Source organism: Coturnix japonica, chromosome 5, assembly GCF_001577835.2.
Source record: "Coturnix japonica isolate 7356 chromosome 5, Coturnix japonica 2.1, whole genome shotgun sequence".
Taxonomy (NCBI): Eukaryota; Metazoa; Chordata; class Aves; order Galliformes; family Phasianidae; genus Coturnix; species Coturnix japonica.
Window position 1 is genome coordinate 50,918,638 of NC_029520.1, and position 283,997 is coordinate 51,202,634.

At 45.6% G+C, this 283,997-nt stretch overlaps 10 protein-coding genes, 4 long non-coding RNA genes and 2 other non-coding genes across 40 annotated transcripts in view; 5 read left to right on the forward strand and 11 right to left on the reverse strand.

Annotated features, from left to right (window-relative positions):
- Positions 1-266: 266 nt before the first annotated feature.
- LOC107315464 lies at positions 267-49,160 on the reverse strand. The gene is made up of 3 exons (XR_004307534.1): positions 48,211-49,160; positions 29,800-30,014; positions 267-2,023 (listed from the first exon to the last, which is right to left on the reverse strand). It is a non-coding gene; the product is annotated as an uncharacterized LOC107315464 (long non-coding RNA).
- Positions 49,161-56,594: 7,434 nt separating this feature from the next.
- KTN1 (kinectin 1) lies at positions 56,595-105,960 on the reverse strand. 7 transcript variants are annotated; one of them, XM_015865834.1, is made up of 43 exons: positions 105,494-105,960; positions 103,505-103,642; positions 101,474-101,641; positions 99,177-99,307; positions 97,574-97,690; positions 95,133-95,273; positions 93,033-93,139; positions 91,515-91,647; positions 90,413-90,500; positions 89,947-90,113; positions 89,484-89,552; positions 88,629-88,666; positions 87,960-88,050; positions 87,586-87,654; positions 86,807-86,844; positions 86,611-86,701; positions 84,763-84,849; positions 83,912-83,946; positions 83,685-83,775; positions 82,833-82,901; positions 81,958-81,995; positions 81,211-81,301; positions 80,975-81,043; positions 79,408-79,445; positions 78,650-78,740; positions 78,460-78,537; positions 77,810-77,847; positions 76,622-76,712; positions 76,453-76,521; positions 75,990-76,027; positions 74,960-75,050; positions 73,000-73,086; positions 71,026-71,115; positions 70,054-70,134; positions 69,241-69,330; positions 69,061-69,153; positions 67,670-67,741; positions 67,069-67,152; positions 66,783-66,866; positions 64,252-64,335; positions 62,773-62,865; positions 58,008-58,131; positions 56,595-57,128 (listed from the first exon to the last, which is right to left on the reverse strand). In XM_015865834.1, exons 1-43 carry the CDS (start codon positions 105,909-105,911, stop codon positions 57,124-57,126), a joined length of 4,005 nt encoding a protein of 1,334 aa, XP_015721320.1. In that variant the 5' UTR covers positions 105,912-105,960; the 3' UTR covers positions 56,595-57,123. The 7 variants fall into 7 exon arrangements, with proteins under 7 accessions (XP_015721320.1, XP_015721315.1, XP_015721316.1 ...); XM_015865829.1 differs by having other exon boundaries at positions 105,395-105,960; XM_015865830.1 differs by lacking the exon at positions 80,975-81,043 and having other exon boundaries at positions 105,395-105,960.
- Positions 105,961-109,167: 3,207 nt separating this feature from the next.
- Positions 109,168-122,286, reverse strand: LOC116653508. Its single transcript, XR_004307512.1, has 2 exons — positions 121,861-122,286; positions 109,168-111,791 (listed from the first exon to the last, which is right to left on the reverse strand). It is a non-coding gene; the product is annotated as an uncharacterized LOC116653508 (long non-coding RNA).
- Positions 122,287-124,542: 2,256 nt separating this feature from the next.
- Positions 124,543-129,012, reverse strand: LOC107315450. Its single transcript, XR_004307513.1, has 3 exons — positions 128,402-129,012; positions 128,187-128,304; positions 124,543-125,629 (listed from the first exon to the last, which is right to left on the reverse strand). It is a non-coding gene; the product is annotated as an uncharacterized LOC107315450 (long non-coding RNA).
- TBPL2 (TATA-box binding protein like 2) lies at positions 126,596-134,244 on the forward strand. 2 transcript variants are annotated; one of them, XM_015865852.2, is made up of 8 exons: positions 126,596-126,858; positions 129,617-130,023; positions 130,217-130,304; positions 130,849-130,940; positions 131,755-131,922; positions 132,703-132,797; positions 133,722-133,814; positions 134,121-134,244. In XM_015865852.2, exons 1-7 carry the CDS (start codon positions 126,808-126,810, stop codon positions 133,799-133,801), a joined length of 981 nt encoding a protein of 326 aa, XP_015721338.1. In that variant the 5' UTR covers positions 126,596-126,807; the 3' UTR covers positions 133,802-133,814; positions 134,121-134,244. The 2 variants fall into 2 exon arrangements, with proteins under 2 accessions (XP_015721338.1, XP_015721339.1); XM_015865853.2 differs by lacking the exon at positions 131,755-131,922.
- TRNAG-UCC lies at positions 126,890-126,961 on the reverse strand. The gene has a single exon. It is a non-coding gene; the product is annotated as a tRNA-Gly (tRNA).
- Positions 134,245-134,796: 552 nt separating the features above from the next.
- ATG14 (autophagy related 14) lies at positions 134,797-150,276 on the forward strand. Of its 2 annotated transcripts, XM_015865851.2 has the most exons (10): positions 134,797-135,896; positions 139,004-139,066; positions 139,187-139,229; positions 139,629-139,710; positions 142,625-142,862; positions 143,243-143,472; positions 143,922-144,039; positions 145,097-145,187; positions 145,298-145,383; positions 147,810-150,276. In XM_015865851.2, exons 1-10 carry the CDS (start codon positions 135,571-135,573, stop codon positions 148,114-148,116), a joined length of 1,584 nt encoding a protein of 527 aa, XP_015721337.1. In that variant the 5' UTR covers positions 134,797-135,570; the 3' UTR covers positions 148,117-150,276. The 2 variants fall into 2 exon arrangements, with proteins under 2 accessions (XP_015721337.1, XP_032300973.1); XM_032445082.1 differs by lacking the exons at positions 134,797-135,896; positions 139,004-139,066; positions 139,187-139,229; positions 139,629-139,710 and adding an exon at positions 139,753-142,298.
- Positions 150,277-150,388: 112 nt separating this feature from the next.
- FBXO34 (F-box protein 34) lies at positions 150,389-175,346 on the reverse strand. Of its 11 annotated transcripts, none has more exons than XM_015865848.2 (7): positions 174,840-175,293; positions 173,788-173,866; positions 164,144-164,237; positions 161,893-162,092; positions 156,524-156,588; positions 156,139-156,282; positions 151,288-153,955 (listed from the first exon to the last, which is right to left on the reverse strand). In XM_015865848.2, the coding sequence occupies exon 7, from the start codon at positions 153,943-153,945 to the stop codon at positions 151,795-151,797; it is 2,151 nt and encodes a 716-aa protein (XP_015721334.1). In that variant the 5' UTR covers positions 153,946-153,955; positions 156,139-156,282; positions 156,524-156,588; positions 161,893-162,092; positions 164,144-164,237; positions 173,788-173,866; positions 174,840-175,293; the 3' UTR covers positions 151,288-151,794. The 11 variants fall into 11 exon arrangements, 10 of the variants coding, with proteins under 10 accessions (XP_015721328.1, XP_015721334.1, XP_015721332.1 ...); XM_015865846.2 differs by having other exon boundaries at positions 159,946-162,092; XM_015865842.2 differs by lacking the exons at positions 156,139-156,282; positions 156,524-156,588 and adding an exon at positions 150,389-150,957 and having other exon boundaries at positions 151,763-153,955; positions 174,840-175,294.
- Positions 175,347-189,839: 14,493 nt separating this feature from the next.
- On the reverse strand, positions 189,840-190,383 carry LOC107315456. Its single transcript, XR_001555915.2, has 2 exons — positions 190,261-190,383; positions 189,840-190,054 (listed from the first exon to the last, which is right to left on the reverse strand). It is a non-coding gene; the product is annotated as an uncharacterized LOC107315456 (long non-coding RNA).
- An 89-nt stretch (positions 190,384-190,472) lies between these two features.
- Positions 190,473-208,826, forward strand: DLGAP5 (DLG associated protein 5). 2 transcript variants are annotated; one of them, XM_015865858.2, is made up of 19 exons: positions 190,473-190,580; positions 192,439-192,689; positions 193,159-193,367; positions 193,691-193,783; positions 194,788-194,872; positions 196,953-197,051; positions 197,331-197,401; positions 198,782-199,047; positions 199,406-199,518; positions 199,602-199,731; positions 200,113-200,198; positions 200,451-200,611; positions 201,159-201,248; positions 202,748-202,967; positions 203,964-204,192; positions 204,551-204,608; positions 206,153-206,264; positions 206,872-206,921; positions 207,781-208,826. In XM_015865858.2, the coding sequence occupies exons 2-19, from the start codon at positions 192,449-192,451 to the stop codon at positions 207,901-207,903; spliced, it is 2,436 nt and encodes an 811-aa protein (XP_015721344.1). In that variant the 5' UTR covers positions 190,473-190,580; positions 192,439-192,448; the 3' UTR covers positions 207,904-208,826. The 2 variants fall into 2 exon arrangements, with proteins under 2 accessions (XP_015721344.1, XP_015721345.1); XM_015865859.1 differs by lacking the exon at positions 190,473-190,580 and adding an exon at positions 191,340-191,364.
- A 1,441-nt stretch (positions 208,827-210,267) lies between these two features.
- On the reverse strand, positions 210,268-213,102 carry LGALS3 (galectin 3). Of its 2 annotated transcripts, none has more exons than XM_015865866.2 (6): positions 212,980-213,102; positions 211,935-211,956; positions 211,333-211,548; positions 211,020-211,108; positions 210,693-210,861; positions 210,268-210,533 (listed from the first exon to the last, which is right to left on the reverse strand). In XM_015865866.2, the coding sequence occupies exons 2-6, from the start codon at positions 211,950-211,952 to the stop codon at positions 210,378-210,380; spliced, it is 648 nt and encodes a 215-aa protein (XP_015721352.1). In that variant the 5' UTR covers positions 211,953-211,956; positions 212,980-213,102; the 3' UTR covers positions 210,268-210,377. The 2 variants fall into 2 exon arrangements, with proteins under 2 accessions (XP_015721352.1, XP_015721351.1); XM_015865865.2 differs by having other exon boundaries at positions 211,333-211,596; positions 212,980-213,101.
- A 2,144-nt stretch (positions 213,103-215,246) lies between these two features.
- MAPK1IP1L (mitogen-activated protein kinase 1 interacting protein 1 like) lies at positions 215,247-225,271 on the reverse strand. The gene is made up of 4 exons (XM_015865864.2): positions 225,143-225,271; positions 219,799-219,826; positions 218,566-219,279; positions 215,247-217,997 (listed from the first exon to the last, which is right to left on the reverse strand). The coding sequence occupies exons 2-4, from the start codon at positions 219,820-219,822 to the stop codon at positions 217,986-217,988; spliced, it is 750 nt and encodes a 249-aa protein (XP_015721350.1). The 5' UTR covers positions 219,823-219,826; positions 225,143-225,271; the 3' UTR covers positions 215,247-217,985.
- An 11,315-nt stretch (positions 225,272-236,586) lies between these two features.
- SOCS4 (suppressor of cytokine signaling 4) lies at positions 236,587-244,964 on the reverse strand. Of its 3 annotated transcripts, none has more exons than XM_015865862.2 (3): positions 244,842-244,957; positions 238,560-238,832; positions 236,587-238,451 (listed from the first exon to the last, which is right to left on the reverse strand). In XM_015865862.2, exon 3 carries the CDS (start codon positions 238,350-238,352, stop codon positions 237,048-237,050), a length of 1,305 nt encoding a protein of 434 aa, XP_015721348.1. In that variant the 5' UTR covers positions 238,353-238,451; positions 238,560-238,832; positions 244,842-244,957; the 3' UTR covers positions 236,587-237,047. The 3 variants fall into 3 exon arrangements, with proteins under 3 accessions (XP_015721348.1, XP_015721347.1, XP_015721346.1); XM_015865861.2 differs by lacking the exon at positions 238,560-238,832 and adding an exon at positions 238,895-238,977; XM_015865860.2 differs by lacking the exon at positions 238,560-238,832 and having other exon boundaries at positions 244,842-244,964.
- Positions 244,965-244,975: 11 nt separating this feature from the next.
- Positions 244,976-273,747, forward strand: WDHD1 (WD repeat and HMG-box DNA binding protein 1). 3 transcript variants are annotated; one of them, XM_015865855.1, is made up of 26 exons: positions 244,976-245,055; positions 245,367-245,454; positions 246,978-247,089; positions 249,682-249,833; positions 250,964-251,075; positions 251,405-251,455; positions 253,606-253,701; positions 255,408-255,500; positions 256,002-256,108; positions 258,474-258,609; positions 259,108-259,303; positions 259,508-259,701; positions 260,297-260,481; positions 261,310-261,551; positions 262,023-262,160; positions 262,438-262,594; positions 263,894-264,008; positions 264,884-265,015; positions 265,366-265,583; positions 267,081-267,211; positions 268,818-268,871; positions 269,701-269,744; positions 269,884-270,036; positions 270,523-270,656; positions 271,883-272,018; positions 272,749-273,747. In XM_015865855.1, the coding sequence occupies exons 2-26, from the start codon at positions 245,378-245,380 to the stop codon at positions 272,947-272,949; spliced, it is 3,366 nt and encodes a 1,121-aa protein (XP_015721341.1). In that variant the 5' UTR covers positions 244,976-245,055; positions 245,367-245,377; the 3' UTR covers positions 272,950-273,747. The 3 variants fall into 3 exon arrangements, with proteins under 3 accessions (XP_015721341.1, XP_015721342.1, XP_015721343.1); XM_015865856.2 differs by having other exon boundaries at positions 245,016-245,055; positions 245,371-245,454; positions 272,749-272,949; XM_015865857.2 differs by lacking the exon at positions 244,976-245,055 and adding an exon at positions 245,176-245,286 and having other exon boundaries at positions 272,749-272,949.
- On the reverse strand, positions 257,291-257,362 carry TRNAG-UCC. The gene has a single exon. It is a non-coding gene; the product is annotated as a tRNA-Gly (tRNA).
- Positions 273,748-277,186: 3,439 nt separating the features above from the next.
- Positions 277,187-283,997, forward strand: part of GCH1 (GTP cyclohydrolase 1) — a 16,313-nt gene continuing 9,502 nt past the window's right edge. The window contains exon 1 of the mRNA XM_015865821.2: positions 277,187-277,579. Within this exon, the coding sequence (XP_015721307.1) occupies positions 277,279-277,579 (301 nt within the window). The 5' untranslated portion in view covers positions 277,187-277,278. The remainder of the gene's footprint in view (positions 277,580-283,997) is intronic.

The window sequence follows — 283,997 nt, forward strand, 5'->3', positions numbered from 1 at the left end:
CCAAGAGCTCCCTCCTGCCAAAAACTGGGAGAATAATCCTGTCATAACCTATTAATATGGAGCTGTGCTGGCACTTGGCAGCAAACCACCAAACCCACAAAGTTGTGTTTAATTTGCTGTTAGAGGACAGGCTGAGTCTTCTTCGCTCAATTATCCTGAGCTGATCTTTCAGCAACCGCCCTGGAGAAAAGCCACAGTGCAGTTCCATATCCATATCCATATCCATATCCATATTCCACCATCCCACAGCCATTAATCCGATATCCCACTATCCATATCCATATCCATATCCATATCCATATCCATATCCACATCCACATCCATATCCATATCCATATCCATATCCCTCCACTCCCATATCTCCATCCTGGGTTCACCCAAATGCCTCAGGACCTCGGTTCCCAGCTTGCAGTATCCCAATGTGCATAGCAGTGTGGCAAGGGAAAACAGGAATAACCCTAAGAAAACAGGCTGTTTGAGTTGGAAAGGACCCTTAAAGGCCATCTGGTTCAACCTCCCTGCAATGAGCAGGGACACCCTCAGCTCCATCAGTGCTCAGAGCCCCATCCAGCCTGACCTTGGGTGTCTGCAGGGATGGGGCATCCACCACCTCTCTGGGCAACCTGTGCCAGTGCCTCACCATTCTTACTGCAGAAGACTTTATCCTTATATCCAGACTAAATCTCCCCTCTTTTCATTTGAAACCATTCCCCCTTGGCCGATCCCAGCAGACTCTGCTAGAGAATCTTTCCCCTTCTTTCTTACATCCTCCCTTTAGGTACTAAAAGGCCGGCGCTGGGCTTTGCTTATTGCTTTCCTGCTTTCCCCTCATCCAGGATGTCATTTTTCTCTTTTCTATTTTTACCCAAATCCTTGACATCTTCAAGGCAGCAGCCTGGAGGAAATGGATTATCCCAGCAGTGGCATTGCACCTCTCTGGCCCCAAGAAAACTTCTCCTTCCCAGGACTCACCACATTCCTGACCTGGCTGCAGCCCTGCAAAATAGGAAACACGGTGCCCATTAGCTTTGTTCAGTAAAACTTCGTGATTAGTCACCATATCCTTCCCGTACATGGGAAACAGCAAGAAAGGAACATCTCCTGCTGGATTTGCACGTTTCAGAGCTCACAGCCTGGGAGACCCCATATCCTTCCATCTCATCCTGGGGGGGATCTCTGTTTGCTCAACGCCAGGAAGCTGCTTCCCTGCATCCAACACGTGGTGACATTGAAGCAGGACACGAAGATGCACCGAGGCATTTTGCAAACTGCAATGGGACTGTTGTTGGTGTTTGTCTCGTCCCACACTTGCTATGCAGAACATAATTCTGATGCTTCCATCATTTTATTCTGCAGCTACAGAGCCCGGTGCTGGCTTTTTCATGTGATTTTTGTTTTGCCAATCTTGATGAAAAATCAGCTGTTGGGTCCCCTTTGTCTGAAACACTCAGAGATGTGCAGAGCAACCATTGCCTGAGGAGCATTTAAAGGCAGCACTGGGAGAAACCCCAGAGCAGCTCCACAGAGAGCTCCCACGTTCCTGAGATTCCTCTTCCAACGCTCCACAGACTGGCTAGCAGTTTTATTTGCAAGAAAACTGGGAAAGCTTCCAAATCTGAGCCTGTAAAGCTAAGAAGAAGGGAAAAAAGGAAGAAAAAAAACAGTAAAATCACATTTTTTCCCCCCACCGTGGAGCAAGAGGGGCTCACAAGCAGCAAATCCTCTGCAGATGTGCCCTGGTGCTGCAAGCACTCCCCACTGATGTGCTGCTTCCCAGCAAGGGTGCGTGGTCCAGGAATCCAATCTGTAAGAATAGCACTGGTTTATGTCTCTTCATCAGCAGGAAAGTCCAAGGTGGGAACACGCAGCACATACTGGAAGCCCTGATGGTGCATGGCCTGCTGGCTGAGCTCTCCCATCCATTGTTCTCACTTCTGGCTGTATCCATCCCTGTACAGCTGCTATATTTCTTGGGGTGAATGTGCATCAAGGTGTCAGACCCTTGCAGTCACCTTCATTTCCCCTGAAAACAGAGAAAAAAGAAAATGGGAGGCCAATTGCATTCTGGCTTGTATCAGAAATAATACAGCTGCCCAGGGCCATGGTGGGGTCACTGTCCCTGGGGGTGTTCCAGAACTGCAGAGATGTGGCACTGAGGGATGTGGGCAATAGGCATGATGGTGATGGGTTGGTGGTTGGACTCAGGGATCTTTTCCAATCTGAATGATTCTGTGATTCTAATGTGGACTCAGGTCTTTGTAACACACATGGGTTTTGTTCCTTCATGTCTTACAGAATCAGAGATGTTTAGATTGGAAAAGACCATTAGGATTATCAAGTCCAGCTACCAACCTACCACAAGTTCACCTCTAAAACATACCCCTAAGTGCCACATTCACAGGGCTCCTAAATGTCTCCAGGGATAGAGACCACCATAGAACCATTAATACTGGCAGTGACCACTAAGATCCTCTATGTGGGCAGCCTGTCTCATTGCTTAACCACCCTTTCCATGAATAATTTTTTCCTAATACCCAAATTTATTACCCCATCAGATCTCAGGAAGGCCACTGATGCCAAGAGGGCACAGCTGCCCTCCTCCCAAAGTGCCTCGCTTGGCCAATTTGTGACATTAACAGGAGAGAAATAAAAACCTGGCCTCATGGACATGATGTGAATTTAGCCTAATTTGAGACATCCCAAACACTCCTTTGGTTTCCTGGTGTGATCCTTGCAGTAATCACCTTTCAGATACGATCTGCTCCAGCTTGCTGCAGCCTCTCCTGAAGGATGGAAATTGCTCGAGCAAAGCAAGGTGGATGGATTGCAAACTCTGCAGCCCAAACTCTGCTGGGTTACTTGGCCTCACCACGTAAAAGCACAAACATTGATGCTGGCTCTGATCAGCCAGCACACTGCGTGCCTCCACCGCCAGAGCAAAACCTGTGCCACTGTGCTCACACATTGCAGACAAACCCTGCTGAAGATGTTATCGGGAAAGGGAATTATTTGCTACTGGAGAATGTACTTGTGCCTCGCAGCTATTTGGCTGCACAAGTATGTGGAGCATTGCCGATAGCTCACTGAGGGAAGTCTGGAAAATGGATTCTGCAATGAGATAATTCTGCTTGTAGACTCTTATTTTATGTATTTCGGTTTCCTTCCTCCCTCTCTACCACTCCCCCTCCCACCTTTTTCCATTTACATCTAAATGGGATCTTTGTTTTCTCTGAGTCAATATTTAGTCACTTGTTCCCCATTCAAGCCTCCAGAGCTCAGTTTCCAAGAGCTGAGCCCTTCCCTGGGGACAGCAAGGACCAAGCTGGAAGATGAGAGGAAGATGCCAGAGCTGCGCCCTGCAGCTCCTTTGGGTGCTCACAGTCCACTCTTGTCATGAGTTTTGCACGTGGATTTGTAACCAGTTGAGCCAAACCCCCTTATTCCAAGCACCCAGAAATAAAAGCCACCTCCCATACGTTGCTATCAATGCTATTTGATATTACGGAGATCCAAGATTGCACCCACCTTCAATGTTGATTGCAGCAGCAGATGGAAGTTCCCGTAACTTTAGGTATAAAGACACTCCCTTAAGGCCCTTCACAAACAAGGATGCATTTCCAGCTAATCACTACAGATCCTCCCTCTGCAGATCCGTGCATTAGCTCCAGGAATGAGGAAACCTGTCCATTAATGAATTGATTTCCACTGAGGCATCAGCCACTCGTTGCCCACTGCTGTCACAACAGCTGATGGGGCTTGGCTGATGCTCAAGACTCCAGCACTTCTGGTCATTGCTTTTTCTTGCTTTTTGCAGTAAAGCCACAATATATAGGCAATGTTTGCTTCTGGGCTTGTCTATACGCAAAGGAATTATTGGCTTATTGGTAGGCTGAGCTACACCCGCTGGAGCACAAAGCACTACTTGTCGTTATTTTGATGAAAGCCTCTCTTAAGGCACATACTCTAACTAGATTTAATTTATGTTTGTAAATAAGCAGATACAGCAAGAAAAAAAAGGATCGTTTTTAGTCTTATGCCAAGCAGCCACACAGAGTTGTGCTGAGACAAACACAGGTTGGATTATTATCTGTGAACACAGGAGGTTTTCCAGCTGTAGACCCAATCATAATTCTTCAGTTCCACCACATGGAGAAGCCCATAACATCAAATGGACTTCATCCAACCTCATGCACACAACCACACGGACTCTGGGAGGTTGCAGGCACCATCTCAGAGCACCCCAAGAGATGTCTAGGGCATGGATGACCCCATGTTATCAGCCCACCCTACCAGTAGGATGGAGGTAATTTTCGCTGTGACTAGAAAAGAGCAGGAAGGGTTGGGACAGCTGCAGTTGGGATTGTGGCCAAGGAGCTGGGAAGGATCCATGAGATGTCTATGTAGGGACATCCAGTGGGTGACTGTTGGAGTCTTTGCTATGAAAAGAGGAAAGAGCATCAGCAACTTTCAGAGTGAAAGATGGGGAAAAACAGATCTTACGCCTTCTTCCCCTAGGGAGGTTTGTAGCAGATGAGAGGGGGATACACCCACCTCCTTCAGCTGAGCTCTCCCAAGGACACACATGACTACTCACACATCTTTATAGGCACACATATCTAATTTTGACCGAAAGTAACTTGAATCATATGACCTACAAACACTAGGCTGGCACTTGGACCCAAGCTCCTTCTGCCTCCTAAGCCACTGACTGCAGCAGGACAGTTTTGCATCTGGTTTCAGTGTAATTCTTCTGCCTGCTGCCTTAAAAACGCACAGAGATTGAATTATATAACAATACTGTTTAGGCACTAGCAAAATGCACAATTTGATTAAATTCAGCAATGCACCAACTCAGAGATCTGAAAAGACAGCCATGTGCATCCTAACAAAGTTAAAGCCCAAAGCTTTTCATTTCATCCTAATGGATAGCAAAGGTCATTCTCCATTTGATAAATGACAACAGCATTGCTGCATTTGTCTTCTGGCTGGCAGTGCTGGATTCCTCTGAAGTTCGTGTTAATGAGATTCCTCCTACCACAGAAACAAGATCCTCTGGTGAGGCACTGGATTTATTGCCAAAAAGACACCTATTCTGCATGCACACAACAGGATAAATGCAACTTCCCATCTTGCTGGAGAGGTGCCCACAGCAAAAGCATCCTGATGGAATGACGTTGTCCGTGACATAAGTCCCAAGTGTGGGAACTAACTCTGTGATGAGACACATTCCTTTTCCCTGTGACTCAGCTGAGCAATATTTTTTCACAATGAAAACATATCAGCAAAGAATTAAAGCGTACATCCAATATTTGCCCCATGGGGATAGTGCTTAAAATAGAGCTATCAGCCGGAATCCAAGAGGGGTGATATTTTTCTTGCTAAACCACCTGGCAACACCCGGAATCCATGAGGTTCTCAAGGTGGACAGTAAATTAGTAGAGCTGCATCCATGAGCTTAATGCTACTTCTGTATCAGTGAGAGATGAATGAATGACAGCTGTAGGAGATATGAGACATCTCTTCCAAGGGTGAGATAAGAGCCACAGGGGAAGAGAGACCAGAGCACAGTAGAGGGAGTGAGCTTCTGCCTAACAAGAGAAAGATATAGGAGAAAGACAAGGAAAAAGACAAAGGAAGAATTCCTTCATGGAGGGGGTGGCCAAGCACCAGAACTGGCTGCCAAGGGAAGTGGTGGACCCCCCATTCCTGGAGGTATTTAAGAGACATGTGGACCTGGCACTAAGGCATATTGTTTAGTGACGGGTCAGGTTGATGGCTGGATTTGGTCATCTTGAAAGTCTTTTCCAATTCAAATGATTCCATGATGGTATGATTCACAGAGCTATTCTGTAGGTAGGGGAAGAACAGAGCCAGAGGAGAGCCCATTGCACAGGCACCCAAAAGGCTGCTTATATTTTGATGTCTCAGCAGCACCAGCCCTACTCTGCCCAACCAGGACAAACAGTGGGCAGTAGAATATGCTGAGGAGCCACCAAAGTATGGCACCTCTGGGTACAATCCCTTGTGGATCAGGACCTACAGCATGAGGGGCACAGCAAATTCAGTCAAGAACAGGAATGGTTTAAAACAGTGCATCTATCACCTCACCCTGCTCTCTCTGCATCTGTGTTTCCAGCCTCTCCATCACCACTACCATCTTTCTGAGCTCTTTGCACAGACAGGACAACAGCAGAGACCTCACACTGCCATCACGCAAAACCCCATGACTTCAAAGCCCAAAGCAATCCACAAGACAGCCAACACCAGGCTGAACATTGCCCCAGGGAACCAAACCATTCCTCAGCTCCATATCAAAGGGCACAGAGCTGACACATGATGGATTCCCAACCCATCCCATGCCAGGCACACACAATGGTACCTTTCATTCCAGCCTCCAAAAGTCACCTCTGTAGGCAGACACATGGCTCTTCTGCCCATGTGACTTTGCAGCCAGCCAGACAGGAGCACTAAAACCCAAATCATGTTTACTCTTTTAAGGCTGAGTCACAGGGATCTTGCTTGGACGTGGGCTCCTTACCCATCACATCCAGATGGATGCACTTCTTGAGAATCTTCTTCACCCTCCCAGTTTCACCTACAAGGAAGCTTCATCTCCATCCTGGGCTCTGCTAAGGAAGCACACAGCTGAGCTTGGATACAGAGCTGTAACAGTGCCTGCAACTCGTTAAAGGTTATCACGGCTGAATTACTCATCCCAGGGGGCAGGCGGGGGGGAAAGCAGCTGACTCACATTGTGAGACCGGAGCCCTGATTTTCCCCCTGGCACAGGGTTGCTATGTGAGCACAGGCTGTGCTTTTCCTCCAAAACTGTTGTGTTTTGTTTCAGGACTAGTCTCACCCAGTGAAGTTCTGCTCCTGGGTAAAGGGTTGATGGAACTACCAGGACAACAGCAAATTAAAACAAAGCTAAGAGTCCAGCTTTCCCCTTCTGACATGCTCTGCGTGGCTTTGATCTGCAAGCAGAGCTGCTAAAGACAGCACGATATCTGCACTGTGGGTAAGGAAGCTTGGACCTAGCCCTGAATTCTAAAGGTTTGGTTTGAGTTTGCAAGTTTTTGCAAGTTTTTGCACATCCCTTGCTCTTCACAGCAGAGATGCTCTTGCAAAGCCAGCAAGGATGGGAAAAGAGAGGACCTGCCCAAATGCCAAACCCCCTGAAGCCTAAATTGCTTGGAGAGGACTCCCCTGGTTCCTCCCCATGAGGGTACGCAGCACTTCCAGCAGCCCCTTTTGCTTTATGTATCCTGAGGGTGCCTGCTGCAAACCTCTTCCAAATATCCCCCTACGCACCACACATTCCATCCTGACCTCTGCTCACATCTTGCTCTGTGCTAAGGGAAACACCAGCTGACTCACATGTACTTCAGCTTAAAAAGCCATTAAGGCTCTTAACACAACCATAAACCCATCAGACCCTTCCATGTACTGGGGGTTGGGCTCAGCACCCAAATCTTAGGATCCAAATGGTGTTTGGGCAGCGCAAGAGAGCAGGCTCATAGGAACTGGATCTCCCCAGCAAAGCACTCCTGTTTTCTTCCAACTGCCTGCCTTACTTTTGTGACGTGTTGCTCATTAAAAATACCCCTTGCTGACAAGAGGGGAGTTATTTGGGGCACCCTTGTTTATCTTGGTTCGGTGAGAGTGCCATCAGCTGCTGCACTCCTCCTGAAGATCAACCTCTGCATCACCACTCTTTCGAAGAAGAAACTGTTCCTGATGTCCTTGCCATTGGCACACAAGGAGGGGGACTGTGCCCTGAAAGCACCAAGTCCCCCTGATTCCTGCAAACAACCAAAAACACTGAGCACTTCAAGAAGGATGGTGCCAAAAATACTCCATCTGGAACCCTACCAAGTGACCCCCACTGTGCAGTGATTCCTCCTTGCTTTTATTTACTACAGGACATTTTAAGACCCAAAAACATTCCTGGGGAAACTGTAACACCCTGTTTGCAGCCACGGCCAGCCCTCATCAATGAATCAGGCCTTTCTTCTCACCCTTTGCAGCATTGCTTCTTTTTTTTTCCCTCTTTTTTAACAGGTTAAAGTAATCACATAGTAAAAGTCTGGAATCCGACCACAGGGAGCACAGAAATATTTGAGCAAGCTGTTTCAAATCAGGGCTCTGACTTGCTTAAGCAATTGCCTCCGTGGTGGAGGCTGTGGCTGCTGCTTGCAGGTTGGACCCCCAGTCCTCCAAATTATTGAATCCTTTTTTTCTCCTTATCTTGCACCAACCTGAGGTATTGCACCCAATCATCACTACTGTGTGTCCATGGAAGGAGCTGTACCACCCTGAGATGACACTAAATCCTTCCCAACAGCCTCCATTGCCTCCCATTGTGCCCCTGCCTCCATGCAGCCGGAGGGGCCAAGCTAAGCCCTGTGCCCATCGAGGACCTGAGCTCTCTGCTTTCCAAGGTAAATAATGACTTTAATTAGGAACTATGCATAATTAACTATGCCGAGCTGATGACTCAGCTGGCTGTTAGAAGACCCCACAGCCCACTGTTTTTTGCTCTTTATTTACTTACTTTTCTCAGCTCAACCCCCTGCTCCATTGGTGTTGGTATAGCAGGGTGACACTGAGTCCTTGGGTCCCCGAGCCATGACGGAAAGACGAGGGCAAAGCACATCAACAGAGGACGGCCAGCTCCTGGAAATGAGATTATTGCTGTCCTCATTTGAATTTTAAAAAGCAAACAGGCTCTGTTGGTTCAGACATTACATTTAGGCTGGGGGTTGTAAATAATGCAAGCGTTGCTCTTTTTATCAGCTTGCTCGGCAAATCAATTGGAGGACTCAAAAAAGGATTGTCATCATAAACGAACGAATTCATTAACGCCCCTTGTTTGCCTTCGTGTTTTAATCGAATGCAAAGCAAATATAACAGGCAGTGCACACCGAGACAGGAGGGACACATAATTCCTATGGGTTTGAATCCTGGGGGAGGAAAAGGGAGCAGGACCTTGTTGCTTGGGGAGCTGCATCTCCTCTCCCGTGTCTATTACAAGGGAAAAGAATTCATCTCCTCATGTATTCAAGGCCAGGCTGGAGGCGGCACAGGGCAGCCTGGGCTGGTGGTTGGCGACCCTGCATATAACAGGGGTGTTGAAGCTGGATGATCATTGTGGTCCTTTTCAACCCAGGCCATTCTATGACTTTATGATTCTACGATACCTTATTCAATGCCCCAGTTCTTGCAGGGAGGGTCAGCATCTTGCTGCTCCCTTTATCTGTCTGGAGGGAGAGGTGTCATTGAAAGCACACACACAAAGCACTGAATGCAAGAACTGCATTTCTTTAAGCATTTGTGTGCCCTCCAACAGTCTTTTCTTTCTATGAATCACTCCAGCCTCACCAGGACGGCTGTGCTGGTGCTGACATGAACTCAGTAATCTGCTATTTGGCAGCCAGATGGGAGGTTCCTTCATAGCGCTTTGGATGTGCAGAAGAGGAAAGATGCAGAGCATCACCTCCCTTTCTGTCATAGAATCATAGAATTACAAAGGTTGGAAAAGACCTTCAAGATCATCCAGTCCAACCATCTACCTACTGCCAATATTCCTCCACTAAGCCACATCCCTCAGTACATCTGCACATTTTTTTAACACCTCCAGTCACAGTGACTCAGCCACCTCCCCAGGCAGCCCATTCCAGTCCTCTACCACTATTTCAGATAAGACATTTTTCCAAACATCCACGGTTTTGAGTGGTTTCATGAGCAATAATCCATGGGGCATCCAGCTGGGACACACCAAAAGCTCTGCTTCCCCCCCTCACAGAGACCCTCATGCCCCCAGGTCCAACATGAGCTGTGCTTATTGCAAGAGTGCTTCTCACTGAGAGTTCTGACATAAGCCCAAAACAGCAGCCATAGAATCATGGAATCATAGAATGGTTTGGGTTGGAAGGGACCTTAGAGCCCATCCAGTTCCAGCTCCCTGACAAGGTCTGGCTGGGACACCCAGGGCCCCATCCATGGCACTGGCAACTCCAGGGAGGGGGCACCCATCATCTTCAAGGTCTTTTCCAACCTGGGTAATTCTATGATTCTATGATTATACAATTTCACAGTAAGTTATCCAGGTGTCTGCAGCCATGGCTGGATGGAGGGCATTGATAGACTTAAAATATTAAAAGTGGTGTTTTCACCCCACTTTCTCAGCATCAGAAGTGGCCCTTGGGCTCCTTCACTATGTCCCCCTGGTACAGCTGTTCCGTGGGACTAATCCAGCCCCAAATAATGCCTGCCTCAAACCAAGCCAAAACTGAGCTCATTTGCACGTATTTATCACAAGGGGAAAAAAAAAAAAAACTAGCCGCTCAGTGATCCAGAACATTCATCTCTAAATATTTACAAAGCATTATTTATCCGAACGAAAGAGACATTTTTCCACTCAACAAACCAGGCATATGGTGGCAGCGGGCAATAGGAGATGAATTGTGCAGCGTAATTCTAAACACTTTTAATGCCAGCAATAATTATTTTTAATCAGACAGCAAGTTCCCTGGGTGATAACCGAGCATCTCGCATTCGATGCAAGCAATTGCATCGGCCACACATTGTTTGATGCTATTTGTTCCAATGTGCTTGTTGTGCCTTTTGATATTACAGTGCAACTTTGCCCCCCACCCCTCCATTTCCCTTGGGAAACAAAAGAAATTGAAAAGGAACAAAATAAACCAAGCCCTCCGTCATTTATTTCAAGCATGCCTTTTAATTACAGCTCTGTGTTAAGATAGTGTACAAAATATTCCGGGCTGGATGCCTGTTTTGCAGACTCCCCGGCTGCTGCTTGGAGCTGCTGGGCAGAACAGAGTGAATCATTCCCAAATCTCCCACTTCAGCCCATACTGGGGGAAAAAAGAGGACAACATGTACCGACTGCAAGTGTTTAACAAAGGAAGGCATGGGAAGGGGGATTTTGCCAGGCTTGGGGGTTTGCTGGATGCAACCTGCTGCTCTTTCCTGGGATTTGCAGTGCAGGTTGTGCTGCAGTCCAAGAGCTTAATGAAATGTTGACTGGGATGTAACCAGCATGAAGACCTCACTGCCTAAACCTGCACTGACACTCTGCATGAGATGGCCATGGAACCTAAGCTAAAGCTCAAAACTGCAAAGAGATGAGAAGCAGCAGTGTGGGGAGCTCACAGGGCAGTTCTGGGGCCCAAGAGGAAAGAGGTTTGGAGTCCAAAAGGAAAAAAGTTTGGGGGTCCAATAAGGATTGGGGCCCAAAAGGAAAATGTTTGGGATGTAAATATCCTCCCAGGGCTCTGCATTGTGTGGCGCATTAGGGTTAGGGTTAGGGTTAGCCTGCACCAGGGCTTGTGTCAGCTCCAGGTGTTGGGGATGGTATTAGAGGTACTGGGGGTGGGCTGGGGTTGGGCTTGGAGAGACCTTTCCCAACCTGAATGATTCTATGACCTCAAACAGCGCTCAGCCTCTAGAACCACATGGTGGATTTTACAGCACCAAACGCTGCAATTATGTCCAAATGTACCAGCACTGGGCACGGGGATTGAACAGTGGTTCCTCATGGCTACTATCAAAGCAGTGGTACACAGAGCACAGCACTACCAGCAGTTCATTATCCCTCCCCTACCCTAATAGGACAAGCGGCTGAAGTGAAAGGCTCATTCTGGGGAAGGCTCTTAGGATCTGTTCATCAGATTTGCCCTTTTCTAATGAGAGCCATCTCATTTACATGCTCATTTAGCGCTGCATGCAGCCACGCGTCTCGCAGCACCTTCCAGGTACATTATTCCTGTATCTGAAATCCAACCCGTTTACAAAAAAATGCTTCCCTTAAACCGTAATTAGGTCACAGTGACCCCACATAATCTTTATCAAAACCCTTTGTGACTGAACAGCACAACCTCAGAAATGCTTTATCCCAGCACCCCCATCACGAGGGTTGGGCGTGTTCCAATCCAATGCATTAACAGATCTGCAAGCTTTGTCTGATTAGCAAAACTGAAAAGCCTGGGGGGGAAAAGAACGGAAAATCATTTCTTGTTCTGTTCCTGCTGCAGAACAAGCTCTCTTTTCACCTGGGAAAGCCTTCCCTTGCATGACCCTTTCCAAAATCCTACATTTAGGCCTTTGGGATAGAGTCAGAGAATCATAGAAACATTCAGATTGGAGAAGACCTCAAAGATCCCCAACCACAGCTCACCCCCCACAGTGCCCACTGCCCACATCCCTCAGTGCCACATCTCCATGGTTCTGTAACACCTCCAAGGACAGTGATTCCCCCATTCCATGCACAGATGTGCCACTGCATCACCACCCTTTCAAAGAATAAGTTTCCCCTAATACCCAACCAGAGCCTCCCCTGGGTAGGTCCTGGGGATAGGTCTTACACTAAGACCTATCCCAAAACACAGCAAGAGGGCTCTGTGAACCATCAGTCTGGAGTCCCTCAGCCTACAGGAGATATCCAGTCTGACTAGGAGGGAAAAAGTCATTACTTCTCATTTCTGAGCTACCCTATGGCCCAGCCCCAGGACCAGGAGCTCAGCTCCTCCTGGCTCTGTCCCTGCCCCGGAGCTGTAGGTTTTTCTGCTGGCATCGCCCTTCACTTTCACTCTATTTGCTCCCCACCCTGATGTTTACATTCCTGCTGTATTTATAGACAGGCATCACGTCCTCTCCCAACCTCCTTGGCCAAACACAGACAGTGTTTTTTGCTTTCTCTCCTAAAATAGCCCCTTTTCCCCCAGCTGCCCCAGCAGCACAGTGCTGCACCTGCTGAGATGTCAGCCCCTCTCTGGGGATCACAGAGCAGACCTCAGGAACACACTCCCAAAGGGGTTCCTGAGCAGGGAGCACCTCCAGCACTACCATTTCCCTATGGGACACTCAGGTCAGGGCTCTAATTCCCCTCTAGCTCATTAAGTCACCCAGCAACCCACACTTTACATCTCCAATTACTCCCTCCTTCCCCTTTAATCCCAGCCTTGTGAGCTCAAGAGGAAAAAAAAAACAAAAAAGACATCCTAATGATTAGCTCTTTTCCCCCCCCACCTTTTCAGGCCTTTGCCATTCTCCAGGCAGACGATGCCCCCTCCACCTCCTCTGTCCACAAAGGGCTGCCCTGAGTGTTGGCTGTAAACACCGCGGGGAGGAACGCTCTCTCCGTTCCGGGTTATTATCTCAGCAGAATGCCATACATAATCCAGCAATCTCCAGCTGAGCAGGGGGGGAGGCTGCAGTATCACCATATCAGCCTGTATGGAGCTCACAGATTGCTCATCTCGTGTTTCTGCCCTCAAAACCAACAGGAAAACACCCTCTTGGGCTGCTGAGAGTATCCTGGTAGAAAAAAATCCAAGCGGAGCAAGAGCTGATGGTGCAGGATTTGTCACAAGCACGAGTGGAGGCTCAGAAAGCACTGGGAGGGGGGTTGTAACCAGGGAGAAAATCCTCACAGCCCTTAGAGGATGCCACGTGCTGCTCTGCTCTACATGACCGCAACGCTTTGTGAGCGGGACTCTATGGGACATGGCTCACACGCGCAGCAGCAGAAGCAGAGTTCAATGGGGCATGGTGCCTCTTGGTGTCTGGGGAGGCAGAAAACCTCAGCGTTCCTCCTGGAGCTCCAAAATATTGCATGCCTTTAAAATACATCCTGTTAAAACCCCAACACCATGCCCGGGACACCCTGGGCAGCATGGGGATATCCCAGCTAACCCAGTGCGAGTTGTTTATGGGGTTAAAGAGAGAAGCAATTTGATACGCCTGTGGTAATCAATTCCTCTGCTCGATTAGCCTTGCAGATTTAAGGAAAACATGGAACTTGCCTCTGGAGCAAAAATCATCAGCGTCACTGGTGTGGATGCTCGTGGAGGGCCATCCTGCAGGTCCCAGCTCTGTTTCCTCTATAGCAGACTGAGGGGTCTGCAGGACAAGGGGCACCACGGTGTCCCCAGCAGCTGAAGGCTCAGAGCAACCTCAGACATCAGTCACTGGTTCAATGCTTCTTGCTGGTTGCAAAAATGATACATCACTGCCACAAAAATAGTCGTTCATGAGGGTCAGCTGCCCTTGCTCCATCCTCTGCAGCCACAAAGCTCCCATCCCTATTGCACAGCCCCGTGTTGAGCTCTTAATGCAGAGCAGCAAACCCCCCTGGACTAAGCTTATTTGACTGTGATTGCTGTGCTCCTTCCACTTGGAGAAGTGGTGGGAACTCCAGATCCCCTCCTAGGAAATTTGCTTTTCCCATGTTCATCAGTGTTACCACAGCCTCAGATTAAATCAGAGTTATATCACACGCCCACAAAGGGAGGAGGTGGCTGAAGATGCTAAAGGTTTGAGGTAGAGAATGAGAACTGTGGGGCTGAGTCCTGAAGAACCCCAAGTGTTCTGCTCCATAGCCAAAGCCAATTTGCAAATCTCTTTTTTTTTTTCCCTCTTAGGAGAGTCTTAGAGGGAAACAATGGTCTGTATGCGCACATACACCAACCATTACCATCTGGGAACAGCACCTTACTACAGGAGATTTATCACACAGAGAAGTAAGCGCAGTTGTCAACCTCTGTAATACAGATGAGAGCTGCGGTGCAGATCTAAGCACAGAACGCTGCCCCAGATCCCCTCGTAAGCTGAATACTGTCAGATTTCTCATGTGCATATCTTGCTGTTCTCTTTTCCAAGCCGTAATGAAAAAGAAACCGCAAGGCTGAAGGAAAAGGAGCAGTGCTGCTCCATCTGGAAAGAAAACAGATCTTTCTTAGCAAGGAAAATCATGCTGTGAGTTCAGAGACGGTCACAATCAGGGAGCTGCTCATACCAGAGCTCAGCCCACATGGGGCTGTGTAAGATCTTCTCCACTACTGGAATTATACAGAATTTGGGGTACAGAAGAGCATTTCCCGGGGCTCCAGATTCACACCTGTACTTCAATTTAATAATTCATTCTCTCTCTTCAAATTAGGAGGGACTTAGGATCATAAAATACCCCAAGAGACCCCATAAGGATCATTGAGTCCAACTCCTGGCTTTTCTGGACTCCCTGATGATTTTGTTGCACTGTGCTGTCCTGGTGTCTCCAAACATTGCATGGCTCAATGGGAGATGACACATCTCTACACAGAGCCCCTGCACATGACCAGAGGCCCAGCTATTTAATGTATTTATGTTAAAGATCTTTTCACTGGTCCATTAGTCACAAGCACATACACCAGACACGTTTCTTGTGGCTGTTGGGCAGCACAGACAGCCAACTATCTGCCCTTGGCTAGAAGCAGCAGCTCTTTCTGCCTAAATTTATGCCAGCTTGGCAAATAATCCCATGATTATTTCATTTGTTGAGCGGTTGTGGCTGAAAACACAAATAATTTTGCAAAATAGAGACTTTGGAGCATGACACAGATCTGCTAGGTGGGCCAGCAGGATTGGCTGCTGTCGGGTTGCGTCTTGGAGTCCCTCTGTGCCAACCTTGGAGACAACTTAAGAGGCCCCAGGAGTAATCCCAGCACAAGGAACATGGTCACCAACCCCTCAGTAGAGCTGGGATGTCATCTCATACCCATTAAAAATGCTTCCTGAATGTTAAACCCAGGGATTCCCATAATAGAACCACAGAATGGCTTGGGTTGAAAGGGATCCTAAAGATCATCCAGTTCCAACCCCCTGCTGTGGATAGGATTGCCAATCACTAGGATTAGGTACCAGATCAGTCTGCCCAGGGCCCATCCAACCCAGCCTCGAACACCTCCAAAGCTGAACCATACAGCCTGCTATGAAAATACACTGGGAAACTTCCCAAGGATGAAGAATTCTCTTTGGCATGAATCCTCCGAAGATCATGTCAAGATCAAAGTCACTTCCCAAGAGGGCTCAGCAGCAGTGGAGATGAACCCAGCCCTCAATTATATGGGGTGGCTGCAAATCTAAAGCATGGGAGAGACCATCCCAGGTAGAAATCAGTCTGCTGGGTGCATCTAGAGAGCAGCAGAGTGCTGCTGGTGCATGCAGTCAGCTTGCCAGCCGAGCTCATCAGTAGCAGCAAGGTGATGGAGATTTGCAGTAATTGAATGGGATAAAATACTGTGTGCTGATATTAAATATTTTTCATATTCAGGGATAAATTAGACCTTAATTAAATGGTGTCATTTAAGGCACTGCCCAATAGATATGATAATTGCTTTCTTCTTTAAGAGGCAGCGTGGTCGTGGTTATAACTACTCATTCGTAAAGTGCTAGCGACTCTAATCCAACCCAGCAGACATACAGATGTCTATACATCAGACTCTGGCAAGGCCAAACTGCTCACAACAACACCCACTGCTCATGCATCCTCTCATCCCCTCCTGCTTCTACCCAGGACTGAGCCAAATTCTCACATGCAGAGATGTGGCTCTTGGCTCCTTCTTTGTACCAAAAGCAGAACATGCTGGGGATACCCTCCTCAAGGGATTTGCCCTGGAGGATGAAGAGTGGAAAAGGGGATGCCTCACCCTTAGCTGTGTGAAAGCACCAGTTACACCAAGGGCAAGTAGCGCTTTGAGTTTGTGCTTTAAGCACTGCACAGGGTGCACCCGAAATGCTCACAGCCATCTCCCTCTTTGGAAAACCCATAGATAGAAGAGCATTGCTCAGAATTTTAAGGATTGCCCAAAATACCCCTACCCTCCTGATTCTGGATGCCACATCTCCCTCCCTCTGCATCCTGGCTCTGCTCCCTGCTGGGTTAATTCCCCTCACTCCAAGCTGCCCTCCCTTTCATCCCTGATTTAATGAGCTAAGTCGTGGTTAATGATGCTCCTCTTTTAAAGCAACAAAAGAAAGCGGGTTAATATTCAGGGCTGCTCTCTCAGGCTCCCTGCAAACTCTGTCTGGAGCAGATCTGCCACACGATGCAGCAGGTGAAGTGATGTATGGCACAGCCGTGACACCCGCACCACAACCTTTCTGATGGTGCAGCCAGCACCGCAGCACACCAAAACTCCCACATCAGTTATTTCTGCAGTGTTTTGGTTTTTGTTTTAATTTCAAGCTGAAAGAAAACAAATATATATATATATCTGTGAACAGAGTAGCTAGACACTTGTGAATACACAGATGCAAACACACACACACCACAGCAGGTAGTGGGGTGTTTTTGAAGCTAGCAAACCTCCAACATGAGGTTCAGGACAGCAGGACCAAAGCTTGCACGAGGTGCACCCAAAACAAGCTCCTGTTAGGCAAGGAGCTGTGGAGTGCACTGTACTGGCAGTGGAGGAAGGATGGAGCAGCCCTCATCGTTAGCTTCAACAAAGCACACATTTTTCTGGCTCTCTGATGCACTTGCATATTTTAACTCCTATCTTCTGTTCAGCAGCTAAAAAGAGACTTTCATTCCCGTTCTGGCTGCCGTGTTACTGTTCCCATTCATGGGCTGTCACACAGGCACTGATCCTGCAGCCCCATAATGGGGGAAGTCGGGGTGCAGGGATGCCCTGAGCCCCTCTGCAGGCAGGTGGGGTTCTACAGGCTCCAGGTTTTGCAGTCCTGTCACCACAATGCTGGCAGCGAGGAGGGAATGTCAATCAGCACCACGGCTAAATTAGCTTTCTGCCCACAGCTCGTCCCAGGAATTCTCTCAAACAGAGATATATTTGTATTCGGCAAAAGAAAGACTGTAGGAAACTATAAATGCAACCCATCACCCACAATTAGAAAGAAGATAGAAAGTTTCTCATGATCCTGCTCTATTTTCATGTCCTTTCGCATAACATACTTACATATATGTATGTATATTCCTATATTCAAGGACTGTTTTAAAGCTAGAGTATATATCTACATATTCAGTGTGTATGCATACATATTTATCCATCTTTATCTACACAGAAATAGAGATACATAAGTGCAGAGATAGAAACATAGACGTAGATGTAGATTACAAGGTACAGAATGATAGATGAAATCATAGAATCATTAAGGTTGGAAAAGACCACTAGGATAATCTATTCTAACCACCAACCCAACATAGAATGGATAGATACACAGAAGCAATCCAAAGAAACAGAGACCCTGCTAGCTCTGCCCAAGCCCCAGTGTGCTGACACCCAGAAATAATTTAATCCTAGTAGTTCACCTGTTTTTGAACTCGTTTTTGTCTTTTTTTTTTTTTTTTTCCCCTTAAAAACCCATCTCTGGGAGTCTGATGAGCCTTTCACTATCATAGAATGGTCTGGGTTGAAAAGGACCACAACGATCATGTAGTCCCAACCCCCTGCTGTGTGCAGGGTCACCAACCAGCAGCCCAGGCTGCCCAGAGCCACATCCAGCCTGGCCTTGAATGTCTGCAGGGATGGGGCATCCACAGCCTCCTTGGGCAACCTGTTCCAGTGAATCACAGCTTTCTTCAACAAGACAACCAGAAAAAGCCATCCAAACAGAAATCACACATCTCATCTGCCCTCTGCCAAAGCACAGGACCTTCAGAGCCCCAAATATTGCTCAGGGCACCAAGTAGAGCAAAACCAAAAAGAACTCTCAATCAGTGATAGATCCCAGGAACAGGTCCCTGCAAAATTCAAAGGGCCAACACATGGCCCCAGGGCCCTTCTTGCTCTTGTCTCTCCCACCTTTTCTGTAGAAGGCACTTTTACCAGCACTAAACTTACCAAAAACCCCATTAAAAAAAACCACACCCTTATCTGTTTGGAAAGTGTGGGAGGTGAAAGTTTTCTTTAAGTAGATTTAAAACCATTAGAGGTGCATTGCTCATTCAGTTCCTTTACTCGTGACAACAGAACAAAATGATCTGATCTAAGCAAAACTTCTGGTTTCATAGCAACTATATATATATATATATATATATATATTATTTTGGTGGGGAAATACAATGCAAACCAGTGCTTATGTGCATAAATTGTAGCTGCTTTATTTCCTATACTCACATCCGTTGAAATAATATTGAAATATAATTTAACTAAATTGCTTCCTGGAAAATAATAATAATAGTAATAATAATAATAATAAAGCTACTCATGTTTAAGAGTCCAAAAATATATTTTTTAAAAAAAACCAAACATCTATGATTAAGTTGTTAAAAATAATAACAGTCTTTAGCTCTTATGTAACACTTTGCATGAGAGCTCAGATAACTTTTGAAGACAATCAGGTGCATTCATCCTCCTCCAGCTTTGAGAAGCAAGAGCTTTTTCCCTTTGGAAACAAAAAATAAGGTTTCACTGCTTTTCCCATAAGGAAAACGCTCCTGGAATTTAATTTAAGCTCCCTCACTGCACCTTAAGCCCTTTATTTCTTTTCCTGTCCCTGATGAACAATGACAGAGAAATATTATCAGGCAATATAAAATATTAAACGCCTGTTGTAAATATTGAATTATATACAAATAGAGCCTGGCAAAGATAATACTCAATACATTGTTTACATTGCTACTGATTAATATTGGAGATTAAAATTAATACTCACATAATATAAACATCAACATGCTTTTAGTGTGCAATTAAGCCGAACGATTTCATCAGCACAAAATGTTCTCATCCTTGCAAAACAAGGCAAACTAAAACCCAAGTCGGCCTGAAAATATCAACAAAGTCAAATTCTCAGCTGCAAGAGATCTGGATCGTGAAAGACTCATTTTCCACTTTGGAAAATCATTTTCCTAACCTGGAAGGAGGTTGTTCAGAGCATGACCAATGCTGCAGCATCCTCTGGTCTTCACCACCACAATATCCATGTTCTCTGATACAACAGGGCCACAAGAGACAGCAAGATGTTCTTTCCCTTTAGATGGGATGAGTTAACACAGTGGTTGGGTGTGAAACACATTGAGCTGCCCTTTGGCATTGCTCACCCCTGTTGAGATCTCAGCTGGAGTATCATGGGAGGATCCATAGCGGACAGAACCCCATAGGTTGAAGGAAAGATGATGAAAACAGAACCCAATGAGGAAGAACTGAAGGAAACTGGCAAAAAAGAGAGAAAGGAGTCTTCCCAACATTCCTCAAGGGCAGAATGTCCCCTTGGAGAAAGGAGCACATGGTTCTCCTTGTCTATGATGGGTAGGATGTGACATGGTAGATCAGAGTGTAGCACGCTTGGGTGACACTTGAGGAAACCTCCCTCATGACAAGGTTAATTAAGGACAGGCATGAATTAGCTTGGGAAGCAAAGGAGTGAAGCACTGGAAACATTTAAGAGCAAGTTAGGCAAAATTGTAGGAACAATGTAGAAGAACATCAATCATTTCTAGCCAACAGTAAACATGATGACACATTTAATGACACCGATTTTCCCCATTTACCCTTATATCCTTGGCTTTTCCCATCCCCAGGAGTCAGTCCTGATGGATTTTAGCACCTGGGAGCTAAGAGATGCATTGGCTCCCCAGAAAGCTCCCAGAGGCCAACCTGCATGAGTGCAGACCAAGGCCAGGAGATCCCATAACCCGAGGACAGTATTGCTTTACCTTGAGGACCCACACCCGATGCCTCTGCAGTGAATGAGTGAGGTTTAAAGCTGAGAAGAAGAAATGTGGGCATGTAATCAGGTGGCAGCACGCATCCTGGTAGATGACTGCGGTGATAAAGCACACCATATGTCCCAGCTCCAATGTAAATCATCTTCAGATGACATCGTTATGGAGCATCTGAGAACATACGCCGGTCCCTTATGCTTTCTCCCTCCCTCCTACTCACTGCCAGGCTCTAAATAGCTAAACACGGCTAACCTCTGACATTGCATCCCCAAAGCTCAGAGACTGCTCATCCCACATCTCTTGGTCACCCTCAAGAGCCAGACAAAGGCAATGCAGAAGGTACATGATGCACAGGAGACATCTCATGCTCAGTATGTTGCTTTGGATACTCTCTGCCAGACTGCAAGGGGTCTGGTGCCCAGGCACACAAAATCTGCATTAGCAACCCAGATGATCGACTGAAGAATGCATTACAATAACTCTGGGCTGGGAGGGCTGCAAGGCGTCTGGAAGGCAGGCGACTAGCAACGATTTGAATAAATTCACAGTGATAATTTGGAAGGAGCTAGACCAAACTTGGAGAAGTAAAGAGATGCATTTGAGATGGAGAACTGCACCAGCCAAACTGGAGAACAGCTTTTGGGGAGGTGGGTAATCCCAAATAGAGCCCGAGGATGTGGCAGCCCAGGATGGATGCTAACGAGCAACCAGATGCAGTCAGCTATGTGGGGAGGATTAAAGACTCTTTCACCATCCACTATTAAGGAAAAAAAAATAACAAAGCAAAGGTTTTATCTACATTACCCAGAGACAGCGATAACTGGATACGTCCTGCTGCAGGTTTTGCCATAAGCAACTTCACACCAGTGATCAGACACCAAAAAGCGGCTCCTGGGACTGGTCACAGCACTGTGGCTGCTTGCCCTCGGGTACCTCTGACCTCCTGCATCTTTCCAGTGATGAGATTATTTTATTTTTATCCATTTCATAGAATTTCTGCTGTAAACACATATTTTTGCTGCACCTTTCCTGGAACAGCAGCATGACCTCATTCTTCATTCAATCACTGCTCTCCATGAATTTTTGCAATGTTCTTTTCCAAGCTGTTCCTCTGGTGCTGGCATTTCCCTTGGGTGGGTCCCTCTGTCCCCAGATGAAGGCTGGGCATGGCACAGGGGAGCAGTTGTCCCCTGAGCAGGCACCGTACCTATTGTTCTCTGCATCCGCTGCTGCCACCAGGGGAGGAAATCAGCTTTATCCGAAGCAAAGAAAGACATCAATTACAAAAGTTATCAGGGAAAATAGGGTAGCAATGCATGGAAACATACAGCTGTGGAAACAGACATATTTTTAAGAAAATAGATATATGGGAATGTTCTCCATGTGCCATCTCCTCCAATTTTGGCACTTCATCCAACTGATCCCCTTCCACCCTTCTTACAGAGTTCCTCCCTTCTGATTCCAGCACATCACTGATGCCTCCTGGACTTACCATTACCCTGTAAGGTGCAGGTGATTTGGGTGAGGGTGGGCACCTTGCCATCCTCTGGGAGCTGATCTCAGATGGGGAAGGTGCGTAGTGGCAACCACTGCAAGTCCACCCCATGGGGCTGCTTCTTTACCACCATGCTCTGGAGCCCACCCAAGCACCATCCACACAGGGAGCCCTTGATAATGGGAAAACCACCTGTTCCTCCTTTGCAAGGAGAAAAAGTGTTTTTCTTCTGATAGCCCCAGCAAAGCAAATAAACCGACCACCCAATAAGTCCCTTGTAACCAAATTACTCCTTTGGAATAGAATGTAGGAGGAGAAAAGAAAGGAGGATGCCACACATTGCAGTTTGGTACAGAGCAGAGCAGCTCCCTTGGTTATCCACATCCATCTCTCTCCAGTTCAACCTCATGAATGTACACTGCTTGCTTCCAGCTGGCAAAACAAATACGGCCAATGCCAGGCTGAGGCTCCCTGAGGCCTTGTGGAGGCTCATGTCAGGGAAAAGCACTGACAAAGAGACATATTTTGGTTACTGTGCTTGTGTTTGAAGTTTCTATAGCTACCAAAAGTGACGGAAATGCTCCCATGCACCACTTTTGAGTGCAGAGGGGGGAAATTGCATCAGACAGGGGGTTTTAATTTGCCATATTTAAGCAGTCCTCACCCTCTTCGTGCCCCTTTCCAGGTGGGACATTTGGCAGCATTAGTGATGCTTCATAGGGATCAGGTTGCAGGGGCAGATGCCACATAGATTCCCTGCAGAGCCATGGGCAATAGTGGCCAAGGAGCCCAAAATCAGCTAGGGAGCAAACAGGCTTGCGATCCTGGGTACCAACACCTTATGCTGCTGGGCATCCTTGTTTGGATCCTTCAAAAGCCCCATCAGTTTTCTTCCCTTTTCCTTTTTACATCAATTCTTCACGTACACACACAGCATGCAATGGATAACTGTCAAGTCAGTTGTATTTTTGCTTTCAGATGCCAGGTAATCCAGCCCTGGTAGCAGGAGGAAAAGGACCAGAGGATGGATAAAAGAGATAAAGCCTTCCAAAAGCCGAAAGCACCCCTCTGAGCCCTGAGACCACCTTTGCATTCTGCTCCCTGCATCCGCAGCCCTCTGTAAAATGGTCAAATCTGCTTTCCTTCTCAAAACAACGAGCCAGTCTTTTCCTCACATTAAGAAATAATGCACGCTCTGTTATACACAGCACTGAAATTGCTCCAGGGGGACAGAGGGGTACTCAGGCCTGAAATGATGGATTGGGTGTGAGGACAATTTCCTCAATGGGGTTCAGGTATTTGAGTCCTAGCAGTAATAGGACCCATTTTGTCTCAGGATTGAGGTGTTTCTGGAGGTGTTATCTAGATCCAAGGCATTTCTTCTCCTTTTGCCAACAGCTGGGAGATAGCAATCCAGAATGATGTGCTCACATCCTTCTTTCTTTCACATCCTTGAAACAATGCAGTTGTTTTTCCACCATGCACACACACGCATGCACTGACGGTGTTATCCCTCAGTACTTATGAATTAAGAAAACGAGAGGCTCAGGAAATCAAAGGTTGGGTTCACACAAACATCCAGAAGTTCAAGTATGTTCCCAAAGCTGCTCTGAACTTTGCATGACCTCCCTTGGACCAGAAACTTTCCCCTGGAGATTACCAGCACATCATGAATCTTGCAACGCCTGCAGCATCACCAGCAGAAAATGCTTTTCCTGCAGCATCCAAGTGACCTCGGCTCCAGCTGCTCACCGAGACCAGGAGGGCTGGGCCTGGGTGGTGGTCAAATGGCAGAACACTGCATCCAGATGGGGAGTCCTCAGTACAGGAGAGACATGGAGCTGTTTAGAGCATCCAGAGAAGGGCCACAAAAATGGTCCCAGGGATGGAAAAGCTCCCTATAAGGACAGGCCTTTAGGCCTTTCTCCACCCATCTTCATGTGCCAGGACATTGAAAGGAAGGAGAAATTGTCAGAGCCACCTGCCCTGAGCACCAATTTGCCAACATGGTTGGCCATCACCAGGACACTGGAGGAAGGCTTGGAGGTGACAAATGCACACCATACAGTAACACTGCTATTCTGCAGTTCCTGCCCTGATTTATGCCCAGCCTGTGTAATGCTGTGCACACATCCAGCAATGGCACATCTTTATCTTTGTTACAGAATCAGTCTCTTCCTGCAGGAGAGAGAAGAGTCAGTCCTGCAGATATCCACAGAGTAACAAATCACCCAGAAGCAGTAATGAACACACACATCCTGGTGGACATTTTCTACCTGTTCATTGAGATCCCCTATGATTACATGATATTTCATGATGTTAAGATCACTCTCACCAACCAAACAAAGCTACCTCAGGGCCAGTGTTTTAGTCATAAGTTGATTAACAACATGCAAATATTTCTGCTGTTGCCCCTAACGAGCAGTTCACTACTTTTGCTGTTGCCCGAAATACCAGAAGATTAACGATCTCTCCCCTGGGTCCACAAAATCTCCTTTTACCACTGAAACTAATTATGCTGTTAACCACTGATGCTGCTGGAGGAGAGCTAATGAGTTGCAAGACGGTGGGTGTTTTTATCACCCATGCACAAAGAGCTACAGCAGCACAATGTGCAGCACCAACAGCAAACTTCTGCAGTGGCAATGAACTGCTTTACCAAAGAGAAAACCAAAAGGGAGGGAAAGCCACTGCAATGAAGCACCTTCCCCTGCCCCCACCACCTGCAGTGCCATGGAAATGGGATTGATGGGATGCCCTGTTGCTTTAACACCCCCAGGGTGCTGCCAGCCTTAGTTGTTGTTAAATCCTACTGAGATCAACTGGGAAATGGTGTATGAGAGGCACTTTTGAAGACCTGGAACTGAAGAGCATCACCAAGGCACTCAGCATGAGCATTTCCAGTGACGGACATCTAAAACTCTGCAGTTCTCTTTGTGTTCACTGTAGCTGCAGGATGTTAATAGCTATTCTCAGTTATGCCAGAATTCATGTTCATTAAACCTTGTGGAAACATCTCCACCCTCAGAGACATCCAAGGTCAGGCTGGATGGGGCTCTGAGCACCTGATGGAGCTGTGGGTCTCCATTTTCAATGCAGGCCATTGGACCAGATGGCCTTTACAGATTCATTCCAACTCAAATGAGCTCAGCCCAAGCAGGGAGCAGGACAGACCCCAGAATGAGCCCTAGTAGACACACAGACACAGAGCTTTTCAGTTCCCTGTTCATCCTCTACCATGATCAATTTGCATTCCCATCCACAATTCACCAAGCATCTCGCTTGTCTCTCAGCAGGTGATTTCCCTGCACATCATCAGTTTTCAGCCTATGAATTCACAGCGTTCATTAGGCTCACACCAAAAGCAGCAGCTCCACCATCACAAAGCAGCCTCCACAGCTGCCACCCTTCCTTTCTGGCTCACATAACTCCCCAAATCCTCTGCAACCAACTTTCTACACCTTTCTCAGCTCCACTACTTGGAAAATTTCTACATTGTGTTCTTTGATGGATCATTCAAAGGCTTCGATAACTACATTTCAGGTCTTGTAACCTTTCCCATGTACTGCCTACCACTCTTGTTTTCATCTGGGACTTTCTGTTGCTCAAAAATTCCTTCATAAAAGCATTAGTTCCTGGCACCTGGGTTGAACTCGTGGCTGGAAATCGTATCTTTCTATGCATTTATAAGCTTTTTCTGCATCTGGCACAGGCAGACAGCAGTTTTGTGCATCCTGGGGAGAAATCGCTTCTTCAAGAACATCATTTCTATTGTTATGATGGATTCTGAGGGAAGAGAACAAAGCATACGGTGCAGGCAGGTAGGAAAAAGGAGGTCAGCACACATCAGAGACTCATCCAGCTCTGGCAAACTTCTGCATGTGGAGCAAGGAGCATTTGCAAAGAAGATGCTGCTGATGGAAAGCTGTTTTCCCCTAATTTTCCCTTCTTCATTGCCTTTCTCTTGTCCTCAGCAGAACTGCAAGCTGCTTCTCCTTTTGAAAGCACACTGGTCCCATCCCAAGTCAACTAGGGAACAGGAGGTGAGAGCCCAGAGAAGAGCCCAGCTGCACCTTCAGGTGCTTCTAAGATGGGCTCAGGAATCAGCACCACCTCCACCACTGCAGATACATACTTGGTGTTTCACGCTGTCATTGGTTTGCCATCTACCACTGCAAATGTCTCCTGGGGCTCCTCAGCATCCAAGTGATCCAGGCAAAGAACACAGATCTCACATTGGAGGTTTTAGCCTGGGCCAGAGCCTCACTCCCCAAGGTGATGTGAAAAAGGAAGAGCACGAGTTAAACATTCAAACACTTCATCCCCAACAACAAATCCCTTCCAGGATGAGGAGCCAAAAACTCATCTCAAACCAGCAGCTGTAAAGGTTGCAAGGGAAGTGACAGATGCTCAAAGTGGGACCTGCATCTTGCAAGGCCTTTTTAGGCATAGTGGGCTCCACACAAACCTTGTGTTCAAGGAATGCAAGCTGGACACACAAAAAAAGGACTGTTTCTGGAACAATCCTGGAGCAGTGGTACACACTGAGTCTGTATTGTGTTTATTCTGTTTTACAGTGGCAGCAAATTTACAGCAATGAAGATGCTTGACCACATAGTGAGAGTTTTTAGAGCACATGACGGTGAGCAAACCCTGCAGGCAGCTGGAGCTGAGCAAGCCCTGGCTGAAAAAAGATGAAGAAAAAAAGAATCAAAGCAAAACTGATTAATTTTGCCTGGAGAGGTTTGTTTTTGCTTGTGTCTCATCTGAAAAGAAAGAAAAAACAACATATTTCAGGGGTGAGGAGGGGAGAAATACTGAAAAGCAATCTTCTCCTCTTTCTGGCTAGAGCCAAGACAGCTCAGCCCAGGAGCAATGCTAGTGGGCATCCTCAGACCTGCAGGTGAGACATCCCATCCTACCCAGCTCAAGCTTTTAAGCCAGAACTCCCACAAGGCAGCATCACTTACTAAAGAGAAGCAGAACAGGGACCCGTGGGACCACACTGACACCCACACATCTCAGCCCCTGTGCCCACCTCCATCCAGACCACTTCCCCACCACAACGCAGCCTCTCCTCCCCACCTGCAAGGAGAGACTGGTGACACCTCCATGCTGTCTGACACCAGGACTACACAGCTGTTCCATAGATGTTCTTAGAGCAATTGGTTTGTCTATGCACTAGAGAATCAAGACGGGAGAAAGGCAATTACAGAGGAGCTTGGTAACACGTTATGAATTGCTGTTGCTGCTGTTAATGTTATTGCCCTCCTCTTCCCTTTGAACCTAATTATATGAGAGCCAAACTCTCCTGAAATGTCAGCAGCCATCACACACTTGAAAGTTCAGCCCTGCAGTGCCCTGGAAATCTTGTTGATTGCTGTAAACATTATACAAATGCAGGAAACCACAGCAAGCCTGCCCTCAGGCAACTCCCAGCTTTAAACAGCAGCAAACGAGGCAGCAAGGGCATCCTTCTATGTAACACAGCCTAGTCAATGTCATAGAATCATAGTTCTGTGACATCATCAGGGTTGGAGAAGACCATTAAGATCATCTAGTCCAACCACCAAACATCACAGGAACATGCATTGGCTTGGATTAGAAGGGACCTCAAGGATCATGAAGCTCCAGCCCCCCACCACAGGCAGGGCCACCAACCTCCACATTGATACCAGCCCAGGCTGCCCAGGGCCCCATCCAACCTGGCCTTGAACACCTCCAGGGATGGACGGGGCATCCACAGCCTCTCTGGGCAGCTGTTCCAGCACCTCATCAAACTCTTGGTAAAGAACTTCCCCCTGACATCAAGCCTAAATCTTCCCTCCTTAAACTTCAAACCATTTCCCCTTTCCTGCTGTCATCTGCACTCATTATCCAAATGGTCTTTCCATTATCCTTGTTCCAGGGTCTCTCTGTTCAGTCCCCTTTTCCTGTATCCTCAAAGCTAGCTACCATGTTCTTCATTTGGGATAGAGGAAGGTACCTCCTTGTGCTCCCATCCATATCCAGAGCTTGCCACCTACCATACTAGAGATAAACAACATTGTCTGTAATAACTCTAGAGAGAGTTATTACCTCTCTCCAAAGGACCCAGGCAGGCTTGAGCAGTGGGCCCAGGAGAACCTTGTGAAATTCAGTTCAAGGTCTTGCTCATGAGTCATAGTAGTCTCCCCCCACCCCCATTGGACTAAAAGAGGTGAGATTTAAACTGCAAAAAATGGAAAAGTTCTTTACAATAAGGTTGGTGAGGCAGTGGGTGCCTCATCCCTGCAGACATCCAAGGTCAGGCTGGATGGGCTCTGAGCTCCTGATAGAACTGTGAATGACCCTGTTCATTGCAGAGGAGTGGGACCAGATGGCCTTTAAGGGTCCCTTCCATCTCTAACAATTCTGTGATTCCACCAGATTTCTTCTGTTTTTCCACCAAAACCAACTAGAGGATACTTCAGGGTTTTGCTGGAGGCAGCTCACACAGCAGAAATGGCAAATCTAGTTTTCGTATTTAATTGTGTGGAGATACATAGAGAACCAGCGCCAACCCAGGAGAGCTCTACCTTCACGTACCCAAACTTCAGGAGGATCAGAAGTGCTGGGCTTCCTCCAAACCACCCCATGGCCAAGATGGGGCAAGTGGAGCCACATCTGCTGCTTGCCAGCCCAAAGACCTGCTCATAGTTAATTCTTCCTCTGAATTTTCCCTCTCTGTAGGCTGCATAGCACAGATAATTGTTGACTTCACCCCTCTGCAGGGCGTGGGAGGTTTGAGTTTTACAGCCTCAGAAGACAGAGCTCTGCTTGCAGCAGCTCTTGCTGCCTCCTGAGGAGTTATATTTGCTCTTCCTTTCCTCACTGTTTTCCTTAAGCTAAAATAAAACATCCCAGACTGGAGGGGAAAAAAAAGAAAAAGAAATAGGGGAGCATGTTTTGCTCCCAATGTCTGGACAAACATATCACATCCCAAGTCTTAAATAGAGCTAATGGGATGAGTCAGTGCAAGCTCGCTGGGATGCTGCAGCTGCAGAAGCGAACAAGAGAACGAGGCAACGGAGCCTCCATGGGGACAGCTGCTGCCTTCAGACTTCTATTTTTTTCCCCACCAAAACACAGCAATCGCGTGCGAAGAAGCCACCCGCTGCACGCTCCTCCTGGGAAGGTGTGCTCTGCATCAGATCAGCAGCAATGGTTTGGCCTTCTGGCCATGAGGAGTTTATGGGGTTTTTATCAATGCTTGACTGGGTTTTTTTGTTACCTCAGACCACCTCTCCCCTGATCTAACAAAATGCTCAATTGATATCAAGTGCTGGAGCTACATCCTCTGTTAGCTGCGTTTAGGGCTGGCTGGTTACCCTGTTGTTTTTTGCATCATTTTAAGAAATGAAGATGCTGAGAGTGTGGGTCCTTCCTCAGGATGGGCACCTCAGCATTCTCAATGGAGAAAAGAGGATGATTTCCTTGGGCTGCATCCATGGCAGAAGTCAGGGTAGCTTGTTTCTACAGCAGGTTCTTCACCCTGCTTTCTTCTGCTCCTCCCCACATCAGTTTGGATAGATTAAGAGCTGGCCAAAAATACAACCCCATTCAACACCAAAAGGTGTATTTTCTATTACCAAAATAAGAAAGTGATAAGCCTTGCAAAAATTACCACTCCCCAGAAGGAAATTGGCTGCTTCTAATTTACCGCTCATCTACCACTGGGATTTAAATCACCTGCTCATGGCTGAGTGTGAGGGATGCCCTAATGGCACTGACTCAGCTCCATCCAGGGGGAAAAGCCTGGAAAGGACAAGCATAGCTTCCATCTATCCCAGGATGAAGCTATTTAAGGTCAAGGACTTACCCAAGGAGAGTCCACGGTGATCCCCAAAGTGTTCTGGCAGTCTGCTGGCTGGGTAATATGTGTCCACTGTGATAGTAAGAAATAGGAGCCTTCAGCCCGTGGTCCACTCCTACTCCTTGTATTTGGTGCAGCCTCCCAGTGTTGTCTTGAAATGAAGTGATCTTTTATCAGACATTTCCTTCGTGCAGCTGTCACTGCACACTTTGAAGGCCAGGCTGTAAACACGGAGCAACACATCCCTGATCACTAATGCATTTCCAAACAGCGTTCTCACTTCCCTGCTTTGCTTTTCACAGCTCAGATGACAAAATGCTGATGTGAGCAAATCTAAAATTAATCATCTGAGTGTCTCACAGGCTGCCAGGTAACAAGGGCAGCTGAGAATTGTTGTCTCTGCAGGATGCACAGACCCTCAAGGACTGCTCGTGTTCTTGTTCCTCTTGTCCTTGCTGTGGGTTTGGATTGGAGCAAACCTCACATCCTCATTCAACTCTCTGAAAGGGTAGATAGCAGCAGGATAAGGGGAAATGGATTGAAGTTGAAGGAGAGAAGATTTAGGCTTGATGTCAGGGGGAAGTTCTTTACCAAGAGTGTGATGAGGTGCTGGAACAGCTGCCCAGAGAGGCTGTGGATGCCCCGTCCATCCCTGGAGGTGTTCAAGGCCAGGTTGGATGGGGCCCTGGGCAGCCTGGGCTGGTATCAATGTGGAGGTTGGTGGCCCTGCCTGTGGTTGCGGGGGGGAGGGGAGTGGATCTTGATCTTTGAGATCCCTTCCAACCTAAGCCATTCTATGATATGATGATATGATCCTTATGTGTGGGCATAAGTGGTAGAAAGTGAGCAGTTCTCTGCCGCACATGGATGGGGAGAAGCTGGCAATTTTAACACAATTCTTCCTCTGAAACAGGTTTTGCTCCACCATGCCCCATCCCTATTCCTCCTATTCAAGCAGCCACAATGCTCCAGAGGGATTAAATGGTTTTGTGTGGGCATGAACACTGGGGCAGATACAGTTCAAATCTGCTGGAGTTCACTTTACATTGACTCAAACCAGAACCCAGGCCAGTCACACTCTAGGAATCCTTACTGGATTGCTAAGTCCTTTGGGCTATGGGGAATGTTTGAGATGATAGGAAAGGTTTTGCAAGCAGGAATTAATTTGCAAGAACTGAGAGCTGGAGCTGTAAGCCAGGGCCCTGGCCCAGCATGGCAGGATTCTTTCATTGCTACAGTTCAATAATTATTTGAACTACGGCTGTTCTTTCCCAGAGACTGCTCTGAAAACCCATGGAGAGTTTGATCTACAGCTTGGCAGAGGGTGTGCTGCTGCCTACCTGCAGAATAACTGCATCTGCCTGCCAACAACATGGTCTGAATTCATTGGAGTTTGGGCTGGAATTCACAATATCCTGGCTGCCGAACACACATTCACCTTAGTGGGCTCTTTGCTAAAAGAAGGAAGAGGTGCTTTTCCACAGCTGCTGTGTTTTGTTACTCTGAGAGCACCTTTACTGGAGGTTCTTCTCCCATTTCATCCAGCCCCTTTGCTCTGGCAACGTCTTTAATCCAGTCAAATGAGTGCCCCATCCCTGCAGACACCCAAGGTCAGGTTGGATGGGTTCTGAGCACCTGATGGAGCTGTGGGTGTCCCTTCTCATTGCAGGGGAATTAGACCAGATGGCCTTTAAGGGTCCCTCCCAACCCAAACAATTATACAATTATGTGACTGTATGATAATACAGTTCCATGATACAAATTAGATCCCCCTAAAATGGAGCTGCTGGTGGGGTTATAAGCAAATGGGGAATGTGACTCGTAACAGCCAGTGAACATTTGCCAAAGCCCACCCATCCCCAGCCTCCCAGTCCTGTGTAGCCCCTTGTAACCCTGAGTACGTACAGTGAGAGTCTGAACAAGGGGCTTCTGCAAAGTGGATGACTGCAAACTTGTGATCACACAGTGGGATGTTTCTTCCACTTTTGCCTTTCATGGGATACTGTGCCAGGACAACTCCCCTCCAGCCATGCTGCTCATCCACCTGCTGAGAGCACTTCTTCCAGCTACAAGATATATCCACATCCAGCATCCTTTTCTATCACACCTATTCCCAACATCTCCCCTTTTCCTATCTCCGTCCCCTTTTATAGGATCTTAAAACCATTCAGGTTGGAAAAGACCTATGAGGAGAAATTGTTCCTAATACCCAACCTGAAATGGATATTAGAAATGGCTGTTGCATCCTTCCTAAGCAAAAGCTGCCACAGATGGCATCTACCCATGGCATCCATTGCAGAGGCAGTGTCCCCTTGCCTTTGGCAACCCCATTTTTCTGGTGCTGAGCTGAGGTTGACTTTCAATCAGTGCATCAAGTGTCTTCATTAGAGGCTTCCCTTTGGTCAGGAAAAGTACTGCAGATTGGATTTGTTTTGTCTGAAAACATAAATCCAAGAGCAGGGAGATCAGCTTGAAGCCTTCCAGTTTGGAGGCCCATATCTCATAAATTCCTAAAACCCTCTTTTCTTCAGCCCAGCTCTATCCAACACATTTGTTACTAGGCTAAGATCCAGCAAAGAGTTTTATTTTGAGTGCCAACAGCAAATTTTTATAACCACAGAGTAAACCTTGAAATATGATATGTTTAGATAAGCGATGGGAATGCTAAGAGACTCTCAGCAAATTGAATCAAGAGGTGTGAACAGTTCTGCTTAAAGGACATTCAAAAATAATAGCACCAGGGCTGTGCTGCAAGTTCCAGGAGGAAATATGATAGAGGCAACAGTCAGCAGACCATAATAATGCTGGTTGAATTATAGCTCTGCAAAGATGAGCTATAAAGGAGCAAGAGGAGATGCATAATGATCAGTGCTGAGGCAAGGGCAAGCTCCTGGGAAGTTCATACCCCAGAGAAATGCCCCAAGCCTTCCTAAGTAGGGCTGCTTCCGCAGTATGAAAGAAGTCTCCTTCCCCTGCACATCCATGTCAAAGCAGCCCTATGTATCTCAGTGTATTTTCTTCCTTTCTTGGCAATCTGAGTGCCCCAGGGAGCTGTTGCAGCCCATGTCCTTAATCCCAACCTGTCCTCAATCCCAGCCTGTCCTCTTCTCTCTTCTCTGGGGATTCAGAGTCACCACCTTTATCTTTGAAGCACCCCACGGTCAGGCTCTGGGCCAGATGAGCAAACCAATAACAAACTCCATTGGTGGCCATTGCTTTGTGCATGGGGCAGAGCTCAGCTGTGCATTAGCAGGGCATTCTCAGGGGGGTCGTTGGCGATGGGGATGAACTCCTCCAGGAGCCATCACAGACCTCCCTATTGCGTGCAAAGGGCACTTTGCTCACCTCGGGAAGGCAAAATAACACATTCTCAAATTAACAGGGACTAAACAACACAAGTGGCTGCTCAGGCTGCCCCAGAGGAGAGGATAATGTGGCAAACCCTGAGCAGATGCCAGCCACCTGGCTCCAGGCACGGCCCACAGCAAGCAGCTCAGTGCTGTAAAATAAAAACTGGGCTTCGAGAAAGCCCAGTGCTTCCCCATTACACTGATGTGACCAAAGGGAATGTGATTTGGTGTCACTTAACCTCAAATTTGGGTGTACCTCTCATCACAGATAATATTTCAAGGGAAGCCCCACATTCCAGTGTCAGCGTGATGATGGAGAGGGCTCCGCTCTTTCTTTTACAACCAATTCCAGCCCCCAATGCCTGAACTGAGGCTGAAACAGCATTTCTTAATTCTTTTAGTAAATCCTTATCCCACATTCAGACATAAAAGTGAAGTGAAAGCCACCCAAAATCACCCCATGCTTGGCTCCAAGATGCACTGGGGATCCTCTCCTGGTACTGAGACCCTACATCTGTGTCCCAAGCCTTGTGTTGACTTCCACAGTGAATTTTGCAAAGGAACGAACCCAAGCCTGGGTCTCCTCTCTATTTTTATCCTGTTCCATCACTCCCGGCAAGAACCAGACAAACAGCCCCAAGAATTGCCTCAGAAAGTCTAGAGGACTAAAATAAATGCCCAGACTGTGGTTAGAGGGGCTGAACTTGGCCGAGCCATCTTGGGCTGAAAAACAAGCAGGCTGTTTTCTTTTAAAATAACTCCAGTGCTCAGAGATGCATAAATGCCATCCCATGGCTCAGAGCTGAGGAGGAAGGAGCAGTGTTGGACAACCCCAGCCTCAACACATGTGTGAAGCTCCTGTAATCTACATTGAACTTCTTTTTCTACCTTTCCATGTCTTCCCTGCCCTCCTCCTCTCCTTAGGTCTGTATCTGGATGTGCCAAAAATAAGCTCAGAATTCCTTCTTTCCCTGAACTCCAGCTGCCCACAGAGAGGGCTGGGGAGCAGATGTGGGACACGGTGGCTTTGTAGTAATGCAGCCCAGAAGAGTTGGCTTTTCCTTGTGCTTTACTGAAGACTTTCTTGCTGACCTTATCTCTGCAGCTGATGAAATTTTGGAGGTAGAAATAAATCAAATGGATATGAAAAAAAAAAAAAAGACAAGACAGCAAACTGTGTGGTTTTTGCAGACCAGTGGAGGCAGAGCGTCACCCCACTGATGCCCTCCAAGCCAAAACTGAATTAAAAGACTCATGGCAGAGCTGGGCTCAAGGTAAGAGACACGCAGACCTATGCAGGGTAGATCCTTTGCTGAACCTAGGACCAGTGAGCGTGGAAATCACCTTGAGCAGCAGCAGGTATAGCTGTACCACTCATGTCCCTGCCTACCTCTGAGCATGCTCTTGCTTAGTAATCTGGATCTCTGGGAGACCCTCATAAGGGATTCAGGATGTTGGCTGTGAGTCCAGGCTGCACGTCTCGCTGGCTTTGCTGGCAAAGCAAACCCCTCCTGCTCTTTGTCTGCTATAAATGAAGCCACAGCTGTCTAAACTCTTCCGTATTCTTGGCGGCTCTTAAGAAATTCATACAATCCTTAGTAGTCAAAATAATGAGATTGTCTCCTAATGTGAGATTTCCTTTGCGGGATAAAGTACACCTAAGGGCTGCTGATGTAATTCTCTCATACTAAGCTGATTAAGTGCCGAGGAGTTAGAGCCTTTTATAATTTTATTACATTAGATTCCAAAGATGAAATGAATAGAAATGACCAGACACCGAAGGAGGCAGAAATCTGTGTCCGCAGATTGTAGAGACTATCAATTACATTCAGCCAATATAGCGAGGTGTCTGCTAGAACCAATCTAATAATAGAGTGTCCGTCTGTTTGACAACATGGATAAACTCAGGCTGTTGGTATTGTACAGCTCTAAAAGGAGAATTACAAGCAGGAGCACAGAGAACAAGTAAAGGTCGTCAGATCCCAAGGATTCATGCCGTCCATCCAAGGGACATCAGCAGCCATAAGTACTACTCAGCGACTGACTGCAGGCTCTTATTACCCTTATTAATTATCTGTGGCGAAAGATGAAGGTTTGTCCTGGGTTGGACAGGGGACATACCATAATAAATCCACCATCCCTGCACAAAAGGTCTGAGCTGGATCCAGTTGGACTGTAGTTGTATATAAAGGTAGTTATTTGGCTGAGACTGGGGAGGAAGCCCAGATAACTCCCCAAATCAACATGAAAACAGCAATATCCTTCTAGACTCTGATGCAGACGTGGATTTGACCTTGTGTGCTTTGACTCGTTTCAGACATCCCAATCATTTCAATGGTTACACAAGTCACCTGAGGATGGAGATTATGACTAAGGCTTCTGCTTCTCGAGCTCCTTCCCATCTTCCTTCCAAAGGCTCAGCTTTGGCCACGTTGGCCGCAGGATCTGGTCTGTAGTCACTCGACAGGGTGATTTATGCAACTTCCCAACAAAGCAGACAGTGTGAGTCATGCGACCCAACGTACAATGTGAAATTCAAGGGATATTCATGCACCGATGCTTTACATTTTTCTCTGGGCACCGCTGTCAGCAAAATGCTCCACTATTCAGATGAGGGTCCTAGGAAAGGTCAAATTGAAATTTGCTTGCATATCTCAACAAATATTTGTGAACAATTTTCCCCATTATTCCCCAAGCTTTACACGGGGCCCATTCAGCAAGGCAGTCCTTCTCAGAATACGTGGAGGCATTGCAGAGACTTAAAAACAGGCTGACATCAATTAAGGAGCTGACTATTCAAACACATTTTCTGCAAACAGAAGTTTATTTGCTATATATAGATAAATGCTACCAGTGGGCTAATTTGGAAGCATTCTTGATTACCCATTGTAATGAGGCCTATTACATAATTAAAAGAGTTTTCTCCTAACTGCATTTTCCTGCTAATTAACATTTTATGCCATCTACAATGGACACTTTGGGCTGCATCAAAGACATTATTATGCAATTTTAGCCTAAGAGCAGTCTATGAATTATTAATTAATATTAAATCTGTTGATTAAAGGGTAATTTGTAAGCAAGCCAGTCATAACTATGAACAAGCTTGGCCCATAAGTATTCCCCTGAAATAAGCTCCAAAATAACATGTACTAAAGGAAAGGTTAAACAGAAAACAAACGAAATCCAAAGGATTTGAGAGTGTGAAACATAGGAGAATGGGGCAATTTGTTTATGAGAACCTGTGATGTTTTTCCAGACATTCTATTTGCTGGTGTTTCAATTAAATAGAGTCTTCTAGGATGCTTTGTCATGTCCCAGCAGGATGCACAACGCAGTCCTTGTTCTTTTTGCACTGACCACAGCCTGGAAGTCTGGGTCAGAAAGCACCCATAAGAGGAGCATGACCGGAGGCAGTGAATGCTGGCTGAGATCAGAGAGCATCTAAAGACATGCCTGTGCTCATGCATCACCTTAAAGCTTGAAACGTGGGCCAAACTGCCTTCCTGATGGTCACTAATACAGATGTATTTATCTACATGAAGTTTCAGGTGACTACTGAATCACAGAATCATTAAGGTTTGGAAAGACCTCAGTGATTTCCAAGGCCAACCCCAGCCCACCCTACCATGCCCACTGCCCACATCCCTCAGTGCCACATCTCCATGGTTCTGGAGCACCTCCATGGGCAGTGACTCTACAACTCCCTGGGCAGCTGTGCCTATAACTCACTTTCTGGTCTGACCAAGCCACCAAAATGAGATACGGGGCAACTTCTTGTCTTGCTGGGGTCAGGAGCAGACTTTCTTCAACATGAGCCAATATGTCATCTGAACTGCCCACCAGGGGTGACAGTCACTGCACACCAAGCCCCATAAATGTGTTTTCACACCAGCTGCTCCCCTGCACATCAGCTGTGAGGAAATGGGAGGGCTGGAGGAAAACTTGCATTTGGCCTTATATTATAAGTGAGGAAACAGGCACATGGGGCTGGTAGGACAGGGTTATGGTCCCCCTCAAGAGGCCGAAACATGACAATGGAGCAAGTCACCCAGAAAAGTCACTCTGAGGGCAGTAATGAAGGCCAGAACCCTGCAACCAGGGCTCATCCATCACCTGCTGTCCCAGAGCTCAAAGACAAATGCACAGCCCTAACCTCAGCATCTGCTCAGTGCTGCTGCAGCCCCTTTGTGCTCTGCTCTCAGGCTTGCATCAGCTGCGTCCTATCCTGAGGTTGGGAACACTATAATTGCAATAGTAGCAATAATAATAATAATGACAATAATCAAAATAATAATAATCAACATAATAGTCATCACCAACATCATCATCTAACAGCCTGCTGATGCGTGTGCTGTAGCACGGGGAGAGGCAGCCGGGCTGCTTTTTCTGCAACCTGTCAGCCTTGCTTGCCAACATGAACAGGCTGTGGGAGTACTGGGGGTTACCAGGATGTAATCAAGCCCTTGTGCTTTAATTATAATGGGGGAAGCAAGGAGGGAGCACATGGGGGGGTGTTGCAGCCCCGACTGTGCAGCAGATTGTGATGTGTTTCACACGCAATGTGAGCAGAGTGGTGAGCAACTCGGGTGAGAAAAGTAGCAAAATAGGTCAAAAAATAGAAAAACAGGTCGAGCAGATGCTCCAGGTCTTGGACCTGCATGGATATCTGGGATGGAAAGGGCGTTTTTGGAGATAAAGTCAAATCCAGCATATTCCTACTCTCCCCAAAAAAAGGTGAAAATGTCCCAGATTTCTGGTTCAGACAAATCCTCAGCCCCTAAAGCTACTGTCCCATCCACCCTCACTGCAAGAGCTGCTCATATGGATTCATCCAACCCCTGTAAGCCTGTGTCTGCACGCAGCCAGGCCGGAGGCACGTCATTAACTCCTCACAGGAAAACTAACGAAGCCCAGCATCAATTAGTTGCAGTCCTCCTCCCAAGAAAAGTACACAGGAAAAAATAACTGTTGGAAGCCCTTGGATACAGAGATATTTAATGAGAGCAGCTAACTAGGGAGACGTGTAGCTAGAAACAGCTCTGTTTACATCAGCCTTTCTCATTATGTTTCCCTCATTTTGACTTTTCCCATTATTCTGGGAGACCTGATGCAGAGCTCCTTTTGGTCATGCCACTTTCTTTCATTTCTGCCCTTCAGAGCAAGCATAGAATTACAGAAACATTCAGGTTGGAAAAGACCTCCAAGATCCCCCATCCCACCCCACCATGCCCACTGCCCACATCCCCCATGCCACATCTCCGTGGCTCTGTAACACCTTCATAGATGGCGATGTCCACACTAACTGGATGCACCCAAAGGCTCAAACCAACCCATTTGTTTTTAATGCCATGCAAAACACACAGGGCAAACTCCTCTCCCACCCCAGCATCTAACGCTGTGCTGTATTTCCTCCTCCTGCCAGACAACGCTGTGCACTTTCTGACCCGGGCTGTTGGCAGAAAGCCACACCACCCTCTGCCTTGTAGCATTTATTATTATTTTTATTTTAAATGAACATATTGCATGTGAGAGCCTATAAATATCCAGGCGATTTACCGCAGATTTACCGCTCTCCCTTTTTCTGATCTCAGCACCAGAGCTTCAAGTTCAGCCCCCAGCCAAATTAATACACCGGGGTAGCTTTGCATGTCAATTAGAGCGAGAGGGTTATTCTCTGGCCTGACCTCTGATAGCAAGTGCTAATGCACTACAGAAAAACACAGTGATTTATCATCCAAACTCCAGCAAGGAGCACTTTTTCCTATGAGAAGGGTTGGTAATAACTTACATGATGCTATCCGTCATTTCTTGGCCTTCCTCACAGGGGCATTTGCAGAGTAAAGTCCAAGTGCTGCAGGACCAGCAGTAATCAGCCTCAGATGATGACTGAACTCAGCCTGTTATTATTCATTTTATGGTCGTAGTTTCATGCTCCGGTCATGGAGCAAGACCCAGCCATGGAGAATCAAAGAATCATAGAATGGCTTAGATAGGAAGGGACATTAAGATTGTCAATTTCCAACTCAACTGCTGGAGAGAGAATTGGTCAAGGAAAAAAATGTGAACTGGCGAGCAGATATGGCTGGAAGCATTCAAAACACAGCTTCTAAGCAATCTCACTGCCGTGGGTGCACATGAGAAATCAAAAGGCAAGTACAGCATGGCACAGAGAAGAGATGCTGCCATCAGCAAGTGATGTGGTTTGAGTGCCATGGTTTAGAAGACATGGTGGTTATGGGTTGATGATGTTAGTGGTCTTTTCCAACCTTAATGATTCTATGATACTATGATCAGACTCCCCTGAGCTAGAAAACCTCTCCCATTTGGGGCTTGGTCATGCCTTTACATGCCGACATCCACCTTGCTGGAGAGCATGGCTGGGCTTATGGAAGGGCAGGACAAGCAGGATGGGCTCACGTCCTGTATTTCCCAATCCCTGCTGTACAGCACATCCCCATAGTGAAGCACTCAGCAGAGATGTTCCTCCTGAAGCAGCGGTAGAAGACTCACAAGCAGGAAGGGCTCCATGTCCATGCATTGCTTTGTTTTCAGGAGCACAGCACCATCCCAGGTGCCCTCCAGAGTGGCTCAGAGCCTCATTTGCCTTTTTTACCCCAATTGCATATTCATCTGCTTACCCTGTGAATCCCCAGAGCCTCGTTTGTCCAATTAGTGTTCACTGAGTCTCTCAATACTGGCCAATAATAGGCTCTTCCATGTGCTATTGCATTACCCGAAGGAGAATTACTTGGTGGCTGAGAGCTGAGCATCTCAGTGCCACGAGGGATGGAGAGGCAGCTCCTGCCCTTTCACTGCCCTGACACCAGCCCTTGCGGGGACACAGGGTTATTTAAGGAGATCCCTGCATGTTTAGAGGGAAAAAATAGATGCAAAATAAAAGCTGTATCCAGATAGAGGAACAAGGAGAGCGTATCACTAAAGAAATCACCCATGGTGGGATGTAGCAGAATCACAAAGCTCAGGTTTTCTTCCCTTTAGGCTGACATTCAGGCTTGGCTTATATATATTCCTTGACAGAGGTTTGTGAGCAATTTGACCTGTGCTAATTCTTCACTCCAGCTGGGAGTGTGAGGCACGCCAGAAATCAATCTGCTCGCTCAATTCCTTGTCCAGCTCTCTGCAGTTCCTCAGGAAGAAGCAAACATGTCCTTCCCTGATTTATCATACAACTGCAGTAGGTGCATTTTATAGTTTAGGGCATATCCTTTCACGACTCTCATTATTTTAGGCTGGTTTTAAAGCAAAAAAAATAAGCACCATAAAAGTGTCCTTCTCTAGTGGAGTCAATTAGTCCTTCAGTTTAAGCCTCCCTCGTGAGTTGGAAAGAAGGAACTTTAGTTTGTCAGAGTATGACACCAAGATGAGAATGTAAGTGCCTACAAAAGGTGTCTAAAAACCTAAAACAGGGAGTTTTGTTTAAAGTAGAGATTGATCCAACCATAAACTCCAACATCTCTCCATCCACATGGGTCCTCTACATGCATGCACATCCTTGGGAGTACAGTACACTCTGCTGCCTAACCTCAACTTGGGTGAATCTGGGCTTCCTCTTGTGGAGGTTCTCATTAAAAGAGGTTTTTATTTAATCATCATGGGGGATAGCAATATCTGGATACGATCCCCATCACTTTTTTCCCTCCCCCAGGCAGGGGATCAGCCCTGAGTGCCGATCCTGAGGATCACTGCTGTGTAACAAGTGATGCAGCCAAGGAGAGCGAGGACTGGGAACAAACCCATCCTCTGGCTTTTAAAACCTTATTTCCAATTGGTACAGACAGGGAAGAAACAGCTCTAAACTTAACAAGACATCTCAAATTAACAAACATGAGCCGAGACAGACTGAGGGATTAAACAAAATAAGACAAAGGCTGCCAGTGCTTGTTAACCTGCTCAGGGCAGGGTAAATGTTTGCACACCAGGTCTATTCTACTCTTCCAGCAAACACCCCTCTGTCAGTTCACGAACCAGGAGATTTCATTGCCCAGATGTGCTCAGAGTTCTGCCTTCACCATGAGTTGGAAGGGACCATTAAAGGCCATCTGGTCCCACTCCCCCACAGCAAACTGAGACACCCGCAGACCCATCAGGTGCTCAGAGCCCATCCAGCCTCACCTTGGTTGTTTCCAGGGATGGGGCATCCACCAAATGGGCTCAATCTCACTCCTCCAGAGGCAAAAGGAGGAGCAACCAGCATCCATGTGTCTAAAAGCTTATAAAAGAACTGGCTGTTTTAATTCAGGATCATGCTGTGTTAGCTGGGAGGAACAGCAGGACAACAGCAACCCCCCACCCCCAGGCAGCAGGAGATACCCCACTGCTGCTTTAGGAGGCAGAAAGGAGCTGTTCTGCTCTATTTCTGCTGTGTCATAGCAGGGAAAAGAGACCATAAAAAATTCCTGTACAACCTAATGGGGCATGCATGCAACCACTCCCAAATACTCTTCCTTCAGCAAAAAGCAAGACATCTGCCTTTGAACTGCAAACTCAGCATCAAACAGCAATTATTCCTCATGAGCCCAAATAGGCTCTGAGTGAGTCACGACTCCGTTGTGGAGCCCTTTTTGCTCTATCTTACAAATATTTGCTCTTGAGAAAAAAATATGTTCCGTTTGTCACACCAGCAAACTGCATCCTTTGTGAAAGGAGTCCCATTGTGCACGGGGAAACATCTGCTAAATGCAGAGACACAAAAGATCTCGACAAGGAAAAGCACACATATGGAGCCGGGTCCAGGCAACACAAGTTGTGTCCCGACCCACAGATCCCAAGAGCCTCCAGTCTCCCTCCAGGCTGCTCCCAGCTAAAGCTGTTAATTAAGTGGGTTAAATGCTGTCATCATTAGTGTCAGCCTCAGTTCTGGCAGTGGAGGAGGAGATGCTGAGTCTGCCTGTGTTGGATCTAATTGTTGGTTGGTGTCATGAGCCCATAATAAATTGTAGACACAGATACTGAGATGTCTTGCACTGTTTGTAGGCTGTGTGCACCAAAATGCTTGGGAAGGTACCAGCTCCATGATCCTGATGCTTTCAGGGTGCCAGCATGTACCCCACTAATGAAAGCTACTTGAAGGACCAAGTAAACAATGCTGTCCTTGGGATGGGAGCAACAGGAGTCCAACAGGAAAAGCTTTTCAGGCAGCCAAGCATAGAATTCAACATAATGCCACAGAGGCTTACAGCCAATAATTGCTTTGTTCGCCAAGCAATTTCAGTGTGGACCAAAGCGAGTAGGTTCCCATTCCTAAAAGCTCCTTATTAATCAGCTCTCCATTAGGGCAGCTCTCTCCATCAGACAGCTCAAGCAGACAGCAGCGGTGCTGGTTGGGATGGACGGCTCACCGGTGGGAAGCGGGATTGCGTTTGCAGGATATTCCCTGTGGGACCCATTTGTATTTACATCCCAGTGCAGACAGGAAGAAGGCCAGTTCCTGGAGCAAAGGATTTTCCATTCCAAGATAGACAGAGCCTGGGGCTGCGTTTTTCCTGTTATGTGACCAAAGCTATAGGTGGGTTTCTTTGTTGTTTTTTTCCATCTCTCTCTGATGATTCAGGCTCATCAGAGAGCAACACACCAATTCAATGGGGTTCTTCACCCTAACTTTGACATATGCAATGGGCATCCATTTGCTTGTGCACGTGCTTCAGACCAGGAGGAGATCCACACTGCTCATAAAGGGCTCACTGGATGGAAGGGGCTGCACCAAAGAGCCTCAGGAGCTATTTGGAAATGGTACCAAATAGGAAACAGTCAGCTAAAATCCCAGCTCATATACACAAGCACAGAATTCCAGCTTGTATGCACAACCACACACCCATATCCCTCTTTTTTTTCCATATCATTTTTCTGTGCCATTACTCGGGGCTTCATTCATGGTGCATAAGAAGCAACAAGTAGCTCTTTGAAAACCCATTCACTCTGCACCTTCATCCATATTTCAGACTGCTGCCCCAAATGAAAGCTTGGTATGAGCATGGAGGACTGCCAGTATGGTCCACTCACCCCGTCATCAGCTCTGAAGGTGACCAAAACAGATGGAACCGCTCCTGATCACCATGGGGTTGCAGGACATAAGCCAGGAGAGTCCAGGTCCACCATCAGGTTCATGGTGGTGATGGGTTGCTGGTTGGATTAGATGACCATATTGATCTTTTCCAACCTTACTGATTCTATGATTCTATGAATTTCCCCAGGATCTGAGTGCTGCCTCTGTCAAGTCCCTTTCCAAGCCTCACCCCAGCAGGATCCAGGTTATGGGAACTGGAACAGCCCCATAGAGCATTGCCTCACCATAAGCGCATGGACACCTCATACACAGGGCTATGAACACCAAGATATTCTGTGTCCCAAAAGACACTGCTGCCGGGACAGCCAGCTCCATGGGACAGACAGACACCATGGGTGTGGACACACAAATCACCGACTTGCTGCCACTAATTACCCTTGATATTGATGCTGTTAAGAGATCATAACCCTGTAATTAGAAGCAAGAGGAGGAGATGGATGGGTGGCAAGGGAAAGACTAGAAAGCACAAGATGCATTGGATCAGCTGGGCAGGCTGGAAGAACATTTGCAGCAAGAGACCTCTATGAACATCTTTAACCTGGATCCTCTAATTGGGAGCTTGGAAGAAGCCTTTTCCATCTGTTCTCAAGGAGGGAGGCCCGGCATATCTAAGCTGGCCAGAGCCACATGAGAGGGATGATGGCCAACCCTGACATCAGATCCTCTGCAAGAATTAAGGACAGTGAGGCACTGGGCCAGGTTGTCTAGAGAGGTGGTGGGTGCCCCATCCCTGCAGACACCCGAGGTCAGGCTGGATGGAGCTCTGAGCACTGATGAAGCTGTGGGTGTCCCTGCTCATTGCAGAGGAATGGGTCCAGAGGGTCTTTAAGTGACCCTTCCAGCTCAGAAGATTCTGTGATTTCCACCATCCTTCACTGCCAGCAGCTCCTGGACAAAGGACAGGCATCATGGCACATCCCTGCCCACTCCATCTCCTGTGCTTGCTCAGCCCAGTAGCCCCAGGGGAGGATGGATTTCCATCACCGCTTTCAACTCTTGCTGCTGATTATTGGTTAATGTCGTATCAGCCATCAAAGTTCCCATGAAACCAGTGAATAGGACACAAATTGCAAATTAGTCTTTAATTAGAAGCTGGCACCTGCTTTCTGACCAAGAAATACAATGAAGATGTCTATATGTTGCTATGGCAGTCCAGCAACATAGATTTCTCTTTCAGGACCCTTTGAAGACAAATTTACTCAGCACTATAAACTTGTATGCCAAAGTGATTAACACTTTAATGCTAATATCAAGCCGGACCAGTTACACACATTTTATTCATTAGAAGGCATCATTTTTCAACTGTGTCTTATCAGTATGTAAATGAGATTTTGACTCGGTCGTTGTCTGCTCCCAAAAGCACTGCCAAAATGAATTCAATTAATGCGATTTACATCCCAATGTGACACGCGAGGCTCTGCAGGCCTTGATAAGGCAGCCCAGATGGGAGCCGGGCCCTCAGCCCTGCCACACCATCATTTCCATCTCAGCAGCTTCACTCCATGGACTTGAGGGTGTAAGGGAGGAAGAAAGAGGCTCAGCTTGGCCAGCTTGAGCCCAAAACTGATGTCCACCTTCATGTTCCTATCAGAATCATAGAACTGAATGAGTTGGAAGGCAACTCTGGAGATCATCCTGCCTATCAGCATCGTAATCATGAACAGCTGATGCCTCCTAATATATCAATAATCACAAATAACTGGTTATGAAGCCTCCAGTTCTGAAAATTCATGGGCAGAGGGTCCAAAGATGAGCCATGAAGGTGATCAAAAGGAAGGAAAATCCATCCAGTGAAGACAGGCTGAAGGAGTGAGGTCGTTTCACTCCGGAGGCTCCTCGTCCCAGTGTCCCAGTGCTTACAGGGCAGCTACAAAGGGGATGGGGGCTCTCTCTTCATGAGCTGCTCTATGAAAAAAACACAGAGCAATGGGTACAAGGTGGCTACAAGCTGCCCTAGGAGGAGTTCCATCTTGATATAAGACAATTTTTTCTGACGTAAGACTTTATTTTATTCAACCATTACAACAGTCTCCCCAAGGACATGGTAGGATCGCCATCACTGGAGGCTTTCAAGATGCGATTGGACAGGATGAAGGATAAGCTCATCCAAAGCTCCCTTTTCTCCAAGAAAGTTGGACCTGACACAGTTCTGAGGTCATTCCCAGCCTGGGCTGTTCCATGGTTCTATGATTTCCAACTACATCCCACCCCTCAACCACCACCCTGCTGCCAAAGATGCTAAAACCAGCACAGGATCACACCGGGGTAACTGAGGACAAGCTCAACCTTTCTCCCCAGCTCCTGAAGAGGTGGAATGCAGCTGGACAAGCAGTTGTCACAGCAAGGTCCTGGCTTTCCTTGCTTGCCTATGGCACAGCAGACAGTTGGCTCCAGCAGGGATGATGGCAAACAATGCTGCTCCACCAGCATCCACCCCAAGACCGCTAAGCAGGGTTCAGTGACTCTCCTAATGCAAAATGCAGCAATTTGCCCAAAAGAGCTACTGATGTGTTCAAGAACACACACCCCTGGGAGAAAGGCAGAGCCATTTCATGAAGTGGCTGAACTTAATCTACAAATTAAATCGTATTCTGTGCCTCTGCCCTTGCTGGGAAACTGCCCAGACGCCATGTGGCAGCAGCCCCTCCACTCAGCAGGGGCATGGGGCTGACCTGCACCACACTATGAATTTCCTTGTGAGGGAACAAGCCCTTGCTAATATCTCTGAAGCAGGCAGTATTTATAGCTTTGTTTGTTCAATGCTGCTCGTGGCCAGGTAAATCACTGGCATCTCCCACGACCTTCGGAATAAATACAAGGGAAAGGTCTGTGTGCCAGCAGAGCCTGATTTACACCGGGCAGTGGCAATGTGTGAGGAGCATCTCACACACCAGCAGTGCCTGCAGAGGCACCATGTGCTGCTTTCCCAAGTGTTGACCCACATCTGGGGGCAAACCAAGGGCACAGAGTGGCCCCAAAGCATTCCCCTACCCCATCCACACCTTGCCCACCCCATCTGTAGATGCTTGTGTCTGCCCCTCTCCGCTTTGTGTTCTGAGGAATGGAAAAGCTTTTCCATGTCCAGCTGCCAGCGAGCTGTTTGTTATCATACCCGTGAGCTGCCTTCACATTTTTCCACAAAGAGAAACTTTCCACGATAATTATTGGTCATAACAGTTTGATTGTGGGGAGAAGCAAAGAGGAAAACGTGTTTCTGCAGAACAGAAGTGCAGGAGGGGCTGGAGAAGCCCCTGGGACCCCAAACCCAACATCAATTCGTGCTAAAAAGTCTCCTGGGTAGGGTCCAGAGAACAGGCAATAGGCAAACTCACATTATTGCTGCGCCTTAATGAAGCTGCAGAATTACCTGCTTATTCATGTGAATTCTCTGTGACCAGCTTAAGTGCATTATCCAGTGTGGGGATGTGGAAATAAACAAACTGGGTGCCTGGGGGAGATTAGCAGAGGGAGCTCAGGACCCTGTATCAGTGCGAGCAGCTGAGGTGCTTCCAAATATCCCGATTAACTGCAGGATTGACCCGGTATTAAGACAATACAATAGGCCCTTATTGTCTGAGCACAGACAATAATAGTCTTGTGCTTGGCTGGGGACAGCCCTGGGGTGGAGGAAAGCCAGTGTTGGGAGGGAGGGACCAGCTGATGGCCAGGAGATGCCAAAGGATGCCTATGTACCACCTTCTCCTTGTAAGCTACCCAGTGGCACCAGCAAAGTGCATGAACACACAGACTTCAACTTCATTTATGCTGTCTCTAAGCCCCCACTTGCCACAGCACACAAGACCACAAACAGGCTCCAAGTGTTTGTTTCAGAGAAATTTGGGTACTCAGAGCCTATGACCCACAAGCAAGTAACCTCCTGAGCATGGTTTGGGAAGAAACCTGCAGGGATCTGGGCAGCCCCGTGGCAGTGAGACCAAAGACCCAACTGGACAGACCTAATCCAAGATACAACACTGGCCATCAAGGCCATGCCAGCCTTGGAGCAAACAGGCACACAGCTCTCCTTGTCCTGTGATAAGTGTGCAAGATGGATATGTGCACCATCCAGGATCCACCTATCACTGAAGCAATGAGCTGAACAGAGGGATCTGCATGAGGGCACCCTGGGGTTTCCTCCTCTGGTTGTTGGTGACCCCAAGCCCAAAGAGATGAGCAAGAGGGAAGGGATTTCCAGAGACAAGAGCCATTCAACTGAGCAGAGGGGGCTGTGAATGACATTAAGAGCCCCATAAATCTCATTAAACTTGACATCTTCTATCAAAAAGAAAAAGAAAACAACTACATATATATATATGGAGATGTAGGTATGCTCAGCTTGAAGCCAGAGTTTGAAGGGCAGGGAGAAATAGGGCAAAGGATGCTCAGCACAGCACAAGGGGCAATGCCATCATACAGTGTTTGCTCCCCATTCAGACCCATCCTACCACCAACATTTTAGGGCAGATGGTGTTGGTCTGAAAGCAGAACTGGGGCACTCCCATAGAACATGGTGTGGATGGGCTCATACAAATCAGACAAGCAACCTCAGCCCCTGTGTACAAAGCAATTCTAGTCGTTCAGCTTCAGGGAAGAGGGGCACCATTGGAAACGTGATTTTTCCATGTGTTATTTTCCTATGTGACAAAGCTGTTGCAGGAACACAAATATGAACTTCCTTTTCTCTTATCAGCTGGGGGCAAAGAAGCCAGCAGGCCTCTCACCCCAGCTAACCCCTGCCCACAGCAAGAGCAATGCTGTGCGCTGTTCCCCATGCAGATAAATACATTAAAAGTCTCAGGTGCCAGGAAGCCAAGAGCAGCTTTGTGGCTCTCATAACCCAGAGCAGGATCAGGGCTGGGTTGTTCCAAGTCTTGGTGCCATGGTGGATGGAGTCTTTGAAGCATCAGCTCACACAGACCGGGGGGGACGATAGGGGAGGAGGGGACAAACAAACAATGAATTTCAGAATAACTGAAAACCTACCTTACTTTAGGTGAGCCCCATGTCTGTCCCAGAGCTGACTTCAGCACTCACACATCAGCAAAACAAGGAGACGATGACAGCAGTTCGTTTTTGCAGTTCCTTCTCCAAATAGTCAGAACTTGCGTTAATTACAGGCAGCACCAAACTGGAGAGGGAAGTGCTTTTTCAACAAGGCCAGCCCTGCTGGCTAAGGAAACCCACTGCTGCAGAGCAATCTGCTATTTCAGGCTCATGGTGGTTTTATCGTAAGCAACATCTGAAGGCAGATCCAACAGCAAACCCAATGGCAAATCCAATGGTAAATCCAATGGTAGATCCAATGGCATATCCAACAGCAAATTGAGGCAGAGAGCTGAGGGCTGGGTCACCTCCAAGCCTGTTCCCATGGGCAGCTGCTGGCCCAGTCCCTTGACAGTGCTGGTTCCCTTGCCCACTGTGATGTCATCCAGCACATCACCACCAGCCTGTCCCCAGCATGGGGCTTATGAAGTGCTCTCCCATCCAAAACACCTGCTGCAGTGAAGCTGTTCAGGCTTTTTTTTTTTTCCTTTTCTTTTTAGATTTCTCTGATTTCCTTCTCTGCTTTCCATTCAAAAATAAAAGAAACAGCAGCTTCTCTTCAGGAGCAGCAAACAAAAGAGCTGTAAAATCAGGCAGCTTCATCTGAAAAGCAGCTGTCTGTGCCATTCGGGATGTCGCAGTGCCCCTGCTTCCCTTTTGAAGCCTGTTTGTAAAACTCCATTATTCTTCACTCAAACACACAAAACAACTTCAGTCGGGCCTCTGCTGGAGGAATAATATCTTTGCCTTCATACCAGCACATTGCCATTAATGTTTTATTGCTCTTAAAGCACTTCACATCCTCCCTTTCCCCTTTGCCCAACTCAGAGATATGGGATACGCTTACACCAAGCTGCCCTGCAGCCCTTCATGCTCCTCATCTGGGAGTCAACAGCAATTGGGGATGCTCAGCCCAGCTGAGGGGAAGGATTGAGGGGATTAAAGTCTGGAAGCTCCTAGAACAACAGCCTCCAGACTTTCAGCTCTGTCCAGCTGAGTCATTTGGTGAACCTTAATATGGGGAATGTGATACTCAAGGATGAGTGTGTCCTGGGATGGGTGAGTGCCATCTTCCCTTCTCTTCTTGTTATAAAGAAATTAGCAGCTTTGATCAGCACCCAGCAACAGTACTGATATAACAGCACCAGCCAGCCCCATCCTCCCTCTTCCCACCACTCCAGAGGATGCAGGGCAACTCCACCTTGTATGTATTCCCCATCTATGTTCTGAGCCTTTCCAAAGGTAAGGAAATCTTTTAATCTTCTACACTCTTCTATCATACCTCCGCATCTCCTACTGCAGCCCATGATCAGCACTGTTGTAGTTATGCAACCTGTGAACAGTGGCACATGAGGACAACAGTGGTGTCACCAACCTGCTGTGGTCAGGAGGCTTTGGTGAGAGGGATGGCATTGTCCTGTCCAAGCACAAGATGATGGTGCTTCTTGAAGCCTGTTTCTATCTGGAGGAGAGCTTCATTTCATAGAATTCTGGAATCACAGAATCATCAGCGTTGGAAAAGACCTCCAAGATCATCCAGTCCAACCATCCATCTACCAGGAACCATAGAATTGTTAAGGTTGGAAAAGACCTCCAAGATCATCCAGTCCAACCATCCATCTACCGGGAACCATAGAATTGTTAAGGTTGGAAAAGACCTCCAAGATCCCCCAGGCCCCACAATGCCCACATGCCTCAGTGCCACATCTCACTACAAGACTACAATTCTGTAGCTGTACCAATGCACCACCACTCTTTTGGAGCAGTTTTCCTCCTCCCCAACCTCTCATTGCACAGTCTCACCATTGGGCACCTTCCATTTTAATACCCCACTAAATGGCGTTTCTTTCAGGAAGGACATGTGGCAGGCAGAGAAATTGCAAATGAGGTTACGGCCCTTTGCTCCCACACAATGCAAATCATTTTAATGCAGGGTGAGGGGGCACCAGCTGCCGCCCTGCTGTCAGCCTGAGGCAATAGGGCCAGAGCAGCACGGCTCTGATGCTCCAGACAAGCGCTGTGCCCATGTCCTATCATGATCCCCCCTTAGTGCTGGCCCCATAGGATACATAGAGTGCCTATGCCCTCACCTGGGCCACACATTGGGATATAAGAAAGTCATCAGCAAGAAAACCCACAACCACCGAGACATTTATACGTCAACGGTATCGCTAGCAGCATCATGTCCTGTATCCCTGGACCACGCCGGTCACGTGCAGGGCAGAAAAATGCAAAGCACAGTTAATTATCTGTTGCAGAGCCCTGGTAATGATTAAGTTTGGGAGCCACTAACAATCAAGCCTATTGAAAGGACTACAAGGGTTTCAAAGTGTTTCCTCCGAACCATGTGACGGCAAATTGTTCTGAGTAGACGGCTCTTAATTCAAATGCTGGTTGTCATGGGGATGGGATAACACCCCTCCTATTCAAGGATGCCACACAAGAAGCCTACTATTCACTACAATAGGCTTTTAGTTCAGGCTACACTTCATACATAGCCAAAAATATATATATCCAGAGAGTGATATTGGCACCGACCTTCCTTAACGCAGCAGAGCCAAAGGGCCAGTGAGTCCCAGAGCTGGAGGAAGAGAGATGAGGGCACGGGCAGCTGGATGGGCAGAGAGCTCATGGTAAGAGAGAGGAGGGCTGGGGGCCACAAGTCCATCCCATCCCATCCCTGGCCCCATAAGACACCAGGAGATGCACCATACATGAGGTCCCATGGTCCCATACAATGGGGCCATCGCTGAGAGCAGCACCGCTGCCTTCACACCTGGGGAAACTCCTGCTGAACTTATTAACTATGTAACTGGGGCTCCACAAGGAAGCACCTGAGGAAAACGTGGAAAACAACAGCCAGGAGCATTCCTTACTTTATCCTGAGCATGAAGACATCTGGCTCCATCAGAGCCACCTATCAGCCCTCATCCCCTCCGCTGTGCTCAATGTCCCACACCAACACAGCTCTGCCACTGATCACCTGCACCAACACAAAAGAAGAGACTTCATGTAGCTCAACTGCTTCTGGAGAGCACCAATGTGACTCTGCCCTTCCCAGGGCTCTGCCCTGCACTGGCAGCTATAGGAGATGCAGGAACAGCAAGACAAGCTGTATTGTTTCCCCTGACAAGAAAAGAAAACCACCTTCCTGCGTGGGAGCAGCACTGAAGGGTGAGAAGCGACCTGCTAGACAGATGACTCATTCCATCGCCTCCTCCTCCAGAGCCTGGCACTCTCCAAAGAAGAGCACTGGAGGCAAACCCTCCCCTCCTGGCTCCTGCTTTGTCTGTAGGAGAATATGGAGCTGCAGCCCCAAGACTATTTAGTCCCCAAATCTCAGACCCCAGGGCAGCACCCACAGAGGATGCCTGCTGCTCCACAACCATGGGGTGAAAGCATTGTGCAGCAGCATCACTTGTGTAGTTTGAATCATGGAATAATAGAATCACAGAATGACCTGGGTTGCACAGGCCCACAGTGCTCATCCAGCTCCAACCCCCTGCTGTGTGCAGGGTCACCAACCAGCAGCCCAGGCTGCCCAGAGCCACATCCAGCCTGGCCTTGAATGCCTGCAGGGATGGGGCATCCACAGCCTCCTTGGGCAACCTGTTCCAGTGCGTCACCACCCTCTGGGGGAAAAACTTCCTCCTAAGATCTAACATAGACCTCCCCTGTCCCAGTTTCAAACCATTCTCCTTGTCCTAAACGTTTGCATCTACTGGATCTTCTACATGGGAAGAGAGTTAGCAATGTTTTCTTCTGTCACATTACAAAGGATATTAAAAGATTCCCTTCCTCATCCTCACTGTTCAGCAGCAACAAGAAAAGCTCAGGGGTTTTACATTAAAATAGTTTGGGGTTGTGGGGGTTTTTGGCAGAAGGAAAATGATGAGAAATGGGAGAAAATAAATGAATGGGAAACACTGCATATCATTGGGAAGCAGAGGTTCAAAGCCTCTGTGGCTGTTGATGTATGAAAGCTCAGTGCTTTAATCAGATCCATCGCAGCTCCATACGATGCCCGTTGCCCTACTCACAGGGTACACAGTGTGTTCATTACGCAGCTGGAGAGCGACTGGTGATGGAGGTCATGTGGGGGAAGCAGCAATTCCTTAGAAAAATAGGAACAAATTCATCATATGAGCATGACAGGAGATGGGCTGGCTGGGGGCTGCTGCCATCGTGGCTCCTGGTGGCCACAGTCAGGGTGAGTGACTCCAGCAGTGCCCAGCTCCCTATCTTCAGCTTTTATCCCCAACTGGTTTGGGAACACGGAGACATGGAGGATGAGCCCCCATTTCTGGTTACAGAAAGGTTCATCATCTCCTGGGTTAGAGCTCTCCATTATTCTTAATGGACGCAGCACTCCAAACTTGAAGGCTGACAGTAATTATCACAGTGTGTCCTTATTGATCCAGACCTCCCTCCCCTTCAGGAGGCACAGATCTAACGCCATAGCAGTGAACACGAAGAGCAGCTCTACAAGGAAGGCGTTGGCGAACCTGCGGTCCTGTAATGAGCAGATTAGCACAGGATGCATATGTGTCCCTTTTAAAAGAGAGTATTTATTGCAAACACATCAATAGATCACTGCTGTGGCACACATGTAGCTTATTAGCAAGAGGCCCCCTCCTGAGCTGGCTTTTGTCAGCAGCAAACAAAGCCATAGAGATGAACAGAGATCGGGAATCCAAGAGGAAGGGAAGCCCTGTGAACCTCATCAGGTTTCATGTTTGCTCCAAGAGGAGAGAGGTGTCGTTATCTCCCCAGTTAAGATGGGAAGGATGATGTTGATGCTCACACGTTGCTGGGGATGGGACCCAGCTCCATCACATTGCTCAGTGCCCTTACTGCTATAATGGGGACACATATAGGAGGAGGCCCCATTTGAACATTGAGACTGGATGATCTACACGGCCCCTTCCAACCCAAACCCTTCTATCATTCAGCCTTGCTGAACAGCCAGCAAAACCTTAGTTTTCCCCAAACTCCTTTATCTGGACACATAAAGCTCCTGTGCAGAGCATCCCATTGAGGCTGCAGGGAAGCATCGCACATCATTTCAACTGCCCTGCACCTTCAGCCAATCTACAATTGCACCCATTGAATTAATAATGATGAGCCAGGACTGACACTGCTGATACGGACCTGCTCACCCTGCTCATGAAATATTCATTGACTTCAAAGAACAATATCCCCATGCCTGACGTGACTCAGGTTGTTCTCAGCATGGTTGGATTAGGACAAGCCAATTTGTTTAAGACAGAAGCCAGGCTGCCAAGGATGTCATAAGCACAGAACCAAAGAATCATTCCGGTTGGAGAAGACCACCGAGATCACCAAGTCCAACCAATTGCCAATGGCAGCAAAGCAGCTGGTTCTTAGTGCAGGCCTAGAAATCATAGAATGGCTTGGAAGGGACCTTAAAGATCATCCGCTTCCAGCATATGGACTTGGCTGCTCCCTCACTAAGCTTTAAGCAGAGCTTTATCCATACGTACCCTACAAGAACACAATGAGGGCTGAGCCCCTGGACCTCCCCAGATGAACCCCATCCATCTCATGGCTTTGGTCCCACAGAGACATAAATGGACCCGTGGTTGTGTTTGGAGGAGAGGTTGTCAACACAAATAATCACTGATGAGCCTGGAAAGCAAAAGCCTCATGAGAGCCCTTGGCGTATCCAAGCTGGATGTTACCTCCAGGTCACTATAAGTTAGTGGGATGCCATTTATCATCCAAAACCATTTCACAGAACCACAGAATAATTCAAGGTGGGAAAGATTATGAAGAACTCTGGGTCCAGCCCCAACCCACCCCCCAAATGCCCACCAACCACGTTCCCATTGTTGCCTTGTCCCATCCCACACCCCACTGAGCAATGAAGGGGTCTGCAGCCAACGCTGCTCATGGGACTGGGGCTGAAGATTCAATGGGAAAAGCTGGAACAGGGCCTGTACAAAAGCCTGCATTTCCCACCAGTTCAATTAGCTCTTTAACAACACAAAGGCAGAATCTGTCTCCCCGAGAGCCCCCAAAAATGTATTTTTAGGTGCAACGGCTCCAAAAATAGCAGCAGGAAGCTGAGCAAAGCCTCCAAGGAGCCACGTGTGGGTCGTGCTGCGGATGCAGGAGCCAACAGCTCATCCGTCAGCATGGGGGGGTGGGGGGATGGAGGCACACAGGGACCTGGGAGCATCCCGAACACGGCCAGGCAAAACAATGGAAATAAAGGACGTGTAAGAGAAGCCTTTTGTATGGAATCAGACAGCACAGGGCTGCAGGACATCTGCCATCCCAGGAATGGACATGGATGGCTCAAGAAAGGGAAATGTGGCTGACGGGCTTGGAGTGTTGGGCAGAACCGGCCCCAGTCTGCTACAGATCACCAGTGTGGATGGGAGATGCTCTGAGTTCTTTCCTAGGCTGACCATCGGATGGGAAAGAGGAGAACAAAAAAACAAAGAACGATGAGTTTTTTCATCCTCTTCCAACCAAAACACAGGAATTCCATTCTTTCGAAGGGCTGGGGTGGCTCAACCCTTCTGGCAGAGCCATTTTCCATTCACTGTTGCTCTCAGCTGGCTTCTCCTTTAAAAACAAAGCACAGTGCAATAAAAAAACACCGAGTGAGGGAGACATGGGACCGGGGTGGCCCAGAGCACCAACAGCCCTGGGGAGAAAACACAGCAGCATCAATCCCCAAACTGCTTGAACGGCAAAAATCATCTGAGGGTGAATGAAAGCTGCATGAAATGTCTTTATTTTTAATCACAGTAACAAATAGCTGAGTGAGTCATGGGCCAAGAAAAGCCAGCAGCAGCTCCAGGAAGATGAGCAGGGGAAGGGGGAGGGTCACATTCAGGGACTATGAGGATGCACAGCTCCTGGAGCTGCAGTGGGGACACACTGAGAGCCTTTCCCTGCCTTTCTCCTTCCTGCTTTGCAGAGGTCAATTAAGAAACCCTCGCTGAAGTTGGGAAGCTCACAGCACCGTGATGCACACGGCTTCTCCGGGAGCAAATTGCAATTAAAAACCCATCGCTGGCATCCGAGCATCCCCAGGGCTGGCCCTTCTCCAGCTCAGCATCCATCAGCCATTGTCTCCCTCTAGCGCGGGCTGAGGGCTCGGGGCTGCAGCTGGGAGACTTGGCAGCGATGGCCGAGCTCCCCCCAATTGATTTTTAAGCCCTTGTGTTTTATTGTAGCAGATGCCCAGGGCACGGCTTTCCCACTGACCAAACCACCTCCCAGATTGGAGAGACAGCTGCCAGTAACTGCAGTGCTCAAGTACTGGGGAGGACACCGAGATGAAAGCATCCATCCCCAGGGCTATTCCCAGTGCTCTGCAGAGGGGATTGGGGTTTGCTCAGCCAGGCTATTGCAGCTGCCTTTAACACCTTGGAACAGCTCCTGAAGCAAAGCAGAAAACCTGAGCTGAAATTTATCACAATAAATAAATTGCACGTCCTTTCCAGGGAGGATTTTTTGCCAAGAGGAAAGGGAATGACGCTGCAGTTCTCACCCCTTTGAAACCGAGCTCTGCAGCTTAACCCAGCAGAGAAATTCAAGTTGGCCTGGAGAATGTGCTCCCTCATTGCCCTCACTCTTTTGGATGCTGCATCTGGGCAGCCTATTCTGCTGGGTGGCATCCAGCCCACGGCAGGAGTTGGGATTGGATGAGCTTTAAGGTCCCTTCCAACCCAAACCATCATGTGGTTCTGTGATTCAGCTGCTGCCTACCCATACCAACAGGCCTCCAGCTGCCTGCTGAAGGAGCAGCACCTGACCAGAACCAGGGCTTGTGTTTCCCTCAGATCCAGGCATGAGGAATGACCCTGGCACTAGAATGGTTCGGTGCTTCAAAGAACCTACAAACAGCCTAAGTCGTACTCAGTGACATGACACATCTAAGCAATGCTGGTTTACTTAACTGCAGTGAAAGGTAACCTTCGCACAGAAGCACAGGTTTAACTTTCCTCACCCTATTCTGAGCTATTTCACAGCTCTGTCAGGACTCGTTAGAGACTCCCTGGTTTCCTGAGTGGTGCAACAGTGAAGCTTCTTGGTCTCCCATCTGGTCATCTAAGTCCGAAAAAGAACAAAACATTAGGACGAAAACCCACAAAGGTAACTGTGAAAAGCTCAAAGGGAACAGTTTAAACCATAATAACTCTACAGTTATTTCACTTTGCCCCCGTTCTGTTTTACTGCCTTTCTTCCCATATCCAACCCATGCAGAGTCCCGTGTGGAAGGAAACAGAGGCAGCAGCCTCACCTGAGCCCACCGAACCCAACACTGAGGACAGCAACACCACAGATAATAGCATCCCTTTATTCGCTGACACCATTACAAAAACTGATTACATTAGCAACAAAAAAAATAATAAAGAACAAAAAAAAACCATAATAAAGGAGTGTTTACTTGAGGTTGAAGTCAGAGGCAGCTAATCCCAAAACTGTACTGAAGTAAAACAGTGTACAACATCAGTATTAAAACGTTATATCCCATTGGTGACTTTGCCACATCGGAGTTTTCTGAACAAGTTTTTACTGAGCGAAAGAAGACGAAAGATTTACGTGTTTACTGTCTCTCCAGGAATGTAAAGGTCTAATTATCCAAACAGCTTTTCTTGTTATTATAAAACTAAACTCTGGAGGTGTCTACAGAGTCGGGTTGGTTGGTTTTGTTTCCTTTAAATCAGTAGTCTAACAAGGATTAGAAAAGACAAAACTCTGTTCAGTGTCTCTGACGAAGTAGAAAGGGTGAAAACATAAATAAGGCTTTAATTTGGCAAAATATAATACAATGCCTTCTGCTATCCTCAGATCAGTGATTCCCCCGTGACTTCATTCTGCAAAGAGAAAGACACAACAGTGTGTGAGCCCGGCAGTTCCCAACACGCTGACTTCACCCACTGTGAGTGCCCCATTGCTGGCCTGGGATGAGCTCTGCCAACCCTTGGCTGACATTGGGCCACTTCAGAACCTAAGCAGCACGATGCAGTCAATCACTAAAGCCCAGGTCTCAAAGCTGGCTGAGTATTAAAATAAAAGCCCTGTTGGTATGTCTGTAGCTGGACCAAGAGATCATAGCAGGCTGATGCTTTAGGTATTCAGATCCCTGTGACAACAGCACACCACTGCTGCTAACTCAGGGAAGCCCAGAGTACATCCCCAAGCCCAAAGCAATCAGAGCTTACAAGTACAGACACTTCAAGTGCAGACACTTGGCTCTCATAACAGGGAAGAAGGAAATAAGGCACAGTGAGAACAAAACGCTGCAAGGGATAAAGAACTGTGTGCCCAAACTGAGAGGGTCATGGATATGAGCTCAGTAACAGTTGAGTGAAATCTCACCCCAGAGAGGGAGAAACCTGGTGCCTACCAACAACTTTTAATGCAGTGCAGAATGTAGAATATCTCAAGTTGGAAGAGATCCATAAGGATCAAGCTCAACTCATGGCCTCACACAGGGCTACCCAAAACTCAGATCATGTGTCTGAGAGCAAAGATAGAGAGACCATAGAATGGCCTGGGTTGCTAAGGCCCACAATGCTAATCCAGCTGCAACCCCCTGCTGTGTGCAGGGGCAGCCCAGGCTGCCCAGAGCCACATCCAGCCTGGCCTTGAATGCATCCAGATGGGAAGCTTCAGGTTTTAACAGCTGCCTCATCAGACCCAAACCAAGTCCCACCACCACCACGGGGCAGCACCCAGCCCTGCACACGCACCTACTAGCTGGTAATGTTCTCGTCCCTTTGACAGCATTTGGCTTACTGACACGAGCAGCTTCTTGAGATGACCTACATCCTGGTTAAGATTCACCGCCACATTTAGTCTTTTATCAGTCAATTCCTGGAAGAAGAAAGAAAGAGAAAAAAAAGAAAATCATTAAAAACTCATTTACAATCTAATTACCAAGAAAGTCTAGAATTAGCTCCCCTGTATAAAATTACAGCTCCTCGCACAGATGGGAACAATTTCTGTAAGTCAGAGGGTTACAGCCATATTTAAAGAGAACATTGTTCAAAGTCAAGAAGCCATTTCCCAGTCCAAGGAATCACCTGCACACAGCATCGCTGCCCCCTGGCTCCACAGGGCTCATATTTGCTCCCTGCTTCCAGGAGCTGCGCTGCTAACTGCAGCTAAGCCAGACCCAGACAGCCCCACCAAGCTGCTGCCATCACCCTGCAAGCATCACTATGAACCACACAGTGCGTGTGCCATGCTTTAGGGTGGTTTCTGAGCCTGATGCTGGAGGAACGAGGCTGCAGGACCATCAAGGGCTTGTCTGATGGGGTGGGAGAGGGATGGTGGCTTGGGGCTGTTGGTCATTTCAGTGCACCACGAGCTGAGGTCAGCAGAAGAGAACAGCTGAATGGCGTCCTCGGGTTGTGGCTTTTTGTCCCGTGTCTTTTTTCTAGGAACTCAAAGCCTAAAAGCCACTGAAGCTTTTCATTTTCTGGTCTGTTGCCCCCCATGGGATCATGTCCTCAGCACTATTTAGTAACTGAGCTCCAGCCAGCAGCCCAGAGAAATCTTTTGGGGACATCTGGCCAGACATCCAACCCTTCCTCCCCTGCACCAGCACTGCTGGGCACACTGTGACACAGCTGCCCTGCAATGGAAACACCCAGTTTGCTTTTTTTCCCCCCTTTTCTTTTTTATAAGGAGTTCAACAGCTCAATATTAATAGGGAACTATTGCAGCTCCAAAGTGGACTCTTCCCCTCCTGCCTGCCCTTCTCCCCAAGTCGGTTGTGCTGCGCTAACAGTGATATAATCCCTGTTTGATTACCTTTATTGATTGCCTCCTTCAGAGAAGCACAAAGAGCTCCGCATCCAAACTGCTCCTTATGCAGCTCCAGACATGCAGACAGACCTGCAGCAGAGCTTCCCCTTGCAATTCATCAGCTAAAAATAAGCAAACCTGCCTCGGTGCCAGCGCTACAACGGCACCCAATTCCCAACATGAACACAGGAGCATCCGCGAGCGCTCAGCATCAGCCAACTGTGCTCCAGCTGAAAGCAGCTCTGCTAACAGAACGAGACCGATGCATAATGCTGCTGCAAATCTCTCCCTGGGGTTTAAGGGAAATTAGAGCAAGTTCAGAGAGGGCCACTTTCCCAGCTCCCATTTGGCTCGCAACGTGGCTAGACTTGCTGTAAGGCAGAGAGGGCAGTAAATCAAACTCAACCACCTGCACCATTACAGAAACTACTCTGGGCTCAGGCAAGAGAACAAAGCGATATATTGCAGAGCTCTTTGCTTGCGCGCAACTGCTAAACATTTTTCTACACTAAAAACCATTGGCAATCAGTTGTACAGTAGCTTTAACCCATTTTACCCTTACTGAAGTAGAAATGCAGCTCTGTCAAGGCTGAGAATTCACACAGCAATCTCTTAAGGATTGATTGAAGTGGAGAGGCAAGTGCAATTAGCATAACAGCTAATGAATTAACAGCGGCACTGACCAGCAGCACTGGGAATACACACATGTCAGTGTAGGAACCACCACAAGCAGAAGCAATGCAGGAGCCTTTCGTTTCCCCCCAGCTCACTTCATTGCTCCTCTCACCTACATTTGCCTTCTCCTCCCTTCCATTCTGTGCCTTTGCTAATCATAGAATCACAGAATTTTGGGGTCAGAAGAGAAGCTAAAGCACCCTCCCCCCCTAACCCCTACCACCATGGGCCACTGTCCCTCATCAAATCAAGCTGCCCAGGGCCCCATCCAGCCCAGCCTTGCTTACCAATGAATTACAGATATACCCTCACAGATTTTATGTAGTCAAATCCTGACCAGCTTCCAATGGGCTTGGGCTGAACACAGGCACACACAGCACCATGGGGATGGTGCTGCACCTTAGCCCCACCCTTAGTGCACCTTAGCCTCTTCCACCCTTAATGATTCTATGCCCTCCTGGTTATGTCCACAATCAGATGCCCCTTCTGACAGGCACTGAGCTGAGCTGACAGATTCATGCCTGCTGTGCTCCACGTGTACGGCATTCTCCCTTTTCAAGGATGAAGTGTTTCACACAGATTCAGGGAAGAAAGCCCATTAGATTGCATATAATCCTCAAAATAAGTTTACTGCCTAAGAGAGCTGCTGAATATAAACGACTTCCTTAAAGCACACTGAAAGGCAGCCTTTAGTCATCATCTAGTCCCATAAGTGACAAGGAAGCGAGCTAATTAGAAAACCCAAATGGTCTATTTTTAAATAGAAAGAAAAGGAGTCGAACGAAAACACACAGAATGTGTCTGAGGGTTTGTGCAAGCAGCACTACTCAATTTTGTGGGTTGGTTCCAGTACCCAGAAGGAACAAATATGCTCATTTGTGAGCGTGTGTTTTCAGGTCCTTCCTAACAAAAAATAAAAAAAGAAGTCCCTGTTGCTAGGTGGAAATGGCTGCAAGACTTTCTTTTTTAATCTAACAGCTATTTTAAGCTGGGGTTTGAGGCTTCTGGGGAGACAGCTTTGGTTTTTTGTTCTGCGAAAAAGAAAAGGCAGCAGCAAAAAAAAGGCACAAGGAAGGAGATAATGTTCTAATTTCAGCCTCTGCCAATGGCTACCTGTTTACAGCGCTGTTCACACAATTAACTTTTCTTTTTTATATACTAACGAAGGCTTAATTACAGGTTTATTAGAACTGTTTTTCCACGCTCTTAAGAATAAAGCAACAGATATTCTACAGGAAAACTGGAGAGGGCCCCACAACGCTCCCACATATCCACAGTAGAGCAATACATAAAGCAGAGGGGTTCTGCAGGGCTGAAGTGATGAGAGCCCAAACAAACAGAGCTTGGCCATAGCAGGGAACATCTAAAGACCAGCATTACCAGCCATGAAACACCATGGCTGACAGCATCAGCACTCTGAGCTATGCTAAGAGGGGGGAAATAGGCAGGACAAGGGATGGCCCTGGTGGTCAGCTTGTATAGTTAGCCCTGCACCAAGCCCTGCACTTGCCTCTTCAGCAAAATGGGCAACCCCTGGCATTAAGCCCAAAGGAAGGTCAGAACGGGCATAGCAGAAAGCAAGCAGTTTGTCACTGAATTGAAGGCTGCTCTTCTCCATCCTGCTGCAGACAGGGGTATGGAATACCCAATTGTCACCATCCACCCTTCTGCTGTCAGCACAGGAGAAGGCTCAGCAAACCTAACACCCCTTCCAGGAAAGCAGCTCATAAGGCTGGGACATCAGTGGTTTCCCAAGCCCAGCTGCAGCTCTAGCCCTGAGGTGGGAAGCCCACAACATGTGGATTGATCAGCATCCATGAACGACCACTCAGAAAAAGCCATCTATTTCCTGCTAATGACTGCAAAAGCTTTAATATGGTACTCCCTAGAGGACTCCTAGCTTCCTGTCTCGGCTGAGAGACAGTGGCTAAAAGGAGTCGATATCAATTATTTGTCCTACCAGCGAGTGCTCCTCTCCTCCTCAAATGACAGCATTTCCTACCACTATATGGGTAATGAGCTTCACCCAACACCATTTAGCTGTGTAAAACATGCTGGAGAGACATCTGCTTTACCCATCCCAGCTGCCTATTGGGAAAGCTCTTCTGAAGCCATTTTGAGGCTGGTGGGAAAGCTTTTGTTTCCAGAGATGGGGAAGCCTTGTTATGACAACAGGCACCTGTACTAGTGGTGAGGGCCAGCTCTCTGTGAGTACCAGCTGCAGAAACAGTTCAGCAATCTTCCATGCAAACAGTAACTCACAGGCCCAGGCAATTACCCATCAACATAAAGAAAAGCCACTTTAGAGTCTTTCAATTCCAGATCTTGCAACTGCAATCCAATTACCAGAGGACCTAAAAACATCTTTAGTCTGGAGAGTTCCATACTCACAGCACAAAGTAGCACTTGAGTTGGTTGCTTACTGACAAAGACTATCACAATGTTGCTGCAGGACCACACCGAGGTCAGTATGAATTCCCAAGAGCCTGGGCCAGCTGGAGTTGCATCTAGACACTTACCTGTGGCTAATGGCAGGTTCCTGCCCACAGCTGCAGAGAACCAAAAGGCTCAAGGTTCTGGCAAGAGATTTTCCCTGGACAATCAAGGCTGCCCTCTTCCTTTGGTATTATTTATGTCAATCCAACAGCCAATATTTTAAGCTTATTCAGTAATCAGCAGATTTACTTATAGTGTCTCTTCCTGAAGTACAAGTTTGGGGAACTTCTTTCTTTCCACTTTTGCTCAAACCAACAGCCCTTGGAAGCCCAGACCTCACGTCCAGAATCTTTCCCCTTCATCCTTGCAAATTTGAGCCACAGGAACGAGGTCACAACCCAGATGACAGTGGAACACACAATGCTTAGAAAGGAAGATATCAGTAGCCCTTGAATACAGCTCTGTGACAAGCTGCAAGTCAGGAAGTTTCATCAAGCCTTAATTTTCCCATCAAAATCATGCCTAAAGCTGCACCTATCTTCCCAAGCACGAGATTTGTGCTGCTCTGAACATGGTCTCGAGAGAAACACTCACCGACTCTGTGCGACCGTCGCTGTTTTCAATGACATTGGCATCCCCAACAACTTTGCCAATTTCTCTCTCAAGAGATGCCAAGGACTCCTGGGCCTGCAGGAGGGAAAAAACAAAACAAAATAGAGGAGGCAACAATTAGCAAAGGCTGAGAACTGAAATACCCCCCTTCCTCCCCCCCAATCTCTCCAGGAGCAGCATTAGAGACACAGGAAATCACTGTTGAGCAGGAAATGTGTTTTATGCCAGATTTGCTCAGGGGACCAACACATTTGCCAAGATTGACATGTCTCCTTACAATCAGTGCGTCGTGTGTCAGCTTGCCTGCATTTTAAAGCAATTCTATGGGGGAAACTCAAATAGTCTTACATCAAGTTACTATGTATAAAAAAAAATTGCATATATTTTAGTTCATTTCATGCAAGAATAGCTGCACAGGCAGGTCTCCAGAAGCCTGACTGCTGATCTGTATTTATACTGAGTACACCACAAACCACAGGCATCAGCAGAGCTCCCTTCAAAGCAAAACACTCTAAACACTTTATCATAGCAGATCTCCTTAGTCTTCCCATCTCCTGGCAGTGTTTAGTGACTCTGTCAACCCCATTGGCCCAACACTGACAGGTCTTAAGTTACCTCAAGAGGCAGGACAGCTGTAGAAGATGCTTGTAAGCACTGCTGTTAACCCCACAGTACTAGCAACCTTCATTTAAAGCTTGTGCATTCCTTCCCAGTTTCATCTTGTACTTGTGGCCGAGAAGACAGTATCACAGAAGGAGCAAAGTGTTGTAGAGCCTAGAGCTTGACCTCAGCTACTGCACAGGCTATTCCTGTCTCCCTCCATTTATCAGTTCTCCCATGAGAGGTTCCTTCCTGGGGTGACAGACAGCACCGAGACCTCACATGCTTAAAGATTTTCCACTCCAATCCATCTTGCAAGAGCAAACAAGGCAGAAAAGCAGAGGTAACCCACCTGCTTGTCTCATTGAGCTTGTGTTGAACTCACTTGAAAGATTTGCAGTCTCCTGGGCTACAGCCAATTTGTAACCACGTGCAAATGGGCAGATGGCTTGTGAGCCAACGTGTAACCACCACCATTTGAGCCTGGATTTAAGAGCTTCAGGCTGTGATGTGGGTGTAGGGCTGTGAGATGGGGTTTTATTAGGCTGCATTTCTTAAAATAAAGGATTATTTGTCAGCCTCAAATCACCTGTTGGCATAAAACTATCATGGACCAGAGACACTTTCAAGTCAGGTAATGAAACAAAGCTGCTCATTGCATTTTTACCATTTCAAAAGACCCACAGGTATCTTGCACAAGCTCTTATACCCACAGCCTCAGCCACCTGGGAAAGCAGTGAGTGCAGTAACACCCCCGCAAGCAGGCAGCTGGAAACACCACATCTTCCAGCACTGTAAAACTACAGATTGAAAGGGCTTCAGTAATACCTACATCTGTAACTGTTAGGGGTCTCTGCTTACCTTGGGCAAGTCACCAGCTACCTTCTGCCTCTCATTTTGATCAACTTTGAGTTTTGACAGTGTTTCGCTTAACTTCGTTTTCAGCTGCAAAACAGTAACAAAGAAAATCAGTTTCCCCTGCATACGAACAGATGCGATTTGTCTTTCCCCAAGCTTGCCCTAGTGCACACTGACTGCAACAGGAGTAAGATTACTAACGATTATTGAACACGCTGGATTAGTGAACATGGACGGTGAGGTTTACAAGGACAGTCAAGGAAGAGAGAGTCCATCTGTAAAGATAAGTGTCAAGAATGGAAACTACAGAAGAAAAGACGCGGTTGGAATCAGATTAACTGCAAGTAGACTCAACTATGCTGCCAATAAGACCATTAGCAACACTGGATGTTCATAAGCCTCTCTAGCATTCCTATCACAAGCCAGTCTCAGCTTCAACTCAATTCACAGCAACCATCCCAAAATGCAGACTGTCATCTTCCTAATTCAGGCTAAACAGTCACTTCACTGCTGAATAAATTAAAAAGGCCTCTGCTTGTCATCTTAATAAAGCACCACTTGTTACAACTCTGTTGACTTAATCAGTCTGCTAATGTCAGATCAGGGAATGAATCACTGGCAGGGGTATATTAAGTTGTCGATTGTGTTTAGATTCAGTCCAAAAAGTGGAACTATTTCCGTCAAGAGGGATGAATACTTTGCTCTGCCTGCCCTTAAAACACAGCCTTCCAGAGGAAGGAAATAAACTCCTTTTTTCTTTAAAAAGGATATTTCGATGGCTCTTCAAGGCAGCACACAGAACCAGCCACAGCACTTAAGGCTGGAGCCTTGAGTAGGAAAACTAATAAGAAGCTTGAGTGGCAATTTGGTAGGATTTGTGGCTCTGAAGCACACTGTGCTAACGTCCACTATTCCTGCCGTCAATCTTCTTGGGAGCCAGAAGGGGATTAAAGCACTGAACAATGGGCTACGCAGAGAGTCAGATTCTCCTTCCTTCCAAATCTCTGCAACACATTTGTCTCATGCACAGAGGGCTTCCCCCCCCTACTTTGGACCACATGTACCAGCGGATGCTGGTTTCCCCATTTTGGGGAAGCACTCTGCAATAGTTCCTGCTTCTCTCCATGCTCAACCCACGAATAAGGGGAAACATTACAAAATCCCATCATTTTCTATTCCTCAGCCTCCTGCCCACTGCCAAAAACAAATTAAAGAGGGGGAAAAAAAGTCCTCCTATGCACTGGATGCCACTCCTGAGCCATTTGCACACAGGTACTTGTTTACTACCTCCTCCAACCAGCACAGCATCATCACGCTGCCGAGTCAAGCTGCCCTAGCAGGGAGCTCAGCTTTTTAAGCTTCTGTTGTTACAGAACATAATAGATTGTTGCCTCTTATATTCAAGAGGTTGGCGTTTACTGATTAACTTTAAGATATGCATTCAATTCCCATTTCCCTTGCTTTCAAAACAGGAGGCGTTGGTTGCTGAGGCAGGATGCTAATGAGTGTTGTACTCGACTTGCCGAGCATGCGATTAAACTCAAGCAGTTTGTGATTTTATTTGTACTTTTTTTTTTTCAATCGACTATTTTAGCCCCATCCATGGAGGTGTCCAAGGCCATGGATGGAGCCCTGAGCTGCTGGGAGACACCCAGCCCATGGCAGGGGGTGGGGCTCAATGATCTTTAGGGTCTCTTCCAATCTCAGCCATTCTACAATATGCTTCTATGATAGGTTATGAACTACCCCAAAAACCCAAAGACAGGGTGGCAGAAACAACCTTTCTCTTGATCCTGGCTCAAAAGCACAAAGAAAGCGCCGTTCAAACACAAGCACAGGAAGGAAAAATAGACACTGAAACAGATGAAAAGGACTCAGATTGGAAAACCATGCATATTTGGGTCTATAGGTCTGGCCTCGCGGAATCCAACTGCTTCTTGAGAAAACCTGCAACAGGAGCATTATTGGCTGGATAGTGCTTCTAGCCAAGCATGCTGCACGTGGTGTAAGCCACAAGCCAGAAGAGTTATTCAGCCATATCAGAACGCCAGCTGCAGAATGGCTGGATACTCAGAGTTAATTCAACATTGCTCTGGATCCATCTGTGTATGTACAGAGAAGGATGGAAAAGCCTCTGCCCAGTCAGAGCATGGATATCACAGGTGCATCCTCAAAAGCTTTGGAAATAAAACAACCAGAGAATAACCCTCAAATTGAAGTGATGAGAGCACATCTGTTGCTCCAAGGATGTTATATATCCAAGCTGCATATATCTGCACTATAAAGCACTGATTCTCAAGAAGGCTCGGGTATCAAAGTCTTAAAGACTTTGGAAAGTCTTAAGAACCAGACATGCTGTTGTTAGGAGCAGAGAAAGAGACAAATTGTAGAAGTCAGACTACACAAATGACCGCAATGGACAAAAATATCAAGCTGAAGAGGTTAGCAGAACAGACAGGACTTGGAATAAAGTCTCCGCTTCATAAGTAATGCTGGGAGCCTACATTGTGCCCAGCGGAGAACAAGCTTCTTACCAAATTTAACTCTTCATTCTGTCTTACTGCTTCAGAATATGAATCATCAAGTTTTTTCTGCAACTCAGTCAACAGATCTTTGAGCTGAAATGAAGTTTAGAGTTTTAGGATTTGTCTCTTTTAGGACACCCACTTTTCATCTGCTCATTATTAATTAGTGTGTCGCTGTACCCTAAAGCCACAAGCATACAAACTCCTCAGCCGCAGGGGCTAAGCATAAGATTAGTCTGCCAGCCAAGTGCTAATCAAACAAAGGAAAAAGGACAGCTTGGTCAATCGTGTTTACCTCTCTGACTTCTGAAACATAAGTAGATCGCTCTATTTCTGCCTTTTCTAGTTCACTTTCCAAATGTTCTCTCTCTTTTTTAAGCTAGAAACAGAAAAACAGAGTTAAAACAAATGTTTTCAATGTTTTCCTTGCAGCATCATTTTCTTAATTTATTATTAGCTACAAATTTCTATCAAGTGTTCCATGACATTTAGAGAGCATTTCAAACCCAGCGACTGCCTGGCACAGATTTAAACCACTAGACTTCAAAAAGATAAAGAAAAATAAAAAGATCATAAAACAAGAAAAGGAATCAAACCCAAGATTACTTTGGTACATCTGCTTGTTGGCAAACTGCTCGCTCTCCCAAGGAAGGAAAGGGCCCCACTTTCCATAGACTCAATCCAACAGATGAGTATGGAAGTAACAACAGAACCGTCTCTAGAACTCTGCACCTCTGCTTCTTAAAAGCATTAGCCAAAAGGTTTGGCTTTAACTAAAACACAAGATGCAGGTTGCTTGCAGGAGAGAAATCCCACGATATTCAGATTTACAGCACAGGATTAAATTATGTTTGGAGTAACAAAAAGCTTCAAAGAGAAAAAACACCTGCACGTACAGTTTCAACTTCTTTGATCTCTTCTTTTAACCTCTCTACCTCGTGCTCCAAAGAGGCGACCGACGAGCGCATCTGCAGAGATAAACACATCGTTTAGCTGTGCTGCTCTAAGACAAACTCTCCATATACACACAACCCTGCTTCTACCATTTAGAAATACAAGGGATGATGAAAATCAGTAGCTGAATCAAAGCAGATGCTCACTCCAGTAACTGAGCCTCCATTATAACACTTCTGCTTTCTCCCAGCGTGAGAAGTTGCGATGCATATTTACAGCCCTGATACCCAAAAGATTTGGAGTGTAAGGACTAAGCCAGTTGTCCATTAGTCGTAGTAAGGGAAATACCTTTTCAGTCACCTAACAGGGAGAGCAGTCTCCACTCACACAGAATCACAGAATGACCCGTGTTGGAAGGGACCTCAAGGATCATGTAGTTCCAACCCCCCTGCCTGGCAGGGCCACCAAACATACACCTTTACTAGATCAGGTTGCCCAGGGCCCCGTCCAACCTGGTCTTGAACACCTCCAAGGACGGGGCATCCACAACCTCCCTGGGCAGCCTGTTCCAGGGCCTAACCACTCTCCTAGTGAAGAACTTCCCCCTGACATCCAACCTAAATCTTCCCTCTTTTAACTTAAAACCATTTCCCCATGTCCTGCTATTGTCAGCCCTTCGCAAGCTATATACAGCTAAACCCAGCACATTTAGCTGTACTAAGGCCTGTATAAGCACAGCAGATGGTGGCACTTCTACAGCTCAAGATCTGTCAGCCTTTTGTAATCCCCCCAAACAAGAGGTTTATAAATTATCTATATGAATGCTTCAGGCTCACACTTCATTTGCTAAACAGAAATACTTTTAAGAAATAATTTCTTGCAAAGGAAAAAAAAACACAACACAGTTTGACCTACTTTGACTCTAGATAAGGAAAGAAACATAAAAGGCTTTCTTCTTGCTACTTGTGCAAGCAACAGAGCTTTCTCAAAATGGCAAGCTTTGCAGGCAATCTCAAGTGTAATTAGTTGACCAGACTGGATTAAGTGCTTCAAAGAAGCAAAACATCTTGCTTATCATTATACAATACTCAAACCTTTGCACCAAGAATCTGCATCTGTTTGCAAATGGACTTGGAAAACAACAGGCATCTAACAGAAACACAGTTTGAGCTGTCAGGATAAGAAAATGCACATTCCTGAGCACTCTAATGGGACACATACACTTCCATCCTATCATTTTATTTGCAGACTTCACCTTTTTCATCCCTGGTCACACATAGAACAAACCATGCAGCTAGGGCTGTTCTACACAGTCTCTGCAGCTCTCAAACACCCTTTGCTGCTTCAAGCAGAAGCTGCCTGCCTATAATAAAAAGCAGATCTTCAGACATACCTGTTTGAGTTCCTTCTGTGATTCTTCAACTTTTATCTTCCACTTGCTTTCTTCCTCTTCCACGCTCCTCTGTAGCCTCTGTAAAATCCCCTCCTAGAAAGAGCGTGATTTGAAAGCTTTCAGCAAAAGAAAGGCAGTTTTATAGCATCACAGGACATAAGGAGCAGGCATCCCGCTTACCGTCTCCGCCAGAACCGATTTGTATTTCTCACACTCCAGTTGCAACAGTATGTGCAACTCCTCAGCCTCCTTCAGCTTCTGCTCCATAACCTGCCAAAGGAGGAAAGACAACCAGAAGTCACATTTCAGCTGATAGCTTTGAGTTCTACAACTACCTTACTTCAAATAGCATTCGATATTGGCCAGTCTGACTTTCTACCCCATGCAAGGATGACAGTAGAATCATAGACTGAATCACAGAATGGCCTGGGTTGCAAAGGCCCACAATGCTCATCCAGCTCCAACCCCCTGCTGTGTGCAGGGTCACCAACCAGCAGCCCAGGCTGCCCAGAGCCACATCCAGCCTGGCCTTGAATGCCTGCAGGGATGGGGCATCCACAGCCTCCTTGGGCAACCTGTTCCAGTGCGTCACCACCCTCTGGGGGAAAAACTTCCTCCTAAGAGCCAACCTAAACCTCCCCTATCTAAGCTCAAAACCATTCCCTCTTGTCCTATCACCGTCCACCCTCATAAACAGCTATTTACAATATCAAGCACAACATTCACCAACACAATCTCAACCCTTTCAGAAGGTACTGCAGTAACCCTACTTGCCCAAAACCAAACCAGCTCCTTGAAAAAGCAACTAGGAATTTCAACTAGTGCTTTCAAAACTCTACAAGGTCCTTTCAAAGATGCTCCTGTATTTCCAATATGCACAATGCCAATATCTATTTTAAAAATGTCCTTATCATCTGCTTGAACTTCACAGATCTGCAAGATTTGTACCAGTAAATACACCATGCCATGCACAAGGAAAGTGTCTGTGCTTACCTTGATATCTTCAGATCCTGAAGTCCCTCTCAAATACTCTTTAGCCATCTTTTCAAATCCACATATCCATTCGCTATGGCTCTGTTGGGAAATACATTCAAGTTAGAGCAACAGGTAACCTCAGTAAAGTTATCTAGAGGACATCTGTCCTCCAACCGAAGGATTATGGTACAGCATTTCAGTTCCCCAGTTCCCACAGGCTGACCAACAGCCTGACATTGGTTATTTAACCTGCACAGAGAGGTTGGAGGGGAGATTCAGACTGGATATAAGGAAAAAATTGTTTTGATGTTGCTGTTTTTGCAGGCACCGAAGCTCAGGCTGGATGGGCTCTGAGCACCTGATGCAGCTGTAGGCACCATGTTCGCTGTAGGGGAGTGGGACCAGATAGCCTTTAAGGGTCCCTTCCAACTCAAACCATTCTGACTCTGTCATAAGCAGCCCAGAGTCAACAGACAGAACTTCAGGAGCATAGGGTTATGACAGACACAGCCCACGGGGACTTGTAAGTACTGAAATACAGTGGGGTCACAAAGATCTCCCTGCAGCTGTCAGGGCTCTATGATAAATATTTCAAGACCTAAGGAATTTTTTGTTGTTGCTGCAGCCATTTGCCATGTAATTCTGGGGATCTCAGTAGGAAGGATCCCTTATGATCTTACAGAAAGTCACTTTAAAGACTCAAGTCTTGTGATGAATGACCACCATCAGGACACTGAGAACACTCAAATTGGGGTAGCACAGGCAGGTGAAAGAGATGTCAGGGAGGTTAAAAGGAAAAAGAAAGGATAAAAAAGATTAATGTTGCTCTTGAGATAGTCAAGCTTTGCTTCTCTGCTGCTACCAAGCACAGATCTCACAAGAAGAAAGCAATTGCTTCCCACTGGAGAACTCCTGGGAGTGAAGACAGCAGGGACACATTGCAAACCACCAAGGCAGTGGGAGCAGAGCACTGAGCCCCACTTCTCTTACCACGTTGGCAGGAAGTGTAACGTTGGGGAACAGCTTCTGGAGCAGCTCTCGTGTCTCCACCTCGGCAGCTTCCACGTGCTGCTGCTTCTCCTAAACCAAGAAAAGAGCTCATGTGAAATAGGGCAACATACTCCACTGGGGTGGTGATAGACTCTCCTACACACAAAGTAACTTGTTTAACCCAGAAAGGTGGCTTTCAGTGAGGAAGGCTCTGTAGTCTCTACAATTGCCAGTAAATTGTTTCAAAATTTGGCCTTCATGTTTCTTCATGCTTTTAAGGTTTTATTTTCTTAAAGGTCTCCTCCAGCCCAGCCAGCTGGCACCAAATTTACACTACCATTCACAACACAACACAAACTACACTGTGCTGAGTGACCGGTTCCATAGATCACACCAACACTTCCACTCAGGTTGAGTGATCTCAAAACCAAGAGGTTTGGCCAGGCAAGGTTTACAAACCCCATATGTTTTTTCAAACAATTTCAGGAGGGGGGGAAAAAGAAAATCACTGTAAATTAACATCATCTCATAACAGAGCGCTAAAGTCAAAAGTCAACTTTGTGTTAATGCACATTTGAACCAGGCCAAGAAAGCAAGACTGTTCCCTGTTGATTGCAGGGAGGTTGGACCAGATAATCTTTAAAGGTCCCTTCAACTCAGAAGATAGAATTATTGAGGTATTACTTTCAAGCACATAACAAAAGGACCCTACGCCCTCCTTCCCCAATTTGGGTGAAATGGGAAATAATTATTAGAGCTGTGTGAAAACCTTCAGCTTTTTTTGCAAACTAAACTAAACATGCACAGAGCCAAGGGGGAATCACAGATCCATCGCTCCTTCACAATTTATCTACCACAAGAAATGCCCAGCCATGGGATGTTTGCTCACAGTGCCTGTGGCAGATGGGTTTATTTAACCAGACACTGCTCCTCATCGGGCTCCCACTGAAGGTTAAATGCAGAAGCCCATCCCTGCACAAAGGCAGCTTCTAGTAAATGTCTCTGGTTAGCATTTGATTTTTCTTTGCCTTTGACATCACTGTTACTGCTCTGAGTTCCTCTGCTGCAAGAGACCAGTGGCATTAGTAGGTTGGGATCCAGAGACAGAAACAGACAGCAGACACGACAGGTTGTGAAGTTGTTCTGGGTGCATTAGTTCTCAGCAATTTAGAAAACACCCAGAAGTATCACATGGCTGCTTAATAGAGGCTTCAGACTGCACGAGAAAGCAAGCAGGCATTAGCACACAGCAAAAGCAGGTACACAAGTTCTTTGAGCAAAGGAGGGAGTAGTGACATCTCTGGGATGCAGATGGGCAGCCCTCAACCAGAGCTCAGATGCTTCTGGCCACCTGACTTGTAGCTTTTTCAGGTTATTTGAATGCATTCTTTTGTTGTTGTTTCTCTTTTATTATTTAGTTCTGCATGGTGACAATTAGCAGCAAGACAGGCTCATAACAAATGCAAGCTCCTTCTGGGGGCAATTCAGACCCTGTGTTAGGTTAAGGATGGGCTCTGACAGGCTCTGTCAAGCTACAAACAGTTTCAAGGTTTCCCTGAGAAGTGCCCAAGTTTATAAAGAATCATCTGGTTCTAATTCTACGTGGGGCCAATCAATGTATTGAAGCACAGAGGAAGCCCCGTCGATGAAAGCAGGCTGCTGCCCAGCCTGGTTTTGTTCTGGAGCTCCTCACCGAGCCATTCACAACAGCTCTAACAATTATACAAACAACTCACAGGTCAGCATGCCCACAAATTAAGGAGAAAAATAAATAGAAGAAACCTGAAGATGAGAGGAAGAAGAAGCAGAGGTGAGAGCGTATGAATGATCACTCAGAACAGGCTATACTTGAATTGCAGTAAAAGTTAAATGCCTCCATTCCACTTGAAAAAACAAAAACGAAACGAAACAAAAACACCAGCTGCAGATCTGCTTCTGGCTTAACGCATTGTTTCTAGCAGTTAACATTACAACCTTGGCAGTCTTGTTCACTTTGTCCTGCAGCAATTTTTCAGTTGATGCCAATGCCTCCATGGCTTTCCAGTTTTTCTCCCGAAGGTCCTAATCATTTTTAGAAAGAATCATTTCAGTTCAGCCAATATTGAAACCGTTTCCACTTTTACTTCAGAGATATATTCTGCATTACATTCCACCGTTTGCATTTAAATGCTTGGTTACTGCATGAATTTGTTGGGTAAGATGACATACGCTAGCAAAAACATGTGTCATTTTCCAAGAGATTGAAGGAAAATGGGGAAAAAAATGCCAATTTCTGCCCAAGTGCCCCATATCCAGAAACTGATCATCCCCAGCCCTACAGGACTGCAGAGGACAGCACTGCAATGCTGGCAACCCCACACTTTGACTGCACTTGTAAGAAGAAAGAGGGAAGCTTCCAAAAGTAGTGAGGAACACAGACACCAAAACCACAGATTACACAACAGAGTGTTAGGCATGTCGCAGTGCAGAACCCAGCATGGACCCAAATACACATGGAGGTGTACACACTGACATTCCCAATCGTGCAATCAGATTTAACAGCGTCGATCTCAATGCCTCGGCACAAACCTACTAAGCCAGGCCTGACAAGACTCAGGGCCTCAGCTCACAACATGAGCCCAAAGGAAATCTGAGGTGCTCACCAGTGCCCTTCTGAAAAGCTTTAAGCTTTCAGCAGAGGTGAGCAGGGCTCAAAGTGCTGCATCTTTCTTGGCGAGGTCATCAAACGTGTACTCCACAAGGCACAGCGAGGCTGAGAGCTCATACAGAAAGGACATTAGGCCTTGTGGGGAGGAGATCACAGTGCTTGGGACTTGGATTTTTTTTAATGTATTTTTTCCCCCCCAGTCCTCAGAGCAATCTGCTTCAGCACAGGAATGATTTAGGAAAGGCATCCAGATCCTTGTACAAGCCTACATTGGCTTTACTTCCCCACTTCCTCAGCCTGTCTGCCTGTCCTAAGAGCTCTTTCACAGCTCAGGGAACAAAACTGGCTAAAACTGAAGCATGGCAAGCTGGGAATTACACTCATGGTCCACTCTTATCAGTAACCAAGTTTCTGCCTGCACCACAAAGGGTACTTGCAACTCCCCTGGAGTCAATAGAAAGCACACACACATTCTACCTCTTTATCTCATCTGTTTTCTGAGAAGACCCAACCTGCTTTATTTCAGCTTTTAAGCAATCCTACTTGCTCAAATGAAATACATTCTTAGTGTTTTCCTCATGTGTGATTCTTATCATGTCTCACTTTTAAGCAATGAGGCATATTGTATAGCATTCAGCAGGTTTTATAGGCTATTAAGTGAGCTAGAAATCCTGTATTTTAACAACTTTCCTCCATATAATTTAAAGACACCGTTCTCTTGCTCTTCACAAGTCATTGTATTAAGGCAGGTACTTCAGAGAACGACAGTGGAAGACACAATCTTTACTTCCACATGCAAACAACCCTCCATGGTGCTGCCAAGGGCTGATGCAAAGGGAGGCTTTGCTGCCCTCACCAACCCCAAAGGATCAGGATTAGCAGCTCCCAGGAGTGGGAAGAGGCAGATATGAGAGTCTGAAGGTAACATCTCCTCCTATGTACCCACAGGACACTTGGTCAGAGCACAGCCCTTTCATCCTCCCATCCCCAGCCCCTTGGGAAAGGCTGTGCTTCTGAACAGGGCTAACAAGGTTGAACCCAAGGCTGAGAACTTGCTGCAGGATGCCTCCTCCCTCTCATCAATTCAGCAAGTAATCATAAAGCTGGCTAAATGTGAGGGATCCTTACTCACTCTAAAGAAAATTAGAGCATCCAGAGGACACAACATGGGAAACAACAGTCAGAAATACTCTCTGAGCAGAATGCCCCAGGAATTGAGGAATGCCATGCATGCAGGTTTCAGGGAAGGCTGCCATTCAAATGTAGAGGGTGGAAAAGCTTCCTTACGTTATTCTTTTTCCTCTGTTGCTCAAAAGCATTCCTCTGGCAGGTGAGCTCATTTTGGAGACTGGCAATTTCCTTCTCTTTCCCTGCAACCCTGAATTAGCAAAAAAGAATCATACACAAGTCAGGAGACGTTTATTGAACTTCACTGAAGCAGTGCTGCCCTATTACATATGCTCACTTTCTTCTCTTCTAGCAGTGCACCCTCTTTGAAAGACCGCTCTTGCTGCTTCGCAATCCCACTCGCTTCCAACAGCTCTATGAACTGTGGGCTGCCAGAGCACAGCCCATTGTAAACCTGCTGTTTGCTTACAACAAGTATCTGCACACATTTATCAAGGCCACAGAAAGGCAACACATTTGTTGAGGATAACTCAGCCAGCCCACGCTAGCACAACACCACAAAACAGGCACTGTCTGCTGGATTAGAGCATTCCTATCTGAGCACCTAGTCCACAATTTATATCATTTAAAAGAAAACATTTCAGCCAGCAAAGAATGTATGACAGTGGCAATTTGTGTTGCACGGCATAAGCTGGCACGCCATTAGCTTTCACATAGTTCTTTAGTCATCTCAATGTTACAGCATTCTTCCACCCCCAAGACCTTGCCTGGAAAGCAATTTCTACCCAACAATTTCACAATATGAACAAGAACCCTATATACGGCTGAAGGTTTAAGAAAAAAAAAGCTTGTTATTTCACTCAAAACAACACCATTTAACTTTTCAGACATACAGCCAAGTTGGCACACACCTAGCATTAAATCAGTCATGGCTTGCTTACTTGTGGCCAAATCATACACTGCAAGCGCTGCTGCAGAAGACCCAAACTAAGAATTATTAGCATCAGCTGAATCTCTGCACTTAGATTTCATGAGATACTAAGTTGTGTGTTATCGATTCTTGTTTTGAACTGGCCTATTCTCACAAGCAGCTACTGTACATTTGGCATTTATTTCATCTTCTAAAGCCTCCAAGCAGCAAGTGAAATTAAGCACTTATCTATTGCACTCAACCTCTGGCAGTACTCACACTTGAAGGAGCTCCTCACTTTGGGCAGCCAGAGACGCCTACAAACAGATCAGAAACTCATTAGGAGCAGATCAGCAGCGAGGAGTGATGCAGCAAACATGATGTGCCTCATTAATCAGGCTCTGCTGCAACACTCATCAACAGCACTCCTGGCCTTCAAAGGATTCCTGCCCAGCCTACTCAAGCCAGAAGCACCCTAGCAGTGCTACAGCAGGTAAAGATAGGGGTGGAAAGCTAGACAAGAACACAGGAGACATAAGAAAGAGCACAAGGCTGCAAATCCACACAATAAAGGGAAACAGAAACAGATATGCAACAGCTAGAGAAGCTGGCTTAGAGCAGTTTAACCCTGAAGTTGTCTCTGGATTTGCATGGTTAATGAAACTTGGCTTTCCATATATCCACAAAGGCTACAGCAACCCCCTTTAGCTTTGCACAGTAACAATGCAATTGAGAGCTGTACCTGCTTGCAGTTCTCCTGCTTTAATTCTTGAATTTGAACTTTGAAAGATTCATTTTCGCTTTGCATAGCCTGTTGAAAGGAAAAAGACAACATTTATATGCACATATATACAGTTACGCAATACCTGCTCTACCCCTTACAACAAAAGACACTTCCACTGAAGCTTTACCTGCAGCTGTTTAACTTGGCTTGCAATTTCTCTCTCCTTTTCTTCCAATACAGCTTTCAACTTACTGATTTGTTCTTCTTCCCCTTTCAACCTGCAGAGGAATTTTAGAAAACAAGAGAAAAGGGTTAAATACAAATTGATACTAGAAAGGGACAAATACAAGCTGGAACGGAGTTCTCACAGAAGCAGAAAAAACTAATCTTCATATGCTATATAATAAGCAGCCACATGGAGAGCCATTAGAGTATGGCTCTAAACCAAGAAAACTAACAGAAATATGTGCCAGCTGTACTGCAAACACTTGCTAAGAAGCAGCCTGAAGCCAGCTAACCACTTGTGTGTCAATCAGCAAATGAGTTTGGTCACAATTGATCTCAACAGCATTCAGAGTAGAAGTGGGAGAGGAGCAATTACCTGGGCCAGTCCTCCAAGCCAGCAGGCTCAGAATGATGTACCAAGCATGGGCTCCTAAAGCTGAGCCTAGGCAACACATACAGGCTGTACAGGAGCCCTCCTTGGAGGGCAGCACTTTGCAACAGCTGCAGGGAAGGGAAGTGGTGGAATCGCCATCCCAGGAGGTGTTCAAGAACCATGGAGATGTGGCACTGAGGGATGTGGGCAGTGGGCATGGTGGGGGTGGGCTGGGGGATCTTAGTGGTCTTTTCCAACCTTAGTGGTTCTAAGACAGTCACTGGCACAAGCACATGCAGCCTGTCTAAGTCAGAGCAGGCAGACAAAGCAGAGTGAAAACAGAGGGAACTGTATCAGCATCTCTTCATAAAACAGGAGCTGGAAAACTGGTTATTGCATCTCAGTCTGAAAACTGCAAACTACTCGTTGCTTTTACTGACTGAACTGCAGGTACTTAAACGCACACTATCTTAAACATGCTAAACAGAAGGAGAAATTATCACTAGACATGAGCAGCAGCTTCACTACTTAATGCAGCCCTGGGCGATCATTCACTTTCACAAAGCATCTGAAGGCTGCAGCTCAGACACACGAAGCAGGGCCGCCAGTCGCTGCTATTACACGAGCAGCAGACGTGCTGGCTGGTGTGCATCCATCAGCACTAACAGCTTATTTTAGCAAAGCCCATAAAGTTCTTGAAACCAAGCTGTACATTCCAATTGAAGCTAAACACTGAATGCACATTATAGCAGAGAAGCAGCTATGAAGCATACTCACCGGCTTTCCAGGTCCAGGACTTGGGATGTAGGAGGTACCTGAAAAACAAGAATTCCCAATCTCACTTTGATAGCACAAGCCATGCCAGAAGTCTTTAAGTTAACAGCAACTCTTCACATCGGCTGCAAGATGTTTCCCAGTGACACACTGGGAAGTTTGCACCGTGACAAAACATGTTGCTCCAAGGATATCTAAACACGTATGAATTTCAGAAGCACAGCTTTCTCTATGTATCTCGAATCACAGCAAAGCCTCAGCGCTTCAAGGGAAGCTGTTACATTCTGTAACAGCAGGAGCTCCTCTGCTACCCCTACCTTACAGAGATGCTGCTTCAGCGTGGCAAGGAGGTACCCAGCGCACAGCTGTGACTATGCTGATGAGCTAAGTTTCCAGACTGCTCATTAAGGACAGTATCATCCATGTTAAAGGAAAGCTCACCGAGCTCATTAGCTGCATTAATGTCTGCTTTGGATAAATACAGATGAAGTAGGCTTACTGCATAGAATACCCCCACCAGTTTAGTCAAACAGAGTTTAAAACGGCTCTGTAGGTTGAAGCCAACACAAACATTTTAAGAGGAGTAGAGGCTAAACGTCTTCCAGTTCCACCCAACACCCCCCCTATAATCACAGCCACTCTGCAAGCCATACCTGGTGGAGCTGTTGCAGGTTCTGCTGTTCTAACTCCTGAACTTTACTGGTTAATTGTGCAACCGTATCTTGCTGACCCTTTGCACAAACAGAAAAAAGGGAACTTAGAAGTATAAACTGAATCTTTCCACATCCAGAAACACAGCAACAGGATTTATTTATTTCCCTTCAGAATACTAAGAAAGCTTACCTTCAGCCGTTCTCCTTTCTGAACAATCTCTTTCTCCTTCTCTTCCAGTAAGGCCTCCATGGTTTTCACCTGATTTTCCTTCCCCTTCAACCTGTACCATCACACACACATACAGGCAGAATAAGCCCTCGCTCTTTATTCATCTCAAAAGAAAAGAAATACTGTGCTCTGCAGCATGTAACAAACAGAAGCAGCCTATGTGATCAAAGGCATAACCATAATTCACCTGCTGAAAAATCAATGCGAGAATGTTTCCACATCAGACTTGGTTAGCAGGAGAAGCCCTTGATCATGGTACTGATCATTAAGTGAAAGCAGACAAATTCTGCATCAACACAGATCGCAGGGATTTCAAATAAGTGCTCTCCTTGCCTAAAAGTAATTCCTCTTCTTCTCCCACTGGGGGAGGGAGACCCAATGGGGACATGAGGGACGGATGACCACAGTGATTCAGTTCTTATTCACCAACCCACCTACTACAGCATAGACTTTATTAAAGCAAGTTTACCACAGCACCTAGCCTACATGCTTCCAACCTGACTTGGATTTCATCCCACGTAAGTTAACTTAGGCCCACAAAGCCAAGCAGTGCTTCCCCTTGTTTGCACAGGGTTGCACATCTAAGTCTGGTGTTGCTCTCTTGGTTCCCTTGATGAGAACCAGAGTTATTCTTGGGCAAGAATACTTTAAATTGAAGACCAGAGCAGGGAAATGAGGAGTGCCCAGGGCAGATGAAACATGTTAACAGGTGTACTTACAGAGTCTGAAGTTCTTTGACTTGGGATGTAATTGACACCTGAAGAGAACAATCAGTACTTCAGTCCAATATTCATTGAGAAGACAGATAAAAGCTATGAAGTGCTTTAGAAAGAACTTTAAGCATCATTAAAAATAGGCAGGATTTGTTGCAGTGATCTAAGCACGCATTCTTTGTGAGAAAATAAATGACAAGAAGCAAAACATCTCCATAATTTAATTTCACCACTTTCAAAACAGGATTTCCACAGCAGAAAGGAAAAGAGTGCAAACGGGAACACATGCAGGCCAACCAGAGCAGCCTTCCACTGAAGGCAACAGAGGAAAAAGCAGCCACTGATGACAACCACCCCACTGGGAACTGCAGCTCAGGTCAGAGATCACCTCTGGTCTTTTATGTCTTTGCACAATAAGACTAGACATATACTGAATAACTAAGATGGAGTGGGACTATTTGCTTTGAATTTTGTATAGAAGACTGACAAAGCACAGACTTGCTACCTGTGTAGATACCAGCTGTCCAAACAGCTCTATGAGTTTAGTCCTCCCCAACCCATTTCAGACATTCCCAAGAACCTCTGTTTCTATTTGCAGGAGACCAAGAGGTGCATATGTACAACCTCTGGAGGAGGTGGGGAACCTGCTTTAGTGGGGCCTCGAACTGGATGATCTCCAGAGGTCCACTCCAACCCCTGCGATTCTGCAGGGCCTGTGACACCAAAATACATTTTGTCCTGGACTCTCTGTCACTTCCATGGATGGAACAACACAAAGAATTCCTCCAGTTCCTGGGAAACTGCACTAGAGGAAAGTTCCAAACGTGTCCTATGAAGTTTTGCCTAAAAAGGACAAAACTTTAACACTAAGGAAAGAAGAACGTAGGTGACATGCTGGAATGTCATTAAAAAGACTGAAAAGTTACAGATTAAAAAAGCCAGGCACCCCATACAAACAAGCAAGGAAACTTCCTGCCAGCACGATGGATTGAGCTGCCTGCAGAATGGGCTCCCATAAGGAAACATGGGTTCCTAGATGCTAGACAGCAAGCATGCCAAAACAGCCAGTACTCCTCCATTTCTGCATTCCTGATAGCTAGAGTAAAAACTCCCTCTGCCAAGAGGAGTTTTCTTTGGAAACAGAATGGCCTCAGCTTTATCCAGAAACCAAATAAAATGTGGGTCAGTAGTATTGTTCTAGTAACAAAGAACAGAAGGGGAGATGTCAGAAAGTCACAATGCCAGCAGACATCCTGGGGTTCTGCTGCACTGCAGGGATGGCACATCCCAGTACACAGTGTGCCCAGCCAGACCTAATGCTACAGTGTTTAAAGCAATGACAACTCTTGCCAAAAAGCTTTGGCATCCAGAGAAAAGTGGTTTCCGCAGGGCATTAGCAATTACACTAACATATTTACAGCTGTATATATCAGAGAAAAGCATAGCTCTACCATCACAAAGTTTCCTTGTCTAATGACATACACCAGTGAAAGAAAACAGTCAAACAGAAATGAGTGAGCAGTGCATCCAAGGCAAGTCTGTGGTTCACACTTCTGGCACTAAGGTGTTTTACCTGTTTCTCCATCTCAAGCTGGGAATTTCCTACTTCTTCTTTCAGAGCCTCTATTTGCTGTGTCAAAGCCTTTTCAATGACAAAACAAGACAGGATTGGACAATGGAAACAAAAACACCACAAAAATGGAAGCTACAAATTCATCTCTACAGAACGCCATGCAGTAACGAATAAATGGTGTCAATGGCGTAGACACAGGAAGGAGCCAAGGTGTTGGAAGGTAACAAGATGGGTACCTGAACAGTCTTCTCCTTGCTTGCTACTTTAAGGCTTTCTGCTTGTAGGAGTTCTTCTACTGATTTTATTTTGCCATCCTTCTCATGGATCCTTAGCGAGAGCAGAAGAATAGCATTAGTTAGCATTAGGCTAAACAAACAGGCTACACGAGCAAATACAGCCCACATCCCACCAGTAGCTTCTGGAAACCACAGTGGGACCTTCCACTCTTAGAGGTGCCATCTTTCACTGCAGTCCCAAAACCAGAACCAACCAGCAAAAGGAGTGTCTGAGAATAGTGCAGAACGTACCAGCTTTACATAATATGTAGCTCATCATGCTAAACAGACAGCTTAATTTGCATTTTTAAGCAAAAAACTACACTGATATCTCAGGAATGACACACACTTCAGCCTTCACTCAACGTTTCAACAAAGCATTCATTAACTTCAAATGCACACACACAGCTTGAACAAGCTCAGTCCTTTCAGAGTACCCACTGCAGAAGAACAATTATCTGACAATTCAGTGCAAACCCTCACCTAGTCAAAGTTAGACTTATGAAGTTAATTGCTTAGCAGAGAAACAACTGGATTTTCAAAGCTATTGATCTGACTTGACATGCTTCCAAAGCAACGATGCTTCCCGCTGCACATGCACACTTCACCCAGTTAAAAGCAAATTGTTTGAGGGAAGCAAAACAAGCAGCCGTGGAATAAAGACAGACAGAAGTAACAATAAGAAATAGAACTGGTGCAGGCACTTACACTTTCTGGAGTTCTTCCACCAGTGATTGGAAGGAAACCTGTTGAAAACAGATCTTCGACTTAGAAAAACAAGAGAGCAAAACGATCTGTAAGTGGTAATGGGTGAGGAGTAAAGAGCTTGGGCCCTTTGGTGCTGGGTAAAAGAAAACACAGCAGTCTAGAGATGTTATCTATCTGGCTGCTCCTGCCAAAATTAGCTGGTCTGCAACAAATTACAGCAATGCAAGACAAACCCCACACTCCAGCTTTACTAGGAGAAGCTGAGCTTCACTGTACACCTCCCCATAGTAATTCAAAGAATAAATATGCAGAGGTTTTTTCCCCCCCCCCTCAAATGAGATGGCTCTCCTGAGCCATCCATGCAGAACTCAATACCAATAAGGAAAGGTACTTTGTGATAGGCATTGAGTGCACGTCAAAAACAATAATACAGTAACGAGCGTCATACTGTGATAGTGTCACTGAGCAGAGATACAAAGAGAAGGGGGCCAAGTCACATCTGCACAAGTGTGGGTTAACATTAGAAATCTCAAACATACAGACACAGGCTGATGCAGCAGAAGCTCCCTACCAGCCATGCTTATTGTACAAGGCTGCTGGAGAAACACTGCCCGCCATTTCAGTACGTGGCAAGATAAAACCAACCCAGAACCACTGCTGAATTGGAACTTTGAAATCCAACGTATTTCTGACACTTATGCAAAGGAAGCATTTGACAGAAATATCAGCTTCCAGACCAGCGTTAGAAGAAAACAGGATGCTTTGCCAACAGGCTTCAAAGACATCCTCACCTTTTTCCCCTGACTTTTGCAACCACAGCAAGATCCTTTTAGATTTAAGTTTAGGTGTAATAAGTTTTAGATGAGAAGTACTACCTGCTCTGATAGCTGAATTTGCAGACTTTGAAGTTCTTTTCTCAAGGATGAATTTTCTGTTCGCAGTACCTTTGAAAGCAGAGAAACAGATAATGAAAGACTCATTTATTGGGGGAAAAAGGTGTTAAGCTTGACAGAAAAATAATTTATTTTAGAACAAGTGAAGACTATTTGAAAGCCTGAAAGAGACCCCCCTCTGCAGCAGTTAGAGCCAAATTATCCAGTGGAAAAATTATTCAGTTATTCTTCAGTCTACAGGAACTATTCGAACTTAAGCCCAGGGAAACATTAAGATAATGTGCTCGCTCACATCTGTGGCTGTTTGGTACCCTGACAGTTTGCTAGCATGCAAGTTCTCCCCATGGGCCTCAGTAATTTACCTGGAACTTAGGGACATAAAGTGAGCATTGATTCAGATACGTCTAGACAAGACACGACAGAACATTCCAGCAAAACTCAGCTGGAAGCAGATTCTGGTACTGCCCTTCAGGTTACAAGTAAAACAGGTGCAATAGTCCCATGCTGCCATGTTACTACAAAAATCCCTTTTCTAAAGACAGATTTGTTTCAGATTACACCAAACATACAGCTCTGGATATGTATTACCCTTACTCCAAAGGACACCAAGATGCTGGTAAAGTCTACTCTAGACTAAGCAGAGAGAAGCACAGTGAATACCATTAATGCCTATGTTTACTCTGTGTTACTAAAAAGGTTTTAATCCTGTCTCCAGAAGCATCTCCTACTCAAAGGGAACAATCTTAGACTGCACTTTAAGCGTTCCAGCATGCGCTTTGCACAAGACCACTTAATCTCTATTTCCCCACAAGAAGATAATACAGGAGACTTTACCTTCAGTTCCTCCTCTTTATTAGCCATCTGTATGAGTCCTGCCTCAAGCAGCTCTTCAACCGTCTTGATTTTATCATCCCTCTCTCGCATGCTGAGAAATCAAAAGTGAGCATTAGGAAAGCAGCGTTAACCTCTGGCAGCAGGTTAGCTATCAGCAGCAGCCCTGCTGTCAACAGAACTGGATATCTACATGATCCACTGACGCAAAGGAAAAAGTGGTTTCTTACCCTCTTTCCATCTCCTCCAACAAATCCTTGTTTGCCTATTAAAAAAAAAAAAAAGCAATAGGGTGATCAGCAGTGGGATCAATAACAATTTGAGCTATTACCAAGAGCTCCCACTAAACCACGTCCCTCAGTACAACATCTAATTGTTCCTTGAACACCGCCAGGGTCGGTGACTCCACCTGGACAGTCCATTCCAGTGCCCGACCACTCTTTCTGAGAAGTAATATTTCCTAATGTCCAGCCTGAATCTGCAAGTCTTTCTCCAGCATTTCAGAAAGTTTTCTGATTCCACAGGAGCATGAAGTTGGGTATTCAAAGCTGTCTCAGGCAAAGGAGACCAGGCAGAATAGCTCTGAACCCACAGCGTCCTGCACGAGCACCCACCAGACTAATGCCATCACAAAGGAACATGGAAGAGGGAGAAGAAAAAGAATAGTAATAGGAAAAGACCACCATAATGTGAGCCTGTTCTTTGATTACTATTGGTCTGAGAACTCACTCTCAGACAGAAGGAAAACAAGCAGCATAAAGATCTTATTGGTCTGGGGAGAGACCAGAGTAAGAGGTCTTCTTCCTTGGAGGGTTGATTGCTCATGGGATTTTTCTATTCCAGAAATTATCTTTAAAACTGGGAGAGGCTGCAGGAAAGTTCTTGTTTGCATGAAGTTAACATTCCCCAGGGGAGGGGAAAAAAAAAATACACATTTTGTATGGATACTCTTGGCCAGAGCTAGAAGCTGCCTGACTTGGACTTTCTACGCCTAAAAAGCAACAGGTTTTGCTCACCCCATTGCCTGCTTAAAAGAAAATACCTAAGAACTTAAAAAGAATTAGAGGACATTTGATACAACCTCAGGTGTTGGCTGGACTGGCTCAGATAGGAGAGTCTGCAGCTTCTGCACTTCAGCTTGCAAAGTTTTGTTTTGATCCTTGAGAACCTGAAAGGAAATTCCAACTTAGCAGCTCAGAACTGCACACCCAAACTACAGCATTTTCACAGTGGCAACAAGGTAATTAAATAACATAGAAGTTGTCACAGTCAGCTCTTTGGAAGCTACAAGACTACAAAGAGTCCTCTAGCCATCTTCCTTGCTTTCCCCTACTAATGCTTCTGTCCTCATGTTCCCGTGAGAAATTCAGCTGTTACCATCTTCATTCCCTGGCAGGGGATCAGACAGTGCCTAGTATACAGGTGAGATAAACCACATTCTCCTCCTCAAGGAGCATCAGCATCATCTCAAGATTTGACAGCAGGAAGGGACAGCAAATGTGAGGACTGAAGAATGGCTGTTTTGAGCCTGGTTTTTCCCTCTGCCACGTGAGTGGGAAGAAAGAAGCACTTGCTCAGGCAGAAGCATTCAGGGCAGGTTTATGTTATGGATCAAAGAAGAAATTCATAGTGCACAAAACATTCATGCTGAGAGCACACCATGGATTTCCACACTACACAAGAATGACCATTTGCACTCAAGTCCCTGTTTACTTCCTAAGAACTGCTGAATTGCCTCCAGGTGATTTTTGGACACGAAGCACCGAGTTGATTTCAGCCCATAACCAACCCATAACACACCCAAAGTCTTTCCCCATTGCAAATTCACATTATTCCTTATCACATTCACTTTCACCACTACACCTGCAACCTTAAAACACTGCACTACCTTGAAACCCCTCTGTAATTCTTGAGAGTCATCAGATATATTATATTATATATTAATATCAAACTAGGTTTGATATAATAAATACTATTAATATATATATTATATACTATATTAGCTGTCTCTTCTTCCCACCCCCCTTCCAGATCATTCACACATCCATCACCCAGCACACACACCTCACTGAAGGTTCAGCTGATAACTTACTGTGAAGAACAACCACCTAAAGTCTTTCTTTATTAGCTATTCTCTAACCAGTTATTAACTGAGGGAACCACTATCTCTTGTTCTTTGACACCCTTGAGAAACTTCAGGAGTTCTGCCACCAAAACCTTTTCAAAAATGTAATTTTAATACATGAACCACATTCATTACTTAATAACAGCCCCAAAGAGCTCTAGGAGATCCACAGGGCATTGCCTCTCTTATAGAACCTACGCTGCCCTGGGCATTACCCACCTGCTCTGCTGATCACCAGCAAGCCTACCAACATGGTATTGCAAGGCTCAGACTGAGTTACTGTTGATCTTTATGAACATCACTTAAAAACAAGCATCAAGTCTGCACTGCAAACCCCAGATCTCAGAACTAAAACCTCTGGAAATTCAGCTGCTTCCTTATGAGAAACAATCTGGAAGCAGGGAGGAGGAAGATAAGCATTTTTGCATCTACTTTGGCAGAAAAAAACAGAAAAGAACCAAAGCAAAGGCTCCCACCAAGGCCTTGGAAGTTGCATTTGAAGGTAGAATGCAACAGAACTGCAAGAGTCTTTACTGAACAGCCTCCTCCTCCAGATTTCAAAGTCCTCACTCTTTGCAGCTGTAGACACTGCATTTGACTTGAGCTACCCCACATCTCTCACTATCTGTTGTTACGATTCTGATTTTACTTGCCTTGTAAAAGAAAAAAAGCTGTAACAGTTTAATACCTGAAAGTCAGCTCAGTTTCACAAATCAACATTCAATTGTCTGAACTACTCCACAGCCTCAGAAGCCTGGAAAACCTGCTGTCATTAAGCACAAGGATAGTTGTTCTGCATCTTACCTTAAATTCTTCTTTTGTATTCGCAGTCTGAGCAAGTTCTTCTCGAAGCTGCTCCTCGAGAGATCTTATTTTGTCATCTTTGATGTGAATGCTGAGGCACAATAGAAGAGTTACATGCATCTTCCAAAATCAATTCAAAAGAACATAAAAGACTGATAAAAAAAATGTTTATCGAATGCCAGAGCTATTTATTTACCTTTTCTGCATCCTTTCCAGCTCATGTGCTGCAGCAGCCTAGATAGAAAGAGGATTAACACAGACTTAAGATACATCACATGATTCAATCAACCTTTCATTCCACAATATTAAAAAGCTAGAAGTCATATGGCCTTTGAACACTCGACTCATCAGCAATAAAGAAAGGGGTAAGCTTGTCATTATGCACTTGTAAAACACCGATACATACCAGGCAAGTATGCAATTAAAAGAAGAAAGAAGATCTCGAAAGGATTCATTTAACAACCAGGATTTTCAGTAATTAATCAGAGTATTTCCACCCCTGTAACGCACGGGCCACATAGTAATAGCAGAGGGGAAAGCATTTGTTTGGTTTTAAAAATACATCTGTTGTGAGGCAGGCTTTTTCTGTGTATTCTTAGCTTTTACTTTTTTAGATGGATGCTTATGAGCCTCATACACAATTGCCAGGGCTGCATATTCAACAGCAGTTGTGTTTATTCCTGTGCAACGGCCTTAGCACATCAGCAAGTCTAGATAAACCTAACTAGCAAATGCTTCAGTCAGTTGGCTAAGTAAGAAACAGTTTCAGCTGGTGAAGAAGGGAGGTTAAAAACAGATCTCAGACCAAAAACAAAACCTCCAGGGAATCACATATTAACCTGACACTGTAACCACATAGTTGTGTACAGCTCGTTTAAACCAACAGATTTAAACCAACAGATGCCCCTGAGCTTATGACAAAATAGACAATGGGAAGATAATAAAATGAAGCCTGAAATGAATCAGTTATTTTACCTGTTCATTTGTCAGAGCCTGTAACTTCTGTATTTCTGATTTCAGGGACAGGTTCATATTCTGTAAAACCTAAAAGAAGAAGAAATACGTATGCATTTTGCACGCAGATGGTCTTTCAGCTAAATCCACTTTTCAGTGTAAAATATCCCTAGTCACTTTTTGTCATAGTCTAGAGGTGATTGCCAGAGAAACCCCTAACATTTGTCATCAGTGGCTTTCATCATGCACCAATCCCGGCTAGATCAGCTGCCTTGTAGTCAAAGGACCTGGTTCCAGATCTAAAGACAGCAATCACCTCACAGGCTTCATTTCATATGCATACCCAATGAGCCCAGCCCTCTACCAGCTGGCATTTACACAAGCTTTTATTATACCTTGAGCTCTTCTTCCTTGCTTGCTAAATTGGCGTGTTCATTGCCTAATGAGTCCTCCATCTGCTTTAGCTGTTTGTCCTTTTCTGCAATGCTGTATAAATGAGAGTGATGAAATATCAGTACTGGAAGGCCTAGAATGAAAGTTGCCCATAAAAAAGGAGGCTAAACACAAGATACATACTGGCCCTTCAGTCAAGGTCCTACCCTCATTTCTGCTGACAGCACACTTTGAGACCAAAAGCTTTTCCCTCCGTTTCAAATGCCGTCTGCTTTCCAAACATTTATGGGATGCTGTCTATCTCCAAAACAAAAGTACCCTATCTCCTAAAGGGAGAAATCTCCTGGTCCAGCAATACAGCCCGAATATTAACATTCTCATGGTCACACACATCTCTGCTTGCTGAAACGATCCCCATAAACAAGGCAAACACTGCTTTCCATGCAGCATAGATCCCCATACAACAGGCTGCAAATCTGAGACCAGACACAGAAAGAAAACTCTCAGGAAGTGTTTTCCCAGCTCCAAAGAGAATCTCACATTTAGAAAGCACAGACAACAACATTTCCTTCACCCTTCCCTCCTATTCACACTGTGCATGCACTGAGGAAAGGTGGTGTGCATTAGCAGCCAGTGACATCTCCCAAACACCAGGGGAAATGAATGCTCACACTTTGTGCAGTTCTTCTGCCAGGACTGAAGCTGAGGTCTGCAGAAGAAGGGAAAAAAAACATAGCTGAGAATAAAGCAAGGCAAAGAACCAACTTCTGCAGCAAACCAGGAATAGCACTTGTAAGATTTGTCTCATTATTTCAAACTGGCACACGCAGATTTCAAGTATTTCCTAGCTATAGAACATGAGATGGATCTCAGCACATACTAATATCCCTTCCCTTTCTGCTCAAGGCAACACAAGCAGAAGATGAGCCATTTTGCTCTTTGTCAGATTCCAAACAAGCAGTGAGGATCACCAGCACTTGTCTGCTACTCTTAGCTGCACTATGGGACATTCCACTGTCAAACCACTTCATCAGCCCTGTTGTCCACAGAAGTACGCATCCATTGCAACCCAAAGGGGGGGGGTTTGTCAGGGGTCCTGTCCCTACTGGACTGAAGAGAGCTTTATACAGCAGCCACCTAAGTCACTATTCCTCAATCTGATGAACTAAGGGAAAGACATTAACAAGTCCTTCATAGGAAGACAGCAAAAAGACCAAAGAACCACATGAAAATACCCACACATGCACAGCTATAGAAAAAAATAAAATTAAATGGTATTCCTCTCCTGGTTATAAATGAAAGGCAGTACAGGAGGAGATAAGTGGACATTCTCCCCTCCAAAGAAAGGAGAGCAGAAGCTTAAGTTTTAAATCAGGTTGAGGATACTACAAAAGAGGATGCTAACAAGTCTTCGCTTTCATTATTGCACATCTCACATCCAGCTTAAAAGAAAAGCAACCTGCCTTTTATAAGAGATTCACAATTGAAGACTACAAAGGAAAGGGAAGAGTGAGAACATGTTGTACCTGGGCTGCCATTTGTGAATGAAGCTTCTGAAGCTGAGCATTCAAAGCATCATTCTGTTCTACCAGCTCCTAGTAAGAGAGAAGAAAAGCAGGCTCAGATCTGTAGATGGTCAACTTCTTCTGCTAGTATTAGCTCCTACCTGTGTTTGTATCACTAAGAACAGTTTAGCATTTAACTTTTCATGTATTTTGGAGGTGCCATCTTTCTCCCACCAGAACAGGCTGCTGTGAGGGGGAGTGTAACATCCCACTCTGTCTGAAAGGAAATATTCCCTACTCCACCACTCACCTGCTGGTTTCCCTAAAGCCAGCAAGGATTACATCTTTGCTTTTAACAGCCCCAGTCTTCCTCTCAACACTGAATGAAAGCTCTCAGTGGGAAAGTTTAGTTGAAGCAGCATTTCAAGGTAATTACTGTTTCCACAGTCACAATGGGGGAAAAAATAAGGTATGTGAGCACTACCTGCACCCGCAATTGCATAGAGTCCTCCTTAGAAGCTCTCTTTTGCTCGTTCTCAATCAGCTGCAACATCCTCTGCTCCAGCTGCTGTTTCGACACCACCATATCAGTAAGTTTACTGTGCAAGCTCTGGATTTCGTTGTCTTTGGCGACAAGCTTATTCTGCACATCTGTAGCAGAAATGTCAGGATTTAAATTCAGAAGTACACACTTGAACTCTAGGGGGAAGTAACTTGCAATGCAAACAGGGAAGCTGATGAGAAGCCTTGATCCAGCAAGCCAAGGTTCTGCTAATCAGCATTTAAAGTCATATCACAGCACATTATTTCCCCAGGGTGCACAAGCACTACTGACACCGACTTCAGCTCTATCTCACACTTAAGCCAATTACTCAATACTTTATTTGTTTTTAAATACATCAAGATCACTGCTGTTAGCATTATGTGGGATTTTCCTGTTTGATACGTGCCTTGTTGTGCTGCTTCGTGCTCTGCTGTTCTTTTCCTGAGATAAACCTGGATTTCTTCCCATCGTCTCTCTGCTTCCTGCTGCTGGACCTTCACATTGAAGACAGAATTGACAAAAATAAGTCTAATCTTTAACTTAGCTTTGAAACTAAAACTTCAGTGCTATTCCCAAAACATATGGTAAGGAAGAAAAGTTGTTCCTTGTTTTCATTAGGGCACATCAGAGAGACAGAGTGCCCTGTAATCCTCCTCCCAGAACAGTTTATCCCATTAATTTGAAAGGCAAATTGTGAACAGAATTTAATCACTGGCTCTTAACAGGATGATTTCCGTAGCATGGAACTGCAGCATTTTTGCTTTGCGAGTTCAGAATTAACAGCATGCTGGTCTAGCCACATAAAACACAAAAGCACACCTGTAAATTAAATCGCATCTCAGCCCTAGATATCAGTTCTCTACCTGTAAGGACTGAAGGCAGAACATCTGAATTGACAAACCCAACAGAAAATGAAAAAGATACATCAAAATATTGGTACAGTTCTAAAAATTAAACGTGCATTGAAACAAAAGCATGTAGCTTCCAAACAAAGAATAGTGGTACTGGGTACTATGGTTAGGCTGCGGTTGGACTTGATGATCTTCAAGGTCTTTTCCAACCTGGGTAATTCTATGATTCTATGATAATAATAAAAAAAAAACAACCAGTGATTAAAAGAACTATTAAAAACCCTGTCTAGATAAACTGTTCCAAAGTATCATGGAAACCAGGCCAAACCATGACACAAATCTTGCCTGAATTGTAGAAAACAAAGTTCAACACCACCAGTTAAGGCTTTTAAAGGATATTCGCCTGGGAGAACAAGTTCAACCTAATATTTTGTAATCACTGAAAATAGAGGTACTGAATAAAAGCATTCAACAAGCCCATAGGCTGGCTCAGAGATTATCCACAAACTGATATTTGTGTATCTAAACAAAACAGAGACAAGCGGCCAGGGAAACAGCAGAAGCGATTCTCACACTCCTTCCATCCTGCTCAACTCGAGACTTGGCTCATATAAAGCCTCAAGTGCAACTCAGTGAGGCAGAGAAAAGCAAAGTCACCTTTAGCTGAGCCACTGCCTGCTCTGCATTCTTCTTCTGAAGCTCCTCTTGCTGCAGTTTGCTGTTCTTCTCTCCCAGTTCATTCACCAGCCTGGCGCAGTCCTGACGCAGTTTGTTCAGTTCAGCTGCCTGCCTAGAAATAAACATTTTTTTACAGCTTCTCGTTCAGTTCCTTCCCCCCTCCAAGAAGCACAAGCAATACCAACAGCTAGTCAAACATCAAGGGTTATATTAGCAGCCAGAGGGCTGTGATGAGTTTCACTCACACTGCTTTCACCCCAGGAAAGGGATGAGGTCTGGAACACTGGTTTTCAGCACAGCAGCTATAACCCAAAGCCAGAAACAAAAGGGAAGTCAATAAGCTCCTTCAAAATGTTCGAAAGCTGATGGGTATAATTTGGACAGCTTTACACAAAAAGGTCCAGCACAAGGAAAAGTCTCACAAATTCACATTCTGTTCCTCCTCCCACGAAGGATCTTTGATCTGTAACTCACTGAAGGCTTAAATGTGGGCATCTCTCTGGACTACACATTGCCTCGTGGACCTGACTCATACTCAACTTGTGAAGGTATATGATGCACTCTCCCACTTAGGGAGTAAAGATGCCTTTGTATCACCCAAGTCAGGAATTCTGAAAGGCTCCTCTTTGTGTATAAGCAAACAAAGGACCAGCTCTTATTATATGGCACTGCAGAAAGTGGACAAGGAGCAGAAGGTGCATCCATTGCATTATGCTCAGCAGTTCAGCAGATGCTGGCAGAAAGGTCCATAAAGAAGTAGTGCCTTGGTATGAATAGCCCAGCCAGAAAATGAAGATACAGCATCATTTCCAAGCCATGATAGAGTTTTGACATTTCAGTCTCCAACAGTAACAAATCAGCTCTCTGAGAGTATGTGAAGTGTGGCTGAGAGTATGTGAAGTTGGCTATCTGAAGGCAGAAGGCCACTAGCAGCAATTCACCCATCTGCCTACATCCCTTATCAGGCACTCAGGTTGTCCCTGAGCTGACAGAGGACTGTATGTATGGTGGTAAAGTGAAGTCATAGCTCACAAAAAGATGACACCTCGAGGTGCTTTTTGATTCTCCAAACTCTGGTGGATAAATCCAGCTGTCACCCAGTGGTATCATCACTGCAAAACATTGACATTTTCTTCTTGCAAGACCAATTTATAAGCTCAGAGCTGCCATCCTCCCAGGAGACTTGCAAGAGCCCTTCTCCTAAAGCCAGGTGAACAAATGCACCCTAACAAATACACTGGCTTTGGCTGAATTCTTCCTGTCAGACCTCAGACCTCTAGCAGCCCAGGCTTCCAAGTGATGAAAGACACCAATCAGTTTTGACAGCACTGGCTCAGAGCAAATACAAACAGGTACCTCCGTGCTCCAAAATCACTATTGCCTAGTTTAAACACAAATGCAGAGACAGCCAAGGAGATGGAAATGAAAGGAGCAGAAGCCAGAGCTCTTCAGGGAAAGCTTAAAAACATGCAGAGCTCCAAGTAGCTGCTAACATACTTGCTCTCCATTTGATTGGTAGAAGTGCTGACAGCATCTCTCAGGATACCATTCTCCTGCTTCAGGTGGCTTATTTCTGCCTCCATCTGCTCACAGCGTTGCTGGAACTGAGGGGGGAGGTAAGAAGAAAGATTACATTAAAGGACAAATCAGAAGCCACCAACATGTCACAGCTGATGCAACTACGCAATAGTTAAAAGTAACAAAATTCAGTGTTTTTCCTGGGGAAAGGGGAACCTTTACCTCCTTCCTCAACACATTGCACTCCTCAATTAAATTGATGCAGCTCAGCTCTACTTGCTTGAATAAAACATCAGTTTCTTTTTATACCACTGTATCAAGGCCACATTTTAAATAGTACACAAATATTACTCAGGATATCAATAACTCAACTGTGCAACCGTAGGTAGTTATCAATAACTGAGTATTAATCTCTATTTTCCAGGGAGAAATAAACATAGTGAATTAATATCAAAGGTTTACAAAGCCTATAAATAAAGCAAAAAAGCTGGAAACAACCAAAGATGCACAGATTGTAGCGTGTAAACTGCAAAAGGGTTGTTCAGATCCAACATCCTGAAGTTAAGACTACGAAGTAGATCCTTTTTTAGGCACAAATATGCTTCAACTACATTTCAATGTGCTTTCTGGAAGAGAGATGCCCCAAAACCCAAAGCTGCTTCAGAATAGTTCAAACACAACCAAAAGACAGGATTCAAAAGTGGGGGGCCAGGGAAGGGGAAGCAGACTTTGCATATGAAGACACCAGCACAGCTGGTCCTACAGCCTGACAGTTCTCAAGCACATACAGCACGTAACACGTTCTTCCTCTTCCAGCACCAGTTGCAGATGCAGCTGACACCATTTCCCAGACCTAGTTTCATCACGAGTGACTCATCGGTGAGGATCTTGTAAGCACAAGTCCAAAAAAACACATCTGAATAACAACAACAGCAACAGAGTGACCCATTGTGGAGCAGCCACAACCAGCTCAGCACCAACACATCCAAGGAGCTGTTTTCCCTGGGCTTTTTTTACAGTATTTGTTTAGTGATCGTTTTTTGTGTTGTTTGTTTAGTATTGTTTTTACTTTAAACACCACACAGATAAAGAGGATCTGGAATCTTTGATGGCTACGGTTCAGCTGCTCTGCAACACTGTGAAACAGCAGCAGGGGGAGCAGGACCAGAGCAACTCCTTCCTCCAGCTGACTGCTGCAGACACAGGCAGAAGTCACCCTTCGGTGCCCAGCCCTCCTTTAGGCAGGGCCATTCTGCTTAAAAATATCTGGTGAAAACCCCTTCTGAGGTCACTACATCGTAACAAATTCAGGAGAAAAGCCTAAAAACAAAAATCTAAGTGCTGCCCTTCAAATACTCTCAGCAAAGCTCTTCCCTAATCAATGATACTTCTTGTGTATTAACTTGACTAGTCTCCACACTGAGATTTAAGAGCAAGATTTATCAGCTTCTAAACAATCTTCAGCGTTAGTGTCTATCTGAAGTTGAGTATTTCAATTAGATTTCATGCTTAAATGGTTAGCATCTCAGCAGAACACCATAGAGCAGAAGTAACTAAGACAAACCAGGCTGCCTAGTTACCTTCTGCAGACTGTGAAACAGTCACCACCATTGATAAGACCCTGTCTTACCTTCAGGGTTGGAATCAGCCATGAATTCCATCTACCCTCATGCAGATGGGACACACTCACAGCTATCAGCACACTGCACTCAAGGTTCCAGGTAACAACTGCTTCCACAGAAGCTGACTTGAAACAACAAACACTCTTTGCTAAAATAAAGGTTTCTTAGCATTGAGCTGCTTGTATACGAACTTCAACCCAAACATTAAAGGATGAGAAGTGATGGCCTCAAGTTGTGCCAGGGAAGGTTTAGGTTGGATATTAGGAAATATCTCTTTACAGAATGAATAGTAATGCAGTGGCACAGCTGCTCAGGGACTGGTAGGATCACTATCCCTTGATGTGTCCAAGAGCCATGGAGATGTGGCACTGAGGGACATGGCCAATGGGCATGGTAAGGTGGGCTTGGGAACCTCTGAGATCTCTTCCAACCTTAATGACTCTATGAAATCTTTTACCTTTATCTTCATCTGCTGAGATTCCTGGTAGCTAACATGTATTTTACTCTGAAAAGTGCCGTGCTCCTTCTCCAGCGCGTTGATGCGTTCCCTCATTTTCGCTGTAAGCAAACCGTTCCTCTCTTTTTCTGCAACCAGCTCCTTGGGTGGGAGACAAAAGGAGAAAGAAAAAAATCACTTACTGCTCTTTTCTAGAGCCCAACAGACACAATGTTTCATGATTACATGGAACATATCAAGCATACATTAAACTACAGTAAGCACCAGCTTAAAGAAATTACAGTGCTAAACCCAGCCAAGCTTACAGCACCCTTATGAGGATTTTAAATCAGCATAATTTCACATCTATTAGAAAAGAGGTTTGCCACTTTAAACAGCCACCTCCTGTTGTCTTATTTCTATTGAGTTCGGCCAGATTATACAGAGTCCAAATGATTAAAGCCACAGATACTCTACAGAGCGTACCTTGGATTTTCCTCCCAGCTACAGCAAAATGAAAGGAACTGGATAAAGAATTGCAGCAAAGCTACAAAGCATTTTAGAGCACATAACTACTTTGTAGCAGGTTGCAAAGCCAACACTGAAAATGGTTTTGCCAGAGGAGATGGGCTATTAGCACCCAGCAATAAGGCCCAAGTCCCACCAGCATGCCACATTATGGCTTTCAAATGAAAACACACATTTCAATTTGGATTATTTATTAGCCAGTAACTCTACCTGGACACCTGAGAAGTGCACAGAGCTGCTAATCTGCAATGTAAGTGCATTTGCTGCAGTAAGCAAAACCAATGAGTGCTGAGCTCCAGTAGCTCTGATCACAGGAGGAGACTCCAGATGCCTCCAGCTATACCACACACTGTGGCTCTGCACAGTGCCAGAGGCTTCTCCATAGATCCAAAGTGCCCACCATTAGCAGTCAGCCTCTCCAACAGCACAGAGAGCCCTGCCACAACATTTCAGTGCTCCAAATAACCAGCCTGAATACCTTCCACCTCTTCAGAGTAATGATAAGCTTTGTCCACAATACAGTTTCAATACAAGCTGTTCTCTCTTTTTAGAGCCAACTAGCTTCAGGAAGCTGTCTTCCCAAGCATATGTTCCCAGAGTAACCAAAGTCACACCAGAAGTTTTGAGTCACTCCTGAAAACACAGTGGAGATAGTATGACACAAAGCCTTCTCAAACACGAGTGTCATTGGTCTTCCATCTGCTAGGATGCAACAAGAGGGAAGCACCATGACATTTTCTGGCTTCCTTCTATCCCTCCACCAACTTCTGCCTTTCAACTGCAACCCTCACCAGCCCATCCACCCCACCAAGGCAGTGCCAGAGATGCTGGCAAGACCAGCTCTCACACACCCAACACCACAGAGATCAGGCACTCCTTGCTCTCATTCATCCTCTCCAGATATCACCTGCACTGACAGCCCCAGGGACATCTCTGCAGCTCACCTTCCAAGTCCCTCCATAGCTTTTGACAGTGTCTTCAAAGGAACACATCAATTAGAAGCTAAGAGCTCCTTGAGCTTTTTCCATTGCTTACCCTGATGATTCAGCACTGCAGCAGGTCCACTTTCACCTGCTTCCTCTCTGCTTTCAGGATTGCCCATTCATTTTTCCTCTTCCTTTTCCTCCCCCTAACAAAACTGGGAAAACTAACAACCACCCCACTCTTCTCCACAGACCCTACCTTGCCTTCCAACCACCACTTTGTAGATGGTTTGTCCCCCTTCACTACATCAGTTTCCCTCCACGCTCAGGCTCTATCTGACACTCCTCTTTCTCAGCTCCTGTCCCACAGTATTCCTGATTCTAACACCATTCTACTTCCAAATTACTCAAAAACATAAGAATCTTACCCCTGCCAAGTCTCTGATTTATTGCAACACTGGCGTAATTCATTTTTCTACAATAACTGATCTCCTTTGAAACACTCAATAGAAAAAAAAAATCGAGTTTCATGAACTTGTCTTGATGGTGGCGCAACTGTGAGTCTAAGACTATCAGTGCTGCAACTCAAGGGGCCAAGCAGCGTTCAAACTTGCTGCAGCTTTCCCAAAGAAAGCTGATTATTACCATGCCTAGAAGCACACAAGCATCCGAACGCTGGAATATGAACTCAATTAAAGCTGCAATGGCAAAGAGGTGTTTTATATTCGTATTCACGTAATGCTCTGAATAGCCTTTTGAAAAGAAAAATGGCCTCAGTTTAAAGATGCCAGTAAGTGAATTACCTGGAAAAACTATTGGAAAACAGCTCTGCACAAACACAGTAATAGCATCATAAAAACTAACACGGAGCTCTGAACACCTTCCCAATATAAGAGATTCCACCTTTTAATTTAGACTAACCTCAACAGGCCAGAATTTGTTGCTGCTCATTCTCCAAGCCCCTGCAGTTATCCAAAAGCCATCTGTACATACAAACAACTTTGCATTTACCTGGGTTAGCTGCTTGCACTGCTCCTTTGCAACAGCTGCCTCCTCCTTCATCGCAGCGAGCATCTTCTCCTTGTCTTGCAGCTGATGTAAAACTGCAGCTGATTCTGCCTTGCTGGCCTGCAGCAAAAGCACACACAAGTGGTCAGTACATGCCAGAAGTACACCAGCAGAGTGAGGCTGAAAGGAAGCAACACCCCCCTTATGCCCCCACAGAGTTTGTGTGCACAGTGTACAAGGCACCATGAGAACCCAGCCCTGCTGCTAATGGATCCTGCAGTACAGGTTTTATCGGACCAGGAAATGCATTTTCAAATGCACTGAAACCAATTAAGAGAATAAATGGGCTCTTAAGGTAGCTCCCACACTGGAAGATGGCTGCTCTGGTGGCACTGGGAAAAAACAAAGAGCGGTCATTAAAGAAATAAAGGAAAAGAGCACAGCCATGCTGAATCATTCGATAAATGAGCAAGGAAGAGATTGCCAACATCACCTGGTCCCACCCATGCTCAAAGCAGGCACAATCCAACCTGCATTACAACTACCACCTGATCTCCTGAAAGCTCACTGCAAAGGGAAGAGGGAACGTTGGTCTGTCTTCTCCTTCCACTCAGGAGAGCCTCCAGCTACAACAGTAACATCTCTACAGGTGAGAATGATGAGATTTAGAGATGCTGCAGGACACAGAAGTAGGGGGAATAATCCTTTCTGTCCTGCCACTTGTACACCAGTCTGAAAATATAACTGCCACGAAGGGCAAACCTCCTACACATTTATACTCGGACTGTATTGAACAAGGTCTGCTAGTGGAAGAAGCAGAGGGGAGTTGCAGTCCCCACAAACCCATTCTCAAATTGGTTGGAAAATCTCCCTCGATGGCATTGCAAGATATTGGTGGGCACCACCCTATTGTATTAATAAAGAACTGTAGAAATTAGAGAGTAAAGAATCACCAAGCATTGGAACAGGTTGTCCAAATAAGTTATTCAGCCTCAATCCTTCACGCTTTAAAGCCTGACTGAATAAAGCCCTGAGCAGACAAGGCTGACCCAGCAGCTGCCCCTGCTTTGAGCAAAAGACTGGACTGCAGACCTCCCTTCCAGGCTGAGGCATCCTAAGGTCCTATGAAACATATCCAAAGCAGCCAGAGCACTTCAATAAAGCTTCTAAGAAGGAGTCCTGCAAAGCGCAGGATGGTAAAGCACACAGCCACACAAATTGTGGTGTTGGGTTTTGGTTTTTTTCCTTTATTTTATTACAGTTTTTCCCTATATATTTGAGAGAGATGTCACCAGATAGCCTCCCCCCTCGCCAACACACTGCGTCAGTTGCAGCAGCCTTACATTACATACCTTCTACTGATGGTTATGGCTGCCCTCTATGAGCAGTTAGGAGCCATCAGCCTGTCTAGCCAGCCCTGGCAGATGGCAGATATCAGACAACTGCCTTCTGCATGTAAAAGCATGCACAGACCAGCTGGAAAAAGGAGAAATCTTCCAAAGCCATAACGCAGAAATAGTGGCAAAACATCCATTAGCTCATTTGACAGCGTTTCCTCCACTTTCTACCCATTTAAAAGCCTTCTCCCATACCCACAGACATTCACCTTTTGTAAGACGTCACGAATTGCACCAGACTTTTCCTTCAGCACCTCCACTACACAACGGGCCTCATCTTCAGTGAAGATCATGTTCTTCATGGCCATCACAAAGTCTTTAAATTTTACTTCAGCATTCTCTGCAACACAGAAGGGAGGATATATTTACTTTGGATTCGGTACAGAATTATTTATTTTGCCTTGAAACAGCATGCGATGGGATATCATTATGCATTATATTTAATTTCAGTCTGAAATGCCAAGAAGCAAAAGGTCACGAGCATTCAGCTAAAACAACATAACTCAGATTTAAATCTGATAACAATCTGCCAGCTGAGTTTGGGGGGGGGGGAGGAAAAAAATCCCATGTCTTTATTTGTACAGTTGGTAACATATTTCTAGTGTTGCAAGCAAGAAGACAAAGCACAACACAGATTTTGGGGAGGAAAAAATAGCACCAATGTGAAAACTTGAAGAGTTCTTCCCAGCATATTATGACAGTAATTCAAACTGAGCTCCCAATTTAGAGGACAGCCTCGCTCCAAAAGCAACATACAGATGACAGAGCAAAGAATTTACATGGCAGATTTCTGATTACAATACATGGATTCAGAAAGATATTCCATCTAAGTTTGGAAATGAACTGCTGCAGGAATTCAGCAGCAGGCAGATAAATAGTGAGACCCATCTTAATCATTGATTCTGTAAGTGTTTCAAAAGACACAAACAAAGCAAGTGTGCTCCAAATCTACCAGGCCCTTGCTGAAACAATAGCATTTTTCATCAGAAAAACAGGCTGCACACACGTAAGTCATTAGGTGGCCCCCTAACTTAAGGAAATGGAAGCACAAGTCTGAGGCACCCAATATCTCTATCAAAGAGAAGTATGCCAAGAGACTGGAAGGGAATAAAGCACAAGGCAAACCTAAACTTGGCCTTTGCCACAGACATCAAATCATGTCATCACTGCACTGACACCATCAGTGATGCTTTTACCAGGAATATACCGACATGCTGAGACCAGAATCTGGTTTGCTGAGAGTCTATAGAAACTAGGCTTGGACCAGCCCGAGCCCTGAGCTCCTTCAACACAGGAAGAACCTTGCCCTTGCAAGAAGCTTACAGTTAGAATACAAGAAGATTTCTATATTGGGAGGGCAAATCCCAGCTGACAAAGAAGAATTAGAAGCTCACATAGAAGGGTTACAGTTTGCAAAGGAAATGAGAAGGGACTGGTGCACAGGGGAGGCTCTGATGCCCCACAGCAATAATTGGCAGCCATTGAGTTGGAAGAACAAAAGGAGCCTCAGGCAAGTGGGAATCCAACTCAGGTACCAGAGAGTTGCCAAGAAGGCTTCAAGTGTGCATTTTTGAATACAAGTCTAAAACCAGAAACAGCAGTGAGTCACCAGGCAGGCAATACAGAGTCTGTCCTCTGAACAAGCTTGAACAGGGAACCACTGCCCAGCTATTTGGGTCACAACCGCTGGCCCACAGATTTAAGGGTCGCAGTAAGCCTGCCATTCTTTGAGCGCATCCATGACCCACATGAAGTCTCAGTAGGACATGATGGGACTCCTGAGCATAGGTCTTCCACAGCAGAGTATGAAGGAAGCCCCCCCCTGCTCCTCTGCCAATTCCAAACGCATAAGAAGGAAAATTCAGCACCTTGGTGGAAAACAAGAGCCTCACACACACAGTTTGCTTCAGGTAACTCTATGCTGCACTCTGTTATCTACTGGCTGGTTGGCCCAAAGTAGATTTAGAATAGCATGGAAGCATAGAGCCTGCACTCCCAGCTCAGGCAGAACCCAAGAGACCATGCAGAAATCTCTTGCTTTGGATTCTAACACTGTTAAAGATGCCTAAACTACGCTGTACAACTAGGAACAGGACACAAAACGCTGGTGATACTGAGCCCCTAGCAGAAATTATCAAGCATGAAAAACAAATTGTTTAATAACAGCTCAGGAGGTGGGGGGAAGCACTGAGAAATTCTAGCACGCTCTCTCATGTGCATCTGTGTGGTCTGTGATCATCCATTCGCTCACTGTGCGGACACAAAAGCCTACAGTCAGCATTAAAAGGATTCAGATGGAGCAAAGCCCTTTCAGCAGTGCCAAAAACAGTAGAGAAGTGAACACAGACAAGAACAAACAGCGTCCTGCAGCCACAAATGTTCTCCCTGGATCCTTTCTGATTTGCTGGGAAGAACGGATTTCTCTCCCCACACAAATCACGCTCGCTCCCTGTTCACACTTCCAGGCAGTCAATGCCCAAAGCAAACCACATTATCAGCTTCTTACCTTTATCAGTTTCATTCTTCATTTTCTTGCCACCGCTCTTCTGGATCCCCTCATTCATGTTTTGTTTTGCTACTTCCACCACTTCTCTCTTTTCCAAAGCACCAGCATCAGAGTTATCCATCAAAGGAATGTAAGTCGTGGGCTGAATAAGAGGTTCATCCACCAAAACTGCAAGCAGAAGCCCACAGAACAGGTTAAAGCTTTTTAATAATAATTAACTTCAACATACAGAAAAGGAGCATAACGCCTCAGTGAGCTGGATTACCACATCTCTAACCTCAGTAGTTAGTTAGTTATGTGCTATTATCCATCACAGCTTAACTCATTAAAGCTCTTTAGGTAAGTTCATTAAATAAAGGCCTTTAATTTATAGTTACTAAATAACTCCAATTAAACTCACATTTTCAAAAGTGTTTTTAGCATTGTAAGAAATAGCAGAGAAGAACGTCGACATTTTGACTTTCACTTCAGTTTCTCACTAGAGCTGCATATAGCATCCATGAGACTGGTTTGCCTGGGGCAGCACCCTGAAACATGAGCACAGTGATGTCTTTTGCTCCTATTCTATTAAATGCTGGTACCTTACTGCCAACATCTGCACCCACATTACATCACCAGCAACCTCAACCATTTAGGAAGAATGTGTGTTAGGGGCAGCAATCGGGCTTATTTCCCATGCAGAGTCAGCTGTAACTAATGAGGATATCTCATCTGTCAGAGAAGGCTCCAGGCACCATTAGTATTCAGACACCCGGAGGTACTGACTGACCTCAGTCCCCATGCACACAGCACTGTATGAATGCAGTGAGAAAGCCTCTGCCCAAAGAGCTGCTCAGTCTGCTCTGCTGAGACAAAAAGCAGAGGAGGGGAGAGGAAGAGCAACAGACGTGGAATGATGGATGCAGACAGTGACAGAGCTGGACTGGGGGTTTGCCCAGGGCGCACTCCCTGCTGCACACAAGATATTCTGCTTGGTGAGGATCTCCTCAGCCCAACTGAAGGGCTGATGGAGATCAGAGGCCATACAGTGAGCTGGAGAGAGGAGGAAACAGATAAGATACAAGTTCTCAGGCATCGGCACATCACCGATGTGCTTTCCCTGCTGCTAGAGAGATGGTTATAAATGCTTTCACATTCCATCTGCCTTATTTTCCTCCTTAAAAAACAGCCAAACCTTCTATGTAACCTGTATCTCCCCTCTTAAGCAGCGAGCAAACACTTGCAACAAGCACAGGAGTGAGAAGAGGCCCCCTCCAGCAGAAATATCCACCTCCCAATCCTGTTTGTTAGCATCCTCAGCTTTTCAAGGTTTCTCTTCATTATCTTCCCCTCCTTGTTTCAACCCCGTCCTTTTAAAAAGCCCACCTAATAGCTGCAAGACACTCAGTGGTGTCAGTCTGACCAGAGTCCACCTCTAAAGGACATGGCTTAGTGGGTATGGCAGAGATGAGTTGATGGTTGGAATGATGATCTTAGTGGTCTTGTCAGACCTTAAGGATTCTATGACCCAGGCCCTGACACCCTGACCAAATGCACAGGAACCACACTGAGTGACACTGTTCACACCAGGGGCTGTCCACCAGCTTCTTCAGAGCTGTCCCAGTGAAGAACAGTTTTGAGAAGCTAACAAGGTGGCCTCAGAGAACTTCATGGTCACGCTCTTCCCAAATGCCACAGACACAACAGCACTCATTGTAAAAGGCTGAAATACAGAGGCAGACTGAGCCAAGAGGAGACGAGAAACAGCATCTTGGCAGGGAGCGAGAGATGACGAACAGTAAAGGCCTTGACAGCAATGATGAGCAGTTTATGTTGGAGCAACAGCTAGCTAACAAAAGGACTGTAAGAGAGGAACATGGTCGAAGCAACTGACTAAAATAACTGCTGTCTTGTTTGGAGCACATGACTGCAGCCATGCAGACGTGCCTTGCTCAGAGCAACTTAGAGCCTGCTCAGCTTACTCTCTGCATCAGTGTGTTACTCCTCAAATCGAGTGTGTCTGAACCGATAAGAAACCCTCGGTATTCTCACCATTATCAACTTTCTGCTTCTTTGCAGAGACTTTCTTCTTTCCTGATACATTTTCTTGTTTTATCTCCTGGTGGAGCAGCACAGGCTCTTGCTTTTTGGCAGGCGATGCAACAGAATCAGTCTTAGTATCTTGATCATCTGTAACAGACAAGTGAGACGACATGCTCTTCCTTACACTCTTTACAATTACTTTTAAATCAGTGGATCTAAATAGCTCCCAGAATAAAAGAAACTCGTGTATTTTAAGTGAGAACACAAAGTTACACACGGATACCCGTTAACACACACCCAAGCACATACACTACCCATACCAGATGAGAGCCCAAAGCAAAAGAAAGGTTTTAGCAGAGTCAAGGGCCACAGCACTGAGTAGTTTGATAGACAGGAATGTTATCTGCAGGCAGAACACAGGTAATGAAAAGTAGTAATTTAACAAATGCAGGTTATACTGCAGCCGAGCATACAGCACGTTACCCCTGTTAGTTCCTTATTTGCAGGAAGTATCCCCCACCCACCCCATTCCATGAACACACTTGTGCATGTCACACACACACACACACCAACAGCTACCAGGACTGTGAGAAGCAGAAAATAAGTGTTTCGTGTTAGGGAACTGTTCTTTGTAAGAGCTATTTCAAGAGAGAGGGATTGTTTTTGGTTGGATCTGAGGGTTTTTTTGTTTCATTTATCATCTTTTTTGGACAGCAGGTACTGCATGATACACTTGGACGAGCTGACACAGCACAGGCCTATGGTGGTAGATCACATCATCATGGGGAACATTGTGGCTGCCCTCAGAGCAGTGGTTGCAGACCACATTTTAACCACGCCACAAAGGTTTTTGGAAAGCACCCACTAACAAGATTGGATCCTTCTTTATGTTTGGTTTTGCTAATCGTGGGTGGGTCTTGTTCAGAAAAAAAGAGAAAAAATAAATCACCACATCAAGCAGCAATGTCACTTTTTTCTTCACTCCCTGTAGCAAGTCTGTCATGTTACTAGTTACACTATCTGCAAATACTTTGTTTCTCACTTATTTCTGGATGTTTTCCTAACTTTCCCTGTATGGATGTCTACATGGAGACATGTTGACTTCCACTCAGCAATCGATCAAAATGGTCACAAAGAGTTTAGACTATACCTCTCAGCCTAAGTCAGGTGCACCCACTGTTCAATAGCTAATCTAGGGGAGGTGAGTTTAATATCCATTCAATTTAGTTATAAGGGTGTAAGAAGTAGGAAGCAGCCTGCATCCTAGGCTGGATGTGGCTCTGGGCAGCCTGGTTTGCTGGTTGGTGACCCTGCCCATGGCAGGGGGGTTGAAACAGGATGATCATAGTGGTCCTTTTCAACCCAGGCCATCCCATGATTCTATCATTTTAAGTGCTTCTTTCCACAAATTAACCACCAAGTATCTTTTTGTACATCAAGCCTGCTCTTAAACAGTGATTTATTTTGCATACTCTGCTATGGGGTTGCCCTAGAGGTCCTTACTTATCAGAGCAAACGCTCTTAGGACTCCACTTTTTTTCCATAGCTTGACACGAGAATGCACAGAGCACTTAATGACTTTTGAATTAATCAGAATTTCAGCAGCTTGAGAGCAAAGTAGTCAAGCCATAGAGGAAAAGAGAGAGACTCTGTTTCCCTCAACAGCCTGTACTGGAAGAAAGCAAGGATGGAAGAAGGAAACCTGGAGCATTGCTGCCAGATGAAAAACAGGGGGGGAAAAAAGCAATAGCTCATAAAAAGGTAAAAGTTAGAAGTGAGCTTTGCCCCACAGAGATCAGGCAGAACAGTTCTGAGAGAGACACTCTGTGGCCTTGCAAGAAGCAGAGCACAGTTGTGGCGTTCTGTGCAAGAAGCGTATGCAACGTAAGGTACACATGCCATTTTTCTGCTTCTTCTGCCCGGGTTTCTTCTTAGATGCTGCTGATTCGGATGGTGGAGTGGGCTGTTTTGTAACAGGGACTGGTTCTACTTTCTTGCCTGAAGACTTGGATCCTTCCGACTCCTTAGTTACATGATCATCTTGAGCTGCCTTCTGCTTCTTCTCCTTCTTCTTCCGTTCTCTAATGCCAGCAGATGCCTCAGTCGCACTCAGGGGAACAGCAGTAACGTGCTCTTCATCTGTACTCAGGGCATCAGAGAGCTTGAAGTCCCGAGGTGTGCTTTCAGAGTCAGATTCGTGGATGTTCCCATTCTGAGCTTCTTTCTTCTTGTTCTTCTTCTTCTCTGTTTTCTTTTTATCGCTCTTGGTAGGTGGAAGCTTTAGGTCCCTTTTCTGCTTCGCAAGGACTTCATCATATAATGTTTCTTTCATGAAGAGCCAGAAGAAGAGAAAGATGACTGTAATAACCACAGAAGGAATGAGGATGATGAAGTAGGTAGACTCGTAAAACTCCATTGTGCTTTTTCTTAGCTATATTTAAAAAAAAAAAAAAAAAAAAGGAAATCTGAAAGGCAAAATGAAACAAGAATTAGTTTTGGCAATGCATTCCTCAGGACTATTTCCCCCCTCCAATTAGAACAACAAAAGACACTTTGATATTGTTTCAGAAAAATCTTAAACGTAGCTTTTAATGACATTGTTAAGCTATATCGATGCTGGATAACTTCTGTAATCATTTACTACTTCCTTTAAAGCTGTTGGCCTGTACAGGAAGGCACTGTGGATTGCAAGGCTGATGATCTCAAAGAAGAGCAGTTCTCTTTCCCCACATTTACTCATCTTCCTCACCTCCCTTCCCAAATGCATTTTATTAACTTAAAGTTTTTGATATCAGAAACACAGGACACCACAGTTTCAGAGGCTGTGAAACAAGGACTCACAGATGCAGAACAACACTGACTTTTAAAATACATTTTTCTTCACCTAAATCAAGCATCCTGAATTAAAACTGGCACAGGAGGAAGGAATCTAACCCAAGCTATGTGTCCTACAACCTTTGTCACCCAACCGCAGCATCTCCTAAGACCATCAATATGTGCAGAGGTGCCCAACAAAAGCTCCTTCAAGGGCTAAAAAGATGAGGAAGGGTCTAGAGGGGAAGAAGTATGAGAAGTGCCTGGCATCCCCTGGGTTTGTTGTCCCATAGCAGTGATTGAAGGGGGGCAGATGGGCCACACTGAGCCCTGCTCTCTGGTGACAGCAATAGTTTTTGGACTGAGTGGCTGTGATAATATATTTGTACAGTGCATTGAACAGCACAGAAAGCAAGGAGCGAGAACTCTAATTTGGCTATTAAGTTATCAAAATAAACAGCTAACGTTTCAATGCTCTGATTGTTCACCAGTTGTCTTAAGGCTAAGTCTCCTCTCAGTCTGTATACTCAGCTTCCTGAGCAAGCACAGCTTGATGAAAAGGTTTGCATCTGGAATTGCATCCAGGACAGGGTTTCAAAAGGGGCTGCAAAAGTGGGAGAAAAAGACCAGATGCATGAAACTAATTCAAAACAATTAGCTGCATCTGTTTGATAGAACCACCTTCCTGCACCGAGTGATACGATGTTAGTTATCACTTGAAGGAATTTTGCTTCCACCAAAGTCAATATTGAATGTGTATGGGAGAAACGAATCCCTAAAGTAAATATGTGATTAAGCAGATTTTTCACGAGTGTAATTAAATTGATCATTACCATACGTTACTGCCACAATTACAGCACCTAACCATGAAGAGCCCAGAACACACCAGCTCTGCTGAACACACTGTTAAGGAAACGAAGGCAAGTATGATGGTCCCTATATGCTTTACCCAGACCCCAAAAATGCTTTGGAAACTGTAATTAGAACATGTTTGTTCCCAGAAAGGTGATGTTTTATTTGCCAAAGAGGTGTGTATGCAGCTGGGAAAGCCCCAGATCTTCCTGATTAGCTAAACACCGTCACATTAAAATCTCCTCTGTATTTTTTGAGTCCAAAGTGAGCACCAGGTAACAGTGTGACCTCCTGGAACAAACACACAAATTCCCCCTCCCAGCCCAGAATAAGCAAGGGAACTGCCACACTATTCCTGGAGGTGCCTAGGGCCAAGGGGATGGGGCCCTGGGCAGCCTGATCCAGCTGGAGGTATCCATCTCATGATAGGGATTGGGACTAGGTGGGCTTTATGGTCCTTTCCAACCCAACCAGCATCACCTCCTGGAGCACACCAAGGCTGACTCACAGGCAGGCTGCCAAAGCCACATCCTTTACCACCTGCTCCTTGCCAAGAGGTCTTTGCAAGGTGACACCCTCACTACTGGGTACATGGGCATGGGTTTGCCTTGCAAAGCTGCCAGCTGTCTTCCAACAATCCCCAATCACTAAAGCAACTTCTCCATTCCCATTTATACTTCCATATTTCTCAACAAGCCACCAAGGAAGAAACAGAAGCAATCAGTAGGGGGGAAAAAAATCCTATAATGCAATAAGAGAAAACAGGACAGAAGCTCTTCCTGTTAAACCTGAAAAAAGTGAATGCTGCACAACCTGAAAACCTCCACACATGAGCTCCAAAATTGTCAAGCCACGGCTTGCACACACCCTCAATGGAGCTGAGACGTAGCACAGAAACCTCAAGTTGCTTTAAATCTTAAGGTTATGCAGTTAAACACTCATCTCATAAAACCATACATGGAAAAGTATAGGGCACAAATAATGGAGCAGGTCAGCCCGTGCCCACACAGCACGTTCCAGGCACTGCATCTGTCCCAGTCTGCACACAGACCCGGTTAATGTTCCCATCCAGCATTTAACAAAAGAATTGCACTTCTGCTTCCTTGAACAAAGGCCAGGCTGCAGAAACTACTTCTGAGCTCCAGCACAGTGTTATAGCTTGCACCTGACTTCCTCTGCTAGTTAACACTGGTCTGGATTTCATAACACACCCTCTGCTTTCTGCATTGAACTCTAAGGTTTCACTCGGCACCGACACTGCATTTCACGGGGATATTCATTCAGTTTAGGTCCAGGGGATTAACTTACTTGGGAAGGCAGAAATAAATTATAGCTCCATCTGGCTAATGAGTCACCTGTAGCTTAGACCCAGCACGTTACAGGCACTGCTCCTACCAACGCCATGTCATCTCCAGACATTTGTGCTTCTAAAAAGGTAACATTAAACATAGGGGAGAAACGCAGGATCGTATCACAGAATCATAGAATGGCCTGGGTTGAAAAGGACAACAATGGCCACCTCGCTTCAACCCCCTGCTACATGCAGGGTCACCAACCAGCAGCCCAGGCTGCCCAGAGCCACATCCAGCCTGGCCTTGAATGCCTGCAGGGATGGGGCATCCACAGCCTCCTTGGGCAACCTGTTCCAGTGCGTCACCACCCTCTGGGGGAAAAACCTCCTAAGATCCAACCTAAACCTCCTCTGTCCCAGTTTGAATACTAAGCTATTTAAGACAGACACACGTCTTAGCTAAGGCAGCAGCTCCTTTAATTGGGGTTTCTCCCCAGGCATCCCAAAAAGGAGAATCATCCCAAAAACAGCTTCACTCCCAAACTCATCCTCCCACCAGCTCATGCAGCAACACAGGCACAGGAAGAAGGAACTTAAGCCTGATTTGATATGGGGAACAAAATGCAACAGGTTCAGCTCATCCATACAGCACAGGCAAACAGCTCAGGTAATGCCTGAGCATCATCTAACCCAGGGCTCAAGACCACAGAGGAAGAGCTGCCTGAAACCCCAGGGATGATTCATTTCACATCAGCATTGCTGCTGAGTTGCAGAGTTGGAACATAAGGGTTTCTTTTGGCAAGGTGGGTGTTTGCTTTTTATTTATTTACAGCAATCATGTAACATCACAGGAAAACCAACTTGTTCTGTGCACCAAATACATGACATTGAAGCCAGCAGAGCTCCTGAAACGTGACACTACAGGCAGCAGTGAAAGCCAGGCCATCACAGCAGGCAGGGATTTCAGCCCATCAAACTTGCCCCAAGCTCGTTAACACCCGACTAATTTCAGCAGGTAACGAGCCCTTGCAGTGCCATGTCCTCCACCTTCCCATTCCAGGGTTATATGCTCCCAAAACCACTCTGCTCTGCAAAGGAGCAGACTGAGGAACGGAGCATAGGAATAGAGTGAGGAATAGACCATACCCGAACATCATTTTAAAGGCAGAAAAATAAGGTGCTACATACATATATATCTCACCTGCCACCTGTGTGAAAGGCACAGCTCCCTGTAAGCTCACACCACCTTCTTCCAGGTTGCCTTTTAAGCTGCACAGTTGAAAGGCATGCAAAATAAAAGCAGCCATAACCCAGAAAACTCATAGATCTAAACTGACCTGCAGCTTTGATCCAGATGGCAAAGTCCAATCCACTTTCTTCATATTAAACCCTGCATCCAGAGCTACACTTGACAGCCTGTTGGCAGAAGTCCTCTCAAAACCCAGAGCTGGTGCAAAGCACAACAAACAGCCGTGCAAATTCGGAGGGTTTCATTTAAATTACAGCCCTGACAGCTTGACTCCTACAGCCAGAGGAAAGCTTTAGCCACCAGTATTTACACACCGAGCCATTCGAGTATTAAAGTAACTCCTACCTGGAAAGGAGATCTATTCAAGTGCAGCTCAACAGTGCTCAAAACCCCCTCCCAACTGTTAACAGCGAGAGGCAGAAGACTTGTCAATAAATCTTTCCCTTCTTCGCTTGATTACACTGATACAATTAAGCCATTTGCAGAGCACGATCTCAGCGATTCAAATACCCTCTAGGTAAATATTTTCCATTCCAAACGTGCCGCTGTTTGTACCATCTGTTGGGCTCTGCCTGCTCTCAGCTGCTTGATGTTAGTTAACAGAAACACGCCATTTATTAAATTCCAGAAAAGAGTCATTTTGCTTCAACTGAAGCCTTTTTATTTGCTTCCCACCCTTTTTAAATATAGCTTTAAAATCAACACCTTGGGGGAAAAAAATGCTGCAGCAGCCCTGCAGCTGATGAGATACATCCCAAGCTTGGAACTAACTTCAGCTAAAGCAGAGAGAGCAACCTCACATCGACACAGAGATAGCAATCCTCCTGTCCCAGCATCCCCAGACCCACCTAGACCCCTCTGGTGAAGCCTTCTAGTACAGCGTTATCACTCAGGGCTGAAAAATCATAAGAAAGAAAGGTTTTCTTGCAACTTTCACAAAGGGATGTTATTTGGGATAATGGTAGGGGTGGCACCAGGATGGGGAGAACACATTCTCAGCCCCACCAGGCTGCATGCCTTCCCTTGAAATTCCATCTCCTAACATACAACATTAATGTCAGTTTGAGGCTCTGCTGGCATCCCAAGCTGGGCAGCAATACAGCCAAGGTCACTACCACAGAAGCTCCAAGGAGTCAAAATATCCCCAGCTGTATCTCTCACTTGCTGTCTTCCAGTCTTGGGCACTTCCAGAGATAGGCACCAACAGCTTTCTGGGCAGCCTGTTTTAGCACAATAAACCCAACCTCGAGTTAAGCCTTAGCTTTGGCTCTACAAGCAACACAAACCTGGGTTTACATTCTCTCTCATGCCATATTACCTTCTCTTTCTCAGCCATATCAGAGTAGGATTACCTACTAAAAATAAGAGACAGAGCTACCAGATTAATGGCCAAAGCCAAGTTTACTTTATCAGCCTGAAGAGCAGCTCCTGAGCATCGTAAGGTCTCTAGCAAGATGAACCAGGCACAGATTTAAGGCACCTTAGGTCAGCACCTGAAAGCTGTGTGCCCTGCACCTGGATGGGAAGAGGCAGGCCCTGTCTGTTCTGCTATTTTCATCAGCTGTTGGAGAAGTTAACAGAGGTTTGTACAAGCCAAGCTGATGCAACAGTCCAGAACAGCTCAGGTTTACTACACACAAAAGCCATTTAGACAAATTTTAAGCTACTATGCACCTCAACAAAGGCCTTCTGACATCTGCCCAGTCTGTTGTATAAACACCCATCGTCTCACTCAGCCCTGCTGCTCACAGCCCTGCAGCTGCAGGTTGGTACCCGGCTGTGCTCTCATTGCACCCTCCTCATCCCCTCCTCCATCTGCTGACACAATGCAAACATCATCGTGCCCAGCTCGCTTCTGCCAAAACCATGCAGCTCTCAGCTGGGAGGCTATCAGGCAATCTAACACCCATGCACTTTAATCCTCTTCTGACACAGCACTAAACTGTACTGGCAAGAGTGTATTTCTTCTTCTGAGCCACCCACACCTACCTGGCTGGGCTCTGGGAGCTCTGCTTGGATCAAACAGGCTCTGCAGCACTTGGAGCCGTGATGCTGCTCACTCTGGTCACAAAGAAGGCTCAAATTCCAAGCTAAAAACAAGAAACAACACAAACCCTAACATCCCTTCTTGAGCAATCTGTGGCTGCTACGTTCTCTGAGCATCTTCAAGCCCTCTGCTGGACCCTCTGTAACAGCTCCACATCCCTCCCATGCAGGGGCCCAGTGCAACTCAAGCAGATCCTCAAGAACCCAAGGAGCTCCTGAGATATACATACCTGGGATTGCCCCAACCCAAGCACAGCAAGAACAGTCTTAGTTTATTGCTTGATTCCCATAATTACAACCTAACTCAACCCTCAGCAGTCAGACATGTCAGCACGCACACCGGCATTTCTCTGGACACACAAGTGCTGTTCCCAACCTCCCACTCACCCCACAGGTCCCACAAGCAGTGATGCTGATGGAGCCACAGAGAGGCTCTGACCCTGCAGGGCTGCTGAACACTGCGGTCCCTCCAGCAGAACCAATTAACCTTCAACCCCCCCTTTCCCCTCCCCCCAACACACACACACACCCAACCAAGCAGCCTCACAGCCAGGCTGTGCACACCCCAGCAATGTCAAGCTACTGCCCTGCAAAACTCCACCCACAATCAAGGTCTTGCATGGAATTGGGGAGCAGAGGTAATGGGGTAAAGGGCAGACAGAGCCTCAGCATAAATGAGAAAACATGCAAGTTTTCCTATAATATGTCACCAATGCTTTCCTGCAAGGGTATGTTACACCCATAGTAAGAGCTTTAACTTCATTCCTATTAGAATTAATTTTCTTTATAGGGGAAAGAAATCAGGCAAAGATATTTTTAGTACCAACACCATAAAAGCAACTTCACTAAGACATAAATGCATATTTAGTGGATGAGAGCAAAGTCATCTTCTGCCAAGGCAGGTATGAGCCCAGGAGAATCATTTGAACATTCCATTTCTGAAGTGAAGCATGTGCCTGCAGCCCCCTACCCTGCTGCAAGAGGAACAAAGGAAAAGGAAATGACTAATCAAAGCAACAGCGCGTTAATATATTTTGGTATGTGGAAAGGGAAAATTGTAGTGCTTATTTTTAACATTCCCAACAGGGGAATGCGCTTCCATACGTGTGCCAGCCACCACGTAGCCTCAGCAGCTCAAAGGAGGGGGGAAAAAAGGACTGAGTCTAGGCAAGGAGTTACGTGTTTTCTTCCATCTCCCTCCCAGCAGCCTGAGGCTCTGTGTGTATATATGCCCAGCGCATATAATTTCCATCCTCCCTGCACTCTTTGCTCCCACTGGAGGCTCTCAGGGGCAAACATGGGAATAGATCTCAGCACAACAGGGCAGGAACCCAAAGGACCCTTGTGATAACCCAAAATGAGAGCTTTCTGTGCCCTCCCTAAAAGGGACCAGAGCCAGTCAGTGCACTAACAGCCTGCCCTGGTCATTTGTGCACTGGGATGGCACAGCACAAACACTGCTGGTCCGCTGCCTGTCTGTCCCATTCTAATTGTTCCTCCACTTTGTAATTAAGGACTACGATTCCCCATCTTGCCAAGCCCCAAAAGGCTCATTGTACTAAAACCATTTTAAATGATGCCTCTGCTGAACTGTAACAGTTCAGATCCCCACAGTTCTGACACCATCAAACTCAAAAGCAGCAGAGAAACTAACACTGACCGTTCTTACAACAGGCTTTGCCATCACCACCCTACAGGCTGCTGGAAGCCCAAAGCTTATGCAGGTCTTTATCCTGGTGCTGCAAAATGACAACCTCGGTCATTCCACCAGCAAGATTTTCCCATTCTTTCTGTTCAGTCTGTTATACAAAGAGACTGGACGGCTGACAGAAAAGAAAGTGCTTCGTTAACCTTTCTGCAACTCAACCATCCATTTGTTGAACGGGGGAGGACAAAAGGAGAAGCCACAGCAGGGGGGGGTTCCTATAGGGAAATGCGACTGCCCTACCTTGGAAACAGGCAACAGGTTCAAGGAGAGCTGTTCATTCATATAGGGAAATCGTAACCTTTAAGTGAGCGCAAATCATATCTGAGATGCTTTCATGTGGGTTCTTCTCACTACCTGAAGTTTCGAGATAAGGCACGGGTTAACGACTCAGCAGCTGAGTGATTTCAGTTGTATCTAAATAGAAACTAAGTGTGATTGCTGCATCAAAGTTACTGGCATCATAAATAGAGGCATCATCAACACACAGTGCACAGCTTCCAAACTAGGACCTAAGAGCCCCCCAGCCTCACGTTGCTGCACACAGCTGGGGAAGCACCCCATCAGCACAGCTATTTTTGCCTTCGCTACTACATCCCACAGCCACGGTGGAGGAAGAAACAACACAGCAGTAGGATTCAAACAACCTGAGCTGGCACCGCTTGCTCTCCTCACTTCCCCTTGCTCTGGACTATCCCAGTGCCATACCCAGCCCACCAGCTTCCTCCAGCCTTACCTCGCAGGGTGGAGCTGAAGCCAGAGGACAATGCTGGCATGGGAACAAATGCAGCCGTGGCCTGTTCCTACCCATTTTTAACTGCAAGTTGGAAATATGCTTTCAGTAATCAAGGCAATGAGCTGCTCGGTGTGGCAGCAGCATTGCCTGCAGCCTTCATGTCCCAAGCAACCAGCCATGTTACTGCAGGCACCTCACTGCTACAGCTGCACCAAGACACCACTCTTTTACCTTGCAAACCACTTGTGCACAGTAACACATGCAGGAAGCAGCACAGTATTCCAGCAGATGGTCTTAAAGTAGAGCAGTAAGCTGCCCTCCAGCACCAGGGGAAAGGCCCCTCCACAGCTTCTTCATGCCCTTTAATTAAGCCAAAGCAATCAGCTGAGCTGATCAGCATGCTCAGATGTGAACTACAGCTTTCAGATACATGTAGGCTTAAGAACATGCGAGGCTGCTTTAAATAATGAAAGGAAAAAAAGCCACTCCAGAAACATTCAGCAAAAGAAACGCGGAGTGATTTAGGTCATTTCCTTCATGCTTCTCTGGGTTCTCGCTCTCCTGGCTTTCCTGCCCCACAGTCTGCTCCTCCTTTGGCATGCAAGGATTTCATCAATGTTTCACAGCAATCACACAGATGCGAAGTTAATTGCCTCCAACTCTGGTTACACCTCTACCGCTCCTGCAGCCTGTAATGGACAGGGGGGATTAAGAAATCAATTAAAGAAATAGGCACACCAGTCACACAGCCTTTGGAAGAATGGGGGGCGGGGGGAGGGAAAGAGGAGGAAAGCAGGGGGGGTGAGGCATGGAAACACCTCATCCAGGATTTCCATTGGCTTTCACAACTTTTGAAGCAGAACCCACCAGCTGGCACTCAGTACATGGCTCAGCCTGCAGCACACAGGCTGTAATCATGCCTCAGCAACCCTCCCACCGATCCATATATTTAAGTGCATCAAGGAGGAGATGAGAGCCAACCTATCACCCCATAAACACCCTGTGAGCTCCCAGCCTTGCAGGGAAAGCCTCCCACCGTTGTGCATTTTGTACCAGGCTCCAACCCATTAAAAGCTACTTTAAACAAAAATAAACGTGTTTGTACATACACACACACGCACACTAAGCTGTAAAGAGGTTTACTAAATTTAGCACGCAACCCAATCCTAGCAGCACCATAGCAAGGGCTGTGGATATGGAAGTGACCTTAAAGGAAGGTAACAAGTGAGGACTGAAGGTAGTGCCTAGCAAGCAGAAATCATAATGTGCCCCACAAATCCTCCCTGAAGCCTGGCAGTTTCCAAGGCTTTGAGATGTGGCCTTTGTCCCTCTTTGGGGCAATGCATGTCATTGGCAAGGATGCTTTCCCAGCAAACATAAGGCCAAGAACTCCTCTCCGGTCAGTTTGAATATGGAGAAGTGAAGCTCTGGTGGATCTTTGCCACTGCTGTGAATATAAAATGAGGCAGCATTGGTAAATGTGAAAAAGCAGCAGTTTTTAATCACTTCATCTCAGCGTAAGTTGCACACACTCCCAACAGGTATTTACACAAGCAAAGGTCAGTAGGCGTGAGCTGGGATACAGCATTCATTCACATGCTCCACTTTGCTACCAGCTTCCCAACAACAGCCCCACTGAGAAGCACAGACACCTCCTGGTCAGTGAGGAAGATGTGCTGAGCCCTCCTCCCTGGGTTAAAGGAGGCAGAGAAGCTCCCTCCCAGCCCCAGGAGGAAGAGCCTTTCTGCAACGGCACCGCTCAACTCAGAACTGAAAATGCCCTTTGAGAGGCTGTGCATGATCTGCTGTAGTCCTTGTTCCTGCTGCTCTCAGATGAGCCTGAGAAGGGCAGAAGTGATACTGCAACATAGTCCACTTGTTCATAGAGCTTCCTTCCAAAAATGGGATTCCACTGCATATAAAATCACAGGCACTGGCCTTACTTTCCCTTCTGCTACACAGGAAGGCAGGAACCTCCAACCTCCCTGTGTGCCAGGGTGCTCAGACAGAGCTGCAGTGGGCAGGTTTGGGTTCCCAGCAGGAAGAAATCCACCGGACCCAAAGCGAGGAGCAGGGCTGAGTCACAGCCCTGAAATACTTCTGCCACTGGGCACTTGCCTTGAGAGCTCGGGAACTGCTCGCTTCCTCCCACAAACAGGGCTGCGCCAGTTCTGGACTCACTCAATGAAGATTTTCAACTCAGATTTTCAACTCAGAACTCCCTAGAGGACAGGCTGAGGGGGGAGAAAAAAATAGTCATAGGCAGTGGTCAGATTAAACCAGGAACAACACAGTTATCAGCTGCCTGACATTATAGGCTCCCTTATCAGTCAGTCATGATTTGGTCCAATCCTGGCACTCTCCCCAAAGAGCTGAACCTTGTGCAATAGCTTAGTCATCATCTGCCTCGACAGCTACGCGCTTGCAAATGGATTACAAGTCCTTCCCAGTGCCCCTGCTGGCAGCAGTCTCCTTGCAATACCCCTCATGGTGCATGGCATGGCCTCCACAACCAGACAGCTCAAGGCAGGGATGCTTTCACCTCCCAGGCTCAGCAGCTTCCTTTACACAAGGTGCAGGCACAACTAAGACACCTCTGCACGCAATGGCAGGAGCAGGATGTACTAGAATTTGCCTCTGCCCTAGAACATCCCACCTGCCATTTTAAGTCCACGTAAGAGAACGTAACCAGGAGCAATGCAGAATGAAGCCAATGTTTCTGCTTTAAGAAATGGTGGGGATCGGAATCTGGATGGAATAGAATGAGGAGCCCAAAATAACCAGGCTGGGTTGATATTGCTGTAGCTGTGACACAGCTCAGTGGTAGGTTACAGATGCTGGACTGAGGGACTTCCCTTCTGCAGGGCAGGAGCTGGAGCACATTTGGAAGCATTGTGAATCACGGGCATAAATATACCATCCTTAAAAGCCTTCAACACCTACGTAATCCCAAAGCTTCATTCTCCCTGGGTCATTCACAAACGCTGCATGAGCCAGATGCCAGTCAACCCGTGGTCAGCCATTCCATTAATACATGTAGCCCAAAAATGAGGAGTCACGTTTTGCTGATTGACACTCAAACACTTCCCCTGACACAGCAAAAAAAAGCTTTCCCTGATGCTCAACTCATGATTCAACCTGAAGAAAACCAGCAGCTCTGTTCCAGATCCTCAATTCTACAGCACAGAGCTGCTTCCCTCTGAATGACAGCAGGTAGCAACGTGCCTGTGCATCAGAGCAATCTGCAGCATCACCCAGCCCTGAGCAGCTCCAGCCAGCACAGCACAGAGCAGACAGCAGGGTCAGCAGTCTGCCATAGGAAGGTGCCAGCCCTCACACTGCTCCCAGCACCGAGGTACGTGCAGCTCCAGGGGACCTTGCCTGGCGATAAGATCGGACTTTGCAGCAGCACTTTGCCTCCACACTGAGAGAAGCCTGTGATAAATGGCACTTTGCAGAGTTTTGCTTGCAATGGGACATGGAAGTTCCGTGCAGCTGACAGCGACAGTTTGCTGGTACCGCTGGTGGAGAACAACGCTATTTGTAATAGGGATCATTAAGGCTGGAAAATGAGTAGCTTGCCAACGCTGCTAATTTACAGACACTTTCTCTGAGTTATTATGCAGCCTCAGAGCAAGCTGAGATGAAGTCCAACTCGCAAAGTGAGGAAGCTGCTCCTCTTATACATAAGTCTTTGAAAGACAAGGGGAACAAACTGCAGCTGCTTCTGCTCAGCAAGAGGAATTTAAAGCTGTGAATGTTGATAAGCGAGGTAGGACACAAAGAACTAACAAAAACAAAGCACGGTACAGAAAACAAGGGGGAGAGCTGCAAGAAAATAGCTCTTTTGCTTGTGATTAACCCAAAATCTCAGCCTTCCTGCCCCTCCTCTCCCTCCCATCCCCCAGACGCTGCACAGCAAAACCGAAGGCTCAACATTCCTGAGCTACTTCTTTGCATCACATAGAAACAATATTCTTCATATTTGTGTTAGGAAGAGGCAGAAGGAGCCTCCCAGAGCTCTCACGTACATACTTACACCAGAAACTATTTCTCTTTTTCCTCCTGTTTCAGCAGCATCTAAAAGCCTGACTAAAAAAAATCACCTTTTGGGTTAGATGGGAAGCATTAAAAAGGATCATGAGATTTACATTCTTTAGCACCTCAGATTAGTGCAGTTTCCACAGTCGTTATTTCCCCTTCCAGCATCCCACCGAGCTGCCATTAAAGAACACCCACATTTGAGCACATTCTGGTATTTCTGATACCAACGAGGTGCCGGAGCATCCTGGCCAATATGACAGCAAGGCAGCAGAATTTATGCATTCACAAGCAATCTCCATTCAATGTCGTTGCACTGACAGACACTGCACCAAGCCTGTCCTGTGCCTGGCACCTATTTTTAGGGCCTAAGCTGACCTGACAGTGCCCCCCATAAGCTCATTTATTCAGATTCACTTATTCATTCTAATATAATCTAATTAAAGTGCAGCTCTCCTGCACACGGGCAGCAGCGTGGAAACCAAGGGAGGACAAAGCTCAGGCAAAGGCACCTGGCCCAGGAGCTGCTCCTGTTCCTGCATGGAAAACCTTGCAGAGGAATTGCAGATGCTGTCTGCATGGGTCCCCCCTCAGTGCTGCAAACTGCTGCAGCAACCTGGCTCAGCACAGGCACGTATCATTGCAAGCATCGCTGCTCCCACTCCAAACTAAATGGAAATAAAAGATACAATTAAGCAATGAGGAAGAACCATCCCATGCTCTCAGACAATGCTCACAGCAGCAGGCACAACATTCCCAAAGCAGAAAGCAGATACAACCTTCAAGGAGTGTCAACAAGTCCACGTTTTATAAACCATTACTTTGAAGGCTTCATTCACCCTGGTAAGAACTGCTAAGTTTCCAACGCTCAGAAGCAGCAGCCATCTCTCTGCAACCAGCTGGAGTTCAAGACACGCGAGCAGGAAGAGAACTTTCAGCTTCTACAGTATAAATGCATATATATTTAAAGGCATCACGCGTTCTGTTTGGCCACCTCATATAATGACAAGAGGAGAAACAGATTCCTGCATGCCACAGTCAGGCAGCTCTCCCCGATCTACCATCTCTGCAGCTGGTGCATGGTCAGTGACAAGTGATTTGCCTGGCACAGATTTAGCCCCTGTGTCACCAGCCTGAAATCATCACCCGATGAACACCAGAATGTTTGGGAGCTTACGACAGAAAGCAGGACCCCAGACCACTTGTTTTGTTAAGGACAGTCCAATCGTGCTTGATTTGCCAACATAGCTGAGCAGGATGCTTAAGAACTAAATACAAGTGTATAAAAGTCTCTTTCTAGTAAGAAGGTTTTGATGGGTAAAAGATTTTTATCAGGAAGGAAATGAAAAGAATATCAATGAGAGGATAGGAAGGAACATAAAGACTCTGACTCGTTTACAAGCAGCTCTGAGGGGATACAACTGCTCCTTCTAATTGCCTCAGGGAGGGAAAACAACTGCTTAAACCAAATGGCAGTTCTAGAACAAACACAAATGATACAAACCAGCCATAAACTGCATTAGACTGGCAGCACTGCAATTGTTCTGAGACCTACAGGAGGCTGTGGAGCAGCTTTCCTGAGGTTGTGGTGGTGTAGACTGAACTGATCAAGTTTAACCCAAAAGCGGTGATATAACAAGCAGTGCTCACAACATGGATGTTTCCTATACACTGAGAAACTAAACTTGACCTTTCTGAGGGTTTTTATGCTTCCAGCCTCTCACCAGACCACATGCTGGCTTCATGTTTGGAGCAAGCAGCATGAAGGACCCTCCTGCTACAATATAATCTGGGACGGCTCTTGCCCTGCTCACCCAGGGGGTGGAACTCAGGAGCTGGAGTTCTCAGCAGTCAGTGGTGAGAGATGGGTGTCCTGGCAGCAAAGGAGAAGGGATTAGGAGCAACCAAGCTGGATGCTTAAAATAAAACAAGTGTCCTCTCCAGACACATCCTTAGGGTAAGGGTCTCAGCCAACAGTGTATCTGAGCTACACCCACAGCCTCTGAAATCCATGCAGAATTTCAGTTCTGGAAGGATTCTGTCAAACCCAGGTTTACGGTGCCAATGCTCAAGCAATGATTAGACAGTTTTGTGCCAGAATCCCAGACAGACAGAACAGATGATGCAAGGGCAGGCTGTTCTGTGGTTAACACAGCAGTTTGACACAGACCTGATCGTGCCTTCCCCTCCTCTTTAAGGTGTTTCAGAAGCAGGGATTAGCAGACTCATTTACCCAAAGCAAGGTTTTGATGGCAGTGGGGTATAAAGAATGGAATTAACAACTGTTATACTGGTATACTTCATACCCTCCTACTACTGCTATTTCTGACAGCAGAAAGCAGCTTCTTGAAACCGGTTAGATAAGGAAGGGGAAAAAATATGTAACAAAAAAGGTATGTATGTAGTAACTCTAACAGAGCACTGCCATTTGTATCCAAACCCCAACCCTTCCCTACCGCAGCTACACACAAAAGTTATTTTAATCACAGCATACAGAAAGCAGCATCAGCATATGAGGCAAGAGAAAAAATATGTGGTAAAGCAAGTTACATTGCCTGCTGGTGGATAGGAATCACAGCGCAGTTATGGGACGGAAAGCAGCGGCACTGCCAGCCTGAACCTCACTGTGCAGCTGGGAATGGGAAAAGTGAGGACTCCCTCTTACTTCCACAGTGCTCTGAGCTCCTACCAGGGATTTCTGCCTTGTCATATGCGAGGAGATGTTAAATAGGACTTGTCAGCTCCACCTGCTAAATGCCATATGGGCATTGTTGGGCAGAGGATGTGATGGAGGTACTGGAAAGAAAGGGGGAAAGAGGATTTTAAGTAGAGAATGACTACAGTGAAGTATCAGCTCAGCTCCCCCTTTGTAGAAGCGAATAGTGGGGGAGACCCTCTTCTTTAAGTTCTTCCATTCGTGACTATACACAGCACAGCCTTTCATAAAGGTTGTCAATTGATGAGATTGAAATACCTCGCTAGAAAGTAGCACTGGGCACTGCTTAACACAGAAGAGACACTACAGCGTGTTATCCTTAACAATGTCTATTTAATTAAAAGAAGGAGTGGGCTGGAATTAGCTGGGCCAAAACACAAGGCCTAGATGGAGCCTCACCCATGGGAAATTGGCTCTTGGGACCCCAGTGATGGACGGGGAGGTTCAGCATCCCACAACCACTGCCCAGCAAACAGCAGCAAAGCCAACCAAATCAAACCCTCAATAAATGCCACACTACCGCAGGGCTGCCTCCATCCCGGCACACAGGGCTGGGCACACATTGTGAGGAGGGGAAAAACCTTCCTCTCCTCGCAGTGATGAGCGCTCCCCCGTTTTTACTTCCACAGTACGGCCACTTTAAGGTTATTAAAGACAGACAGACAGGCAAGCAGGCATACAGACAGACAGACAGAGAGACAGACAGCCGGCCTCGCTCCCTCCCCTCCCAGCCCCGCTGCCCCACGAGGCCGCTGCTGGGAACCGCCGGCCGAGGCCTGGGCCCGGCCTCCCCGCCCGCACCTGCCCGAGCCCGGCCGGGCCTAGGCCGAGCGCCCCGCAGGCCGCACCGGGGCCTTATCGCTCCCCGCACGGCCGGGCCGGGCCGGGCCTACCCTACCCCCGGGAGGGACTCACCGCGCTGCGGGGCCGGAGTGGAGAAGCCGGGCTGGTGGCTGCGCGGCGCTGGCTGGCAGGAAGGGAGCGGGCGGGGAAGGAGGAGGAGGAGGAGGCGGTGCCGCACGGCCCCGGCGCTCCCAGCCCCCCTCCCTTCTCCCTACTCCCGTTAAAGGAGTGGAGCTGCCTTCCTGCTGCCCTCACTGTGCATAGAAATGGTGCGGGCCTGCGGGGCTCCACACGGGCACCGAGCACAGAACGGCCCAGGAAGGCCGAGATACAAAGCTGCACTGCCCTTTTACAACGGTGAAACCAAGGCATGGAGCTGGGGAACCCTAATGTCCTCAGACCCTGCGGATGACACATTGCTGTGCATTCCGACTGTGCTTCTTGCTCTGGTTTGTTCATTGGAATAAACCCGCTGTCCCTAAATTTCCCTTGTTTGATTCGAAACTCTCATATCTGCAGACTAAACCTCCTGAGAAGCAGCCCGACGTGCAAAGTGATGTGCTCAGAGGATGGGATGCTATTCAAGCAGCAGGCCCAGGTGAACAACATGAGATTCAACTTCATGGCAACCCACTGTCAGTCCGAGTTGGGGGCTTCATCATTGCCAGCATGAGAATGCTGTGTTCCATTGCCCAATATATAAGGCAGTCACCAATCAGATTATTGCAAAACCTGCTGCAGAGTGACCACAGTGCAGATGAGCAGCAATGCCGTATGCCCCGGCTGCAAGAAGAAGATAATGCAAACAATGCTGAAATCCCAGCACCGTTGGGCAGAAAGAAAAGTGTCTGAAGTGCCCCCAAGCCTTTGTTTTTGTTGGGATTTTTGCATTCTTAGATGGCAGATCTGTGGGTTTGGGGATGGCACAGGAGGAAGACAACTGCAAGGCTAAGGCAGGGAAGCTGATTGTTGCTAATGTAGGATAACGCAAAGTATTGCATACTTTGTAGGAGAGAAGGAGAGATCCTTATCAGTGCCAGCAACAAGTCTCAACACTTCACTGATTCAGCCTCACTTTCCTGGCTGGGGAAAAAAAAACTACGATGACCAAATGTTCTTTTTACCTCTGCTTATTTGCATTCAGATTCAGGGTTTGAGGGCCCTTCCAAGCCAACCATTCTGTGGTTCTATGGCAATTAGGTTTTCCTCCAGAAGGATTCTAGATCTTAAGTCAAAAGCAACAGCGACAGCTCAGAGCTCACTGCAAAGGGAAGAGTCTTTTATGCGACTCCTCGGGTCATCAGGGCTGGGCCACAGAGGTGGAATTTAATTTCTAATCTGGAGTTTTCAAGCCTTCGTTATCAGATATAGCTAAAGGGATCACAGGGAGGCTGGGCAGAAAAGCAGCTTTCCAAACAACACAAGATTAACCTTTGAATTAACATTGGGAATAGTGCTTCAAAGTGAATTGCAGATATTCCTCCTCTTTCTGACTCTTTCTCTGTAGCACCGTAGCAGAAGATGAACTTTTAAGAGCTGGTTATCGTTAAGCAAAGCAAGTGAAGAAGTGTCCTAGAGGACACCTCTATTGCTGTGAGACACCTCGTGTGTTCTATTCCAGAAACAGCTCACATATTTCATTGATCATTCCGATTTTCCAGTTATTTTGCATGCTGTTCCACATTGATCTAACATGGCTCTGCCCCCAGATATTCGGTCAGGCTGGACGGGACTCTGGTGGAGGAGCTGGACCAGATGGTCTTTAAAGATCCCTTCCAACTCCAATGATTCTATGATCAAAGACAGCAAGTGGGAAAGTAGAGGACCCAAATAGGAGTGAGGCTGCACCCTGTATAATTCCAGCTGGGTTCCTGCTTAGGTGGAACAGAGATGGAGATGCAGTGCTCTGCAGCACTGCAGAACCACACATGTACAGCTTTATTACAACTGAGCTAACGATGCTTCTGGGCAGGCTGCAGCAGAAGGGGCAGAGCAATGGAAACACGCCTGTGTTAACAGCTAATTATGAGCACCGAGGCCCAAAAAGGTCAAGACAGGAGGGTCAGAGCGTCTGCTGACATCTGGCAGTGGTTTGGGGAAGTCTGGTTCCTCCCCAGGTCCTTGTTGACTCAAACACACTGATTTGCTTGCTGCTAATCAGAGGAAGTGGTAACGAGGACTGACTAATCACTGAGCTGCACGCCCCGAGGACTCTTTCCATGTCAGCCTCTGCATCTTGCTGAGCAGCCAGACAACACTGCTTTACTGGGATTCCAGCAACCCCTCAGCATCCTTCGTGGTGTTTTGCATACAGTGAAAGCATTGCTGGATGCTCTAATTCCTGCAGATCTTACACCAAAGATCCTATGGAGCCCAGCCCCATTGCTCAAGTCCTCAGTGCTGCTGTGGCCCCGGCAAACTAAATTCATAGAGCTCTATTAGCACCTGCTGCACGCACGCCTCTGCTTCTCTGTGCAAACACGCATGAGTGCTGTTACTATACTGTTTCTCCAGATAGGGCTTAAAGGATCAGCATTTAATTGGAGCAGTAAGTTCAGGGTTTGAGACACGGTGCTTGCATTAGAGCCATTTGTCACAAAACTTGGAGGGAAGCATCAGCAGTCAGATGATCCATTGCACGCTCACCTCATTTAAATGCAATTCCATCTAGACAGAGCATTTGGCACAACGTTTAGGGAGATGACTTAACAAAAAGCTCTTCTGCAACCAGGTGTCTGATATATCCGTGTGTGAGCTGCCCAAGAAAGCCTGTAGCCATTAATTGCTAGGTGGCAATTAAGGTGTCAGCCAATGTTTAAAGCTCCCATTTGCCTTTTCTAGCCATTTTCAAGGCAGCACAGAAAATAAAAATAGAGCAAAGTGCTTTGCCTTCACTCTGCAGTCCAAGTGTGAATCCTTCAAAGCACGGCTGGGCAGGGAGAAGTGGATTTCTATGCAAACAACGTACAGAATGCCCTCCTTTAATCACTTGCTTTAGGCAAATAGGACAATTAAGTGAAGTTAACTGTATGGTTTTAAAGTCACCATTCAGTCCCTCAGCTGAGACAGATGGCTTTTTCTGATGTTGCTTCCTCTGTGGAAGGTTTGGCAATCCTTTCTGGGTTCAGTTCTCACCAACCCTCTGACGTGGGAGCAGGCAGGGCTTTCATTGCAGTGTTCTGCAGAAGAATGGCTCTTTTCCAGCCAGTTCGCCCCTCTTCCCTTTGGCAGAAGGGGTTTTCTTCCCTGGGCCCAGAAGCCAACTCATACCCAGCGCTGACCTCATGTCCCTACCAGGGGATATGTCAGATGTGCAGAAATGCTGAAAGCAAACCTGATGAAGATGTGTTCCTGTTCATTGCAGGGGATTTGGACTAGATGGCCTTGAAGAGCCCCCCTTCCAACCCAAAATGTTCCACAATTCTATGCCTGGGACAAGGCAGAGGCCTCACCACTGAGCTGATGCAGGGATGGACAGACAGCAGTGGGTGATACATTTACAGCCATTCATCCCATCATCCAGCAATCCCATAAAATGAAACCAGACTCTGCCCCAACTTTCAGCCCTCGTGACTGCACTCCTGTAACAGGGTCACTCCCAAATGACACAGAGCAAGCCACTAAATGTCAAATCCAGTGGATCCGATTCTGTTCCTCTTTACACCGTCGCAGCCCAACTATGACACACTTTAATTACTCACAATTAAATGTCAGATTACTCACCATTACTCACGGTGCTTTCTCTCCTTCCCTGGAATAAATCTGACATCTACTCTCCCCTTCACAACAAGCCTGGTCCTGCTGGTACCAACACGGAGAGCAGTGGGGCAATTGGAAGGTGCTGCAGTGGGAGATAGCTTGTGCTTAGTAAATGGCTTATCCAGCTATTTACCCAAGGAGGAATTGGGCTGATTTGGGGTAATTCTGTGTGGAGCCAGGAGTTGGACTCCATGTTTCTAACGGGCGGCCCTTTCCCATTTGGAATATTCCATGACTTTACAAAGAACAATACTGAATTACTCTTCAAAAGATGCACCCCTCTCATCTCCAAGGGCTTCCACTTATCACTGCTGGTGTTAGCCAAGCATCACAGCATTAGACTGATGAGAGAACTGGTAGCACAGCAGTGTTACCACATGAGGAGCACCACAGCCACCACAATGCTTCCAGTTCCAGCACAACAATAAGAGCATTCACGTGCTGGGAGGACAACACAGTCCTGCAGTGCAACCACCAGGGAGTCCTAAGGGGACACTGCAGCTTTAGCCATCATGAGCTGCTGCAAACCAGCTTTACCATCCCCTGTAATCCAAGTGCAACCTTAGAGTCCCCTCCTTGTGTCCTGCATGATGCACATCAACTCACTCGAGGCTGAATTTCATGGTATAATTGGAGTTGGGGTGAAAGGAACTCGGCATCTACAAGCAGTCAGTGAAAGACAAGTCCTAAAAATGCCATAGAACCAGCCCAGCAGGCTGCACTGAGGAGAGGATGCTCATCAGACACAGACACTACTCTGCAGCCACAGGATGCAAACATCATCCCTCATTGCCTTGGAGCAGTGAGAAGAACCTGACAGCACCACCTGAAGCCCTTCTATGTGGATTGAGGCTGCCCTGACAGTGAGGTGCTGCAAGACCAGCTGCATCCTATTACACCTGATGAAGCAGGTGGGAGAAGCCAAGGACCTGCTGCACTCGCTCACTAAAAAGCTGCAGCTAAAAGTGAGGCTTTATGTTTGCATGCTCTGCCTTCTCAGCTCTGCCTCCCTGTCCCATGGAGAGGCTCAGACTGTACCTGTATCCTGATGGGGAGCACCAGGCAGCCCCCCCCAATTCCTCCATCACATTCCCAGAGTGAAAGTTACCCACCGGGCTGCTTGCAAAGGGTAAAATAACAATGGAGATCACAGCTCCCCTTGCTGTTCGTTACCAGCTGTGCCCCGATGAGCTGCACCTGCCCCGGGGCTGCCCCATGCTATAAAGCTGTGCTCTGCGGACAGCAGCAGGTTTTGCACACATGGAGGACGTGTCGCCGCTGGAGCTGTACCTGGAGCGCTGCGATACGCAGGTAATTGGGGGGGAGGAAAAAAAAAGAGATCTGCGTTGGCCGGGAATCGAACCCGGGTCAACTGCTTGGAAGGCAGCTATGCTCACCACTATACCACCAACGCTGTGCTGATTAAGCTTTACTGCATGTGTTCAAATTACACAGCAGCAATTCCTGCCTTCCCTGCAATCCTTAAAGTTTTTTTCTTGGGTTTTTTGATGCTTCTTACCTTTTACATGCTTTATCTGTGTGGGGGATAGGAAGGTTTCTTTGGCCAAGAGCTACTGGGAGCACTGAGGAGCCCACAGCCTTCTCACACAAGGTTGATCTCATCTGCCTTGGAATAAATGTTGCTATACTTACACCTTTGCTATGGACCAGCCTACGTGCAAAGAGGCTCGATCTCCTCGTGCTGGCTGGTAAATGTGCATAAAAACCTTTCCCTCCCTGTTTAAAACAGCTCTCCTGGCTGCAGGTGGCTCCCTGCTGCTGCAGTAGCTGCAGCAATAACAGGGGAGAGGGCTGGACTTCCAGCTGAGTCCAGGTTAGAAACTAAGTCTTACCCAGACTGCTTAAATTCAGAGACCTGGTGGCACTCAGCAAAGCGCTCTGAATGTAGCCCTGTAAGGTGTACAACATGGGGAGGTGTAACTTGGGTTGTACAGATGAAATGGCGTTTTCTATTTCAGCCTCAGTGAGATACTTGATAGTAGCAGGTATTTCGGATACTATTAACAAAAAATGTCAGGTCTGATACTAAAAGCAGCTGGATTTGATTTACACATACCTGGGCTGCTCAAACAGGAGTAAAAGGGCTCTTTCACCTTCGTGCTACCTCAAACGTGATAATTCCACACAAGGTCAGTGTACAGTCTCCTGTCTGGAGCTGCTAGGAAATGTCCAAAGCTACGCAGCTGATGGGGCCTTCAGTGAAGTTAATTAACCTGGAGTCTATAGCAATAACCCCTGGCAGCCAGCCCAAGGCAAACATGGATTTGTGCCCCTTCCACAGCCTCTGAGCATCTGTCTGACACAAAGACCATCTTCCCCAGCATTTAACCCTATAAAAGCACTTCCCAGAACAGCTGCATGGAAGATTAGCTTTCTTTTTCTATCTGCTTTAAGCAGTTTGCTTTATTTCTTTCCGATTATATATTTTCCAGCTGATGCTTCCAATCCCATCAACCACACGTTAGCTTCTTTCTTTACGCTATGCCATGAACTGTTTGCTTTACGTCTGGTTTTTGACCATTATTTCTCATATCCTCTGATACCCTTTGCTGTGTGTGAATAGTCCTGTTGGCTTTTATTTGTAGACCTTCTGCACATTATGGCTCGTTATGACTTACATGCATTGTGACTTTCTTAGTCAAGTCCCATAGAGCTGAGTTTTAGCCTGTAGACAATTGCTGTAGAGCAGCTGCTTGGGCTGGTACAGGTCTTGCAGAGATGTTCCTTCCCTTATACCTAGGAAACAAATATATGAAAATACATATTCCAGAGTACATTGTTATTTCTAAGTAACTGTTTACAGCTCTAAAATACTTGTATTTGACTTGGGTACCTTACAATGTGCATCTGCCTTGTGAATTCTGAGTGCTCCCAGGTCCTGCTGGGCAATGAGGGGGCTGAGGTTTCCTTCAGCTGTGCTCCTCCATGATGATCTCAGCTGGGCCTCTGCATCTAGAAGCCAGGACTGCTTTTGAACCTGCTTAAGAGCTAGTCCTCCTCGTATCTATTTACTCTAAGAGCCCTCTGTGATGATGGCTCGCTCAGTTTCACAAGCTGGGAATGTTTTCTCCAGGCAGGCGTCCTGCAGGGTAACTGGGTGCAGAGCACACAGCTGCTAAGTGAGCTGCTGAAGGGCTGCACACATCAATCTGGAAACGCTTTTCCCTGCAGAGCTCGGGCAGTCGCTGCCAACTGAAGGGCCTCCGCCTTGCACGCAGTTTCCTGTTCTGATTTGTGCTTGGGTTTTCAAGCCCTTCAGGCTCTCGGTGCTAGAAATACCTAAATGAACGCAAAAGCCCCTTGTAGAGACAACCCGAGCTGCCACCTGCTGTGGTGGGTGAAGTCACCTTTTTGAAAGCAGCTTTCCTCTGCCTTCAGGCTTGTGCCCCAATGAATAAGGAAATAAATTCTTCCCTGAACTCTTTCCCTTCTCGATAACACAATGCCTCTNCTTTTTGAAAGCAGCTTTCCTCTGCCTTCAGGCTTGTGCCCCAATGAATAAGGAAATAAATTCTTCCCTGAACTCTTTCCCTTCTCGATAACACATTCCCTTTTTACGTGATGCTGATGAAGGAGGGCATTAGTATGCGAGCATTTGCCTGCAGATACGTGGTGTGCCCTAATCGCTTGATCTGAGGAAGGAAACTGGCTTTGGCTGCCTTGAATTAGTCTGGTAACCTCCAGCAGCCGAATGAATAGTGCTTAATTCGCTCACGAGTCTGCGAACTGCTGCCCTCTATTGCACAAATCCAACACAGCGCTGACACCGTCCCCTGGTAGCAGCAAAAGGGAAAGCACGGCAGAAAGTGCTGGTGGTCCTCCTTGGAAAGACTCGGGAGCTACTGTGTCAGCTCTGGGCAGGACTGCTAACAGTTGTTAACATCAAACCATTGATGATTTCATGTCTTAAGGCTCTTCTTTGCTATGATACTTGAGGGGGAAATGATGGAAAGCTCCTTACTGAACAAAGAGAGAACTTAACGTAGTCTCCCAGTTGAAGTCAGTGTTTTAATACAAGATCCTTATTGATGTTTCTTCCCAATTCAAGGATGACCCCTCAGCCAGTCCGCAGCTGTTTAACCCTATGAGCCCCTACGATGTGGACCTTCCAATTCAAGTAGCTGAAGATGCGTCATTTGGTTCTCAATTTAATCAGCCCAAAGAGCTTCCTGAAGACTTCTCCTCTGTGGACCTCAGCTTTCTTCCAGATATTACCCAAGATAACAGAGAACAAAATCCAGCTGAAGATGGTTGTGAAATGCAAGGAGGGCTCAATGGACCTGTGCAGAGTAATGAGGACAGTGGGATCTTCATGGAGGAAAGCGGCTCATCGTACCCAGATTCAATCCAGCCAAGCCCAGGAGGACCTGGTGCGTGTCCTCCCCTGACACCAATGACTCCAATGACCCCAATGACTCCTGAATCAGAGAGCTCTGGCATAGTTCCTCAGTTACAGTAAGTTGATGTTGCATTTATGGTACAAAAGGGGGGGGGGGGGGGGAATAGCTTAGTGCTGAAGTGGGGAAGAGGTGGGCAGTACATTAAATGATGGCAACTCTTAACAGGGCTTTGTGTTAGCTAATAATGTTGGGGTTTTGCTCTGTAACAGCTTATTTCTGCAATACGACGAGTCTTTCTCATTCTTCAGGAACATTGTGTCAACTGTGAACTTGGCTTGTAAGCTGGATCTGAAGAACATCGCTCTGCATGCCAGAAACGCGGAGTATAACCCAAAGGTAAACCCTGAGGGCTGAGCTTTATTCCTATTCCCTTCTCTCGGCACTGCTGGACTCCAACACAGAGATGCACCTTGAGCTTCATCCCTTTGCTAACAGCACTGCCTTGACCCACAGCCCACGCTGGGGAAAAGAAAGACATGTCCACAAACTATTTGCTAAAAGAAAGAGAATGACTTGGGTCAGAGTGGTGTTGTGCATCTCTATGGTGTAGAAATGGACTGGGAATAGGTAGAGTTCCTGTAGGTAACTCCAGATTCAACAAAATGTCCTAAATGCCCAATTCATGGGTGGAGGGAAAGTATAATAATGTCAGGGTGGTATGTAAATACTTCTGCAGTGTAACTGCATACAGTGCTGAGCTCTGTGGTAGTGATAATTGGAAGAATGAGCAGGCATGGTACTAAGAAAGGGTAGATGTGGCACTGAGGGACGTGGTGTGGTGGGCTGGGGTTGGACTTGGTGATCTTAGTGGTCTTTCTCCAACCTTTGTGGTTCTATGATTCTATCAGCTGGACTCTGAGGCTTTCCTTTGAATTTCTAGAGGTTTGCTGCTGTGATCATGAGGATCAGGGAACCACGAACAACGGCCCTTATCTTCAGCTCAGGAAAAATGGTCTGCACAGGAGCAAAAAGGTACTTTTGTCTCCTCTAAGGTCTTTCATCTTCACTTATACTTCCTCAGCACAGCCTTGTTTGAATTACATAACAAAGGGTTTGCAATCAACTGCAAGGAAAATGAAACACGAGTCTTGGAAGTGTATAGTTTTCTTCATGACGGGAGTTCTGTAATTACTGAACTGTGTGCTTTCTGCCCCTGAATGTAGACAGAGCTGAGTAGGTATTAGAAGAAAAGCTGCTAAAATGCCCAGGAGTTGTTAAGGGGTTATTTGCATTTCTCACTGACTTTAAAGTGAGTTGAGACGTAAGTTGTGTCTGTCAAGTTTCTTTGGTGTCTGCTCGCTAGTCAGCACATATGCATGGGGAGGAAATGGGGGCTGGAGAAAAGCAAGGATGGTTTCTGTACTCTGATGGTCCTGCTTTCAGGTTTAGCAGCTGCCTTAATATATTATTCTTTCATTAAGACTCTAAACTGCCAATGAATGAGAAGATGCGTTGACTCATAGTTCAGGAAACCTCTTCTCCAACCCCCACCACATTGATATGTGCGGTCTCCCTCCTGGATCAGTCCTAATTGAAGGGATGAGTTAATGCTGCAAGGCATCACTTAAACAGTGGAAATCCTCGGTGATGTAATGCTCTCATAGAAACCATAGGAAAATGAGCTCCAAAGCACGCTGTTCTTTATAGCTCACTGGGGTGGTTCTGGGGATGAGTGCTTACTATTTTGAGCAGCAGTGCTGAGGAGTGTGGTGGCTCTACACTCTATTCCAGCTTCAGAGCAGACAAAAGCCCTCAAGGCTGCTTCCCATTTCTGCTCTTCCCTCAGTGAAGAGCAGTCACGGCTCGCAGCAAGGAAGTATGCACGTGTGGTGCAGAAGCTGGGCTTCCCTGCCAAGTTCCTGGACTTCAAGATCCAGAACATGGTGGGGAGCTGTGACGTGAGGTTCCCCATCCGACTGGAAGGGCTGGTTCTCACCCACCAGCAGTTCAGCAGGTACGTGGGAGAGAGGGTTATATGGCCCCATGGAGCTTGGAACGTTCTTTGTAAGCTGTAAAGAGGCTCAAATTCTGAAGCCTGGCAATTTGACGTAATAATTAACAGAGTACTGAATATCAAGCATACCTTTGGCTCGCCAGGGCTGGTTCAGCAGGCGAGAATTGGCTGTAGATGCCATGTGTTACAGTATGGATAACAAGGCATGATTTCTGTGCTAACTCCTGTTCTCAATGGGGCTCAGGCCAAATTGAAAGAATAAACAGCCCTTGGCTTAATTGCAGCAATGACTCAGTTGCTGGCAGTAAAGCCTACAGCAGTACAATAGCAATGGGCCCATCTTGAACTTCTCTCCCTGTGCTGTTTGCTGCTTTCTCCTTGTAGAATGCTCTAAGAGCAGCTAATGACCAGAATTTTATGTCTCCTATTATTGCCAAGTCCAATGCTAAAGCTTAGTAGGAGACTGCAGGCCACGTACAACAGGAGCAAATAAACTTGATCAAGTAATTCAGGTTTAATCAAGGCAACTCTCAAGCTACTTGAACCTATGGAAAATGGGATTCTAAAGTCTTTAACAGCAAGCACAGGGCACTCGAGCAGTTCCACTGGGGTTTACCACGTCTCTGTTCAAGATATCCAGACTATGACCTGCCTTTTTCTGGGTAGCCAGCTATAATCTGGGGGCTTATCTTCCTGCTGATATAGTTATAGAGCATTTCATCTTGTAACACTAAAACAGCACTTGCATTTCACTAACTCTGCCTGCTTGCTTTCAAACAGCTACGAGCCTGAACTATTTCCTGGCCTCATTTATAGGATGGTCAAACCAAGGATAGTGTTGCTTATCTTTGTGTCTGGGAAAGTTGTTCTGACTGGTAAGTGATCTCCTCTCACATTATCTCTTATTGAGAGCTATTGCATCTTCCGAGGGAGTGTTTAAATTGGGCGTACTGAAGTAATATCTTGCTGCAGTGAAGACACTTAGTGGTCTTTTTGTTGCTTACTGCTGCTTATCTGTGTTTTCTGCAGATAACAATATTGCTGTTATTGCACTAGAACGTCATATTGCTTCGTGTAGTGTCTCAGATTTCCATGTCATTAAACTTGAGTATCTCTATTCAAAGCACAGCGCCTTGTGTCAGTGCATTGAATCCCAACAGGAGCCCGCTGTGCCATTACTACTCATGGTTGTTTAAATATGAGTATCACAAGAAGCAATTTAGAATTGGACAGGAAGCGAACTTCTTAAAACACTTTGCTGACAACGTGTACTTAGGATTATTAGAGGAAAGGGTGGAGAAGAAAGAGCCCGTTCCAGAGGGTTTGCCAAACTCATGGCCTAACAAAGCGTATAGAACAAAAAGATCTTGGAGCTGGAGGAGCAGAGCTCTCTAACAGCGGATAAATTTCCACTATGGGGTTAAATTGCTCCATTTCTCAGTTGTTTTGCCTCTTATCAAGAGGCAGAGCTGTTATGGTTAAGCAGGTAAAACCACGCTTCTTTACAATTGCATTACTTCAAAGCCAATATGTGACGCTTCCAGGAAGAACCTTAAGCCTCAGCTTAACCAAAACTAGCCCAGTCTTAAAGCCAAGCAAGCTAGAAACTGTTGTTTGTGAGGTGGAAGAAGTAACAGGGTGGAAATCCTTCCTTCAGTTCTATCAAATGTTAGTTTAAATTTGCTTGTAAACTCTTATTTCTTCACGGTTTGCATCTCATCATTAGGTTTGAAGTACATTCAGTTATTCTCAGTGCTCTGATTCTTACCTATTTTTTTCCCCTCCATGTGTCTTTACAGGAGCAAAAGAGCGTTCTGAAATCTATGAGGCATTTGAGAACATCTACCCCATCCTCAGAGGCTTCAAGAAAGCATCCTAACACCACCTGTAAAGTACGTTGGAATAATGTATGGGTCTGTATTGCTAGGCGTGGAAGAGAAGCCAAGGCTATTCCTGGACTCAAATGTATAGATGTGGACAATGAAAATGATGTTACTGTGAATGCTATAAATGCTGCTCCTGCCTACACCTTGCGATATGTTTTTTTGCTTGCAGATTTGCTGTCCAGAATTCACTTCAGTTCTGACAGCTTCTGTCAAGCAGAGAAACTAACCAAACTAATGTGCTTTTAATAGTATGCATCATAAGGCTGCATTGAGTTTGTAATGGAAAACTTCTGGCTTTTTCCTTTTGAACAGGGGAATTGATACCACGCTTCAAATTAGCATCAAGATCCTCAGCTTGAAGTACCAGCAGCTCAGCTCCTGCAATGTTGTATTTTCACATTCACTCATTCAAACTCAAAATACAGATTTTTTTTCCCTATCTACAGCTTACAAAGTTCAGCATGGTTTTATTTCAGTGCTTTGAAGGCAGTGACTGCAGAGGATGCCTGACTCCCTCTGATCACACAGGTTGGATCAACTGTTATGTAATTGTGCTGGTGTTACCTTAGCACAGAAGGTATTTGAGGGCAGAAATATGTGTCCAGAAAGGGGCTAACTGAGCAAATTAAGCTGTCATGTCATGGCACCTGCTTGTCTTATTGAAGTCTGATCAGATGATGATGGATGAGGAACAGCCTTTAAAGTGAGCTCGAGGAAAACACACAAAGTCCTGGATGTTCAGGGCTTAATTACCTGAGTTATTTAACTAGATAATGGCACTGCATGAAAGCATTTGGTGACTGTTGCTCTTCCATTTTCCTCATGTCAAGGCCTTCTTTGCTAGAAGAACAGGTGACTCGAGCAGGAAGAGTGTAGAGATGTTCCTTTTACTGCTCTGGTCTCTGCTATGATCCCCTGGAAGCGATAGGGCTTTTTCTTTCCCTGAAACAGAGCTTTGGTGCTGCTGGCTTCATCTCCTTTCCTTGTTTCCTGCTGAAGATGGGACAGACCCGTCAGGAAGCTCCCTGTACCGCTAGAGGCTGCTGTTTGACGATTTAAGCGTAACCCAAGCTATAAAAGCTGCCTGTCCTCAGTAGAAACACACAATGGAGGCAGTGGTTTAATGCAGGGCAGGGTAATGGTCCTGTCTTATTGCCACCAGTTTATTTCTGACTCTGAGAAGCAGCGAATTCAGTGTGTCTACAGTCTCTCCCAAGTCCTTTTCTAACTTTGCTCCTCTAGAACAAAAACTTGGAAAACTTCATGCACTTCCTTATGATAAACTGGTCTTTAACCACCTTATCAGCTCCTTTGTCACAAGCAAACTGCGGGTTTCCACACTCAAATCTATTCTAAACACAGACTGATTTCTCTGTTTGTTTCCCAGCACTGCAGACTGTGGGCTGAGCTTCTATTTGCGCTGTGGCTGTCAGAGCTGATAAGCTCCATTTACCAGCAAAGTGAAAAGCAACAACCTGTTCTTGTTGGTGTTTGGAGATGGCTTATCTGAGATGGGAGAGCAAGCTGCTTCTCATTAAGAGATAATATAACTGCACCAGTGAAATCAATGCTCGTTTAATGAGTAAGAGATAGGGAACAGGCTCTGTGTCTTCTCAGAGCTGCTGATAACTTCACGTTTGCTACAGTAACTTGTTTTTAAGACAAATATGGTGCTTCTCTTCCAGTCTGAGGTGGTTTCAGAGCGAAATAGGGGAGATTAAGGCTGATTATGAAGGGAAAGCTGTTATAGATCAGGTCGGTGATGCACAGTGCGCTGTGGAGGCGCAGCACACAGCCCGCCCTCCCGCCATTCCCCACAATACCCCGGGCCGACAACAAAGTCCCACGTGACCGGCGTCGCGCCGAGCCCATCATGGCGTCTCCCAGCGGCTGCCGGCCGCAGCCCGGCGGGCAGGGCGGGACCGGGACCGGTACCGGAGCTCTAAGGGGAACCGAGGAGGACGCGGAGGGGCTGTACGTGGCTGTGGAACGCTGCCCGCTTTGTAACACCACCCGCCGCCGTCTCACCTGCGCCAAGTGCGTGCAGGGCGGGGACTTCGTCTTCTTCGACGGCCGAGACTCCGAGAGGTAACGGAGCGGGGGGGGCTGGGCCGGCACCGTGCCCTTGTGCCGGGGATGGGCCCGTTGTGCTGCTCGGAGCCGGGATTGGCGGCCCGTGGAGCTGCCCTGTGTGTGGGGCCTGTTTACAAGCGCTGTTTGCATCGATAGCGGCTGCTGGGAGCGATTCCTTGAGCTATTTTGGGACGGGTGGTAAGCGGTGCGTGATGGGAGGTGTTCGAGGCCAGGCTGGACGGGGCCATGGGCAACGTGATGTAGTAAAGGTGTATGTTTGGTGGCACTGCCAGGCAGGGGGATGGAACTACATGATCCTTGAGGTCCCTTCCAACACGGGTCATTCTGTGATTCTGTGACTGATAGTAAAGTAAGGAATCACAGAACAGCCTGGGTTACAAAGGCCCACAGTGCTCATCCAGTTCCAACCCTCTGCTGTGTGCAGGGTCACCAACCAGCAGCCCAGGCTGCCCAGAGCCACATCCAGCCTGGCCTTGAATGCCTGCAGGGATGGGGCATCCACAGCCTCCTTGGGCAACCTGTTCCAGTGCGTCACCACCCTCTGGGGGAAAAACTTCCTCCTTAATGGGGATGAGCAGCCCCCATCCCAGCACTCAGCCTGTATCGCACTGAGGGGTTTCCTTGTGTTCCTTGGGGTGGGAGCGACCTTTGCAGCCCTGCAGGGACAGCTGCAGGCACAGGCTGTGTTTGCTGGCAGCGCGCTGTGTTTGTTTGGTCACTTTATGCCTTCGAGTGGGACACGGGTTAATTTTAGCTGGGAGTTATGACCTGGATGGGGTCACGAGGCTGTTCTAAGGAAGCTGCCTGGAGTGCTTTGGGATGTACAGTGACACCCGTGTCTCCCACACTGGAGTCCTCCAGGCTGAAGGGAAGCATTATTGCCTCTCTCCCCTGAGAGTTGAGGAGTATTCTGTCCTATCCAGCGATGTGTCACTATTAGGATTTTCTTGTGTATATTTTCCCAGATGAAGATAAATATTTAAATGCTCTAACAGCAAGCATTGCTTCAGATTGCTTTTCACTGAGCTATTCTATGTGCTAAAAGCTACAGTAAGGTTGAAAATCACACCCTTTGTCTGTGAGGAGGAGCGATGGAGGAGCTGTTAAGATTAATTATTGAAATAGGGCTATAATTAAAGATGAGCAGTCCGGAAGTCCTGCAGTAAAATAATCGCTGACATTCCTCTTTTCATTAGCAACGTGCTGCACATTACAAAAGCATCTTGATGCTAATTTCAGCCTGGAGACTCTTTCCTTGCAGGTATTTATTCTCTCTGCCATAGGCAGAAATCCTCAGAGAGTCTTATTTTCCAAGCATTTGGAATTGCTTTGCTTTGTGTTTCTGCTGGTAACCAAAACCAAAGGCAGCGCAGTTGTGGTGTCTGAGCCTGCCTGATTTCTCTGGGGAAAAAGCGGTGGCTTTTTGCAGTGAAGGGGTTTTATTGGAGAGGATTGGTACAGAAATGCTGTCACCATGCCTGGAACTGTGGGGATGTGGGTGTGGTGGGGTGGGCTGGGGTTGGGCTCGGGGATACACCATGCAACGCAATTAAAACCAGGCAATATAAAGAAATTGAGATGTTTGCTTTAGGAGGTTTGGGTTGGATCTTAGGAGGAAGTTTTTCCCCCAGAGGGTGGTGACGCACTGGAACAGGTTGCCCAAGGAGGTTGTGGATGCCCCATCCCTGCAGGCATTCAAGGCCAGGCTGGATGTGGCTCTGGGCAGCCTGGGCTGCTGGTTGGTGACCCTGCACACAGCAGGGGGTTGGATGGGATGAGCACTGTGGGCCTTTGTAACCCAGGCCATGCTGTGATTCTATGAGAAACCTGCTGAGGGAGTTTGCAGGAGCTGCTTGGCAAAGCTGCTGAAGTGCGTGGTGAGCTGGAATCTGTGTAACCATCCACAATTGTTCCCATCTTTCCTCCAAGAACTTCCTTTAGTCTCAAATTCTTCATATATCATTCACCTTTTTGCTAACGTGATGGACGTGATTCAGGTAATGGTGTTGAGTCAGTGCCTGAGCCCATAGGAAAACAAGAACTGCCAAATTTCCTCAGCTCTCCCAGTGCTGAGTGCTGTGTTTTTGGGCTGAGCTATTTCTGCCTTTAGCCCAAGGTTGGAGGTGCTGGTGGTTTGTGTGTTGCTGCATGCAAACACGCACTGGTATAACTCATGTGGTGAGGATGCAGGGAAGGATGGACTGATGGATGCTGAGCCACCAGGCTTTGGTTGCACTGCATTCCTTGGGTGCACACATGGCCTCAGGCATCTGTACCAGCACCTGCCATTGGGTTGGTGTTGGTTTGGAAGGAGAATGGATCCTTCTGACCTGCAGGTTGTGAAGGCAGCAGCCAGAAGTTCTGTTGTCTTAATGTTTTTAATGTGATTGCATACCTAAGCATGGCTTAACAATGAGGAGAGAAATGAAGCATTTTGAGGTTTAACGTTAAATCCAATCCATGGGGCTGAGCAGGGAGAGGTCCCAGATACCACCCAGCTAAACTCACTCACTGTGTAATTCTTTCTAAATAAAGCTGAGATGTCCCTGAAATAGAGGACTGGGTGGGTTGTGTGTGAAACGTTTGACTTTTAATTAGGATGAAATTGTAATTGCTTCACATTCCAGAGCAAAACATCACAGAACCATAAAATGGTGTTTGGGTTGGAAGGGATCTCAGAGATCATCTGGTTCCAACTCCCTGCTGTGGGCTGGGTGCCCCGCAGGCACACATTTGAGGTGCAGGTTGGGATGGTGTTGTAGCATGGCAAGCAAAATAAGGCCTTGATGGTTCTATGGAGAAAAACAGCACAACTTATTACTGCTGCTGGTACATGAGGGACTTGGATGTCATTTAGAAGCCTTAAGTGAGTACTCTCCTACGTGGGACCATTACTGAGTATAGCAAGAGGGTCTGTTGCTATCCCTGGGATGTAGATGCTGTTGAATTCGACAGGAATTCCATACATTTAGCTGTTACTTCCAAGGGCTGAGAGAGAATTCAAGTTTAGAGATACCCACAAGCTCCATTCTTTGTACTGTTTCAGACTGCGTACGATACCGTTGTGCACAATTGGAATAAAAGCATTTCATCTCTTCCAGGTTTTCAGACAAGAAAGAAAGGCTGATGCATCTTAAGACCAAACAGAGAGAATTCCAAAGCCAGTAAGTAGCTGCCACTAAGTGAAAGTGAATTCCTTGCAGAAGGTCTCTCCGATTCACTGTTGCTGGAGACGGATGTGGGTCCAGATAGTCAAATAACTTTCACTCATGTTTCTCTTCCAGTGTTTTGAAGGCCATGGAAGGCAAAGAGATAACTGATCAGCTGGTGAGTTATTCAAAGCTTCCCGTGGTTTTTAAACTCTCTGAATTGCTGGATCACATTCTTTAAAGTTACATTTTACCTCGAGGGCATTGCCTTGCTTTCCTAAAAGGCCCGTTGTAAGCAAAAGCGAAATCAGCTCTTCATAGCATCAATGTGCTTCATTTCTTACTGGGTATTCCTTCAACAACCTGTTGTGCTGATTGCCTTTAAGCCAAGCATTCTATTTGTTTGTGGCATTCTTCTATGCTGAAAGCAGGATGTGAAATGTTTGTGTGTTGGTCTGAGCCAACCCAGAATGTCCTGCTCCTTTTGCACCGAAGCTTGCTCAGCTTCGTTTGTTAATCATTAGTCAATGTGTTTGAAACCGTTTGTGCCCTATTGCTGCTGAACGTTCTTTTTCAGAGATGGAAAATAATGTCTTGCAAGATGAGGATTGAGCAGCTGAAACAGACCATCTGCAAGGAGAACGATGAGATAACAAGAAGTGAGTAGGGCCTGTGCTTTTCCAATGGGTAAAACTGCGTCTCGAGGAGTGAAAGATCAATTGGTGTGGATTTGAGGGCTGGTTTTTAAAGGCAGTGAATATCCAAGGCAAATCAGCCAGTGGATTGCAGCCTTTTAGTGCTTGGATGTTAATTAGCAGGCGGTAGGCATTATTCAGCTGGATGGAGATCATTTTGCAACAGCTTAAAAAGTAAATGCTTAGCAGCCTATGCATTTGGCTTTCTCCCTAGAGATGGCTTTATTCCGTGCGGTGTTCCTGATCACTTCCTCTTGATAAAGAGGAGCAAACAGCTCCGCAGCTGTTACGGATTTCATGTAACCAGTGAATTTAACCCACACCTGCCTAGGAATCCCAAATTCCTTTTTGAATAAGACCCTCACTGAAATACAGCACAAGCTGGTGAGTTGCTGACAATCAGCAGCTTTGGGCTCGAACCTGGTTAATTATTTTACACATGAGAGATTTGTGTGTCAGAAGGGAATGTGCAGCACTCCCTGCAACCTCCACGCAAAGGTAAGATGGGCTGGATGTGCCAAAGCACTGTGGCTAAATGAGGGGGGCTTTAATGGCTTGAGGTTGAAGAGAAGCCATATGAGAAGTGGCAGCACCGTCATGTAACAAATAGTTAGAAAAGAATGGCACATGCTGGCATCAATAACATCCATGACATCCAAAACAGTGAGGTGCAGGATGGTTTTGGTGTAGTGGGGAGGATGGGTAGTCACTGTAAGGAATGTATAGTAAGAAGATGAAGGACAGGGGAGTCTGTTAAGGGGAAAATGAATTCAGAACCTTCTTGCTTCTTTGAAGAAGGAAAACACGATCAGGTGTTGAACCAGATTAAATTTTGCATAGGCTGCAGGGCAAGGAAAGAAATGAGGCAGTTAAATACTGTTTTGGTTTTGTCTGTGAGGCCTTATCAGATTCGCTGTAGGGAACCTGAGGAACGGGCAGTGGAGAGCTTGAGAACACTTGAGGTGGAGAGGATGCCCTGGGGAACAGAATGCAAACAGCATCTGTTGTCAGAGGGTGGATGGAGGGGGAACCTTAAACTGATGACACAGCCACCCTCTTGTAATCCTTATACTGCTTTGTAGGGACATAGAAAATAGCAATGCCTGCTTTTAATAACAGGTCAGGCTGAATCGACCCCTTCTCTGGGGCTGGTGGTGTAGAGGAAGCAGGAGATGCAGCGTACCTTGTCTTTGGGCTTTGCCCCAGACATCTCACAAACAAGCAAATAAATATGGGGAACAGCTCCTGGCCCACTTCTCTTTACTATTTTCCATAATAGCTTTCTCAGTAGCATAGCAAGTGGAATGGAGGAAGCCAGGGTGGATGACAATATGAACTCTGTGTGGAATGGGATCAAATTCAGAATCATGCAGATAAGCTGACTGTATCACCTGAAATGAAAAAGGTTACAAGCATGTTGTTTAAAAAAGAGAAGAACAAAGAGTTCTTTCTCTTCTCTCAGATATGGCAGAGCATGAATCTGAAAGCTGAACAAATGGACTTTTGCTCCTTCTCTCTTCCTCTATTTGTTCGTACCTGTGTGATGGGAAAGCAGTTCTCACCATCTTTGATTTGGGCTTTAACATCTCTCATGTGTGAGATCTCCCAAACACGTTGTGGAGTCAGAGAGATGAGCAGAAACAAGTTCTGACACTCTGAGGTGTTGGCCCATGTCTGTGGGGGTGGATGCACTCAGGGCTGCCAGGACTCCTGCTCCCCCATCCCCAGAGCAGGGATTGCTCCAGCTCTGCAGGTGGAAGTCATGGTGAGCACTGACATAAGGATGGGAACCGGTCTTGTGTACGTTGAGGCTGGCAGAACTGCTTGGATGTTTTCTTGATTGTCTTTTCAATGGTGTATAATGTAGTTTCTTGTTTGAGCAGCAGATGCCACAAAACGTTCTTATTATGCCTCTGATCTCATCTGAGCCTCGCAATTAAAATATATCAGAGGAACAGTGTCAGGGCTCACTGCCTGCCTTCTGTGCAAGGGGCAGTTATCCCATTTCTCCATTACAGGAAAGCGAATGCTCTGCTGTGTGCTGTAAGAGCATGACTAATGCTGCTTCCTTTCAGCCATAAAAACCAACACTGAGCCACTGGAAGGGGGCTCTTATTCAAACTAGGGTATGCTAATGCTTCCCCATGTGTATTTGGAGACATTTTCCTCTGCTTTCAAAAGGCGGAGGCAGTGAAGTCACCCTCTGCAGCGCCATATGTTTGTGGAAGCATCGCTGCAGTGAATTATTTTACAGAGCAATCAGCAGATGCTCTTGCAGGAATTATTTGTAGCTCTTTGTCTGCCTGCTGCATGGAGTAAATTTGGGCAATCGCAGCATTTCATAAGTGTTCAAGCACATTTGCCGTTTTGTGGTAATGAGAAGCCTGTGCCACTGGGATCCAAGGGCTTTATGAGGACATACGTGAGCACAAAGCCCAAAGAACGTACGTTAATAGAAGCGGTGGTGCCAGCAATTGTGAATGGAGATGCTATCTGCTCTTGGTTTTGGCTGCAAGCAGCTCATGCCTGTTTGGCCAACACCACGCAAGCATGTAGAGTCAAGCAATTTCTGTCATGATGATTACCGTAGAAGCTTAATTAAGCTGTGAAATCTTGGCATTTCTGCTCCAAATCCAAAAATAGCTGGGTGAAAGATAGGGAGAGATTAATCCCAATGTCAGTCTCCTTGGAGCTCTTTAGGAAAGATTAAAAAGTTGTACCACTTAGCAGCTGGAGAGCGTTAATAGCGAGGCAGAGTTTTCTGCTTTAAGCCTCTGCAGATCTCGTTTGCTATAAATATTAATAAAGCTTTTCCCAGGCTTACTGCAAGTCCCTCGCAGCTCCTTTTCCAAGCTAACATCTGCTGCTGCCTTCACAGATGCAGAGGGGCTGCTGAGAATTAAGGAGGAGAACCAGAAGCATTACCGCAGGGCTCAGCGGCATCAGGAGAAGAAGGAGAAGATCCAGAGGCACAACCGCAAACTGGGGGACTTGGTTGAGAAGAAAACCTATGACTTGAAAACCCAGCATGAGCACCTGGCAAACCTCCGCCGGACGCACATCCTGGAGCTAACGTCGGTCATATTTCCCATTGAAGAAGTAAAGACAAGCATGAGGTACAGAAGGATTGCCTCTTTTGGGCTTGCTTTCTTTAGCTTTGAACACCTTAATGTGAGTCTTGTGAGTCTGAGCTTAACGCTGTGGCTCCCTGAGCATCTGTGGGGAGGAGGAGGTGTTTCCCAAAGGCATTGGACCTGAAGACCAGAGCGTATGAATCTGAGACCCACTGAGAGGTCTGAGCTGTGTGTCCACTCTTAATATAGACGATAAGAAAAAGCCCAGAGCAGAGTAGTGTGGTGATAAAGGGGTTTAGCAGCGCTGTTTCTACAGTGTGCTGCTCTCTGTGAAGTCTGGTTGTGTGCCTGCCAAGTACATTGCTGACTGTATTATTTTAAAGTAACTTAAAAACTGTTCTGTTCTTCCTTGGGTCCTACAGAGATCCTGCAGATGTGTCTTCTGAGAGCGATAATGCAATGACCTCCAGCACTGTGAGCAAGCTTGCAGAAGCCAGGAGAACCACGTATCTCTCTGGGAGGTGGGTGTGTGATGACCACAACGGGGACACCAGCATCAGCATCACGGGGCCTTGGATAACCCTTCCTAATAATGGAGACTACTCAGCATATTACAACTGGGTTGAAGAGAAGAAGACTACACAAGGACCAGGTAAGAGGAGAGGTCTGGGGAAGTATCTGGGATGGAAGTCGTAGCTGCAAGCCTTGAGTGCCAGCAGAAGGCACAGGGGATCAGGAGAACCCTTTGGTTCTTTCCTGGGCAAACCTGAGATAGAAGTAAAGAAACACCAGCATAGGAAGTAGTTCACTGCAAGCCTCTTGTGCAGGAAATGCTCATTGGGACACAGTGCAAAGTGGAAGAGAGATGAAGTGAATTATTCACAGTTTTGACATGGTTCTCATGCTGTGGATTTACCAGGAATTCCAAGAATTACTATTTTGTACCAATTTCTGACAGATCTCACTGTAAGTGACTGCTGGATTCAGGCAGCTCTCAGTACTGACAAATGGCATTTCCAGAGGAGACTTCAGAAATGCATTAACACACCCACTGAGGCTTCATGTAAAACGAGGCTTTCCTGCTGTCTTTATTTCTTTTAGATATGGAACATAATAACCCTGCTCACACCATCAGTGCTGCATTGTGCTATGCAACTCAGCTCGTTAACACTTTGTCTCTCATACTTGATGTAAATCTTCCCAAGAAGCTCTGCAACAGGCAAGTAAATGCAAGCCTCTAAGAAGGTGAATCAATGACCAGTGCTGAATAACCTTCATTCAGTTTGGTTTTGTGAATGAAGTCATTGCTTGGAACAGCCTTTATGGTAATGGCTGACAGCTCACAGATTTTTCTTGTGCCATTTAATTTCACAGGGAGGTCCAGTAGGAATTTAGACCACAGTTAATCCTCCCCCCCTCCTTTTCTACCTCCTGAGAGCACAGACCAGCCATTCAGAAGGACAACCTTCTAACTAACTTAGTCAGCACCCTCAAATCGGAGTGAAATATGACAGTGTGTGAATAGCACTTTTCATTTTATCAGACCCTACTGTGCTTTACAAAGTGCCAGCTCAATTCAGCAGCTCTTAGTCATCCCGAGCAGCTCCGCTGCATTAAGAGATGTAAAATGAGACCTTATAATATGGTATGACAGCAGTGTAATTCTCTCTGGATTAAAACACTGGTGGGGAGTGTAGCTGGCTGCCAGGTATCTGGGAGTGTGTAAACCCAGCTGTGATGAAAGGCACCATTAGGTTTTTAATGCCGACACAGGGCAGATGGGACCTGTACAGAAGTAATTCAGAGGAAGCCGTGGACTTGGTTTGTGTTCTGGGGGTTTCAGCTGTACTGCTGAGATTAAAACATCGCAGAATTACAATCATAGAATCCTTAAGGTTGGAAAATACCACTGAGATCATCTCCAACCATCAACCCATCACCACCACACCCACTGAAGCAGCGATTGCCATTGAGGGCACAGTTGGTTGTGTAGGATCTCCACGGGTTTTCTTATGCTATTGTTTGGCTGTTCGGTCTTGACAAAAAGGTTGGGAACAGGAAATGAGGCAAGATTTAAAAGGAGAACCAAAATAGTTTGTGTTGGATCTCTGTGTGTTTGCATATGGTTCACGTTGCCCGTCCTGGTGAAAGCACTGGGGCTTGGGCATGCCTTGTTTGTTGATAAAGTGCTAACAGAGATAACGCTGATGTGCATAGTAGCTGTATTGCCACAGCGTTTTGTTGTGTGTATATATGTGTATGTGGTCCTTCAACAGTGAGTTCTGCGGGGAGAATCTCAGCAGGCACAGGTTCACGCGAGCAGTGAAGAAGCTGAATGCCAATATCCTTCACCTCTGCTTCTCTCAGGTAGGGGGAATGCGTGTGTGGATCCTTTGAATAGCTTTTAAGATATCAGCTGTGCCTGCAGGTTTCCTCCAATAACCTGTTGTCTCTTTTTCTCCCCCTCTCCGTGGTAGCATGTCAATTTAGATCTGTTGCACCCATTGCATACGCTCAGGAACCTCATGTACCTGGTCAGCCCAGACACTGAGAACTTGGGCAGGTAAGAAAAGCAGCATGTCAACACAGCCGTGCTTGAATCCCCTCGGGAGTTATTATGCATTTGTGTTGTGGCTCCTGAAGTTCTTTTCTGCTGCACCTACACGTAAATCCTCAGCACATCAGACATTAGGGTGGTTACGAGGGGAGGACAAAGGGAGCACTGATTTCCTCTTGGGATAATCCAGTCACTTGTGCCTGAGAGTCTGCGAGTGTTTGTGAATTCTCCTGCTTTATTCACCCATGCTCTGACATCCACTGTTCTGGGTCACAGACCTAGTCTTATTTAAGAACCTGCAGTGTCGCTGTGTCTTCAGGTTTATGTTCTTTGGGTATATCCCTACTTAGTCCAAATATACAGGGAGCCAATGTAGCTCACTGTGGAAAAAGGAGGTGCTTTGCTGCTGCTTGTCTGCAAACAGGGAGAGGGCAGGGAACACCCAGAGAGTGAAGGGCTGTGTGCTGGAAGGGATGTGAGAGCCACAGTGGACAGAAAGCTAAACATGATGGGTCCCTGTGATGGGAAGCAGGAAGGCAGAGCAGAGAGATGGGTCTCATTTCTCTGTGCAGCTTACAAGAAATAGAGGCTATGCATGGCTTTGCGGTCCTGCAAAGACCACAAGCACCATTGGATGCAAAGAGCTGGGTTGAATCGAGGTGCATGCTTTTAACACAGATATTAACTACCAGCAATAGTGGAGTGGAGAAGTTTGTTCTTTCATTGTGTCTTCCTCTCAAGGCTGGATGAGTTTTTGGAATGGCTGCATTCATCAGGCAGGATTTGATGGGGGATGTGGTAAGCAGTGACCTTTGTTGTAGAGGAGGTCACAGCAGATGATCTAATGGTCCCTCCTGGCCTTAAACCTGATGACTCCCTTATTCTGTTGCCTTGTTAAGCAAAATGCTGTGCCGGAGGGCAGTGCTCCCACTCCCTTCTGTATGATGAAAGAGTTTACCCCCAGTTTCTCAGCTGTCTGCAAGGTCTGCAGCAACCAGCTGTCTTCATTTTCCTTCAGGCTTCTAGGCCTCTAGCTGCCTCACAGCCTCCTTTATAAGCTAACTTTATAAGCTAATACTCTCACATATGTATAATTTTACCAAGCTTTAATTGTTTGGGTTAACATTGTCCTTTGCTAAATGGCTGCTTCAGGCTGCTACTCCATGTATGGCTGGAGAGCTGCCTGCAGTTGGAGAACCACTGTTAACTGTGCTAAATTCTTGCTCCTGTTTCACTGAGAACCTGGAAGAGCTTTGTGCTTTGGAATTACATTTGTTTAACAGAGACTTTGCTTGTGGGGAACCAGCTTTCTCCTACCTTTGTTTGCACCTGGCTTTGTCTGACAGCAACTCTGCAGGTGCTCTGGATTATCAAAAAATACTTTGAGTTGGAAAGGACCATTCAAGGCCATCTGGTCTCAGCCCCACTGCAGTGAACAGGGACACCCACAGCTCCATCAGTGCTCAGAGCCCCATCCAGCCTGACCTTTGGGGGTCTGCAGGGATGGGGTACCCACCACAGGCAACCTGTGCCACTGCCTCACCACCTTTATCATAACAACTTGTTTTTCCTCATATCTCATCTAAATCTCCCTTCTTTCAGTTTGAAACCATTTTCCCTCATCACAGCAGACTCTGCTAGAGAGTCTGTTCTTTCTCATAGCTCCCCTTTAGATTTTGACTCACCATAGGTGCAAGGCTGTGGGGACTGGGCAGAGTGCAGTTGCTTCTACTACCAGGCAGTGGCAGCAGGGAACTCAGGAGTCACTCCTAGCAGAGCTGGGTTTGGTCAGGACATCTGGAGATCTTATCCAAAGCCCCACTCAGAGCAGAATGAACTAGAACAAGCAACTGAGGACCAGCTCCCGTGGGGCTTTGAGTATCTCCAGTGGTGGAGACTCCACGACCTGACTGGGAGAACAGTGTTCCATTGCTCTCGTGTCAAAAAGAACTGCAGCTCTTGCTTGAGGTGAAGTGCTGCTATGGATGGTGCTCTGCAAGCTGTAGAGTACACCCTTCCCCTTGCTGATCTACACCCTTCCCTGCAGCAGTCTTGGCCCAGCCAAAGCTAGCGTTAAAAATCAAAGCTGTCCCACGTCGAGCTGAGATTTCCACTAGTGGAGCTGTGAGTTATCATCAATAGCTGTGTGTGTGTTTCACTATCTGCTGCCAAAGCCAAACAGCTTTTCTGCCGTTCCTGCTCCATGGACTGGAACCCACTATCGTTTCCTTGGTCAACTGTTTTCCTTTTGCCGCTGTCACAATGCAGTTATCTCTGTATCCAGGGAGCCTCTCTGTGCCAGCTGATAAAGACAGAGGTGCTCTAATGTCTGTTCCATGCACATGACAGAGCAGGCTGCTTAGGCACGCCTAGGGCTGCTCCTTATCTACGTTGTAGTGGAAGGGCTGACAGCGTTGTGTCCATATCCACAGGTCTGGCCCTTTTGAAATCAGCGCTGACCTGGAGGACTCCATGGAGTTTGTGGACCCCAGCGCCACCGGAGAGACAGACGAGAGCGGAGACGAGCGCGTCAGCGACGAAGAGACGGACCTGGGGACAGACTGGGAGAACCTGCCGAGCCCCAGGTTCTGCGACATCCCTTCCCAGCAGGTGGAGATGCTGCAGAGCCAGAGCACGCAGGTGTCACAGCCCATTGCCAGCAGCAGTGCTGGCGGGATGATCTCCTCCGCTGCTGCCTCAGTGACCTCATGGTTTAAGGCGTACACTGGCCATCGCTAATGAGCATGGGCAAAAAGGGTGACAGGATTTTGGAAGGAATCCCTCCCCAGCAATGCTGTAGTAAACCTTACATATTCAGTTAAAGTAGTGCCTGGAACAAAGAAAAGGTCAGACTTCAGTTTTGTAAACCAGAAGAACCTTTTTATCGACCCGCGATGACTGTGACGGTACCGTTCTGTAGATGAGCTGTGTTAATTCTGACAGGTTCTGTGACGGCACTTTGTGTCTTGGTTCAGTCTGCATTGTTGGATATGAAAGGAGGAGGACCCGGCGGCCTCCAGCTCTGCTTCCTAAAGAAGAAACAGATTGTGGAGTGTTTGGATCCAAAGGAGCACAGAGGGAAGGCTGCTCAGTATTCAGTCTGGACGGTGGTGCAAATGCAATTCACGTGTTCTTAACTCCTTACAGGGTTTACGTTTGTGCGTTTTAAATCTGTCTTGCATAATGCAAAAAATGCATATTTCTGATGATTCCTTTTTTTTTTTCATTCAGGATGTGACAGATATGCATTTTTAACATGTTTTCTAATCTCTGTTGCCATATATTTTTTTAATACGGAGTATCAGCATGGACAGGAATTCACACAGCAGGTTGCTCTTAGTTCAGGTTTGGATCTTGACTCGGTTTTGCTGTATGAAGCTGGTTTGCTCTGTGCTGTTTCCACCCATCAGTCTGTTAAGTTCTGTGCTGTGCTCTCCAGGCACGATGCTCTTTATACTCTTGATACCACACACCAAAGAAACACTGGATCTTCTCTTAGCTAGACCCACATCTGCCACCATCGTTGCAATAACACTCATCAGTTACACCGTGTTGCCACTTATATTAGAAAAACCCTCATTTCAAGCTAGCTTTGTGAAGTACTTTGTTCTGCACAGGACATGCATTTTAAACCCTATTCTGTTTTATGTTGCTGGTGGGTTTTTCTTTCTCTTTGCTGATTGCCAAGGAGCTGATTTCATCTCACTGCAGTGCTGCTCCCAGGGCAGCAGGGCGTGCTCACAGAACCATGGGAGGTGTGATACTGACGGGGGTTTGCTAAGGACTGCTCCTCCACTTCCTCTGCCTTGCGGGATGCAAAAAGATGGTTTTGCTCAGTGAGGCTTCCATTGTCTGCTTTGCATTTTACACAGCTGGGATGTTGCACGTCTCTGCGGGCATTAGTGTGAAATCATCCTCCCATCCCCCCCAGGTGGAAGATTTCCGTCTTCCCTGTTGAAGCAGCTGAGAATGCAAGTGAGACACACAGAGTATCCTTATGTGTGGTGGAAGGGCAGCAGCAGCACTGTGTCCAGTGGTACATCCCAGCTCTGTCCTGCACAGAGTCTTTGGGATGGGAATCTGTTTGGGGTTTCTTTAAACCAAAGACCCTTAACTCTGCACTAACAGCCTGTGCACTGTTCTACAAGGACACCCAATTTAGGTTCTCGTTACTGCAGTCTTGGCCCCACTGCCTACTGTCCCCTTAGAAGCTGTTGATGTCTGAGCAGCCAGCACCCACCAATGCCCTACACTGGGCTTTTAGCATTGCACACCCCATCTTGCTTCCCTATTTATTTTGCATTGGACTCCACCTATAGGTATATTTTTACTACACATTTCAATCAGTCTCTCATTGCTGCCTTTGTGTATGCAGAGCCCTAAGGGCCAGGCCATGGTTCTGTTTGTATGCTGTCATTTATGTATTCTGAGGGGGAAAAGCCACCACCACAACACCTTTCTGAAGCCATATCTGTATTTTAACCATGGTGTTTTCCAAGTAATTTATTTGCAGCCATGTCACAGAGTGCGCAGTGGCACTACGAGGGCGTGAGTGCATCCAGACTGGTCCTTTTTGTAACAGAATAGAGTGTTGTTTTTGAAGTGTTTTGCACGTGTGTAGCTAAGGGAGAGTTACATGTGTCCAAACCTTGAGTGCAATCAATGGGATTCGTTTTCTAGGTTGTTTGGGAGGGGTGGGGGGGAGGGAAGCACTGTCTGCTCATTGCAGAGCAGTTGGTGCGGGGTGAGGGCAGCAGTTCCAGCTCAGGCCCAGCCCTGCAGCTGGGTTTGGCCATTACAACTTCCCCACGAGATGGAACTAAATACGATTATTTTTTTTTCTTTTCTAAGTTTTATTGTATCATTGCAATAAATCTTTAACAGTAATTTTTTTTTTAAGTGGTAGAATTGTCACTTCTTTGTGGTTTGAAATGCGCCGGGGTTACACAACAGTTCCCAGCCTCCAAAGCATCACACAGACAGCAGCCCTGCTACAGGGCCCACGTTTAAGAGCAGTGCCATGCAGCAGGGCTCATTCCAGGAACTGATGGATAAAGCAGCTCGGGAGGGCACAGAGTGAACCACTCTGCCTTTAACTGCTGCAAGGAACAAACAGATCCCTCTGCTGTTATTGTCTTCTCACTTCCCCCCTCCAGTGGCCTTGGCCAGTGAAGGTGACCAGAATCTCACAGGCCGTTCTAAGCAAAATGACCTCACTGGTCCCTTATCTAGTTACAAAATATTTCCCTCTGCTGCTTCTATTTCAGCCCAGCAGTGACTTTCCACACCGCCGTCAGTACCGCCCATTTATCTCCACTTTTCCAGAGTCCTGGGTGGGGGGCAGGAAAGTCCTTTCTTTTCCCTCTTCCTTAATTGAAACTAAGGTGTGGCCTTTGATCCCAACAGCTGCTTTGGCAAGATTTCAACCAGAGGGCAGTACTCATCCCAGCCCTGCACCCCCCCCTTATGAACCCAACTCACAGCCACCCTGGAGATGCTGCTTCTCCTCCCTGAGCTGCCCCTCCATGCAGCTTTCTGGTCTCCTTCCTCATGGCTGGCACCACAAGCTGGAGCAGAGCACTACAAGAAAGGGTTTGGGTTTCATAGGGTTACACTGCAAGTCTGAGCTCAACTCCTGTCATACAGCACTTTCACAAGACCAAGGCAGGTAAGGCAGATCTGGAATGCACGTTTTATTTAAGTAAAAAAAAAAAAAACCAAACAAAAAAAACCAACCCCCCCCCCCAAAAAAAAACCCAAAAAAACCTGACTTCCACATGTTAGCCAAACTATCATTCAATTAATGGCATATTTGTGAGGGGGAAAAAAAAAATTCAGAAAAAACCAAAACCCCCCCCCAAAAAAAAACCCAAAAAAACAAACCAAAAAAACCCAACCAGACAACATGGATAAAGTAGGCAAGAACTTTTTTATACTCTGACTATACAATAATATTCTTTTTTTTTTTTCTCCAATGCCAACACTACAGTCATGTTCTGTTCTAGTCTAGTTTTAAGGTTGTCCAGTTAAGTTGTTTGAAGATTCTTTAACCAAGTTGGCCTTTACCTATTTAGAGTTTCTTCGCAGAAACATTCATATATTATACAGGATATACAGATTTTGAAACATGACACTTAAAAACACACACAACTATAGCTGCAACACTATGGTAGCTGCATTGTAGTGATTACGTTGTTCAGCCAGCTGTAGACTCTGTATGTACAATTAGTTTTTATAGTGTTATTTACATAGATGGACTAAAAGCTTTCTTTATCCTAAAAGGTAAAGGCTCTTGTGTTGAAGTATGTGCAGTTTCATAGCCCTGTGAAAAACACGACAATTATATACACTGTAAACAGCACAAGGCATGAGAATCTCCTCCTACCTCAAACCATCTCACAGGAAAGTGTATGTGCACTAATATTCCTCTTCTCCTTCGGCTCCCGCTCCTCTGGTCTTCTTATGGAGAGCACGGTTAAAGCTGTGGCAGGCAGGAACCCAATGATTGTCATGGAGACCCAACTTACAGCCCGGGATGCCCTTCTGGGACCTGTGACAGCACATCCAGTACCCAGGCCCATAGGGTAAAGCTTGGCAGTAAGGTTTGGGGTGCCAGCGGCACAGCGACACGTCCCCCTTCACGTACTTCTTCTTGCATTGCTTGCAGGGGTCTTCTCGGTAACGGGGGTCACGGACCCAACGCGAGTCTGCCGGCCTGATGTTGTAGTACTCGATGATGAACTTGAAGTAGTAGCAAGTACATTTTAGGGCCACCAGGCTCCTCGTAGGGAGCAAGCCGAAGATCTTCACTATGATGTGGTGAGGCAGGAAAGCCATATACTGCTGAGGCTCCAGAAGCTGCTGGATTTTAAACCTGGTCTCCAAAAAGTCATGCGACACCTGCCGTTTCAAGCAGGAAGCATCGAGGACTTGCAAAGCACCTTCTGGAGGGGGAACAGAAAGGGCTGATGGCTCAGGAGTGACGTTGGTCCTGACACACGATTTGTCAGATTCCAAAGCATCCTCATCCTCGTTCTGCACTCCTTCTCCTGGCTTCTCTTGGGTACGCTCCCGCAGTGGCTGTGGTGCGTGGGTGGCATTCTGCTCAGCCTGGAGAAAAAACAACCTCCCCGGGAGGGGGTCTTCACTCAAACTGGAGGGAGGGAGCTTCTCTTTCTGGCACCCCTTCTCGGTCTTGGTGACCGATATACTGATGCACAAGGGCTCCTTCCTAGCAGGATGCAGGCTCTGCTTCGAGAGGATCACAGCTTCTTTCGATGTACAATCAACAGTCGCGCTCTTGCTCGGTAAGGAATCCACCGGCACCCCGGCTACAGCCGGACACAGGGCTGGCAGAGCTCTGGGAGGCTCAACCCGCCTTTCAGCATCTCCCCTTCCAGCCGCAATGGCCAACACAGCGTGAGCAAGTCCTGAACCCGCATTCCCCACGTGAGCCTCCAACCCGGGAGGGAACGGCTGCGGAGCAGAGGCAGCGCCATCCCACAGCCCAGCATCCCCACACCTCACCCCACAGCCAGCCCCCGCTGCCCCCAGCTCCTCACCCCGGCCCACGCTGCCCACAGAGGCTCTGCCAGGCTCAGCACCGTGCTGCGTGCTGCTGGCCAGGAGCACCCGCCCCACGTTCCTGCGGAAGCTGTTGTTACGTGAGAGGCTGCCGCCGTCCCGCTCGCTCTGCCGCCGCAGACACTCCGACTCCAGCTTGGCCACCATGTCCAGGACACGCACCGGCTCACTCTGCTGCTGCTCGCTGCTGCCACAGCCTCCCCTCTCATGCACCTCACACGGCCCAGCAGCGGAGAAAGGGTCAGAGCTGGGAAGAGCACCTTTAGACGGAGCGCTCAGCCTCGCGGTGGAGGCGGATGTGCAAGTTTTAGCACAGTCTACCAGTAAAGCACTTGCTCGCTGCTCTAGAAATGCAACCATCTCTATCACGGAGAGGGACCGGCCTGGGAACACACCCTCCCCACTGTCATTCACATAATGCACGGAGCAATGCTCGATGCCGCACGCGAAAGGCTCCGGCTGGGAGCACCTAGCATTCACCTCCCTCATTCTTTCCAATTGGATCTTGGCTTTTTTCAGATCCACCGTTTTTTTCCGCCGTTTCACTGTTCTCCCATCGATATCCCATGTGCTTTTCAGCTTCATGGAGCCCAGCCGGTTGCTGCCACTGCACTGCTGGGCTGCGAAGAAAGCGATCTTCTCCTTCGTATTGCCAGGCTTCACCACAGCCCACACATCCAGAGGCCCTTCCCCTTCTTCTCCCTGATGGATCGTTGCTGACAGGACGTTCTTCTTCTCCCTGGCACTAAGACCATCTGCCGGACCTTTCCCGCTCATATTGCACATAGTATTTGGATAAATAATTCCTAGAAGCTTTCGAGATGGAGTCACAAGGGGGGGTTTGGGGAAAACTCTCAGTTTGGTGCAGTTGTTGGTGTATTTGTCTTGTGTTGACCTCTGGCTCATAGGTGGGCCTCTCAGAGAGTCCTGGCTTATTTCTGATCGCTCTTTCCTCTGTAACTTGAGATATGGCTTTAAGTGCATACCAGAAACCCTAGAAAAACAGAAAGGGAAGAAATTATAGTTGCAAAATATGCCTGCCTGGAACTAGAGAAGAAGGCTCAGGGAAGGCACCAGCTCGCCTCCTACTCCTCATCAAGCAGCCCACATCTCAAAAGGAACCACATGAAAAAGGAAAAGCAGCAGCAAGGCAGCTACAGCCATCCCTGGGAGAACTACTTGCATCTCACAATGATTAAAATCTTAAGGATAGCAGAGATCTTCCCACTACAGTAATTTGTGTCCAGGGAGTCCCAGGGTGAAATCTTAATGCTAAAGTTATGTCCATTGTGCTAACACAGGGGTTCATTATAGAGTCGGAGGAATTCTTCTATCCATTCAGCCCTTATCCTGCTGTAAGGCACTCCTGTGTCAGAGGAGCTACAAGATATGGTTTAGTGGCTTGTGGTATCAATGGTAATGAGAGGACAGTTGGACTAGATGATCCTGTAGGTCCTTCATACGTCCAGTCCAACCTTGTGATTCTATGATAGGGTGTACCTTGACCTTACCTACCAGCTACATGGACACTTTTCAGAAGATAAAAAGGTGAAGTGAGCAAGTGTGAGTACATTGATCAGACACCCCAGCAGACAGCTGATCTCATAATACCACCTGAAACCACCACAGAATCACAGGATGGTTTGAGTCTTAAAGGAAGGGACCTTTAAGACCATCTGGTTCCAATCTCCTGCTCTAGGCAGGGACACCTCCCTCTGCATCTGATTGCTCGCACCCCCATCCAGCCTGGCCTTGAATGCTTCCAAGAAGGAGCATCCACAACCTCACTGGGCAACCTTTTCTAGTGTCTCACCACCCTCACTGTAAAGAATTTCTTCCTAATATCTAGTCTATATCTACCCAATGATGCCTATTATCCTTGAGTATATCAACAGTGGCAGATTAGATGCACCCTGTGCTACATGTCAGATGTCAAACCAAAAAGTGACAGAAGCACCAACTATGGCTAGAGAAAACCACATCCAAGTAAGAATTTTTAAGGTTAAGAGTCTAAGAGCTGTGAAGGAGACACTTGGACACTACTGCCCTAACAGCAGCAGCACCACTCATCCAATGGCCCTATGCACTCAATTCATCCCTTCTGTTGCACCTTCACCATAATCTCCAATACAGAGCTCAAAAAAACAGAAGCCCAGGACAGTGCCACAAAGGATTCAATCATCACAAGACTTCAGGCTCTTCCTCCAGGGTGAACGTATAAGCACACTGCTGAACTAACTACAGATTATGTTTCCATGGCAATCTCTGAATTGTTACATTTAATGCAGAACTTTCTGAAATGGAAATAATCCATGAGTGTTAGTTTAAAAACGGCACGTTCAATGCCAGCTGGTGCAGACACCAAACTGATTTCCCCTTGCAGCCACCACCAAAAGGCTTTTTGGTATCGCATTTCTAGTCCTAAAAACAACTTTTAATTCAAAACTCCCACACAGCCCCACAGATCACTCAGTAACTGCTGAATCACAGAACCATTCAGGTTGGAAAAGCCCTTCAAGATCCCCAACCCCAGTCCACCCCCCCATGCCCACTGCCCACATCCCTCAGTGCCACATCTCCATGGCTCTGGAACACCTCTGGATGGTGACCCCACCACTCCTGGGCAGCAGTGCCACTGCAGCACCACTCTTTGTCAGAAGAAATGTATTCTGATATCCAATCCGGACCTGCCTTGGCACAACGTGAGGTTATTCCCTCTAATCCTAACACCAGGAACCCAAGAGAAGAGCTTCATGTGCTCAGGAAAGAGGATCTCTTCCCTTCCAATTTTACAGGCAGAACATCACGTCACCCTTGCAACCAGTGCTAATGTCATCTTCCCTTCAGCAACAGACTGTGGGGATAAGAGAGCTCCCACTTCTGCACATACACCCACCCAGTTGCTGGGTTAATTCTCTCCCCATGCCTTCTGTGCTAATTCCAGCTCTTGCTGGAATTGGGTCACCTCCCAGTTCACTCTCCTCTGCAGAATGTAACTGAGCTATTTTGTTTCCCTTCTCAGTTGGATGCTAACAACTAAAATAATCTCATAAAAATAGTGCCTCGGGGTGATGAAATAGAGGAGTAAGAGAGAATGCGAAACCAAGGCTGCTGCAAGACCGCTCGAGCCTAGTTTTCCACAGTTCATAGTTGCTCAGAGTCAGGCCACCAACACACCTGGGTCAGTGTACAGGCCAGAATCAAGAAGCAGGTGAATGGCAGCAGAGAAGCATGCCTGCAGTCCTCCCTCTTCCCCACTCAGAAGGGCATTTTGGAGGTGCTTTCAGGAGAAAAGCTGCGGTAGCTGCTCACAGCAGTACCCTGGGGGAAGAAAAGGTGAACGCAATGCAATACACAGCTTTCCACATTGAAATCCCAGGAGCTAGGAACAAAAGATCACACCAGGGTGATTGAAAGATGAGCTGAAATATGTGCTAAAAAGGCTTTCTTCAAGCCATTTTCCAGCAGGACAAATCACTTCAACACCCTTCATTAAGGGGAAAACTGTAAATGAAGGTGAGCTCAGGTATTACATGAATGAGAACAGGACTAAACTGGTTACCCAGCAGGCTCGGAGGACACGTTTAGCCAGCAAAGTTGGTTCAGCTGCTCACTGCTATTTCAGGTCTATGGAGAAAGACAAAGGGTAAAGTTACGCCTCACCTACTGCAGATTTCTCATTTAAGGTTATATTTCCTCCTGTGTTTCAGTTGGTCCCTGGCTAGGCCAACAATACCATTTAAGGTTGAAAAGTTACAATTTACATAACAAAATTATGCCTTAGTCAGAAGTTTTACTGCCAGAATAATTGCCTCATTTGAATTCAGCATTCAGTTCATTGCACTGTTTTAATGGATCCAGACTTAAAGAAAACCGTCCTTTAATAGCTTCAGACAGCTACACAAGGAAGGCTGCTAACTCCATCTGAATGGCACTGCTACTTCCCTTTAAGTTTTCAGGCAATGAGGAAGAGCTTTTAGTAGCAGACCTTACCTGAAAGCGTCGCTAGGAGAGAAGTGAATCCTCACCCCCACCACTTACACACTTTGCCACGAACATTCACAATTCATCCTTCTTAAACAAGAACATCTTCCCCATGCGTCAGTCAGCAGCACGTTCCATTCCTAGCTCCAAGAATCAGAGCAAGGATTTCCAGCAGAAAATGCTGAACGCAAACCAGAGCTCAATCCTCTCCCTGTGCCGTCCACCCTATTTCTGTAACATTCCAGTGCTGGCAAGCAGAGGACTGTGGCAGCTGCAGGTTAAGTTTCTAAATACTAGAAAACACCAAAAATAATCATTACGAGGTGAAGTCACTGACAATTCACTGTCGAACTTCAGAATAATTCTGTTTGTTTTCCTCTACTCTGTAAGCCATCGAGCTTTCTCATTCTATCTTTAGAGACAAGGACTCTTCAGAACTTCATGGAATAAGCATAAAAGGTTTTCAATCCCAAACGTGTGGTTTTGAATTGCTGATAAGAGATAATTCTGCCAAGAACCATCAGCACTGAAACAAATGGCAGTGCTGCCTTTACGCTGTTATTCCATCCTTAAGCCAATGAAGTGAGAGGAGCAGGTTGTTTTTTGTTTTAATTTCTTATCAGCCATGTCTTAGGCGCACAAAAACAGGATACTTACAGCTCTGGAATGACTGCTGTTTTTACAAGTTTCAGTGCAGCTTGTCGCTACAGTTGGCTCCTATGCTGGACTGATGCATAAATGCAAGCCTTCATACATCCACACACCTCCCACTCTCTATGTGGAAGGGAAGACCCATTATCTACCGCACCAAGCTGACCAGAATCTTCCTGCATTTATACATCATCTAAATCACAGCAGCCTAAAAAACAAAGTAATTCCTTTGGTAGCAGCTGGAGGAAAAACTGGAACAACAGGCTCCGTTTTCACAACTCACAGAATCACAGGGGTTGTAAAGAACCTCAAGAGATCAGGTCCAACTCTCCTGCTAAATGAAGCACCCTACAACAGGCCAAACAGGTCGCTGTCCAGCCAGATCCTGACCATTTCCATCACAGGAGACTCCACCACCTCTCTGGGCAGACTGTTCCAGCCCTCCACCACTCTCACCATTAAGATGAGATGCTTTTAAAGGTCCCTTTCAACCCAAACCATTCTATGATTCTATGTTCAACAAGACCAGACCCAGAACTAACCCCAAGTCCTTCCCAGGGTCCACAGGGAGCCTAAACATCCCATCCTGCACCTTGATCAGGACTCCCAAAATGGCCTGTGAAGCACCAAGATTTCCTCTAGCCAACAACAACAACAAAACCAACAATGCTCTCAAACAGCACGTTCACACTGGATGTTTTCTGGGCAAAGCACCGAAAGGTTTTATTAAGGTGAATATTTCAGTCAAAACTCCAAGTTTCCTGTGGATTTCTTTTTGTAAGCACTCACTCTGGTAGGCAAGAGATCCCAGCACTGCTGACTGCATGTGCAGCACCAACTGCAACTCTGAAAAACCCCTCAGGGAACACTAACACAAGGCACTAGCCAGCAACAAGGCAGCAGCAATGAAAAGCCAGACCAAGCACAACCTCTGGCAGAGCACATCTCTTCCCTGGCATCCCATCTCTCTTATGTAAAACTAAGCTCTGCTGCAAAGAACACTGACAATTACAAAGGACTGAGTGCTGCATTGCGAGTTCAACCATGGTCAACCACTTGTTATTTCTGGAAGTGCTTGGTGGGTCCTTCGGGCACAACCTCTGGTACCACTTCCATCCCCTTCACGCTGCTGGGGCAGGCAGAGCAGAGAGCTGCTTCAAAGGCATTCTGCAGATCCTGCCACGGTGGGAAAGTCCCAGCTAACAGCCAGGGTGGATGATAATCTGCTACTCACTGGAGCTTGTCCTGGCGCATGGCAAGCATCCAGGCCTGGAGAGATGTGGGTTGGGAAGCACGGTGCTCCAGAGCAGGGGCTGGTGGGACTGCAGCAGCTGTGGAGGCATCTGGTTTCTAGAAAAAACACTCCATTGCAGCACTACCTTCAGACTGAAGCAACTGCTCCCAACCCCTTCGTGCCTGCCTAATTGCCTCCTGTAACACAGAATGGCCTGGGTTGAAAAGGACCACAGTGATATTTGAGTTTCAACCCCCCTGCTATGGAATCATAGAATCATCAAGGTTGGAAAAGACCGAAAAGATCATCCAGTCCAATCATTCACCTACTACCAATAGCTCCCTATGTGCAGGGTTACCAACCACCAAGATAAGGCTGCCTGGCCTTGAATGCCTCCAGGGACGAGGACAGAGAGCAAGCAAGGAGTATCACAGACCACAGCTAAACAGGTCTTCTATCACAAGACTTGCCAGTGTTTCAGATGCAGGTCGCTCTGAATGTACTGCCTCCTATTTATTTCCATGGAAACTCCAAGGGATACAAAGAGCACAGTAACACTATGTGATAGAGCAAATCCTCAGCTACAAAACACTTTTTTCAATGTGGTCACTCGCCACCATCAGTTCTGCAGTTTTGCCAAGGATGAACAAGATTCTGCACCAGCAGAGGTGACCCACTGTCACTGCTGCCACATCCACTGTTTGGTCTCCAAACAATTTGGTTGTGGATGCCCCATCCCTGCAGGCATTCAGGGCCAGGCTGGATGTGGCTCTGGGCAGCCTGGTTTGGTGGCTGGAGACCCTGCACGTAGCAGGGGGTTGGAACTGGATGAGCACTGTGGTCCTTTTCAACCCAGGCCATTCTATGATTCCATAAACATTCACTGATGACTGTTTTCTGTGTGGAAGAACTCAGTGACACATCTTCAATTCACACACACTTCTATATCAGGCTGCCCCTCCTCTGCCCATCTGCCAACAAAATCTAACAGAATATTAGTGGAAAGGTTCAACCTCTAAAACCATACCATCAATATCCACCTGTAATGGCATGGGCCAACGTAAGAAAAATAGGACACATTACTCTGGGAGCAGCCTTTGTATAAAAGCACTTACCAAATGACGTACAATCAATTATTCATTGAAGCCTCAGGAAGCTCAGATCTCTTCCCTACTTTTCAATCACGCCACAGATGACACAGGGATGACAAAAAGAGGGAAAACAACAACCGAAAGACCTGGTAGTCAGAGTCATCAGCTGCTCCAAAAGCATTCAGCACAAAGATGATGGCAGAGCAAACATCCCAGATAGATAGTGCTGCATTGGAGAAGGGCTGTGGCATCCCCAGGCCTGCCGGTATCACTTTGATGTAAAACAGTGCTTTGAAAGAAAAGAAGATTACAAAGATGTGGGGAAATAGGAAAAAGAAATAATACAATATACCAGATAATGTGAAGGTTTTCAAAAGAAGAGCTTTCTTGAAGAAACAGTCTGAAATGTGGTTTACTCATATGGTCTTCAGGAGGCACAAGGAATCTAGTGGGTAAGACAGACTGACAAAGGATTGTTCAAAGGCACAAAGAAGCTGTATTAAGAGCAGAGAGCCCCAGGTGATGAACACTAAAACACCAACCTCAAAACCAAAGACATGTATGTATCCAAAGTATGGATGAGGCACAAAGCACCTGGTAATAGAAACAGAGCAGAATTTTGAAGTACAGATGTGGACACAGAAGGCTGAATACCAAGAAGCACAGTTTCAGTTAACCAAAAAAAGGTGCTACAAATAGACACATCCTTGACATGGAGGCAAATGAAGGCAGACCTGTGATATGGAAAAGTCCTCCTATAAGGTCTCCCTTAGGAGTCAGCACAGTCATGGCTCAGAGGAGATTCACCCAGACTAAGAACAGTCACTATTCAAGAAGCTACTAGGAGACACAGGGGCCATTGGACACAGCAAAACATAGGTGAGAGCATATAGCTGAAGTTTACAGAACACAGTAAAAGAGGTAAAACTGAAAACAAGGGGTGGTCCTTAGGCAAAATACATAACATCACCAGCTCAAATTAACATATATAAGCTGGCATGAACATTCATTCTGCAGATCAAAATTGCTCCTAATTGCACAGTTAGAGCTGTCACCTTCAATTACGGTTTAATCTATGGGAGAAGAAAAGACAGAATTCCAGCCTAAAAACAATTACAGGTTTACCAAAAGGATTATGAGATGCTCCTTGGGAAAGCAAGGAGCTGGGTAACCAACAGAGTCCCTTCCAGCCCTAAATTACTATGAGACTAACATAGCAAGTATGCGTTGCCTACATAACCACAAGGAACAAAGGTTAAAGTTCACTTTAAACCCACATGAATTGTGGAAATGAGAAAGCTGCCTCTCTTCCTCCAGATAGAGGAAGTTTAAGAGTCTTGGTTTCAAAAGAGATATGTATTGTATTTTATTGTATTGTATTTCCAAACTGGCATGTTCTTTCATTTGCATAAGGACAACTTGTTCTGTACGGCGTTCCTATAACAAGACACAGTGAGAGGCGTTCACTTAATTGTCGCATAAGCGCAAGTGTTTGAAATCAGTCATGCATTTCTTCTTAGGAAGAGACACAGGAGAAGGTGGCAATACAAAAACTTAAGATTAAGCCATTCCAGTTACTTACTCCATAGTAAGACAAACCACAACAATGATTGCCAGCATTTCCACTTGCTGTAAGCTGACCGCATGTTTTAAAGCCTACTACGATGAGCCACTCTCCAATACACTTCAAAGCCATATTCCCAAATTAATTTACAGCTGTTACTAAAAAAAAAATTATAATCATCAAAGGCTTCTCCAAGTACAGTACCATCTGTAGCTGTCATTATCAAATAGCAGCGTCAAAGAACATTTCTGCCCTTAAGCCATTATATTTCAGTTAAAGACTATTGGAAAGTAAGGGTTGAGACCAACCAAGTGACACACAAGACAATAAGAAAGCAAGGGGAAGGCTAAACAGGTGCTAAATATTTAGCTACAGGGAGAAAGGGAGACCAGCTGGTCTGTTCATACCGTTTGACTTGATGGAAAGTAGAAGATGCAGAATTCAATGGTTCCCTGTGGAGGCCAGCTCTGCAGGAACTCTTCATCGTATCTCCCCCTCCAGCTAAGGCACACCGTCACAGCCAGTCCATCCTGGTTCACATGCAAGGCTCCTTCCTCAGCTCTCCTTGCCCTGCACTGAGCTTCACAGTGTCTCTCCCACCTAGAAACTGAACAAACATGAGGAAAGTAGAATCATGTCAGAGTACAGCAGGGCACAGGTTATCAGGACAAGGATCCCTTCCTAAAAGAGGCTGAAGAGAGAAAATATACATACACATAAATACACTACTATATAGAGTACACAGTCTATGTATACACAAACACACATGCATCCACACATGTAAATATAAAAAGAACTTAATATCATGCCACTGGTGCCGCTGGAGTCTCTGAACATCATTAAAGCAGAAACGAACACCCCTAACATCACATATGCTGCTGCGCTTATATGTAGCTGCAGCCCTACCTGGGTATCTCCCATGGGACATGTTGTCCTCCAAGCTCCATGCAAACCAGACACTCAAGACCTTTCTTTCTTGTTAGCACAGCATCAAGCCAGCAGTAAGATTCAATGCTGCCAGAGGAGTTACGTTAGCTTTCTAATCAAAGTAACGCGTCCTGTTTCATAGAAAACAAAGTAAACATGCCACCACAAAGCTCCAAACCTTCTGCAAACTGCCCTGTCTTTACATCACACACAGATAAGGCAGCAGATTTCACCAAAACAAAGCCGTTCTGCAGTATCTCACTTGGCTTCTATGTCCTGTCCTTGGAGCTGCACCAGCACACTCTGACAGTGGAAGAACCACCAGCATCAAATGGGAACATGAAGTATGTGATGCCACTTAAGGTGCCCTGGAAAAGCTTGAATATTGAAGCCTGAGTTGCTACCAGACTGCTTTAATGACTGCTTGCTTCCTCCTCTCTGAAGGACTACACACAATACCATAATGAAGAACACTATGTAAGATATTAATGCTAACGCTGTGGCCTCACAGCATTTGGGATTTACATCCAGCTGGACTTACATGTTAAAGGAATTTCACGATTCCTCCAGTGATGGGGAATGAGAGGTTAATAATTCACCCATGTTTGAGTAAGCGGGAGCCTAAAATAATACATAAAATATTATACAAACACATTCCAGCCCTTCATGAAGAAGTCTCTGCTGAGCCCTACACAATGCAACGAAACACACTGAGCTGAGAACACTGAGGCACGGGCAGAGCTGGAGGGTGAGTGTGTGTCCTCTGCTCCATGAGACCAGGAAGAGCAGCAGGTAGAAGACATGGTTACCAGCTGCACAGCTCACAGCTCTGTACTTAAACACCACCCTCATTAAACTACCCAGAGCCTGTAACAAGGACCTACCTGCACGAGTGACATCTGAGCATCAAAAGCAAAAACAAATCAGCCATTTGGGATGTCTTTAGAAAATATATTTCTAAACACATGCCCACTGCTTTATGAAAATCAGAAGTTAAACAGCATCATTCCTTTCCCAGGAACCACCAGTAAGAGGCATTGAAATTCTGACTTCTATCCAAGCTTTTGTCTGGCTTCGCCTTCTGGCTTTACTGACACCAGCATTTCAGTCTCAGCAGGAACTGTATCACAGAAACATTATTATATCCACACCCAAATAAACGCAAACATACAGTTTTAAGAATGCCAGTCGCTTTTTCGTTAGCTTAAACTGTCTTGATGTCCTCCTGGTTGTGAGCACCGCATGTTCTGTCCCAGCCCCACTGCTTTGTAAATCAAAATGAGAAGAGAGAAACTGGAAAGCGATTAAAAAAAGACAGCTGTATATATAAGGAAGAAAATCTCATTCACAGCAGAGCCTGAAAAGCAAAAACATTGTGCAAATCTACTCTGGTTGGGGTAGCCACAACCCCAATCCAAGCACAGGTTATCGTATCATGGGATGCCATGCATTTAAAGAAAGGCCTGGCACCTTCTAGAGGAAGGCAACAGCTGACAAAATCCACACAGACAAGTTCACAGTGCAGCACAGATGAACACACAGCTCCATACAAAGCATGCTTTTTCCTCCCTTCTTTAGCTGCTGGTCTATAGAAATGAGCTGAAATAGGCTCTTAATGGCAGCAATCTACTAACAAATTCCTACTGGGTAAGTACTAAAAAGCTGCGCTTGTGAATTAAAAATAAAAGAAGGAAAAATAATCAGCATCCAAGCCAGCACAGAGATACTTACTGCCCCTTAGCTACCACAGCATTTCTTAACAGAGGCTGATCCTTATCAGGAGGCGCTTCCCTTCTTTGCTTAGTTTTGCAGAGTTGAGCACAGCCTGAAAACCAAAATGCAGATGCACAGAGAAACAGAACAGAAAGAGGAAAATAAGAAACTAATCTTGTTGCTCTCCTTTCCTGAAGCCGCCCCCAAACATATGCCTGGATGCATCAGATGTGGGAAGGACTCTGATTTTGGCAGCAGGAAACAGATCGTTGAATGGTCCCACCAAACTCCCTATCTCACCACCCTTTCTGAACTGCTCCTGCAGTATTAAATAGCTCGGATTAAAATCTTCCGCACAGCCATGCGCCACAGCTTTTGCTATTTACAGGTGTTGCAGCAGTTAAAGCTTTACTGCAGGAGCAGCATGTTTTAAGGAACAGCAATGGTAGCTGATGAAATATTCCAAAGGATGGGCTCAGTCCTTGAGAAAAGTTGCTTTCTAGGAAGCGGGCAGTGGCTCTGGGACTGGCTCTGAGCAGAACCCCTGCTGTTGCTAAGAGCAGAACAGTCTCTGCCAGCCTGAGCAGCCCACCTCCAGACAGGGACTGGCTCTGGGATGCTCTCCAACCACACAGCACCATGGCACCGGCTCAGCTGGGCAGTGACCAGCACGCTCAGGATGCAGAAGGAAGCAAAGGCAAGTCTTTCAAAAGAATCTCTTAAGAGTTAACACAGATATAGTCATTAGAAAGGACTTAACCATTGCTGAAGCCTTATAATACAGAGCTTTGTTTGGTCTATACCAAACAGCCAGCAACAGCCCCTGCATCCCAATGTTTCTGCTTTTTCATCCAATGCAGCAAGGATTTGGGATTCTGCACTGTGGATTCAATGGGTATGTACTTCAAACTCTTCTTTAATCATAGCTTCTTGCTAAAGTAGCCTCCATGTTAGCTCACAGCAACACATTTGGGTCCCCGTCACACCATGCATTCGCATCGTAAAGGGCAGCAACCAGCTCCATGACCAGATAATCTCTAGAGGCCCCTTCTAACCTGAACAATACCATGGTTCTGTGTATGTTAAAAGAAGTATATTTTAACTAAAACCGAGTTTCAGAGAGTGAACTCACGTTTTTGTCTCCACCCACAACAGTTGGTAACAAACCCTCATATGAAACTGGGTGTTTAATGAGGACAATGCAGCCAACTTTGAGCCATTATGAGATTCGAAGATAACACCTACAGTCACATCAGGTTCTTTACATCCTGTCAGACTCTACAATTCAGCCTTTTTATTTAACTGTTTAGTTATTTAGCTGGAATTTGAAGATTCTCGTGTACATTTGGACTTGGACACAGAGTTCAGCTTCATGATTGCTCCTACCACACTAGGGTCTCATTCCTTGTTGTCCTTCCAACACCTCGTGTCCTTCTATGTATCAGCACTGGTCCCTGTCCCACTTCCATCTGAATCATCTCAAGGAGCTGAACTAGGAGAAAATTAACCCAGAAAAGCAAGCATCAACAACTCATCCATATCCAGACCCAAAGCACAACAGGACAAGGTTTTCAACAACTGAATTCAGTCCCCTAAAGCCACACCTTGAAGCATACTGTGAGAGCTGCCTGCCCTCAAAGGGGCTTTTATATTCCTTCCAGTCAATGGAAATAAACTTTTAAACACACATGTAATATGTAGAGTGTCTTGTAAGAGGGGAACAAGCACATGGGCTCCAAAGCTCTGAAGGTGGATTGCTCACTGCTGTGAAACATCAGAACTTGGAGGAGTCACTGTCCCTAGAGATGAAACATGGAGATATGGCACTGAGCAGCAGGGCACAGTGGTGAGAGGTTGGCAGTTGGACTGACAGTGGTCTTTCTTTTCCAATGCTAATGATTTTATACCCGCTGCATTACTGAATTATTGCTTAAGCCTGTCCCCTTTCCAAAATCATGTCAATAAATGAAAGGTTTTCAGTTTATAGCTCTTGTGTTCTCCCCTCTTCAGGTGTGGATGGCGTTGGAATGATCCAGCAATCCCCTTTCCCCTCAAAAGGGTAAATCTCAAAAGGGAAGAAGAAAACAAGCTCTACTGCACCTTGTGGTCCTCTGTTGTTGTACTGGAAATGATCACAAAGTGTTTCACTTGTTCAGCTATTCCTGAAAGGCCTCAGCTGTCTTGCACAATTTGGTTAAGGACATTATCTGTTGCTCAACTGGAAGGAAGAACTGCCTCTCTGGATTTGTTCTGCTCGACCCAAGAGAGAAACAAAACCAGCAGAAATCCATGAATTGCCAATTCTGCTGCAGTGCCAATGACAAACACACAAATCACGCATTACTTCACTCTCTAGAAAACGACCACCTCCTTTGGCACTCGCTGGCACCGCATAATCCATGCTGTGTCCCGAATGATAAGCAGAGGGGAGCTGAGCACTGTTGCTACAGCTGCTGTGCTCTTGGGTTACTAGGTATGGGTAAAGACACTGCAATGCATTTAGGGCCACGTGATCCATGAGCCACAGCTGAATTATTTAGCATATAAAACTAGATTTGTTTTGCCATGCAGATTGTGAATTAATGAAAGCTCAGCTGAATGGCTATTTTCTTGGGGCAAGGGAAGGAGAAAGCTTCCAGAAGCCTTCCTATTATAGAAGCAATAGAGCTGGTTCCAAAAATAGTAGGCAAGCACTCCAAGAGCTCTGGAGACGTCGTGCCCTGGTTTTATGAGGCTGAAGCCTCACTCAATTGCTCCTCAACGTGCAGAGGATGCTGCAAATGTCTGAAAGATGCAGAAATGACGTTAAATTGGGAGTTTTAGGACAAACATCAGAGCGAAATCTAGACAGTCTAGATGAAAGAGATCAACTTGAATACCAAACGGGAGCAACCTGTCCCACTTTAGAGACAGACAGATAAAACCAAAAAGCAGAATCCTATCTTTCCTCAAGAACATAATGTTAGTTTGCTAAAGAAGATCATGATTATTGCAACGATGACGTTGCAGATTAAGGCTGTCAACAGCAATTTCATCACTCTGTTCTGCTTTTCAGATATTAGGGACCCTGGCTGGAGAGATCCACTTGACTCATTTTGGCACGCTTTTGGTAGATGCGTTTTTGCTGCAACAGCTAATAAACAGCCCATCACGTGGCCTGGCTGACAGTAATTATGCGCTAGTTAGCCAGTAATGGTTTGTTACTGATCCAGCACAACAGCATAACCCACTCTAAGTTCTAATTTTCAGTCTCCTTTGCCTGTTCTATGGCAGCACTTGTAATACAGTGAGAATAAACTACTTCACAGCACCCCTCTGGCTATAAATGTAACCTTGAATCTTCATACACCAGCATAGGACTGGCTTTTTTATTGGCATATACTGAAACGGCATCAGGAAGCAAATCCTACACTTGGCACTCTAAGATAAAGTCTCCCCGCAACATAACACATGATGCACAGTACTAAATGGGGTGTTAAATGGCTTCTAAAGCCACCAGATAGGCAAATTCAGTTCCTTCTTTCAAGCTTTGTTAATAAGCAGTTCAGCAGGGTGAGCTGCAACTGATTTTTGTTTCTTTCTGCAGAACCTCTCCCTTTAACCAAAGGGCTACGCTGCAGATTTCTCTGTCTTGTATCTTCCCCAGCAAAATCCAGTCTTTATCAAGTGGATTCATCCAGCCAACTCATTGGAGGACTGGCAACTTACAGTATTCACCATGCATCCTGAAAGCATCCCCATTTTTCCCAGTGGGTTCCAAAACTACACTCAGCAACTGGAAGCCCTGCTAGAGCAAGGGAAACAGTAGGTTAAAGACAACAGTGCTCAGAGGAAAAATGTTTAAGTATATAAGTATGTATAAGTAACAGTGACATTTCTGTGCAGTATTTCTCTACTTAAAAATGCCCATTTTTTGTAACACGTTCCTGAATCCACCCTGTTTTCATATATGGGTATCCCAGGCTGGATGTGGCTCTGGGCAGCCTGAGCTGCTGGTTGGTGACCCTGCACATAGCAGGGGGTTGGAATTGGACAAGCATTGTGGGCCTTTGCAACCCAGGCCATTCCATGATTGCATAATGCAACAATTTTGCACCTATGTGCCACATGATTTGTCAGGAAATCTTAAAATCCTTCCAAACTTGCATTTGTTGCTGTGTAAGCCAAACTTTACGCACTTATAGAAAACCATCTTTCATCTTGCCAGGATAACATAAAACGCTGAACTACGAAACATGAAGTTTCTATGTCAGCAGCTTTCCATACTTAGGAAAACAGTTAAACTAAGTACACCCAACTTCAAGGCAGATGACACTCGATAGGAAGCTCAAACTCTTTTTGCACCTAACATTTCATAGCTCAAGGCACCATTAGTTCTATTGAGGACAGCAAACTTTCAACAGAACAGATTTGTTAAGAGTATTTAGAAACAACCCACCCACAAAAAGCACATCACCACCTACACCCTTCTCAACAAGCATTGGATTCACTCCTTTCCAGCGGTATCTTGCTTAATAAAAAGAAGTTCAGGAAGAACAGGTTGCAATTTCAGACCAAAAAAATAAATTGCTCATTAACATGAGGTTCTAATGTGGTCTACAGATATGTTAATGAAAAGAAAACGCTGTTCTGATTTGTAAATCAAATTTCAGGTGTATTGCTAGCCATATGCTACAAAACATACCCTAAAACTCAGAACAGTTTCAGAGCATTAACTCCACCAAAGCTGCCTGGTCTTATACACATCCCAGTTATTCAATCTGGGCAGCAACAAGGCACAGCACATCCAACTCTGAACTGATTCCTCTGCCTACATCCAACTAACAGCTCTCAAATAGAAGACAGCCTGGATTTTGAACAGAGGTGTAGCCCTGTTTTTATCAGTTAATCTCATGCTACTACTGCCCAAAACTCTTCACTGCGCTCTACTCAAAGGGCCTCCACTCTACCAAAAAGTTAACCCAAGCTTTTCTAACCCAAAAGCACAGGCACACAACCAATGACACATGAAGGCTACAGATGAAGACAGAATACCAATAGAATGTGCTAGAACTCAAAGTAAATGCTCTGAGTTTATTAATTATTAAAAGAAGAATATACATGGAACATCTTCTGCTGAAAGAACTCAGCTATGGATAAGCTTGTTTGCTTGGCAAGTAAGTGGCAGCACAGACCAGCATTAAATACAGTGTTCCTGTACAATTGCTTCTAAAGGCTGCTGAAATACCCGAGCTAATTTTGAGACCTACCAATCCTGGGGATCTTTAGATATTCTTTGTTACATTTTAAAGACTTTTTCCATTAATAACTTGCTGCAAAAATAGTTTCCCATTCTTCAGAGCCTTGCAGTTGATATGCCTAGCAACACAGTGAGATCCTTAGAAATTCTAAGCATAGCACAAATTCTGCCATAATTCTTTTTCTTTTTTCAAAGAAAACAAGGAAGAAAAAAATAGCATTTGCATTTTAGGATAGTTTGTGCATGCTCAAATACCTTGTTAACTGTGCTGCAGATCTCTCACTTCTCACCTTTTATCTTCAACATCCAGCAACCTGCACTGGTACTTTAAGGCTTGATAACGTGAAAATAACCCCATCAGCAAGAAAAACAGGGATAAGCAAGGTCTTATATAGCTCAGTGCTCCCCCCAGTACAAATAATACTGTCTTTTGAAGGTTTCCACCTCTAGGACAGAACATTAGATGTGCAAATGAAAATAAGGAAACAAATCAGCAGGAAATCAAGCTGAAAATAAAGTACCCCAAACTGTTTTTTTTCAGCAGAAGGGTGGTTTAACTGCACCAGATTTCAGGTTGGGGACTGTTACTTTGCTGAGAAACCACTCAGCACATTTTTAGGCTTCCCAGCAGAGCAGCAGTTGTGAGCGTGCTGTACAACAGAACATAACCTTGCAAATGAAACACACCAGCTCCAGAGGTCCTGCTCATCACATTGCCTTTCGTCAACACACTGCTACCAAAACCCTTCCCTGCAAGCCAGCTGCAATCTGCTAGCCTGAGAACCAAATTACCAAAGCAATAATCGAGCTGTATCAGCTGCATCTCTCAGCGTTTAACATCTCGGACTAATTTGCTGCGAGCCTGCAGGAAATAGTTTCTAACAGCTCCCTCAAGAAAATAAGCTACAAGCTGGAGTTAGTACGGATTCTTCCCCCCCCTCACCCCCCCAACCCCCCCATTCTGAGCCATCTCTGCACTATTTCATAGCTCTGATAATTGTACCACTGACTAACCTCCAACTGGGAATAACTGTTTTTATCATCACTATTAAAAACAGTCCCTCACGCTGTTAGGAATCTGGAAAGTCACTGGAGCTGCATCCCACCCTTCAGCCTCTCAAAACACTACAGAGCAATGAAAATATGTGCTGAAACCAGAGGATCCCTGCGCTGAGCACCTCCTGTAATTTGGGGGTAATTACAACTGCTTCTCAGAGAAGGCAGCCGTGGAAATTTGATTATTGATTTTAGAGGGGGAAACGATGTGAGATCTCATAAAGAAAGAGTGAACTTTAAATGTTTCACAGTGGACTGGGGAAGCTGAATTACTTTCAGAAGTGTAAGAGGAAGGTGGGTGCTATCAAACCTCACACATTCACCTACAGCCTCATTGCTGATGGTTGGTTTGGGTTTCAAAGCACGAGATCCATCTGCAGTTTTCATCTCCTGATCCCACACTTCCTTGGTTTCTATAGATAAGGCAGAGGAGTGACTGACGGCTCGCAGAGAAGCTGCAAGATGCAAAAAAATACATATATAACAGCTTCAAGGGCAGTGGATTTCAAAAACAGCTTTTAATTATCTGAAGGTGCAGCTGCCAAGCAGTCAGCAGAGGCTGCACATCACGTACAGACAGGGAAGATCCCATGGGTTTATTCCACGACCAATTACAGTGGATTAACCTATTAGTAAGAGTAAAATATTTTTGTTTGGACTCAAGTTTCAGTGACCTGAAAAAAAACAAATCACTGCCACTCATAGACTGACATGCAGGATCAGCAGTCTGTTTTATCACACTTCCAGTCATCGCTGCCCATAAACACACCCTACAAGGGACCTCTCCCTCTTGTTTAATGCATCTTCTGTCATCGGTTCCCTCACAGAGATCAACGTCCTGCTTCAACTATCATTTATATACCCATTAAAATCACTGTCGATATTAAAGAGCAGCAGCAAACACCCCCCAACCCTTACACGTCCCCTCACGCAACCCCCCAAGTGCTTCATATTACACACTTCTCTGCAAGAAGTCCCTGTCCAACATCTGTCAAACAGCAAAGCATCGCCGCAGAGCAGAGCAGCCTTCCAGGATCCCTGTGCTCAACACTGGGTGTGCCTACTTTTGTTTGGTATCAAGTTCATTCTGCTGGCTCCCTTACACGGATAGTTAAGCTTTTCCCCCACCTCTAAAAACATCTGTTCTTTTTCTAAGTTCTCCAGACTTCCTTCCCCTTGACCATATCAAAAAGCCTCTCTTTTTAGCAGGGCTGCCTTCTTGATAGCCCATCACCATTATCTTGTTGTTCACTGCCAAGCGATGAGGAACACTAAATCTTGCTGAGCTTCCAGCCCTTTCAGCTCTGAGGCCAGGCACCAAAATTCAAGCAGATTTAGAGAGAGGGTTGCTAAACTCCTTCCCTGCCTCTTTCTTAAACACTCCACAGTTCCTGTCCTGGGAGGCAACCAAACTGCTGTAAGAAATGCCAGGTTTTGTTCAACATCCTCGATCCCTGGGACACTGAACACTGAAAACAATTAAATTCCTTCCAAATCTTGCCCTGTAACAGCTTTTATTCCAGGAAGCTGTAGAGATAGAGTATAAATTACTTCAGCACGAAGGAGTTTCAGCTGGTCACTTGCTAAATCCCACAGCAATTCAAGTGAATGTTCAAGCTTGGCACAAGCAGCCATCCATCCATTCGAGCACACAGCACAATGTCACCCCTCAAATCTTCACTCTTCAACCTCAAGGCACTTTCCCCTCTTCCCCCTTCCTTTTTTAAGGGTGCATCAACTGATGACCGTAAGTGGAAATGCTTCATTTAGCACATATACACTTGTTAAACTGCTTCGCAGCATGCAAATAAAACACCACATTGTGCAAAAGTCATTCAGCCTCCCCGTCCGTAGATATGAGCAATGGAACCGCGTCCAGGAAAGAGAAACTTGGAACAGCATGCAAATATTTCACTCCTTCACTCCCAATATTCACATACCACACTGAAGCCCACATCGGTGTCACGCAGAGGGGTGACCATGTTGAGAAGCTGCTGCATAGAACGGGTGGGAAAACAACCATTATCTGTCTTTGCCCCAGTACTGCACCCTTTTATTTGTAGTTATTGCTGCAAACTGCTTTTTTTTTTCTTTCCTAGACAATGGTTGTGTTATTATAGGTACCTTCATGCCGTGCCAAAGCACATACACACAGCAATTCAGAACAATCAGCCTTGTTTTCATGGGAGCAAAGGTTGCGGCCAAATGAAATGGGTGGAGATCACATTAAACAATCTTGGAATCTGCTAATAGGATATAGGAAAATGTGACCGTAATGCAGATGCAGAGTTCCCCTTCCACCTTCCAATATCACGGATCAAATAAAAGCTTTGGAAAACCAATTAAACTATTTGTACACTATGCAAGAGAAAGCAGTTTCAGTACAGTAACAAGAAAGCATGTTAATGAGAAGCTCTCTAAAATAACAATACAAAACACTGACCTCTCAAAGGTCTGAAACCTACAAGTTCCCCCAGCCCAGAACAGCACCTGCTAAAAGAAACAGGATACATGCTGGATGGCTGCTTATCCCCTGTAAACAGCAGCTCATTGCAACGGATGTTCCTGCCTTAAAGACATCATCACATCCTCCTCTGCCTGATAGGGGAATTTTCATACTGAAACACCTTGCTTGGTCAGCCGTAACCCACGCTCCCTTTGCTGGCTTTTGAGATGTGCATTAGTCAGCTTTCTCCTTCACAAATCTGATTGTGCCTCCGCATGATCCTACACTGAAGTCATGATCCCGTACTTTGGACATCAGTCTGTTGCCATGGAAATGTACAGGGCAGTCCAAAATTCAGTATTATGGCATCACTGCAGGATCAGGCAGCAGATCAAGCCAACGCCCGAGAGCTGGTTAATGCAGCATAAACAGCTGAGACATTGCAATCTCAGTGCTACAGTCCAACTGCACTTTATCTTAATATTCTTCCCAAATAGGGCTTGAAGCCTCTTGTCAAGAAAGATGACCCAGGCTGTCATTAACGTCATGACAAACAGGCCAGCCATGACGCATCACTGAAGAAGGGCAATATGTTTCCAGGGATGGCCAAGAAGGGCGAAGGAAGTTCAGCTCTCTGAATAGAAGCTACCATCTGTTCCTACAGCAACACCAGAACCGCCTGGAGAGATCTCAGAGAGAAAAACAGGGATGGGCCCTTCAGCACATGAATCAGGTGGTCGTTTACACAAAGCTTTGCTGGAAATAAAAGAGTGTAGTGTCACACCACCGTCACCCCTTTGGAAAAGAAGGCTTTACATAAGACATGGATCTTCACATTGAACTTTGGCTGCAAACCAAAGATCGGTCCGTCATTAACCCAACCTACAACAGAGCAGTTTATTAGTTAAAAAAGGGTGGTACCTTCCAACAGTTGTTATTCCGTGTAGTGTTAGACATTACAGTTCTGTAGGTTCCTTGCACACTCACGAGAATCACATTTCTGAAGAGCAAAAGGGAAGGAAAAAGGAAATTAGTTACAAGTTAATGACTGGCCAGCCCTTGAAACCAAAAAGATCCGCCAGTTTAACATAAAAACCAGCCGAGGAACACTATTCATTCACCCCACTGCAAAGGGTACATGGGAACCATCGGTACAACACTGACAGTCAGAAAACCACCAGTTAGAGAAAGTCCTCAGTGTCAACGGGGCAAATACACCCCAAACAGAGTCCAATGACCATCAAAGGCAGCTGCCTTGCCACCAGGGTAAAAAGCTACTTCAGAACCGCAGTTCTCAGGCTGCAGAACAGCAGGGACTACAAGGAGGAACTACAAAACTTGAAGCAGCAACTCCAGTCCCCTTCCTTTAGCTGCCCCTCCACGCACATCAAGCTCAGGCACTCAGGGCTCCGGCTGCTGATCTCAACACCCAAAGCCATGACCTCGCAGCCCAATTGCTGCTGCATACCCGGCCTCCGTGTAAACACAGCCACTCCCTGCGCGCTCAACTCATTTCAGTTCACCTCCTTCCGCTTTTTCTTATTAATCCACACGACTTCTATAACTCACTCAACGCTTCCTCCTGCACAGCTGACCTCCATCCTTCCCATAACCTCAGACGCACCCATACTTTCTTCACAGTGCCATTAGAGAGCTGCAGGCACAACAAGGAACACTCAGTGTTCTCAGCACCGACGTAACCCTCACCTGCTCCTAACCCCCCTCCGCCCAGGTCCCTGGCTATAATTACCCCATACTATGTTATCTAACACTAAACACGAGCCTCAGGGCTCAGAACCATCGTTTATTTGTCTCTGTGATGCCACACACCCCAGTGGTGTTGTATAAATAAATTCCACAACCTGTTTGAGCGTGAGTCTGAACTTGATTCAGACCTGAATTAGACCAGTTTCTGAATGTACAAACACCTCCAACTCAACTCCCTCCTGCTCTCTTTAGCAATGTCTACTTACACAATTAGCCACCAGAGCCAAACATCACGACAGCTAATTGCTGCTGTGGACCACAACTGCAAGGAAAAAAAACAACAACACTTAAATCCCTTCGCTTTTAAATGCAAATTGCAAATTATGAAGGGATGAACAGGCTGCTGTCATTTAAAAGTACGCACCCTGACAAGTGCCACGTGCCAATGCCACCTCAGCCACCAAAGCACTCAGACCTGCCCCAGCCTCAGCCACTCAATGTTACCCAGTTACAAGGCTGCAGCTCTGCAGGAGCAGAGAGATTCTCGTGGCAACCTGAAGCAAAGCATATTTCAGACCAAAATAAAGCCAACAGGCTTCATCTCCATGGAGCTCCTGCAACATAACATAGGCTGAGCGAGTTACTTAGGGTAGAAGTAGTTCTCATAAGGTTTAAGTCAGATAGTGTGGCTTACTAGTAGGCCCATGCAGCCAGACCACAGATCACAGAATGACCCGGGTTGGAAGGGACCTCAAGGATCATGTAATTCCAACCCCCCTGCCTGGCAGGGCCACCAAACATACACCTTTACTAGATCAGGTTGCCCAGGGCCCCGTCCAACCTGGCCTTGAACCCCTCCAAGGACGGGGCATCCACAACCTCCCTGGGCAGCCTGTTCCAGGGCCTCACCATGCACCCATCTCAACTGGCAAGCACCAAAATGCCAAGAGCTGCAGACACTCAGCATCCCCTTCCCAGTCTGCACACTGACCGCAGCAATCCAATATGGCTTCAGGTTGCTCAAGATGAGCAATCACACCTCCAAGGCAAACACACAAAGGGAAGGAAATGCTGAGGGCACAGTTCAACCATCAACAGGTAAATAAAGGTTTGGGAAGATCCGAGGCTGGACAGCCGCCAGCAGAAGGTTGGTTAAGAAGATTCAAGAAACTGAGCATGGGGAAGGACAACTTCCTCATCCCAAATGGCCACAGGAGCTTTATCAGCTCGCCCAGACCCCAGAGCAATTCCCAAACATCAAGTGCAGCGCTGGCAAGTCACACAGAGCATTTGGGGAAGCAGGACTTACACAAGGATCACGTGGCCAAGAACATGCTGGGCCAGGCAGCCCTGCCTTCCAGGGTACGTATCAGCTTCAATCTTGTTTTTCTTTAGATAATGCCCAACCCAACCCACCAGCCTCATGTCCCTGCAATATCCATGGACAAAAGCAAAGGCAGAGCAGCATTCAGCTACGGATATCCAATGTAGTATGTCATTTTTTTTTCACAGAAAGAAATAAATGCCTCCTTATAAAAGGTGATGCAGTTCAGCTCATTAAAAGACCCATATTGTTCTTATCAAAGCATGGATCCGCTCCAGAGCTCTTTGTACACAGCAGTTTGCAAAGCATGCGTGGGTCTCTTTCTGAAAGCCACACAGCCAATGCAAGACCTGAACCGGGGGGGCCTCACACTCTTTGATTACTTGAAATCCACCATCCCCTCACCTTAAGCTATTCCAAGAGCTTAATGCTGCAGCTGGATTCATACGGTGTTATTCTACACGATCAACCCAGCAGCCAAGTTACAACCAACACAACCAAGCCCAAACTTAAGGAAAAATATATAAACTACCAACATTAAAATAAAAAAAATGCACATTACTTTTTCTTTCCCAAGACACTTCACTCGTCATCAAATATCTGCCTTAGTGCATTACCATCCTCCCATCACCCTGCCTTGAGTTACCACGCTTACAGCAAGAAGCAGCCAGAGCCAAAAGCGTTGCCTCGAGTCCAAGCACAGCTTGCAAGAACAGACCCCCTTTGGGGCAGTGACAGTTGAGTTCAATTTAATTAAAAAACAAACTACATTTCCATTTGAGTCAAAGTCAGAGACAAAGAACTGTACACAGCTCAGACTGCACAGTCAGCTGTCTCTATAGGAGTAGATCAGATTTAACAGCTGTATGGCAGTCCAAAAAGAAAAACCTTACTCGGACAGGAGTTTAAGCACTGACCAGCCCTATGCTATCCAAGATCCAGGCATTTCTCTGAGGTTTCTCATTTCAGAACCATCATCTTTCTGAATCATCACTTCCAAGAAGCTATTTTATCAGGATTCAAACTGATGCACAAATGCACTTGTACCCCATTTGAAAGGAAGACAAGGAGTCTTCTCTGAAGCTCTGCCAGCTAATTCTCTTTTGCATCACACGGGCTGCATTGAGGGCCACTTCTACCTCTGCTGGGGAACAGAACCAAAGTGGTTCAGGTACAGATTGTTCTCCAAGCCTACTCACACCACAGGGCTCCTGTTCTATGGCAGCAGAATGGTGGCAGAGGCTGGTTCCAGCTGTTCTGCTATTTGGGACCTAATGCAGACAGAAACTCACTAATGCATCTCTATGGACAGCAAATATAAACCAGTTAGCATTCAGTTTCTGTCTAAACCTTTTGGGACAAATAAAATGAGTGTTATGTATCTTTACATGGCAAAGCTCTAGGAGAAACCTCACCTGAAGCTGCCAGGCAATGAACACAGTATTTTAGGGTACCTTTGCTACATACCACTGCAGACACACCTCCAGCACACACAAAGCCCACAGAAGATTCACAACAGCTGAAGAAAACCTTGCCCTGGCTAACATTCATGTAATTAAATTACAGTTTCACTCCAGGGAAAAAGGAAAGAGCACTTAAGTTTTGTTTAGATTGAAGTGCTGCAAGCCACACCACTTATCTGCTGCTATCAGAACAGACTGCAGGGCTGCTCCGGTGATAATTCAGTAATGAAGTAACTGCAATTGGAAGGTATGCAATTAGGCCCATCTCCTCCCCTCCTTTCTCCTCCTAAAAGAAAAAGAAGCACAGTCGTTATCACATCTCCCTCTAGCTCTGCTACCCTCACCACTTAAAATACCTACAAAGCAAAGTAGAGCTGTCACAAGCTGCTAACAAGCCTGGCTTGGCCTGGCTGGCAGACCAAAGAAGGCATTCTAAGCATCTCCCCAGAAACAAGTCACTGCTTTACTTAATGGGACGCCTTTCTCAGGCACCCACACACATTCATATATTAAGGTTAAGGTCCAGGAAAAGCACCAGAATCACAGAATGACCCGGGTTGGAAGGGACCTCAAGGATCATGTAGTTCCAACCCCCCTGCCTGGCAGGGCCACCAAACATACACCTTTACTAGATCAGGTTGCCCAGGGCCCCGTCCAACCTGGTCTTGAACACCTCCAAGGACGGGGCATCCACAACCTCCCTGGGCAGCCTGTTCCAGGGCCTAACCACTCTCCTAGTGAAGAACTTCCCCCTGACATCCAACCTAAATCTTCCCTCTTTTAACTTAAAACCATTTCCCCATGTCCTGCTATTGTCAGCCCTTTCGAAGAGTTTATTCCCCTCCTGAGTGTAAGTTCCCTTCAGGTATTGAAAGGCTGCAATGAGGTCACCCCGCAACCTTCTCTTCTCCAGGCTGAACAAACCCAACTCCCTCAGCCTGTCCTCATAGGGGAGGTGCTCCAGCCCCCTGATCATCTTCATGGCAAAGGAAAGCCACCAGGAAAAGGAAAAAGCATGGCTGCTCCTGCTAATCTTAACTGAAAGCATCGCTCACCAACCCTTCTGGGAGCTGAACGTGACACATCTGGCACACCATGGCTTTGCTGACTCCAACCTGGACATGGTGATGATGGGCTCACAGTTGGACTAGAAGATCTCGGTGGTCTCATCCAACCTTAATGATTCCATGGTTCTATGATATGTTGGCTTATTTTACCCAAACAACCTGCGCCCCATGTTCCCTTACAGAGCTGCACATTGCTGGCTAGGTGCTTTATCTTACCATTTACCCTGAAGCCTACAGCTGCCATATCACTGGTCATTTTAGCAATCATGTAAGCTGTTAAAGCATAACCAACCAATCATTAGGAGAACTGGTTTAGTCTCATGTCTCTGACATCTCATGCGCCATCAGCACAGGGAGCGTCTCACCATTTGAACCACTCCAAGCTCTCATTCAGAAGACTGCAGTGCTGTGTTAAAAATGAACTCTTTTAAGTTAGAATCACAGACTCATTAAGGTTGGAAAAGACCTCTGAGCTTATCGAGTTCATTGCTGTCATTAATCCTTCAAAAGTAAGCATCTAGAGTGGAGGCAGAGGATCATTCAGGACTGCTGCTCAGGGCACGAGCTCAGAAAGGCCAATAATGGAATGGTTTAGGTTGGAAGGGACCTTTAAGACTATCCAGTTCCAACCCCCTGCAATAGGCAGGGACACCTCCCTCTAACCAGGTTGCTTAAAGTCTCATCCAGCCTGAGTGGGGCATCCACAGCCTCACTGGGCAATGCTGAACATCACAGGTAGTGCAATGAGAGCGAGAGCACACCAACACCAGCACACTGGGAAAGGGCAGCTATAAAAAGCAGCCCTGCACAACACAAAACACACTAAGAGTGCAGTCCCTGTGCCAGAGCAGATGCTTCACCAAGGAGAGCCCTTGTACATTTTGCAATAAAGGCTTAGGTGAGGCAAAGTTCAGAACAAAGACCTCAATTAAGAGCTCTATAAATCAAAAAAAAGAAGCTGAGCTGTCTTGTAAAGCAGCACAACAGCCAGGGAATGAACCTCCAGCTCAGCACTAGCAACTGTTGCTTCAACCATCCTAAGTCTTCTTCCAACCCAGTATCCAAACTCATATTAGAACATAACCACCATTAGGACACACTGCACAGTGACTTACAAGCAAGATTTGATGCTTGGCTTTCTACCAGCTCAATTCAAACCAAAGAGCCCAGCAATACAACCCTGACTGTCCCAAAGAAGGAACCGTGCTCTCTCCAGTTCTCCATCCCATCCAAGAGGACATTAACCACTCCAGAACAGTCCAATAAAGCCATTTCCATTTTCCTTTATAAATTCCTACTAGAAATATCCAATCTTTTTCATATTCCACAGATTATAGGCCTCCCCTGCCTGGCACCTTGCAAAACTACCTTGAGATGTTGAAAAACAAAGCGAAAAAAAGCAGCCTCTTACTAACAGAGGGTGTTCAGTAACTACATGCAAGGATGACTTCATACTCTTCAGAGCTTAAGAATTCACACAATGAGAACAGCTAGCACAGAATTAGGAGCAGACTTGATGTGCCCCAGTTTCCTCAGGGTTACTTTTAGAAAACCCACCTACACCTAAAACACATCAGCTGCTCCTCATGCTGTGCAACACAACGACTGAAACTTCATTTTTAATCCTGTTGTTTCAGCATTTCCCTTTAAGAGAATGTAATTTCAGCACTTTATGGGGTCTTTTTACACTCAAATGACAGAAGGAACTGTGTCAGATCCCATGCTGAAGGACACTGAAATGGCAGCAAGCTGCTGTTATGTGTGCAAATCACTGGGAGGAGGAAAAAGATGTTACTGAAGCTCACTAAATCCAAGCTGGTAAAAGACCAAAAGCATAAAGTGAGCTAGAAGTGATTTGCAGTTGCTAGGGATGCTTAAAATTAATGAAATCTTAAGTTCTTTCCAAAGTTCACACTAAGCAATTAACACAGCATTAAGGAGGCCCCAAATAAGTGAAGTTAACCTCGCTCTGGTTGTTCTGACAGATGGAATTAGCTGTGTGCAAAGTTATTTCTGCAATTGGCAATTAGATGTATCCTAAAGATCAATTCTTCAAGTACAGCGTGCAATAACACATACATGGTAGCAGAAATATTAAAGGAACACCATCTGAGTACTTGTTTTCCATCATTCTAGACATAAAGCTACAGAGACTGGGGTGAGATTTCTATTTAAGACCTCAGTTTTTCAAGTCTATTGACTATCTGCCCATAATTCCACTCTGTGAAGTACATTTGCATTAACAGTCCAGTTTTCTCCAAAGAAAAATGTCTGCTTTGTCTAAAAATACATCCTCCTGATGTGCTAATTGACAGAACAAGAATGAAAAGGTACCTGAATCTGAATTCAAACAACATGTTTACCCTGAAAGCCTCCACATTCTGCCCATCGCTTCTTCAAAACCTAGTGTACAGGCATATCTATCCTATGTTATGCATCATATGCTGTAATGGAAAGTCTGGATTTGTGCATTCTTACTGACTTCTCACTTACTTCATGCTAAAAAGATACAGCCCGTCGGTTCTCGAGCTCCCTGCAGCAGTGAGATGGAGGATGGCTGAACCCCAAGTGCCCTTGACCAGGATGCTCAACCTGCGTTCTACATTCTGAATTCAGTTTCTCTGTGCACATTAAGCCTACAGCTGCCCCAGTATAACAAGTTCCTCTCAAAGACACCCAAAAACCCAGCAACTTCCCTCAGCAATTTGCCTTGACCTTGGTGGTTATGCACTAAGCAGCCCTGCAAGCACATCTAGCCCAGGGGGCATCTGCTGAGGGATGCCCAGCTTCACAATGTCAGCATGAGCAGATAGAGTCAAAAAGCACCGGAAGGTCAACCAAAACCAACCCTGTGCTCACCGTGATGCAATGGGAAGCTTCTCATTTTGCAGAAGAGGCACCAGATTTTGAAGAAAGTGAGAACAAACCACAACCCTGATGCACTAATGCTGCTTTGTAGCTCCAGAAAAGACATCCAGAACCCCTGTGTGCTGCTAGAATGCCAAAGCTCTGTATGGTTAAAGGAATATAGGGAAGGGAAAGGGTAATCCAAACTGATGTCATTTGCAAGGCAAATATGTGACACACAGGACTGCATGCTATTAACCAACACTGAAAGTAGAGGTTCTGAAAGCAGCAGGAAGCTCTGCCTGAAACAAAGCGAAAATGCTTTCACAAAAATACTTCTGTGGCCAAATGAAATACCGAGTTCAACGAAGCAAACAAGCACTTACACCTATCGGGGTGGGTTTTTTCCCCTTCCTCTTCTTCTCAAGCAGGGAGTCATGTCTCTCAAAGCTATCAAAAGAAAACACTTTCAAAGTGAGAAAAGCAGCAGAAAAGAAAAGCCTGCCTGGCACAAACAGATAATATTTGAGAAATAAAGAGAAGAGATCCTTCAAGTTAGAGGAAGGAAGAAAACAGTTCTGAATAATTCACTTCGTGCAGCCTAGTTCCTGCCAAAACAGCTCGAGAAATCCCATGGTGGTTCTGATAATCTCCACTCTTAGAACAAAAAAAAGCTAAGAGTGAACATTAGCAACATTAATTGTGCGATATGACCTGAATGATGCAAGAACAAGCAGCCAAACGAACCACAACATCTGCTGAATTTTTAATCGCTACTTGCTTTGCTGCGAGGCAGAAGAACGCGCTGTATATCGGCTTCCAAACGCTGTAAAGAACAGCACGTTAGGACAGCAAGATTTCAACTGGCAGCAATTCAGCCTCTGTCCTACCTACATGCCATTGCCTTGCTGCGAGCTGCAGACATAGCAGCTTCTAAAGCAGTTATTTTGTTAAGGAGAAGCCCATGCTTTCTGCACCCCAAGGTAAGTCAGCCATTTCTGAATAATTAAAGATATGGCGTTTCCTTCACGGCCATTTGCATGTCCCTCTGTAGAGTATTTTTACTCTCCAAACATGATCAGGCAGTCGTGTAGCCTTTCAGCAACAACTCCTAATGAAAGCAGCAGCTGAACCTCAGATGTGTAGGAAGGTGATCTATGTAAACACGCACTGCGAGACAAGGTGCAGTTGCAACACATCCAGGCATCCCTGAGCTATATTTAATCCATCTGCCCCCGACACCCATTGCACTGACACTGCAGAAACCCGCATCTCACTATGGCTGCCCAAATGAATCAGAACATAATATCATAGGATCACAGAATGGCCTGGGTTGAAAAGGACCACAGTGCTCATCCAGTTTCAACCCCTTGCTCTGTGCAAGGTCGCCAACCAGCAGCCCAGGCTGCCACCAATGCAAACTGTACAAGATTCCCCCAATGGCAAAGCCAGCTGCTCTCTCACTGCTTTTAAAGCCTAAAACAGATTGATTAAAGCTAACCACCGTGCCTACAGTGGCACATACACCTCTAGTGACAGTACAGGCATGAGACTGTACATGTATATATGTGGTACAAATAAGAACTAAGCAGCCACACATACCGAAGCAACAGTCCTGTGCCTCCCCTGCTGCAGAGCTTTCCAATCTGAGATGCTGGGGCCTGATCAGCAGCTTTCACTGAGACCTCCTTCCAAAGCTCAATAATACCTGTCTGTACATTTGAGTCCAAAGAATTCACAAGAGGAAAGAAAAAAAAGCAATAGATTGCGACAGGAGATAGGGCACGCTTCCAGAATGGCACGATCTTGAACAGCAACCTTCAGAACAGCGCTATGTTTTCCTTACAGGCTCAGCTATAACGGGGGCAAGAAAAGCTGCCACTTCAATTGCACTGCACTGATGGGAGAAGAGATTAAAATCAGCAACAGAAATAGTGAAATACACGAAATCTGAGGTGAATGAAGTAACTGGCATTGGAAGACTGTACTGAAACACCTGTGCTGTTAAGATACAGGGGGGCAAGAAGCTAAACTAACACGTCATGGTGGATGTGTCAGTTCTTGGAACCTCAGGGCCAGTTAGCAGCCAGGTGGTATCTTGTGTATACTACACGATGTTCAGCTTCACAGCACATCAATCAACACAGCACCTCTGTACCCCAAACCGCAGCCCTTCCTGGCATGGAAACTGCAGGCAGGTCTGTGTGTACAGCTTGCTGTTATGGAGCCATGGCACACACCTGCAGCACGAGCCTCCAGCTCTAAGGGACACATAGAGGTGTTTTATACACCTGTAAGAAAATCACTCGCAGCTTAGAGCTTGACAAGTCACTCCTGCACGCTCACGATCCTTATCTGAGCAGAGAGAAGATTTTAATGAGCATTTAGCACAATAAAGCTGCTTCTTCAACCTCTGCTTGTCCTCCAATTAAATCTGAAAGAAACAACTTAGTCATCCAGAGCCTGTGAGATGATTTGAAGACAGCGGCATCAAATCCCACAACTTTTCACACCTACCAAAATGGAACTTTTGTCATTTGAAGGGGGAGATTTTGATAAGCGCGATGCAATTAACAGATGCTGCCTTTGTTACCAGGCTGCTGGTGATGAAGCACAGGCTCCTTGACATTCCATCTCCTTCCCTCCAAGGCGCTGTGCTGCAGCACATTTATGGCTTTACCACGTCAAAGGAGAATATGGGCAGGTTACCTTCAGCCCCACTCAATAAGGCTCTTTCACTCCAGGAAGGCGGGTGGCTGCTGGAAAGCCATAGAGTCACTCCCTTCCCCCTTCCCCTGAGGACCAAAAACACTGCATGGAAAACACCCCCACCCCCCTGCAGCAAGGGATCAGGCATTTATTATAAAGGAATCAAAACACTGCTTTAAAAAACATAAAGCAAAAGGCTCACAGTTATGATTTCAAAGCTAAAAAGCAGCTCTGGTGCAATTCAAGCCGAGCTGCATTCGGAATTCTTCTGCTCACCGAAGAAGTTGCTCCCATGTAGGCAGGATGTCATTTGTGCTCTGCTCACAACTGAGAGCAGAAATAGATGTGTTGAATTTTCTTCCCTCCGAGTGAGTCATTTCGCTACCACCGCGTTAAGCAGTAACAACATTAACAACCTACAGGCACCTATGGGTTTAGACTTTGGACTCCCAAAAACGACTGCCTACCTCCACCAGCGGGGTTTTTCGGCTCTTCTCCGGGGGTGACAGACAATTACAGAGGCCAATTATGTAAAACCTTTCATCCGAGAAAACGCGGAGAGCTACACAAACATTCATTAAGCCTCGCAACTCCTCGAGCTCACCAGTTCAAAGCCAGCTCGCCTATCTCAAGCCACCAAAACTGGATCCCGAGAGCAGCATAACCGAGATAGCATGCAGCACAGCAGGGCCAACCACTCGGCTATTAATGCAGCTCCACGGGCGGGTTTTACAGCCGGTTCTTTGGGAGCAGCCAGGCACAGTGCTAAGGAGCAGCGCTATCCCCACGGCTCATGCTGACGATAGGGATTTTTGTCCTCCCCCAATTGAAAAGCACACGGTCACCTTGGTTTGATGAAGGGACTGAAAGCTGCGCTCGTTGCTCCAAACGAGGCCTCGGAGGATGTAATGTTGAGAAGAAATCGATTCCACTGTGCTCGGACTTTTAAGCTTCCCCTCAGTCCTTACACAACTCACAGAATCACAGAATGACCCGGGTTGGAAGGGACCTCAAGGATCATGTAGTTCCAACCCCCTGCCTGGCAGGGCCACCAAACATACACCTCTTTTACTAGCATCCAGCGATTAAGCCCAGGGCCCCGTCCAACCTGGACCATTCGCAAACACCTCCAAGAAACGCGCAGGCCATCCCACACAACCTCCCTGGGCAGCCATGTTCCAGGGCCTAACCACTCTCCCACGTGAACGCGCTATTACAAATAACACCCACTCGACCCAGCCATATTTTTACCGACTACGATATTCACGGACATATCAGAATAACCCTTTCTCCCCGCAGGAACCAGCCCGCTCAGAAGCGGCAGGAGCAGCACCGGCCGTGCAGGAGGCCCCGCAGGCCGGGATCCTGTCCGGCCCGGTCCCGCAGGCACGGCCCGGCCTCCGCTGTCACAGCGGGGAAGGGCCCGGAGCGAGCAGACCCGCGGCCGGGACGCAGCCAACCGCCCCTCCAAGGGCCCCGCAGCCCGCCATGGCCGGCGGGCGAAGAGCGGCGGGCGCCGCGCGGAGCATAGACTACACCTGCTCCCTGCCGCCCCTCCCACCGCGAGACCCCAGCCGCGCCCGCCACAGGCCCATTACCCGGACAGCGCGGGCCCACAAGGGCAGGACTCCCGGCGGCACGCAGCGAGGAGCCGCCAGGCTGAGCTGAGCTCGGCGCGGCCGGATCCCCGAGCCCGCAGCGGCGCGGCGGAGGAGCCGCGGAGGCCGCGCCCAATCGCGCCGGGGCGGGGCGGACGGGCCTGGGCCCGCCGGGGAGGGACGCTCCGAACGCCGCCCCCGCGCCGTGCCAGGCACCGTGCGGCACCGCCAGGCTGCGCCCACACAGCGCGTACCGCCGAGCAGGATGCGGTAATATAGGAGGTTTGGTGTATGTAAAATCCAGGCTTACGAAATGAATGGAAGTGTAACTGTTGCCTTTGAGAAAACAATCACATTATGTCGGCAAAGAAGAGCCAGCAGTGGAACGAGATCAAGCGCATGGCGACGCCGGTACTGGGCCGCGTGCGCTTCGTAGGAGCTCGGTGCAGCGCTGCGCTGGTCCCGAGATTCCATGGGATCCTGAATGCCCTTCAGGACATCGGTGCGCTCAGAGCGCAGCCAGGCACTGACACAGCGTGGAATCACAGAATCATAGAATCATAGAATGGCCTGGGTTGAAAAGGATCACACAGAACATCCAGCTCCAACCCCAGGCTGTGTGCAGGGTCACCAACCAGCAGCCCAGGCTGCCCAGAGCCACATCCAGCCTGGCCTTCAATGTCCTCCTTGGACAACCTGTTCCACTGTGTCACATTAGGAAGATTTAGGTTGGATGTTAGGGGAAGTTTTCCTTTCACTTAGGGAGGCAGTGCGATTTGAGAGCGGCCCATGGAACAGGCTAGCACCAACGGCCGAGTTTGTGAACAGCCCCGTCCTTGGAAATGTTCAAGGCCAGGATTGGAGGCAAGGCCCATGGCAACACTATCTAGTAACAGGCTCGTAATGTTTGGTGGCCCTGCCAGGCAGGGGGGTTGGAACTACATGATCCTTGAGGTCCCTTCCAACCCGGGTCATTCTGTGATTCTGTGATTAGATCCTGGCAGGTTTTTCCCCAGCAGTGTCCGTAGGTTCCAGGCCTGGGATGTCTGAAGGCAGACCCCAGGGTTCAGGGCTGGTTGTTACAACTACCTGAGTCCTGAGTGCTGGGCAGAAGGAGTTCAGTGCCTGATGAGATATCCAGGCCATGGAGGATGTTACGACCATCAGCGCAGTGCCAGCCGTTTCACCTGCCTTGTTCCACTGTTTCCTCCTGAGCACAAGAACTAAATACATTCTGTCACTGTTTGTGTGGTTGCTGTCCTCAGCCGACAAAAACAACAGCCTTTTCTTCCTGCTGTGGATGTATCCAGGAGCCATTGCAGGTCACACCAGCATCACCCCAGGCATCGCCGCTGTGTTGTCCTGCACAGGACTGTTATATATTTTGATATAGGATCCAAGACACCACCAGAGTCTTTAAGACAGGGGAACAAGAGCTGTCATAATAGACAAAATGCCGTTCGCTGCTAAGTGACTTCTAACGATTAAATAAGGTTTCTCCTCCCATCATCTCCCCCCCACACACACACACCCAGGGCATTTAAGTGATAATATAAGACAGATTTTGCACGTTGTTTAGCTCCCGTGGCCATCTGGCACTTTTGCATTTCAGTAGCCTTGAACACTGCAAAAACAACAGATAAAGAAAAGCAGCCGTATCTTATCAGAGACCTGGAGAAGTTTAACTCTCTCAGAGTCCATAGGATTAACCAGGTCACTATAGCTCTTTATTTAGAGTTTCCATCTTAATTAGCAGTCATATTTTGCAAAGCTTTCCAATTGTAAAACTAACTGTTCCTTATCTCCTTTGCCGTTGTTTTAGTGGCCAAACGCTTTACTTCAACAGCTGCACCCAGCTTCTAAATCAGACATTCAGCTCCTGAAATAACCACAGGTTCTAACCCTGAATGAAAAACCACTGGTGTCCAAAACCAAGAAGGTCTGAATCTCTTTGGAAGTGAATGTGATATCCTGAAGAATATGGCTTTTAACCTTGGAGCATGAGACCAGCTGCAGGATGCTTCCACCCGTAGTGCTGAGTGAGAAGAGACTGAAAACTGTAACAGCAGGGAATGCTCATTGTAAACACGATGTAAATAACAGGATGTAAAGATATGCAGAGATAAAAAGTACCCAGACTTTGTTTTTTAACCACACCTCCCATTTTAAGGTTGCTAGTTTGCATTTAGACTCGATGCCGTGAAAGCTGGGAGCTTATAAATGTGCTACAACATCTGAGTGTTAAGTATCAGGCTGCCAAAGTGCAACTTAACACCTCAAGTCGGGTACCTCGCTTTGCTATTTATAACACAGAGAGTGTGAGGTGGCTCCCAAGGGTGAATGGCAGCTCCCACCTCCCTCGCAGAGACCTGGATGCAGGAAACATCACATAAAAGAATGAAAAGTGGAGTAGAAAGGCCATGAAGACACTGTTATTGTCAAGGAACAGGGAAATTCAGTTTGATTCTCAAAGCTTCAGTGGCTTAAATGCAAGTATATTGTCACCAAATCATCTCAGAACTGCATGAGAATGATGCATTTAATCTTTCAGGCATGTATAATATCTGTACAAGATAATGAGTTTGTGTATTCGCATTGCTTTATCTCTATTAAAGGGTGATATGTCTATTCCCCTTTACACAGTAACATCAGTAGCAATCAGGAATTTACCATGCTTTATCTTAAAGTGCCATTGAAATACTTTGAAATGGTGGCATTATTCAAATACAAACAGACCACAGCAGTGTCCTAGATATCTTTAGTGGAAAGTGTAATTGCAGCGTGTTAAAGAAACTCATTCTGCCCATAACCAGCTCAGGTAACAAGCAGTGAAGCTGCAGGCACAGTATGAGATTGCCAAGGACTTAAGTTGTGTTCTCCCATTACCAGTTTGCATGGAGTGTGCCCTGCTACGTATCACTGGTGTTACATAGCAGGGCACACTCACTGTCATTCAGAGAGACCTGGAGAGCTGGGCAGTAAGAAACCGGATGAGGTTTAACAAAAGCAAGTGTAGAGTCTTGCACCTAGCGAGAAATAATTGCATGCACCAGTACAGGCTGGGGGAAGATGTGCTGGAGAGGAGCCCTGCTGAGAGGGACCTGGGCGTCCTGGTGGACGACAGATTGACCATGAGCCAGCAGTGGTGCCCTTTGTAGCCAAAAAAAGCCAATGGATCCTGGGGTATTTAAAAAGAGCGTGTCCGCAGGTCGAAGGAGGTGATCCTCCTTCCTTTACTCTGCCCTGGGTTGAGGCCTATCTGGATACTGTGTCCAGTTCTGGGCTCCCCAGTACAAATAAAAGGACAGGGATCTCTTGGAAAGATCCCAGCGGAGGGGCCACTAGATGGGTGAAGGGCCTGGAGCATCTTCCCCTATGAGGAGAGGACTTAGGGACTGGGTCTGTTTAGGCCGTGGAGAAAAGAAGGCTGAGAGGGACTTGATCCAGGTTATATAATACCTGAGGTGTGGGAATAGCCAGTAGTGGTGCAGGCTGAGTCTCTTTTCAGTAGTGTGGGGGGATAGGACTAGGGTAATGGGATGAAAGTACAGCATAGGAAGTTCTGCATGAATGTGTGCAAGAACTTCTTTACAGTGAGGGTGACGGAGCACTGGAACAGGCTGCCCAGGGAGGTGGTGGAGTCTCCTCTGGAGATATTCAAGACCCGCCTGGACGCCTACCTGTGTGACGTGGTGTAGGGAGCCTGCTTTGGCAGGGGGGTTGGACTCAATGATCTCTAGAGATCCCTTCCAACCCCTACAATTCTGTGATTCTGTGATACCTGAGCTGGTGAGGTTAAAGCCCAGGCTGCAGTGTAGCCACACTGCCTGAACTCGGTACCTACAGACACTCGAGAACGTGGCATTTCTCTGCCAGCTGCATTGTGTGATGCACACAGCCAGCAGCAAACGGTGCAAGAAGCAGCTGTGCACTCAGACTGAGCAGGCTTGAACCCACTTCTTGCTGCCTCCATTCACTGCAACCGTGTTTAAGTAAAGATCTACCGATGTTTTACCATAGTGCCATTAGGAGATGCTGCTTGCAAGGTATGGCTGCTGCCCAACGTTGACCATTCTCATCCAGAGCCCACACTTTGCAGTGCCACCAAGTGGCTGATTTCCTCCTCAACATTTCTGCTTATGATGATAAACAAACACAGAACAAATCATCTCACACGAACCAAACACAGTGACACAAACAAGCCTGGACACTGCCCTTAGATTTATACTCTTGTATATGAGAGAATGAACACGAAAGATACACAGCAGGTGAGGAATATATTTAAGTATCTTAGAAAAACAAGGTTATCTTTGACATAGCTGGAAAATCTTCTAGTTTGCTTGTGTCAGACAATATTCACGTCCTTACAGGCCAAAGTTACCTCAGCAATTCCTCATGTTGCTATAGGGCAGTGCTCCAATGTCAGTGCTCCAATGTCAGTGCTCCAATGTCACCTTCTTCTCTCACAGCACCCTGAGAACATCAGAGATTTTCTGTCACTACATACAACCAGAACAACCCCACCCAGTGCTCCCTGAGGCAGCAAGCAGGCCCAAAGCACGACAAGCCGTGTGTAGATAGTTGTGTGCTGGCAGTAGGAGCTTGGCATGGCCCCTCAGAGCTCCTAAGGGCACAAGCCGCCCATTCGGACAGCTGAAGTAAAGATAGAGGGTACAGACCCCCTCAGCCCGCCGCCATCTTAGCTCGCCTCCATTCAGAGATCCCCACCCCGCGCAGCTCGCCAGCCAATGAGCGGCAAGCAGAGGGCGGGACAACGCTCATCTCATCCAGTGAGCATAAAGCACGGCGACGACGCTGACCAATAAACAGCTCACCCCGCGAGTTAGGCTCCGCCCACCAACCGTCCGTTAAGGGCGAGCCAATGAGAGCTCGCTGATCGGCCGGGGTTGGCCAATCAGAGGCGGCAGGTGAGATTTGAAAGCGAGTGGAGGCGGCAGCGCTGAGGGAAGCAGGGAGTTGCGGCCGGCGGGTTCACAAGGTAAAGGGGGGCAATGGGGGCGGGAGGGGGAACATGGGGCGGCCTCAGGGGGAGCCGGTGTGTGGTTGCTGTGTGTTCCACACAGCGCTGGGTCCGGGCCTGAAGCTGGTTACGTTTCGATTTATAAGACGATGTTTGTGTTTGCTGCTTGTGCTGGGGCTAAAATAGGTGGTTTTGATAGTTCTGCTTTTTCCTTCTTTCTTAATTCGGGGTGCGGGATGAGGATATCTTTGTGTTAAAATTGAGTGGGGGGCTCTCTCTATTTACATTGCATTTGCTTTCTTTGAGTAATCTAGTGGAAAGCAGGTAGCTCGCTGTTGATGCTTATCCATGGCAGAAGGGCCTAAGGAGGCCTATGGTACAATAGCTTGAGAAATACTAACTTAAAATGGAAAGTTCCTATCCTTGGGGCTGTGGAATCCTTGAGTAGCTGTCAAGGAGGAATCAAATAAGGTGAGAGTGTGCAGGGATGGCTCTTGGAGACATACACCTAATGTTAGTTTGGAAGTGAGCAGCTGGGATCATACACAGACACTTGTCTTTTAGTTGGAAGCTTTTAGCATTTAGTTTGGATGAACTTCTTGGCTGGGCCTTATCATCTTTACCACCACAGTGAGCACAGAGGATGGTTGTAGAGCCTTGCTGGTAGCTGCTGCTTTTAGGTGTGATTATCTTTTCATAGGCACAAAAATCCTGTTTATTCCAGGAGGTGGGTAGCAGAAGTAGTGTCTTCTGAAGGGCTTTCCATAACGCCATAGGAGCTACTAACAAGATCAGCCCAAAGGTGATTATTGGAGGAGCTCGTGGATTAACCTTCCTTAATTGCTTACCTGTAAATGGCTTCAAGTTGCACCAAGGAGGGTTTAGATTGGATATGAGGAGAAACTTATTTACAGGAGGGTTGTTAAGCACTGGAATGGGCTCCCCAGGGAAATGGTTGAGTCACATCCCTGGTTGTGTTTAAAAACCATTTGGATGTGGTGCTCAGGGACATGATTTAGCAGAGGGTTGTTAGTTTGGGTGGTATGGTTGGGTCATGGTTGGACTCGATCTTTAAAGTCTTTTCCAACCTGAGTGATTCTGTGATTCTCAATTGGGGTAAACATGACCTGTGAACTATAGTAGACTCCATGTGATCGTTTGCAATCATTAGCCGGCATCTTTAATGAGTTTTTGGAAGTTGGAACATAAAATGAAAGACATTAACCAATGAAAGATATTAACACTGCCGCACTGCCAGCCCCAGAGCACAAACTCACCTTATATTCCTCTCCAAAGGAGGCCTGAAAACTCTTTAAAAGGCTTCAGTAGGATGCAGGCAATCGTGTTTTCTGTATTGCTGCAAGCACAGCATGTACAAACCAGCTATTGCTTTCATCAGGTCTTCCTCGAGTTAAAGAAGCAGGGAGAAATCCTGCTTGAAATAAATGCTATTGTGTTGCAGTTGCATCCTGGAAACTCAGTTAGGAAACACAGCCAAGTCAGCACTCTGATGCGTGACAGAAATGCTTTGCCATCTGATAGGGTACAATCTAAACGCTTAGTGGCAATGCTGCTTCCAAGTATTGTCCTACAACCTTGTCATTTACTTGCTTGTCTCCTTAACAAGAAAAACATGTGTTGAAAACAGGCTTGTCAGTCCCTGGCAATGACAAAGCCTGCCCTGCTAATTCTGTCTCTGAATTGTTGATTACTTGGCAAGCAAACTAGCCCCTTAAATACATAAAGGAGTCATTGCTGAAACTGTCATTTGTACATGTGCCAGAGAAAATACAGAAATTTGGGTCTATCTCGTGACACTAATAAAAAGGGCAGAACAAACCATGTCTCCTTACCTATCGTTATGATTTCTGTTCAGGATAATCAAGATGGCTGCGACCTCCCAATTTGCCAGTCGGTACAAGAAGGATTTGAGTTCAGAAACCATCCGAACCAAAGTTGCTCGCAGAAAATCCATGCTCCAAAAGGAGAACAGGCACAAGTTGTTTGAGAAGGGCAGACAGTTTGGGCTGACAGATGTCAACGTTCAGGTGTCAAAAGCGAGGGGAGTTTCTCAAGTAAGTGGGGCAAGTGAAACGTGCTCGCAAGAAAACAGCAATTTGATACAGAGTAAGTAAAGCATTGCTATACAACTTCATAAACTGTTATATGTGGTCTATGTTTTAAATTGAAGGGATGGTTTAAGGTTTAGAAATGAATATCACTCTTCATAACTATCAAGACAACAGGCTTAATATCATCTTTTATGACTCCAGAAGTATTTTTCAGTCTTTGCTTGATTTTGTCCACAACAGCATCCAAAGGAGGAATTGCTATTAATATTCACTAGGATGGCTTTGTTGTTCAAGAGTGAATGACCGTGAACTATAATCACATCTTCATACTACTGCATCTGTCATATGCTTAAAGAATGGTTAGAATTGCCCAGGGAGGTGGTGGAGTCACCGACCATGGGAGTGTTCAAGAAACACTTGGATGTGGTGTTGAGGAATATGATTTAGCCGGGAATTATTGGTAATGGTTGGACTAGATGATCTTCTAGGTCTTTTCCAACCTTGATAATTCCTCTTTGCTTCAGAACAACCTACAGATGCAGCCACCAAGAGGATGAATGAACGCAGGGAAATGCTTCAACGCTATAAAGAAGAGAAGGAACTCCGAAAATTAAAAGAGCAAAGAGAAAAAGCAAAAAAGGGCGTGTTTAAAGTTGGGTTATATAAACCTACTGCGTGTGGATTTCTTTCTCTTGCACCTGAAGTTCCCACAACAGTAAAGCCAAAAGAAAAGGTAATAAGGGTAATGTTGAATATCTAAATGAAGCTTATGTAGTACATGACATTAAAGCTTATGATTATGTAACCAATTTTATGCAAGTTATGTGAAGTAAAAATAGTGATTCATCTGCAAATAAAAGAGCTAAGTTACTTTAGAACTGGTAACTTGTTTGCATTGAGTCCATCTGACTTATTCAAATCACGCACTTGATATGTTTTGATTCTCAAGTGCACAGACATATTGCTTTACCCACTTAGGCTTCTTGCTCACTCTGACTGTGATGGCAGGGAGAGAGAGGAGTGTGTTAACCCTTGTTTCCTTGGGAATGTTTCCAGGCAGCTCCTGCTTTCTCTGAGAGGATTACTCGATCAAAGGCCAAGAACCAAACAGAAAAGGCTGCGATATTGACTGCATCTAAGCCCTCTACGGTTTGTTTCTTAAATTATCTTAAGTGAATAAATTGGGAGAAAAAGATAGAATTCAGTTCATTTTCTGCATTACATTGCAGCTTCAGAACGTTGAACCCAGCAAGTGGATTACTTGTTACAATGCTGTGCGTGTTTTTGCTCTCACAGTAGGGAAGAACACTTGTTCTTAAAATTCAACCTAAAAATATCATTGTGCATTGTGCCATCTTATTTAGCTTCTATTTAAAGAAGTGTGATTGAGATGCCCATCAGACCCCATAAGTTTGATTTCAGGAAGCCTGTAGTGACAGCTTTGATGCACCAAACTGTTGAAATCCTATTTATTTTCCAGTTTGGCATCTTAGTTTCATACAGATGAAATATTTAACCTGGAGAATATTTCACCCCATATTAACATATGTAAGACCACCACTGCCACATTTATTATTTTCAGCAAGCTGGATGGGAAGCTGTTTTGTTTTGAGAGAGGATTTCCTTTGCAAGAAGATCTTTGCCTTGTGTTTTCCACTTATTCTGGGTAATAAGCAAATAGAACCAATGGCTACAAGTCCAAGATGTAGCAATTGTGCAAATTTCCATTTAATGCTGCAGCCTTCAAGCCTTATAAATGAAGATGCATGTTGTTGAAAAGCAATTGCTGTAGCTATCACTCATGATTAATCTTTCCTGCTTAAAGTTGGAAGCAATTCACTGTTGGCATGTTTTACTAGGAATCTCAGTGGGCTCATGGCTTTATTTGTATTGAAAAGTAGGTTTTCTGAGGAATTTCATCTGCAGTAATCTGTAAAAGAAGCTGTCATTTACTTCTAGCAATCTTATGTAATTTGAATGCGTTTGGAAGGGTTCCAATCATGGCTGTGTGAAGGAAGAACTGAGTTAAAACTGGTATTTCTATTGTTTTTCTGAAAAGTGGCTTTTAGATCACATAACGTGTACCAAGATGCAATGGTAATTCCCATCTACTATCCAACTTTCTGTTAGATAAATGTGATATTCCTTTGTAGGTCTGTGCCAACGGGCTTAGCGTGCGCCCCACGCAAGCAGGACATAAACAGATGAGTAAGGACAAAGTGGCTGAAAAGGGGAAAGGTAAGAAACTGGAATGATCCCATGTCTGGGTCTGAAAGGACGCTGCTGGTTATTCTTTCGAGTCAGTAGTTGTATCACTGTGGGAGTGAGGCAAGGAATGTGTTTAGGAAAGATACCCAGTATGTACTGAGGTTTGGGGAACAACAGAGTTTTTAGGATGACAATTGCTTGCAATTAGGACAAAGGCAACAGCTGAAAGATTATGGATCGTGTGACTCTAGATATTGTATATACTTGTGGCTTCTGTAGGCTGGGGGAGATGGAACGTGGGATATTTAATGCACTTGTGGTTACTGATGATCACTGCAGGAAAGGGAGAAGGTCAATAGGCAGAAGTGCATGACTGCTAGTGGTCTCACCGCTGGAGCTTCCTCTTTACCACTAAGGGAAATATCATGTTGCTGTGTTATAGATTAAATGACTTCATCTGGAAGAGACAACAGATAGATGATATAAGTAAAATACGAATTTTGGTATTATAGGTATCCCAAGAAATAGCTAATTATATAAACTGTAAGTATATTGAGTGAAGTCTGAATCTGTGCAGCAGTTATGCTGCTAATGCTACATGAAACTTGTTACATAACATAACATTGAAATAGGTTTGGAAAGATAAGTTTTTTGGTAGAGCATGAGAGCATGAAACAAGAGCCCAAACTTCTGATGCACATTGATGTAACTGAGGAAATGTGTGATTGTCTGATTCAATAGATGACAAGTACAATCTGTTGTTTTCATATTTGAACACAGCTCCTTCTGTATCTGTCTAGCTGTTGCACTTCCAAAGTGAAGATTCCATACATTTCTTAAGAAAACAAAACAAAATTAAACAAAACCAACCCAAGCATGTCTGTTTAAGCTAGTAGAGAATACATTTAATCATAAATTCTTCCTGGTAGTTCAATGATGTCAAGGCTTCAAGTTGTTAATGCTAAGTCATGTGGAATAGTTAACACGTGATATTCTGTCATTCAGAGTGAAGTTATTTTCACATCACCATGTAATTAAGTCAGCAAGCAGCAGATGTCTGTTGAAGTGAATTTCATTCTTGCTTTCAGCGAATGCTGAACAGATTTCTCATCAGTGTTTGAATAACAATTAAAACATTAATTGAGATTAATCACTTGATAATGCTTTTGGGGAATGAAGAATCAGCATCATATGTATTTATACTTCCCCAACACTTTCATACTAGTGTTTATGTTTGGGTAAATCAAATATTATGGTTATTTAACAAATTTTCCCTAACTTGTCAAACAGCAACTCTGTGGAAAGTCGAGCAGCATTTTAAAAGACAAATATTAACAATAACCAAGTGGGGCTACAGATATAGAAGAGCATGGAATAAAGAGCTGTTACGTTTTTCTGTGCATGTTAATGCTATTGGTATTGGAGGGAATAAGAAATGGTACTAAAAGACATGGATGAAAATGATTAAGATGGTAACACAATGCATGAACTTGTGTCGCATTTTATAAAAATTATTTCAGGCATCATTAAAATTAAGGGATACTTTAATGTAATTTAGTAAATTCACATTTTAGAATGCTTTAAGATGATGACCAAGGCATCACTGGCTGTTACAGAAATGGTTGCTTAAGTTTCCAGCTAGCAGTTATTCCTCCAGAAAGCTTCATCTGAAAGACAGGATGATGTTGTCACTGTGATTGCAGGAGGGTTCCTTAAGCCTTGTACTTAGCATCTGGCACACTGATATGTTGGTCTTATCATGGTACTGAAAGCATTACTGTACAATGAAGGTGTTTTCTGTTAAGGTTCTGCAGGGTATTGCCTTGATGCCAATGCTGAGCTTTGCTGTCATAGTTTAGCATTCCTTGCACAGAAGTGATAAAACCGTTCCTCCTCTTGATTCCGGTTGGTGGCTCTACTTGTGGTAGGGGGTTGGAACTTGATGATCCTTCAGGTCCCTTCCAACCCCAACCTTTATATGATTCTAACTAATGCAACTGGTAGTTACTTGTGCAGTTTTCCCATTACTGCCAAACCAAAGCTTTTAACTGTACTACTTAAATGCATCTCCTGAGCAAGCTGTGAAATCTCTGAAATTAATGTTTTTTAGTGTTGCAGACTTCAGTCCAGACAGCCTCAAATGTAAGAATCACCAGAGCAGCTGCTTCTGCAGCTAGGCAGATGCCGAAAACAACTGCTGCTACTACTGGTAAGTGAGGCAGTAAGTACAATCCTTGGGTAGCTGATATCTAAGAGATATCGTGTGTGCTGTAAAGAGGTGTCCTGTCTGATACTGTGTGTGTGAGTAATGGAAACAACATGTCACTTGCAATTAGGTATCTGCCTTTTAGCTTCCTTCCATGCAAGAAGCAAAGCCATCTCTCCCTGTCTTCAACCACCAGCCTTTTACAGCAATCTTTTGAAAACATGGGTGAATGATTCCTTTAATCAGATGTGTTTTGACCTCCTAGAGTTTGTTTCTATTTAGGTAACCTGTCACAGAGAAAGCCAGCAAATGCAGCAAAGCAGAAGAAAGCAGTCAAAGCTGATGTCATAGAGGTAGGTCATGAAATATTTGAAATGGAAAGGGAGTAAAACTGATTTAAGGGACATCTACACAATGTTACACAACAAAAAAACACAAAGACCTTTTCAGTTTTCTTGTTTTATCTGGTGGTTATCTCAAATTTCATGTGAGGCTTTAGAGTCTGAGGGTTAAATGCATTTTCAGTTTTTGAACTGTTAAGAACATGGTAAATATAATAGGGAAAAAGATTCCCAGCCTTAATTAAAGGTAATCACTTTTGTTCTCCCACTGAAAATGCAAACCAAACTTCACTGCTGCAGTGTAGAGCGCTGTATTTGAATTCACTGTGTCTCCAGTTCAGGTTCCTAAATGATTCATGTATGCCTTCATGCCCTGAATAGTCTTGTACAAGAAGTATCTGTTTACTTTCCTCTTCCCTACACTTCACTATTCCTTCTCACTTAGTGTTTTCCCCACACCTTCCTTCTACAGTCCTATTTCAGCAACTGCAGCTGTGTATAAATGTTGTCTTAAAGCTGGTTTATTTGTGTACAAGCACTGACAGGAGGTAAAAAGCACTTGTATCTTAATTTAGGTAAGGGCCTCTTCACAAGCAGGAGTTGCTTGATGCTGCCAGGTAGCAAGCCCATGCTTAACCTTAGTCATATTGCCACAAGAAATCTTAAAATTTAAATTCAAAGCTTACATTGAAAGCAAGAGTATCTAAAGTGTAACAGGATTTCCAGTGTCTTGAAGACGCATCTTTTCTGAAGAAACAGTCTGAGATCTTTTGGCTGGTTTGAGCTAACAATATCTCAATGCAGGTATCTCAGAAATGTTCTGTATGATTGTCTAGTCACTCGTCTCATAGGAATGTGAACTTTCTTCTCTTTTAACAACATTCTGTGGTTCGAACTGCGCTTGTATTCTCCTTGTCTTGGGCTGCATTCCTCAACTATCAGCTTATTTAAGTTTGTTCTTTAGCCTTTAAGTCTGGTTATGTGTATAAATTGTGATTATTCAACAAGCCTAGTAGGATTTGGAGCCAGTACTCAGCTCTTGGAGGAGCTTCTCACCTTCAAGCATTTTCCTCTAACAGTGAGAGAAGCATTTGCTGGTTTTTATTACTGCTGCACCAGGCCATGTGTTTTGCTGCTCTAGCCCCTTCAATGGGTTGTTACATTGCTCATAGTAAGTGCTACCCTCACTGTGAGAATGATTTGCAAGTGTCAAAAGCTAGCTGGACCTATGGTAAATCAAGACATCTGTACATGTGCGCTATTGCAGAAAGCAGATTACCTGAAATTGTTCCCTTTTTTGTTGGCTTTCAAGCAGTCATCTTGTAATTCTGCTGATGTCTATTAGTGAACACTTTCTGATTTGATAATATAACGCTTGCTTTGTTTGTGCAGGTAGTTCCTCTTAAACATGAAGCGAATGAAAGTGCTCCACTGGACCCAGTGATACGTTCAACATCAGAACTTAAACAGGAACAGACATCTGTGGAAAAGAACAGTTCTGCTCCAGGAAGACCCAGAACACGCTCCTTTGCACCCCATAATTTTGTGTTTCAGCCCTTAGAAGGACTGACAACCTACAAAGTTACACCCATGACTCCTTCCAGGGCAAATGCGTTTTTGTCACCTGATGTCTTCTGGGATTTTTCCAAATCTCCAGTGTAAGATTCTTAATTCTGATAACCAAAAATGCAAGTGAGCTTTTGTGATGCTACAGAAAATGGGAGATTCCATGTGTAACGAGTTGTTGAAACACCTGATCACAGTTGCTGTTGTTTGATCACAGTTGCTGTTGTTGCTTGATGAAATATGGTCTTAACGTAGCAAGGCAAACTATATAATCCATAATCCTGCCCATGCTTTATCTATTTTAATAAGAATAGCTTACATTGTCTAGCACTGAACCAAAAATAGTCTTCAGAATTTTGAAGTTTTGTGTGTTTGGTCATATTTGAGGTCAGTTTCTCAACATTTCTTAATTCTTAAGCATATCTTTTTTTCTATTTTTTCCCCCCTCAGTAATAAAGTTGAAAAATCCAGTGAAACTAAGGAGCCTAATTTAAAAAGTCTGATTTCACCTTCTGATCAAGGCATTCAGGAACTGCAAATGTCTACAAGTTTGAAGGGAGAAGGTATGAAGTTCACATATGGTTTGTCATTGTACCTTTTTTAGTTTTTACCAGATTATGAGCAAATGCCTTTCATATTTTTTCAGCAAGCGAATCAGATAAGGAGACTTCCATTCAGAGATCCAATGAAACAATTCCTGTGTCTACAGAGATGACGGTGACTGAAACAAAGTCAGATAATGTAAGAGAGCAAGAGCACGATGTGCCCTATTTCAGGTTTGTGTCAATTTGTTTCCCTTCATGGCTGTCTGTTCTGAGTCCTGAACATGAGTAACAGCTTGTAAACAGTAGCTTATAATGGTTGCTGTCTGTCAATAGCAATTTTAGTGGTCATTCATTGCTGTTTTTCCTTTCGTATTGTTAGTGCAAGTAAAGAATATAAAATTCTGAAGGCTAAAGCTACATCCTATGAACATAAAACTTGAGAGTAATAGAAATAAATTTAATCACAGCTAAACTTAACTGAAGCAATCTAATGGGTTCTGCTCAAAGACTGCATAGCTTGTGTGAAAGCAAAAGGGTAATAATAATCAACAGTTACAAATAGCAACAACAGTTGGAACATTCTCAAATTGTTTTTTTCATTATTTATTTAAGAAACATTCTTCAGTCTGAGACAGACAGGCTGATGTCTCAATGCCTCCAGTGGGATGGAAAATTTGAGCTGGACATTCCAGAGGATGGTAAGACTTGGGCTGTAATAGAGCACACTATTATTAATTATGCCTATCTCCTAATACTAAATCTTAAGTATAGTGTTTGAAGTGGTAGTAGTGGATACTGAGCTGATAGTAGTTGACACTAAAGTGCCTATTAAGTAGCTTTTTGTAAATGTTAAGTGTGTTTAAATGCATTATCTTTAACAAAAATATATAAAAGTGATGGATTATTCCAATATGTTCTAATTTCTTCCCTGGTTTTCCTGTTACCATCAGCTAAAGATCTCATTCGCACAACAATTGGTCAGACAAGACTGCTCATAGCAGAAAGGTTTAAACAGTTTGAGGGACTGGTGGATAACTGTGAATTTAAACGGGGTGAAAAGGAAACCACATGTACAGACTTAGATGGATTTTGGGATATGATTAATTTTCAGGTATGTACTTGCATGTTTGCCTACTATAATAAATACACGTGATGGAGAGGTACTTACAAGCGATGGGTTGAAACTATTCATTTAAATATTCAGACTCATATATTCTTTTCTCTGTTAAAAATATACATCCTTGTTTAACATATTGTAACAGTGAGTAGTACTGGATGGTATACTGTGGTTTTACAATTCATGGACCAGTTATGCCAACTTTTGTATAACCAGTTAGTGGGAAAAGATGCTTTTCTTATGCTTACTCTAACTCTGAGGGCATTTCAGGTTTGTTCTGATTATCTGCTGGTTTACACAGAATCACAAAATTGTAGAGGTTGGAAGGGAGCCTCTAGGGATCATGGAGTCCAACCCCATTGCAAAGCAGGCTCCCTACAGCAGGCTTTGGTTTGCTTTGGTGTTTGAAGCAAAAGTACTTAACAAATTCAAGTATAGCTGTGTGTTTCATCTAACTTCCTAGAACAGTTTTTTTTTTTTAATGTGTGAATCCAGTAAATCCTGCAAATTAAAAGTTGGACATCTCTGGGTTTTCCAATAGATTGAAGATGTGAATAAGAAATTTGATAATCTGCGGAAGCTTCAAGATAACAAATGGCAACCTGTTGCTGTACCAGGCAAAGTTGTCAAGGTATGTATGTCTCCTGAAGCATTAAGGTACAACAGTGTATTGAGATCTTTAAATTTGTAGGCTATTGGAGTAATGGATACTCCAATGGATGTAAGTTCCTTCTAATGTCCTGCTGCTTATGTTGATGATGATAATAAATTCAGTGGAATTCCTTTCAAACCTCACCTTCTGTCCTTGCATGTTGCACATGTTGGTGCTTGTGATACTAGTTGCCCCTTTTTGTTGGGAAGATTAGAGCTAAGAATTAGCAATGGCTCATGGAGTCCCTGAACTCCTAGCTAGTAATGTGAGTGAGTTAAATTTGGAACATAAATTTACCCTTTGATTGTAAAACACTTTCTCTGAGCAACTAATTTTCAGTGTTGGCACTGATGTGTCACAGGAATTTAGAAGTGACTGATAGTTTTAAGCAGTGAGTGCTAAGTGATAGTGGTGACTTATTAAGGTAGGTGAGCATGGGTAGCAATAGGCTACTAATCCTCTAAGTATAAATAGATCTGATACTACCCCAAATGTGTCATCAATTATTGCATAGGCTTTAATGTAAGCTATTTTATTGACATTTTGGCTTGGAATATAGAATCACAGAAGAGCCTGGGTTGAAAAGGACCACAATGATCATCTCATTTCAGCCCCCCTGCTGTGTGCAGGGTCACCAACCAGCAGCCCAGGCTGCTCAGAGCTACATCCAGCCTGGCCTTGAATGCCTGCAGGGATGGGGCATCCACAGCCTCCTTGGGCAACCTGTTCCAGTGAAAAACTTCCTCCTAAGATCCAACCTAAACCTCCCTGTCTCAAGTTAAAACCATTCCCCCTTGTCCTATCACTGTCTACCCTCACAAAAAGCCGTTCCCCCTCCTGTTTATACATTCCCTTCAAGTATTGAAAGGCCACAGTGAGGTCTCCCCAGAGCCTTCTCTTCTCCAACCAATATGTAATTGTTCCAAATGACTCAGCATTAAGAATCATATTCACATTGCCTAAACTCCGTGCCATTCCTCGAGACTGCTCAACAGATCATAAAAATGATCCAAAGATTGATGAGGAACACAAAATGTGGAACTGGAGGGAGTGTAGTCTTGCATGAACTGACCATAAATGTCTCAACTGTAGATATGGTGCATGGCTCAAACCTTCCTAAAGGAAATATGAATGCCAGGAGAGGCTTCACTGGTTAACAAGTGTCTACCCTCGAGTTACTTTATCTCCACGCCACTAGGAGTCCCTGCATCCCACTGTTTTAAAACATGTTAACTACAACAGTTAGGAAAAATTCAAAGGAGAATTTATACCAAGTATTTCTGAGCTGCAAACTTGGTATGAGAAACTGACTTAGAATTGTCATTACAAACAAACCGTAACAGCTAAATGGTAGTCCAAGACTTTCTAGAGATAAGCAGAGATCTTGTCTCTAGCAGACCTGCTGTCTGTGTCCAGCAGCCTCATGGATGTTCATGTGCAACTCATAGTCTGAAGCTTTTGTTTTCTTTCAATTTCAGAAAAAGACTGTTCCAAATGTGGTGTGTAAACCAAAGCTGGGAGCAGCTGCAAGGGCTGCTGCCCAAAACCGGCTTGCTGCTGTAAAAGCAGCTATGAGGGATAAAATGAAGCGTGATGGAGCTGCTGATAGTGCATATCAGAATGAGCACCCAGAAGTGGAAAAAGTGGTTTTTGAAGCAGGATTTTTCAGAATTGAAAGCCCTGTAAAAAGCTTTCCAGGTGGGTGAAGTTTAATCATTATCTTTCTGACCTGAAAATGCCGAAGAGATTTAAACCAAGCTCATTGGAGACAGATTATTGTGTTTATGTTGGATATAAGTCCAGTGCTGGGCATAATTCATGTTTCATCTAATGGTTTGTTACGTCAGGGAACTGAAGTAAATTGTTCTGCATGATTGCCATCATTGTTCAAATCAGTGTGATGTGAAATCCCTACTTAGATACAGAGTTAAAGGCAGTTGGATCCATCATTTCTTTCTTAGTGTAACCTTAGCAATGAAATTTTAGTCTGGGCATTCCTAGACTTAGCTGCCAACATGTTCAGAGTCAATACAGACTGATGGCCTTTATTTGTAAGATAGGAATTGGGATTACTGTGAACTGAATTTTGCACGCTGTCTTGGAGCTTGCAAATACAGCACGCATGTAATCAGAATTCATGTTCAATGAGATTGTAGTGTATTCCAGTCTGCTTGGAAAGCTGCTGGAAGCTTTTCTTGAGCAGAAGCTCCAAATAAGGCTGTAATTTGGGCATTTATTGAATTGCAATCTGTGAAACTGGTGTTTTCAGTGATCCTTGTTTGAGAGCTGCTCTGTTTCTCCCCCCTATCTCAATTGCCTAAGATGACTTGGAATTTCCAAAGATTTTCTCAACTAACGTTATAAAAATCAGTTAGGAATTTATCTTAAATTCTATCAAAGTTAATCTAATATGAGATACAGAATTTAATGACAACAGCTTCCACGATGTGGATTTAATGAGAACAGCAAATCTCACTGTTTCAGGTTCTTTGTGAGGGAGTTGCAGTGCTAAATTATTTAGCTGGTGTTAAGGTAGCTTTGTAACTTATTTCAGTTTCTGCTTGTGGTGGATATAACAAATATTATATTTATATAAACCATGCATGGAAAAGTAGAATATTATTAGCTAGAATCCTAACAATTTCATCTTCCGGAAACTGATGTTGTGATAAAACATCAAATGCTCTTTTTCAGGTTCACTTTCAAAGACGCCTCGCAGATCATCCCAGCAGACTTCCGGAAGTCTGACAACCCCAAGGTCATCTAGAAGAGCTTTGCTGCAGAGCAGTTCTGTTCTTTGTAACCCTGAGGAGGATACGAGTGCAAAAGAAACGACGCCACTGCTTAAAGGCTGCCACCCAGCACAGCATTTGGAAATGAACCCTTTTCCCACTGAAACGACTCTGCCTGGTGGTTTTCAAAGGTAGCCACGTGAAGGCTGCATTTAATTTAACACTGTGCAAATATTTGTTGGGTTTTAATTGGAAGAATTAATATTAATGTCCATTAAGTGTTAGCCTTCTCTCAGTGTGGCAGGGATAAAGGTTGTGAAGTTGTTCTGTCTTGTCTGTTCCTGAGGGGACTCAAGCAAATGTTAAGAGCTTTGCCCAAATGTGGTTTCATTGCAGGGGCTGGAGTTTTGGGTTTTTTGGTCCAGAAAATTTTATATAGCTGACTTGTGCCAAACCAGTAAGCATAATTGGAGAGCTAATTTAAAATCAGTTGTGTGTGTCACAGACTTTTAATTGAGAAGAATGAAAAGGTTGTTGTTCCTCTTTCAGCATTTCCATAGTTGCAGAAGGACTCAGTCCTGTTGTTGGCCCAGCAGAAGGGACTGGGGTAAGTCATGCTTAGTTCATGTATGTCCTTTAAACATCTTTCTAATATTAGCTGAAAGCAGAGTGACAGACATTCATGTCTTATGTGGGTAGACATCTTGATTGATTATCCTTGTGTCCAGAAGTGCAATTTGATACTTCAAATCTACCTATAGCAGCAGCTCTCATTGCCTGAGGAAACCCAATCCTGAGCTCAAAGCTTGTCCAATCACTTCCTTTTAACCCTGTCCCACTCAAGATAAGGGTGCCCAAACCTGATTTGCTGGTTTAGCAGTTGTTTTTATCAGCCCTGGATATCTGATCAAATACTCAAAATATCTTTAGTGTTCCTCAGAATGAGGCTTTTTCCTGTTCTGTAAGACACAGATTGGGACTGCTGCAGTTTTCTTGCATTTTGTCTGGTTTTGGAGCTACCTTTTGGAGCTCCTGTTGGCTCTGCTGTATGATGCTTATCAACTGGCCAAGCACTGCTTCTTCAAGCCCATTTCTGGTGTGAATTTTTAAGTGGATTTCCATGTGGGGACCATGCCTGAAAGGAGCAATAGTATTTGGCTCTCTGGGTCTCTCTGTTGCCACATCAAACCATGAAGCTGTTAAACTGTTCAAAGGTACAGCAAGAGCATTGGTAGCAACACAAGTATCAGAGTTCAGAACTGTGTCCTGATATGTCTGTGGGCTTTTGTGCAGCCATTAAAATCTAGAATATAACCTCCATAGTTCTGATGCTGCTGTGCTCCTCAGTGAAGGCCAGTGCTTTGGAGCTAATCATCCTGTAGTTCCTGTCATTAGAAATGTAGGGTCTTAATTTTTGTTACTTCATGGATCCATACATTGCTTCAACAGTACTTATACATACATGTGCACACATACACACATTTGTATTTTAAAGCATGTCACTATTTGCTCTTATTCTTTTTACTGCTGTTTTTACGAGTCACATGAAAAGTTACTTGTTGGTGATGCTGCTATCTAGGGAATCTGGCAATCTTTAACATTTAGTATCACTGCTAGTACTTTTCTGAGGTAAAGTCTCGTAAGAGAACAACTTCCAAGTGCTTTTTGGCACTTTAAGTTCAAAATCCATTTGTGGAAGAATTTCTTTATATGCTCTTTAAAGGATAACCTCATTTATGAGGGTGCTTGGGAAATAGTTCACGAGAAATGAATCACGGTGTTAAACTCACAGCTTTGCTTTTCCTGACCTTTGTGCAAGCTGGAATTCAAAAATCTCTCTTGAATTGCCAGTGAGACCTATAGGTGACATAAATGAATTGTGTTCAACACAATACAAAAGTGCTGGTTTTTGTAAACTCACTTCCCTTGGATGTCCTGACCACCTTTTCTCCTTTGTGCTTGCTGCATCAAAGCTACCAAACTGCCTTTTACAGCAGACAAAACAGCAAAGGCAGCTTCCTGGTGTCATACAAACTGCTTTAAGTCCTTCTGATTGCACTGATGTTTTGCTTTTGGCTCACTGGGAAGCAAACACAGCTGACATCTGAGCTCTACAAGGGGTTAGGAACAGTTAAAATTCCTCTTTTTCAGGTGCTGGAAAATTGTAGCAGTGAATTAAAAGTAGTGAATGGCGTGGAAGAGATGGAACTATCTGCTGCAGAGCAACAAGGGCAAGATATCACCATGAGCAGTCCAGAGAAGGGTATGTGCACTGGGTTCAGCTTAACACAGTCTAGAGAACCAAAAATGCATCAGTTGTGTACGTATCCCCAGGGAGGTTGTTGAATCGCCATCCCTGGTTCTGTTTAAGAGCCGTTTGGATGTGGTAATGAGGGATATGATTTAGTGTAGGGTTTTTAGAGTTAGGGTTCTAGTTGGCTGCAGTTGGACTTGATGATTTTCAAGGTCTTTTCCAACCTGGGTAATTCTATGATTTTGTGATATCTTCAAGCTGCTGCAGTCTGTGGTGTTGTTAGGTTCTTATGTTTATTCTACAGGCTTTATAGTCTAAATACTATTCTTTGAAATCACTGCTATTGTAGCTTTATTAGTCTATGCATGCTTGTAGCAAAACCTGTGTTTGTTAGTATGACTTCCATGCTCTGCATGTGAGCAGTTCCCCTCACTTGTCTATGCAGTTTCCCTGTGGTACATGAGGTAGAAAGCTGATAGAAGAGACTTGCAGTAGAAGTAGTTGCAAGCTGTTCTGTTTTGCTTCAGTAAATGCAGAAAACAATTGTGTTTTTTTTATCCTTAGCAATATCATATTGACCCTAAGAAGAAAATAATGAAATGTTCTTATTTTTCAGATGTTTTGTCCAGTGATTTGGATTCCATTGACAAAAATCCTTTAGATACAGTAAGTTGACCCTTTCATTTATTTGGCTACAGTTTGCTTGTTACAATACCATTCACTTTGTCTGCAGAATCAATTTCTATGTGAAGTAAATGAAGCTCTGGAGGGTGATGTCAAACCAAAGCATACAACATACTCTACTAAATGCAGGCCACGATTCCTATCTCCTTGTCGTGGCTCACACTCATTCCTTGTTTCACACATCAAATTGAGACTTGTAACAGAAGAATGACTGATCTCTTTAGGCTGATCATTGAAGTTATGTTTCTTGTGGATTTCCCTGGATTTACTAACGTGCTGAACCACCTGCCCTTTTCCTTCCATTTACTTGGACTTTTCCAGGTCTGTTCCATCCCATTTCTATAGTTTTATCTTCTGCAGACAGAAGCGAAATCCAACAAGGAAAAACAGACATATAGAACTTCCAGATTGTTAAAAGAATTTGGTAGTACATCTTGCTTGGTCTCAAACAGGAAAAAATCCTCTTTAAGTTATAGGGTACTGCTTTAAGTAGTGAGTGCCTTCAAAAAGGACCAGCTACTGGCTCCTTATTTCCTACCTGGAAATAAGCATTCAGGGTTCCTTAGGGAAGTCCTGGAACTTGAAGTGGTAAATGACTTTTTCAAAGCAACACTCACAGTTCCAAGTGCCACATAAAGACAAGTGACATGAGTATTTTTGCATCCACTAAACTGCTGTATATTTCAGGAAGGGTTTTGGATCTTCCTGGCAGATCTTGAGCTGCAATGTGTCCATGGGGGGGAGTTGCCATTAGCTTGTCTTATGTGCCCATGCAGTGCTGTTCTGTAGAGCAGATAACTGTTGCCTTTGAGTGCTTAATTCCCCCCGATTTCTCCCATAGCCCATGATGGATGGTGAGCTTCCTTTCACTCCAGTCAAGAACAGCATCCAGAAGTTTGCAGCAGCTGGAAGATTCAGTGACCTGATCGTATTTTCTCCTATTTCTTCCTCTGGGCAAAAGTGAATGACTGGAAATTTAAGATGAGTAAATTATATTCAGTAAAAAACAGAGGCTGTCTGGAATACCCCTGAACTGTGAGACCTGTAGTATTTTATAGTGGAACAACTTGGTAACATTCCTGCCATGAGCAGTAGTGCATTCACTGTGTGTGCTGTATATATTGCTGTGCAGTAGTGGTTCTGTTTGCTGGCTTTACCTCCTGCATCCAAGGTATATATCTGACTCCATGAAATATTCTTATTTTTGTATGACTTCATGTATTTCTTGTCTCCTTTGAGTTGTAAAACTGTCCATCTTTAATCTTTTCTCTCTTGACCTTAATTACCTCATGACTTGTTTTTATAAGTGATGGGATAAGGTTTGTGTAACAGATGTGTTCCATTAGCTGTGCCCATCTCCATGAGGCCCCTCCAGGGGTGCCTGTTATCTGCCCCAAAGCAGTTCTGTATTCAGTCCGTGCTGTGGATGTGCTGTTGCACCCTAAACTCCAGTACTAATTACTAGTGCATTAACTGCACCTAATCAGCAGATGGGATGAGGTTTGACTCTTTTCTTTCCTGTGGGGTTTTTCCTATTGCCTAACAACCACTTGCTTTGTAACAGAAGAAATTCAAGCAAGCATTTCAAAGTCTGATAATATCTGTTCCTTACGGTGTATTAAATAGGGATGGATTTTTGAAGATGCTCAGTGCTGAGCTGTGTCATTAAGTGCCTTCAAGCTAAATCCCATTTTCTTTCCTTTTTCATCTGGAAGTTCCTTAACCGCTCTCCTTGAACATCTGGTTGTTAACCTCAGCCTCCTCTTGCATATTGCTCCCTTCAGCAGAAGGTATTGTCATTACATCTGAGGCTTCTTGTTAGAGCTGCAGTCCAGCTTGGAAGCTGTGCACTGATTACACTGAAATAAATAGAGGAAGCTGATCTGACCAATGTTACTGTGCTGGAACGAACTTCTGGTTTTACAGATGGCTTCAGAAAGATAAAAGGCAAGTCAGTAAGAGCTCTTCACAGAAATACAGAATGGCTGGGGTTGGAAGGGACCTCAAGGATCATGAAGCTCCAACCCCCCACCACAGGCAGGGCCACCAACCTCCACATTGATACCAGCCCAGGCTGCCCAGGGCCCCATCCAACCTGGCCTTGAACACCTCCAGGGATGGACGGGGCATCCACAGCCTCTCTGGGCAGCTGTTCCAGCACCTCACCACTCTCATAGTAAAGATCTTCCCCCAATATCCAACCTCAGTCTTCCCTCCTTCAACTTCAAACCATTTCCCCTTGTCCTGCTGCTATCTACCCTTTCAAAGAGTTGATTCCCCTCCTGCTTATAGGATCCCTTTAGGTACTGAAAGGCTGTACCTCTTCTCAGTGTTGAACGCTGTGCAATGCATAGTGGTAAGGGGGGATTTGAGGATCTGGTGTATGCACTGAAGGCACTACTAGTGGATTGCTGGTCCTAGGCTGGGACTCTGACCACTGTTATTACTTGGTATTTCTATGGGTAAATGGAATGACTGTTACAAAGGGGTATGGGATGTGCCAAAGAGATCCTTAATAACTTCAATAGCGGCTCTTACATTGTTGTTCTTCAGACAAGACTGGAGGAATGTTCCCTCTGCTGTGAGTCACGCTTTATTTACCAGCGTGACTCATACGATGAGCTTGGCAGTAAACCTCCACCCCACCCTGAAACTGCTGTTGGCTGACAGGGAATTGATGAGGTGGGAGAAGCCCTGGGTGGGTTGTGGTCTGTGTGATGGGGTGTGTAGTGTGTGTATGGAGTAGATCTCCCTCAGGTTGGAAGCTTGTCAAGGAGATGCAGATTTGGGCCACCCCATGAAACTGTGCAGGCAAAGCAAGTCTTTGAAATGGAGGAGGGGGGAAGTTTTGCTTCTTCCAGCCTTATTTCTGAACCCACTCCTGACCCCCTCCATCAGGGTCAGGCATTCCTGGGTTGTCAGCATTCTCTAATGTTGCCTAGTGGATAGATCATTGAACTGGCACTTTTAGTCACTTATGCACAAGCCTTCCCAGCCTGGCCATGCAATTCCTACTCTTGTGTTTCCCCTTTAGAGAGAACCAAAGCACCACTTGGCAGCACTACTTCACTATAGAAAGGAATAACTGCTCTACTAGCAGAGGAACTAAGGCTGAAACATTGACCTGTTATCTGGGACTTCCAGCAGCAGTCTTAAACCCTATTGTAACTCATTTATAGGGCCACAGCCTGTAGGTCATGGACAGCTTTCTTGTGTATTCTTGCACATCAGAAATGACTCAGAGTCATTATCCTGAGGTTCCATTTCTAAAGCAAGAACTCAGCTTCTACCACATCCAAATACAGCTTGTATCTCAACCACAAACAAATTTTACTTGGAGAATTGCTTTTTATTGCTTCAAAGTAATCACCCAGGAAGGCGCTGCTGTCACAGCTCTCTGAGGAGTGCTGGGCTTGTGTTAAAGGCACAGCTCAGTGATTAAATCATGGAGGTCAGGACGCTGGTGAGGGTGATGTCCCCAGCGATGCAGAGCTTGGTCACCTCGTTCAGCCTCTTCTCACGGAAGTTGAACTGCAGCAGATGAGCATCGTTGGCTGCCACCTTGAAGTGATCCCCCTCACAGAGCACCTGGAGCTGGAATAGAAACATCAAGTGAGCCAGAATGGAACCAAGGAGCACCGGTCACCTTTGCTGCACTGCAGGAGCCTGACAGCAACCTGCCCCATGGTGACAGCACAAAGAATGCAATGAGAAATGGGAAGAACAGCTTTTCTTTCCTTCTTTTATTGTTACCTTGAAGGGGGACCCAGGTTCAAATGGGAACCTAGGAGCTGTTCTCTCCTCCTTCCCCCAGTTGTTGTTGATCATTGAGTTACAGACAATGACCCTTTTGTGGTCTTCGTTGAAACGGGGGTTGAAGTGGAAGGCAATGTCTTGGCCCCTCTTGAAATCCAGCGAGAACCTGCCAAGGCAACAATCAAAGAGCTGCTTTTTCAGGTAACGACAGAGCAGTGCTGGAGGATTTAAGAGACTCTTTTGTGTCACGTTTGATTTCAGAGAAGCTGGATGTCATTCAGAAAGCGAACTCTGCCCCTAAACACTGCTGCAGCCCGTCTGTACCTGTTGGGATTTGGGTTGATGGTCCCGGTGATGGTTATGAGCAGCCGAGGCACCAGGCCTGATGGCAGGGGCAGATCGTAGGGGACTTTCTGCAGAGGACAGGGATGTGGTGTGAGCACAACAGCAGGTTAACGAGCAGCACAGGACTGACTGTCAGACAAGGGCTGGGTGTTGGCGTGACAGCAATGTGACAGCAATGTGACTGACTGCTCGTGCAACCTGCTGAGGACATTCAGCTCCAGGTCCCTCCCACAGCCCAGCTCAATGAGGAACTGCTGAACCAGAAACCCTTGAAATAGGACAGAGCTGTTACCAGTGGAGCGGATGGAGTTCCAGAGTATGGTCCTGCTGGTCCTCCAGGGTATGGTCCTGGTGGTCCATGATGTGGTCCTGGTGGTCCATGATGTCCTGGAGGTCCATGATGTGGTCCCGGTGCCCCCGGGTACGGTCCTGGTGCTCCAGGGTATCCAGCACCTGGGTACCCAGGGTACGGTGGAAAGGCCCCAGGTCCCGGGGGCTGGTTCCAGCCCTGGGGTGGGGGGGCACCAGGGTTGTGAGCAGGCAGAGCATCGGAGAGCTGGGGATGGAGGGGAGAGGAGGAGGGGGAAGAGAAGCAGAATCCAGTGGGGCTGCCAGCACATGGCCTGCATGGCCTGCACAACACCACGTGCTGGTGCTGAGAGCCCCAAAGTCCTTGAATGCACCTTGATTGGTGTTACACGGATTGGCAGCAACGTGGAATCATAGAATCACAAAATCATTACGGTTGGAAAAGACCTTCACAATCAGCATCAGCCCTCAGTGCCACATCCCCAACTTCCCAAACACCCGCAGTGATGATTTCCCCACTGCAGGTCCCCACCTCCATGCAGTGCCCCCACAGAGCCCTGTGTGTTGGAAGGAGCCGATACTCACAGAGAAACCGTCCGACATTGTCCTATAACAAAAAAGACAAAGGATGGGAAGTCGTTTTATTGCCCTCCCAGCTTACACGGCTGGTGGTGATTCACCATCTACACCATAACCAGGCCCAGAGGTGCCTCATGGTTCCAAATCCAAAGAGCCCGGCCTGCAGCTGGGATGGGATGGGAGAGGAGGGTCCTATAGGGGGACCCCCCTGTGCCATCCCTATGGGGACACGTGGGCTGCAATGGGATTTACAGCCACCCCAAAAGGCGAAGCTGCGCCGTGCAGAAACGCTGCGGCCTGAGGCTGAATTGCTGCTATCAAAGAGTGCATTCATGAGCAAAGAGAGAAGGGGGGGAAATAAACGGGGAGAGGCAAAAATGGGAGGGAAAAAGGAAAATTCCGAATGGAAAGTGGCAAAGTTCTCTTCTAAAGCAACACTGAGCAACACCAAGGGCTGAGTAACACCAAGGGCTGAGTAAACCCAGCCGGGCTGCTACAGCAATACGGAAATCAAGCTGAGTTTCCCCAGCACCAAACTCTTCCTCCAGCAAAATGCAATGCAGAGCCTGCGTGACTTCCAAGCAGGGACTTCCAAGCAGGGACTTCAAGCAGTGACTTGAAGCAGTGACTTTCAAGCAGCCCTTCGGGCACCAACTGGCAGCGATGACTTTCAGCTGCCCCCACTTTGCCGTGCAGGATTTTGCCCTCTGCTTTTCCCACCCCTCTGCTTCCCATGGTGCAGGTCGGGCCTCTCCAAGTTGGGCTGTCCCAGCTCGGCCAGGCAGGTGCCAACGAACCCCCCGAGTCCTGAAAGTCCCACTTTATAATTCATAGAGCGGTTAAGGCTGGAAAAGACATCTAAGATCATCGAGTCCAAACCGTGTCGACACCCGGCTCAGCCTTTGGGAGAACCCTTCATTGGGAAACCATTTGGGTTCAGAAGCAAAGCAACGTGCAGGATGGTGGGCAAAGCCGTACAACCCAACTGCCCAGGGGTGGCAGCTCCGTCCAACCCGGTACCCGCAGTCCCAGAGCTCCCCTACTCCCCTACCTGCAGCTGTCGGGCCGCGCACCAAGGCGGGGTGTCGGGCTCTATGTTGGGGCCGGGCAATATCCCCACCCGGAGCTGCCCGGCCCCGGGGCGGAGCACAGAGCACGGAGCATTGAGCAGAGCCCAGCCCCACGGGCAGCGCAGCACCACGACACCCGCGGCGTCCCCTCCCAGCGGTCTGAAACGTCACCACATCGAGCACCGAGGGCTTGGACGCATCGATGGTTCCGGCTCATTGCGGGTCATCACCCACCCCGACAGCGCCCGGCGTGAGTCATGGGATCATAGAGCCATAAAACCAACAAGGCTGGGAAAGAACTCGGAGAACGAGCGGCAGCCGATGGCCCAGGGCAGGAGACCAGCACAGCGGGTTGGATTCACTCGTGATTGATCAGATGGAGCCATGGCAGCTGTGCAGTGCTATGCAGTGCTGTGCAATGCAATGCAGTGCTGTGCTGTGCTGTGCAGTGCAGGCTGATGGTGCACAGCCCAGGATGGGGCTCTTTTCCGAGAGGTTCTCCTGTTTTTCTCCTCCTGCTGCAGTTACACAACGGCCACGGTGTTACGAAATCAGAACTGAAAACAGGAAACGGAATCTGAGCGTGGCTCCGTTCCTTCGTTCACCTGAATGGGCACAGGACGGAGCTGCGGGGCTGATGGGTCGGACCGTGAGGGCACAGTTTGCTCCCAACCCCCCCGGGTTTCTCCCATCGCATCCTTTGATCAATCCCGAATCAAACCAGAGCTGAGCAGTGCAGCTGAGCCCTGTGTGCTCCCCCCGCCCCCGGCGCTGCTTTCCCAGGACATCCCGGCACCGCCGCACCTTAAAGCAGCGCCCAGCACTCCGCATTTCCCTCTAGGAACGGCCCTTGATAGGCTGCCCTGCAATCATCCACGGAGCTTCAGCCTGTTAAACTCCGTTTATTGAGGGGATTTGGCGTGATTGCCTCGTAGCGATGTTTGCTGTGCGGCTGCCAGCTGGGTCAATGGGCTGCACAGCTCAGGTTGGGAAAGGGAGGAGAGGGCAAAGAGGTCGTTGAAGATGAAGAAGTGCATAAAACCAAGTGGGGGATGTGGCTCTGGGCAGCCTGGGCTGCTGGTTGGTACCTGCACACAGCAGGGTTGGAGCTGGATGGACATTATGGGCCTTTACAACCCATTCTGTGATTCTGTGTGTTTCTGTCATCCCTGAGGACACTGAATTCCCCCAGAGGCAAAAGTCCCCACCTGAATGGGAGAGTTATTTACATGGGCTTAAATCACATCAAACCCAGAAACTGCTGACTGGAAATGAATGATTCCCATCTATTTTATAGGGCTGTTTGGATTTTAGTGAGCCCATAAAACTGCAAACCATCCAGGCTGGCAAAAACCTTCGAGGTCATTGAGTCCAACCATCAGCTCTAGCAGTGAACCCCACCTCCCTGCACCTCCAGGGATGGGGAGCTCCATCACCGCCCCAGTGCCTGACCCAGCCCATCTGCACCAAGAAACTCCTCCATGGCCAACCAAAGCCTCTCCAGCACAACTGGAAGCCGTGTTCTCACACCCCGTCATTTAACACCTAAGAGACCAAAAGCTCCTCATTGCCGACCTGCTGCCTTTGTAGCTCCTTTCTGCTGGGCAATAAGAGCACAGGCCAAAAGAACCTCAAGCAATTGGTGTCAGTGAAGGTCAACCACAGCCCACAACCCCCTCTGAATCCAATGCAGTTTGATACAGGTCTGTGCAGAGATGCAGAGTTACAGCACCATCTCCCAAGCCACCCAAAGGCACCGTGTGATGAACCCAGGACCCAGCACAGCAGCTCTCCTCACCCCCAAACAGCGCCGTATTTCTCTCCTATTACTTATTAAATCCATTGGGTGCACTGATGGGGACGTGTCAAGCTGAGCTCCCCCCAGGAGGGCTCTCAAACAGCAGCACTGCTCTCTGCAGGGCTCACTACGTGCAGCCAGCAGCTCGTTTACTCAGCAGCTCATTGTGCCCTTTAGAGCTTGTGGTTGATGAGCAGCTTTTGCTCTGTGTTACCCCATAGACACCCTTTATCAGACACTGGAGAGCAGCAGCAGAGCACCATCCAGTGACAGCTCAGCTGCGTTCAGCTCTTGCGCTACCAGATCCAACTCATGGCCAATGGATCATCGCATTAATGTGGAGTTTGGCGACCCCTGGTGGTGGCAGGAGATTGGATCACCCTTCCAACCCAAACCATCCTGATTCACGCACAGCCCTGACCACAAAAGGAAGAGGAAGAAACACAGCAGTCAAATAATTGTGAGTTTATATTCAGTCGTTGCAAACCAAGGATGTCCTGTTTCTTTACTGTTTAATTCAAGGCAAGAGAGAAAGAGAAAGAAAGAGAGAGAGCTACACAAGCACATCCAAGGCTGTGAGTGAAGAACAGTGAACACAACAGTCTTGAAAATACGTTTAATGTCTAATCTGATACAAAAGTGACAGCATCTCCAAAATATATCAAATCCTGGATTGATCGGACAGCGAGAGCCCGGCTAAAGGAAATACAGCAGCAGGTGAGAAATCTCTACTCCGAAATGTGATTGATTGATTGCTTCTATTTCATGTCGGAAACCAAGGCGGGATGGCGAACCTCAAAGCACAGAACTGACTTCTCAGCGATCGAACTCAAAGGATGCATAGAAATGGTGGAACTCCATTGCAAAAAGCGCCAGGCCAGAAGTTGCTCACACTCACTCGACAGAACGTGGGATAAAGTTACTACACGGCATATAGTGACAGCTCGAGTTTTTACACCATAGATTGAACAGGAATACCCTTTTTTTTCCACTGCTAGGCAAAGAACTTGGCTCACAAAAACAAAGGGCTTATGAAACAGTTCTCGTAACCTCAAGAAATACGAATATACATTGGAGGGGGGAAAAAAAACAAACCTAAAACATCCCATATATAGTGAATTTGAGCCTAAATGTTCCAGTAATAAACCCTGCCTACTTCAGGAAGAAGCTGCACACCCGGTTACCAGCACAAATCCCCTCCTGAGTCACTCCTTGTTTGCTGCTCTCTCCTTTCCTACCTCTTCTTGCTCCCCCCAAGGACACATGGGTGCAGTGTGAAACCAGAGCGTGCTGCCCGAGCGGCTCCCGTGGGGCAGCTGTTGTTCATCACATTGCTTTATAACCTAAGGCTGCAGGTACTGAAATTAAAAGCACTTGAGCAGACGTAGGCAGTGTTCTACTGTGTTTAATTGGTCTTGCCGAGATCGAAGCGCAGCGTGCTGCTGGGGAGGCCCAGGGGTTTGTTTAATACTGACACTTTGGGTTCCGATTCCTCGGGTTGGAGCTGGCTTTTATACCCAAGCATTTCTCTTCAGGTCCAGTACTGTCTTCCCATCCTTAGAAGATAAAAGATGCATGTACCTTTGGCTTTTGGGGTAGATTAAAAGGAGCCACAGCTCCCATTCTGCAAAGCTTTGCCATGAGGGCTGGGCCAGCCAACAGGCACCACCAGCAGGTCACCCCACTTGTTCTGAGGAAGTTCATCGTACGCATGCAGGAAGCCATGGGAAGGTATGGGAAGCAAATGAACTTGCTTTCACAGTTCCACGATACAAAGACTCCCTAACGAGCTACCATGTTAAGCAACATCGGTTCCTAATTCTACCTACAGAGGCTATGTCAGGATACCCCCATCTGGGGACAAACAAAATGTCCATGGTGAAATCCAGGCTATGAAGCACCACCAGAGCTCCTCACCAACACGTGGCCGTGCCTCAGTAACGTTACACCAGCAGACACCCCAGCACAGATATGGCAAGAATATAACACTGCAGTGCCCCCCCAGAGCAGGGACAGCCACACAGCAGCACACAGGCTTCGAAACATTCAGTTCCTCCCCAGCTTTGCTTTCTCAGTGAGGTATGCAGGCAGCCGGCTGGGCACAGAGCGCTGCTCTCCATTCCCATGTTCAGTGGAGCCCCAAAGAGACGTGCTCGCCCCCAGCTGTGGCAGTAAGGATGGCACAGGGGATCTGCGAGGCCCCACCAAAACCTGCTGGGAATGGAATGGACCGGGCTGCTTTTGTTCAGCTTTGAAGCTCGAGTTCAGTTTCTATGGACTCTGACAACACCTGCTGAGTTTACACAACCCGGCAGAGCAGTCAGATTTGAAACAACCAGAAGTCAGGTTAGAATACAGGGAAGTACTTCACCTACGTGGGAATGAAATCTTTACACAGACCAAGTCAAACCTCCAACCAGCACAGAACGAGAACCAGGCAAAACGAAAGTCCTCATTGGCATGCACGAAACTCACACTGCTTGATTCAAAGGGAGCTGCACATCCAGGTCACTCTGCGTGCACAGAAATACCTGTCTGCAAAAGCCAGCAGGGTGCTGACCTGAGAGCAAGCATTTCCAAGCACGTCTTCTCCTCCTCAGTCCTGGAATGAACAATCCTGGTGGGTATATACAAAATGCTGAGGAAGCCATCCGAGTTCACGCGCTCCGTCTCTTCCGTCGCCCATTAGTGCAGCACGTTCCAAAATGACATTTCTTGACAAAAATCTCGTAATATTCTTTTATTGGACATTGTTTAGAATAACCTGCAAACAGACAAGGTGTGACCAGCCATCCATCAGCAGCCAGCATCAGTCTGGCAACAAGACTTAAAAGCATTCGTGGATATTTCAGCTGCTTTTTGACTCGCGAGTCCTCGTGCCCGACTCTTTGGAATCCTCACTTGGCAGCTCTCCTTCCCCCCAAGGGATGTTTGCCAGAGTAAGAACCACAGATTTCAGCTTCTCTTCTGCTCTTCGTAGCTCGTTTATATTAAACCAAACAATTACACCAGCATACGAGCAAGTTAATGTTATGCAAATTGCTAAACTGCTCCTTCATACCTCAAATGCACATACAAGAGGCAAGTATTCTTCATAGCCCCAAACATTACTGAAACAAAAACTGTAAAAATCTCTGTAAGTAGTGGATGAAGGTGGAAAGCTACAGTACTTTGTTGCCCAGAACGTATTCAACGGTAAGGCTGCAAGAGACAATGAGAATTCATGGTCATTACAGGGCCTTCACCAAGCGGTTCATTCACAGTTACAAAGCTCCTTAGCTAGAGAACATTCAAGTTGACAGTGTGTTATTCCCTTATGTGTCCTGGGAGCAATCTCTCCACACTGCACAGACTAGAGTAGCTTTCATATCTCAGTGTTACACTGCAAGGCTTTTCCCCCCTTTATTTTTCTCTGTCTTTTAAAGGCTTCCAAAGAAGTGGAAAGACCACAGCAGTGCAACACCAGCTTGACAGAATGTAGCCATTCTGACACATGCAGTTAAATGTTTAAGCAGAAAACTGGCTGCTAATCCACTGACTACATGGATAAGCCCTTAGAGTTCTTACCTGCATCAATAGGTCTGACACTACCCAATTTCCATGCTTAAAAGTGTCAAGATTTAAGTCATTGATGACAAAAACTAAATCCTAGAACTGTCTGGCTTGAAAAGGACCACAACCATCATCCAGTTCCAACCCCCCTGCTACATACAAGGTCACCAACCACCAGACCAGGCTGCCCAGAGCCACATCCAGCGTATATACTCACATGGGGACCACCTGGCATTGATGGAGCACCAGCAGGACCAGATGGCACTTGAAAAGGATTAGGGGGCGTAGGATACAGTCCTGGAGCCGGGTACGATCCTGTGGGTGGAGGAAACGGACCTGGCGGTGAAGGTCCCCACGTTCCAGGTGGGACTGTACCCCATGGTACTGTTGGCGCTGCCCCTGGAGTCTGGGTGGGAGCAGAGTATGGCCCCGGGGGTGGATATGGCATGCTGGGTGCAGGATACTGCCCTCCCATTGTCGGTCCCCATGCTCCAGAGGGCATGGATCCCCACGGCCCAACGGGAGCGGGAGGCGCAGCTGGCTCCGTCGGACCGCCATAAGGTCTTGGAAGCTCTGGAAAGGGCATGTTTGGCGGAGGATACTGCCCCGGTGGGACGGGACCTGGCACTGCTGGGGGTGGATATGGACCTCCGGGAGGAGGGCAAGAGGGTCCGGTAGGAGGAGGAGGAAATGGAGCAGGCGGTCCAGGGGGCATTGAAGGATACATTCCTGTAGGCGGGGGGCCGAAGGGCACGTTGGAAGCAGACGTGTTTGGCGGCAGCGCTGTGGGCCCAGCAGGGGGAGCGCTCGGGTTGTTCCAAGGATTCGATGGCGGCCAACCCTGCGGCGGCTGGGAGGGCTGCTGGCCGGGTTTGGCACTGCTCACTTTGGAGGTTTTAGCAGGAGACTGATCGGGTAAAGCATCTGCCAACTGAGAGAGAGAGCAGTCGTGAGCATGGGAGATACCTGCTGGAGGGGATGGTTGCCCACAGTCACCCACTATCCATATGCATTTCAGTTGCCAGAATGGGAGGAGAAAGAGCTACATGCTGCTGCACAGAGAGCACTACATTCACTTTGTGCAGCTTCTGTCATTAAAGAAGAAGCATCCTGACATGCCACAGCTCTAAAGCCAAAGATAAAAGGCAACCCTCAGCAATAAACAACCCCAGTACAAACCCAGGAAGAAGAATGTGCTGTAAGTTTCCATTGTAGCTACTCCGATGCTATTAGGACAGCACCCCCCTGTGAGAACCACCACAGAAGAGAACCTTCGAGGCACCTGAATTCACACCCGGAGGCCACAGTCTGTTACCTCTGCCCCAGAGCAAAGAGCTGTTAGTGCAATGCCCAGGCAGTCATCTCAGCTGCGCGCTGCCCTTCTTCTCATAGAAGCGTCTGAACAGAACGAAGCAACTGGCACCTTCGGGAACAAAAAGCCATTACTTACCGAAAAATCATCAGTTCCAGACATTATGCTGAAAAGCAAGGTAAAATAAAGTGAAATTCCTTGAAAAGAAAGTACATTGAGGATGAGTTCAGCAAGGATTCAATATCGGTCTCATTCAAACCCAAAGGGACATCCAGCTGGCAGAGCCTCAAACATGGTTCCATCCCATTGACTGGGGTCCATACACACAGCAGCCACCCAAATGCTCTCCCTCAATACGGCCTCCACCTCAGCTCAGATGGGATCCATGCAGTGTTAATGGCTCATAGTATCAATGGCTCAGGACACTAAGATAAACTATTTCAGGTATTCATGCCCAACAAGCAGCCCCTACAGCAATGCCAGCAGGTATCCAGGCTCTTTTCTAAACCAGGAGAAGTTGTTGAAGTCAATGCCCCTAAAATTAAACACCATCACACCCCCATTCGGATCTTATCTTTAGAAGTACTAAATGTGGGTTTTAAATACACTAAAAGTCAGTGGATGCTCCTATTTGCTTCCACTAACTTCAGCTAAGCAGTATTGAATGCAGACAGAAGGAAGGCTGTGCTGCTCTGCTCGTTATTGTGTGCTCTTCCCACTCCCTTTCAGCCCTTCCTTCTCCATGCTGATATGGAGCTGATGCCACTGACCTTTGCTCAGCACCTGCTCCATCCCCTCGTGTATTCTCACTGCTTCTCTTTGAGGTTTCTCCAATGCTTTTGTAGCTCTTAAGATGAATGACAAGAAAGAGCCAGAATGAATCCAAGATGTGAGAGAGCCACTGATTTATACAGTTCCTTAATGACGTTCTGGTTCGCCCTCTATTTCCTGCCCAACACTTAATGTTTGATCTTCTTTTTGTTCACTGCTGAAACTGACTCCTGCAGCAGTACTTTATTCTTCAGTGTTAAGGGTCAGCCCGTCGTTTTATATATGAAGCGATGCGTGTCATTTCACATTCAAGAGCTCTGAATCACATCACATTTATCTCTATGGAATTACGTTTGCCATTTTATTACCTAAGCTTTACTTTCCTGACAGCACCACACATTTCCCAGCAACGATCCCACCAGGCAACCAAAGCCCTGCAGAAACAGAGTGAACTTCATCTGTAGGTGAAGTTATGGGATGGCACAGACCATCTGAGAAACAGATCTACAAGGGACTGGAAAACACTATGGAGAGAGTTAGAACATACGCTGCAAGGGGGAGAGGGAAGAGAGGAGACAGACCCAAAGGGTAACCTGGAAGGAAATCCCATCATCTGTATGAGAAATGGTAATGGAAGCTGAAGTAATGGATGGCTACAGCAGAAAGAGCCCTGCCTGCAAAATGCCAGCAAAAATCCCCCATATTTACCAACCAGCTGATGGTTTCCAAAGGCTTCTGTGCTGTGAAAATTAAGGAAACAATTCTGCTGTGTGGCTGTTAGGAGAAAGCCTGCAGCAAAGAGAAGCTCCTGATAAGATTTAGTGGCTCTCTCACTTTGGCAAGCAGACGGGAGCAACATTTGGCATAACTGAGACAGAGCCAAGCGTGTCAAGGATCCTCCTGCAGACAGGATGGCCCACTTTGGGGACGCTTTTCAAACACCCATTTCATCTGCACGCTGCCACCGTCATTTAATAAAGGAGTCATTCTGGTCCTGGTAGGCACATACAACATACAAACCCATCTAGAATCCATACGCCATCCCAGCTGCACAGCACAACTCCAATCAAGACCTCAGTGGAGCTATCAGTTCTATTACAGGAGCACGGCACGGGGCATCCACGTGCTCAGAAATAGAGTCTGACACTGCTGGACTGGAGACCTCAGGGTCCCCACTGCCAACACACGGGCTCACCATCTCAGAATATACACTGCTGCACTGATGAGGCTTTGAGTGACCGCATGGTTAACAAATGGGCTTGGAGCTCCTGCACTGTATAGAGAAAAGCTGGTCCATGGATCAGACATTTCCTACTGCCATATTTAAGCTCTACTTCAGATTGCGTTTCCTTGGGGCAGAGGGGAAAAGTAGAGTGAATGGAAGGAGGAAGATTCAAGGAGTTTAAGTAACATGGCAGGCAGGAGAAAGACTACTGAACTAACAGCATTAAATCCCAAGTCCTGCTTGCATCCACACTGCTGCAAGACAACATTTCCTTTGTGCTGTGCTGGCCAACGCCCCTGGCAGCACCCTTTGCTTTGCACAAGTGCTCAGCCTGCAGCTCCAGACACAACCCAGGGCCAGAAGCATCAAATCGAAGTGAGGCAAAAGAGCAAAGATGTCTGAGATAAAGCAAAGGACAGGAATGAGGAGCAGAAATCCCCCACCCTTTGCCCTGAACTGAAACTTGACATGGAGGATTTCCAGCACACCTACCCTGAAACTACAGACAAAGCAGCCTGCAGACAAGAGTCCAAGGCCCCCAGGGCAGCCATCAAGTTGCCACTAATCACTGGGATTTAACAACATGTAGGTAAGAATGGCAGGTTATCAGGCAGGACAAAGGCTGAGATGTGCAGCACTGCCAGGCCAATCCTACCTGCAGTACTGAACACCATGTGAATCCATGGCCAGCTTCAGAGAGCTCTGTGAAAACCCCCTGGGGTTGATGCTCCATGTGGCAAATTAAATCCTTCAGCCTCCGCCCTAAAACAGCCCAAAGTGTTTTTTCGGCTCTGAGTCCCCTCTGCTTCCACCAGAACCACATGGAAATGAGCGATGCAGGAGCATTTTTCCCATGCTCTTGCCCTCCCTGGCTTTTCTCCATCACCGGTCCCTGGTGACTGCCATTAGAATGAGCTGCCCCAAACCCTTCTTCCTTCTGTTGCTAAAGCGATTCAAACTGCTTTCATAACTTCATCAGCTGCATGGCACTTTGCTCACTATTGATGTGACAGATTCAGTTCCCATCTCTGAGATCACAGAATATCCCTGGTTGGAAGGGACCTCAAGGATCACGAAGCTCCAACCCCCCACCACAGGCAGGGCCACCAACCTCCACAATTGATACCAGTCCAGGCTGCCCAGGGCCCCATCCAACCTGGCCTTGAACACCTCCAGGGATGGACGGGGCATCCACAGCCTCTCTGGGCAGCTGTTCCAGCACCTCACCACTCTCACAGTAAAGAACTTCCCCCTGACATCCAACCTAAATCCTCCATCCTTCAACTTCAATCCATTTCCCCTTGTCCTGCTGTTATCTGCCCTTTCAGAGTTGCCTCCCCCGAGATCATCTTCCAAACAACAACAGAAAACCTCAGTGCAACAACAGGCACAGCTGCATTTCCACTGGGTGGCACAGCTCTATCAGCAAAGAGCTTCTTCTGTCACTGTGACATGACTAATGCCTACCAGCAAAACCTCATCTACAACAGGAGTCCTGCCCACATAACTGTAACTATCCAACACAGCTACGCAGATCAAATGGAAAAGAAACCAATGACAGCTTCTACTGCAGCTGCTCCATTTAGGCCTCAAGCACCAGCAGTTTATAGCTGTCCCTTCTCCATTTTTAGGGTCTAAAAGATCATCTCAAAGATGCCACACTCGAGCACTGTGCAACCATTTAGCCTGACCTGCGCCTTTACCCATTAGGAGAATAAATGGCAGTCAGACCGAAGATGAAAAGCAACAGATTCATAGTTAGCAGCTGCTTTCGATGCGGCGATCTTTCTGTTCTTTCCTACGCCTGCTTTGACGGAAAAGAAGGCAGAAGGAGGGTTTTTAGGCTTCAGATTGTCAGCACTGATCTCATCCACAATGACAACCACAATGATGCTCGTTAGCGCCTTTGCTATAAATTACCCACTACCAGAAAAAACAATTCAAAACACAAGTCTTACCAGTTTCCAAGACCTGTAAAATATACAGCCAGAAGGAATTGTAAGCTGTTCTGTTCCTCCATATAAGACAAGCTGTTCCGTTTTACAGCTGCCCCCCTTCCTAAGATGAGACCTGATCACTTCAGGTGCTTACAAACAGATGATGCCCAAACCAGCGACTAGAAATCACTGCTGAGAACTGCAAGTGTCCATTGCCAAAGCTCAATCCTGGCTACAACTTACGAGCAAGTTTTCCACCCAGAGGGTGGTGACGCACTGGAACAGGTTGCCCAAGGAGGCTGTGGATGCCCCATCCCTGCAGGCATTCAAGGCCAGGCTGGATGTGGCTCTGGGCAGCCTGGGCTGCTGGTTGGTGACCCTGCACACAGCAGGGGGTTGGGACTGGGTGATCACCTCCATCTTCCTCCTATCAACGCTATATACTTGTGAATTGTCAGCTAAACACGAGCACTTAGCAAAGGTCCTCCAGCACCGGGTTGTTTTTAAAGCAACACCAAAACTCTGTGTCATCTGCCAGTATCAGCCTCACCGATGACGAACTAAACTCCACACCCTTCTGCAGAGATTCCTTTCCAGGAAGCTTTTCAGGATACAGCCTCAATAAATGGACGCGGTTGGTACCTTTTCATGTTTGAATTCACACTGTTAAGGTCTGCTTGAATGAACTCCAGCTTCAAAAATACCTACAGTGCCTCTCCTCTCATCGGTCCCACCTAAGGAAGGGAAGCTTTGGGATGTGCCTTTTAAAAGAGCTATTATTTAAAGAATAAAGGCCTTTTTGTTTCCTACATCCCCGGACTAAACGGTTGAACAAACAGCAGGAGGTGATTCGTGCCTTCCATGGGATGCACCTCAAAATACCCCTTCCCTGGGAGATAAGCAGCTCCCCAGGTAGATCAGCAGCTCATAAGCAGCTCATAAGCAGCTGATAAGCAGTCCAGGGCTCTTCAATAGTGCACTGTGCTCCCTTTGTCAGTGAGTCACCACCTGAGACAACGAAACGACTTCTCACAAGCTACAACAGATTGGGGACATCACAGAACCACAGAACTGTAGGGGTTGGAAGGGACCCCTGGAGATCATCGAGTCCAACCCCATCTCTTCAACCATTTAAGAGGTGGGTTTTTAGGCCCAACTCAGTATCCCTCCCTCCCACTGAAGGTACAGACGCAATAACCGCTTGCATTTCTCTCCACGTAAAACGCTTCACAGTTATTTATACATCATTTCTATACCCATCCACAGGCTGAGCCCAGATCCCCCCAGCACACCCCCCGGCCGCAGCAGGTCGCTCCCCTCCCCCCGAGCCCTATATCGCTGTTCCAGCCCATCCAGCTCAGCTCCTCGCCCCTCCCCTCAGCGCCGCGACCCTCGGCACCGCCCCGCTGCACAGGGCCTGGATGGGCACGGCCCAGCAGCCCCCGGGGGCGGCCCTATGGCTGTAGGGAGGGGCGCTGCACCCCATAGCTCCGTTCCTCCATCCCCACCCCTCATCCCTGTGTGATGGTGCCCGTGTTGGGGCCGGTACCTGCGGTAGAAGCGCAGCGCAGCACAGGCCGGAGTGGAGGCAGCGGGCGGCCCGCAGCACCACCAACACCGCTACGGCAAGGAGGAACAGGAACTGCGTCACACGGCCCGCCCTAACAGCGACAGGAAGGGCGAGCACCAGAAGCACCGCCCGCTGCCATTAACACCGCCCCCATGTCGCCATTACTTCCTTCAGCCCCCACCCCACACACACTGTGCCCTACCCAGCTGTAGGAGCGACCCCCTGCTGTGTGCAGGGTCACCAACCAGCAGCACAGGCTGCCCAGAGCCACATCCAGCCTGGGCTTGAATGCCTGCAGGGATGGGGATGGGATGGAACAGCGAGATCATCAAATAAATGGCTTTGAAAATCACAGAATTATCAAGGTTGGAAAAGATCTAGAAGATCATCTAGTCCAAGTATTACCAATACTTCCCGCCTAAATCATATTCCTCAACACAACATCCAAAAATGACGTTGTCCTGAGTTAATAAGTGCTCTTTCTCAAGGCAGAAGCTTGTTGAAGTAAAGATAAAGTCATAAAACTGGTTCAAAGTGCAAATGCGCCCTATTGAGGAGATGAGATGAACTGGATGGAGCTGGAAAGGAAGCGCTGCTGCTTGTTGTGAATCACAGAATGACCCGGGTTGGAAGGGACCTCAAGGATCATGTAGTTCCAACCCCCTGCCTGGCAGGGCCACCAAACATACACCTTTACTAGATCAGGTTGCCCAGGGCCCCGTCCAACCTGGTCTTGAACACCTCCAAGGACGCGAACATCCACAACCTCCCTGGTGCAGCCTGTTCCAGGGCCTGACCACTCTCCTAGTGAAGAACTTCCCCTAACATCCAACCTAAATCTTCCCTCTTTTAACTTAAAACCATTTCCCCGTGTCCTGCCATTATCAGCCCTTTCCAAGAGTTTACCCCCTCCTGGCAAGTAAGTTCCCTTCAGGTATTGAAAGGCTGCCATGAGGTCACCCCGCAACCTTCTCTTCTCCAGGCTGAACAAACCCAACTCCCTCAGCCTGTCCTCATAGTTGAGGTGCTCCAGCCCCCTGATCATCTTCCTGTCCCTCCTCTGGACCCTTTCCAAAATCTCCATGTCTTTTTTGTACTGAGGGCTCCACACCTGGACACAGTAAGTTATGAGCAGGTGAGCTGTCATGGCAGACACTGACAGTCGCTGGTGTTCCACTATGGGTGCCTTGTGACAAGGAGTGGATTTCTTGGGGTACATTTTCTTTGCACGCTGGAGCCCTGATCACACATCAGTAGAGCCCTGATCACACATCAGGCCATTGCACGAGCTGCTTTCAGAGCTCAGAGCTGCAGGTTGTGGCTGGCGGCAGCAGGGACAGTTCCCTTCACTTGTTCTTCAGTGAACAGGAATGAGAAAATTCACATCAGTGAAACCCACCTGACTGTCTCTTCTTCCCCACCCTCTCCCTCCCTCATGGCTCCAGGCCTTTCGCAATCCTCTTCCTGTTCTCCCCTCCCCCTGCCCAATTGCTGACACTGTTTTCTGGTCCGGTGTTGCAATCTTCAGTCTCTCAATGAGTTTTGTGCCGTTTGCTGCTTGGCTTCCAGCCACGGATCCCACTGACAGATGATAACATGAAATAATGTCCCTCCGTTCTCTGGAGAATCACATTTTCAATTGCTTGCTGCAGAGGAGACAAGCTGGAAAACTTTTTCTTAGGCCAGCACTAAACTGAAGGTATTGCTCCTGCTATGGGATGTCTGCTGATCATCTCTGCAACCACGTGAGCAGCTCCAAGCAGGAAAAACGTGCCTGGATTGCTAAAGCTCCATCACTTGGTGTTTCACCACCGCCCTATTGTGCCATTTGTGGCCATCTATTTGTGCCTGGTTTTATCTCGCTGTGCAAAGCACTTGGGACACGCGTGTTCATCAAGAGATGCTTCTGTGCTCAGGCACTTGTTCTCTGTCTGGCACTCTGCACTTCCCCTGCAGACCCTCTGGGGGCCTTTGAGACCTTCAGTTTCGCACAACCACTTACACAGGCGTTTCCATATGTGAAATTAATTGTTCAGTACCAAGTCATTCGTGTCTCTGCTTCAGATGCATCCTGATGGCATAGCCATACTGCTAAGGTCAATGATCCGCTGATTGGTGCCAAAGAACCCATTTACAGTCAAATGGCTTGTAGTAATTCAGGGAATGATTCACATAAGGATCATTTGGGCTTTTGAGGGATCAGTAAGTTAAAGATAGGACCAAGGTGCTACTGAAGGGCGTGTGATGAATTATTACCATGAGTATTCAGTGTGAAATACCATGTAGGAAGGGCTACATCCAGATCTGACCCAGGGATGTGTGTCAGTGTGGGCTGAGCTTCCTTTTCTCTTTGAATGAGGTTTGAAGGCTGGCTCCTGTGCCTCTTGTTCTACTCATGCATCCGGGAATGCCTTTATGTTTCATAGCAGCTCGACAGAAGTCAGCCAGATCCAACCCCCCCCAAATGAAGACCGAGTTGATGTTCACTTGCTGTCTCTCAGAGCTGGGGTATTTCCCCCACTACTGCCATGATGAACTGGGATGAACGTTTATCCCACACAGTGATGGAACAGGGAAACAGAGATAGGAGACTGATCAAGAAAAATATATCAGGTGGAGTTAGGAGGCAAAATAAAAGCAGCACCAAAGAGGACTCAGGTTTGCAATCTTACCTTCCCCCTCCCTTGCTGAAGAGAGAGACTTCACGGCTGACTTTGCCTTGTTACTTCCAGGTTGCCCCATCAAAAGAGCACAAATCTCATCCACTGCAACTGTAACAGGGTAAATTCTTGTCCCATCAGCTAACAGTCATTTAATGCTCTGAGAAAATCGGTGGGAATAACACCCATGCCATTCCCCCCCCCTCCTCCTCTTGAGCTTTCAGCCCCTGATTCAGCAAATAGCTTAAGTGCTGCGCTGAACCGGTGCCTTTTAGTTGCTAATGCCATGCAAAAATGCCACGAGAATAAAACAGTTTGCATGAGCGCTGCTAAGAATCCACTTCCTTCTTTGGCTCTTATTTTTTCCACCAGTCCAGTGTACAGCTGGAAAACAGCTCAGCCTGGGAAAGGCTTCTTAACTAAGAGAGACACCACAAAAAACATTTCTGTAGTGATATTTCGGGTCAAGTGGATCTGTCGAGTCAATAGTCGCCAAAGGACGAAGGATTCCTATAAATAAAAGCAATGTAAAGAGTTTTTATTGTCTGACAGAGCTCCTTTAAAGTGCAAAGAAGGCTGGAATGAATTGAAGGCCAGAAAAGGAACAGCAGCTTCTGAACTCTGTAACCTCGGAGTTCTTTCCAGTCACATCCTCAGCTGATAAGAAGTGTGGAAAATTCAAGGAGGAATCAATCTCTGCTCTCTGGGCTCTTGGGGCACCGAGCATAATTTCACAGTTCCTCTGTTTCTCTTCTGAAAACAGGAAGAAATTATGCAGGGTAGTAGCTGTTTAAATACTAGAAAGTGTCCCCGGGGAGAATTACAGACACGTGAGTGATAAATTGAAAGTCAGATAACGAAAGGCTTGGAATGATCCTGAAATTCTTTTGAGTCAAAGTTTCCTCACTGATGTGGGGGCTTTTTCCAATGGGTCTTGTTACGAGCAGTGTGTTGGGTGATGGTTTTATCATGGCACAGCTTTCCCCATGCAGTTCCCACTGAAGCAGGGCAAAGGAGAGGGAAAAAACAGGGGGGAGATGGGGGAAAACCAGTTCATCCAGCACTGGATTTTGTTCATGGGAATCGTGTATCCAACCTGCACCAAGTGGTCCTTGCAGCCAGTCTGCAGGTCTGCCAGACCTCTCCTTGTAGCTCTGAGCCGTATGAGTTTGTGTTATGATTCTGTGTTATCCCAGAATCTCCTCCTCCCATTGAGCTGAATGTATCCCTGTTCATTAGCACAAACTCTCGGCCTACGCAGCCATTTCGAAGCAAAGACACAAAGTGCATCACAGAACACGCTGGGCTGCTTGAGCAGCATCATGGCACCCGAGGAAGAGGATGCGATGGCTGAGCTACTTGGTGCTCCCTGGGCAGTGCTGGAGGCAGCTGAGCAGAACGGGTGCTTGCAGGCTGCCTGCAGCACAGCCCATTGCCACAGCCTCCTGCCTTCACCCAGCTTGGCAGCAGCTCCTTCTCCTCCTCCAGGAAATTCCTGTCCTTTAATTCCACACCCCGTGACTGCTGCCCCACACTTGGTTAATGCCAGTACTGCAGAACCCCCTCCCTTGGCCACCACTGCTGTATTCACGGGGTTTCCTATTTTAGGCTCAGACCTGATGCTCTTTGGCACGTGGAGCATCTCCTTGCTTTAGTTTCCAGCATCCCGAATAACGAGGTAATAGCATCGAGCCAACGTTGTGACACAAATAATGAAGACAAATGACTCTTTCTCAGTAGTATTTCAGCTCAGTGAGCCAAGGTCCAGGCTGGTTGGCAACCTGAGAAAACCAGTCTCATCCCGGACTGCTTCACACCCCTCCCTCAGCCCTACTTCAGCTAAACACATCCTGAACAAACAACAGAATGTGCTGCCAAAATAGCAGAAAGAAGCAACTCCCTAAACAGGAGTTTCCCCCTGCCCCGCGGTGTGAACCGCAGGTTTATTGAAGAGACAGGCAGCAAAAACAAGGAGCACGTTGCTGTTATAACCTGCGAACACAACATGAATCACATCGACAGTTTCTAAGGAACAAGTAGGTGGTGAGGACTGCGGGATCAGACTCCAAAGGAAAAATGAATGGACGCTTCCTCTCTCCGCAAAGATTTAACAGGCTGCATTGTAGTTAGGTCTGGGGCTGCTACAAACTGCTCCTCTTTTAGATGAAATACATACGGTATGCCTGCTAAAATGTGTTTCTGTGGTTAAAAATAAACTGCAATTGGCAAATGAATTAAGTACACATCTGCGGCGGTGCGCTCTCATTCACCCACCGAGTTGCAGTCAGTTCTTTGCAATGAATGTCCCCACTGTTGGAAATTCACAACTACGGCCACATTTAGATAGTAAAACCACATTATTTAGTGCCTCTCAAGATAGATTAATGACACTGTTATTTCCGGAGCTGATTTTGATATAGAGACAAGGCAATTCCATCCCACTGGCCATTGCGACTGTCCCTCAGGCATTTACAGGTGGCCACCGGTACTTGGCTGGATGGATGCTTGGCCAATGTCCTGCTTTTAAATCAACATTATTAAGGTATTATATGAGAATATGGATATGATGAAGCCGAAGGATCAGTTTTCTGGCACCTACCAAGAAATGAAACGATAGAACTTTGACTCTGGATGTGTGTGGTGGTACTGCAGCCAATATGAAGAGGAAACAGGCGTAGGCCTTTTAGCTTGACTTTGTACCACTGTGTTTTTCAGGTTGAAGGGGCTAAAATACACTCTGCTGTGTTTTCAGTATGTTATAATACTGTGCATTATTCACTAATGCCATATGCTGTCTGTGTGATAACAAATGTTCCTTTCCCTTCCCTGCCTGGAATCACAATAAAGGAATGTATCCAACAAAGCGAGGAATTATTTACTTGTGCTTTTGCTACTAAAGGAACAACACCACCCACCTTCGAGTCTATCTTTTCCAATACAATATTCTCCTATTTCCCCTTCACACTTACCCTCTATTTGGGCAGAAATGAAGATCTGGGTGCTGTCTTATTACAACCAGACAAATATCCACAAACCCCAAATTCTCTCTTTGATTTTGCAGCTGTGTCAGTGGAGAGAAACTCCGCTTCACACGTAGTAGGTCTGTTCCCTTTCCTCAACCCTCCAGTATTGTCAGGAGACCTTTCCTCCTTTCTTTAAGAGAGAGGAGATGAAGGTTTGGGAGGCTGTATGGCCACACAGCTCAGGCTGATTTATCTTGACTGAATTTGCTTGATTCAGGCTTTGGATATCAACGAAAAGAACACCGCTCTTTTGTCTCGTGTGTTGCCCCCTGTAAGAAGCCATGCTTTTTACATTACTGTCTCAAAGTTTGCTGAAATGGACAAGTTCAGGCAAGTCCTGGCCAAGGTTCCAGGACTGCCTTTGTCTGAGACACACAGGAACCAAGGTTCGAGAAATCCCTTTGTTTAGGAGATGGACAAGTCCGGGAGCTACGAAAGGGAGATAAGATATTGATCAATGGCCCTTAAGTGGTCTTTTTGTGTTGGCCTATCTCAAGGAAGATGGCCATCCCTGAGGACTAATGGCCCTTAAGTGGTCTTTCCTGTTGGCCCATCTCAAGGAAGATTGACATCTCTGAGGAAGTCACAAGACTCTGACCCGAGCTGTCCCGAAATGTCTGGAAGGCTGGAAAGAAGGATAAAAAGGGCACGGACAAACCACGGTTTTGTGGGCATCTAGGTATCCGACCTCAGATTCCTCCACCGTTGTCCTACTGCTGCCTATTCTCTCTTCTGGGATTGCTGCTCGAGACTCTGCTCTGAGGGACCTCGCTGCCCAAGACTCCACTTCCTGAGACCTCGCTATTCTGACCATCTTCTCTGCGTTTCATCGATCTGTGGCCTGCTACTTCGCTGCCGCTCTCCCCTACCCTTATTTTGCCCCGGACCAACGTTAACAACGTGCTACGGGATGCTGCTGCATCCAGGAGGTGACTATTCCCCGCTTTAACATAATTCTTGCTCTTTTCCACCCTTTTCTATCGCCTACTTTCCCTTCCCCATCACCCTAATTTTGGCATTCGTCGCTCTCCCTTCCCCATCCCCTCAATTGTCTATTATTTCCAATAAACTGGTCGGATCAACATTTGAATGCTCTTCTTCTTAATCTCACACCGGGCATAACATATCAAAAGAACCTTTGCCTCACTCCTAAATTGGAGCGAGACACCCCCCTAAAAAATAATGAAGTGTTTAATACACTAGAGGCAGCTTCAAATGATCTCACTTAATGAGGAAGGTTGTGACAGAAGATTTATTACCCTTTCTGATCTGCTAATGCATTTCCCTAACCACTGCAGCAGAACCAATCACTGTATTTGTATGATACACTCTATTCTGGGGGGGGATTCATTAGTAGTAGGCTAAAAATAACACCAAAGGGCTCAGTCTGTGAGCTAATCCAATTCTTTTAATTGGAAATAAAATTTGATAAGACAACACTCTAATCACAACAGCATCAAACATTAAGACCCTCACTGGGCGTTTTGTCCAAATTGGAGCTTCATGTGACTGCACAGAAAGACCTGACCTAGAAACACAATTGCATCGCTGCTAAAAAGGACAAAACCCAGCCTCCTCATTAAAACAACAACAAAACAACAGGCTTTAGCGCAAGCAGCGGATGGCAGTCTACTCCAATTGATGTACTTAGGAAAACAGGTTTGGCAGCGGGTCTGTTCAAGTGAAACAAACCCAGGGATGCTCTTAGCTCATGGTTGGTAATGAGAACAGGGAATTTCTTTTTCCACAGAAAAAAATAAACAGACAAGAAGGAAAGGAAGATGGAGCGGCTCCCAGCGGGGCGTCCTACCTCTGTGCTGGAATCAAACCTTGCTGAGGCTGCTACAGCCCAGCGATGGCGTTGTGCCGGGCCATGACGGTGCGTAACACGAGCCCAGGGCTTTTCCTGCTGCATCATTCCAACAGCCACAAGCCTAATAGGGAGACAAATGCTTTGAGTTCTACATGGCGTGCTCTTTGCAGGAAGGCAGAGAAAGCCTTGCTTCACAGTTCCCAGGGAATTCACGTTCCCTGCAGGAAGGTTTCATGGCAGCCAGAGGGATGTGGGGCTGAGGAAGCCACTGGGGCAGCTAATGCATCACAGGTTTCCAGGGGGTTGTTAAAAGGGATGTAGGGAATAGGGAAGTCGTTGCGACTCCCTTCAGCCTCACCCTATAGATTTTATGTGCATCAATTATATATTTACGTCTCAAACTCTATTATTCATAGAGTTGAGTAAACAGGTATTGATTTTTACACCGTAGCACAGACGCGTGTTTCTGAGGGGGTGTTCTCTGTAAGCCTGACCTCATCCGTGCTTCCTGAGAGCAGGATTTCACATGGCTGATCGAGCTGACAAACTCTGCAAGCTGCCACAGTCTGAATTATCCGTTCCAAACGGACTCCTCCACGTCATGCACGGCTCGGCCCCAGCTGCAAAGCCACCTCTTGGATGCAGAAGCAGCCAGGACTAGATGGAAAGGATGCACGACATGATCTTAGTTTGTCAGGTAACAGCAGCTCTCCCATCTCAGGGGAAGAGAAACGTGGTGGCTGTGTGAATGTAGCACTCGTGATGAGGTTTCTCCCTACCAAACCTTATGATGCTTATAGACGCACGTAAAGGTGGCAGAGGGAAACCCTGAACTGCATTTTGGAGCCCTGCCTTATTTCAAAGGTGAAGAAAAATGACCGACTTCATAGCTAGCTTCGCCATATTGAATCAATGTACATGTTCCTTATTGGGTTTTTATTGCAGATAAAATTGACAGAGAAAATCACTGGGATATACTTAAAAATGGGAAGGAAATGTGCGTTTCCAATAAAAAGGTCTCTGAAGGTCTCTTGTTTCATAGGAAGGAAGCTGTCTTTATATTACATGAACTATAAAAAATGATTAAAACTGAAGAGAGACAGGAAGCTGATAATTTGATTTATCATCTTAATGGCTATGATTCATGAATAAATAACATAATGGTTTATGTCTCTCTTGTAAAAGAAGTAGAGAAGAGCCATTTGTCTAATAAATGACTTCAAAAATTACAGCTGAGCCTTGTTTGCCACATTTGTTCTATTTAAAAAGAATGAGCGAGTATCTTATTTCTTATTACTTACTAGGACATTTGTTGTATTATTTATAAGAGTCAAAAACCTTAACTAAAAGCCACTCATCTCTGACCACAGTCTGCCATTAGCTTTAAATCCAGGAAAGAGAAAAGGATTGATCACTGGATCAATAAATCCAGCCTTAGAGCTGACTAAAAGCTTCCTTTAACCTCCTTCCTACAGCATCCTTTTTCAAAATTAAAGCATCCCCCTTCTTAATTATTGAAGATATTACAGTAAGGCCACGTGCGTCTGCATCACACAAGGATTTCTCTTCCACACTGGAAACAAAGATTGTTGGAAAGAAAGACTTTATCCTCCATATCACTGGACAAACCACTCCCAGCCCATCAATGACCCCAGGAACAGAATGAACGCAGTGTTTCATGTTTTTAAGCCACCCTGTAGATGCTGTTTGCTCAATGTGCAAAGAACCTGAGTCCTTTTATCAATATCATTTATCAAAACCAGGTCCCCCTTTCTTACCAGAGGTGGTTACACCAGTCCCTTCCTACAGAACCACAAAGCAACATGGGTGAGCCTTCAAAGCAACAGAAACCACTTGAGGGACAGAATTCCTGCATAGAGCTGGTTGGGTGTATCCAAGCAGGGGAATGAAGCCAGGGCTGCTACTGAGGCACATCTCCATTAGCTGCACGCCTGCTGACACCTTGAGCACTTCTATTTCCCCAAGCCTTTCTTTGTTTCATTATCAGTCTTTGTCCCAAAGAACCAGACATCTTTACATGACAAGAACTTGCAATGACAAACTGGAAGTTCTTACCCTGTTTCTGAGGCTTTCTGAGAGATCTGGAGGGCTTCTCTGTTTAACTTCAAGGCTTTGTTATCTTCGGAACATTCTTCAGATAGATAATGCAAGGCGCTATAAAGGATTATTTGAGCAAACAGCACCAGTGAGACTGTAAGTCATAGAATGATAGAATGGCCTGGGTTGCAAAGGACCACAGTGCTCATCCACTTTCAACCCCCTACTATGTGCAGGGTTGTCAACCACCACACCAGGCTGCCCAGAGCCACGTCCAGCCTTGAAAGGCACTATTTTTACATGCAGCACACCTTCATCCCTTGACTGCTATATTATATAGGCCTCCTAAAAATGGAGAGCTCAAGACATTTTAGGGGTAAGTGATGCATCAGCACCACGCGGCTGCCAAAGCAGTGTAGGCTGCAGAAGGAATGGCACTGAAACGACAGCAAGTTGCAAACCTATACCCTAAAAAGCTCTTTCGTGGCCTTTCATTCTGAAGGGACATTTCTCAGATGGCTTTGAAAGAGCTGGTGGCCCTGATAAGTTCCAAAGTAGATGAGACTCTTGGCTGAAATCTGCATTTTTTGGACTTGTGAAATAAACTATAATAACGGGAACTCCCATCTAAAATTGAGCTGAAGTTTCTGAAAGGCCGCACATAGCTCTAAAATCAAATCAGATTTCAAGGCAGTTACTACTATCTTTGATTGCAGAAGTCCTTTGTATTGACAGGCACAGAATAAAAACCAGCAAATTTGTCCCCTGCTATTCATTCACTTTGTGTAAGGAAAATGGCAGGGGTAGATAAAGAAGAAATAGATTGACTAATATGATGCTGTTCTCGACAAAACACAGCTTATGCAAAAATTAGTATCAGTTGAATGGAAGCAGCGCAAGGAAAACACTGCCCCCCCCCCCCCCCCAAAAAAAAAGAGTAATTTTTCTGTCATCAGTCATACAATTATCATTTGCATATGGAGGAGGGAGACTCTCAGCTGGTATAAACTCTTCTAAGTGCATCAATAAAGCCATGCTGATTTATAGCAGCTGAGAGTTTGTCCTGCAGCGCATTCATCCATGTGCGATGTGATAGATTGATGTGTTTGCATTTTCTCCCTGGAGACTTTGGTTCGAAACCTGTTTAAAACACAGTGAAAACAAACTGGCTGGTCTCTAAGCAGATGTCCCTGGAAATCTATTTACATCACAGTGGCAGCAGTTCAGGGGAAAAGGTATTTTATGTGCAGGGGCAGCGTGGGCAGGAAAGCAGGTCCCCAATGGTGCTGTACTGCAAAGCTTCCTTGGTAGCTCCACAGCATCCAGCTTCCAGGGTGGATCTGATGCCTGCAAATTCAGTGTGCTGCACGAGGTGAAATGGAGATATTCAAAGAGAAATATTGCTTATGCTCCTGTAGCCCTTAGTCTGCAACCTGTAAGTCTGCGCTGTGTGCTCCCACTTATATCCTGCACACATATATTTTACGAGTAATTGCCCATTTTAGATAAGATCTTTTCCACACATTAAACCAATCATGCAGCAGCAGATCTGACTGTCCATCACCACCTCAGGACCAACTACTTGAGATCAAATAGTTTAACACCCATAAACACCACCAGGTCCTCAAGGAAATATCTTCTTTCTCCCCCTCCTACCCTGTGCTTTATCATTTCAGAAGCAGAAGCTCCTATAGCAAAGAAGTTTGTTCCTGTACCGAGTGTTGACCTCAGCTTGAATTGTTTCTCCCCCTCCCTGATGGGTGTTCAGTCCCTGATGTATTTATAGCGAGATCATATCCTCTTTCAAACTTCATTTTGCTAGGAATAGTAATGTTAGAAATAGATTGATGAAATTACTAGATTAAATACGGGCATACACACGAGACTAGAGACTTGGTTTAAAAGAAATGCAGAAAATACAGATGAGTCAGTCTTTAGTTAACAGTGCGTTATTTCAAACATGTCAGCAATAGATGGAAATACAATATAAAAGACGGATCAAGTTCAAAACCAATCTTTAAGGTTTTTCGATCTAAAGGCTATCCATCTATAGAAATACCAGAAAGCCTACCTGGAATTCCATAAAACTAGTTTAGGAACAGTACCAAAAGCCCACAATGAATATCATTTCTGAAAGAGAGCTGGGAAGACTCAAAGTACATTTGGATAAGAAAGCCTTAAGCAAAGGCTAGTTTGGGTTGTAAATGATCTGCAGAAAAAAAAGGAAGAAAAACATCAAACTGGCATTAAAAAGAAACTCAAAGGGAAGAAAGACCGAACACACAATTCATCTGTTTAGAGCCAATCTCATTCTGTCACAAAAATATCTTCTAGCTTTGCTGCTCTGGTACATCGATCCTGAGTACTCTAACTTTCGATTTATAGTGATATTCCTTCAGATACAGCTTCACTGACGGAGGAATAGGAAGCGCATCAATACCATCATAAGTTGTACAGTTGCAAATAACTGTTCTACATATATGTTGAAGAGAGAAAGGAAAAGTCCTGTTCAACGGAGTGGACAAGAGCGGTTCAAAGAACATACAGGAGCTTGGATCCTTATAGTGCTCTAAGAGTCCCGTGATGTCAGGAGAGTGGAAGACACAAGGATCGTGGGCGTCAAAGCTGAAGTTATGATTCCACTGCTCTATCCGCGCGTGGAGAGAACGGCTGTAGCGCCTGAAGCTCACAGAAAACAAATAGTCTTCTTGGGCAGAATCTCGTAACAAAAACGTTCCCTCTGGCTTTCCTTCCAGCAGTGCTTCGGCTGCATACTTATCCATGACCCCCCAGTAACAGGGGTTGTTGTTGATCTGAAGGAGGTCTGGAACAAGGCAGTGCACGTAATCAATCTGTGTATGGTATTTTGGAGGCGTTTCCATCCGCAGCAGCTCATCATCAGTTTCCCATTTGGGCTTGTTTCTTTTCCTAGAGCTTGTGCACAGTGTTATAACTTCATCGTCAGAGTCCATATCGCTGTCATCTTTACTGCTCCTTACCACCTTCCCTGCCACCGGCTCTGAGTCCCGCCTGGAGGGAATGCCGTCAGTAAGGTCAGAAGATGGGGAGGGAGCTGATGGGGGATCAGACTCAATCTCATTGTCTCGTAGGCCCTCCTCCTTTTCCTCATTCTGGGATAAGTCAGCAATTATCCAGTCTTCTGCTTTTTGGTTTATAGGGGCTGTATGCCTTTTAATCAAGTGCCACCGAAAAGCAAGTTCTGAGCGTGGAGGAAAAGGACACTTATCCAGCATTAATTCACTGATATGAATTTTTCTCTTCGATTGAAGTCCCGACGCGTGCCGACTGGTACAATTCTTTATGGGGAAGCACTGACCCACAGCATCTTGCAATTTTTGTTTGAGAGACCGGCCTAAAAACCTGTGTCCACACGAACGATCTAGGTCCAGCTCGATAGAGGAGCAGCTATACTTTCTCTCCTGGCTCCTTAAATTAGGCCCCGACCTTCCTGCTGCATTTGCTGTCTCAGGGTCAGAACAGCGCTCCGTCTTTTTCGACCAGGAAAGCTTCTTTCCACTCCAGACATAACCATCCTTTCTGTCTGCACTTCTGCTCCGGCTGCTCTTAGGTCTCACATCTGCGTTTTTAATATTACTGTCTTTATTTTCTGCCATTTCAATAGCTCTGCTCCCCAAGTTTCCAGAAAGCGCAGATTTTTTTCTTGCAGGTTTTTCTACCCAAGGAAGCTTCTCTGTGGTGCTTTCTGAAAGTATCTGAGGACAAAGAGAAGACAGCTAAGTTAACAGCTTTGCACGCACACAACACAAGATGAATGCCTGCGTATGCATGACAACAGCGACAATTAATTGTTAGCCACCTACAAGTAATGATCAAGCTGAATTCTTGAGAGCCCTCCACAGATCCTGGCCTGATCCCAGACAAGGATCTTAATCTTCCCTTGTAAAAAGCATCCTCCAGAATAAACAATTCCATGTAGTTTTAGAGTCCCTATTCTGACTGTGCAGCAGAGCAGAAGGTTGGAGGTGCTGGCGATCCTCTGTTGCCAGGGTCTGTTTTAACATGAAGCACTTCACACGGCAGGTGACGCTGCTTTAGTTGTTTCTCAAGCAAATTCTGCATCTCTTCCAAATAACCTTTCAGGAAGAAACAAGGCAGAGCAGAAACAAGTAGGTCAGAGTACAAAGAGCTACTGTACCTAGATGATATGCCTGTTTGCTGCTAATCCACAGAGCGGGATGCCAGAGATCAGTTTCTTAACTGACACTTTTGGGTCACTTTCTGGATAAAAAAAATAAATAAATTATATCAGTCACAGATTCTGTCAATTTCTGAAAGCTGTTTTCCTTTGCCTTTTAAAACGGAGCTAGAAAATACTGAGCCCCCAAGGGATTGAAATATCTGGGGCTTTACATACTGAACAGGATTAAAACAAATCCAGTCCCTTACTAAAAGCAATTTTAAAAGGCCATGAAAGATGGAACTGCTTATTACTCATTAGAGAAGAAAGTTTACATTATTAAAATCACTGCTGCTTTGAGACCCACGGTCGCTGATTTCATTCTCTTTTGTTTTCAAAAGTGCAATGAATTCTCAGCTAGATAAGAGATCTCCTTTTGAATGCTGCGCTTTGAAGAACAAAAATTCCTCTTTTGATTGCTCGGTTGAAAGTAGAGCAGAGATCTTTTCTTAAGGAACACAGACAGCAATATGCTGCGTATGACATACCCTCCTGAGGCATGGCAGGATGCAGAACTGCTTTCCATCACATACCACGATTCCTTTGCACCAAAAGGAGATTCGGAGCCTGCTGTCCACTGTTGGTTTTTTAAACTAATTGACGTGGTAAATATTAAGCAGGAAAAGCAAAGGGCATCCACTTCCTCTCTCCATTCAATTCGTTCTCATCATTAGGATTAGCCAGCATGACACAATCTCCCTGCAGTCCCCCAGGGGCTGAGCAGGCTGAGGTCTTGCCTCTGCTTTCAGTAAAGAGAAAAGCCTGCTGTGCCAGAGGCTTCCATGCAATCTGCAGAGCAAATGCAACCCAGATGGAACTTTCACTGAGAATTTTTGACATTGTGTTCATTGTTTACAATCCACAAACCTGGGGGAGGGGGAGTGGAGAGGAAAAGGGAGGGAAAGGTGGAGCAATGCAAGGAGATGAAATGTGGAATGAGGGTAGGAGAGAGAAATGATTGCAAATATGTGGGACAAAAAATAACAGCCTGGTGTTAGAGCCAGCTAGATGAACGATCCCTCAGCGGTTGTGAAAGCAGAGGATGTGTCCACATTTCAGCAATTACAAATCATCAAATATTAAAGCCTGTTTTCTTCTCTCAAGGTTTTACACACTGCTTTTCAGTGAAAACTCTGCAGATGTAAGACTGACAGAAGAATGGTTGCATTTGCATGAGACTTAAACTGCCTTTATTTAGACCAAAGCTCACTGACTGCTTCTCTAATATCTCTATTTTTCATCCAGAGTAGAGCACTGAGTTTTCTACACAACGACTGGAAAAAACCAAACAACCCACAAACCTATTCTAGATTCAGCCTGTAATAATCTGTACTAACTATATGTATGAGATTTTTAATTAGAAAGGGAGATCTCATTTCATAGAATCATAGAATGGACTATGTTGGAAGGGACCTCAAGGATCACGAAGCTCCAACCCCCCACCACAGGCAGGGCCACCAACCTCCACATTGATACCAGCCCAGGCTGCCCAGAGCCCCATCCAACCTGGCCTTGAACACCTCCAGGGATGGACGGGGCATCCACAGCCTCTCTGGGCAGCTGTTCCAGCACCTCACCGCTCTCAGAGTAAAGAACTTCCCCCTGACATCCAACCTAAATCTTCTCTTCACTTAGGGTACAAAGTCAAGTACTTAAAAATTAGGATATGATGGTTTGTAATTGACTTTGAAACCTTTACCTCACCCCACACATCCAGACTGTACAAGGAATAAAATGATGCAGAATATGGGATTTTAATTAAAAGCTGAGATGTACAAAACCGAAATGTGCTGAAAAGGCCTGATATCCCCCAGTGTGACAGCACAGCCTTACCACTGAAATAAATTTGGTGTTTTGTGTCATCTCTGCCTAAGCTGTTGTGTTTAATTGCAAAGCCACGTTCTACTTCCTACCTTTCCTCTATCACGTCCCAGCGGTATCTGAACCCTGCAACTCAAAGTGGAGCGATAGCACATGATGTTGTAAGACATGCACCATTAGCCAGCAGCACAGAAAGCTGCTCCCAGGGCTCTGATGGCTGCTGGGAGCAAGGCACGATCCCACCACGTCACAGAAGTAATCATTCATCAGACACCCATGGAAAGAGCGCAGAGTGGGTGAAGAAAACAGGACATCATCCCACTAAAGCCAAGTTTGAATCTGCTCTCATGGAAAAAGAGTAAAGGGTAACCCAGCACACACATGGAATACCCAAATCCCTCTGCCTCGTGTTCCAACCTTCATACTTTTCCCAGTCCATGACTCAAAGCCCTGCCTGTAAAATGGGGACCAAAAATATTCTGGGTACACAGACATAAAGGACAGTGATGCATTCAGCGCTATATTACTGCTTAAGGCCATCTACCTAAACCAGCCACCCCCTGCACTGCACACTGGTGAGGAAACACAACGTTGTACCTATATCCATTAATGGCTGAATGCAACTGAAAAAGCAGAAGAGGAAAGGGAGAATAAAAACCAGGGAACACAGAGTGTACTTTTCCCTACAGGCAAAGCTAAATGGAGAAGTCGTGCACCGCACAGCTTACATACGTCAGTTCTGAGATCTTCCCTTCTGCAAAAAGTGAAGAGACAAGCAATGGTAGCGAATGACACAGATACCATTAGTCCTCTGCCTACAAAAGCTTTCTTTGAAGCGGGGATACCTCAGGCATCTCAGCAGCAGATGCATTTGACAAAAGAACCTGATGCTCGAGACTCGAAGCAAACAGCAGAGCAAAAGCAGCACGCGGGGATAAACAGAGTTCACATGGGGCCATGGGATCCGGCTCGCAGTTCAAGGTTATCCAACGCTGCTGTGGCTTGCAGTCCCCGAGGACAGGCAGCGGGGTGGGTTCTGTTGTTGTTTTCACCAAGGCACAGCTCTCTGAACATGAAGAGCCTCTTTGGCTCTGTCTGCAGGCTCAGATGGGGCAGCAGCCTCCTCCAGGTGCTCTTTCCTTCTTCTTTTTCCTTCTGACCTGACACTAAACTTCAGGCCTCCCAGCCAGCTGTACAATGTATTCTCAGTGCTTATCTGTGATAAAGCATATTCAGCCTCAACATAAGCCTGTTGATATCTGTTGCAAAACACCCAATAACTCCAACAGCAGAATCAAAACTCTTAAGTGTAGGCAAATTCTCCCCCCCCTCTGCTTTCAATAAATACTGAATTGCTTTAACTCGATACTTATGCCCTGCACCACTGGACCCTTGCCTTAAGCTCAGAGCCTCCAAGTCCTTTCTGTGAAGCCGCTTCAGTCACTGTACAAAGAAGAAAGAGAATGTCATATCATCCCCTGGGTGCTGGTTGAAAAGCTGCCTGCAGCCCAATCTCCAGCCCTTCAGTGCTGAGGGAGCCTGTCCTGGACACCACCAGGATGGAGGTGTGACCTTGTTCCAGAAAGCACTCGGCAGGTTTGCTGTTCCTGCACAGAACAGCCAAGGGGGCTCTGTGTGATGCCTCTAATAAAAGATTCCTACACTGAATTCAATGAATCCTGATATATTGTTTTCTTCTAATTTTTCTCTCTGACAAACGCCTGACAAAGAAGTCAGAAGGGAAAAACAGCTCCCATTTATTACGACGTGCATAGAAGTCATTTCAGAGATCTCTCACTGGTCACATGCTGTTTTCATTACTTTCACCCAATTACATTTTGGCTGCGAGACCGCATTTTAAAACCTGACCTTCCACAGAAGTTGAGCTGCTATTGACTTTTTATGGAAAAAAGCCCAACCTATAAAGAATAACGTTGAGTTTAAATTCCTCTTTACTTATTTGTCTCCGTTTTGAGTGCGTTTATTTCGATTTACGATACGGCATCCAAAATACCTGACTGTGGAATGGAGCTCAACTCCAGCTTTCAATAGATTAAAGACATTATCACATGTACAAAAGAGAAATTACTGTTTAAATACACAGCTGGTAATCCAGAATGATTGCCTGGATATACACCCAGTCCCCACCGAGTCTGTATATTCCCAGACACCTCCCTCAGTCCCAAAGCAGGGCTCTTTCATTCAGAATCACAGAATGACCCGGGTTGGAAGGGACCTCAAGGATCATGTATTTCCAACCCCCCTGCCTGGCAGGGCCACCAAACATACACCTTTACTAGATCAGGTTGCCCATGGCCCCGTCCAACCTGGCCTTGAACCCCTCCAAGGACGGGGCATCCACAACCTCCCTGGGCAGCCTGTTCCAGGGCCTAACCACTCTCCTAGTGAAGAACTTCCCCCTAACATCCAACCTAAATCTTCCCTCTTTTAACTTAAAACCATTTCCCCGTGTCCTGCTATTGTCAGCCCCTTATACCTGAGATGTGGAAGAGGCTTGGAAGGCTCAGACCTGCTGCTTTCAAGGCACCTTGTGTATGGGCTGCAGGAGAGCTGGGCAGTGCGCTCAGCAGCCTCTCAAGCACTAAATCAGGAACAGCTTTATGGCCCATGACCAACACCTCGCTCGTGCTCCACCCAGAAACCCTACAGGTGAGCAGCACGCTCCCACCCTGCAACTGCCTGCCCTCCCAGCCGGCTACACCTCCCCATAAAGCCACCTGCTTTAATTTCCAACCGGATTTAAAGGCTAACCTTGCTGCCTCACCACTTCCAATGGGACAGAGCCAGGGTGCCCTATTCCCTTGGCCAAGCGACCTTCAAACCTACAGACCCCAAAAGCTTTCCCAGGAATTACAGAGCTCCTCCAGCAGGCAACACTTCTGGACTGTACATTGGGACCTGTGCGTGAAGCTGAGCTCGCAGCATAAAATGTTTCAGGTGGAGTCTGCACGAGGCATTCTGCAAACTAAAGTAAATAATTAGAGGCATAATAATACAGCTGGCACACGCTTCTCTCAGCCCCAGGAGCTTGCTGTAAGAATAGCTTGGTCTTCCCACTCATCCGGTAAGTGGTTCAGTGAGAATCACGGTGCTAGCACACATTATCCTCTCCAGAAATCACGCTTTACTGCAATATGTCAGGGTACACCCATGGAAAACATGTCTTCACACAGCTGCCACGGGGTTTAAATAATGAAATCCGGGCATATTCATTAAATAAGATATATATATATATATATAAATAAATAAAGGCAAAAAAGAAGCATGCCCACTTGGCAGTGCTGCCTTACTCATTCATGAAAGTAGCGACACAGTGCTATGTATGAACAGCCCGATCGCATTTCCAGCACAAATAAATCCCTCTGCTCACCCAGCACTGATCACTCCCCTACAGAGGAAAACTGAGGATAAAAGGGCTCTGCCTGGAAGCAGTTTCCCTCAGAAGCACGAATAAATTGGGCCGGAACATTAAAATTACATCAAGGAAAAGCAGAGAACTGCTTTTTGGGGTTTTATTTTCCCTTTATTTCAGGTATGCCAAGCTCTCACACCTCTCATCCTTTAAGAAACACAGGAAAGATGCTTAGCTCCTATTTTCCAGCCTATGAACACACTGTATACCATATCTCTACCTGCTTCCAGCACAGTGACAGCTGTAATTAGAGGGGTTGTAATTAGAGGGGTTGGCACTCGTTTCTGACCCCACGGTGATGCCAGTAGCCCCCTGTCACACCGGGACCCAAGAGCTCTGTCCTACAGCTCCTGAGGGGCGAGGACTGGGCGCACACCCCCCGTCCAAACACATCTGATGGGTGAAGATGCCCCTGTTCGACACACATTCACCGAGGCAAACCAAGCAGGACGCGGTTTGTAGCTGAAGCTTTCACCCACAGCCCCCACATCACCTCATGCTGGGTAGGTGCAGCATGCAGCCCGCCTGCCCTGACTCCGGACAGGGCTTTTAGGGGCAGAAGTCTCCCCACAAGCAAGAGACGAAGGGAGAAAAGCAGGAAGGCCGTTCGCATTCGGCTCCTCACCCCCGTGTACCCCTCTTAGCGCTCACCTGCAGCACTGAGCACTCAGCCCCGGCCCGGCCCCGTCACCTGCCGGAGCTCAACCACCTCCGAGCGGCCCCAGCCTCACCGTCCGCCGCCATCCCGCTGTGTGCCGGCCGGGCCCGGCCCCCGCCGCTCTCAGCCCCGCCCCGGGCCCTGACGGAGCCGTGACGGAGCGGGGACGGACCTGGAGCGGGCGGGAAGGATCGAACGGGTTGTGAGGTGAGGGGAGCGCGGCCTGGGCCCAGCGCCCGGCCTTGGGGTCTGCACAGCCCATGAGGGGCTGCAGGGTTGCGATGTGGTGGCGGAGGAGCAGCCCGCATGGGTCTGTTTTCTTCCTTTTTCCACCTTGGCTTGTTTTCCTCCCCGTTTTGGGGTATTGAGTTGGGTTACGGCCCTATTGATATAGGATACGTGGGAGGAAGTGGGGATCTGAGTGTGCTTCCATTCTCCGTGAGTGGGATTCTGCATCTGGGGGTCTTACTAAAGTCTTTCTTAAAAATTGATGTTATTTCCTGCTTTTGTTTAATAAGGAAGAACAAAGATGCTGTCAGCACAGAAGCCGATGCGGTACGGACACACGGAGGGACACACGGATGTGTGCTTTGATGACAGTGGCAGGTAAGTGCCCCAGTCCTAGAGAAAAGGGGAAAATATCATCATAAAAGTGACTTAAGGGATGGGACACCTCCTTGTGTGGACAGGCTGAGAGCTGGGGCTGTGCAGCCTGGAGAAGGGAAGGCTCTGGGGAGACCTGAGAGCAGCCTTTGGGTATCAAAAGGGGGGCTGTAAGGAAGGGGACAGACTCTTTGTTGTGATAGGACAAGGGGAAATGGTTTCCAACCAAAAGAGGGAGAGTTAGATTGGTTATAAGATGTTTTTTACAGTAAAGGCAGTGATGCACTGGCACAGGTTGCCCAGGGAGGTGGTGGATGGCCATGCAGACACCTAAGGTCAGGCTGGATGGGGCTCTGAGCACCTGGTGAAGCTGTGGGTGACCCTATTTATTGCAGGGAGTGAGACCAGGTGGCCTTGAAGGATCCCTTCCAACTCAAACGATTCTATGATTATATAGGAGATGGATGGTCTCATTCTTGTCTGTTGCTTTCTGAGGACTATCTGTTCCAGCTGCACTACGGGACAGGCAGACCTATGACCCAGCTTGGTCTGGCACATCCTTTACTTATCTTTGTTGAGAACAGTATGTGTTTAGGACGTATAGAATCATTAAGGTTGGAAAAGATCTCTAGGATCATCCAGTCCAGCCAGCCACCCACCCCCAGTATTGCCTACTAAACCATGCTCCTTAATAGCACATTTCCATGTTTCTTAAACACCTCTAGGGATGGTGACTCCTCCACCTCCTTGGGCAGCCTGTGCCAATACCTCACTTCTCTTTTGGAGAAGAAATGATTCCTAATACCCAACCTGACCCTCCCCTGGCGCAGCTTAAGGCCATTACTTCTCATCCTATCACTGGTTACCTGCGAAGAGAAGCCGACCCCTAAAAACACATGTATAAGATCCTTATATATACATGTATACATGAATATACATGTATTACATGTATATACATACATGTGTATTCACTTCTACAAAAGTGATTTCATAGACTCTAAATGTAGCTTGGAAGAAAATATGTTTGCATATGCTGTAAGAAATCAAAACTATAGCTCGCTCCAGCAAACTTGACAGTAGAACACCACGTTAATATTTGGTTAATATATGGATTTTGTTAATATATGTTAAATATATGGGTTACATATACATATACGTGTTAATATATGGGTTTTGAAGCATGTTAAGCTTGTTAAGCTTCGATCAAGTGCTAACACCACTCTTAGTTTTGCCCTCAGCTGTAAGGTAAATTTTTAAGGGCTTAAGAAGCAATAAAGTGCTCAGCTGGCATGAAATCAGTCCTCTGAAAGATTCCATCTAGATCCTGGTAAGAATGGACTGATAATAAATAAAGCTCAGTTCAGTGAGTGCCAGGTCTAGGGGGTTATTAGAGACACCAGCACTGTGTTGTGCTACCAGATTTGTGTTCAGTGAACTATATGTATTGTGTTTCAATCAAAAAAAGACAAAAGCAACCCAAAACCCCCTTCATTTTCATTTGGTTCAAATCCTGTGTCTTTGAACAGCTGCATCGTAACTTGCGGCAGTGATGGAGATGTTCGGATTTGGGAAAACCTGGATGATGATGATCCAAAGTCCATTAATGTTGGAGAGAAGGCTTATTCCTGTGCTTTGAAGGTATGGTAATATACAGATCTGTTAAACTGTGTCAGGCTGATGTTGATACATAACATGTCTGTTGAGATACTGCTGGGATTGTAACATTAACACATACACTCAGATAATATATGGAAGAGTCAAGAGTAATGTTGTGTGCAGCTCATTTCAGTCTATTTGCCTTCACATCAATATATGGAAAACAGCACTGTATGGGGCTTAATCAGTGGCAGGTTTTGTTTAAATCTGAGCTTACAACCACACTGTATCTGTGTGTAAATGGAAATATTTAAGCAACACTGAAACAAACACTTTTCAGAAAACCTCTGGAATTGTTGAGTATTTTAGCCAGATGAAGTACTGTATGGAAACAAGTACTTCTACCAAATCATTTTTCACCATGTAGGCTTATAGAGGAATTATTTATTATACTGAATATCTGTAATGTTATTTTTCCCCCCCTCTCCCCTCACAGTCAGGTATAATTATTTCTAACTTTGATCTCCTTATTCAAAAACAAACCAAGCAGATTAAACCAATTACTCAGTGAACTTTGTGGACTGTTTCAGTATTTTCTCACAGTGTCAGTCACAAAAGGTTTTCCCAGCAGTATAAGGTGCAGCTGATTCCTGCTCTTCTCCCCATCCCATCTCAGAGGCTTCAAACTGGTGTTGAAGGATATATGAAAATAGAAAGCCAAGGGGTTCTTTTGTGTGGCTGTTTTAAGGTTCAAGGAATAATAATATATTTTAATTAAAACATTACTTTCTTGAGTCAGTGTCTGGTAATGCTTTGATAATACTATTTTTCTTTTAATAATTAGTTGATATTTAGCTCTCAAAATTGATACTAGACCAGAATGTGCTTCAGACATTTTGTTCCCTTCTGTCCCTTCCCCTTCCTTCCAGGTCGGAGGAGAACAAGATTTGTCTTTAATAGTCATTAAGAAAATACAGATTAGAACCATTTCTGTTATGTGACTGCCTTGTTCTGCTGTTTGAAGTATGGCCTGCTCTGTTTGTTACAATGTTAAGGCAGTTCCTTGTAGTGTATCTAGAAACTGATAGTAAATAAGAAGGTAAATAAATTTCCTTAATAAATTTGGGTAATAGCAAGAAATCCTTCTTAATAATGTAATAATAAATGCTTGTTCATGTCTTTAGCTTGAGAATTCGCACAGGAATTCCTTTGCGTGCAATTATATTACATTGGTAATAGAAGGTCCGAGATGTTGTCTTTATGACAGAGAGGAATTCTATAAGTCTCCAGCTGTTTTTCAGGTGTCGTCAAATAAACTTTGCAGGGGTAAAGGAGGGTTTAAAATTGGTTTTCAACTCTTTGTGATTTTGAAGGGGAGACTAACATGAAATAAATGGGGATTCATACAAACGTATAATCTCAAAACTAATCATGTGAGAACATATTCAGAATCACTGCCTTAAAACAACTCTGTTTCTTGTATTCCTTGTATCTTCCTTTTAACACAACATGTGCGTATCCCCAATACTCATTGCATTTTAGCGTGTTCTGCTGTTGGTTTTCATCAAATTACTTCCAGTTTCACACACAAAGGGAGGGGATTTTGAGTGAGTTCACTGAGCAAAGCAGTGCCAGCAATTGTGAAAATGAGAAATGAATGCAGGAGGGAAATGTTTTGCTTGTAATTTTTGGACATGAGTGGGAACAGTCGTGTTCTTAGTTTCCTGGAAAGGACTTTTAGCTCTGATCTCTTGTTTTCCTTATTTCCTCGGGTTATTTAGCACTGGCTGCTGCTTTCTTTTTCTTCATAGTTTTTACTGTAACTTCAGGCTACTTTAAAAATAAGAAAGAAATAGAGCATTTCTCAGTACTCCGCACAAACTTATTGCTGCATGCAAGGGAGGAATAATGTTGTCACTTCGGGAAGACATGCTACTGTTCCAAGCATAGGATAATTATTTCTTTGTTTTGCAATCAATTTTAATCTGGAATGATTTTCAGCACACGTTTGCCTTCTGTTTCTGAAAAGGACAAAGCTCATGAACTTCTCAGCTTTCCCTAGTGGCATTTAACTGTCAAGTTTGGTCCAAGGGTGCCCTCTCCTGGCTATGGAGCATATTGATCTAAGCAGGATGCAAGATCCTTCCTGTTCTAGGAGCTCTTCTGCCTATTTAAAAGGACGTAATTTTTCTTTCCAACTGAAGAAGAGCAGACAGTTCTTTGAAATTCATTAGTGACTTTTCAGGGTATCTGTTATTTTAGTGAATGCACAAGTTGGGAAGGTTGTGATGAAGTAAATTGCCAGATAGGTGGCATCATGGATTTTAAGCCTACTGAAACAACTGGAGTGTATTTCTACAGTACTGAAACAAAGAGAATCATTGTATTCGTTTTTAAGCAGTTGGGTTAATGTGGTAAAGTATTAAAGTTATTGTGCTACTCTGTATTTTTAATGAAGAAATACAAGGTGTAAGTATTTCCCTCACTAGTCTTGCTGTCATGTGTCTTTTGTAACTACTAAAGTTAATCTGCCCAAATACAGGGGACATCAACTCAATTCTTTGGCTCCTTGGGCATCAATATGGTTTAACCAATATGTTTTATGTTGTTTTTTTCTCTTTTTTCTTTTTTTAGAATGGCAGATTGATCACAGCAGTATCAAACAACACTGTTCAGATACACACATTTCCTGATGGAGCTCCAGATGGCATCCTTACACGTTTTACCATGAACGCAAACCACGTTGTGTTTAATAGTGATGGTACCAAAATTGCTGCTGGATCTAGGTAATGTGTAATAAGGAAAGGCATTGCTGTCATTCAGAGTGTGGCAACTTCCTCACACAGTGATTTTTATCAATGGGATTATTAATCCACATACCTCTGAGGGTTTTAAAGGGGTGGGGGAAGGAATGAAAAGAACTGTTAAGCAGCAATTCTCTGGGAGGCATTTGATCCACTAAATAGTTTTAAGAGGAAGCGTGGTGTTGTGAAATAATTCCTTCTCTCGAGGAGCTTTGAATGTTTTCAGCTTTCAGTCCTATAATGCGAAAGCACAAGTGTTCGCCCATATGGATCTCACTGCAGCATCAAGGATTTTGTTACTGTGTGCTAAAGATAATGTCCTGTCTTCAGCATTGTAATGTGGCAAATGTATGCACATATGCAGAAGTTGGCTGAGTTCTGATCTGATGAGATTTTTAGACGCTGTAGCTAACCCAGACTGCCTGCTTGCTTCTCTGTTGGAATTTGTCCTCCATCCGTGCAGCAGAGTGGGCTGAATGTCACATCTGCTGTCTGCCTCCTGTAAGTGTGAACTGAACTAGAAAGCAGTTTGGATCAATATGCTGGGCTGTAAAGACTGGCAGCTGCAGAGCAGACATGCCAGCTCCCCCAAAAGTGGGAGACCGGACAGCTGGGGACAGTAACTGCTCTAATCTCCAAATCTGACAGAAATCATGAACTTGGGCTCTTTGCCAGTGCTCATTTCTGAGGGAGCAGCTCTGCCCCAGGATATGACTTTGATTAGAGAGATAAAGCAGACAGCAAATTCCTTCCGCTTCCAAAAACTTTCACTCCAAAATCAGTACTTTGACAGCCTGGTCAGGGCATGAGAGACAAGATGCTGTAAAACTGAGCTCACCCCTTGATGAGATTGTCTGTAACACACTGCAGGAGGTTGACATCTGTGCTATAGGGGAGTACAGCTAAGAAGAACTGCTTAATAAAAATTATCTTTTGATGAAGATAATCTGTCTTTGCTCTTGTTATAACAAACTTTGAGATTCGTCTCCTTTAGGTCGTACTTCCCAGCAGATAACTAGTGTCCAATTTAATGTTGATTACTGCAAACAAATACTCTGTCACCAGTGATACCGACATTAATGCTTTTATCTCTGTGCCATCGTAATCTACAGTGACTTCATGGTCAAAGTGGTGGAGGTGGCTGATAGCAGCAAGCAGCAAACGTTCCGAGGACATGATGCTCCTGTTTTAAGCCTGTCTTTTGACCCTATGGATATTTACCTGGTAAAAATACTTGTTTACTTTCTACCTTGAATTTCCTTTTCCCCATGAGGGGAAAAAAATAACACAAGTATTTTTGAGTAAAATGAACAAACAAAATCAACAGTGAGTGGACACATAAATCTTCATTTCAGTTAACTACTGAAATTACCTGGAATTACCAAGATGATTTGACAGAAAGTTTTAAGTCCTAAAACAGTTTAAACAAGGAAACTTTCTTTTTTAAAAGTGCTTATGCATTCTATATCTCTATTGTTGGTTATAGGATTTTTTAATTTCATTGCATTTGTTTCTCAATGTCTTTAGTTCATTTGCAAAACTCTCTTCCATAGACATCAGCAAGCTGTGATGGTTCTGTCCGAGTATGGAAAGTGGAAGATCAGGTAAAAGGCATTCCTTTCTGAGTTGAGTGTTTCATAGGAAAACAGGGATTTCACAGACAGCGATAAGAATTGGACTGAAATAACCCTTCTGGAATAAATGCTACCTATCTTTTTATATGTTATCAGTAACAGCTGATAGTATTTACAAAAACTGTTTATGTAGGGAAGTTCGTATGCATATAAAAGAGTAGCTGTACTCTAAAACACCTGAAAGGAGACTTGCAGGTTTTTTTTAGTAAGAAATTTGACTGTATTTTATAGAATGCTTTTATCTATTTTTGGGACAAATTCCAAGCCGGAGCATGAAATGCTGCCTGGACTCTGGGCTGTTGTCCTGTGGAATCCCTGATTAGTTTTTCTTTCTGTCCATCTTTCTTAATTGGTCAACATTGTCCTCAGCATATTCAAAAATAACCCTCTGTGCAAAGGTAACAACATCAGATTCCTATTTTTCTTAGAATCACAGAATCATGGAGTGGTTTGGGTTGGAAAGGGCCTTAAATATCATCTGGTCCCTATTCCCCTGCCATGGGCAGGGATACTAGGGTTTCAGATTATCACTTGTTGCTTTCAGGGTTAAGGAGTAAACTTTATGCTAATAAACTGTTGTCTAGGTGTGTTTTGTTTTCATTTACCTTTCCTGTGCTTTCTGTGAATTACTGATCAATTTTCAGACTAGTGGCTTCTTTAATGGGTTTAGGAAGGGGTTTAGATTTCTCATGCCTTTGTCTCTTCTTACTGGTGACAGGTGAATGGATGAGGGGAAATGGCCTCAAGTTGCACCAGAGGATGTTTAGGTTTGATATCTGGAAAACCTTCTTTACAGAAAGGGTTCTTAAGTACTGGAATAGGCTCCACAGGGAGGTGGTTGAGTCATCCCTGGATGTGTTTAAAAACTGTTTGGATGGTGGTGCTCAGGGACATGATTTAGCAGGGGGTTGTTAGAGGGTAGCATGGTTAGGTTGTGGTTGGATTCAATGATCTTCAAGGTCTTTTCCCACCCGAGCAATTCTGATTCTGTGATTCCGTGTTCAGTGGGTTGATGCCCATTTTTCTTTGGTAGGGGTCTTTGTGCACAGTGGCTCTTTCATCTCTCTTGCTCTCTGCCTATGGCACCCAAACTTAGTTTGCCAAGGACTCAAGGTACAGCTTATTGCATTTCAATCTTTTATTTGTGGAGATGAGGCCATGTTATAGTGGGTAAAAGGCTATGGAGAGGGAACTCAGTATGCCATTCTTTAGAAACAAAAAACAGCAGCAAAAAAACCAAACCCACCGCAAACTTCACATCAATTTCTCACAAAAGAGAGATGTAAATCACAGATTGGAGGACATATTTTTTAAGAAATACAGTCATTGGGCTTAGCTTAGCAATATTTGTGCCAAATAGTTTGGGGCATATAAGAAATAAGATTTATGAGCCAACTGTCTCTGCTGGCCTTGCACTCTATGGAGCCTGAGAAGAAGGTTTCAAGTGAGCACTGTAATAAAGCTGTTCTGCAGATACACGTGGGATTATTTTTGCTGAATGCTGTTATTCACTGGACTAAGTATCCATGCAGAATTATTCCTGTAAGTATACTTGGGAATGTGCTTTGCTCGTGCAATTGCTGCTTTTTCAAACAAAGACATACTTCTAATGTGAATTTCAGACTGACAGTGGGTGCCTTTTGGGGCACTTAGGCTAACTGTGTCCTGAGGCTGTGGCAGTAATGTATGTCATCTGTGCTGTAATAGGAGAACTTAGCAATTCATTCATCTTTACATTGCTTTTGTAAGATTCAGGCTGCACCTTGCTGCAGTCAGTCTGGATTTGACAAGAGCAGTTTGGCCAGATTTCTCTCTTTGTAACCTAAATGTATGAGCTCTTTTGTGTTGTACTTCATTAAAAATACTTCTGCTATAATCTTAACTTGTAAGTAGTTGCACTATAGTTAAATATTTTCAGGTCTACATTGACAAAGTATTTTTCAGTGTTTTTGGATATATATATTGAAGGAGTAGGCACCTGTATGAAAGAGCTTATTTCAGTTGTAAAAATTATGGTTTTTTTCCTTCTAGCTTTATTCACCCTTTTCCTTTAAGGGCTTTTAAAATACAGTAGATTTTCACAGAACTGCAGAACTCACTTTTGCATATTTTGTTTTCAGACATGTGTGACAAACTGGCCACTGCTGCAGAAATGTAATGATGTGATAAATGCTAAATCGATATGCAGGCTCGCCTGGCAACCTGGCAGTGGCAAGGTAAGTGGCAGATTGTTGTAGCCACATCTTAATCCTTCGTTTCTCTTTGTACAGTAGAATTCAATCCAGGCAAGTCCAAATTCCAGCTCCAGAGAGTAAGGAAAATACTGGGGGTGAAGTTCACTTTTAGGAAAAACAAAAACTTGGAAGTGTTTGCTCGCTGAAGTGCCAGACTATGCTTGGCAGTTGTCCATCTGTCAGCCCAAAACAATGTTAAACAGTCATGTTGTGCTGAGTAGGAAGGAACATTGTGCATGAGGGAAATGACCTAATTGTTCACAACTGAGCGTCAAAGGAGTTCAGTCTTTCTCTTGGTAGACTTTGTCAATTAGTAACCTTGCTCTGCAGATGTCACCTAAGTAGTCAACTGTTCTGTCAACTGACTTAGTGGAAGGTATCCCTGCCTGTGGTAGGAAGGTTGGAACTGGGTGATCTTTATGGTCCCTTCCAAACTAAATTGTTCTATGATTCTTTTCAACTGAAGAGCAGAGTTAGTGCTGCTGTGGGTAAAGGTAGTTCTGACAATAATACATACTATATATCCAGTGCATTGTACCTGTACAGATGCAAGAGCACTATATACATATCACTTACCATAGAATGCTGGAGGAGGGAAGTTTGCATAGCTGTATAGATGTCTCTATCATATAACCTAGAGCACACCTGCCCTAGCTGGTAACACAAAGGAGAGAAGACCAGATAGATTCAAACCTGTATGAAATGGGACATGCCACGCTATACTTCAAGTAAAGGACAGAGAATTGAGCAAAAAGTGGTAATTTGGGAAAAATTGCTTGGTGGGTTCTGTTCTTGCCTGCTGTCTGAAAGGATGAATAATAGGTTCTGCCAAACTATTGACACTTTAGTGTGCAGGGTCTGAAGAGTGTTTTCCAATGGTTTCTCACAGTTCTCACTTGAGTAATCCTGTTTCCCCAATGTAGCCTTTTGTGAGCTCTGTCTGTGCTTGTCCACTCTCTGAAATACCGAGCATTATGGTAACTCTTCTGTGGGAGACAGAATGTCACTTAAAGCACAGGTTACTTTGTACACATATTGCATAAAAACACACACTTTAATGTTTACATGAGTTCTTCACACAGACGTGCCAAATGTAGTCAGCTGCTTTGTTCCTATTATAAAGCAGATTACTAGAAATCTCTAAGACAAAAGCAAACAAAACAACTAACACACAAATCCTATGAAGTAAGCAGGCAGTAACTGTTGTGCAGGTTTGTGAAATACCAAATGAAATATTTCAGGAATTAGCTGTTCAAAATGAGATTTATAGAGAAAGTAATCTGATAAAAAGATGTATGGAGAGGAAAGAAGAGGGAGAACATAAGATTTGTGCTCAGAGCACTGAAATTTATTTATGCCTGTTTCTTAGCTGTTACATAAATAAGAACTTAGAAGCTTATGTTGCAGCTGTCATCCGTTTTCTGCCAGAAATAAATGAAGATTAAAATAAAAACAAACATTCCTTGCTGTATTGCATATGGAAAGCATTAAAGAACCTTGTAATTCAAGATTATTTCAGCATTCTTTACTTTCTCAGTTGGCATTACTAAGATGCTAAAAGAACTGTTGGATATGTAGGCAGACCCTACTGTAATACTTTTGAATGAAGAAGCTATGCTTTTTGCTTGAATGTTTTTCTTGGAAGATAACTTGTTCTAAGTCGCCTAATTCTTGTTTCCTCTCAACAGCTGCTGGCAATTCCTGTAGATAAAGTTGTTAAACTGTACAAAAGAGAAACCTGGGATAATCAAGGTGATCTGTCAGATACTTCCATCACACAGGTAGGCACATAAAACAGCTGCTTGCTAAATCTTCCATACTCTTAGGAGTACTCTAAGGCTTTGTGTTAATTCTTTTCACTGACTTGAAAACGTACTCCAACTGGGCTGCTATTAAGATACACAATGCAGAATTTGATTTTAATTTATGAAAATGTGTTAATTAAAGTATGTACTGAGTATGTATTAAGTATGTTCAGCATTGAGTTTGCCAAACCTACTCTGTTTCTGTCTAAATGTCTAAGTCACGTGGTTTGTTGTGACATGGTTTGTCGTGATAGCATTTAGTGACAGAAGAGTTCTGAAGGAGAGTTAAGAGTGCTGCCTTTAAAGAATGGTTTTGCTGGGAACTTTCTGAAGGCAGCTCTAGTTTGGGAAGCTGGATGTCATTTGCTAGAGATATATATTTTTTTCTTCTAGAATGTCCATTTTATGCTTCAGAATATGAATGCTTTGTGTGCATTAGTAATACTTTTTCTCCCTATAATTTTCCCTCTTTCCTAGCCCTTGAATGTTGTGGTGTGGTCTCCTTGTGGGCGATACCTGGCAGCTGGAAGTGTGAATGGGAGTATAGTGGTGTGGAAGGTGGAAACCCGAGAGTGCATAGAGAGGTATGTAGTGATGTTCCACAATCCCCTAAATTCATACTTGTTGTTAAAATAGAACTGTTATATCTCCTCCATAAAACATACTTGTGCAAATTGAGAACTCTATTGAAAAGTCTAATTGAGATGTACAGGGTAAAACAGTAACCTTTCTGCTAAAGTTCCACTGCAAACTGTACAATCACAGGGTATCACTTGCTGGAAGGGACCCACATGGATCATTAAGCCTCAGCCCTTTGCCTCCACGCAGCACCATCCAAAATCACCCTATGTCTGAGTGCATTGTCTGAATGCTCCTTGAGCTCCAGCAGCTTGTGGCCATGCCCACTGTCCTGGGGAGCCTGTTCCATGCCCACCACTCCCTGGTGTAGAACCTTTCTCTAACCTCTACTTGACCCTCCCCTGATGTAGCTCCATGCTGTTCCCTTACGTCTCATTGCTGTCATTGGAAAGCAGAGATCCCAATCCACAGCTCCTCCTAATTTAGTGTCATGCACAAACTTAGCTACTCTGCATTTGAGTGTGTCCAGATCATTTATAAAAAACAGTGAAGAGAGGAACTATAGCCCTTTGAGTCTGAGCCATCAGCCAATTGTTCACCCTTTGTGTTCTGTACTTGTCTAGCTGTGTGTTGGGCATTTCTTCAGAAGGATAATGTGAGAAACAGTATCAAAAACTGCTTAAATCAGTAAAGATCACATCTATTGGCTTCCTTTTGTCAACTAGGTAAACAACCTTTTCATGAAGGGAAATTAATTTTATTAAGCAGTACTTTCCCCTTTAAGTCCACGTTGGCTGTGACCAATGACTACATTGTCTTTCAAGTGTTTTTCAATAACTCCCAGAATAATCTCCATAATTTTACCAGGCACTGAAGTGAGACTGACAGGCCTGTAATTACCAGGGTCTCCTTTTTTGTGCTTCTTTAAGACTGGGATATCTGCCAGCTTCTGGGACCTCTCCAGATTTCCAACACCATTGAAAAGTATTTGAGAGAGGTCTCAGGCTGATGTCAGCCAGCTCTCTCAGTACCCCTGGGATGAATCCCATTGAGTCCCATAGTCTTATATACATTAGGTAGAGCAGCGAATCCCAAATAAATTTGGGGTTGGCTGGGATTTTATTGTTACTACAGGTCACAGTCATCCAACTCAGGATTCTGAGGGTTCCAAAACCCAAAAAGCAACTTGCGTTGGCCGGGAATCGAACCCGGGTCAACTGCTTGGAAGGCAGCTATGCTCACCACTATACCACCAACGCTGTGCTGTGCTACCCAGAACTCCAGGAGGCAGCAAAATACTTAAACTAAAAAAATCCCATCGATCTGATCTTACAGAGGATCTCTGTAAGCACATCAGGAGAGAAGGATAGCACTAGCAAGCACAGGTCAGAAGAGTGATGTCTGGTCTGGCTGGTCCCTGCTGTGATGCAGGGTCGCTATTCAGGCTAGGCTTGAGTAAGGGAGCAAGAGGAGGGCTCTTTCCTTATGCAATTTGGGTGAGGCATGCTAATACCTAATTTCATGTGCTGATGGGTATTCAAGGGCTGCCACGTCATTCATGTGTTCTGCCAGGAAGCAGCTTCCACTGATGTCTGTCAGGGAGGAAAGTGGCACTGCTTTGCCTTCCCCTACCATACATAGTGTGCATAGCTAAAAGAATCTAGAAGCATTTCAAAGGCAATATTTATTATGTTTTAATCTTCTAATAGATTAAAGTTTTGATGGAAACAGATCTTCAAGTTACAGAGTTCAAGATTGGTGGCAGTAAGATGCAACTAAAGGAGAAATACTGACATGTCAGTAAGTCAGACAATCTGTAGGCAGAAAATGGACAAATAGAACTTTATCTTGGTTAGTTACAGTGAAGAACAGAAGGGAGGCTTTATCTGTCTGAATATCTTGAGTCAGAAACGTGATTGTTACTCTAGTGCATATGTAAGGCTTTAAAGACATCATGTAAATAATTCATGGCTGGATTGTTTTGTGAGAATAAAGGGAGGAGAAGATAAAGGACTAAATCATCAATTCGGTACAAGAGAAACAGCTGAATGTTCTTTTTATAACTGGATGGTTCTGGAACATATTGTCTGCTGGGGAATTACTTTGTATTCTGCAAGCATCAGGAAGCTGTTGTTTTATGAATATGATTCTGATTGATTTTAAAGCTTAAATAATTTCCTCCATAGAACAGGAAGATCTGCTGTAACTTTTAGGGTAGCTATTTATTCCAAAGGTAACTTATTAATATATTACCTGTGTCTATATATATTTATGTTATTTTCACCAGTATTACCAGTGCTCACAATAACCCGAAGGTGTTTCTGCTCTGAGAGTCTTAATAAAAAGAGGAAATTTTCATCTTCTTTTTAGAATGAAGCATGAGAAAAGTTATTCGGTTTGCGGACTGGCATGGCATCCCAAATATGAGCAAATAGCTTATACAGATACTGAAGGAAATCTGGGATTGTGGGAAGATATCGGTGTTGGAAAGAAACCAAACGACAAGGTGATCAGCACCAATTATTTCTTACATTCAAGTGATAGTTTATGTCATCAAATTGCATGAAATGTTCTCTACCGAGTGTTGAAAGTTCTCTCTTGTGCACAAATTCATTCCTTGAATTCCATATTCAAAAGATTTAATCATAGAATCACACAATGGTTTGGGTTGAAAAAGGACCAGAGCGTCTTGTTCCAACCCATCAGCTCAGGTTGCTTGGGACCCCATCCAGCTCCAGGAATGGGGCACCCACAGCTCTGGCAGCAGTGCCAGGGTCTTGTCGCCCTCGTAATTAAGCATTTTTTCCTACTATCTAATCTATATCTACCTTCTGTTAGTTTGAAACCATTACCCCTTCTCATATCACTGCACTCTGATAGAGTCCATCTCCAGATTTTCCATAGGCCTCCTTTATATACTGGAAGGAATTAGAATTGCTAATAATATAAAAATAGTTAATAGTTATCAATTGATAATTAATTATAATTGATTACATGGTTTTAGGTTGCCAATACTGTGACAAAAGACTATGAAGATCTCTTTGATGGAGATGATGATGACTATTTAAATGGAGATATGATTGAACCACAGTCTTCCCCAAACGCTGGAGCTAATGAAGATCATGGTGATGATGATGACCTTATGCCAACGTCAGGCCATCCAAGAAAGGCAATCATTGATGATGATGATAACTCATTAGGTACAGAATAAACTGATTTTCCAAAGCTCTATAGTGCTGTTATTGAAAGTTTCGTAGCATCCTTTCTTGGCATCATCTATTAACATACATTCTGTCTTATTTTTCCAGACAAATTTTCACTGTTTTAATATTTTTACCTATTTTCTGCTGCAAGAATAATACTTGGAAGATATCAACATATATGTATGTGTTTTAAACTTTTAGATATTGGTATGATAAAAGCTAATTCCAATCTACTTGAAAAGGAGGAGGATGATGATGATGATCAGATCGGTGGCTTTAAAGCTTTGCCAATGTCATCTACACAACAACCTTTCTATGATGGGCCAAGACCAACCCCCAGGCAAAAGCCCTTCCAGCCTGGTTCCACTCCTGTACATCTCATGCATCGGTTCATGGTAAATCTCACTTCTGTGTGGTTATGTAGATGTAGTTGCTTTCTTAATATTGTCCTGGTTTTGCTCAATCTTAATCTGATCTTTCCCAAATCTACATTTGTATGTTATGGTTTTGTTCTTTTTCTCTAATGGTTCACAGTGTGAAGCTAATGAGTAAAAACTATGCTTTGTGTTAATGCAGACTGCATAGTTTTATGCCTTATGTTTTGGTTGCTTTTGATGTAGAAGTAAATATTTGGCTCCAAGACAGCAATGCATTTTGTAGCTGTGCTGCGGAAGTCAAATGAGTCTGTTTTGAACTTCCTTTTTAGTCAGAATTTGTGGCTATTTTTGTGCTTTTAAGACTTGTACATTTGTCATTAACTATTTCTTTATAACTGCAAGTTGTTGATGTTTTATTTTCTAAGGAGAAATATGGCTAAGCAATGAGAACAAAACTGTTTTTTGACATAATTGAGCTGTTTTAGAAACTACTGGACCTGTCTATGTATCTCTTCAGCCTTCCTCCCCTTTCCTACCTAGCAGTGGTTATCTTACAGTAGGCTGTTTGAAGGCAGTCAATATGATGGATGACTTTATTATTTCTTTTTAATAGGTTTGGAATTCTGTTGGTATCATTCGTTGTTACAACGATGATCAAGACAATGCTATTGATGTAGAATTTCATGATACCTCCATACATCATGCCACACACCTCCCTAACTCCCTGAATCACACGATGGCTGACCTCTCTACTGAAGCTATTTTGCTAGCCTGTGAGAGTACAGAGGAACTCGCAAGGTAAGCCATGGCTTTGCTCTGTCAAACTCATAGTATGGAATTACATTTACTATGTTTCATATATCTCAGCTTTGATCACTTTATTTGAGGTTTTTGGCTTGTGATCTTGCTCTTCTGTCTATAGGGCCACTTTTGAGGAGGATTTTTCACCTCCACTCATGTGCAATCTTCGAGATACTTAAGGATGCATTTTGTTTCCTGTGGATTATCTTCAAATCCTTTTTTTCCCTTTTCACAAATACGTATTTACTAGAAAGTGCATGCATTGCGAGCTCAAAGGAAATTGTAAACCTGAACAATAGTCTTCCAGTCTGCTCAGATGGATGATAAATTGTGAGGTCTGTGCTATTTCTTTTCATAGCGTTGCTAAGGGGAGATGTTTGGAGATACCCACAGTCTTATGAGAAGAATTATAATGTGAAGTGTTTAAGAACATTTAAGAGCAGCAATACTATCGCTGTTTTTTGGGGTTTTTTTTGGTAGGAAAATCTTGAAGGAAGAACTTTTTGCTTATTCTGGCATGTACAGCACTGGGAAAGGCTGAAAAACAGTGTTTGCCTTTGAGAATATTATTTGTATGTATTGAATCTACAGTGCTGGAGTTCAAGTTGGTTCTTCAGTTTTTGAGTAGTAAAAGCAGGGATTTGCAAATAACCCCTTGTGATCTGTAGGGTGACATTGTTCCTTTCCATGAGAGTCACACATTCCAGGTCTCTGATGAAAACATGTTATGTTGGTGTAGTTGAAGAGCATGGTATGTTTTCAGATATTTTATTTATTTATTTTCTTATTGAAATACTTACCTGTTGTTCTTTTACTCTCTTTCAGCAAGCTCCACTGCATTCATTTTAGCTCCTGGGATGCAAACAAGGAGTGGACAGTAGACATGCCAAAGGATGAAGATATTGAAGCTATCTGTCTAGGCCAGGGCTGGGCTGCTTGTGCCACTAGTGCCTTGCTGGTTCGACTGTTTACAGTTGGAGGAGTTCAGAAGGAGATATTCTGTCTCCCAGGTCCAGTGGTGTGTATGGCAGGACATGGAGAGCAGCTGATGATTATTTATCACAGAGGTATTTCTCCCTTTTGACCTTTTATTTTTTGAACTGAGTTTGTGCTTTCATTCCTTGTCTGTTATTGGCTTCAAATGCTGTATTTGTCATCAGAAGTATTTTGCTTTTCCCTCTTGTCTTCTTGATGACAATTATACTGTTACAGCCTGTAGGCCTTTGGCATCTGACAGTAAGGCATATGTTTTATATTGGGATGCCTAAATTAATTTGTGGGGAATGAGAGAATTTCATAACAGTAGCACAAATAGATTAAACGTAGGTTTCAGTCATGCCATGATGAATTACTCGAGGAAATTAAGGGACTAGTTGTTATGCATGCTTTGTATGTCCAAAGTGACAGTCTCTTGTCTGGTAGTCTATTCATGAATAACATTGCCCTAGACTTAGGTTTTGATTCAGAAGTTACCTAAATTTAGCCAAGAGACAAGACCATTTGCTTTCTAACATAGTCTTTGAACAACTTCTTCCTAGGTACTGGATTTGATGGAGACCAATGCCTTGGAGTACAGCTGGTGGAGCTAGGAAAGAAAAAGAAACAAATTTTGCATGGAGACCCTCTTTCTCTTACAAAGAAATCCTATTTGGTGTGGGTTGGATTCTCAGCAGAAGGTATGAAATAAAATTAAATGCAAATTAAATTAAATGCAAATAAAATTAATTGAAGTCCTGAACTGGAATCAGTTCCCTGGCAGTAGCACTGGCTTTCAGAAGGTGGCGCTTCTTTCTAAGGAAAGCAGTTTCCCAGCAAGGTTGCACTGTTCGGATGAGAGGATATTGAATTTGAGTTATGTAAAACGTCATTTCCCAGCAGTATCCACCAGTTCAAACTCAGCCACGTCATAATTAGTTGCCTGTCAGATTAATGGTCTGCATTTGTATCCAACAGGTACCCCGTGTTACGTGGATTCTGAGGGAATTGTGAGGATGTTGAACCGAGGAGTTGGGAACACTTGGATTCCAGTGTGTAACACACGAGAGCATTGCAAAGGAAAATCTGATCATTACTGGGTTGTTGGCATCCATGAAAACCCCCAGCAGCTCAGGTCAGATATGCCCCAAAGGGAATGCTCCGTTTGTTACCTCCTACTAAGAGAAACTGGAAATAAGTTTTACTAAAACAGATAACTGTACACTGTAATAAATTTAGTTCATGAATGTGGTTCAGCATGGATGTTTCATCACTAGGTTTATTTTGAATTAACTCTTAGTTTTATGATGTGTAACAAACTAATATTAGCTTCCTCCCTTGGCTGACAGGCATATGTGCTTTGTTATGAAATCATGTCTCTGATGCAGGCATATTTGTCAGACTGCACTTTGCTTATGGTTGCTCTTAGGATTCTCCTTCTGCTGTTCATATATATTTTTTAAGTTTCTGAGTTTATAACTATACTTTTCCCTTTTGTCCCTTTGAGAAGACTCAAGTCACTAACCTACATTCTTAGGCACAGATAAATAAGAACAATCTGGTATTGTGTTAATATTTAAACTGTGGCCACAAAGAAAGATTTTGGGAAAGTGCTGATGTGCTCAAATAGTTCTTTAGCTGCGAGTGAGCCATTACTTTAAGATGTGAGTATTCCTCTTAGTTTTAACAAGCATCAGAGACACTTAGTTGCCAAACCCCATTGAAGATAAGGAGGGGGGAGGGTTATTGTAGGAACAACATGTGCCCTAATCAACATGGATTGCCAGAGCACTAATGCTTCCTGTTCTTTTTCCCCTAGTGTTTGAAACATTAGCTTAGAGCTATGAAACCAGACATTTTTGTCAATGCTTGTTGGTGCTGCTGGAAACACAGCTCTTCTCCAATCAATGTTCTGCTTAAGTGATAGTTACCAGAGCACTAGTTTAATGAAGCATTAAGACCGTGTTGTTAGTATATGTACATCTGCATGCCCTACCTTTTTTTTTTCCCTCTGTGTGCCTAAATACAGCACTGTTAAATCCAAAACCTCCATCAGAATAAGCAGTTGATGTGCCTGCTCTTTTTCCAGTGGCCTTTTGTTGTTTGGTAGATTCTGCATTTAATAAACTGCACTTACATTTTGTAATTGCTGTCAAATTGCGTGTTGTGTGAGATAGAGATCTGCGTCTGTTCTGTGCCATGCTTGGTGTTTCTGATGTGAACAAGAGCAGCATGCATCTTGCTGCTTTCAAAATCTTTTATTGGTTGCAATGTGAAAATAACCCTTTAGAGTGCAATCTTACATCTTGCTATATTTAAGTCAGTAATTTAATTACTACTTTTTAAAGACTAAATCCTCTTAAAGTATCTTGCTTCTTAGGAGACATGGTTTAGATGATGAGGATTGCATCTGCTTTTTGTTTCCCACGTCTAGGTGTATTCCTTGCAAAGGAGCCCGATTCCCTCCAACGCTTCCACGTCCTGCAGTGGCAATATTATCTTTTACGCTCCCTTACTGCCAAGTTACAACAGAAAAGGGGCAGATGGAGGTATGGAATGATGTTGAGAACACAGTTGATAGTCTTAGACATCCGCATAGCAGGGATTATACAAGATTTCTATTAATCATCTCTGCAAGGAAGAGAGTGGTACAGGCTCTGCATAAGGCACCTGGCTAAGGAGGTTATCTGAGTTCAGGCTTTTGTGTGGCTTTTTCTGTTTGTTTTGCTTTACAGCTGGTTCTAGAAGAATACCTAATGAGGCTGTTAGAGTTGACACAAGGTTTATACTTACAGATAATCTCATTCTGACCAATAAGGGAGAACATGTAGAAAAGTAAATCAATTATCCAGTTTTTAATTAATTTAAGTAATAAGATGTTGTGGGGGTTCAGCTGTAGTACACGAACTAGAGATGAACATGAAATGCTGGCCTCAAATGTAGAGCCTGTCTAGTGCTGTTGGAAGTTTATTCTCGTTGATAGAAGTGTAAAGAGTTTCAATAAGTACTTTGCTTTTATGAACTCATTTTAATTCATGTCAAAGATTTATTATTAATTTATTCTTTATTCTTTTAGTTTGCTGTGGGACAGAAGTTACAAGATAAAATGATCAATTTGTTCTAGAACTGCCTATGCCAGTAGCAGTGTCTGAGAATCATCCTACTGAAAGCCTGTGGTGCAAATGGAATTTAGAATATGTGGAGTCTGTTCAGATCAGTTTGCAAATGGATGTTAGTGTGGGCTGTTTATCCTCACTAGGCATTGGCATTTCAGGAGAGTTGTCTATCTCTCACCATCATTATAAAATGAAAAGATTTAAGAATGAATGATAAAATCCTTTGCAAGTTGTTAGGTGTTGAGCTAAGAGCTTCCTTATTTACCCCCACCTGACCTCCAGGATGTCTCTCTCTCTCTCTTTCTCAGGAGCAATACTGGCGTTCAGTTCTATTTCACAACTATGCGGATTACTTATCAAAGAATGGCTATGAGCTTGATGAAAATGCCAAAAGTCAGCCCGTGAAGGAGCAGCAGGAACTTTTGATGAAGTTGTTTGCTGTAAGTACAAGGAAATCAAAAAGAAAAATAATCCATGAAACTTTATTTTGAGTGGATGCCATTTGATTTTAATTCTGATGCGATGGAAGTTTGGCTCATCCAGTGAGCTCCCCAAATGCAATAAGAGGTGGATGGCAGTTCATGCTGTTATTGCTTATCACAGGGTAGAAAGAAGGAAGGCTTCTTAAACAGAAATAAAATCAAAAACAACCTTCTAAAAGAAGACTGATCATTTTTGGCAGTTTATCCTTATTCAGTATGTACATGAAACCTCATCATGTTCTGGCCCCGTAGTCTTCAGAGAGCTTTGCCACTGAAGTATGAAGCTCTCAAGGCTTTTCTCCTTTCAGCTTTCTTGTAAACTGGAGCGTGAATTCCGCTGTGTGGAACTTGCTGACCTCATGACACAAAATGTGGTGAATTTAGCCATCAAGTATGCATCCCGCTCTCGAAGACTAAATTTAGCTCAGCGACTCAGCGAGTTGGCTGTGGAGAAAGCAAGCGAGTTGGCAACAGCACTGGAAGATGAAGAGGAGGAGGAAGATATCCAAGCTCACACGAATGCTGGGTAATGCAGATTCCTGGGATTAAAAACTTGGGAATGTTTTTACTGATTTCTTAGCAGTGGCTTCAGAGGCAAAGTGGACCTGATTCTAAGTTACTCTGATTATTTTTTACTCCTGTTTTCTTCTAAGCTTTTGTTGTTTTGATTGACTACAATCCATCTTTTCTCTCTTTACATTTTACCTCTCTTTCATCCACAGCCCTTTTACTTCCCTCCAGCCCCCTCTTCTTTCATTACCTCAGGGTATCTCACTTTGTCTTATTCCCTCACCCTCTAATCCCAGCTCTTCAAAACAAGTGAAATATTACAGGTTTGCTCTGCGTTCATTTCTTTGTATCTGTGCTGCCTCCTGTACCTACATCTGTTTTATCTGGAGGCAAAAGAAGTTTATTTTCTTCTCTCTGTTTGTTGTTGTTGTTTTGAATTTGTTTTAGAATGTAGAACATACGGAAGAGCTGTGTGTTGTTGCTTGGCATCTGGACGGTGCAGTTGGAAGGAAGCAAGTAGCTAACCACCAGTCTGATAACACAGCAAAATGTCATAATGTTTTATCAGAAGCAATGTCCTCCCATAGCAATTTTCTGTATGCAATTGGTAACTTTTTTTTAAGCAAGAGGAAGCGATAAGCAGAGGGACTTATCTATAGCCTTTCCCTTTTCTCCTGTGTGAAACTGCATATTTAAAACTCCTTGCCAAATGGTTTGCCCCCTTCTGGAGCGTGAATGAGAGTTGCTATCCCATGTCTGCAACTTCAGCCACTCTGAGGGCTGAAATACATCACAGGCACTGGGCTGTTCTTAGCACCCAATCAACATAATCCTGGCATTCTAATTAAGAGAAATGAACCTTTTGTTTACATGTACATGCATTTCAGTAATCAGTAAAGAGGGAAATAAAAGAAATATACTATAATTTAGGAATTTAGAAAATAACCAGATTAAACATGAAAACCTGCTGCCTAAACTTCAGACTGAACACATGAGTCCCTGTTGTCACCTGCACATTTGTTTATGCAGAGAAGTAGCCTGGTATTGCTCATGATAGTGGAGACATTTATATTTAAATGGAGATTACAGAAGGTATCTTCTGTTTGTGTTTACCTTCCATGGCAAAGTGTCCTTAGCAGCGTTGTTGTGAGCTCTGAAGAAGGTGGCAAAAGCTTGCTCTTTCTGTTTGAGTGTTTGCTCTTGTGTGCAGAGCTGTTTGTAGTATGATGCAAGCACTTGTAGTGAGTGTGAGAGTCAGGCAGTTCCGTAGCTGTGTGGTCTGTCTTAGAGCTACATGAGCACCACTGCAAGTGCTTTGTGCTGAACAGAAGTGGTTAATTAAACTTTGTTTTTAGTAATCCTTGCATTGTAATCGGTGTAACAAATGCCAAATGTTATTCATCTTATTTCCTGAATTAGTTATGTAAGTTAGCCTTCCTTCATTTCAGCTTACTGTCTGAATGTGGTGAAGTTCCAGGCACCTCTTCCTTTCTGATGTATTCCTTCTGTTTAGTTACAGCACCTCTGCCACAGAGTGGGGCCGGCATCCAGGCAGAAGTGCTCAGCAGGACCAAGAGGTGGAAGAAGCTGAGGAAGCCGATGGGTATGAGGAAGCAGAAGAAACGCCTGAAGTGCCTAAACAGAGTAAGAAAAATCTGTTCTCTGAGTGGGCTGGAAGTTATAGAATCATTGGAGTTGGAAGGGACCTTTAAAGGCCATCCAGTCCAGCACTGCTACTATGAGCAGGAACACCTTGATCAGACCCCCATCCAGCCTGAGCTTGGATGTCTATGGGGCATCAACCACCTGTCTGGGAAACCTGTGCCTGTACTTCACTACTCTTATAACAAACTTCTTTCTGATATGCAGTCTAAATCTCCCCTCTTTTAACTGGAAACTGTTTCCCTTTGTCCTATCAAGACATCTTATCTAGATGTGTTTTTCACAGACTTGATAAGGAATTCTGGATGACTTTTAGTTTGGATAACTCAGCAGTATGTAGCACCAAACAAGCAATGGATTTTTCTCTATGTTTTTGATTTTTCTTTCTTTTTTTTTTTTACATAAAATTTAGGAAAGACAGGCACACACCACCTGACAAAGAAATGAGTTTCAATTTAGAAGCCATTTACTTAAGTAGAAATTAATAATTGCAACTGTATCGGGAGCTCTATTTTCTGCTGGCTACTTAGAACAGGCCTGGTGGTTTCTAATCTATCTTGACTTTTGCACATGAAAAAAATATGCAGCAGGTCTAACAGGGTGACACACAGAAACAACTGCCCATGAGCTTCCTGTTACCAGGCCTCCCTGCATGGTGGAGCCCATCAGATCAGGGTTTGTAGCCCAGCATGTGCCTGCAGTCACTGCAGAATAACAAAATGAATGTGTATCTCCTGCTCTGTCACAACTCACTTGTGTGTTGTCTGTAACTGTTTTAAGGGATCCCTAGTGAGGTTTTTTGTTGTCTAACACTGTTTCTAATGTACTAGGTCACTCTGTGATGCTATTATTTGATTTCAGTTCAAGTCTTGCAGGAGATGAACTGATGGACAAACAGTTCCCTGAGTATTCCCTCTTCAGCATCTGGGCTTTTACTTGTGAAAGAGTTGTCAGGCAGACTGCAGCATTGTGATGTTCGTGTCATTACCATTGGCAGATTGTTGGTTATTTTTCCCTTTTATTTTGTCTCCATTCAGCTCCTCATCTTTCCCATCCTGCTGAATGTTTCTATGTACTGAAAGTGTTCATCTGGGGGCTTTTGAGTGGTGATCTAGAGGAGAAAAGCAAGACGAGTTTAGTGGTTATTCTCATTTTACTTGGTCTGTGGGGTATGTTAGCTTCTTCCCTCCAAAAGAGGAGACAAAAGATGGAGGAATGGAATGATAGCTTTACCTAGAAAACAGATCTATTGCTTTCTGCTTTACTGTATTTATTTATTACTTTCTATAACATTGGCATATTTTATAGTTGTCTATCTTTTATTGTTTGGTATTTAGTTACAAACTCTGCTTCTCTCATTCAGACTTGACTAGTTATTCTAATTAAAGAAAATATGTTTAAGACATAAGTATACAACTCTTAACATAAATCCAGGTAAAGAAGATGGATGGCTTTGTAAAAGTGTGTGCACAATTTAGAAATAAATAGATATACTTTAAGATTCAGATTGGACTTCCTTGTGTGTTTAGGGTTTTGTTTTTAACTGGTTATATTATTACATTTTAACTGTGCCTTTTTTGTTTCAAAGGGACAAATCCTTTCTCCAAAGCAGCCTCTTCAGAGGTGATTACTCCTAAGTCTGGTGAGTAAATCTCCATTTATTATAAGAACTTTCCTATGCTTCACCACATCTGTTCCTGTTTTTATGTCCTCCCATTGCTACTAGAATGCAGTGCCTAACGGTGCTGTCAAGGAGTAACTTATGCTGATTGTTATTTTCACATTTTTAAGAGGTTCCTTATTCCTGTTGATGTCATCTTTACCTAATAATGCTCTTCAACACTATGCTGATAACCGTGCTTTTGCCAAGTGCTGAATCAGTTGTCTGCCTGGCTGTGTCCTGAAGGTGTTCTTTCAGACAGGGAAAAAGTAGAGCAATAATCATTTGATTTGTCTTCATAATTACAGATCTGTTCATGGATTTCACAGAGCAGAGTTAGTAACCCTGCCATAGGACTGTGATTCTGGTTTAACAGGCAGGGCAGAATACAGTCTCTTATTCTTCCTTGCTTCTTCCCTCCTGCCATCCTCCAGCAAGATAAATAGGAATGGAAACTGAGGAAATAATGGGTGTTCCTATGGATTTGTAATTGTAGATCCAGTGTGGTTTTTCTGGTGACTAATAAAAGCTGAGGATGTATAGTATAACCTTCATGCAGTTAACAAAGTGCTTTTCTTTTTATCCAAATGCTTTCAAGCTTAAGGGGAGTTCTTTGCTTTGGTGTGGGATAGCGGATACCTCTGATCTATTCATCATCTTTAATTTTCAACTAACAGAGGCTGAAACATGAAAAATCAGTGTTAGCCACGTTTTTTGCATATGAGGCTAATGATCTTTTATCTACTTATCTACAGTGTGTGTGTTGGATACACACATTTTTACACTCTTTTTTTTCTTTCCTATTAAATAGCTGTAATTGTATCAAGCAGCCAAGGACGAGTGAATCCCTTCAAGGTAAGAATCTTGAAGCTGGTTTGATTGTGATGTTCTGAAAATCACAGCAGATGATTCTATCTGAATTTATGGTACAACAACAACAGAAATCTTGGAAGGACAGAGGATAAAGAAAGTGTCTGTTTATTTGTTTTGCTAGGTGTCATCCAACAAAAAGGACCCACTGGTCCCCTCAGCGAATGTTCTAGACACTATGAGCAGATACTCAAAGAAAAATTCTAGCAGTCGAGCTGTAAACAAGCAGAGCTCCCCAGTTATAAAGCCTCTCATTCCCAAGCCAAAGTCCAAGCAGGTAACACTTCTGGTCTTTTCACATTGTTTCAATGAGCAAAAAACAAGTCAGTTGAGTTTCACCAGCTTTTATCAAATATGAAACCTGTTGATGTAGTAAATCATTGTAGATGGCAGTGTTCTTTTAAGATAATGCAGAAATTTATGTAAACACAGGGCAGGAATAAAAACATGTTGTTTCATTTGTAGAAATTACAGTGAATCTCCTGCTTTTATTCTAAATAATGTTAAGTTAATGTCTGCTGTGCTGAAGTCGAGTGGCTGATGCTACATTTTTGGATTAGTTCTTCCATTCATGGAAGTAGAATCATAGAATTACCCAGGTTGGAAAAGACCTCGAAGATCATGATTACTCGAAGAAACGATGACTGTGTCTTTAGGAAAAGCTTTGTGTTTTGTTAGGCTCTATGATGTGTGCTGTTTGAGGGTGGCATTGCTGCATTTTTTCATTCACTTCATTTTCTTTTTAATACACCAACTTCTCCAGGCTTCAGCAGCGTCCTTCTTCCAGGTACGTACACCAGGCTCCAGTGAAAAAAGACTGGGAGAAAGAGAAGAAAAAGCAGGGAATGAGTCCCCTGAGGTCCAAGTCACTGCACAGGACAACACTGAAAACAAAAGGTGAGCAAATTGAGGCTGCTTAATTCCATAGTCTGCTATTGATAGAACAGCAAGTCCAAAAAGACACTGGGTTAGCCAAGATGGTTTAATATCAAGGTTGAAGTTGTCATGTTTGTAAGTTTTCTTCAGAAGAACAGTGAACTAGTGCTGTTATTGTGACAATTTGATAACATGCTTATTACACACGTAGTGATAGAGCAGAGAAAGTTTCTGTTGCAGGACAAGGGGAAATGGTTTTAAGTTGAAAGGGGTAGATTTAGATTGGATGTCAGGGGGAAGTTCTTTACTAGGAGAGTGATGGGGTCCTGGAACAGGCTGCCCAGGCAGGTTGTGGATGCCCTGTCCCTGGAGGTGTTCAAGGCCAGGTTGAATGGGGCCCTGGGCAACCTGATCAACAATTTTTGCCTTAATAATGTTGAGACTGATAATGAACATTGAATGATAAGCTGTACTGCTGTACTATTTCCAAATATAGGGAAAGCTTAAAGTTCCAACACGTCTAGGCAAACTTAACATCTAGCTTTCAGATCTTTATACGTGGAAGTGTAAATGGTTAATTGTAATATAGGTACTGCTGGTTTGTTTTGTGTTGTGTATATTTGTTTGACAATTTTATTTATATACTTTTTAAGGAAAAAAAGAAAGCAAGAAACTGACATCACTTAAGCAATGTATCTTTTTCTAGCTATCACTCTTAATGCGTGTTATTCCTCTGGAGCAGATGTATTTTCCACAATCCCAGTCCTCACGAAACTTGCATTATTATAATGACTTTTCATTTAGACTTAATTTAACTGAGGAAGTCCAATGAAATTATTGTTCATTTGGACTAGTATTCTTTTCATTAGCCTTAACAGATAAGGTTCTAAAGCACGTGACAAAGAGAACTGTGAAAAAGGATTAGCTGAAACCTGCTAATATGTGCTCTATTTTTAGGCTGGGGAGACCTTGTCTGAGACGAAGAGAACCATAATGCTTTATCATTCTGAACCTGAAATGTTCATCTCCACATATATCACAGAATTAATAAAAATGCTTGGATTAGTCTTGCCTTGTCAGCATGTTCTGTTAGCATACTGCAGGAGGAGAAAGTGAACTTCTGACTATATATGCTTTTTCTTTTGAGCACAGAAAACCCTCTCCAGTGCTGTTTAGAAATGTTATTTTGCGGTGTGTGCTTTTCTTGTAACCTTCATTAACTGACATTTTTTCTGCGCTTGTTTTAGACCAAAGACAGGTTTCCAGATGTGGCTAGAAGAGAACAGAGCAAACATTTTAACAGATAATCCTGGTCTGAATGAAGCAGAAGTAATAAAAGAAGGCATGAGTCGGTTTAGAGTTCTGTCATCAGAAGAAAGAATGGTAAGAAATGTTCTCTCCCACCAAATTCTTCAATTATTTCCAGTCAGCACCTTTTTTTCCTTTAAATTCCACTGTTGTCCATCCTCAGGAATCTAAGTTTTGAATTGGACCATGATCTAAAACATAGATATATTTACTGCCCAGGGAGGTGAGGAGTTGCCATCCCTGGCAGTGTTCAAGAGGCATCTGGATGAGGAGCTACAAGAGATGGTTTAGTGGTTTGTTGTAGCTGTGGTACTGGGAGAATGGTTGGACTGGATGATCTTGTAGGTCCTTTCCAACCTTGTGATTCTATGATTCTGTGATGATTCTATGATATCTAAATAATAAATAAAAGCAGAAAGCTGCTTTCCCAGAATGGGACATCTGGGAGAAGTATAATGAATGAAGAAATAACAAATGAGAAGGGAGGGAGTTAAAAGTGATATGGTGAGACTTAACTCATTGGGGCTTGGTTCTAAAGCCTTTTGGCTTTCTCATTTTTCCAGAAAGACCATTAAAGCCTTTAGTTTCATATACAGGCTCAAAGGAATGATAGTTTTGATGGTGAATTCTGTTAGGAAAAAAATAAGTGAAGACATTTTGCTCAACTTGATTAGCAACCTCTCTTAGTTCTTAACAGGAATTACTCCAGTGCTTCCTTCCAATCAGAGAAAGAGGGCATGTAAAATAATGCAGTGTATTTTGCAGCCTATGTCGTTTTCTATTTAACATTGTACTTTCTTCACAGGTGTGGACTGAGAAAGCAAAAGGTGGAGCAGTGAATGATATCACAGAAGATAAAAAACGAAAGCGTCCCACAGCTGCTGAAGATGATGCAAAAAAGAACGAGGAGCAAAAATCAGAGGACTCAAATGCATCCAAAAAGAAGAAGCCTTTAGATCAATCTACCAATGTCAGGTTGTCATCTTTTGCGTTCAAGCAGAGCTAAATAACGTGGTGCCTTCTCAGCATCTGCTTTTTCAGTGCTTTCAGAAGTTTGCCACTGTACTCAAAGAGTGCTCGCAAAAAGAGAGTGCCTCACTCCAAATGGTTTTAGAAAGTATTTTATGATCAGCTCTTTAGAGAAATGTTGAATCCATTCGTCGTGTAAAGTGTAAAGACTGACAGGAAAACTAATGCAAATGGACCTGTTATCTAGAACTGTAGTTCCACAGTTTGGTGTAGCCATGAGTCTGCACACTCGTAATATTTGGTGCTAAATGTAGGTGAGTCATTTTGGGGAGCATATACTAGGTACTGTCCTATGGTTTTAGAGTCATGGCTTCTGTACCATTCCTTCTGCCTGCTGCAAACACTTGTAAGAGACGGACAGTCCAAGGGATGAGGAGGGGAAGATGGCGACTTAATATCTTCCTGATGGTCAGCTGCAGTTTCAGCATGTGAGGCAGTCACTGAGAAGCCTGACCCAGATTGGGACAGAAAACCGGAGCAGGTAGGACTGAAGCTGAATTAGGAATATCAGGTGTGCAAAAACGAGACATGGCAGACTATGCAGATGTGCCTTCCCAGTCTGTGCTTCAGTGCTCAGAACTTGAAATTGTGTGCATCGTTTTGTGTGTTTGTTTTTAAAATGAAGTGGGATCATAATTAAACAGACTTTAAGGCAGTCGTATTTACCCTTCTCTGGGGAAGAGGCAGTGTGTCTATTGTATAAAATTGAAACAAGTTCAAGTTTCAGAACAACTTTTTTTTTTTTTAAGATAAATTAAACCAATTTAACATAACAGCCCCCTGCTTTTTTTTTCCTCTGGCTTTACAAATCTGTTTTCACTCTTCATTTCTCTACACTTTATTACTGGAAAGGCAAATGACTCTCCATTGGGAAGATGTTTTTAGCATTGACATCTGTAGGTTGAAGATCCAGAGAGATTTTTGTACGTTGCAGAGTTGTTCTGCAAAAAAAACACAACACAACCACTCCTATTTACCCTGTACTTAGAAAATGGCAGGTCACGATGTCAGCTGGGATGGACAGCACAAATAGAGGAAAATCTGAAGACCCGTTAATTTAAACACCTTTTTTAGATCCACTGTTCTTAAGATTCTCATGTTATTGTTCAATGCTGACAGTAGGCTGCAAGTAATAATTAATGTAAGTGTACACAGAAGGACTGTATTGACACAGAGCAGAAGAGTAGAGGAACATTCCAACAGTTGTCTGCATGCTTTGGGAAGAAATGATGGTATCGGTGACTGCACGGGATGAATATTTTAGGCAGTGAGGCATATTTCAGCATTTGGGTTTACTGAAGAAAAACAGGATTGCAGTGGTAAGAAAAACATCCTGATAGAAAATCATTGTGGGCTTGGTGAACTGTGTAATGTTGTTTTTCTGCTGGATTGGGCCGTTGTGATGACAGCTTAGAGTCCTCACCATGGTCCTGGGAGATGGGGTGAGTGGGAATGGATGACATCTCAGTATTCAAGCTGAGCTACCTGCCCAGTGTCCTTTTATACAGGCCGAAATACAAGAAGAAATTAAGTCCCTGTCTGGAGTGATTGAGCTGAATGGCTCCTCAGGGCTCCCACCCCACCCTGGGACACTGGGTCAAGTACTTGTTCAAGGCATTTATACCTCATTTAAGTCCTCTGCAGGCTTAAAAGGTGAACTGAAAAATCAGGTAGATAAAGAGTCTGGAACTGGCTTAGAAATGTGCTCTGAGTTTCCCACATGACTGGGGGGGGGGGGGGGGGAAAGCTGTTTTAATAACTTAGATGGAAATCCCTCTTTGAAAAGCAGGATGTTCAGATTGATGACTTTGGGCACGCATCATGAAGTGAAATATTTTGTCCTTACTCCTCCTGAGCAGGATGCTGACTGGTAACTTCTGATGCAGTGGCATTGTTTAGGGGGAATAGGAGTGCTGCTAGTGAAAGAGAAACAGAACCGAGCTGGTCTGTGGATCCAGCTGTTGGGCCTGTGCCTGTTTGCTATCTCACATCTCCACATTGCACAAATCCAGCACAGTTCCTGCTCTGCAATGGAAGCAGGTAGATACAGCTGGTCCCACAAAGCATCCAAAGTCCTTTTGGCTCCTGTAGGAGGGAGGAAGCATCCAAAGTAAACTTGCAGAAGAGTTTTCTGGCTGGTTTCAGAGAAGTGGATCTTTGCAATCGCGTGGCTCTTCTGAACAAACACACCAAAGGTCTGTTCTGAGGGAGACTGCTGGATTTACTGGATGAATTCATGGAAATAACTGTGAGGACGTCAGATTCCATTTGCAAGTCCCCAGTTCCTGTTTGCTTTTCTCCTGGCTTCATTTTTGCTTTATATTGTTTGTGGGTTTCATCAGATCCAATGTCCACAGCCTGGCTGCCCCAGTCTGGATCTCACTGCTGTGCACAGGGCTGGAAAGCAGCAGCAGCAGCAGCAGAAGAAGAAAGCAGCTACATCACAGCTGGGATCTCGGAGGTAGGGGGCTGGAGGTGCTGTGTGCCCTTCTTACAGTCCTCCACTTTGCAGAATAGTGGAGAGGTGTAAATAGGAACAGCACTTTAACCCCGATGTTCAATTCCTAAGCACCAAAATTAGCACCAGCAGCAGCACCTGCCCTGCTTCCAGGCCCCAGCTCTTCCATCAGAGCTGCACTCCGCTCCGTTGCCCAGCTGCAGGCAGAGCTGCAAATAACCTCCCAGTGCCAGGAGCCTTCCACCTGGCTGGGCAGTGCCAAGCAGAGCCGGGTGTTCACAGAACAATGAACCCAAACCCACCAGAAAACATGGAACGGATCTCTAAGGAAAACTTAACACCTGACTGTTTAGCTTTCAAAACTGGACTTAATTCCCAGCTGGGGGGCTCTGTGCAGACCCCAGGCCTGCAGTGCAGCAATGGGAAGTGCTGCTGCTGGGATGTCACAGCTCCTTTCCACATCCCAAGAGCACAAAGCGTCTCCTCTCCTTCACTCTGCTTCCGACTCTGCTGCATTCTTCCCTTTCATCACGTTATTTGACCTTAAAGACAACCCCCATGCCAAAACCTGCTGTCTTGTTCTGCACGTGGGGTGTTCTGTTGTACATTGAGTCAACTCGTGCAACACGTCCAGCCTTGCAGGAAAGATACAACTAAAAACCAGCATAAAAAGACTGAAAGCAGCGGCTGCAGCCTGCTGGCCTTTCAAAGCAGCGAGCACCCACCTCTCTGCAGCTGGAGAGCATGGCAAGGCCTTTATCTCTGGAAGAGATCTATAAATGGACAAGTTGGCACGCTGGGGCATTGCAGACCTGTTTGATTTCAGAGGGCAGTGCCAGGCTCACAGGAAGCCAGGCATTTATTCCGAGTACAGAACACTTGTGCAGTAAAGCAATAAGTGCGTTCACCTCCCAGAGAATATTTTCTTTGGCTTTCCAAGCTCTGTAATACAGAAACTGATTTGTTTGCTTATAGACAGGCACGATGCTGATCTTTACCTGGGCTGTGAAGAGCTACTTGATGCAGGACTGGAGTGGACACATAGAGCCAGGAAATGCAGGTGAGCAATTTCAAGTGCTGTGTTCCCAGAGAGCAGCCCTCGGTGCCAATGGCTTTATTGATCCTGGGGTAATAAGGCTGGGAAGCAGAAGCCATCCGTGGTTTAGAATGGGGATGGAGAGCTGAGCAGGGCAGTGCTAGGGCCACTCAGTGCTAATGGTGCTATTGATCCGCATCGCTGTCACAAATCGCCATGGATGGGTTGAGGAGGAGGGATGTGTCAGCTCATAAATGCCCCTACGTGAGTCAATGGGGGAAACATAACAGCGTGTGATTTATTTCTGCCACGTCCCAGCTGTCAGTGCAGATATTGCATTTAGAACTGCTTTGCTTGACATGGAGAAAGGCCGCCCAGCTCCTTCCACAGCCAGTGCGTCCCTTAAGGAGTTCCTAGTGAGCTCCATTGCCCAATGGGGTTAATTAATAGAGACTTGTTGATAGGATCTCAGCCCAATGAGTGCCAAGGGGACATGGGTACCTTTAGAAACCCCTTTGGTCCCAGCGACCCATTCATTCCCATTGAATCCCATCAGGTCCCATTGAATCCCATCAGGTCCCATTGAATCCCATTCATTCCCATTGAGTTGCAGGTGTGAGCACACAAACACCGACACTCCGTATTCCGGGCTCAGCCGGGACGTCAGAGCGGAACAAGCCAATGGGAGCGGCGCGGGCGGTATAAAGCGGGTCGCTGAGCTCAGACGGGAGGGACTTGTGTAGGGTGAGCGGAGCGGTGTCGGTACCGGGCTTTGAATAGCGGGCTCGGCCGGGCCGGCTGTGCCGGCGCCTATGGCGGCAGCACGGAGCTGTAACGGGTACGTCCGGCGGGATGGACCGGCCTCCCCCGCTCTGGGCTCCGAGAAGCCGCGTGTACCCGGCGGTAGCGGCGGCAGCGGGGACGGGTGGAGGGGAGAACGGCCCCGCAGCGAGGAGGACAACGAGCTGAGCCTGCCCAGCCTGGCGGCCGCGTACACCACCATCCTCAGAGCGCTGGGAGAGGATCCCGAGCGGCAGGGGCTGCTGAAGACACCCTGGAGGGCGGCCACCGCCATGCAGTTCTTCACCAAGGGCTACCAGGAGACCATCGCGGGTAGGGGGCTGTGCTGAGCCCGGGGGGCACCTGGGGAGGGGGGTTTCACCGTGCCTTCCTTCCTCCCAGCCGTGCCGTACTGTAACGAGGGGCTGGGGAAACCAGGGAGTTCCCCTCCGCTTCCCCTTCCGTTCCCTATGACGGCCATAGGTGAGTTTCGGTCGCCCTGCTGCTTCGCTTTCCCTTTTCTCTTCCCCGAACCCATTGTGCGTGTAACTTCCAGCTCTGACTCGCTGAGCAATTCTTCCTGTTGCGATGTCACGTCCTGAGCTCACCCTGGGAGCGGCCGCTCTGTCTGTAGGAGCGAGCCCGGCGTTCAGGTTCGCACCCGGACATCAGGGTTTTCTTCATCTGACTGCGTTTCCATGCTGAGAGGTTGCTGTCCCTCTGCTCCTCTCTCAATATTGCTGCAGGTTCCTGTTAATTTACCCCCAAACTTTTGCTCTGCTGGATCCTGAGGTTCATCTGTCCCGATCTCACATGCATTTCTTGGAGCACAGTGGTTCTGGGTACCCCCTCCTGGATGGCTGTGCAGGGTGGTGGCTGTATTATAAACTGTTTCTCTCCATCTCCTAATACTGTCACTGTTAGGAACTGTGCTCCTGGGCTGCTTTATTTGCTACTTATCTAGGATATAAGAGGAAGCTGTGATGTAGGCTTCCTTTCCTGTGTTGGCTGGGCAGTCCTGTTACTCCCTCAGCTTCTTGTCTCTTGTGCTTCTGCTCTTCCTGCTCCTAGTAGTGAAACGGGAAGGGAAAAGCTGTAGTTGAAGGATGATTCCTTAACAGACAGCAAAATATCTGGTGATTGAAGCTGTGAATTAGTGCACAGTTCTGCTTGGGAGGGTCCTAAATGCATTGTGAGACACAGAGCTGAAAGGCAGGCAGACTGAAACAGGGAGTGCAGTACAACTACAGGTCTTCAAACCAGCCTTCTGCTTGGGTAACCACCTTGGGAGGGGGGGAAGCAACTTTAATTTTACTTTTCATATGGTACAGGAATGCAAAATGAATGTAATGAATGTATTTCCAAGCTGTGACATCTAGGGAAGGCTGGACAAGGTGCAGTGGGAAATACACTGGAGGAGATCTGCGGAGTTTGGTGTTTCTGACTTGAGCTTTTCCTACAGTGAGCAAGAACAGAGTTATGTGGTTGGTCACAGCTGAGCTGCCTGTAAATGAATGGTGTCTGGCTCTGATTTGCCATCGAGTGTTTCTGAGAGCAGTTGGGTGCTGGAGGCCGTTGTACTTCTTTATCCTGCCATACATAAAACTTGTGTTGTAGGGAGGATGAGATCTGAATCCCTTCCTTTCCATTCAGGTTTCTGTGGGTAGCAGAGAACCTGACGTAGCTTCTGTTTCAGGGGTATTTCCCAGCTTGACAGTGCAGAATAACAGTGTTCCTGCTTTACATTCATTCATCTTTATCTGTGTTCTGCAGCTGGTCAGTATTGCATTTCAGAGCCATCAGTAGAGTTGATTTGCTGAATATCTAAACCCAGCTTTCAGTGTCTGTTCTAGATGTGTTCTCCCATTCATCCTGGTTGTTTCCAAAGGCCCCCGTCCTCAGCTCTCACAGTGACAAAATATATTCAAATTAATGCATTGATCTTGTTTTATGGTGGGAGATAATCAAACTTTTATTGGAGGAGCATGGATGTCCCTGGGGATTTCAGGTAAAATCCATCTGAGGAGCAGATCTAAAGTTGCTGGCACTTGAGTTTCCGTGTATCAGTAGCCATTGCACGATACCAGAAGGTTTACTTCTTCATTTTACTCAGTGCTTCTTCATGGCCACACAAGGACATGTTTTCTTTTCCAGAGCCAGGGTCAGATTTATTGGCTTCTTCATTGTGGAAGCAGATGACAACAAAATACCTTGATTAATCAAAAGAACACATCTCTAATCTGAGCTGTTAACAGCTGGCTGTCAGCCTTCAGCATCCTTACAGGTGTTCAGGGGAGATCTGTCCCTCCTTCAATAAATGCTTAATGTTATCCTTGGAAGTGCTGTCCACTGGACTATGAATGCTGCAGAGCATGAATGTGTACATAGGGCAGCCTGGTCTGGTATTAAATATGGACAATGTAGGACCTGCATGTGACAAGGAGCCTGGAGCTTTGTGACCCTTGGGGTCCTTTCCAACCCAAGCCATTCTATGATACGCAGTAAATGGGTGAATCTATGGAAATCAAAACTGCAGACCAACTTGTAACTGAAGACTTCAGAATCAATCTGGTGAGTTCCAGAAACAGCACACGCCAAAGATGGCTGGCTTCAAAACAACCCATTGCACAACAGATTCAGCTCCTTTACAGTCCTGCAGGAAACATCAGACAAAGCTGAACAGGCTCTGTTGAACCTCATTGGATTCACGTGGGCCCACTTTTCAAACCTGTCCAGGTCCCTCTGGATGGTGTCCCTTCTTTTGTATCATCTGCACCACTCAGCTTGGTGCCCTCAGTAAACTTGCTGAGGGTGCCTTCAATCTCATCAGCTGTGTCATTGATAAAGGTGTTAAAGAGTGCCAGTCCCAAGACCTTGGGGTACACTACTCGTGATCTGCCTCCACCTGAACACAGAGCCCCTGGCCACTGCCCTCTGCCTGCAGTGCAATTCCTAGCCCACCCTTCAAATCCATATCTCACCAACTTAGAGATAAGGTTATGATGTGAGACAGTCCCAAAGGCTTTGCAGAAGTCCAAGTAGATGACATCAGTTGTCTTTGCTTTGTCTGTTGGTGCCAGTGAGCTTGTATTTTCTATGCTTACTCAGTTTGCTGTGGGTGAGAGGTGCTAAGCATTTCTGCTTGGAAATAGGCAGTGCCTTAAGCAAACAAGGCTGTTTGATCAGCAGCACTGCCCTTTGCTGAGAGCTGATGAGTTGCTGCAGTGGTTTGTTGCTGGAAGTGAAGTGTTGCCAGTTCTCTTGCTACTCACAGATACAAGTCAAGCAACACCAAATCTGATATGCTTATATTTCCCCCTCCCAGAGTTTAACAATGATCTTAAACCTCTTGGATCTTATTCTATTAAAGGCTTCTGATCTCTTCGTGTTGCTTTTCCTGTGATCTTCATTTGTTTCATGTTCAGAAAGAAGCATGGATGGGAACTTTGGGCACCTTCTGTGAAATCAGGTGTTGAAATCCAGAGCGTCTCCATAGCCCCGATTTCCCTCTTATTAATAAATACATCAGCAGAAAACCAACAACTTCTAGACCTTATCTTAGCTTCATCTGGCAGTATGCGATGGCTGATCTCTTATGAATAGACTTCAGTCTCTCTCTGTGATGTAGAGAGTATCTTTTTAAGAGGGTAAATGAACCCATAAAGTTGATGGCTAGAAATAGCAGAGCAGCCCTGCTGCTTTTCCTCCTTATTTAATTCTTCAATGTGAGTTGTAAAAGAGATGGACCAGATGTATGATTTCTGGCTGCTGAAGAATGAAGTTTTGCTTCCTTTCCGAAGCAGAATGTCTGTTTCCAGTGCTCTGCTGTGGCACTGATGGAATCAGAAATGTTAGTCATAAACCTGTAAATCTTTTTTTCTGATGCTTTGCTTCCTTCCTGTTGGGAAGGTATAGGATGGCAAGGAAGCCACGTGGTGCTAATGCCTATTTAATTATTCTCTGCAGCTTTGGAACTCTTACTGCCAGCTAAAATAGCCTCATTACAGCTTAGGTTGTGTCCCTTTCTAGAGCTGTTCAAGACTTCTTAAAGCAGATGGTAATTCTATTGGGAATTGGCATACCCAGCCCACCCTCTGCCTTAGCAACCTGAAGTCATTAACTTTCTGCAGGAGTACAAACTCTCTTTGTATGAATGAGTTTTCTAGCCTGATTTTCCTCCTTTTATGCATAATAAATGCCTGGTACCTTTCAGGACTGAAAAGCTGCAATAATTCTCTTGTGTTGCTTGGCTGGAATGTTTTCTCTAGCTGCAATTCTTGTGTAGTATCAGTGCATGAATAAGTACAGTCAGTTTTGACTCTCAGTCTTACCACTGAAAGATTTCATAGCAATTTTCTTCTTGGCTTCCCTACCATGCCTTCATCTATGAGCTCAGGTCTTCTGCTCTGTCAATTCCACCTCAGACTGAGAGGAACTGCCCAATAAAGCTGGCCCAATGTACCTGCTGTTGTGCCTCATCCGATTCCATCTCAATGAACAGTTTGTCTGTGGTCTCTGGGCTCTTTGGAGCCTCTACCATGCGAGTGAGGGCAGTCTGGAGCCTTGTGGAGGGATAAACTTGTGCTTATGGCTACCACGATGGCTGAGCTCAAGGAGCTGGGTTGCTAAATCTGAGACCAGCTTCATCCTTCTCACACTGAGGAATCCTTAGCTTGGCTTCCTCCTTGGAGTGAAGCAACTCAGCTCATAGTGCGAGCATCCTACAAGCATCTCCAACTCCTGTCTGAAAGATCCAGCCAAGGCCTGGCATCTGAAATGCTGCAGTGCTGCTCTACAGAGGGCTGTCATCCTCCATTCCCTTCACCTACGGAGCCAGCTGCTGGGTGGGCTCCATCTTCTTTGGTTGCCAGAGGTGTGTTTGCTTTCCCGTGTCACATTAAAGCTATGCAAATAGTTTCTATAGCAACAGGTCTTTTTGCTGAGCTCTGACGCAAAGTCCCCAAAGGTCTTTCTCATTCTGTCTCCATCCGGTTCTGGTTGTTTGTTGTTGTTGTTGTTTTATTGACTCTTGAGGAAGATAAAGGGGGAAATGAATTCTGATCTCTTCCAGGAGTTGCTGTTTGGTCTTTAACAGCTCAGTGAAGTTTCTATGTCAGGACTTGAAATCTGGGCTGGCAGACATATCAACTGGGATAATTGTCCATAGCTCTATGTCTGTTCTTGTTCATTTCCTTAAAGCTGTGTATTTTACCTTTGCATTTCCTTAACATGATGCGCTTGGGCTTAAGCAACAAGTTCCCTCAGCTTTCCTCAGGTGGCAGAGAATGAAAGTAGTGATGTTTGCAGGCTCCTTTGGTGCACTGACAGGACTCGAGCACAGCTGTGACTAATAAAAGCAGGGTGAGCTGAGGGTAAGTATCATCCCAAGGGGCCAAGAGACGATGGATGAATGTGCCAGCCCCCTTGTAAGTAGAGGATGTGCAAATCTTGTCCTCTTCTTGACATGGAGGACTACACGGATGGCACTTGGAGGGAGTTTTCCTTGTTGAATTAAGGCACAGCAGGATGCAGCTCAGCATCTTGGCTCAGCTACCTTTACCTGACTCATCTGATGCCAACTCAGGGCTTGGATTTGAAAGGTTATGGGTGGTGCTGGGACAGACACAGACTTTGCACTGTGCTTATTTTTCAGGAGAAGCAGCTTGTAAAGTGAGCAGGAAGGGCTCAAGCAGGTTAGGGGGGTGATTGGAGCTCTGTTCTTACAGCACAGGCAGGTACTGGCCTTCTGTCTCACCATGTCAGGGGGAAGTTCTTTGGTCTGAGAGTGGTGAGGTGCTGGAACAGCTGCCCAGAGAGGCTGTGGATGCCCCGTCCATCCCTGGAGGTGTTCAAGGCCAGGTTGGATGGGGCCCTGGGCAGCCTGGGCTGGTATCAATGTGGAGGTTGGTGGCCCTGCCTGTGGTGGGGGGTTGGAGCTTCGTGCTCCTTGAGGTCCCTTCCAACCCAAGACATTCTGTGATTCTTGGCCTCTTGGATGAAGTCTCTAAGGATCCACTTCTATATATATTTCATCAGTGAGTTTGTATATGCATACATTTACGTGTGTGTATATTAATATGAGACTTTTCCATGTTGAATGACATTACACAATGCTGTCACTCATTACGGTGGCTCCTAATGAGAATGTGGCCATTTCTGATTGTCCAGGACATTCTGCTTTATGAGTGTGATGACGTAAATCCATATCTAACATCAGTCCCTGATGCGCTCCTGGCAGTGCTGGTGTAAGCCAAGCTGGTGGTCTAATAACAGCACCAGTTGCTCTGGAGATGCTTCTGGGATCTGTTTGGATTTTGTTTTATCAATGTTGGGCATAGCAGCAGGTTTTGTGAAACCACTGTTTGCCTTTCTGCTGTGGAAATGGCACATCTGCGGGGTACGGTGTGAGCACTGAGAACCTGCATTACTGCTCTGGCTTCTCTTTATCGCCCTCCAAGCCTGCTCTCTTCCAAATTCTATCTCTTTCTGGCTGCATTCATAGGAATACAACAGCGTGGTGCTTCCCATGTAATCAAAAATCTCTCCAGCAGTGTCTGGTGTAAACTGGGCTGTAAGATTTGAAGCACAAAAATCACGTACCTTTATGGAATTGTTTCCTGGTCTCTTTCGTGCCCTCTGTCCCTGCTCGGAAACCTTCTGGGGTTCAGCCCTGCTGTTCTGCAGGTCGCCAGCCCTTCTTGGGAAGGACGTGCGTTGCAGGCAGAACATCTTGCGCACAGTTTCCAGGGTT

What these genes read in the sequence shown, in the direction of transcription:
- KTN1 (XM_015865829.1), bottom strand. Translation starts at nt 105,911, where the DNA reads ATGGAGTTTTACGAGTCTACCTACTTCATCATCCTCATTCCTTCTGTG. An exon ending in GCAGAAGAAGCAGAAAAATG is followed by an intron (nt 103,643 to 105,394) that starts GCATGTGTACCT and finishes TGTCTGTTACAG; the next exon opens with ATGATCAAGATACTAAGACT. An exon ending in AAGTGAACAAGACTGCCAAG is followed by an intron (nt 71,116 to 72,999) that starts GTTGTAATGTTA and finishes TTCTTGGTTTAG; the next exon opens with GAGAAGCAGCAGCACGTGGA.
- TBPL2 (XM_015865852.2), top strand. Translation starts at nt 126,808, where the DNA reads ATGGAGGACGTGTCGCCGCTGGAGCTGTACCTGGAGCGCTGCGATACG. An exon ending in GGCATAGTTCCTCAGTTACA is followed by an intron (nt 130,024 to 130,216) that starts GTAAGTTGATGT and finishes CTCATTCTTCAG; the next exon opens with GAACATTGTGTCAACTGTGA. An exon ending in GTCTGCACAGGAGCAAAAAG is followed by an intron (nt 130,941 to 131,754) that starts GTACTTTTGTCT and finishes CTCTTCCCTCAG; the next exon opens with TGAAGAGCAGTCACGGCTCG.
- ATG14 (XM_015865851.2), top strand. Translation starts at nt 135,571, where the DNA reads ATGCACAGTGCGCTGTGGAGGCGCAGCACACAGCCCGCCCTCCCGCCA. An exon ending in CAGAGAGAATTCCAAAGCCA is followed by an intron (nt 139,067 to 139,186) that starts GTAAGTAGCTGC and finishes TTTCTCTTCCAG; the next exon opens with TGTTTTGAAGGCCATGGAAG. An exon ending in GAAGTAAAGACAAGCATGAG is followed by an intron (nt 142,863 to 143,242) that starts GTACAGAAGGAT and finishes TGGGTCCTACAG; the next exon opens with AGATCCTGCAGATGTGTCTT.
- FBXO34 (XM_015865842.2), bottom strand. Translation starts at nt 161,969, where the DNA reads ATGAAGAGTTCCTGCAGAGCTGGCCTCCACAGGGAACCATTGAATTCT. An exon ending in ACTTTCCATCAAGTCAAACG is followed by an intron (nt 153,956 to 161,892) that starts GTATGAACAGAC and finishes CTGTTTTTCTAG; the next exon opens with GGTTTCTGGTATGCACTTAA.
- DLGAP5 (XM_015865858.2), top strand. Translation starts at nt 192,449, where the DNA reads ATGGCTGCGACCTCCCAATTTGCCAGTCGGTACAAGAAGGATTTGAGT. An exon ending in GATTTTTCCAAATCTCCAGT is followed by an intron (nt 199,048 to 199,405) that starts GTAAGATTCTTA and finishes TTCCCCCCTCAG; the next exon opens with TAATAAAGTTGAAAAATCCA. An exon ending in GGGATATGATTAATTTTCAG is followed by an intron (nt 200,612 to 201,158) that starts GTATGTACTTGC and finishes GTTTTCCAATAG; the next exon opens with ATTGAAGATGTGAATAAGAA.
- LGALS3 (XM_015865865.2), bottom strand. An exon ending in ATCAACCCAAATCCCAACAG is followed by an intron (nt 210,862 to 211,019) that starts GTACAGACGGGC and finishes TTGCCTTGGCAG; the next exon opens with GTTCTCGCTGGATTTCAAGA. An exon ending in AACCTGGGTCCCCCTTCAAG is followed by an intron (nt 210,534 to 210,692) that starts GTAACAATAAAA and finishes TTTCTATTCCAG; the next exon opens with CTCCAGGTGCTCTGTGAGGG.
- MAPK1IP1L (XM_015865864.2), bottom strand. Translation starts at nt 219,822, where the DNA reads ATGTCTGGAACTGATGATTTTTCG. An exon ending in CTGGAACTGATGATTTTTCG is followed by an intron (nt 219,280 to 219,798) that starts GTAAGTAATGGC and finishes TCTCTCTCTCAG; the next exon opens with TTGGCAGATGCTTTACCCGA.
- SOCS4 (XM_015865860.2), bottom strand. Translation starts at nt 238,352, where the DNA reads ATGGCAGAAAATAAAGACAGTAATATTAAAAACGCAGATGTGAGACCT.
- WDHD1 (XM_015865855.1), top strand. Translation starts at nt 245,378, where the DNA reads ATGCTGTCAGCACAGAAGCCGATGCGGTACGGACACACGGAGGGACAC. An exon ending in AGTACAGAGGAACTCGCAAG is followed by an intron (nt 260,482 to 261,309) that starts GTAAGCCATGGC and finishes ACTCTCTTTCAG; the next exon opens with CAAGCTCCACTGCATTCATT. An exon ending in TTTTGATGAAGTTGTTTGCT is followed by an intron (nt 265,016 to 265,365) that starts GTAAGTACAAGG and finishes TTCTCCTTTCAG; the next exon opens with CTTTCTTGTAAACTGGAGCG.